At 36.9% G+C, this 288358-nt stretch overlaps 1 protein-coding gene across 1 annotated transcript; it reads right to left on the bottom strand.

Moving 5' to 3' along the window:
• Positions 1–76305: 76305 nt before the first annotated feature.
• Positions 76306–228058, bottom strand: CPS1 (carbamoyl-phosphate synthase 1). Its single transcript, XM_059053750.2, has 38 exons — positions 227933–228058; positions 209065–209174; positions 197952–198096; positions 196754–196843; positions 194395–194451; positions 182355–182447; positions 179919–180008; positions 178079–178207; positions 177420–177526; positions 176239–176377; positions 175301–175378; positions 173461–173559; positions 171686–171781; positions 168300–168489; positions 167154–167311; positions 165376–165504; positions 155094–155238; positions 153381–153591; positions 151828–152026; positions 149622–149798; positions 146150–146268; positions 126668–126809; positions 125263–125328; positions 124751–124814; positions 122871–123052; positions 116268–116462; positions 115780–115847; positions 113740–113815; positions 107806–107883; positions 105275–105382; positions 95784–95873; positions 94197–94367; positions 91437–91511; positions 88761–88859; positions 81570–81629; positions 80723–80835; positions 77178–77307; positions 76306–76454 (listed from the first exon to the last, which is right to left on the bottom strand). The coding sequence occupies exons 1-38, from the start codon at positions 228056–228058 to the stop codon at positions 76356–76358; spliced, it is 4503 nt and encodes a 1500-aa protein (XP_058909733.1). The 3' UTR covers positions 76306–76355.
• Positions 228059–288358: the final 60300 nt, after the last annotated feature.

The raw sequence follows: 288358 nt of genomic DNA, 5'->3' as shown, positions 1-288358 counted from the left end.
GTAATCAATATTTGCCTGACTACAAAAGCAATTATACATTGGCAAACACATAATTGCCAGTATATAAGATACAGCAGTACATCACAAGTTACCATAATATGGAGACGACGTATATTTAAATTCAAGATAAAAAGAAATGAGTGTGATTGCTTTCCATCCATTCTGAAATTTCATTTATTTAGTGTTTACTAAATATATATACTACTAAATATTTATGTAATAAAATGAAGAATCTTTCTCATACAGTAATTTTCAGAAAAGTGAAGAGTTACATGCATGCTTTTTGTGGTCTCATTTCTTCATTGCTTTCTAGTATTTTCCAGATATGAACACATATGGCCACTCCTAGTGTCTTGCTAAAACATCGAAATGATTTCTTAAAATTGTACATGTCGTGGATGGAACATAATTTATGTTATCATTATTACTTATAAATTTGTTGGAAAATGTTCTATATTTGAAAATTTGTTGTATATATGTTCTATAAAGAAAAGAGAGTTTAAAATTTGGCAGTTTTGGCAGTATTTGATATGTGGGTTTATAAATGATTTAATTTAAGCCAAAATGCCTACAATGAATAGGCAGTGAAGTAGTCAAGTATGAAGAAACACAGAAGGCAGAGACTGTTAAATTGGAAATGTGGTCCATGTGAAGGGGAATGAAGTCTCTGAATTCTAGTTGAGATTTGCCATGTGAGAACTTAACCCCAGCACTGCCAACACCTTGAATTTTCAAGAAAGCCAGAAATCCAAATTTCATATTATGTCGGTAAGAAACATTCAAAACTGCCATGTGGGATGGCAAAACAGGTAAGTGATGGGAACCTGGAAATGCCCCGTGGTCAGACCTCTGGCCACTAGCTTGTAATTTCTAATTCAAATGAGACTTAAAATGTTTAAAATAAATTTCATATCATACAGTGTTCCTTAACTAATGGGAACAGAGTCCTCTGTATCTCAGATGCTCAGATATAAAATTGCGAGCCATGTTTCACAAAACTAATTCAAAATATAAATCTGATTCCTGTTATAAAATTATGCAGACTAATTGAGCAATATTACCTTACACATGCAATAGGATTGGGGTGGGCTTATTTTCAATTAGGTAAACACACAGTGCTCTGACAGGCAGAACATATTCTAAGAAGGAAAATATCGGGAAAAATCCCGTATAAGCAATTTTGTTATGATCACAAACTGTTTCAAATCAACATCATCAATCTGTTTTAAATAAGCAATAAACAACTAATTAAATCCAGAATCATAACAGATTCAACAGTTGAAATTCTTGCTGCCAAACCAGCTATTTTTTATCTAGAAATAAATCTTGAGTTGACATACACTTACATTATAGCTTCTAGGCCTCTATTACATACATGCCTCCCTTTTAAAAAGGCAAAGATAACATCAGTTAATTATTTCACAAGTACTACAAATATAGGATGTAACCCAGTCTGAAGTCCTGTCAGCTTCCTAGCTCAAAAACACTGAGAAGCTTGGCTAGTGAAGTCAGCTTTACTGTCCAGTGCTGGTATCCTGCCTGTAGCAGTCTCTGATATTTATTGTTTCACTCTGGACATGAAAAGTCTACTCTCATAGGGAGGCTGGCATGACTGTTATCTGTCTTTAAATCAAAGTGTCAATATGCAAAGGAATTAGCATTTCCCAAGGCTTCTGAAAATGTCTCCCTGCTTGTAAAACTCCAGATGACACCTCAACACCTAACCTTCTTACATAGCTCTTTGCCTGTAACTTTTTTGCCCACATTTCAAATATAGCATTATTATAGCCCTTATCACAAGTCTTGCCTTATTTTTAAATAACTTGTGTATGTGTTTTTCTCCACTGATTCATACCAGGTACCTGGAAAGTGGTGATTTGCTCTTTATTGTTCATTGTTTACCCATAGAAGACCAACGCATCATAGAGCCTTACATTGAGCAGATACTCAACAGGTGTGTACAAATTAATTAAAACATGAAGACCTGGAGGTTTAGAGATATGAATGAAACCATCATTTCCATGGTACCTTTTGTTTTTTGATTAGTATCCAAAACTAACCACAGCTGCCACCCAATAATTGTATAAGATATGTATCATCTTACTGTTGAATTATACAGAAGAGCTCGAGTTACCCATTTGCCACAGACAACATATGTTAAGAATATGCGACTGAGACATACACATACATTCACCCTTTAAACAGAGTATAGAAAGTGATAAGACCAATTAAAACATTATATGAAAATTACTGTTTATCTCTTCACTGAAATACAAACCCTTTAGAATATGGATCATGCCATAGTCTCTTCATACTTTTAGCACTAACACAACACAGACTTTGACACTTAAGATATACTTAATAAATACTGACTGTGTTAATATAATAACAAGCAATGATAAGTCAGTCTGAATAAAAATGATGTCAACACCTTCATAATCATTCCCAATAAAATATATAGTAAAAGGACTTCTGGGTAGCCAAGATAATGGTGGCTCCCTAAATCCTTAACTCTTCATGCATCCTCCAAAAATTATACAGATCAATAACAAATAAAACTACACAAATTCCATGTTTTCAGCAAAACTAGAAGACAGAACACAGCAAACTCTAGAATACCTAAAAGCAGAAAAATAAATACCAATTTCCATCAGAACTGTTTCTTGGGCTCCTGCCACAACATTTTTAGGGAGTTAGTGACATTTGGAAAGAGAGTCCAAAAGCGAGAAGAGTGGATTGAGATAAAATATGCTCCCACAAAAGAAGACAAAAATCAAAACAAAACCAGAGTCCTACTACATCAGAGCAATGACTTAAAACAGTAAAAATGGCAGAGTAGATAGCTCCAAAGGCCCATCCATCCACAATTTTTTTTAATTAAGCATAACTGTGAGAATCAACTTTGTAAGAATTCCGGAAAAAAAATCAAGATTTTCAGGAACCAAGTCAACACTTACTCAAGAAAAATACAACTTATAAACGATAGGAAAACTCTGAAGCATTTCTACTTGCTCTTGCCCCACTTACCTTCACCGCTTGTTGTGGTCTTGAGATTCAGCCCATGTTCTCAGTGGAGAACCTTGATTCTGGATTCTGGAAAAAACAGAGCAGATCTTATTCTCAGAGAATTGTGTTTGTCTGTTCTAACCTACCGAGGAGCTAGCCCAAGGCATTTATTTTTGTTTTGCTTAACTCAGAATGCACTCAGGGAAGAAAAGCAGCTGTGCAGAAGTCATTCCTAGAAACACTATAAGGCAAATGAATAACTGAGGCAAAAGATAGATGAGTGGAAGGCCTAGGAGGAAAAGCTGGGGAGACAGTTCTAGGGGGAGAGTTCCTTTCAGAAATGAGAGCATTCAAAAGCACACATGTGTATACTGAGAAATTTAGAAAGCCATGTACACGTGCAGGGGAAGATGCATGCTCAGAAAAGACTTTAAAAGACACTAAACTTCCACCTCTAGCTATCCTTGACCCTCAGGGTGAACAGGAAGTTAAGGCTAAGTCTCCTTCGCCAAGCACTGAAGGAGAGCCAATTTGCAAAAACTGGAAAAGTTTTATTTTCCTTTCTTTTTTTTTTTTCTCCTGGCCTTCAAGGAAATCCCTCTCAAAATATTAGCTGAACACATACTAAAATAACAGAAAAACAGACTTTAGAGCTCACATATGACAAAGAATACAGACTTTACAAAAATAGTTTAGAAAATCTCTAAACAAGTAAACATCTACAGTCCACAGCAAACAACATAAACAAACCCCGTGAAAAGGGAGAAGAATCTGATTTCCAGAGTTATCACATGATTATATCCAAAATATCCAGTTTTTAACAAAAAATTAGGAAACATGCAAAGAAACAAGAAAGTATGTCCCATTCATAGAAAAAACTAAAAGAAACTGTCTTTAAGGAAGCAGATTGTGAAGGAAGAACTAAAACTGTCTTTGTTTGCAGATGATATGATTATGATATGATATGATATGATATGATATGATATGATATGATATGTCTACGGAGAAAATCTGAAAGAATTGACAAAAACACTCCTGAAGTTAATAAGCAATTATTGCAAGGTTGTAGGATACAAGGTTAGTATTCAAAAGTCAATCACTTTCCAGCAATGAATAAGTGGAATTTGAAATTTAAAATACAATAACATTTCTATTAATATCAAAAATAAAAATGAAATGTTTAGGCATAAATAGAATAAAATATGTACAAGATCTATATGAAGAAAATTACAAAACCCTAATGAATGAAATCAAAGAGCCAAATAAATGGAGAGATATTCCATTGTTGGTTTGTAACCTCAGGAGTTCCCCAGGTAAAATCTGAAACTGCCCCCCCATATACAGGGCAAGAAGAGACCAATGAAAGAGGCAGACCACTCCAGATTGGTAGGTGGCAGGTTAAATAAGCAAGGGAACTTATAGACAGTACTTGCCTTGGGTAGCTGCAGTTTAAGTAGATCTTCACACATACCTGCCAGAATCTTGTTTATATAAAGGCCTTAATGGGGCTCAACCACATATACAGTCTAGATGTTAACACATTATTCTTTCATGGTCGTATTCTTGAGATGGCTCTGTCTATGGGAATGGTGGGCAAAACATCCATTCCAATGACAGGGGAGAGGATAAGGAGCCTCCAATTGACTAGGTCCAACTCATGCATTAACCAGGAGTCACTGCCTTTCAATGATCTTCTCCAACATCCATGTTCATGGGAAGAAAGATTCAATATTTTCAAGATGTTAGTTTTCCCCAACTTAATCTGTAGATTCAACATAATCCCAATAAAAAAGTTGTTTTGTGGATATTAACAAGCTGAGTTTTAAAGTTTATAGGGAATGGCAAAGTCCCAGAAGAGCCAACATAATATTGAAGAAGAAGAACAAAGTCAGAGGACTTTAAGACTCCAAGACTTTTTATAAAGCTACAGTAACTGACTGTGGTATTGGTGAAAGAATAAATAGATCAATGGAACATAATAGAGTACAGAAATGGACCCACACAAAAGAAGTAAACAGATTTTTGACAAAGGACCAAGGCAATACAATGGAACAAAGATAGTTTTTTCAACAAACGACATTGTAACAAACATCCACACGTGAAAAAATAATGAATGTAGACACAGATCTTAAAATGCTTCACAAAAATTAACTCAAAATGGGTCAGAAGTCTAAATATAAAATGCAAAACCTTAAAACCCCTAGAAGAAAACATAGGAGAAAACCTAGATGACTTTAGGTATGGCAATGACTTATTAGATATAACACCAAAGGCACAATTCATGAAGGAAACAATTGATAAGTTAGACTTCATTAAAATTAAAAACTTCTGCTCTGTGAAAGGTAATGTCAAGAGAATGAGAAGTACAGGTTGGGAGAAAATATTTCTAAAACACATTATCTGATAAAGAACTGTTATCTAACTATACAAACAACTCCAAAAACTCAAGAATGAGAAAATGAATAATCCTATTAAAATATGATCAGAAGACCTGAACAGACACTTTACCAAAGAAGATATACAGATGACGAATAAGATACAAAGACGAAAAAATGCTCTACATCATATGTCTTTAGAGAATTGCAAATTAAAACAATGAAATACCATTATATACCTATTACAATGGTCAAAATTCAAAACACTGACAACACCAAATGTTAGCAAGCATGTGGAGCAATAAGACCTCTCATTCATCATTAGTGAGAATGCAAAATGATACAGCCATTTAGGAAGACAGGTTGGCAGTTTCTTAAAAAACTAAACATACTTACCACGTGATACAACAATCATTTGTGTTTACCAGTATGAATCGAAAACTTAGGTCCACACAAAATCTGCATATAGAGGTTTATATCAACTTTATTTGTAATTATCAAAAGTTGAAAGCAAACAAGATGCCCTTCAGTAGGTGAAGGGGTAAATAAACTGTGGTACATCCAGACAATGGAATACTATTCAGCACTAAGAAGAAATGAGTAATCAAGCCATAAAAAGACATGGAGGAAACTTCAATGCATAGTAAGAAGTGAAAGGCGGCAATCTGAAAAGGTTTCATACTGTGTGATTTCAACTACATGACAGTCTAAAAAAGGCAAAACTATGGAGACAATTAAAGGATCAGGAGTTGCCAGAGGTCAGTGGGGAGGGAGGGATGATTAGTAGGTACACAGAGGATTTTTAGGGCAGTGAAACTATTCTGTATTATACCATAATGATGGATATATATCATTATGCATTTGTCAAAATTCATAGAATGTACAACACCAAGAGTGAACTTTAATGTAAACTATGGACTTTAAGTGCTGATGATACATCAACATAGGTTCATTGATTACAACAAAGGCACCACCCTCATGCGCTATGCTGATGGGAGGGGAGGCTATGCATATGTAGGGTCAAAGGTAAATGTTACCTCTCTGTACTCACCTCTCAATTTTGCTGTGAACTTAAAACTGTCCTAAAAATAAAGTCTATTATTTTTTTTTTAAATGTGGGGATGAGAACATAGGATAATATAAATGTTCTATGCTCAGAAGAGTAGAAATAATGCAACTGAATGTCAGTACATCAAGCACATAAAAAATGGAAAATATAATACATTAATGATTGGTATACAGGCAATAAATAGATGTCAAAGCATATTTTTTAAAGACCTACAATAACAAAACCAAAACAATTAAGAAAATGGTAAAATGAACATACATATTGATAACTACCTTAAATGTAAATGGATTAAATGCTCCAACCAAAAGACATAGACTGGCTGAATATACATATAAACAAGACCTGTATATACGCTACCTACTAGAGACCCACTTCAGACCTAGGGACACATACAGATTGAAAATGAGGGGATCTAAAAGATACTCCATGCAAATGAAAATCAAAAGAAAGCGGGAGTAACAATCCTACTCTCAGACAAAATGACTTTAAAATAAAAATTATTACAAGAGATAAAGAAGGACACTACATAATGATCAAGAAGAGGATATAACAATTGTAAATATTTATGCACCCAACATAGGAGCACCTCAATACATAAGGCAAATACTAACAGCCATAAAAGGGGAAATCAACAGTAACACAATCATAGTAGGGGACTTAAACACCCAACTTTCACCAATGGACAGATCATCCAAAATGAAAATTTTAAAATGAAAATAAAAAAGGAAACACAAGCTTTAAATGATACATTAAACAAGATGGACTTACTTGATATTTATAGGACATTCCATCCAAAAACAACAGAATACACATTTTTCTCAAGGGCTCATGGAAAATTCTCCAGGATAGATCATATCTTGGGTCACAAATCAAGTCTTGGTAAATTTAAGAAAATTGAAACTGTATCAAGTATCTTTTCTGACAACAATGCTATGAGACTAGATATCAATTACAGGAAAAGATCTGTAAAGGATACAAACACTTGGAGGCTAAACAATACACTACTTAATAACGAAGTGATCACTGAAGAAATCAAAGAGGAAATCAAAAATTACCTAGAAAAAAATGAAAATGGAGACACGACGACCCAAAACCTATGGGATGCAGCAAAAGAAGTTCTAAAAGGAAAATTTATAGCAATACAATCCTACCTGAAGAAACAGGAAACATCTGAAATAAAAAACCTAACCTTGCACCAAAAGCAATTAGAGAAAGAAGAACAAAAAAACCCCAAAGTTAGCAGAAGGAAAGAAATCATAAAGATCAGATCAGAAATAAATGAAAAAGAAATGAAGGAAATGATAGCTAAGATCAATAAAACTAAAAGCTGGTTCTTTGAGAAGATAAACAAAATTGATAAACCATTAGCCAGACTCATCAAGAAAAAAACGGAGAAGACTCAAATCAATAGAATTAGAAATGAAAAAGGAGAAGTAACAACTGACACTGCAGAAATACAAAAGATCATGACAGATTACTACAAGCAACTCTATGCCAATAAAATGGACAACCTGGAAGAAATGGATGAATTCTAAGAAATGCACAGCCTGCCAAGACCGAACCAGGAAGAAATAGAAAATATGAACAGATCAATCACAAGCACTCAAATTGAGACTGTAATTTAAAAATCTTCCAATAAACAAAAGCCCAGGACCAGATGGTTTCACAGGAGAATTCTATCAAACATTTAGAGAAGAGGTAACACCTATCCTTCTCAAACTCTTCCAAAATATACCAGAGGGAGGAACACTCCCAAACTCATTCTACAAGGCCACCATCATCCTAATACCAAAACTAGACAAAGACGTCACAAAGAAAGAAAACTACAGGCCAATATCACTGATGAACATAGATGCAAAAAGCCTCAACAAAATACTAGCAAACAGAATCCAACAGCACATTAAAAGGATCATACACCATGATCAAGTGGGGTTTATTCCAGGAATGCAAGGATTCTTCAATATATGCAAATCAATCAACATGATACACCATATTAATGAACTGAATGAGAAAAACCATATGATCATCTCAATAGATGCAGAGAAAGCTTTTGACAAAATTCAACACCCATTTATGATAAAAACCCAGCAGAAAGCAGGCACACAGAGAACTTTCCTCAACATAATAAAGGCCATATATGACAAACCCACAGCCAACAATGTTCTCAATGGTGAAAAACTGAAACCATTTCCACTAAGATCAGGAACAAGACAAGGTTGCCCACTCTCACCACTCTTATTCAACATAGTTTTGGAAGTTCTAGCCACAGCAATCAGAGAAGAAAAAGAAATAAAAGGAATCCAAACAGGAAAAGAAGTAAAGCTGTCATTGTTTGCAGATGACATGATACTATACATAGAGAATCCCAGAGATGCTACCAGAAAACTACTAGAGCTAATCAATGAATTTGGTAAAGCAGCAGGATACAAAATTAATGCACAGAAATCTCTGGCATTCCTATACACTAATGATGAAAAATGTGAAAATGAAATTAAGAAAACACTCCCAATTACCACTGCAACAAAAAGAATAAAATATCTAGGAATAAACCTACCTAAGGAGACAAAAGACCTGAATGCAGAAAACTATAAGACACTGATGAAAGAAATTAAAGATAATACAAACAGATGGAGACATATACCATGTTCTTGGATTGGAAGAATCAACATTGTGAAAATGACTCTACTACCCAAAGCAATCTACAGATTCAACGCAATTCCTATCAAACAACCACTGGCATTTTTTTACTGAACTAGAACAAAATAAATCACAATTTGTATGGAAACACAAAAGACCCCGAATAGCCAAAGCAATCTTGATAACGAAAAATGGAGCTGGAGGAATCAGGCTCCCTGGCTTCAGACTATACTACAAAGTTACATTAATCAAGACAGTATGGTACTGGCACAAAAACAGAAATATAGATCAATGCAACAGGATAGAAAGCCCAGAGATAAACCCACACACATATGGTCACCTTATCTCTGATAAAGGAGGCAAGAATATACAGTGGAGAAAAGACAGCCTCTTCAATAAGTGGTGCTGGGAAAACTGGACAGGTATATGTAAAATTAGGAGATTAGAACATTCCCTGACCCCATACACAAAAATAAGCTCAAAATGGATTAAAGATCTAAATGTAAGGCCAGACACTATCAAACTCTTAGAGGAAAACATAGGCAGAACACTCTATGACATAAATCACAGCAAGACCCTTTTTAACCCACCTCCTAGGAAATGGAAATAAAAATAAAAATAAACAAATGGGACCTAATGAAACTTAAAAGCTTTTGCACAGCAAAGAAAACCATAAACAAGACCAAAAGACAACCCTTAGAATGGGAGAAAATATTTGTTAATGAAGCAATTGACAAAGGATTAATCTCCAAAATTTACAAACAGCTCATGCATCTCAATAACAAAAAAACAAACAACCCAATCCAAAAATGGGCAGAAGACCTAAATAGACATTTCTCCAAAGAAGATTGCCAACAAACACATGAAAGAATGCTTAACATCATTAATCATTAGAGAAATGCAAATCAAAACTACAATGAGACATCATTTCACACCACTCAGAACGGCCATCATCAAAAAAATCTAGAAACAATAAATGCTGGAGAGGGTGTGGAGAAAAGGGAACCCTCTTGCACTGCTGGTGGGAATGTAAATTGATACAGCCACTATGGAGAACAGTATGGAGGTTCCTTAAAAACTATAAATAGAACTACCATATGACCCAGCAATCCCACTACCGGGCATATACCCTGAGAAAACCATAATTCAAAAAGAGTCATGTACCAAAATGTTAATTGCAGCTCTATTTACAATAGCCAGGATATGGAAGCAACCTAAGTGTCCATCATCAGATGAATGGATAAAGAAGTTGTGGTACATATATACAATGGAATATTACTCAGCCATAAAAAGAAACGAAATTGAGGTATTTGTAGTGAGGTGGATGGACCTAGAGTCTGTCATACAGAGTGAAGTAAGTCCGAAGGAGAAAAACAAATACCGTATGCTAACACATATATATGGAATCTAAGGAAAAAAAAAAAAGGTCATGAAGAACCTAGGGGTAAGACGGGAATAAAGACACAGACCTACTAGAGAATGGACTTGAGGATATGGGGAGGGGGAAGGGTAAGCTGGGACAAAGTGAGAGAGTGGCATGGACATATATACACTACAAAATGTAAAATAGATAGCTAGTGGGAAGCAGCTGCATAGCACAAGGAGATCAGCTCAGTGCTTTGTGACCACCTAGAGGGGTGGGAAGTAGGGAGACACAAGAGGGAAGAGATATGGGGACATATGTATATGTATAACTGATTCACTTTGTTATAAAGCAGAAACTAACACACCATTGTAAAGCAATTATACTCCAATAAAAATGTTAAAATAAAAAACTGACCAAAAAAGACATTAAAAGGTTAAATTATTGTAAAAAGCAGAGAAATAGGGTATAAGGATGTATAATTATAAACATAACCACTAGGAAAAAACATACAAACTTCTTAAATGCAACAATATCATTATTTTCAAAGAGAGGTTAAAATCTTCATATCAAAGTACTACTCAAAGCAAAAAGTAAATATAATTAAAAAGAACAATTTATAATTTAGAGTCACAATGCACAATAAAGTTGAAACAGTTGTGACTATACACCAAATAACATAGTAACAACTGTTAAAAAGTAGAATCTATAGAAGACACAAGGGGACATACACTAATAATAGAAGATTTGAACATACTGCTTTCAATATAAGAATGAAGTGCACAGAAAAATACGCATGGTTTTAGAAAACTTAAAACATAATCAATAATGTAGACTGTGTGTGTGTATATGTGTAAACTTTATACCTTAAGGTTACACAGCAGATAAAAATTATTTTCAAGAATACAGGAAATATTCACAAAATTTTATTGCATATTTTGTCATAAAGAAAGCACCAGGGCTTCCCTGGTGGTGCAGTGGTTGAGAATCCGCCTGCCGATGCGGGGGACACGGGTTCGTGCCCCGGTCCGGGAAGATCCCACGTGCCGCGGAGTGGCTGGGCCTGTGAGCCATGGCTGCTGAGCCTGCGCGTCCGGAGCCTGTGCTCCGCAACGGGAGAGGCCACAACAGTGAGAGGCTCACGTACCACACAAAAAAAAAAAAAAAAAAAGAAAAAAAAAGAAAGCACCAATGATTTCTATAAACTAGAAACATTACAAAACAAAACTAAAAATTAATAACAAAATTTTAAGAGCCTTTCTATACAGAAATTTAGAAGAACATATTGAACAATTCACGTGAAAGACAAATATAAGCCAAAATGATAAAATTTATCATTACTTTTGAGAACTTCTTTGCATCATAACCTCTGGACTACACTGAAAGCAGTAATCAGATGAAAATTTACAAACGAAAACTCATATCAATTAAAGTAGAAAAATGAACTAGATGAATCAAATTCCCCAATTAAAACAAGAAAGGAAACCAAAGTAAATCACAAGGAAGAAAATAATTAAAAAGCAAAAACTAATGAGTAAAAGTATTACTGATCCCTAGAACTTTCAAGTGTCTATGCATATAAAATGTAATTTAAAAATAAATAAGAGCAAAGTACTGATATATATGCAACAATATGGATGAATGTCAAAAACCTCAGGCTGCTTGAAAGAAGCCAGACACAAAATAAAAGGGAACTCTAATCTATAGATATAGATAGCAGATCAGTGTTTGTACCGAAGATATGAATAGTATGCTAACCTTTGGGCTGAAAAATGTCTGGGGGTGGGGGATACACATATTTGTTTATATATGTTAAAAATGATGCAATACACATATATAAAATCTCAGTGGGGCTTCCCTGGTGGCCCAGTGGTTGACAGTCTGCCTGCCGATGCAGGGGATGCGGGTTCGTGCCCCACTCCGGGAAGATCCCACATGCCGCAGAGCGGCTGGGCCCTTGAACCATAGCCACTGAGCCTGCACATCCAGAGCCTGTGCTCTGCAACGGGAGAGGCCACAACAGTGAGAGGCCCGCGTACAGCAAAAACAAAAAAAACAAATAAAAACCCTCAGTGAGAACCACACATATAGTAAATAGTCAAAAGAAAGATATTTTTAAAAATATATTTTGCTCTTAGAAAGTTTTTCTCCTAAACAAGTAACCTAGCATAATATAAAATCAATATATGATATAAAAAAATGAACTAAAAACTGATTATAAAATATTTCCCCAAATGATTTACAATGGTGGTAGCACAGGCCCATAGTCCCTGAACTAAAACTCTAAGGCCAATCTCAGAATTCAGAATTATTCAGACCTTAGAAAGATAATACACAGCAAAACCTGCATGAATGATACCTCCAGTGAGGTCTGAGGCAGCACCCCATAATCAAACACATTAATATTCTGTGGCAAAATGTATGAATATACAAATTGAGCATAGTTTTAGAAAGATTATAAGTCACCTCAACTCAGTTGAGATCAGATTTGCAGCCAAATGACTTCAAAGAAAGCTTTTAGTTTTCTGAGATTTGGGATTTCAGAACTGTAGTTAAGGAAGCCAGGATCTTTATTTGCATGGCAACTAACAGAGCTGGGCATACAGAGAATTTTTTATGGACATGTTAACTGGGTGATTGCACAATAGGAGAAAAAGTTCATTAGAACATTCTTGTCGGGCTTCCCTGGTGGCGCAGTGGCTGAGAGTCTGCCTGCCGATGCAGGGGACACGGGTTCGTGCCCCGGTCCGGGAAGATCCCACATGCCGCGGAGTGGCTGGGCCCGTGAGCCATGGCCGCTGAGCCTGCGCGTCTGGAGCCTGTGCTCCGCAACGGGAGAGGCCACAACAGTGGGAGGCCCGCATACAACTTAAAAAAAAAAAAAAAAAAAAAAAAAAAAAAAAAAAACAAAGAACATTCTTGTCTCTTTCAAAGAGTCAAATGTGCATATCACCCACATTAAATTCAGCAACTCAGCTAGTATACATGTACTTTTCAAGACAAGAAAGATCTGGTAAGACTAAGAAATGGGGCTACTTTATCAGCAGATTAGATGTATCAAAATACAAAGAAACAGAAATAAAAATGATTTCATTAAAAAGAGAAAAGGTGGAGAAAAAGGAGAAGAAAAAGTCTGTCATCTACCTAGTTTCATTGAAACTTCTGCAATTCAGAGTTCACTCCTATAATAATGAACATTTTATAAAAGCTTTGTCTTATCTTCTATACTTCTTTTTAATATTATTAATGTAATCCAAAGACTGTATACACTTTATAATTTCCAAAAAACACAAGTCCAAATTATTTTCTAGATGTTATCAATCTGAAGTCTTCAGAAAATGATTTTTTTTTAACAAAAGGACAATAAACTATACTTTTGTTTGTTGCTTTGTTTCTCTGTAAACCTCTGAATTTACACTAATTATTTAATTTTCCATGTACTTAATAAATAGGAGAAATGAGTAGAATGCTCGGATTGTCTGAGTGAAAGGTTTTATAATTATTCTGACAATTATTATTAATAATTACAACAGTAAGTCAGAATAAATTTATTTTGCATATACTGAAATCAATAAGGAAAACCACATACTGAGCCTACAAAACATTATTTATAATTAATTATAATTTCTTTCTCAGCAAATTTATTTTTCATATTTGGCATACATATGTCAAAAGTTATGGATATTTGAAGCCCAGAAATAAAGTGAAATAAACCAACTGGCACTTTTAAAGTGAGAAGCATTTCTACTTATAATTTGAAATCTCATCACTATTTCAAATTCCACATTCTATTTGGCCAAAGTCACTTTTAGAAAGATAATAAAGGGAGATGAATATTAAAAAGACTGTTATTTTCCAAATATTAAAGAATTTTCCAGTTTCAAATGCCACATAGTGCTCCTGTTGAGTCATCTTCATGGGAATTTTACTATCACCTTCCAGTGTACAGAAATTAGCACTTAACATCAGGGCCAGGAACGACTAGTAAATATTAAATTTGACTATTCTTTGTCTCACTGATGTCTTAAAGATCCAGGAGAGGGATTTAACTGCTTAAAAAATAAATAATTTTTTTTTTAAAAAGCAGCAGTTGTTTTCAAAGTCTCTTGCTTTACCCACTATGTCTGATAAGAGAGATTATTAGGAACTGAGTTCCATTCCTTTAAATAGGTCCTTCCAGAGTAAAGTTTCAAACTCAGTGAGAGAACCACTACTCTCATGGACCAGGTTAGGAAGCGTTTCTTTATCGTGTGCAAAGCAGAGAAACGAAGCTTATCTTTTCCCAAACCAAAATAAATCACTCAATGTCAGTTTGACACTACTACAAAAGAAGTCAAGGGCCTCTTTCGGTTTGCTGAAGGAAAGGAAGTGACATCTAGTTCTTGTGAGTGCCAGTTGCAAATGATTAATGAATCAACAGAAACTAACAGGAAGGCAAGTAAATCAACACAGGGTCAAGTGGTCCAGATGTCAAAAGGCAGGGCAAACAGGCAATTTGTTGTGATGTTTATGGAGGATTTTCCCAGCAAAGGTCACAAAGTACTGTGACTGTAAATATGAGGTATGGAAACTCTTCCACAGACCTACAGGAAGGAAATGTCTGCAAACCCACTGGATACACATAAAAGCATTTCTCCTCACATGCTTGCTGATCTTGTTAGAGGAGGTGAGGCAGTATCTTGAGAAAGTCTTCTCTCTACTCTGGTGTATAGGAGCAGATGAACAGATCTTAGAGGGCACAAAGTGAATGTTCAGGGAAAGATGAGGGGAGCAGTAGGAGGAATCCCAGTAGCAGAAACAGAAAGAATAGAATATAAACCATCATGAATAAAGGGGAGAAGACAAGAAAATCTGCATCTCTATTTATCAAAGATTCAAAGTTTTGCAGAAATGTTGTTAATAAAAAAGCCATTGAAACATACTCTCTATTGAACATAAAGAGGAATTCCTTAGGCCCCAGCAGGCAAGAATCTCTGTTTTATACACATAGGTGAAACCCTTTTGAGGAAAAGAAAGATGACTATATCCACACCTGTCATTATTAACCACTGTTATTGGTAGTGATAACCGTGACTAACAGTAAAGACTTTTGTTCTGCCCAGACAGAGCAAAGAGTGTGTTAACACTTACCCAGCACACAACCTCTGTGTTCATCTCAGGAGAGTGAAAAATACCTCCAAAAGCAACTTGGATTGGCCTTTAATCCAAACATACTTCATCTGGTTTCCACAAACACTATTCAGTAAGTCCAAAAATTGAATTCCCCACCCCCATCCCCCTCCAACACATAGTACACCAGTGAATCTGTGTGCATTGCTATGAGGATCTGACAGCTTCCAGCAAGTTCTCAAATGGTCCTTAAAGGGTTGATAACTACCAATTTAATACCCTACCCCTAAGGTCAGTAGGAGGTAGAACAATACTAAAAGGAAGAGAAAGCAGTGACCATCCATTTAGTTAGCTAACCCAAGAAGAGGGCTCATTTCATGGAACGTGTGTGTGTGTGTGTGTGTGTGTGTGTGTTGGAGAAAATAAAAATTGAGTTAGAGTCCAACATCCTGGTACTTATTGTTAATATGAATAATCCACAATTCTTATCAATTTTACATCAGAGTAAAGAATTTATCAAGTGACAGGAAAAATGCCAAAGAGAACTGGGGAAACATGTTAGGTAGGCTATCTGCTGACTAATCAAAATGTCTTTAAATTGAAATTTGAAGGAAAGAGAAAAACATTTTACAAGTCTATAAGCAGATACCAGACATGGCATCAGAAGAGAAATTAAAAGACAGAACTGTGGTGACACAGAGTTGAGCAAATTCCCCTCAAATTTCAACAGTTTATATTAAAAAATAACATAATAAATAATTTAGTAAGGAAGGAGTACATATTTTGCATATTCTCCTCCTTTATCATTTCAGTGGTGTACCTTAAACTAAGTTACTCAAAAATCAAAGGTTTCCTTGTGAAATATTAATGTAAGATTCTTCTGTATAAGTGGATAATAACACTTGCATTGAAAAACTTCCTGCGTTTTAAAACTGCTTATAAAAATAGTATAGTATTTATATGAGAGAGAAAGTAAAATTAATATAATTTTATTGTGCTTTTATCTTTTAAAAATAAAAAAATGATTTTCAAAATGGAAAAAGTAGGAACATTATTAGGTGATAGCTGAAATTAAACATAATATGGATAAGATAATTAGCTTCCTTTTAGGAAAATAAAATCCAGGAGACAGAAAAAACTTGTAGATGAGCTTAATCATTTTTTAAATCATCAAATTATGGAAACTTTTAAAAGAGGTATTATAACACCAAACTGTCAAATATCTTGATTTTCAGAAAGAAGAAATTATTAAATTCTGTACATTCCAATGGTTTACATTGGCACTGTTCCCTGGTCAGAGTTTAGTGCTAGTTATTAAACAAATGGATGATGAGTACATAGAAAAAGTGAAGTGACTAATGGCCATGATGTGTTCACTGGGAAAAGTTATGCCAAGTGAACAGTTTTCCTTATAACAGCTTCTAGTGCCAACTGGGAGGTTGAGTTCTAAATCTTCAAGAAGACTCTTGAAGGTGTTTTCCCCTGTGCTGTTCCATATTTCTTATCAGTGAATTTTAGTGAAGGTGTAAAAATTTAAGAAGAAAAATGTCTGACTACATTGGAAGTAATAAGAGTAGTTACGGTAGTTGAAAGATTCAAAAGCACAAAGAGTTAAAACTGGGAGAACTTGGAAGCACCATAAACAAGATGAAACTGTTGCAAGCTCAAAATGATCCCCATAAGATGGGTGGCTGTCAGTTGCTTCTGGACATTAAGAAGGACAGTATGCCTCTGAGCAGCATCTTGGCAGGGATACCTTAATAGACATAAGACTGTGAAGTTGTGGCTAGCTGGCATGGCTGAGTATTTAAAGCCTCATGAAGCAAGGGTAAGATGCCTGGGAAAGACCCCAAGACAAATTACTCTGAAATGAAGACAAAGTTTTCATTTGTTGACTTGCTCTTTTGACTTCTCTTGTCTTTTATGCCAAGGACTTCACTGCTTATCATGGAATGGGTGCTATTAGGATGATCAGAAGGAAAGAAACCATGAAAAGGTCATTATAAATGATCATACATAATATATAGGGAGATATAGTCTAAATAAACTTGTCAAAGTTTATTCCTTTGAGTTATGTTTTAAAATGTTATCCCATATTTTCTTGATGTCACCATGCATCCTGTTTCATTTTTTGTTTTCTTTTTTGGCTGCACCATGTAGCTTGTGGGGTCTTAGTTCCCCAACCAGGGATCGAACCCAGGCCCTCAGCAGTGAAAGCATGGAGCCCTAACCACTGGACCTCCAGGGAATTCCCTACCATGCATCCTGAATTCCATGGATCCTTCTATGATTTCCAAGGAGAACATGTCTACTGTCTAAGGTATGAAGAAAGGGTAAAATGAATAAACTTTTGAGTCAACAGCTTCAGTCAGGGGTAAAACTAAACAAAAAAACAAACAACAAAACAACAGAGAAGGTTAGGTCAGAAGGTAGGAAGGTGGGAAGCCAAGCCAAAATGTCTGGCTGAACTTGACTAAACCATTTTTTATTTCAAGTAAGGTGAGAGCGTGGTCAATGTCCAGCAACATTTAATCTTTACTCTCTTTAATGAGACTGTAAGTTTCCATGAGGATAAAGATCACAATTGTATACACTGTCTTCCAAACTTCCTGCAGTGCTAAGCTTCCACAGTCCTCACACAAAAATTACTTTTTTTTGTTCATTGAAGTATAGTTGATTTACACTGTTGTATAAGTTTCAGGTGTACAGCAAGTGATTCAGTTATATATATGTATTTTAGGTCAGAAAATCCAAGATCGAATACTTCTTATGTCATAATGACCACCCAATAACATATTTTACCTTTGTTTTTTCTACTTTTCAGCAATTTGTGTAGTAGAGATGCATCCAATAGAAAGTCAGTGCTTGTAATTGTAACATCTACATGAATGAGAAAAATTAGAAACAAAAGCACTAATTAAATTTAATTACATTAGGTGGAGTAGACTGATCATCTCACTTCATGTACTAAATTATTTGAGGCTGAGGAAATGGTAACTCATTAAACATTTCTCATCACTCTTCTGTCATGCTAGCAGATACTATTCTCTCCATATCATGACTAAAACAAAAAGAAAAAAAAAATCTGAGATAGAACTGATAGTGAAACTCCAAAAAAAAAATTTATAGGGTTAACAAAAGAGACCAAATGGCACTTACAGATAATTATAATGAACTTAGAGTGACATACTCTTCCCCTCTTTAACATCTAGATAATTTTATAGTTTGCAGTAGGAAAAGGTTATAGTAGAAGAGACTAAGATATGGGTTTTTTTCCCCCTCAGGCTAGATTTATAAATTCAGCACAGAGGTTCTTTCTTGGAGTTTGGTAAAGAGGGCAAACATAACTGTATAATCCAGTAGTTTCCATCACTGTGTATATACCATTGTTTGGGTACAAGCAACAAAAAATCTACACTGGCTACATTAAGAAACCTGTGGAGACAGTTCAAAGTATATCAGCCTTCAAAAACCAAACAAACAGCTAGAAAAAGATCAGGCTTAGAAATTGGCAGGATGAGACTTATTCAGTGGCCTAGGAAGCAAGCAGTTCTCCACAGTCTCTTCTCAAAAATATGATCCCCAAATATTTTCTGTCTTTATGTCACTCAACTCAGATTCCAGGGAGGAAAGTCCCATGAACCTAGCTTAGTCCCATGGTTACAGGGGCCAAGACGCCTTGAGTCAATTATGTTAAACTGTATACAATGAGTGGACAAGTAATTCCTCTCCCCCAAACTTGGGATTCTATGACTAAAAGAATGAACATTAGGTGATTCTAAAATGAAAAACATCCACTACAACCACTAAAGTCTAAACCAGGTTTTAGCCAATAAGAACAATGTTAATTTTACCATTCACCTCGTTTAAGAAATATCAAATTTTGTTTTCTATCCTTGTTGAACATAAAACTACCTATTAATCATCATTCATCAAAACAAAGAAAGATCCATGTACCTTTATATGTAAAGAAGTTAATGACTGCACTAGAACCTAACATTAGCTTCCAAAATAGTTAGGTCTACTTCAGAAAACTCATTACCAGGGGAGACCTTCAAGATGGTGGAGGAGTAAGATATGGAGATCACCTTCCTCCCCACAAATATGTCAGAAATACATCTATATGTGGAACAACTCCTACAGAACACTTACTGAACGCTGGCAGAAGACCTCAGACTTCCGAAAAGGCAAGAAACTCCACACGTACCTGGGTAGAGCAAACGAAAAAACAGAGACAAAAGAAAAAGGACAAAACCTGCACCTCTGAAAGGGAGCTTTGAAGGAGGAAAAGTTTCCACACACTAGGAAGCCCCTTCACTGGGGGAGATGAGGGGTGGCCAGAGGGGAAGCTTCAGAGCCAAAGAGGAGAGAGCAGCAACAGGGGTGCGGAGGGCAAAGCAGAGAGACTCCCACACAGAGGATCGCTGCCGACCAGCACTCACCAACCAGAGAGGACTGTCTGCTCACCCGCCAGGGCGGGTGGAGGATGAGAGTGAGGCTCAAGCTTTGGAGGTCAGATCCCAGGGAGAGGACTGAGGTTGGCTGCATGGACACAGCCTGAAGGGGGCTAGTGCACCATGGCTAGACAGGAGGGAGTCCGAGAAAAAGTCTGGAACTGCCGAAGAGGCAAGAGACCATTGTTTTGGGGTGTGCAAGGAGAGGGGATAAAGAGCACAGCTTAAAGGAGCTCCAGAGATGGGCGCGAGACGTGGCTATCAGCGCAGACCCCAGAGATGGGCATGAGACACTAAGGCTGCTGCTGCAGCCAGCAAGAAGCCTGTGTGCAAACACAGGTCACTATCCACACCTCCCCTCCCTGGAGCCTATGCAACCAACCACTGTGAGGGTTCCGTGATCCAGGGACAATGTCCCCGGGAGAACACATGGTGTGCATCAGGCTGTTCCAATGTCATGCCAGCCTCTGCCACAGCAGGCTCACCCCACATTCCGTAATAATCCTTCCCCTGCCTGAGTGAGCCAGAGACGATAATCACCTGCTACTTTAACCCCATCCTGTCTGGGCAGAGAACAGACGCTCTCAGGTGATCTACATGCAGAGGTGGGGCCAAATCCAAACTGAACCCCAGGAGCTGTGCGAACAAAGAAGAGAAAAGGAAATTTCTTCCAGTAGCCTCAGGAGCAGCAGATTAAATCTCCACAATCAACTTGATGTACCGTGCATCTGTGGAATACCTGAATAGAAAATGAATCATCCCAAAATTCAGGCAGTGGATGTCGGGAGCAACTGTAGACTTGGGGTTTGCTGTAGGCAAACTGACTGATTTCTGATTTTATGTTTACCTTAGTTTAGAATCTAGGGTTTATTATCATTGGCAGATTTGTTTATTGATTTGGTTGCTCTCTTCCTTTTTTTTTTTTTCTACATATATATATATATATCTTTTCCTTTTTCTTTTGGTGAGTGTGTATGTGTATGCTTCTTTTTGTGACTGTACCTGTATAGCTTTGCTTCTATCATTTCTCCTAGGGTTCTGTCTCTCTGGGGGTTTTTTGGGTTGTTTTTCTTTCTTTTTTTTTTTTTTTTTTGCGTTATGCGGGCCTCTCACTGTTGCGGAGCACAGGCTCCGGACGCGCAGGCTCAGCGGCCATGGATCACGGGCCCAGCCGCTCCACAGCATGTGGGATCTTCCCGGACCAGGGCACGAACCCACGTCCCCTGCATCAGCACGTGGACTCTCAACCACTGCGCCACCAGGGAAGCCCTTCTTTTTTTTAAGTACAGTTTTTACTGCTTGTTATCATTCGTGGATTTGTTTCTTGGTTTGGTTGCTCTCTTCATTCTTTTTTCTTTTTTAATTACATTTTAATTTTTCTATTTTTAATAATTTTTAATGTTTTATTTTAATAACTTTATTTCTTTTAATTTTATTTATTTTTCTTTCTTTCTTTTTTTCCTCCCTTTTCTTCTGAGCCATGTGGCTGACAGTGTCTTGGTGCTATGGCCAGGTGTCAGGCCTGTGTCTCTGAGATTGGAGAGCCGAGTTCAGGACATTGGTCCACCAGAGACCTCCCCTCCATGTAATATCAAATGGCGAAGGCTCTCCCAGAGATCTCCATGAGAATGCTAAGCCTCAGCTCCACTCAACAGCCAGCAAGCTACAGGGCTGAACACCTTATGCCAAAGAGCTAGAAAGCCAGGAACACAAACCCACCCATTAGCAGAGAGACTACCTAAAATCATAATAAGGTCAGAGACACCCCATGACACACAAAAGGACGTGGTCCTGCCCACCAAAAGACAAGATCCAGCCTCATCCACCAGAACACAGGCACTAGTCCACTTTACCAGACAGCCTACACAACCCACTGAACCAACTCTAGCCACTGAGGACAGAAACCAAAAACAATGGGAACTACGAACCTGAATCCTATGAAAAGGAAACCCCAAACACAGTAAGTTAAGCAAAATGGGAAGGCAGAGAAACACATAACAGATGAAGGAGCAAGGTAAAAACCCACCAGACCAAACAAATGAAGAGGAAATAGGCAGTCTACATGAAAAAGAATTCAGAGGAATGATAGTAAAGATGATCCAAAATCTTGAAAACAAAATGGAGAAAATACAAGAAATGTTTAACAAGGACCTAGAAGAACTAAAGAGCCAACAAACAATGATGAACAACACAATAAATGAAATTTAAAATTCTCTAGAAGGAATCAATTGCAGAATAACAGAGGCAGAAGAACGGATAAGTGACATAGAAGATTAAAATAGTGGAAATACCTACTGCAGAGCAGAATAAAGAAAAAAGAATTAAAAGAATTGAGGACAGTCTTAGAGACCTCTAGGACAACACTAAATGCACCAATATTCGAATTATAGGGGTCCAAGAAGAGGAAAAGAAAGGGACTGAGAAAATACTTGAAGAGATTACAGTTGAAAATTTCCCTAGTATAGGAAAGGAAATAGTCAATCAACTGTGGGAAGGCCAAAGAGTCCCTAACAGGGTAGATCCAAGGAGAAACATGCCAAGACATATTAATCAAACTGTCAAAAATTAAATGCAAAGAAAAAATATTAAAAGCAGCAAGGGAAAAACAACAAATAACATACAAGGGAATCCCCATAAGGTTAACAGCTGATCTTTCAGTAGAAACTCTGCAAGCCAGAAGGGAGTTGCAAGACATATTAAAGTGACGAAAGGGAAAAACTTACAACTAAGATTACTCTACAAGCAAGGATCTAATTCAGATTGGATGGAGAAATTAAAACCTTTATAGACAAGCAAACGTTATGAGAATTCAGCACCACACAACTAGCTTTACAACAAATGCTAAAGGAACTTCTCTAGACAGGAAACACAAGAGAAGGAAAAGACCTACAATAACAAACTCAAAATACTTAAGAAAATGGTAATAGGAACATACATATCGATAATAACCTTAAATGTAAATGGATTAAATCCTCCAACCAAAAGACATAGACTGGCTGAATGGATACAAAAACAAGACCCATATATATGCTGTCTACAAGATACCCACCGCAGACCTAGGGACACATACCTACTGAAAGTGAGGAGATGGAAAAAGATATTCCATGCACATGGAAATCGAAAGAAAGCTAGAGTAGCAATTCTCATATCAGAGAAAAATAGACATTAAAATAAAGACTATTACAAGAGACAAAGAAGGACACTACATAATGATCAAGGTATCAATCCAAGAAGAAGATATAACAATTGTAAATATTTATGCACCCAAAATAAGAGCACCTCAATACATAAGGCATATGCTAACAGCCATAAATGGGGAAATCGACAGTAACACAGTCATAGTAGGGGACTTTAACACCACATTTCACCAATGGACAGATCAACCAAAATGATAATAAATAAGGAAACACAGGCTTTAAATAATACATTACACAAGATGGACTTAATTGATATGTAGAGGACATTCCATCCAAAAACAACAGAATACATATTCTTCTCAAGTGTTCATGGAACATTCTCCAGGATAGATCATATCTTGGGTAACAAATGAAGCCGCAGTGAATTTAAGAAAAGTGAAATAGTATCAAGGGTCTTTTCCAACCACAACACTATGAGACTACATAATCAATTACAGGAAAAAATCTGTAAAAAATACAAGCACATGGAGGTTAAACAATACTTAATAATGAAGAGATCACTGAAGAAATCAAAAAATACTTAGAAATAAATGACAATGAAAACACGACCATCCAAAACCTATGGGATGCAGCAAAAGCAGTTCTAAGAGGGAAGTTTATAGCAATACAATCCTATCTCAAGAGACAAGAAACATCTCAAATAAACAATTTAACCATACACCTAAAGCAATAAGAGAAAGAAAAACAAAAACCCAAAGCTGGCAGAAGGAAAGAAATCATAAAGATCAGATTAGAAATAAATGAAAAAGAAATGAAGGAAATGATAACAAAGATCAATAAAACTAAAAGCTAGTTCTTTGAGAAGATAAACAAAATTGATAAACCATTAGCCAGACTCATCAAGAAAAAAAGGGAGAACACTCAAATCAATAGAATTAGAAATGAAAAAGGAGATGTAACAACTGAAACTGCAGAATACAAAGGAACATGAGAGATTACTACAATCAACCATTTGCCAATAAAATGGACAATCTGGAAGAATTGGAAAAATTCTTAGAAAAGCACAACCTTCCAAGACTGAACCAGGAGGAAATAGAAAATATAAATAGACCAATCACAAGCACTGAAATTGAGACTGTGATTAAAAATCTTCCAACAAACAAAAGCCCAGGACCAGATGGCTTCACAGGTGACTTCTATGAAACATTTAGAGAAGAGCTAACACCTATCCATCTCAAACTCTTCCAAAATACAGCAGAGGGAGGAACATTCTCAAACACACTGTACGAGGCCACCATCACACTGATACCAAAACAAGACAAAGATGTCACAAAGAAAGAAAACTACAGGCCAATATCACTGATGAACATAGATGCAAAACTCCTCAACAAAATACAAGCAAACAGAATCCAACAGTACATCAGAAGGATCATACACCATGATCAAGTGGGGTTCATCCCAGGAATGCAAGGATTCTTTAATTCATGCAAATCAATCAATGTGATACATCTTATTAACAAATTGAAAGATAAAAACCATACAATCATCTCAATAGATGCAGAAAACTCTTTCAACAAAATTCAATACCCAATTAAGATAAAAAACCTCCAGAAAGTAGGCATAGAGGGAACTTACCTCAACCTTATAAAGGCCATATATGACAAACCCACAGGCAACATTGTTCCCATGGTGAAAAACTGAAACCATTTTCCACTAAGATCAGGAACAAGACAAGGTCGTCACTCTCACCACTATGAGTCAACATAGTTTTGGAAGTTTTAGCCATAGCAATCAGAGAAGAAAAGGAAATAAAAAGAATCCAACTTGGAAAAGAAGAAGTAAAGCTGTCACTGGTTGCAGATAACATGATACTATACACAGGGAATCCTAAAGATGCTACCAGAAAACTACTGGAGCTAATTAATCAATTTGGTAAAGTAGCAGGATACAAAATTCATGCATAGAAATCTCTTGCATTCCTGTACAGGAATGATAAAAAATTTGAAATCAAAATTAAGGAAACACTCCCATTTACCACTGCAACAAAAAGAATAAAATTCCTAGGAATAAACCTACTAAGGAGATAAAAGACTTGTATGCAAAAAAACTACAAGACATTGATGAAAGATATTAAAGATGATACAAACAGATGGAGAGATATACCATGTTCCTGGGCTGGAAGAATCAACATTGTGAAAATGACTATACTACCCAAAGCAATCTACAGATTCAATGCAATCCCTATCAAACTACCAATGGCAGTTTTCACAGAACTAGAAGAAAAAACTTCACAATTTGTATGGAAACACAAAAGACCCTGAACAGCCAAAGCAATCTTGAGAAAGAAAAACAGAGCTGGAGGAATCAGGCTCCCTGACTTCAGACTATACTACAAAGCTACAGTAAGCAAGACAGTATGGTACTGGCACAAAAACAGAAATATAGATCAATGCAACAGGATAGAAAGCCCAGAGATAAGCCCACGCACATATGGTTACCTTATCTTTGATTAAGGAGGCAAGAATATACAGTGGAGAAAAGACAGCATCTTCAATAAGTGGTGCTGGGAAAACTGTACAGCTACATGTGAAAGAATGAAATTAGAACACTCCCTAACACCAGACACAAAAATAAACTCAAAATGGATTAAAGACCTAAATGTAAGGCCAGACACTATAAACTCTTAGAGGAAAACATAGGCAGAATGCTCTATGACATAAATCACAGCAAGATCCTTTTTGACCCACCACCTAGAGAAATGGAAATAAAAACAAAAATAAACAAATGGGACCTAGTGAAACTTAAAAACATTTGCAGAGCAAAGGAAACCATAAACAAGATGAAAAGACAACTCTTAGAATGGGAGAAAATATTTGCAAATGAAGCAACTGGCAAAGAAGTAATCTCCAAAACATACAAGCAACTCATGCAGCTCAATATCAAGAAAACAAACAACCCAATCCAAAAATGGGCAGAAGACCTAAACAGACATTTCTCCAAAGAAGATATACAGATTTGCCAACAAACACCTGAAAGAATGCTCAACGTCATTAGTCATTAGAGAAATGCAAACCAAAACTACAATGAGGTATCACCTCACACTGGTCAGAATGGCCATCATCAAAAAACCTACAAACAATAAATGCTGGAGAGGGTGTGGAGAAAAGGGAACTCTCTTGCACTGTTGATGGGAATGTAAACTGATACAGCCACTATGTTGAACAGTATGGAGGTTCTTTAAAATACTAAAAATAGAACTACCATACAACTTAGCAATCCCACTACTGGGCATATACCCTGAGAAAACCATAATTCAAAGAGTCATGTACCAAAATGTTCATTGCAGCTCTAGTTACAATAGCCAGGACATGGAAGCAATCTAAGTGTCCATCAACCAATGAATGGATAAAGAAGATGTGGCGTGGGCTTTCCTGGTGGCACAGTGGTTGAGAGTCTGCCTGCTGATGCAGGGGACCCAGGTTTGTGCCCCAGTCTGGGAAAATCCCACATGCCACGGAGCGGCTGGGCCTGTGAGCCATGACCACTGAGCCTGCGCGTCCGGAGCCTGTGCTCTGCAACGGGAGAGGCCACAACAGTGAGAGGCCCGCGTACCGTAAAAAAAATAATTAATTAATTAATTTAAAAAATAAAATAAAATAAAATAAGAAGATGTGGCACATATATACAATGGAATATTACTCTGCCATAAAAAGGAACGAAACTGAGTTATACGTAGTGAGGTGGATGGACCTAGAGACTGTCATACAGAGTGAAGTAAGTCACAAAGAGGAAAACAAATACTGTATGCTAACACATATATATGGAATCTAAAAAAAAGCAAAATGCTCAGAAGAACCTAGGGGCAAGATGGGAATAAAGATGCAGACCTACTAGAGAATGGACTTGAGGATACGGGAAGGGGGAAGGATAAGCTGGAACAAAGTGAGAGAGTGGCATGGACATATATACACTACCAAATGTAAAACAGATAGCTAGTGAGAAGCAGCCACATAGCACAGGGAGATCAGCTCGGTGCTTTGTGACCAGCTAGAGGGGTGGGATAGGGAGGGTGGGAAGGAGGGAGATGCAAGAGGGAAGAGCTATGGGGACATATGTATATGTATAACTGATTCACTTTGTTATAAAGCAGAAACTTACACACCACTGTAAAGCAATTATACTTTAATAAAGATGTTAAAAAATAAAAAATAAAATTGATGGTTATGGAAATTTTTTTAAAAAGAAACGAAATTGAGTTATTTGTAGTGAGGTGGATGGACATAGAGTCTATCATACAGAGTGAAGTAAGTCAGAAAGAAAAAAATAAATACCATATGCTAACACATATATATGGAATCTAAAAAAAAAAATGTTCTGAAGAATCTAGGGGTAGGACAAGAATAAAGATGCAGTCATAGAGAATGGACTTGAGGACATGGGGAGGGGGAAGGGTAAGCTTGGACAAAGTGAGAGAGAGGCATGGACTAATATATACTACCAAATGTAAATAAATAGCTAGTGGGAAGTAGTCGCATAGCACAGGGAAATCAGCTCAGTGCTTTCTGACCACCTAGAGGGGTGGGATAGGGAGGGTGGGCGGGAGACACAAGAGGGAGGAGATATGGAAATATATGTATATTTATAGCTGATTCACTTTGTTATAAAGCAGAAACTAACACACCACTGTAAAGCAATTATACTCCAATAAAGCTGTTAAAAAATAATAAAATCATTACCAGTTCAAGAAATGACACAATCTTACACCACCATTTTAACTTCAAATTTCTTACCATTCATGGACACAAGTCTCATTTTCAAACTTTTCCTGTGTAGACCAATGTGGATTAAGTGGTAAGTGCATAGATTTTATGAGAAAGTTGGTGAGATTCACTATGAAACTATAAAATGAAAGGCTATTAACATGACATAAATCATTGAGGGAAATTTTCTAGCTTTCTTCAGGCCTTTACTGGAAAATTTATTTTTAGTAGGTAGCTGTTATCTTCCCAGGAGGTGGTAGAACTAGCAATCCTCATACAGTAGTAGGATATAGTAGCAGGAACTGTTAATTGTTTTCCAGGAGAATGTTTTTCTTTACCTCCATAATAATACAGCAAAATAATAGCCAGCTGGAACAAAGACTATAATTCTCAGTCTTCTTTGTAAAGGTCATGTGTCTAAGTTTTAGCAGATGAGATAAAGCTTCATGAGGCACCTTCTTGAACACTCTTTAAAGACTTTGGCAAATGCTCTTTGTCTTTTTTTTTTTTTTTCTATGACCCTTCTTTCCTGCTGGATGTAATATGAATTTGAAGGTCGAAGCTAGAACAGCAAACTTAGACTATGAGGTGATACTGAGAATGGAGCCTTTTCACATCGTAACAACACAAGAGAATAAACTTGAGCCCCTAAAAATTCCATGAAGCAGAAATGTCCCTGTACTTCTATCTTGTCTACGTCAGTGTTGTAGTTAGGATTTCTTGTGAGTAACAGAGATCCTGACTCTACAACAACCAACCCACCCTTGTATGCGACCGCATGACCTGGACTGGCCCATTATAGGGCTCCCTATCCCCACAGTGGTGGCTGGCCTAGCAATGAGCACAAACTCTAAGTTGGATCAATCAGCGGCCTTCACAGAAACTTTATCTATATAAGCCTCCTTCCTTTGGGCTGTTAGCCTGAATGATGTAAGTGTAGCAATGGTTGCAGTCTCTTAATTTCTCCTACCATATGGAGACACATCCTACAGTAAAAAAGAAGGTGGAAAGAACACAGAGGGAAACAAAGATAGAAAAGAGAAGAGACAGAAAAATATCTGACATTATGTGAGTTTCTGATACCAACTCTACCCATTGATTTCCCAGTTCTTTACAGTACTCATTTGGTCGTGGAGCAGAGGTGGGTAGAATTAAGGTATTATACTTGGAGTTGAGTTTCTGTCACTTAATCCTATAAGAAATCTAACTAACAAGACACTTTATAAAATGGCCATTCCAAAGACTAGCTGTTTCATGTGCCCTACCTACTTCCAATCCTCTCGATTTTTGTAGATGTTCTTACTATCTAAGTTATAATGGAAAAAAAAGAGAGAGAGAATCCATCATGTGAAACTTCCTTTAACATTTTAGACCACCCTAATAATATCGTGTGATCAAACCCATTCTATCTACTGTTATCCTTCTACACTTTGGTACAATCATGGGAAAAGTTGCCCGGCTTTCTTTTCCAAACTAATGTTCAGCCTCTTCTTTCATTAATTTCTTCACTAAACATGAACTGAGCATCTGAGCGTGTTTATGCATCAGGTATTGGGTCTGGCTCTGGAGATATAAAGATTAAAACCCAGCTCTTGCTGTTAAGAAACTCACAGCCTAGTAGAGGACACAGACATAGAAATGCACAATCAATCACTTTTGTGTTAAATGAGTAGATAAAGACATGCATAGAGCTTTGGGGGAACAAAGAAAGCATTCTCTAACCAAGCATGCAAGGGAAGAAGAGAAATAAGAAAGAAATCATATCTGGGAAAGCCTAAGAGAAGAGAGGTACTCTAGATGTAAGAGTTAGTAGGTGTTAGGCAAATAGGGAGAAAGAATATTCCAGGCAGAGGAACCCATTGTAGAGGACACAGAGACAAGAAGCAGTATTGTGTATGCAGTAAGCCAAAGTCCTGAGTTGGTGAAAAAACTGAACCAGAGAGCCAAGAAATGAAGCTCTTTATGGTCACTGTAATAAGTATAATGGAGGATCCAGCCTATAGAGTGGAATTATTGGAGAATTTTAAGCAAAAAAGTGACATGATAAAATTTATGTTTTATAAGCTCACTCTGGATGCTCTGTGAAGATCATAGAGGGGGAAGGGCTGAAGCAAAGAAATCAGTTAGGAGCATATTTCTGGAGTCTAAGGGATGAACAATGTGGCTTGGATAAGGGAGAAAGTGGTTAAGAAATATTTCGAAGATGGAGCTAACAGGATTCATCAATGGGTTAGAAATGTAAAGGAGAGGAAACTAGAATGATACCAACATTTTTGGCCTGAGCAACTGAGGAAGTAGAAATGCAATATATTACAATGGAAAAGACTGGAAGAGAAACAGTGTCTAGAAGAAAACGGGGATGTTATTTATGATCATGGCATGATAGAGATGAAAAATAGACATTCAAATAGAAGTATGGACGAAGAGGAGTAGTTAGGATTGAAGACATACATTTACAATGCATTAGCATGTATACATTATCTCAAGATATGAGACTGTGTAAGATCATTCAGGGAATGAGTAAAAACAGAATGGAGATCTGAAGACTATAAGGTGTTTCAACATTTAGAGGCTTGACAGGAGGATCCAGCAAAAGAAACAGAAGGAAGAGTTGCCAATAAGATCCAGAGTATCAGAAAGGAATATGTGAGAATGTTTCTAGGAGGAAGAAGTAATCAAACGCTGCTGAGCACTTTATTTTCAAATTTAGGGTTGGAAAACGTTTCCAGCAATACCATTCTGTCATCATTCTGTGCCCCTCCAGCACCCCCCCGGCCTTAACCCTTACTCTGTCTCCAGTGTAGTCCTGCCACCTGACAACTAGTTCTCGCCTAGCATCTAAGAAAGTAGCCCTTTTAAGTTTTAGCATCTCTTCCCAAAGATAGGGTAACTAAATTATATTTAATATGTATCAGGGGGCGATAGTTTAATAGTGCACAGGACAGCAGAAGCAAAGAAAAACAGACTCAAAAAGCAATTATCTTGGACATAAAATTAGAAGTTGTTTAAATCAGGTGAAAAATGTTGCAGTCCTTTATGCTTTTCTAATTTTCTTCCCTCTACAACTCACTGAGGCAGCATTACATACAGCTCAGGGATTACCCCAATTTAGGAGCTCCAATTCTTTCCATTTGGAAAGTGATCCTGATTGACAGTATTAATATTATAATACTGCATCAGAAAAGCTATCAAGTATTCATTTTTAAGTATTTGTAACACCAATTTTCATTACATAGAATGATAACAGACATCACCTAGGACAGTACTGACAATTTCACAAACAAATCCTAAAAGTGATCTAAAGTTTTGTTGATTTAACCTGTGAAGCAGAGACCACCTCATCATGTCAGTTAAAGTGGCTCTTAATGTATGGTCCCTGGACCGGAAGCAGCAGCAGCACCTGGAAATTGTTTGAAATGCAAATTCTCAGGTCCCAATGCAAACCTACTGAATCAGACACTCTGGGAGTAGAGGTCAGCAACTGGTGCTTTAATAAGCTCCCCAGGTAATTACGAAGCACAGAAAAGTTTGATAATCACTGAGTTAAAGGATGGGAAAGGGAGGGGCAAGGAATACAGAAGAGGAGGACCAGGAAGAAAAGAGTAAGAGAGAGAGAGAGAAAGGAGAAAAGGAAGTGAAAGGGAGAGAAAGAAGAGGCAAGGGCAAAATGAAAGAACAAGGGATAAGGAAAGTGAGGAGAAGTCTGAGAAGAAACAAGATGGCAAGAATAGGAGCATGAAAGGAAGGAAGAATCACATGTGTCTTTTGATGGATAGATATCTATGAGCATTTACATGGATATACGATCAATTAGGTGTCTATTAATTAGAAATGAATAATCACCTCAGTACTGTAAGAATTAATCTGAGAAAGTTAAAGTAGAACATTTTTTCAAGTGCCCTGGCACCTAATTCTGGTAATATCTGTATTAAATTACTGGTCACAAAACAGCTCAATATTAGCTCAACACAGCCCCTTCAAAACCTTTATTTTCCTCCATTATTAAAAATTATTTTCATTTACTTTCTCCAAGGCCAACATCTCTAGGAGGCCTATTCTCCATCTAACTGGCCTTTTGGCTTACTTTAACTCTGCTTTGATTCTAGATCCTTCACTACTTCCTTGAAACTCCCTTTACTGCCTATATTCTAACCCATCCAGCTGACTTCCAAATTAATAAAAAAGAGTTGAAAAAGATGCCATTTGGGGAGTGGTGAGACTTAGACCGCCATGTGAAGTCCACCAGTGTAAAACAATCTTGGCCAAGAACTATAGATGAGATTAATGTTTGTTCACATGGAGACAGGAACACTTTCCATTTAAAAGAGAGCCAAAGAGAAACAGTCAAATTGTTTTTTAGTATCCTTTGACTTCCTCATGGAGACCTAAGATTTCCTGGAGTTTTATTACCAACAGAAAGCACCTGAGAGGCCAACCATTTCCAACGATTCAGCTCTTCTTCCTTGTTTAATAAAAATCATAAAATCCACCTGGCTAGGAAATTCAAAGATAAAAACAACTAATTAAACTTAATTGGGTCAGCCTGGGCAGGCTAATTACTCTGTTTTGATTGGCCTCAGGAGAATCTGATCATGGATTTACGAAGTGCAACTTGGCAAAGGAAAGCCTGAAATCAGGACTGGTGCTGTATTCCTAACTGGAGATGTAATTTTTAGTGAGAAATACACAAAAGAGGTTAAAGAGGAAACAGTGTATTGGGTATAGCATAATCAACCACAAACAAGTCATTTCAGGCCCATCCTAATTTCTCAGAGTGGAGCAGAAGGAATTATTATAATAATAAAACAGGATTATTTTATAGGCCCTGGATTTCTTTCACCTGAATTAACCAAATACATTTTATCAGGTTGTATTTTGGGGGTTTTGGTGGTGATTTTTGTTTGTTTGTGTGTGTCTGTGTGTGTCTGTGTGTGTGTGTGTGTGTGTGCGCGCGCACGCAAGTTCTTCTTGCTGGCAACCCAGAAAAGGAACTAAAGAGAGCTGTGTGGAATGCCTATCAATGATGGTCGAGTTTGTCTGAGGGACCCAAACCACAATATACCACTGATAGGAGTACTGATTCCTAGAATTTGAGGACAATCTTATCCCATCAGCATACATGCTTGTGATAATCATTTACTCTGGGACCCCTTCTTCTGAATGTAGTACTAGTTAATCTGGTTAACTAAGATTGGTTTTAACTGCATCAAGATAAAAATGTTACAGCATATAAAAATGATTTTTGCTCCTAGAAAACCACTTGAGAATTTCAATCTTACATCTTATAGAAAAACTCAAAGGATTAAATGAGTTTTAAGGTTATATAGATCTCTACTTCTCAAAGTGACCTATGGAACACCTGCATTTAACCCATTAGAATTATGGATTAAAAATACAAATTTCAAGGGAGATTGGCTCAAGATGGTGGAGTAGAAGGATATGCTCTCACTCCCTCTTTTGAGAACCCCGGAAATCACAACTAACAGCTGAACAATCATCAAGAGGAAGACACTGGAACTCACCAAATAAGATACCCTTTATGCAAAGACAAAGGAGAAGCTGCAAGGAGATGGTAGGAGGGGCACTATCACAATAAATCAAATCCCATAACTGCTGGGTGGGTGACTCACAAACTGGAGAACACTTATACCACAGAAGTCCACCCACTGGAGTGAAGGTTCTGAGCCACATGTCAGGCTTCCCAACCTGGGGGTCTGGCAATGGGAGGAGGAATTCCTAGAGATTCAGACTTTGAAGACTAGTGAGATTTGATTGCAGGACTTTGGCAGGACTGGGGGAAACAGAGACTCCACCCTTGGAAGGTACACACAAAGTAGTGTGCACACTGGGGTCCAGGGGAAGGAGCAGTGACCCCATAGAGACTGAACCAGACCTACCTGCAAGTGTTGGAGAGTCTCCTGCAGAGGCAGGGGGCAGCTGTGGCTCAACATGTGGACAAAGACACTGACAGCAGAAGTTCTGGGAAGTACTCCTTGGCATGAGCCCTCCCAGAATCCACCATTAGCTCCACAAAACAGCCTGGGTAGGCTCCAGTGTTGGGTCGCCTCAGGCCAAAAAACTGACAGGGAGGGAACCCAGTCACACCCATCAGCAGACAAGAAGATTAAAGTTTTACTGAACTCTGCCCACCAGAGCAACAGCCAGCTCTACCCACCACCAGTCCCACCCATCAGAAAACTTCCACAAGCCTCTTAGATAGCCTCATCCATCAGAGGGCAGACAGCAGAAGCAAAAAGAACTACAATCCTTCAGCCTGTGGAACCAAAACCACATTTACAGAAAGATGGACAAGATGAAAAGGCAGAGGGCTATGTACCAGATGAAGGAACAAGATAAAACCCCAGAAAAACAACTAAATGAAAGGGAGATAGGCAACCCTCCAGAAAAAGAATTCAGAATAATGATAGTGAAGATGATGCAGAACCTTGCAAAAAGAATAGAGGCAAAGATCAAGAAGATGCAAGACATGTTTAACAAAGGCCTAGAAGAATTAAAGAACAAACAAAGATGAACAATACAATAACTGAAATGAAAACTACACTAGAAGGAATCAATAGCAGATTAACTGAGGCAGAAGAACAGAAAAGTGACACGGAAGACAAAATAGTGGAATTCATTGCTATGGAACAGAATAAAGAAAAAGAGTGAAAAGAAATGAACACAGCCTAAGAGACCTCTGGGAAAGCATTAAACACAACAACATTCGCATTATAGGGGTCTGAGAGGGAGAAGAGAGAGAGAAAGGACCAGAGAAAATATTTGAAGAGATTATAGTCAAAAAATTCCCTAACATTGGAAAAGAAGTAGCCACCCAAGTCCAGGAAGCGCAGAGTCCCATACAGGAAAAACCCAAAAGGAACATGCCGAGACACATAGTAATCATATTGACAAAAATTAAAGACAAAGAAAAATTATTGAAAGCAGTAAGGGAAAAATGACAAATAACATACAAGGGAACTCCCATAAGATTAACAGGTGATTTCTCAGCAGAAATCTCTACAAGCCAGAAGGGAGTGGCATGATATATTTAAAGTGATGAAACAGAAGAACATACAACCAAGATTTCTCTAGCCAGCAAGGTTCTCCTTCAGATTAGATGGAGAAATCAAAAGCTTTACAGACAAGCAAAAGCTAAGAGAATTCAAAACCACCAAACCAGCCCTACAACAAATGCTAAAGGAACTTCCCTAAGTGGGAAATACAAGAGAATAAAAGGACCTACAAATATATACAAAAAACAATTAATAAAATGGTAATAGGAACATACATATTGATAATTACCTTAAATATGAATGGATTAAATGCTCCAACCAAAAGACACAGGCTTGCTGAATGGATACAAAAGCAAGACCCATATATATGCTGCCTCCAAGAGACCTGCTTCAGACCTAGGGACACATACACACTGAAAGTGAGGGAATGGAAAAAGATATTCCATGCAAATGGAAATCAAAAGAAAGCTGGAGTAGCAATACTCATATCAGATAAAATATACTTTAAAATAAAGAATATTACAAGAGACAAGGAAAGACACTACCTAATGATCAAGGGATCAATCCAAGAAGAAGATATAACAATTATAAATATATATGCACCCAACATACGAGCACCTCAATAAATAAGGCAACTGCTAACAGCTCTAAAAGAGGAAATTGACAGTAACACAATAATAGTGGGAGACTTTAACACCTCACTTACACCAATGGACAGATCATCCAAATAGAAAATTAATAAGGAAACACTAGCTTTAAATGACACAACAGACCAGATAGATTTTATTGAGATTTATAAGACATTCCATCCAAAAACAGCAGATTACACTTTCCTCTCAAGTGCACATGGAACATTCTCCAGGATAGATCACATCTTGGGTCACAAATCAATCCTCAGTAAATTTAAGAAAACTTATATCACATTAAGCATCTTTTCTGACCACAACACTATGAGATTAGAAATCAATTACAGGAAAAAACGTAAAAAACACAAACACATGGATGCTAAACAATACATTACTAAATAACCAAGAGATCACTGAAGAAATCAAAGAGGAAATCAGAAAACACCTACAGACAAATGATAACGAAAACACGCTGATCCAAAACCTGTGTATGTAGCAAAAGCATTCGAAGAGGGAAGTTAATAGCAATACAAGCCAACCTCAGAACCAAGGAATATATCAAATAAACAATCTATCCTTACTCGTAAATGAACTGGAGGAAGAAGAACAAACAAAATCCACAGTTAGTAGAAAGAAAGAAATCATAAAGATCAGAGCAGAAATAAATGAAATAGAAACAAAGAAAACAATAGCAAAGATCAATAAAACTATAAGCTGGTTCTTTGAGAAGATAAACAAATTTGGTAAACCATTAGCCAGACTCATCAAAAAAAAGAGGGAGAGGACTCAAATCAATAAAATTAGAAATGAAAAAGGAGAAGTTGCAACAGACACCTCAGAAATACACAGCATCCTAAGAGACTACTACAAGCAACTCTATGCCAATAAAATGGACAACCTGGAAGAAATGGACAAATTCTTAGAAAGCTATAACCTTCCAAGACTGAACCAGAAGAAAAAGAAATTATGAACAGACCAATCACAAGTAATGAAATTGAAACTGTGATTAAAAATCTTCCAACTAACAAAAGTCCAGGACCACATGGCTTCACAGGTGAATTCTATCAAACATTTAGAGAAGAGCTAACAGCCATCCTTCTCAAACTCTTCCAAAAAATTGTAGAGGAAGGAAAACTCCCATACTCATTCTATGAGGCCACCTTCACCCTGATACCAAAACCAGACAATGATACTACAAATAAAGAAAATTACAGAGCAATAGCACTGATGAATATAGATGCAAAAATCATCAACAAAATACTAGCAAACAGAATCCAACAACACATTAAAAGGATCATACACCACAATCAAGTGGGACTTATCCCAGAGATGCAAGGATTCTTCAATATATGCAAATAAATCAATGTGATACACCACATTAACAAAACTGAAGAAGAAAAACCATATGATCATCTCAGTAGATGCAGAAAAAGCTTTTGACAAAATTCAACACCCATTTATGATAAAAAAACTCACCAGAAAGTAGGCATAGAAGGAACCTACTTCAACATAATAAAGGCCATATATGACAAACCCACAGCAAACATCATTCTCAATGGTGAAAAACTGAAAGCATTTCCTCTAAGATCGGAACCAGACAAGGATGTCCACTCTCACCACTATCATTCAACATAGTTTTGCAAGTCCTAGCCATGGCAATAGAGAAGAAAAAGAAATAAAAGGAATACAAATTGGAAAAGAAGAAGTAAAACTGTCACTGTTTGCAGGTGACATGATACCAAGAGAATCCTAAGATGTCACCAGAAAACTACTAGAGCTAATCAATGAATTTGGTAAAGTTGCAGGATACAAAATGAATACACAGAAATCTCTTGCATTCCTATACACTAATGATGAAAAATCTGAAAGAGAAATTAAGGAAACATTCCCATTTACCATTGCAACAAAAAGAATAAAATACCTAGGAATAAACTTACCTAGTGAGACAAAAGACCTGTATGCAAAAACCTATAAGATACTGATGAAAGCAATTAAAGATGATACCAACAGTTGTAGAGATATACCATGTTCTTTGATCGGAAGAATCAAAATTGTGAAAATGACTATACTACCCAAAGCAATCTACAGATTTAATGCAATCCATATCAAATTACCAATGGCATTTTTTACACAACTAGAACAAAAATATCTTAAAATTTGTATGGAGACACAAAACACCCCGAATAGCCAAAGCAGTCTTGAGGGAAAAAAAATGGAGCTGGAAAAATCAGACTCCCTGACTTCAGACTATACTACAAAGTGACAGTACTCAAGACAATATTGTACTGGCACAAAAAGAGAACTACAGATCAATGGAACAGGATAGAAAGCCCAGAGATAAACCCATGTACCTATGGTCAACTAATCTATGACAACAGAGGCTAGGATATACAATGGAGAAAAGACAGTCTCTTCAATAAGTGGTGCTGGGAAAACTGGATAGCTACATAAAAGAATGAAATTAGAACACTCCCTAACACCATACAAAAAAAATAAACTCAAAATGGATTAGAGACCTAAATATAAGACCGGGCACTATAAAACTCTTAGAGGAAAACATAGGAAGAACACTCTTTGACATAAATCACAACAAGATATTTTTTGAACCACCTCCTAGAGTAATGGAAATAAAAACAAAAATAAACAAATGGGACCTAATGAAACTTAAAAGCTGCTGCACAGCAAAGAAAACGATAAACAAGACAAAAAGACAACACTCAGAACGGGAGAAAATATTTGCAAATGAATCATCGGACAAAGCATTAATATCCAAAATATATAAACAGCTCATGCAGCTCATTAAAAAAACAAACAACCCAATCAAAAATGGGCAGAATACCTAAATAGACATTTCTCCAAAGAAGACATACAGATGGGCAAGAAACACATGAAAAGCTGCTCAACATCACTAATTATTAGAGAAATGCAAATCAAAACTATAATGAGGTATCACCTCAAACCAGTTAGAATGGGCATCAGCAGAAAATCTACAAACAACAAATGCTGGAGAGGGTGTGGAGAAAAGGGAACCCTCCTGCACTGTTGGTGGGAATGTAAATTGATACAGCCACTATGGAGAACAGTATGGAGGTTCCTTAAAGAACTAAAAATAGAATTACCATATGATCCAGCAATCCCACTACTGGGCATATACCCAGAGAAAACCACAATTCAAAAAGACACATGCACCCCAATGTTCACTGCAGCACTATTTACAATAGCCAGGACATGGAAGCCACCTAAATGCCCATCGACAGATGAATGCATAAAGAAGATGTGGTACTTATATACAATGAAATGTTACTCAGCCATAAAAAGGAATGAAACTGGGTCATTTGTAGAGACGTGGATGGACCTAGAGACTGTCATACAGAGTGAAGTAAGTCAGAAAGAGGAAAACAAATATCGTATATTAACGCATATATGTGGAAACTAGAAAATGGTACAGATGATCCAGTTTGCAGAGAAGAAATTGAAACATAGATGTAGAGAACAAACGTATGGACATCAAGGCGGGAAAGCGGTGGGGGGGTGGTAGTGGTGGTGTGATGAATTGGGAGATTGGAATTGACGTGTATACACTGATGTGTATAAAATGGATGACTAATAAGAAAATAAATAAATAAATATACATTTTTTAAAAACCCACATTTCTAAGCCCTAACCCAGGTTACTAAATCAGAATCTCTGGTATTAGATCCAGGGAAAAGTATTATTTTATTAATGCTTCCAGGTGGCTATGAGTCCCTCTAAAACCTGAGAAATATACTTCCTGAGTATGAGACAAGAAATGTCATGCTGAGTAGCAAAGTAGTAAAGGTTTGAATGCCAGCTCCACTGTACCATATGATGGTATAATTTACCTTAGGCAAGTCGTTTTTACCTCTTTGTACCTTGTTCCCAATATAAGGATATTAAGAGTCCTTATCCGAAAATATTGTGACAAAGATTAATACATGGAAAGTGTTTAGTATGGTGCCTGGCTATGTAAATCTTGGCTCTTGCTGTTGTTAAAAGGAACATTACCTACATAAAAATAGTAGGTCAATTAAAGAGTGTCTCAGTGAATCCATGTGGTGATCCTGTTTTACTATTGACTTTTTGCAGTTCCTGCAACATGCTAGACACTCTTTATTAAAAGCTAATTTTTACAGTTTTTGAACTTTCTTTTTTTATATTTTACTGTATCCCTAACACCGTGAATCTCCTGAAAGAGAATAAATCAACAGAGAACGAAACTTTCTATGGCACAAGGATAAAACAAGAAACCCACGTTGATGAAATGCCTACCACAGGGCTGGACTGTCCACACATGACTGTAGGAGGAAGTAGCTGTAGATCTTATGACCCACAATTACCCAACATAAAGGCCGATGACCCAGAGAAAAAAAAGCACCTCAGACACTAGCCACAATCATCAAAAATGCATTAAATTAGTTACGTGTATTGTGAAATATGTTTCTCCTTACTCTGGGGTATGTACATTTTTCACCAAGAAATAAAAACAAAAAAAAGGTAACGAGGTGCATGTCATGGAAAGGACACAACCAAGTTATCTGTGCGTCATCAACCATAGTGTTTATGCTGTTCCTACAGATTGATATGCATGATTTCATTTAATTTAACTGTCAGAAAACTATGCAAGGCAGATATTCTTTTTCACAGGGAAGGAAAATAAGGTTAGAGAGAGTAAGTAGCCTGTCTATGGTGGCAGTCTGCATTCAACTCGTGGCTGGCTGTTTCTGGCCCCAAATCCTGCTCTTCTTCATCACTTGACCTGAGCAATAGATAAAAAGCAGCCTACTGGGTGCCCAACAGTACTAGCAGCTGAGGACACAGCAGCGACATGCTCTCAGGGAGCTCTCAGTCTAGCAGGGAAGCTAGAGAATGAATACATTCTGAGCAGCATTACAAGCGTTACGGACCACAGGAGGTTTAAGGAATTCTAAGAGCATACATCAGGGAGACTAATTTTACTGCAAGGATGGGGAAAAGCCCCCTCAAGGAAGGGACATTTAACCTGAAAGATGAACAATAAGTAGGGTCAATAAAGGAGAGGGAAAGAAAGTATTGATAGCAGAGGGAACAGCATGTATGAAAAAACCCAAGCCAGAATGAGTCAGATACTTTGAAGGAAAACAATATACAAGAAGGCTGGAGCACTGGAAGCAAGGGCTGAAAAGAGACTAAGGAAAAAATAATGGGAAGTCTGGCAGGTCACGTAAGGTTCTGAGAATTCATCCTAAAATCAAATAATAATAATTTAAAATAAAAATTCAATGAACAGATTAAGCAGATGAAAGGTATGAGCAGATTTTCTGACTTATAATGTTCTCCCCCATCAGTGACTGGCATAAACGTATTAGACGACTCTATACTTAGGAGTTGTCAGCCTCTGCCCAATGCGTTTTTGAGCATCAGATCCGTGGCTCTCCTTATACTGATGCACCAATTCAGCTGATGCACCACAAATATTCAATACAATAAGTACTATAAATACTCTGCAATTTCTACTAAACTATAGCTCCAAGCACCACCTCTTAATCTTGATCTCAAGATGTACATCATCTGTTCCTCTCTTGGCTTATTGTCTGCAGCTGTGTAATAACGACACCCAAAGCACCCATTAGAGTCAATTTTATTGGTAACTTCTGCTTACTTAGGAAAACTATCATTACTCAGTTTCTGGAAATCAAAGCCAACTACAGCCTCTGTGCTGACATATACCTGCAGTCCACCAAGTACTAGAACCATGTGGAAAGACAGAACAATGGGAAAAAAACACCAAAAAACCAAAAACCTGTATAGAGAAATAACCTTTTTGTGTCACGCTGACAAGTCACTAGCTGCCTTAGTAGTTTTTCGTTGGATTCACTGTTGACTATAGAATGAAATTCATCATGTAATATTGACTAATGTCTTAGCCTTGAATTCTCCTCACACCTTTTACACGTTTTTTAACATTTCATTAACTGATTTAAAAACAGGTGTGAGTCAACAACTGAGCTGATTTTATTCCTCTTCTGATTTGCTACTGAACTATAAAGAAGATTACAAAGTCTGCCCTTTTGTTCCCTTGCTGTTCCTGTTCTTATCTAATGTATACATTTGTCTCCTAAAATCTTCCCCTTGGCTAATCTAGTCCTGCTTCTTCACAACTTTCCTCTCCCAAAGTTCCCACTTTTAAGATGGTTTATTAATAAATTTATTTATTTATTTATTTTTGGCTGCATTGGGTCTTCGTTGCTGTGGGGGGGCTTTCTCTAGTTGCGGCGAGCGGGGGCCACTCTTCATTGCAGTGTATGGGCTTCTCACTACGGTGGCTTCTCTTGTTGTGGAGCACGGGCTCTAGGCGCACAGGCTTTAGTAGTTTTAGCACACTGGCTCTAGAGCGCAGGCTCAGTAGCTGTGGCGCATGGGCTCAGTTCCCCTGTGGCATGTGGGATCTTCCTGGCAGGGCTTAAACCCTTGTCCCCTGCATTGCCAGGCGGATTCTTAACCACTGCATCACCAGGAAAGTCCTAAGATTAAGTTTAGAACTAACAGTTTCCAAGGATGTATGTACCCTGCTGCTTGGAGGCTGAAGCCACAGAATGTAAAGTAGAAACGGAAAATAAGTAATGTATATTGTAATCTGATGTTGTGATTCCCTTCAGGGCCTCCAGAACAATACATGAAGTTTGGGGCACTGCCCTGAGGGAAGAAATTCTGCATCTGGGAGGTCTGGAAGGAAGATGTTCAGCCAGCTCTTCTCCGTGAACTGATTGTTCAACTACTAACCTGCCACTGACTATCCTGAAATTAAATAAAACCTTATATGCTGGCATGTATTAAATATTCTTTTGAAATGTTGCTAGTATAGAAATTTGGAGGACACATTCTGAGGTGATCCCAATGAGTCATGCCCTCGTATAATTAATTACCTGCTCTTGAGTGCGGATGGAACCTGTTAGTGCTTCTAAATGATAGATTACGGCAAAAGTGATAAGATGTTGAGCCTTTGATGAAGTTGCTTTGTATAGCAAAGGTGATGCAATGACACTCTTATGAATATGTTATATAAGACTATGGCTTAGAAGATTGGAGAGAGAAATTCTCCCACTGGCCTTGAAGTAAGGCTGCCATGTTGTGAGAGGGCCCGTGAGGAAGCTCACATAGTAAGGAACTGGGGGGCCTCTACTAGCTGAGAGCAGCTCCCCACCCCAGATAACAGGGAGCAATACAGCGGGAACTCAGTTCCACAGCTGCAGGGAGATGCATTGTCAACAACCAGAGACAGCTGAGAAGCAGAGCTTCCCTCCAACGGAAGCCAAGGCCCTGATGAAAGTACAGCTTGGCTAGAACCAACATGGCAGACTGTGAAACCCTGAGCAGAAACTCCAGCTAAGCTGAGCCTGTACTCCTGCCCTACAGACACTGTGAGAGAAAAAATAGCTGGTTTATTTTTTTTTCTTTCCCTTCAGTACTGCAATAATATTCCATTATCTCCTTGCAACCAGTTTTCTGCTGTAAAAAGTGTGACTTAAAACTGAATTGGGACACATTCCCTGGTGGCGCAGTGGTTGAGAGTCCGCCTATCAATGCAGGGGACACAGGTTCGTGCCCCGGTTCGGGAAGATCCCACATGCCGCGGAGCGGCTGGGCCCGTGAACCATGGCCGCTGAGCCTGCGCGTCCGGAGCCTGTGCTCTGCAGCAGGAGAGGCCACAACAGTGAGAGGCCCGCGTACCGCAAAAAAACAAAACAAAACTGATTTGGGGCCCTTTGTAGGTGATTCCCCTTGTTCTTTTGCAGTTGTTAGAATTTTCTTTTTGTCTTAACCAAATTGAGATTTATACGGATTGCACATTCTTCTCAAAAGAGCATGGATAGAGACGATTAGGGAACGGCACCTGAGGAGCTCTGTTGACCCTATCACTGGTGAAACAGCCATAACTGGTGAAAATTAGTGAAACAAAAAAATGTTAGGTCTCTGGCTATTGCCCTTAAGACATACAGCAAATGGAGAAACCCTTAAGAAAATCTATGCAGTCTTGGTAAGGAAAGAGAGAGTCTGTGGCATTTTGAGCCTTTACCTTCTCTTCGCCCAGCATAGCTCCACCGCGGCAGGTTCAGCCAAGAACACAGGGATCTCTTCCTCCAGGGTCATACCATCTCCCGTGGCAGGACAGGACGCCAGTATGTCTCTCGCTCCAGCTCCGTGCTGCAGAAGCCATACTCCAGGCAAGAGTAACTGAGTGGTCTTGTGCTCCCTTCTTCCACCCAGCTCTCACTCAATGGTGGAAGCCGTCTTCCAGGTGCATCAGATCAAGAATACTCGTTCCCGATTGGCTTGTCTCTACTCGCTTGTAGATAGGGCAGAGTTTCTACACCTGAAGACGCTAGCCAAGACCAGAAGCTAATGCCCCACACAGTGACCCACTTGTAAAGAAGGAATATCACCTCTTGAGAAGTGGGTTACTGTCCTTGCCACCAGCTCTGGAGCAGTGGTGCAGAGGTTTTTGTGGTAAGCAATTAAAAGGAGGCCCAGAGCGCCATGAAAGCAACAAGCTAAACCATAGGCCAGGTAGAGTTTAACAAAGAGCACCAGGGAAAGAGACAACTAGGAGGATCCCTTCTGGGGTCAGAACAAACCTGAAAGGCAAGCTTCAAAAACTACCCCTGCAGAGAATGGACTTTAATTGGATTGGCCTGTGGAGCGGCTTAAACCCCAGGGCATTGTTGAAAACAGTAGAACAATCAACCAGCAATTAGAGGAGGCTGGCAGCTGGGTGTGATACCAGAGGCAGGACAGTTTAAGAGAGATCAGAAAAACAGAGAGAGATCAGCTAAAGCCATTTTCATCCCAGGGTAAGTGTGTGTAGCCGGAGCCTGCATCCTCCGAGGCGGCATGCTGTGAGGAAACAGATTTCACTGAAATATCCAGCCAAGCAACTAAAACTATAAATAAACAAACATCAACATCCACAGCAAGTCCTGGAGGGACATATCAGTATCCAGAGTTGGAACCCACATAGAAGGCTGATGGAAATGCAAAAGGGTGTCGTCACTTTGGAAAACAGTCTGATGGTTCCTCAAAAGATTAAACATGCAGCTACCATATGATCTAGCAACTCCACTCCTAGTTATATACTCCTCCCCCACAAAAGAAAGCATATGTCAACTGAAATAAAAGCATACAATGTGAGAACCATGAGTTTCAGTTTTATTTGGCGACTTCCTGAGGACTGTAGCCCAGGAGGCAGCCTCTCTGATCGTTCTGAGAAACTGCTCTGAAGAGGGGAGGGGTGGGGAGAGGCCAGTATACATGTGATTTTGGCCAAGGGGGTATGTGCAAACAAGCATACATCTCAGTTGAAGTGCCAAGGAACAGATATCAGTTAATGGTTTTAGTGCTTTTCTAAGTATGGGAAGATGTAAGAATCCGAGTTCATAAAATTTTCTCCTGAAAATATCTAACTATCTGAGGTTCTGTTGTGACAGTTTTCCCAGAGCAGACTGCCTTATTTCTGATCTCCCACTGAATTCCTTTCAGGGTCTGCTGTAGGTCAACAACTGCAGTGACTAGTGACTTAATTCTTGTAGAACTGGGTAGTGAGTGACATTCCTTAGTTGCCACATGTACTGTTAGGCCATTCAGGATGGCTGTTCTCTGGCTCTCTGTACATCCTCTGCTCAGCCAGGCCCTGTTTCACTCACAGGACTATCCAATCCTCTTATAGAGAGCTTAATTAATAACTGCCCACGTGCTTGCCCTCTGCCCCAGCTGCTGGTTTCCTTGGTAACTGATGAGCCACCCTGACATCAATTCCCCCTGTAAATGGTAGCCTCCTTCTCCCCCAAGTAGTGGAGATTGCTGCCATGTCCTGCTGCCCTCTGCCATCCACGGCAGGGTGTCGTTCCAGGACCTTTGCTTCATACATATATAAATTAATGAAAGTTAGTGAACAGGGGATATAAAATCCCCTGCCCAATAAACTGTTGATATCTCTGTCACTGCCTCTGGGATCTTTTTTCAGTCTCAGGACTGGGCAACTACCAGGCTTGCAGGCCTGTGGGGTGCAGCCCAACAGAACATACCTCCACTCAAAAACACATACACAGGGCTTCCCTGGTGGCACAGTGGTTGAGAATCCGCCTGCCGATGCAGGGGACACGGGTTCGTGCCCCGGTCCAGGAAGATCCCACGTGCCGCGGAGCGGCTGGGCCCGTGAGCCATGGCCGCTGAGCCTGCCCGTCCGGAGCCTGTGCTCCGCAACGGGAGAGGCCACAACAGTGAGAGGCCCGCCTACCACAAAAAAAAAAAAAAAAAAAAAAAACACGTACACAAATGTTCATAGCATTAGTCATAATAACCAAAAAAGTAGACACAACCCAAATGTCCATCACTGGTAAATTTATTTTAAAAATGTGATCCATATATTCATATCATGGAATACTTATTATTTGGCAATAAGAAAGGAATGAAATGCTGATACATGCTATAACATGAATGAACCTTGAAAACATTATGCTAATGAAAAAAGCTACTCACGAAAGACCACAATTTGTCTATAGGGAGAGAAGGTGAGTGGCTGCCTACAGCTGAGGCTGTTGGAAGGAAATGGAAAGGGACTGCTAAATGTTATGGAGTTTCTTTTTGGGGTCGTTAAAATTTTCTCATATTGATTGTGGTAATGGTTGCACAACTCTCTGAACTTACTAAATATAATTTACTAAATATAATTGAATTGCACACTTTAAATGGGTGAATTGTATGGTAGGTAAATTCTATTTCAGCTGTTTTTTAAGAACTGGCAACGCAACCAGTCACCTTCCTTAATGAACTAATATGATATTTACACTATCAGAATTTTACCTAAAATTTTGTGCTTCTGCCAGAGAATTTTTAGAGTATTCCTTTAGTTGTGTGGTGGAGAGAGAGAAAATTTTTAAATTAACCTCTTTGCAGATTTTTTTCAGTAATAAAGTTTGTGTTGCTAGTTGAACACACGGCCAGGAATTGATAGGTTCTGCATTGCTCAGTGATGTGAGGTTTGCCTCTAAAGATTCTGAGGCTTAGTAACTAAAATCCATATTGTCCCTTCTGTTTCCAAATCAATGGTTGGCCTAATTCATTATTAGTAATTCTATTCAGGCATACAACATGCTTCTATGCTGTGCTTTTAGCTTAGGAGAGTCAACTTTTAAAATTAGGCTATTTACCACTCAAAGACATTGGACCCACAATTTTTTCTCACCACACCATATCTGTGCTTTTTAAAAAGGCAGTTTAGCCATTTATATTTAAGAAGAGATTGGAATATATCTTTTGGTACTGAAACATAACTCTTTATTAAAGCAAGTAAATATAAGAATATTAGGCAATGAAACATAATTCTTTTAGAGAAAGATTTCTTTCAGAAATAAAGACCTAGGATGTATTTCTTAGTAATTACTTTAAAGGGAAAAATTTTTAAAAGACCTCAGACCTTTCTTTTTTAACACATATTACACAACTTGTGCTTAACAACCTCTCCAGAAGTTTACTCTCAACCATCTTCAGTGCTTGAATGTCCAGGGGTCTCTTAACTTCCGTCACAGCCACAGACACAGTGTCCACATTAATTAGGGAAAAAAATTGGTTTACTTTTGTAAACTACTTACATGTAGAACGTCCATATTCTTTCCTGCACATAGAAGAAAAGAGAAACTTCTACACTTTCCTTATACCTTTCACGTGATTATGGTCATTCAGAAAGCCCACTTTCACAGGGAGCAGTACAGTCCTTTCTTTGCTTACTCTTTTTAACTCCTCCCTCACAGCAGTCATTCATCATCTGACTCCTAAACTGGTGCCAGATGTCACTTAATTTACATTTTGAAAATAACCTAAGGTAGGCCCCATCAAAAAACAAAGTTATAGAAACTCTTCTAAAGCACTGAGGTTCCTGAAATGATAATATTGTGAAAACAACTTAAACAAGACTTTTAAATAGAAATAATGCTTGTCAACTATGGCAAAATGCTGAACCTCATTGGGCATCAGTAAGCCTGTGTTTAGCCAACCACATCCAATTCCGCAATCAGGCCCTCTTCTAGCTCATGGTAGCAGCAATAAATTGATGGCAAGGATGGATCATTAAATTCTGGTACTTAGTGGGATATTATTCCTTCTATCAAATTTGAAGTATAATTGATTTATCCCTTAACTTTGAGATATGTCACATCAATTTAGTTTGCTTGTCTCAATAGCAATCTTTCTATGTTCTTAACACAGTTATTCCAAAATTATAGATCAAGCAATCAATACAAATTTATAAGTGACAAAAAGATGTCAGTTATTATGCTGGACTTTTTGAGAAATATGACATCAGATAAAATTTCTTTTGTCACTCAAGTTACTTAAATATTAGATGGATAATTAAGAACTACTGGGGAGGGGGAAATTTCTGCCTCTACCTGTCTTGAGTTCTTGTGGCTGGACTAATAATAAAACTGATACAAAATAGATTAATGGGAGAAAAATAAACAAATTTTAATTCACATGGAGGTCTCAAAGAAATGAGACCTAAGAAGTGTCCAAAGCAGGCTGCTTTTGTACTTTTTAGACAAAAAAAGTAATAAACATATAAGAAATTGACAGGACAAAGAAATTTAGGATTTGGATGCTCAATTAGTGAAGAATCTAAACAGAATTGGGGCTTGGGTGGTAAATTAAAGCAATAAGATTTGTTTATGCAGTCTTCTGGGCCTGAATTCCCTGTCTCTGGCATTAAAGGTGTCTTTCTACCTCCTTTCACATGAGAGATTTATTTCCTGCTTTCAGGGAGATAGAAAGAAGGGTCAGAGTGTCCCTCTTGCGTTGGCCGTTTCTTAAGTAACTTTAATTCAAAATAATCAATATGCCACTGTGGCATATTTGTGGGTGGCCTGCCTTGAGCCCCAACAGAACTAAATAAATAAAAGAATTTTTTAAGTAAAAGAGGGAGAGTGAGACAGAGAGAGAATAAGACATAATAAGTATGGCAAATGAGTGGTCTGAATCTCTTTAAAGCAATGACGACCATATTGGTCTTCAGATTATCATATACCAGGTTTATTACTCATAGTGTTCACACTGGTTACCCAAAGCTTCTTGTACTTGGCGGTAGAAATAAGAATATTTTCACTTCCTTCAAAAATGAGAACTGTAAAACAGCCCAATTTCTAGCAACAAAGGTAGTTTTGTTTTGACTTAGCATTACAAATTATTGGCCTTCAAATTACTCATGGAAATATTGCTTAAAGCATTTTGATAATCAATTGTTACTTTCCACATTAGGCTCTCATTTTTCTTAGTGAATATTCTAGCTACGGTATAGACACATTTTTTAAAAAATTTAATCTGCTAAACCAACTAATCTACAAATTGCAGAGTTGCCTACACTTCACACCCTGGGGAAGCAAAACAGTGACAATTTGGAAGAGTTTTAAAACATATATATTAGGGAAACCATATACTGTGTGTTCATGGCTCAGTTATTTTCATTTTCATTGCTCGTTTTTAAAAAAGGGAACTTTTCACACTGGATTATTTAATTAATGATGAAGGTGTGACCCTGTGTACATTTCAGTTCACTGTGATCCCTGACTACACAAATAATTCATATCAAGGAAATCGCTCATATACAGGAAAGAGAAGCACTGACCTGGAGCTCCATTATCAGTTTCATCTTTAGTAGGTGTCATATCATAATTCCTTCTTCCATTTCCTTTTAAATTTGATTAACAAAGAGCAAATATGTTACTGCTGTGCAAGAATGACGCATTCATTAATCACAATATCATTTACAATTATGAGCTATATTTGTTTTTTATATTAAAATAATAGCTGTCATAAGAGTAACTAATCTGACAATAATATTCTATTAAGAACATTTAACAGTGCATTATATATCTAAACTACAAAGAGAAATTAGAGTGATTGGAGAGTTACTGTGTTCCAAAATAGAAGGTATCAAATGCCAACTATTGTCATGAGATGGTCAGTAGAAAATACATAAGGCGCAAATTCCATGGTGAAGATACCTGTAAGTAAACACAGAGAAGAAATATTTCCTTTTATCCTTATAGCATCTTAACTTCAGTTATAAAAGCTGTTATTCAAAGAGTACATGAAGGCTTAGGGTTATTAAAGCAATTTATTTAATGACATGTGCACAAAGATAAAGGTAACTACAGATGTCTGACTCCTAACTCATGCCGATAGTTTGGAATTTTCTCTTTCTCACAAATTCATGTTTCTTGTAGATAACAAGCTGCCCTGGGGAAAAGGGACCTGGAGAGAAAAAGGTAGTAGCTATTACTGGGAGTTTACAAAGTGCTGCAGTCCATTAACATTTCTCGTTCTCTGGGAGCCTGTTTCTGACAGCTCCCAAAGCTCAGCACTAATGCAAAGCCTTAAGCAGGTGGATGGTGGGCTGTTACACAGGCGCCTCTGCATTCTGGAAATAACACAAGTTTAAAATCACACAGATATGGGTTCAAAACATATCTCTGCCACCTACTAACTGTTGCCTTGGGCAGATGATAACCTCCTGAGTTTCAAGTTTCTCATATGTAAAATAAATAGAGAATTCTCCTCCATCAAGATAAAATGATATTTTGGAGATTAATCTTTTGTCTGTTGTTTCATTTGCAAATATTTTCTCCCTTTCTGAGGGTTGTCTTTTTGTCTTGTTTATGATAACATCGACATATATACACTACCGAGTGTAAAATAGTTAGCTAGTGGGAAGTAGTTGCATAGCACAGGGAGATCAGCTCGGTGCTTTGTGACCACCTAGAGGGGTGGGATAGGGAGGATGGAAGGGAGACTCAAGAGGGAGGGGATATGGTGACATATGTATGCATATGGCTGATTGACATTGATATTGTATTATACCAGTATTGTGTAGCAATTATAACACAGTATTGTGAAGCAATTATACTCCAATAAAGATCTATTTTAAAAAAGATAAAATGATATAATACATATAAATATCTGGTAAATCTAAGTGTTCAATTAATTAAGCTAGTATCTATTTGAAATACTTAAGGTCTATCATGTGGCAGGTACTATGCTGGGAGATAGTGATGACTAAGACAGACAGAGTGACTTAGCCTGACCAACTCTCCTCATTTGTCCAGGATTTTCCCACTTTTAGCAAAGAAAGTCCTGCATCCCAGAAAACCCTCAGCCCCAGACCAACAAAGACAAACTGGTCATCCTACCAGAGCATTCAACCTAAAAGACTATATCTAGATGCCATCAAGGATATGACCACAGCATGAAACTATAGTTTCAAAGAGTTGTCAAAAGGGAAAGCAAAGTTGTCATCGCTCATCCTGAATTGAAGTGAGCCTGAGAATTACAGGATTCTCAAGGGGCTGGCAGGAGAATAAAGAACTGGATTATGAACAGGGTGTGCTAGAGAAATTAGGTGAGTAAAGAGCTGACAGAGCCAAACAGGAGTCCTTGAAACTCCAACCTGTCCTTGAGGAAACTTTCTATAGTTTGTGACCTACCTATAGACATCCAATTCGGAAAGAAGGTATAAAGGAAACCAAGCATGTGGGTAGGTAACCACATCACTTGAGGAGGAGACAAAACATAGAATATTTTTCAAGAAAGTCTCAGTGGACAAAGCCTGACTGGAGCACAGACTTGAAGCATCATATACTCTTGGATAATATCTCCGTGGTGCCTCCATCTTGTAGTGATAGAAACTAAAGCTCCGTACGTCACCCTCAGCCTCATGTTCCTGAGCCACTGCTCCAGATGTAAGCTCCTCTGTGTTTTTTCTTCCTTTCCTGGACTTTTATTCCAGTACTGCTCCAAGCTTTCTGCCTCCAGTGCTCCCTCCCTTGCCTGCCCTCCCAACCAAACCTTCCTACAGCCTCTGGAACCCACAAATTTATTGGGAACTCCCATCAGATTCTATCTACTAAGTCTGGAAAGAACTTTTTTCAGTGCTTCTAGCAGCATTAATATTCCTCAAAAGATATTTTGGAAAGTGTTACTCTAGCCTCACCTCCTACCTGTAGTAACTTTTACCCACTGTATATGGAAATTCTGGAATCCATCACATTCTTCACACCCTCTTATCTTTGCATGTGTTCTTTTCTCTTCCAGAAATGTTCTGCTTTCACTCTTTCTCCTAGCTAATTTATACTGCACCTTCAAGACTAAGTTCAAATACACTGCTTAGGCCCCTCCATCTGGTTTATAGTCCTTTCCCCATACCTCCAGGGCACCCAGTTCATTCCACTTAGCAGTCAGTTTCCCAAGGAAAGAGCTCCTCTTATTTACCTTTGTTGCTTCAGGGATTACTACAGTATCTGACGTATGCTAGATTTTTGCTAATTGTTGAATAAATAAGATGTTGAAGACAATGGAGAATAAATCATTGAACCAAAATTTAATGGGGGAATTTGGACGAGCGGTATACCAACTGCCTCTCTGCAAAATTAGTAAAAAGAAACAAAGTTGTCTTTCTGGAGCTCTCTTAGAACAGGAAAATGAACTGCATGACCTCTGGGGTCTTCTTCTTGCCTTTGGAGTCTGTAAAGTTCTGGGAGAATAATACATATCTCTATGAGTTTGATCTAGCCCTTTCAAATGGATTTATTATTCTTTATTTAAATTATGTATGACTTACACTTCCAGCTGAATATCAATAGGAGAAACCAGTCTGATCTTAGATTTCTTAACCTCTCTAAGTTAGAATCTCATTCAAATTCAACGAGATTAAAAGACCTTAGATAAAAATTATTAAGGATTTCTCCCCACTCTTTTAGCTGTCACTTGTATGATCTTTTCCACATCTATTTTGACTTTCTAAATCCTTTTGTAGAGATTTTAAATTATCCTTTCTTGACTTGTTTAGTGAAAACATTTGAATCTTCAGAGGAAATCTGTTGCATTTATAACCATCTTTTTTTCCCTTTTAGATTTTTTTCTCTTGCTCTTTTATAACTTCTTCTTTGCACTAATCTACTCTGCCAGGGATTTTGACAGCTGAAATATGTGACAAGTGCCATTTTATATCTCAACGTATGTATTTAAATTACTCACAGTGATTCTAGTTGAAGTTTTGATCTGTCAAAATATTTTAGTCTTAAATGAAAGCTACCCACACGTGCTTTTTACAAAAGCAATTCTTGCACAAAAAGATTTATAGCATCTCTCTTTTTGAGTAATTCTGAATAGGTGACCTAAACCTGTCATCTAAAAATGACAGGTTTCATTTCACTTTCTGTATTTTGGGCTTAGATATACACAGTAAAAATTTTCATGTACACAAGTACTTAAGATTCAGTAAAGGAGTTAACTTTCTTCCCCCTGGAAATCATTGTCTGCTATCTTTTCTTCCACCACTTCCTGCTCACTCTTCAACACACTCAAGTGTGGCTTACAATCCATCACCTCATGAGAACATTATTTTAAATTCTTTTTAACATTTGTGACATTCCTCAGCATTGTATGAGAAGTAAGGGAAAATTAAGCAGTTCAATTTCTGATATAGATTAAAAAAATAGAATTTGGGAAAATTTGAACTTAGTCTCTAATTTAAAAAAATATATCAATATAATAATGTCTTCAACTCTATAAAGGTAGATTGTTACTCTTTTAAAGGAGAAATGTTACCAGAATACTAGCAAAGCCAGAAATTTCTAAGTCAAATGTGTTACAGAAACAATATATTTTAAAACGTATTGCTCTAGAAATAATTTAGTTTTAGTCTAAACACAGATTTATACATGTAAATTTAATATTTGAAGAGTTAACACATTTTAAAAGTTTTGATGTGAATATTAAGAAAATAGTTTCTTAAAACTAAACTCTCAGAACATCATGAATTCCTTGAAGAACAGTCTATGCTTCATGCTTCTTTATCTATCGTGACTATCATGCAGCTAGGCACAAAGTTAGCATGTAAAAAGCACTCCAAATTGAACTTGAAGTAGAGAATTGAGGCAAATGACTGAAAAATCAATGAAAGGCAGATTTTGATTTCTTACTTCAGAATCCACCTTTTGCCCTTACCAATCACTGTTCCAGGGGGAGATTTTATTTAAGAGAATAGAAATACCTTACATGGAGAATCTACCACATGACTTTCCTCAGTTAAGCAACAATGAGAGTTTGTTCTACAGAGGTCAAACTAGCTTTTCTGTGGTCTAGTGTTAAAGTACGTTGGAGAGAGACAACACAGAAACTCTTTCGTCCAGTCTTAAGATGCCAGGGTCATTACCTTTAATCTTTCTTTTTTAGATGGCTCCAAATTGCGGGAGAAAAATAACACAGTGGGGCACATTTATGGTTTCCCAACCCAGCAATGCCCTTAGGACTGCCTGACTAGATTTCCTACTCTCCACAATGATCATTTCAAGTCTTTTGTTTTCTCCTTAAATTTTGATCCTTCCCTATCCTCTGGAATTTCAATGGATGACCCTCTCTCTGATTTTGCTAATAAATTAGAAATATGATAAGGAAGTTTTCACAACTCTCATCACCAAATACACAGACTTACTCACATAGACACCTGGATTCACCTCTTTTTCTACTTTGAAGATGGAGGAAATATTACTCCTCCTAAAAAGGGCCTTACCTGCCGCCTTCTTATAACTCCACGGCTAGAGGTTATCTTCCCTGGTTTCTCTGCTATCTCTCTCTTATACCCTACCTTTTAATATTTAAACATGCTTTAATCATTCCCTTAAAAATAAAGAAAGATAAACTGTCCTTGAACCCTACATTCTCCTAACCTATTCTTCTGTCTCTTTTCTCCCCTAACTCTTGTAAAGAGCTCTCTGTCTTTAGAATCTCTACTCTCTATTGACTCCTCACCATTTCAGTATGGCTTCTATTATACCACCAATGAAAACATATTTTAATAATGCAAATAATCTTTGTAACTCAAAGAAAGTTTTAATTCTTCATTTTACAGGACTTCCTAAGAGCATTTCACATAATTGGCCTCTCTCTCCTTTTTAAAATACTTTCTTCCTTGAGTTCTGTGAACATAGATCCTCCAGGGTTTCCTTCTACTTTGCTGTGACTGGCCATCTCAGTTCCCTTTGATAGTTCATTCTCCTCTACCCAGCCTGCTGAGATACTGACTGATGTACATTATTTAGAACAATAGGAACAAAACAAATGGACTGGAAACTGGACTTTCCCAAAATTAAATTTGGTACTACAGAATGAGATGACACAGACATGCCATCTTTACAGAAAATATTCTGCAGGTGAGTCTAAGGAGAGTCATAATTCCAGTCATTTTGGGTAACTGAAAAGACAATAGATTATATGGGAACAGGAGGACAAATAAAGCCTAAACAACTCATACACAAATTAATCTCTGCCACTTATACTATTGCCCACACACATTCCCACATAGGCTTAGTGCAAATAGCTGACTCAAATGTGATTAAAAAAAATGAATTATAATGATTTTAAAAGGACAGCACAGACAAAATAATTTTAAAATACTTTTTAAGAAGAAAGGAACAGAAAAAGCAAAAGGCAGACCAAAAACAATAACTAGAAAAAATATTGCCACCAAGCAGATAAAAATGTAGGCCAAGCATATTGCCATGAATTCAATATAACCAAGTAAATTAATCAAAGAGCCCAAAGAAGAATTACAAAAACTCTGAAAAAAACATAGTGAAACAACAGAGTGAGATGAAACATAATCTTTCAGAGCTCAGGAAAGAAGTAAAAAGAATCACAAGAAATGAAATCCATCAGAGAAGTAATGAAAAGAAAACAAGCCGGCTAAAACACAGTAGGAGTTATAGAGAAGAGGTTTGGGGAGAAGAATTTTAGAACTGGAAATGATGGAAATGATAATTGGGAAAAGAAGGAGATAGAAGAGTGTAAGACTGATTCCCTCAAATTTCATATACAGAATATAAAATATATTACTGAAACAGAAAATTATATAAGTAGTATAAGTTTATTTAAAGGAGGTAAACAATAGATAACCTTAGAAAAATGATGTAATCCATAGAAATCATTTCATAGAGAGAAGGGGCTAAAAAGATAGAAATATATACTAACTTCTTACTGTTCATTCTGAGAAGTAAAATGATATAGGTCATTAGATCATGAACTCAGAAAAGAGACAAATGCAGATAAAATAAAATATTTGGGGTTTGAACTCATCTGCTCCCCTGGACACAACAAATATACAGCTATATATGGAATGATTTTCCTCTGAAAAGGACCTGAGAACTAGATGAAATGTAAAAAGAATTTTAAAAAGTGAAGATACTGTACGGGAACTCTGGGACAATATCAAGCAGAATAACATTCATATTATTAGCTTCCCAGAAGGACAAGAGAGAGAGAAAGGGACAGAAAAATTATTTGAGGAAATAATGGCTGAAAACATCCCTAATCTGGAGAAGGAAACAGACATCCAGTCTCAGAAAGCCCAGAGAGTTCCAAAAGATGAACCCAAAGAGAAACACAACAAGACACATTATAATTAAAATGATAAAAGTTAGGGGTAAAGAGAGAATTATAAAAGCAGAAAAAAAAAAAAAAATCCAACTATTATGTACAAGGGAAACCCCATAAGACAATCACCAGATTTTTCAGCAGAAACTTTATAGATCAGAAAGTGTAACATGATATATCTAAGGTGCTGAAGGGAAAAAATTTCCAACAAAGAATTCTCTACCCAGCAAGGTTGTCATTCAGAATTGAAAGAGATTATGAGGTTTCCAGATAAGCAAAAGCTAAAAGAGCTCATCACCAATAAACCATCCTTACAAGAAAAGTTTAAAGGATTTCTCTAAGCTAAAAAGAAAAGGCACTAATTAATAATAAGAAAACATAAGAAAGAAAAAGCCTCACTGGAAAGGTAAATATATAGTAAAGTAGTAGATCAATCACTTATAAAGCAAGTATAAAGGTTAAAAGACAAAGCTAGTAAAATAATCATTTTAAATATAAATGATCTAAATATACCAGTTAAACGACAGAGATTTTCAGAGTGGCTATAAAAACAAAACTGAAATGTATGTTGTCTGCAAGAAACCCACTTTAAATATAAAGACTTAGGTTAAAAATAAAGATAGCTCATGATAATACTAACTTTTTAAGAAGCTGAAGCAGTATATTAATTTCAAACAAAGCAGATTTAAGAACAAGGAAAACTATCAGGGATGAAGCAGAGGAAACACAACTGATTTAAAATTCTATATCCAGGGAGGGGGAAGGGTAAGCTGTGACGATGTGAGAGAGTGGCAGGGACATATACACACTACCAAATGTAAATTAGATAGCTAGTGGGAAGCTGCAGCATAGCACAGGGAGTTCACCTCTGTGCTTTGTGACCACCTAGAGGGGTGGGATAGGGAGGGTAAGAGGGAGGGTGACACAAGAGGGAAGAGTTATGGGAACATATGTATATGTATAACTGATTCACTTTGTTGTAAAGGAGAAACTAACACACTATTGTAAAACAGTTATACTCAAATAAAGATCCTAAATAAATAAATAAATAAATAAATAAATAAATAAATAAATAAAATTCTATATCCACAGAAAAACCTGCATGTGAATGTTTATAGCACCAAATGTTTATAATCACTAAAGACTCGAAGCAACCAAGATGTCTTTCAATAGGCTAATGAATAAACAAGCTGTGGTATGCCCATAAAATGGATATTCAGCAATAAATGAAATGAAGTATCTGTATTAGGTTGCTAGGATCACATAAAAAAAATACCACAGACTAGGTGGCTTAAACAACAGAAGTTTATTTTCTCCCAGTTCTGGAGGCTAGAAGTCCAAGATCAAGGTGTCAGCAGGTCTGGTTTCTCCTAAGGCCTCTCTCCCTGGCTTGCAGATGGCCACTTTCTTGCTATGTCCTCACATACCTGGTACCTCTCTGTTTCTCCAAATTTCCTCTTCTTATAAGAATATCAGTTAGATTGGATTAGAGCCTATGCCCAATGCCTTATTTTAAGTTAACCACCTCTTCAAAGGCTCTATCTCCAAGTAGAGTCACATTCTGAGGTACTAGAGGCTAAGACTTCAACATATAGATTTTCAGGAGACAAAAATTAACCCATAACACTGTGAAACCATGAAAAGACTTGAACCCATATTTATGTAAATAAGTGATTACATTCATAAATTCTGGAGAAGAAACAACTCATTGCAGAAGAATATCAAATTGTTTATATAAATATTCTGTTCTCAAAGCAATGGGGTATAACTCCCCACTCCTTAAATATGGGCTGCACATAGTGACTTTCTTCCAAAAAGTACAGCATAGAATAGGGGAAATAAAGAGTAATTTTACAATGGAGAAGACTGACAAGCATTACGTCAGTCGAGGAACCAATATTAACGTCAACAGTCATACCTAATACTGATCGTACATACCCATCATACGACGTAATGAAAATGACACTTCACCTCTGTAGTATCTTTTCCCCAAAACACATAATTTCACTCTAATCCTGAGGAAAATTGCAGATAAATCCCAACTGCAGAACTTTCAGTATTTGACCAGTGCTCCTCAAAACTTTCAAGGTCATCAAAAACAAGGGAAGTCTGAGAAAATCTCACAGCCAAGAAAAACCTAAGGAGACAAAGTAAATGTGACGTGGTATCCTGGATGGGACTGTAAAAAATAAACAGAAGCCTCGATTAAACAGAGTTGAGAGACCAGAGGGAGAGCGCTCAAGCTCTGTGACAGCAGAGTTCAACAACAGGAAGAAATACTCCTCTTCTTTCCCGGCAACACTCAGCTAATGAAAAGCCATAGATTCTTTACTTACTATAGCCCTGTAATTTTCCTTTTTTTCTTCATAAAAGAGTTCTTCCTTTGTTGTGCTTGGACTTGTGTGTGGCTTGCCGTGGTTGCAGACCCTGTATTACAATTCTCTGCTGATTCCAAATAAACCCTTCTTTGCAGGAGGAATAGCTGGCAGTTTATTTGTTTTAGGTCAACAGAATCCTGGAACAAGAAAAGAATATTAGGTAAAAACTAAGGAACTCAATAAAATATGGACTATAGTTGATAATAATATGTCACTATTGGTTCATTAATGAAATATACCATACTAATATAAGATGATAATAATAAGAGAAACTGAGTATAAGTTATATGTCAAATTCCTGTACAACCTTTGCTATTTTTCTGTAACTCTAAAAGTGTTCTGAAAGAAAAGGTTGACTTACCAAAAAAACCAAAAAAACAAAAAAACCCAAAACAACAACAACAACAAAAACAGGAATGGACACATATAAACAAAACCTAACTGTTGGCTACATAAAATAAATGCATGTGCATTTAAATAAATGTGACTGTGAAGACTGAAAACAAAATTATGAACAAAGACTTACCTGGCACATGCAAATTTAAAATCAGTAAATAAATAAAAGTAAGAAAATCAAAATTTGACCATAATCATAATAGGTAACCAAGCTGAATACAAAGACAAAAGTAATAAAATAAGGTAGGGCATTTTTAATGATCATATGCCATATCAATACAATATGCCATATACAAAATATGATATACAATATGCAATAAAGATCATCCCACCCTGAATATTTTTGTACTAAATAGAGCATTAAAATTCAAAGCATACAATCTATAAGGAAAATAAGTGAAATACACAAAAATAAATTTGCCTACCTCTAGCCATGATATATCAAGTGAAAAATATAAAAAAAAAAACAAGCACTATACATACCTTGTTTGTATATACTCTTGGAAATTCAATTATATTCACCATATGTAAAGACACAAAAAACCGTCCATTAAAATTTTAAAAGTACAAATATAGCAAACAATGTGATTTTTTTTCAAGATGCAATAAGTCTAGGAATTAATAACAAAACTCTAAAACAGTTAAAATCCAAATACTTGGAAATGTAGGGCTTTTTTATTAGAGAATTATTTGATTTAAAAATCAGGACTCAAATTGCAGATTTGTTAGGAAATAACTAAAGTTAAAACAATTGCAATAAGAATCTATGGGATTCAGATAAAATGGTGGCTTAGAGTAGTATTCATAGCATTGGAGACATTAATTATAGAGAAAGAATAAAAATAAATTAATAGATCAATCAGCAAATGATGTTACAAACAAAATATGTCCTAAATAAAATAAAATAACCTAAGAAAATTGGAGGAAGTAGTTAGTCAAGGGAATATCAGAAATCAATGACAGGAAAAAAGGAACATTTAAAAGTATGAATAAATCTGGGTAGGTTAATTGTGAATGGGATGAAGAAAAAATGATACAACACATTAACTATTAGTTAATCTAATGAAGAAATAAAGGATGGGGGAAAGCACAAATACACAAAAGAATAGTAATGGGGATCCAACCACATATAAATTTTAAAACATGGAGGTATATTGTTTAACTCTAAACAAATTTATTCTAAGCCTAAATTAAATGAATAACTTTTCTAGAAAAATATAAAGTTCCAAGAATAACCCCAAAAGAGATAGAAAACCTAAATAGAACAATTATTTTAGATTAAATGATGTTCAAAAGTCAACCCCTCATCCACAAAAAAGTGCCAGTGCTGGACAACTTCACATTGGATTGATATCATGCCTTTAATTTTTAAGTTCTTAGTATATCAGAGATATTAAACCAGACTAAGATAAAACACAAACGAACACCACAGTCTAATTTCATTTATTAATATGGATATAAAATGTCTAAATACAATAAGAGGTAACTGATATTTTTCTTAACATGATTATGCTTAATGGAAAAAACCTAGAAGCATCTCCTTAAGATCAGAAACACAAATACATCAGCTATCACAATTATTATTTATAATTCTTTTGGAGAAATAACTAGAAGAAAGAGTGAAAAAAAAGTGAAAAGTGAACAGAAAGAGGAAAAATAATTATTTGCAGATGAAAACTTAGAAAACTCAAGCAACTGAAAATAACTATAAATAATGAAAAACTTCAGTTAAGATGGCTGGATACAAAATCAATATCTGAAAATTACAGCCTCAATATATACAAATAAAAGTCCATTAGAGAATGTAATGGAAGAGAACATGTTCTTTATGGAGGTGATCATGAAAAAAAATAACATAACTAGAAACAAGCTTAAGAAAAGTAAAAGATCCTTATATAGAAAAACCTTAAAGTGTTACTTCAAGGTTTAGAAAAGACCCAAAGAAGCCTAGATTAAATGGAAAAGCAATCCCTGTTCTTGGATGTCAAAGCTTAATGAATTAATTCATAAATTTAAGAAGACCTCATTAAATAAAAAAAGACAAGCAGTACACTGGAAAAAGGACAGTTTTTTCAAAGAGCAAGGCTGGGAAAGCAATAAACCCTACCTCCTACTTCATACTCTATGCAAAAATAAATTCTAGATGGATTGTAAATGTAAATGTGAAAGACAGAAATATAAAGTTCCTAAATTTAAGGCAAACACATCATGACATTTAGTTAGAAAAAAAAATTCTGAAATGGTGTACAAAATGTCTGATCAAAAATAAATAAAGATGTTTAAAAAAAGTAAAACATTGTTAAATTTAATAGTTTGAACTTAAGATTTATCAAAATATTTCATTAAATTCTGAAAAAAGCAAACCACCGAATGGGAGAAATTTGTAATACAACACAAACACAGTCAACTATAGTCACCAAAAGTCTCAAATCTAGAATATATAAAGTGCTCCTATAAATCAGTAAGACAAAGGAAGTTGACCCAATAGAGAATAGATAAAAGATTGGAACAAGCAGTTACAATAAATGGTGTCCTAATGACCAAACATGAAGAGCTGTTCAGCTTCATTCGTCATCACTGAAACGCAAATTTAAACCATATTACAACACCACCACATGTCTACCAGGAGAGCTAAAATACAAAATAAATAAATAAATTTTAAAACCTACAAGTGTTGATGAGGGTGTGGAGCAAATAAAACATTTACTGTTGGCGGGAATGTAACAGTTTCAACAGCTTTGAAAAATTGCTTGGCAGTATCTACAGGAGCTGACAATGTATGCACACTGTCTGACTCAGCAGTTCTCCTTTCAGATAAATGTCCAACACAACTCATATCCACCAAAAGATATGGACAAAGATGTTCACAGCAGTATAATTCAGAATAGCCAATAAAACAACTATTTCAATAACAATCCAAACACCCATTAATAGTAGAATGGATAAAAAAGAAATAGTATAGTCACACCACAGACTATGATTTAACAATGAGAATGAACAACCTACAGCTACACAAAACAATGTGGATGAGTATTATTACCATATTTTTAGCCAAAGAAGCCATATACAAAAGAATATATGTGTACAATTCTGTTTCTGTGAAGTCAAAAGCAGGCATAATGAATCTATGGGGTTATTAGCAGAGTAATTGTTATCCTTGTGAGGAGGTAGAGACTGGAAGTGACGTCTGGGAAGCTGGTTATATTTTGTCTCTTGGTTTGGGTGATGATTACATGCGTATGTTCACTTTGTGAAAATTTGTCAATCTGTGTATGTATGATATGCGCACTTCTCTGTATATATGTTATACTTCGAAAACAAAGTTACTAGAGCAAACTTTTAGAACAAGATACGGTAAACTTTATATAGAAAAACTAACATCAAGAATTAGCTGGCAGATTATAATAGTTGAAGTATAACAAGAAGAGACAAGTCTTTTATTAAATCAAATTTCAAAGTTACAATAATTAAAAGCATAAAAGGGTCAAGTAGTCATTGTCTGCTTTCTTCTGCAGATCTGTTATTGCTTTTGTCTACCCTGGTCTGGAGAAGAGAAATGACTATGCTGGGGGACAGTTGTGGCCGGATGACATACTTTTTCATCATAGGTACCATGTGCACAAACTACTTATCCTGAAAGTAAATTGATCACGGTATTTTGTTTAAATCAGCATTCTCCCATTGCTCCTGGGATATAATCTAAAATTCTATTGTTGTCCAGCCTGATCTTCCTCTCAACTGGCTTGATGAGGCTGTCAACAGCTTGAGAATAATTATCAAACTCTTATTTCCAAGGCAACCCTCTCTATCAAGAAGACTCAAGGACCCAGGTTATAGAAAGGAGACTGTCTACACTGGCTGACTTGACTGGTGAGGAAGATCACTCTCGCTACCCCAAGAAAAGACCAAAAGTCTGGGAGAGGGAGTATCTGTATATACTGATCATGTGCTTTATTGTCATCAACTAAGAGTGGACTCAGTGGAGAACTGATTCTGTCACCTAATTACTGACAGAAAGTATGGCTTCATAACACCTACATGAAAGCTTTAAAATCAATTGGCAGACTAGCAAAGTTTAACTGGCTTATAGTTAAGAAGTTTATATCATAGGTCAATTCATTTAGTTACCTAGAGGTATATATATATTTCTAACCAGTTTATCTTGGACATATACCAGAAATTGTCTTTGATTAATATTAAGCATTCTATTGTTGCCTTATTGATATTTTTATGGCTACTGTGAACAACTGAGAATACCTGCTTTGGCTTTTCATTTTTTTCAGAATAAAATGGTTATGACCATGTTATATAGTTATCTGTCATAGAATTTGAGGAACTTGAATGCCCCTTTATTCATCTGTTGAAATAGACTTGACAGTAAACAATGCTTTGAGATCATATGGCTTGTCAAATATTCTACCCAAATTCAGATAACAAGTAGAAGTGAGTCGCAGTCCTGACCTTAAGGGAATTTCTGATTTCCAGGGTTTGCCAGAGAAGATATGGTCAAATCATCCGATGTTCAATATTTTTTAATTGTTTGACAGGAAATAAAACTCAAATAGGATGTCAATTACCCATTTTTCTAGACATTCCAAATCCTATAACCTGTTTCCCACCGCCCTTAGAATAAAACCCACATGTCTTACCACAGGTTACTATGCCTTCTAATCCCATCTCCACCCATCCACCATAGTTCAGCCACACCAGCTTCCTTGTTATCTCTCCAACGCACAAGAACTCTTTCTTTCTCTGAAACCTAAAAATTTTTGTTCTCTAATAACTTTCTTCCTAATCTTGTCATGACTGTTTCCTTCCCGTCATTTAAATGTGCTTCAATTATTATTCTTCAGAGAGGCTTCCTCATCATCCTATTCTCCATCACATAATCCTGTTGTATCATTTTCATGACACTTACCACTATTTGAAGCGAGTTTAGCGATTTGTTTGTTTCATCGGCTATTTTCAAACAGTACATCATCTCTGAGACCTTATCCATCTCAGAGTGCAGAGTCCAGCACATAGCAAATGCTCAGTATTTTAAGTATTTCCTAATTGAATAAATAGAGCTAGATTATCAGACTAATAACCTGCATTGAGAGTAATGACCTACAAGCAGCCATAGAATCTAATGTTTATATCATATACAAGTTTGAGGATTTAATCCACTATACCCTACAGTATTCCTCTAAAGGATTTATAGGAGTTATTTCTCTTATATATTTATATACAGGAGCAACTAGCAACTTGTGTGCTCTGATCTGGGATCATGTATCTCTTGTACCCTATCTTGTTTCTATCCCTTGCTGCCAAGAAACACAGGACCAAATCTGAGACCCATCTCCAAAAGCCAGACAGAAAGTTATGGTGCATATCTGGAGTCCTGAGCTCAGCCCTAGAATCACTGCATAGTGTCATTTTTTTTCCATTTCTATTTTATTTTTTAATTTATTTTATCATATTGTCCTGCGTGCATTTCTGTAAGTTGTCTCAAATTCTATTAGGAATGAGACAAGTTAAAAAAAAAGAGAGAACTATATAAAATATGTGTGTCCATTCAGCGTCTGTAGGCAGCGTCGCTCAGGATGTCCTCCTCTGTAAATTTCTCAAGTGCTTACCCTTCTCAGAATTAAGGTGGCTCTGGTCCATTGGTTACAGTCAGGTCCATGGGTTACAGTCAAGTCCATTGGTTACAATTCAGCATTTGATCAAATACTCTCTTATAGTATGTTCTAGTTGTTTCATAATGTAGATTCTATAAGATTTTAAATCCTTACCTATCTATGTTTGTTCTCCACAGCACTTATAATAGTACTTGCCACATAATAGGTATTCAATAGACCTTTATTAAATTAGTAAATGAGCAAATGAGTAAATCAGTCCCATGGCTCAATGAAGGGATAAAATTGTTTTTAAAACCTCTAAAAAAGAGCAAAATCAGTTCAATCTTTCTAATATTCTGTAATCCTACCAATCAAAACAATGGGAAATTAGGGGATTTTTTGTCTATAGGTTTCCTACAAGAACAAAGAAAGCATTGATGATGTTCAACTATATAAATATTAAGAGACAGTCTATGCCATGCTTTCAGGATACAGAATTTTACCAGACACAGATGTGCCAACTCTGCAGTGCTTTTGTATTGATTCTAAAGTGCTTTTTGGATGAACTTTGGTAGCCATTTGCTGAGTGTGGGATTTTGTATGCTTGGGGTTGTCAATAAATATGTTTTGCTGTAATTAATAACTGTATGTTCTTGCACCTGTGGGGAAGATGAAGCATCTTTCTAATTTCACATTCAGCAATAAACATGAACAACTGTCTGCAGGATTCCTCTTTTGATTCCAGCTGCCAACAGCTTGGAATGCTTCGAGTCCAGCTAACTCTACATCCCCCCTCATTAGCTGGTGCCCCCATTTATTTTTCTGACTAAATGGGTAGAAAAGTCATTTTGTTTAGCTCATTTGGATCTGTTGAGAAAGATACCAGCAAATCAACACCTGTCACTTTTCAGTAATTCCTAAGAGGAACTGGGGCTTTGTAGCAGATTTGCCTTGGCAGGAAAGGAAATGCTGAGGATTGCAGTAAATGACTGGATTCTATGAAACTGCCATCTCCTCCCTTAAAGTGGAGAATGGGCATCAGCCTATTATGGACATAATTGATCCAAATCACTTATAAGGTAATAAAACTTAATTATGTATTCTTAAAAGCTAAGGACCCACCAATTGTTGTTAAGCTTTTTCTTGATTGTAGCTAGTGAGTTAAATTTGTTGAGGCTATTTTTCCAACAGTTAATTTTTTAAATATCATTTTATTTTTAGTTAAGTAGCTTTGCTATAACATTGCTTTTAGTGGTGGATCAAATACATCCATTAACTTCAGCTTAGTTCCTGTATTTTGGGAAACATTAGTTAGGACCTAATTTCCTGGATGAGTCTTTATATAATTGTCATTTTCTGCGCCTTAGAGACTTTCTCTCTTTATTATCTATTAAGAGAAGTACTTCCCTCTCATCTCTGAACAGCTGGATATCTGTCTTTTCATTGATTTTTAGCTACCTCTGTGCTTGAGAGCGCAAACATGACAAAACATTTCAAAGTTCATTCTGATTTGGTCAGATCCTGTTGTGAGTTGACTGTTGTAAATGAGTGAGATCATCCCTTGAAAGTGTACTAACAAGGACATTATGGATTTAATGACCCTTCTATCCACAAAAGGTTCAGCTGACCCCAGAAATCAGCTGTTCATTCTTAAAAAGTAATTATAGGAACTAACATTTATTAAACTTTTGCTTAATAAATGTGCTTTTATTAAGTGCACCAGGTACTTTTCTATAGCAGTCTACATGGACTATCTTATTTACCTGAATGACAATTCTAGAAACGAGGTACTATTACTGCCCCTCTTTAGTAATGTGGAAACTGAAACATAAGGAGTTTAGACAGCTTGCCCAAAGTTAATACAGCCAGTTAGCAGTGAAGACATAGTTTAAGCCCAAGAAATCCAGATTTTAATCATGATACTCCAGTGCCCTTGTTTGGCTAAAGGGTACAAAAGTATGCACACAGACATGTACACTCATTTCTCTAAAATCTCTCACATGCTTACCGTTGTGAGCATTGTGATCAATACCATAAAATCTCATATGTGTGTATACTATATGTAGGTGCCTTTTTGGTAGATCATGTTCAAAGGATGATCATGTCCATCATCTTGCCAGGATGACAAGTCTGCTCCTAGTTGTAGCTACACAGCTGCTTCAGAACTTCTTGCCTATCTCTTTTCTAATCTCATCCAAGTCGATCTTTCTGGCAATGATTCTGTTTTCCTTTTGAGTCAGTCAGAATTACTATTTTTACAGATCTTGACCTCAGTTGACTTTAAAGTACCACCTAGCCTTGAACAGCAAAATATTACTTTGTGCCGTGGGAGAGCCAGGTATGTCTTCAAATAAGATAATGCTGTTCATACACTGCTGACGAGATTTGCACTGTGAATGGCATTTACAGGCATGATGGTGATGATGAACAGAAGTCTTCAGACTCTTGAATCAATTGAAATTACTTGCAAGTTATCTAATTGGAGTTAGGGATGTGTGATTAATTAAATACAGCTATAAATTCTTTGCTACTTCTCCCATTGATAGGTGGAGTTTCATTTCTCCATCTCCTTGGATCTGAACTAGCTTTATTGGTGTATTTGACCAATTTCAATGCGTAGAAAGTGATATTCTGAGACTTCTAAGGATAGACCATAAGACTTGCAGCTTCCACTTAGGCCTTTCAAATGTTTACTCTGGGGGAAGCCAACTGCCATGTAAGAAGTTCAACTTCCCAGAGATCACCATGTAGGAGATGCCAAATGTAGGCACTCTGGTCAACATTCTCGCTGGAGCCATGCTTCCATTCATTCTTTCCAAGGCACTATATGTGAGTGAAGCCATCTTGGACCTTCAAAACAAACCCAACTACCAGCAGAGTATACAAAATGACCCCACCAATGTCACAAAAGCAGATGAATCATACAGCCCAGTCTGGCCCAAATATCTAACCTACGTAACTGTGAGATATAATTAAAAAGTTGTTTTAAGCCACTGAGTTTTGGGGTAGTTTGTTATACAGAAATGGACAAATAACCACAGCAGAAAATGATAGATGGCTCTGCCACAAAAAATCAAACCTGACATTCTGTCATCACATAACCTCAAAGTCCCCAGGCTCTAAAGAAGTCATTTCACATTTATAAGCAGATTTCACTTCCGTTTTGGGATTCAGATCAATAAACATGGATCTCTGACTCTCTCCTGTTACTGGCCCCTCAGAGTGCATCTCCTTTGTATTCATAAATGAGTCCATGCACACTGGCTGCTCACCTGGCAGAATTCTTTATCCCTGGGTCCACTGAAAGCTCCCACAGCTTCTGATCATAATTCACATTTTCATTAACATCTTCACCTGGACCCCAAAATCAGTTCATGTGACAAAATAAGTATTCAGACAACACCCAACTCTTCCTTCATCTCCTTGTCCACTCCTCCTGACCTCCTCTCTCAACTTCTTTGATCTTCCCCTTGCTCTCGTTGACTCTCCCCTGCAGCTCCATCTCCTTCCCAGATCTACGGCTTCTTTCTACCTCCTCCTTTCACCTCTGTATGAACTTGGGCAGTCACTTTACCTCTCTTCACATCTGTAAGTTAAGGATGCACTGAACATTAAAATTAGGTCATATAATTTAAATGTTAGCTTATCACAGGATACAGAGTAAGTGCTCAAAATATGTTCACCTTCATTAAGATCATTACTATTATCTTTCAGCCTAAAGCAATAGTGGCCCTGGCAGTCAACTCATGCCAATAAACTCCTGTCTGACTACCAACTACTACAACATGTCATCACTCCTTCCCATAAAAATCTAAATTCCATTTGGGCTCATTCAGGACCACTTCAATCATAATCAAAACCTTCAAATCAAAATAACTACACTTCCCAGAAAATCAGAGCTTGTCATGGTGTGAATAAGTATAATGTCCAACCCCAGCATACAGAGAAACTATCTGTCAAACTGTCACGGAGGTCCTTCCAGAAACCCAAATTTGTGCAACCAAATTACTCTTTATAATTTCATGGTTTTGTTCAATATGATTATATTATTTCTGATGGACATATCAAAGTTATTTCAGATTGGGTTAATCTGATTAGCAGAATATTAAAACGTGTTATTTTAGTCCAAGTAGTATAATATGACACTGAACTACATTTTCTTATCAACCAAGAAAAATAGCAATTTGCAATTTTGTCTTCCTAGAAGATATTTTTGTTCAGAAATCTCAAAACATTTTAATATTACATGAATTTCATTTTTATATTGCAAAGAGGTTAATAATAACTATTAGAATTTCCTCTTTTAGGGCTCTTTTTCCCCCAGTATATGAGAGATACTGAATAAGCTATGTACTTACTTATAAGCAATATCTTTCCAATCTTTAAAACTAAATATAGAGCTGCCCGCTAGACATCTCCATTTAGATGTTTCCTCACAGTAACAACAACAACAATGATACTAATGGCTAACACTTACCATAGCACTTACTCTGTACCCAGCAGTATTTGAAGTACCTAATTTCATTTTCTCAATCTTACAATCATGACAAGCCTATGAATAGGGATTATTATTCCCATTTTATGGAGGAAACTGAAGTATGAAAAATGTAAATAACCTGCTCAGGATCACACAGCTACTGAGTGTCAAGAGCCTGGATTCAAACCCAAGAAGATTGGCTCCAGAGTCTGGCTTTTAACCACTGACTACACACCATTTCCATTCTGCCTCTCATTGACACCTGAAACTCTCGTGATTAAAACAGAACTTATCATTTTCAACCAAAACCCAGTACTAACTCCTGTGTTTATTAATGCCAAAAATATCACATGATCTCTCACCTATATGCTCAGGCAAACATGGAGCTCTGAATCTGAGTGACCCCTCTCACTCATCCAAACAAATCGTGACAGTTCTTTCTCCCAGATACATCATTCTTCAGATTGATTTCTCTTTCCTATTCCAGTCCAAGTGATGCTGGTCTCCCCCCCACCCCACCCCCCTCTCTCTCTCTTTCTCTCTCTCTCTCTCTGTCCTGGATCAGATCACTGCATTAACCTCTTAACTAGTCTCTGACTCCAGTCCTGGTTCATACAATCCATTCTCCATTCTGCAGTCAAAGTGAGTTTTCCAAAATGCTAAAGTAATTATGTCACCTTCTAACTTAACTTCAACAGTTTCCTGCTATCCTTAGCAAAGTGTCCAAATTCCTTACCATGGCTTATAGTGTGCTTAGGGTTTAGTCTGTGCTATTTTCCAGCCTCACCATCAACCATGTATGAGTGATGCTCCAGTCACACTCAGCCTTCTTCAATTCTTCAAACGCAGTATGTTTTCTTTGCCTCTGGGTCTTCACACACATTATTTCCACTGTGCATACACACTGTAGAACACACCACACTTCTTCACCTGGCAAATTCTTACTTATCTCTCGGGTTCCAGTTTATGGAAGTCTGCCCTGATCTGCTCCAGGCATGTGTTCATATAGCCCCTAAATTTCCCTTACAAAAGCATTAATCAAGTTCTATCAGAATAGTTTTTTTAAAACTCTCTGCATCCACCCCTCTTAACTGTAAACATCATAAGTCCAAATCTATTTTATTTATAGATGCTCAATAAATGTTTGTGAATTTAATGAATAAATATAAAACACAAATGGCTAAATAAAAGTGACACAGAGATACTATATACAAGAAACTACATACTCTTAAATTGTCTATTTTCTACTAAAAAGTAGATTTGCATGGGTATTCTGTGTGAACTACTCTATAATAAGCAATTATAAAGATGAAAAAGGAATGGTAAGTGAGTGGCCATGAGCAAACTACAATGGAGAAAGAACAAATGAAGGTATAGACTAAACATCACTCTTGGAGGTTGATAAATATGTGCTTATTTAAAATCATGGTCACTGAAGATATACACAAGTATTGATAAGATTACTGAAACAATAACTAAGGTTGAAGAGAATTCTGTTGATCTAGTCTTGAGGAGAAAATTGATTGAAGATTTTGGAAAATTAGTGTTTACAGGGTTTCTTTTACAAACTCTGCGGCCCCCTAAATATATGAAGAGTGAAATTAAGACTGGATGTCCGGTGTAAACTGGATCAAGATCCCTTAGCCAAAGGAGGAGATAGGAACTTATAACTAAAAGGGAGGACAGGAACACAATCATTCTGATCAAACACTTTGCACCACAATCATTTTTAAGAATCAAACTTTTGTGGATTCAATAGTTTTGAACACCTATTATAATTTAGGTTCCAGGAATGTGACAGGGAAATATGTCCCTACTTTCTGTAGATCTGTGTAAGTACCAGAGACTCATGATTGGCTTTCAGCTCTAGGTTTCAGGTTGAAGAAAATAAGTGCTGAGATGACCTGGAGTTATTTATAGTGGAATAACCTCAATGGATCAAAGAAAACCATCATTGATTAAAACCAACCCCTTTATATAGACATTAGTACAAACATGGTAATCAAAGAACCATGTGTTTCATGTACTTCTGAAAATATGTTTGAAATCATCCTTCCAGAGAGATTAGCATGGCAAAATCCAATTAGGGTAAGCCAGGGACCATTCCCTCATGAATCAGTCTACAAAGTACCATGTGTTTACATTTATAAGTCCCTGGGGCCCCAAAGATCTACAGATTTCAACAGAGTCAGACCCTGTAGTGAGTGAATTACTTCTGAAGAAAACAGGACTTCACACAGTACACCAAGGCAGGTAATGATAGATTTAGCACAAGGTAACTTTTTGCTCTGGAGGCCCTCCAACATTGGGAAAGTCAATTCAGTGTTGCTTTATCTTATTCTGATATAACGAATAAAGTATAAACCTAATTTACTTCAAATTCTTGTGCCTCATGGTTTTAAAACAATCTCTAAAAATTCCTATTCATTCACATCTTAACTGCAACAATGCCATTTTCCCCCTGCAGCTCCCTATATATTTTAATTATGAATGGGAAGGAAAGTATATAAAACCTGGCAAATAATATGAAATTATGTCCTTAGTTTAATTAGAAAACATTCTTTAAAAAGGATCCATGTGTAACTCCTCTTGAATGGAGAGATTAAAATAAATATTAGTCTAATTAAATTATTCCATATAAATTTCATTTGCAGCATTCTATGTGGAAATTTGTAAAGAGTTCTGGGAAACTCTTAGCAGAATATTTCTGTTATGCTAATGACCTCAAAGCCATGCTATATTTCATCCTTCAGGACCTTGCATAGGCATGTAGAAGAGAGACTATGAAGGAGATGACTGAATGCGCTTAAATTTCAGCAAGGAAAATATAGTTATCTAGACACTGGACATTAGAGTGTATTTTTATTAATAAAATACATACATTTTCAAGTTATTTCTCTTTTTTAATAACATGTTTTGAGCTTTTGGATTCTCTCTCTTTTCTGCATGCTCGTATCTCACCTGTCTTCATTGCAGCTGCCAACAGTCCTAAGCTTTGTGTGGGAAATTATCACTTGGGAACACAGCATTTTTTACTTTTTTGTGAGACTGCTTGTGTTTCTTCCTTTGATGAACAAAAGCACTTCTCTGGAGTTTGTGTGTTTCTTCTAGGAAACACCTTAAAGAAATAATTAGCTAGGCTGGTAGTTTCAGGAGAGAGAAAGTGAAACTTTACCGCTACCAGAAAAGCCTATTTTTTTTGTTTTGGTCAATAATCAATAGTTTTCTTTGTGAACACAAGTCCTTTATAAAATGAAAGTTGTAAAGACTTTAAAAATGATCTTAAAGCAACAAGGAGCACTCACAAATGGTGCTAATTTTGACTTGCTGAGGTTCTTTTTGTTTTGTTTTTTATTCATTACTGCATTGATCTCAGCAGCTGTAGGTACTTAAACTCTTTCTGGAACCCCTGCACCCTACGCTGTGCACAAGAGAAGTAGGGACAATTATTACCGATTTTTCCCAGAGCCCAGGGAGCCGCTTAGGAGGAGGATGGATGTTCTTCCTCCTGCCACATTCCCCCTCACACTCAGCAATTGCAACAGCGTCTCATAAAATAGCACAGTAATATTCATTAGGAAAAATAGAATTTTTATACATAAGAACAAAGGAAAAAGAAGTGGTAAGAGAAAGACAGGAAAGAAGGAAAGTTAAGCTAGTCTTTTTCAAGCTAAGGGTGTCTCCAGTGGTATATAATGGAAGGTCTTTGTGGATTTCATTGGGTGTATGTGAGCATTTATGGCACCTGTGCCTGCAGGGGAGCCACACCAGCATCCAAATGGTAATATTGGTGTGTAATTACAGAGCACTTAACTGCATTCAGCCTTGGTTTGTTTCTCTGATAATTTCCACTTTCATTGTTCAAGAAGCTGTGGACACTGTAGAAGCTGAGGTTCAAGTACCTGCAGCTGTTGAGATACATGAATGTAGTGGCTGTTTTTAAAAGTTTCCAGTAGGAATGCTGTTTAAGAGGAAAGTTTGACAAAAGTACAGTTAAAATACTCTACTTACCTTTCCAAAGCCGTAAAATCCTACATCTCTAATTGAATCATTCTTTAGTCCTCTTTCTTCTTCATTTCACAAGCTGGCTGAGCTCCTTTTCACCCCACTCAGTAGAGCTGGTCCTCCTTGCCCGCTGTTGAATTCTCAGTATGGAAAATGCTACTTTGATTTTTATTCAGCTCTACAGACAGACATAGCCCGTATGTTGTCTGCACTGATGATATATAACGGATTCAGAGGTTTTAAAATGTGTTAACCTGTTTATATAAAAGAGTACAAATGTTCCAAAAGGACAAAACCTCGCCAAATCTGAACACAAATCTGCTTTAATTTTCTTGCATTTCCCTCCTCCAACCAAACTACTGAATACGTTATTTATTTGTGTTTAGTTCTTCTTAAAGTTTGGAACATTAGAAAACCCAAAGGTAGGGCTTCCCTGGTGGCGCAGTGGTTGAGAATCTGCCTGCCGATGCAGGAGACACGGGTTCGTGCCCTGGTCCGGGAAGATCCCACATGCCGCGGAGCAACTAAGCCCGTGAGCCATGGCCGCTGGGCCTGCGCGTCTGGAGCCTGTGCTCCGCAACGGGAGAGGCCACAACAGTGAGAGGCCCGCATACCGCAAAAAAAAAAAAAAAAAAAAAAAAAAAAAAACCCAAAGGTAACAAAAACAAAAATTAATATAATTTCACCTTGGAGAGAGTGTATATCATCTTCCGTTTCCCCAAAACCCTTTATTTCAGGAACAAAACTATAGGGATTATTTAGAAACAGTACTGCTTGATTAATTATTACTACTCTTCTCATTTTATTATATTTTACATATAGCTTCTTCAAATATAAAATATGAGAGTCTTTATAAAATTTCCATGATATAAAACTTAACTATTACTTTGAACTTTTGGTACTTTCAGTAAGCAATTCTGTTGGTTTCAAATTACGAGTTACTTTTCTAAATTGGTCACTAACACTCTACTTATTTTTGGTCAAAGTGTAATTTCTCTCTTCCTCTGAGTGTGCACATACATATGTGTGTTTAGCTAGATAGACAGATGATAGATAGATAGATGATTGATAGAGGATAGATAGAGAAAGCAATACTAAATAAAATAGGGTAAAATATTACCAATAGGTAAATCTGGGTAAAGGGCGTACTATTTTTATTTTTGCAAATTTTTAAATGCAAAATTCTTTCCAAGTAAAAAGTTTTAAAATTTCTATGTGGTTTAAACACGCATAACTAAGAATTCATTCTCAACCTCTCCCATAGCTCCTTCTCTCCAAACATGCCTTGAGCTCCAGTTATACCAGGCTGCTTATAATTTCCTCAAATGAATGTGCTTATCCTCTAGTCTACCTGGAGAACTACAACACACTGTACAAGAAAACACCTGAGACCATCTCCCCAGAAAAGCCTTTTCCTGATCTCTGCAAGCAAGTATTTTCTTCACTGTGAGAAATGATTTTTTTAACATGTCTGTCTTCATTAAAATACAAGATATAAAAAAATGAAACTGCATTTTGTTTCTGGGCATGTTACTTAACTTCTGGTGCTTCAGTTTCTTTATTTATAATATGGAGATGACAGCACCTAATCATAGGGATATTTTGAGGATTAAATGGGTTAACTCATGTAAAGGACTTAGAACTACCTGAGGAATAGCAGATATTCCATAATGTTAGTTACTTATTATGGTTGTGCTGGTGGTGTGATGGTGCAAAGTAATACAGCATCAGAAAAGTACTAGAATAATAGGTGTAGGAGGGATCATAGTATCTTCTACACTAAAACTTGAAGAAACTCATTAAATATTTTTAGGTGAATGAATCGATGATCAGGGAGTATATTAATATAATATTATGGGGAAGAAGTAAGGAAGGTCTCAACCACAATGATAACAAGAGGGAAAGAAGGGGAAAATAAATTTTAAAAGCCTTCATGTAGATCTATATCAAGGGAAAGGATAAAAGCTATTATGTCCTCATTATCTTAGAAATTTCACAAAGCCACGTTTTAGGTGGTATTTCTGGGATATGGTATCACCACGGCCATTGGCACTATCTTTCAGACTATATGGATCAGCCTCTGACTGGGTTCAAGTGCTTTTCTCTGTGTTATGCAAGACGTTTGTTAAAAGTTTAGTTTATTATATACGTGTGGCAATCATTAGTCAGTGTGTGATTATAGCTGTATGTTTGAAAGGATCCAGATCAAGGGTAGTATATAACTACATGAAAAGATAATAAATTTTTAATGAGATTTATAAGCAAGGGATGGGAGGAGAAAAAAAGAGAAATGTAACAGTTTAAGCTTCATTAATTTTAATATTAATTTGTTCATACCCTAAGGGCTTTGAATAGAAAAAGAAAAAAGTATATAATCTTGGTCCCAAACCCTGTTTCATCAGAGAAATGAACAGATTTTGTGTATCAATGTAAAAATAAACGAACACATAATAGCAAGAATACAACTGTCTTGTCTGTTGATAGTATTTTATTTAAAAGTTCACAATTAGAGCGCTTGTAATAACACAAAAAGTTTAAAAGTGACAAAGGCTGCCTGTAGGAAGGACTTTTCTTGTATGTAGAAGGAACAAGGACCTTGTGCTTAAAATGTGTAAAACTCTCATCGCAGCGTGGGACTCAGCAGATCAAAAGAATCTATAATCTGAAGGGAATGAACATAACTTCCAAGTTATTCCAAAGTTGGCAGGAAGGAGGGGGGTGCAGAGATGGCATAAATCTGAAGATTTCACTTGGCTCAGGTTACAAATCCAAACGATAACAAGAATAAACCACCTCAGCGGTATCCACCATCTGCTGACATTACTACAAAACACAAAACTGCAAACCAGTGTCCTTTAAAGAAATCCATACTTTAAAGACCTCTGTCACACTTCTCAATTTCAGCACTGTGGGATGGGATAAGGATATTCCTGGTTAAGCCAGAGAGAATGATGATTAAAAAGAAGCAAAACACAAACATCATGATGGAGGAGTTCATAAATTAAATCCATATTTCATTTTAACCATTTTTATAGTATACTGCCTTTGTTAAAGTGTCCTGAGTATGGCAGATGGTATTTAAAAACAATGACAATAGTGTCCGTAAAGTATATATAGAAAGAGTTCAGAAGATAGAGCAGCAACTTTTTCGACCTTGATCATCGTTAATCAGCACCATAAAATGTTAGCTGCAAAGAAGCATGTAGGTAAACTTAGCCCCCCCAAAATAAGGCATTAGTAAATGAAGGAATTCTCGTGAAGAAGTTACTCAGGAAGGACTCTCTAAGTAAGGGTTTTAAAAAGTGACTGACAACAATTTAATTGTGAAAGAAGAGAATATTAAGGCATAACTAAGTAAACTGAAATAAACCTTGATATCGATATTCGTCTCTGGGAAAGAAAGTTGCGAATCAGTTCCTTTAGGTAAAAAAGTGGCTTAGGTTGATTTAAGAATGGAGATGGGGCATCTGCTTCTCTATGCCGCTTTCCCAGCACCATACTGCCTGTAGTGGAAGAGACTCTTGGCATCCACATTGCGAGATTTCTTCACAGCTTCCGCAAAAAGTTTGGTCACCTGAAAATATAAGGGTAGGAATCTTAGCAACCCATATGAAATGAAAGCAAATGTTTAATGAAGCAAGAGTGAAAAGTCAGTTTCTGTTCCCAGTTTTCAAAGGGGCAGGAGATGGAAGACACAAACATTTTTATTTAACGGGGACTTTCTCCTGTATCTCAGACCTCAACATGAATAAGCTTATTTCCCCCCATTCCCCATGGGGATTAAAACTGACTGAGGGGGAAAAAAATACAATGCGCAGAAAGTTAACAGTCTTGACAAACATTTCTTCTCCCTGTGATAAATCTGGTGGGTCATGTCCAAGTAGAAGGGAACATACCTCTTGCAATAATTTCCCGTGAATTGGACAAGTGCTTGCACTGTATCTGGATCTTCAATGATCATTAACCTGCTGCTTTTATGTGGTGGCTTTCATTTAGACACAATGGGAAAAAACTGTGTATCTTTATTCCATGCCACACCACACATGTTCTTTAAAGGATAATTGTATGGGTAATGAGAGAACCACGGCTAGCCATGGCTTCTTATTATCTCAACTCCTTGGTCACCAACTGTCTCAGATAGGCCATGACCTACCAAAATAGACCATTATTTTAGATTCTATTTAGAAATTCTTCCATTCTGAAAGTTACAAGAAAGGGAGAAGACAGATGTGCACTCTTAAGGGAGGTGCAGAAATAAGAACCCTCAGACAGGCTATCTTTGAGAAAAAGAACATACCTGGAAATTAGTGAGGAGAGCAATTCCACTGTCAACAGCTGTCCTCCGAATCACATAATTATCATGGACAAATTTAGTGTTGTTATTGGGGAGGTTAATCACCAGGTCAATGCTGCCGTCTCTAATCAACCTGGAGGAATAAACAAAATTAACACAAGTTGGCGGGAGAATATGTATATTTTATAATTAGTTTTTAAAAATATTAATGTAAATTACTCTCTTATCCATTCAAGTCCATGCCATACTGAGTTGATTGACACCTGCCCTCCTTTATTCCTAAGCAGCTGTACAAAGTACACACATTTGGGGGTTATAAATTTTTGTTGTGTTCTTGAAAGAATTCTCGTGAATGCCTAACTAATCGAATGGAAATATTTGTTTCTGCTTAAAATGCTATCTATCCATAGCAAGAATCAGTAATTTGATAGACAATTATTTATTTTACTGAAGGTGGTTCCTCCAGCACTGAAGGCCATTTGGCCCCCATACTTACTTCATTGCCTGTTTCCCAGTGCCTTAGCTGATGGTGTGGAAATACAGGTAGCCTGATTTTAAATTAAAACATTTCACATTCTGTTGCTGGGCTACTACACACACTAGGAGACATTTAATCAAAATGTCAAAAGCATGAAGTATTGTTTTACAAAGCCCTAAGGAGGGCATATAGCATCATTAGAAGTCTACTAAAGTTGGAACAATGTGCCCTTCGTTTATTAATTTGATAATAATTTTAGGTTACTTTCTTAACAGCCCTATCAAATAGTATATCACATAGAATTTGGTATGACTTAGCCATTCAGTAGGCTGTAACATCCTGTAGCACCTGAGAATTATCTCCCATGTACCCGTGCCACATAGCTCCATAAGTGTTGATGTAATGGTGTTCCTGAAGGCTCACAGAGTGTGCTGAAATAAATGTCTTACAAAACCTAGTGATGTAGAGAATCCTAAAGTAGCTACCAGAAAACTACTAGAGCTAATCAGCAAATTTGGTAAAGTAGCAGGATTCAAAATTAATGTACAGAAATCTCTTGCATTCCTATACACTAATGAAGAAAAATCTGAAAGAAAAATTAAGGAAACACTCCCATTTACCACTGCAACAAGATGAATAAAATACCTAGGAATAAACCTACCTAAGGAGACGAAAGACTTGTATGCAGAAAACTATGACACTGATGAAAGAAATTAAAGATGATATAAACAGATGGAGAGATATACCATGTTCTTGGACTGGAAGAATCAACACTGTGAAAATGACTATACTATCCAAAGCAATCTACAGATTCGATGCAATCCCTATCAAACTACAACTGGCATTTTTCACAGAACTAGAACAAAAAATTTCACAATTTGTACAGAAAAACAAAAGAATCCAAATAGCCAAAGCAATCTTGAGAAAGAAACACGGTGCTGGAGGAATCAGGCTCCCTGGCTTCAGACTATACGACAAAGTTACAGTAATCAAGATATGGTACTGGCACAAAAACAGAAATATAGATGAATGGGACAGGATAGAAAGCCCAGATATAAACCCACACACCTATGGTCAGTGTATCTTTGATAAAGGAGCAAAGAATATACAATGGAGAAAAGACAGCTTCTTCAAAAAGTGATGCTAGGAAAACTGTACAGCTACATGTAAAAGAATGAAATTAGAACACTCCCTAACACCATACACAAAAATAAACTCAAAATGGATTAAAGACCTAAATGTAAGGCCAGACACTATAAACTCTTAGAGGAAAACATAGGCAGAACACTCTATGACATAAACCACAGCAAGATCCTTTTTGATCCATCTCCTAGAGAAATGGAAATAAAAACAAAAATAAACAAATGGGACCTAATGAAACTTAAAAGCTTTTGAACAGCAAAGGAAACCATAAACAAGACGAAAAGACAACCCTCAAATGGGAGAAAATATTTGCAAATGAAACAACTGACAAAGAATTAATCTCCAAAATATAAAAGCAGCTCGTGTAGCTCAATATTAAAAAAACAAACAACCCAATCCAAAAATGGGCAGAAGATCTAAATAGACATTTCTCCAAAGAAGATATACAGATTGCCAACAAGCACATGAAAGAATGCTAAACATCATTAATCATTAGAGAAATGCAAATCAAAACTACAATGAGGTATCACCTCACACCGGTCAGAATGGCCATCATTAAAAAATCTACAAACAATAAATGCTGGACAGGGTGTGGAGAAAAGGGAACCCTCTTGCACTATTGGTGGGAATGTAAATTGACACAGCCACTACGGAGAACAGTATGGAGGTTCCTTAAAAAACTAAAAATAGGACTACCATATGACCCAGCAATGCCACTACTGGGCATATACCTGAGAAAACCATAATTCAAAAAGAGTCATGTACCACAATGATCATTGCAGCTCTATTTACAATAGCCAGGACATGGAAGCAATCTAAGTGTCCATCAACAGATGAATGGATAAAGAAGATGTGGCACATATATACAATGGAATATTACTCAGCCATAAAAAGAAAAGAAATTGAGTTATTTGTAGTAAGGTGGATAGACCTAGAGTCTGTCATACAGAGTGAAGTAAGTCAGAAAGAGGAAAATAAACACCATATGCTAACACATATATATGGAATCTAAAAAATAAAAAAAATGGTTCTGAAGAACCTAGAGGCAGGACAAGAATAAAGACGCAGATATAGAGAATGGACTTGAGGACACACGGAAGGGGAAGGCTAAGCTGGGATGAAGTGAGAAAGTGGCATGGACTTATATATACTACCAAATGTAAAATAGACATCTAGTGGGAAGCAGCCGTATAGCACAGGGAGATCAGCTGGGTGCTTTGTGACCACCTAGAGGGGTGGGATACAGAGGCTGTTAGGGAGATGCAAGAGGGAGGAGATATGGTGATATATGTATATGTATAGCTGATTCACTTTGTTATAAACCAGAAACTAACACACCACTTTAAAGCAATTACACACCAATAAAGATGTTAAAAAAAACTCAAAAAACCTAATGATGACATAGCCTAAGGCATAATAACCAACCTGATCAAAGAATGGCAAATTAGGTAATACAATAGATGACATTACCATAGCACTCCCCCTAGTGTCCTGCATGCTGCAAGTCCTCAGTAAATTGACTGATTCACTGATGTACAACCTCAGTGAAATGCAGCTGAGCATTCTTGATATACACAATATAAGTTTGACATAAAATACGGAGTGCTGCATTACATTCTTCATGCCCATGATTCTCATCACTGAGATCTTGGTGTCAGTCAAGGAATGGATACTTACTAGGAGACATTTTGAGAGATGCTACATATCACCATGTACATATATGGAATTATGTGTTTTGTAGTAATAGCAAAGCTCATGAGAAGGAAGCTTTACTATCATTCACAAATTTCATCATTTTAAATTGGATGACTAAGAAGACTTTTAGAAGACTTGCAATAGGGTAAGGTGATATATTTACATCACACTAGTTCCCAAGGTTAATCCTTCATCTGTTTTGCTATCTCAGAATACTCTGCCCAGTTCTTACTTTCTGATGGAAGAGAGGCTGGGATTCTGTCCTTCTTGAGACGGCCACGCCACTGGGGTGGAAGGGACATTGTTGGCATTGAGCCAGTCTGATGTGGCTTCCGTGGCAAAGAGCTGCATTTAAGATGGAAAAGTCGGTTACTGTATCACAGGGAAAGTTTTCATAGAACAAAGACGCCCACTGGGACACACATGGCATTTAAAGCATAGAGCAGAAAAAACTGGTGAATATGAGATGCAAAATGATCTCAGAAATAGAGATTTAGACTCAGCATCTAGAGTCATGGGCACTTTAAATATTTTTAAAATATTTGCAGTAAGAAAAAATTTAATAACCTCAATTGTAACTGCTTTTGTAGAGGAGAAAAATAAAGAGTTGATGGCTGAAAATTCATTGTTATTAGGCCAACAAACCCTCATGACCACAGGTCCAATGAGCCTTGGGACTCATTCTGTTTTACAGAACCAGGCTTTGTGTGGAGATATTCATGGCAAAGAATTTTTGCCTGTAACTGTAACACCTGGAAACTATGACTTCATATGGAAACAGGAAAAGGAAAAATGGAAAATATATGGAAATACATTGAAACTTTATCCCAATTCTGTGTATGCAAAACTCTCTAAGTTTTTAGCCAGCAAATATTATTGTGTTTGTGGTAACTGTGTTAAAACTTAAAGCTAGTCTCTCTAATTAGTTTATTCCATTGAAGTTTTGAAACTATCAAGTTAGATATCTTTCAAGTGGAGAGGTTATATTTTGCGCTATTTTATTCGCTAATATTCTTCAGTATTCTTTTTTGCAGATAGAATGCTGACAGAAAACAACTTAAAAAAATAATATCACATACCTTGAAGCCTTCATTGTGTAACTGTTCAGCCACACCAAGGAATTGTGGACGGAATGATTGCTGAAATTAAAGGAATTTAACTGAATTCACTTTCCAGATATACATGTTAGTCATTTAGTCATGCAATATGGCATTCTCTTATGTCATAAAAGGCCATGCCATGTGTTGCCAGGTGCTTTATATTCAAAGATGACAAGTTTTATCCTTTAATTCTCCTTTAGTGAGTATAAGCTCTTACTTATTTTCCGATATAGATGAAATTCCATCCACATTGTCTTGCTTTCTACTGTCTTACTTCTTACCCCTCAAATTCCTTCACCCCCTATTTAATCCACTTAGTCTTTGCCTGCAGAATCAAATTCACCCCAGTTCTAGATGAACCCTTTTCCTGGTCAGGGAGAATTGAAAGTCACCTGGATTAGGCACTCAGCACCAAGTCAGCCTTGTTGGATGTTTTGCTGTTCAACCCATTCTAATTGCTGAATTCTGACTTTGGACTGCACTTCAGTAACTAGGCCCTGTCCTAGCAGTTCATGCACCGTTCCCTACAATAAGTCAATCATTTGGAACTCAGTTTGGCAAAGAGTAAAAGAATGGGCTCTGGAGTCACTAAGCTGCATTTCAAATCCTGTCTTACTATTCATTTGTATGAAAAGTTAATGTCTTTGAACCTCCATTTCCTCATTTATAAAACAGCAGTAAGGATATTAATGTGTCTGCTTCTTGGGGCTCCACAATAAACGGTGTAACCTTGGGCGACTTACTTAACCTCTCTATGATGTACTTTCCTCATCTGTTAAATGGGAACAGTAACTGTATCCACATCATAGGGTCATGTGGGTATTCAATGAATAAGTCCTATGTAAGTGTTAGTACAGTAACTTAGCACAATTACTCATTAATAGTTCTCATTAAATATTATTATTACTATTATTAAAAAATTGCTTTTTCAGCCTCCCAGAGAAGAGATTCCTGACCCTGCACCCTAGATCCCAAGCCTGGGTTCCTCTACTGGCTGTCACACTTACAACACAAACAAATTTTCTTCTCACATATATTTTCCTTCCCGACAGGCTTACTTAACATTCAATCTCACTGTTTAGATATTTTCTTAGAGTCCACTGCTGTGCTCTTCTGAGAGCCCCAGCTGGACTCACCCAGTTTCTGGCCTGCATTCCCTGGACTATTACCATCAGGGTTCCTCAGTTCTGAACATACCTCCTTCCTGTGACCAAAAGCCAGTATTTGCAAGACAGTGGTCAGGGTAAAAAAAGCAAAGCTCAGTGGCCTACCCAATGTTCAACTTCTGACCTTGACCTCATTAATATGAGCGTCTGAGTAACCTAGCTAAACAGAGTATGCAAAATTATACAAAGTTAAAAACATATCCATTCTGCTTCAAATTAGAAGATTTTGGTTGTTTTCATTTATAAAATGTTTGTAAACAGATGACATAATTTGGTTACTTTAGAAAATATTTTATAATCTATTAGAAACCATATTAGTAATGGTTGAAACAAATCATGGTTATGGTCTTATTTCAGAGTTTCAGAGAAACTAAGAATTGTGATAAAATATAGCAAGAGCCTTGCACAATTTTGATAATGTTTAATACACAAAACCTCCTAATATTTACTTGCAGAGGTTTTTTTGAGAAAAGATCTAAATCCTAGGAAAAGACCCCAAGACTATGTTCAAATATAAAATTCTTTCAGGTTCTGGCTCTCTCAATCCCAGAACTGCAGTTTTATGGGAGGAAACTATTGGCAAATGGAAAAGATAAATGCAAATGGATGAATCTCAGCTAAGGCAGGCTCAGGGATTATTCATGGCAGCCTTCTAGAACACAAACTTTAACCATGCCCAAGATAGTAGCTTTTTATTCCCACTTAGGACCCAACAGGAAGAAATGGGCTTAGATGCAAGAAGCTCAGGGCTAGACATAAAAAAAAAAAAAAAAAGTATAAAATCAGAGAGTAAGTCAATGACTTCAGGGCAATTTAATGAGCTATGTGGCAGTCTCTTTAAGAATAGTTTAGGCAGAAAATTAGGATAATCATTTTTTCAAGTTTGATTCTGCTTGGAAAGCAAGGGACTGACTGAAATGGCATTTTAGGTTTTCTTCATGTTTTAGTTGCTTTGAATATAGCAATTATATGTGAAATATTCTAGATGAACCTCTGAATTTTGTCAAGCCCCCCTAATATGGAGCATCATATAGTGGCCTCCTGCTAAACAAAGAACAGACTTAAGGAAGCACCAAAGTACATTAGGAAGCTCAACATAAAGGTGACCAACAAATACTTATTGACCAATTGATACATTAATCATGTACTGAATGAACTATTCTCAATCTCTAACATTTTCCCCTAGCAAAAAGTCACTGATAATATATGGTCAACATGTGATAACATAACATTGAACCAGTTTCCTAAAATACTATTTCACAAGTATAGTAGTTCTCAAAATGTGGTCCCTAGGGAATCAGCATCACCTGGGTTTGTTTAAATTATGAATATTTGGGCCCCACCCCAGATCTATGGAATCAGGAATTCTGGGAGTGGATCCCAGGAATCTGCATTTTAACAAACCCTCCAGGTGATTCTGATGTGCACTTACATTTAGGAATAGGAGGGAAGAGGAGGATAGGAGGATCACTCTTCACTCATTTTGTAATTTGAGGTGAAGACGCATTAACCTTGGCCAAAGTCACTATGGAAAAGGTTGAAGGAGGAGTACTAGAATGTGATTTTTTTTTCTTTGCCATTTTAAAGTAAAATAAGTCAGTAAATCCTCTAAGACCTGCAGACACCAGTCAGAACCTCATTATGGAGCTGTTTCAGTGTTGTTCCCCAGGTGGAAAAGATAAATATCCGACATGACAGTATTGGCAGTTTCCAGTCAGGGAACTACTCTGCCTTCTGGTCTGGGGTGTTGGCTTTCATAGTCACATTATAAACTTCTATCAAACATGTATTGAACATTTGTGACACATAAAATAGGCTCTCCACAAAAAGAAATTACAGCTGTCAGCTTGCATCTGAGTAGCCCCAGATTTAATAGCTGATTGAAAATACCTGGATAAGAAACCATTTGTTACTAAAGGTGAGAAGTACAAGCTGATTTATTTCCTGGAAAACACTTATAAGGAAGAAAGTCTTTTAAAAATGAGAAAAATAAATATTTCCTCTAATTATCATTTTCACATTAATCCAACTTCTGGCTACAGAACCAAAAGCCAAGTTAAGGCTGTGTCATGCCTGTGGACTCTACGGGGACGTCTGGATTGACAATGCTATGGTTGTTCCTAATGATGCTGTATTGAAGATAAAAGGTTATTCATGTCACTCGGAGTTGTCTTTTTCAAATAAAATGCTTGCTTTGTGTTTCTGAGCAATGCTGAGGCGCAGATGTCAGGATGGTGCTCTTCACTCCACGGGCATCACTGAATAGCCCAATCAGAGGGGAAAAAACAGTGAGGGCTCTTGATCTACTCTAGAGTAAATCATTTATTGTTAAAGGGTGTTCCAGAAAACTTCAAAACAAGGCAGATTGCCTACTCATAGCAACTAAAAATAAACCCTGATGGAAATATTGCAAGAAAATCAAAGACGATTTGGTTGCCACATAAACCTACATTACGCCTTTCTTATATTAGGATCTATGCTTATGGAAAGGGTCTTGGTAGAGACACAGTACATATAATAGTTGACAAGGATCCTTTGACAAAAATCTAAATCTTGATTTTTTTTTTCCCTAAGTCGTAGTTACATAAGACTGATGTTATGAATATTTCCAACTTCCCAAGTAATTTGACCATAGGATTAACTTTGAGAAGGCAGAAACAGAGGGTCTCTGTGTGTGAAGGAGTAGGGAAGGAAAGAGAAAAGAAAGAAAAATTAGGAACACTGAAATATAACCAATGAGCGTGTACACATGCACACACACACACACACACACAGGATCTATTTACTAAATGTTGAGACGTGGTTGATACTTACTAGTGATAAATTAAAATTTGAAATATGTGTTAAACTACCAACAATAAGAAAAAGTGTTTCCCTGCTCAGCGTCCCTTTTGCCTTTCCTCCATATTTCTCTTTTCCCCCAATTTTCTCTTGCAACCTGCTGTGAAAAGTTAGAGGTGAGGTTTCTTCCATTAAATCTTTCTACTCATAGTAGGTAGCTGGGTCAGGGTGGGGCAATGATGAGAAAAGAAGACCTTTACTTCAAATAAATGGTATAGATGTTGACCAATCTCCCCATTTATACATGAAGGAATAATAAAGCAAATTAACTGCAACAGTGCTGGCTACCAGGGCTCTTCTGTGATTGAAGTCTATATAACATCATGCTAAATGAACGATTATCTCAGGAAAACAAAATGCAATGGTGGGGCAATGGTGGGGCTTCCCTGGTGGCGCAGTGGTTGAGAGTCCGCCTGCCAATGCAGGGGACACGGGTTCGTGCCCCAGTCCGGGAGGATCCCACATGCCGCAGAGCGGGTGGGCCTGTGAGCCATGGCCGCTGAGCCTGCGCATCCGGAGCCTGTGCTCCGCAACGGGAGAGGCCACAGCAGTGAGAGGCCCGCGTACCGCAAAAAAAAACAATAAAAAAAAAAAAAATGCAATGGTGGACTTTCTTTCTTAGTGCTTCATTAAACTCAACGAAATGCCTTCTCTTGTATTTACTGGCCTTAACCCCGTTTATATATTAGCAGTACTATTTTAGGTCCTTTTCAGTTCTGACTTTATGTATTTGGATGAATTTATATGCATTTTTCTGTCCAAGTGGAATCACGTTAAATAAAATGTGTTTTTTTAAGCATAATGTATCCTGAAATATGGAATTATAATTAGTTTATCCACAGTTAATATGAAGCTTAGGTAGATTTGGTCCCATTTCTGCCTAAGAAGATGTCCAGTGAGTTTTACCTATTAACTCTAGGGTTAGTATATTCTGTCACACTGTTCAGTTAAATTTATGACTATCCTTTCTAAAGAAATCACTATAAATGAAAATCCTCCATATAATAATGAAGAGATTATATACTGACTGTTGGTGATGGCAGCTTTTCTTTGCCTCCCACATAAAGTAGGTTAGAAAATGATTTTTACGTAACTCTAGAGGCTTAGAGTCTTAATGATCAATTTTACCATAGCTGCAAATATTTTATTAAGTATAATTTTATTATTAAATATTTCTTTAAATATACTTTTAAAATTCTGTAATTAAAATACATATATATTTAAATTCCTTACATTATGCATGCATGCACAGGGAGAAAGTTCTTTGCAAAAATTCATGTAGCTGCTAGAACATTGATTTCTTTAAAAAAGAATACACCGAATGGTAAAACTTCAATAGACAAAAGCTCATTGCTTTAAGAAAACTTTTTTTCCCCTACAAACCCCCTTTTTTCCCTACAAAGCAAAAATTCTGTTCACTGATGCCAAAATCACACTAGTACTTCATGGGGATCAAATTAATTTTTGCTTTAAATTTCCCTGCAGCACTGGAACCAAACAAGGCACAATTTTATACATCACTGCCTTCTTAAAGTGATATTTTAAAATGTTAGCACTATTATGATTAGTTGTGAGGACGGCGACTAAGGGCATGGTCTCCTCTGAATGCCCCCAGGTCTCACATTAAACTTTAAGCCATAACTAGAAGTTGGAGAAATACTCTTAAACTTGTGACTTAATAATACTTAATACCCATTATAATGTGATGAGTCTCTCATACGGTGTGATGTGTCTCTGAACTGCCATTAAGCTTTGCAATTGCAATTCATCTTGTTAGCTTCTGTTCTAACTGTTCACCGTCGCCTTTCTGGCACCTTTATGAAGCAAAATCCCAATTTAGTCTTTGCAGAAACTTCTCCAAAGCCGCTACCCATCCAGAGCCTAATTTGCTGATATTAAGGTACTCTAATGTGACAGCATCTATAATAATTACCTACTGATTTGAAAATACCTGGTATTATTCTAATTATATTTTTATTGATTTGTATGTAACCATGCAGGATTTGAACTTATTAAAAGTATGGCAGAGGTGATATATAAAACCATCTATTGTTATTATAGGCTCCAAGAATTACTAACCTCAAATAAAAGTGAATGATCAGTTGGGAAACACCTAGTATTTTTCAGGAAATTTATAAACAAACAGTTTGTACATTCTTGCAATAATCTTCCAAGGAGTAATAAGAGTTTCCTGGCTCCCATCTTGCCCTAAGATTTACATTTGACTTGCAATAATAAACCAATAATGTCCTTCTCACTGTATGAAGATACTCACATATCATCACTTCACGCTGCTTTGACTTAGAAGGTTTACTAAGTAACAATATTTCAAGAACTTCCACTGTACACTGTGGAATGTGCTGACTTTCTTAAGCCCATTAAGTCACTGCCCTTTAAGAACTTTCAATTCGTCTTTCAGCGCCAGGCTAAGAAAATTTCTCAAATAATGCCCATGTCTTCTTCAACTTTGAATCTTTGACATTTAGTAGAAATTGAAATGTGAATGAATGAATGTAAGGAAGGAAGGAACAGAGGTCAGGAGGGGATAATACTGTGTGTTGTGTTTGAGATATCCAGATAGAGGTATCCAGCGAATTGTTGGAAACAGGGGATGGCTGAGGACAATGATTTAAAGTTGATAGTTTTAGATGGAGAGTGGATACCACAGACATGAATGAGCTGGCAAAGGGGAAAGTCAAGAAAAAGAACTAGACATAGACATAGACACAGACTCAGAAAAAGAGTTGAGACCCGACTTTATGGAAAGCCTAGGTTCAGAGGCCAAGGAGGTAGAACTAAGAATAAAAATATAGAGATGTAAACAAAGAGTAGAATAGAATCCTTTTGAAGTTACCCTAAATCCCGTTCAGGATAAATATCCCTTCACTAGAGACTTTTTTCTTTTCTTTCTTTCTTTCTCTCTCTCTCTTTTTTTTTTTTTTTTTTTTGGTTGTTTATTCACTTATTTGTGTTGGCTGCTGCAATGAGAAAAGGCAAAAATCAGGGAACAGAGTACAAATGTCCATTCTTTCTAGAAGTTGCTGGGGTTTTTTTAGTGGAACTTGAAACAAATCTCCCCTCTTCTATACCACCATTAAGGTCATTTCCCCCACCAACTCCCAGCATGTGCCCATAGGCATGCGTACAACCACACACCACTTACCTGAATTCCAATCAGGATGCCTTTCTGGGGTATCTTAAATCCTGTGGAAAGCATTGCCTTTAGGAAAGCGGTATGAATACCTTCACCAAAGCAAGCCACCTGTTTAGAATAAATGAAAAAAATAAAGTAAAAGAAAGCAAATGATAGTCACCCAACCTTACCAAGAAACAAACACAAATGAAAAGTCAGAGACTCCTATGCTAGATTTTACTGAGTTGCCCAAGGACCACGTAATCTGAATCCAGGGATTAAAAGTCTGGCTAGGGCAGATGTATCTTGTGTTTTTAATTAAGCACAATGAATAAATAAGCAATTCTTTCTCTATCCAACAACACTCCATGGAGCAACGTAACTGGATTCTAGTGTGAGATATTTGGATACAAATTACAACTTCTGGCCCATAATATGGTGAGTTACCAAATGTTAATACGACTTAACGTTTAAATAACGGTATATGCCATGTATGCTATGCAACAGGGCATGAATTCATGGGTCAGTAACACAAATGCATAACTGCTGATCAATCAGTTAGGAGTCATTTCATATGTATGAGAAAGCCAGCCTTCAGAGAAATTCAATAAATCTATGAAAATCTCAAAGGAACTTGTTCTTTTATTATTATTATTGTTTTCATAAAATGAACCAAAATACCTTGCTACTAGTCCTGAATACTATAGCCTAAAGAAAAAAAAATTCCAAATTAACATATAATGTTGGGATATACAGAGGCTTCCCCTAGGGTAACTGTGCTATAATATAACTACAAGTCAAATGCCCACACTAACTACAGAACAAGTGGTGTATCTGAGCATGATAGGAGTAGATTCTGCCATGCACATCATCATTTGGCACGGGTAGAGAACCACCATTAGAGTAAATAACACTGCTGGCTAAATTCATTCTTTAAGCAAATGACTACCTCACTGTCAAAGGAAAGTTCTCATGACGATGATTTTCAGTTGATCACCAGTACATATGCTGCTTTTTACTCCACAATGAACATTTTCTTTGGTCAAGAACTGGCTAACCAAATTAGTAATATCCCCCTAAGCTAACAGAACCCAGACCATACTGAAAGAACCTGGGCAATTCCACCATAAGTGCATATACAACCCACAAGAGGTTTCAGCAGTTTTCTACAAATAACATAAAAAGTAGTTAAATATGTAAGTAAAGATTAGGACTAACGTTCCCACCTCACCACTAGGAAAGCTAAAGGTTTATTTAATCCCACAACAAGCCATTTTAACACTGAAAATGTCTCTGAAGCATAACTGAGATTTCACTAAGCTAGAATTATTATTATGATTTCAGTTATAAAACAGAACTTGTAATATTATACTTAGTGACACTTGGAAATATGACTCTAATTATGGAAGAAGAATTCTCTCTATATACTTCTGAAACAGATACAAGAAAGGGGGAGCTGAATTTCTAATTCTCTCATATTTTCGTATTTCAACAACTCCAATAACGTATGTCTGGAGGCAGGATGGACATAGATACAGTACTGAAAACAGATTTGCCACATAGAGAAAACAGCATGAAGGAAAACAGATCTCTCCTTGATCTGAATCCTGGGCTGGCTGAGAACAGCCCTGCTACTGAGTGACCAAGGGATCACGATGAATATCAGAGTAGCTCCTTAAACAGCAGAGAAATGTGATGTAAGTCCCTTGTTTTCAGGTTATGTTTTCTCATCTATTAACAGAAGCAGCAAAGGAGCTAAGAGAAGGCAGTCATCAGTCCAAATACGAACAAGATAGCCATTTATTCCTCACTGCCTCTCTTCCTGTTTCACTTAGCTTCTCATCACAGATCTTGCTTGAAACCAGGCAACCATATAAAATATCACGTATATGTTGCAATTAGGTATTTTCCCCTTTCAGGTTTTCCTCAACACCAAGAGGAAACAATGACGCCTCCCAGTCCGATGTTGTCATGCCTGTGTGCACTGATGAGACTCTGAAGGCTGTACCTAGTAAGTCTGTCAAGGGCTAGGTGATTCATAAAATGTCCTGGCACTAACACGTAGGGAATTCTCTGGAATCTGACAGCTTTCTACAAGAAACACATTTCACATTCTTAAAGAAACCTTCAGCTGACAGAGTCCTTAACACAAGTGAAGAGGGACATCCAGTGGCCAGTCCCACTATAGTTTTTAGATAATCCCCAGGAGGTTAAAGTTGCTTTAAAAGTGGTTCTGGGATTTTGCAATATCTGCAGATCCCCCAATATTTTGGCCCCATTATCTTTCTGCTGCTGTACATTCATTCTACATATTGCTAGTAAAATCTCAATGATCTAATTTCATAGTAGCAAGGAAAGTTAGAGGGAGCAAGAGGTGCTGTTACAGAAAGACCTGAGAACCTTAAAATAAAAATACCTGGAAGATATTTACCTAGACATCTAGAGAAATATTTGAAAGATGTTCTCAATGTGTAATGTGGAAATGAATGACACATGTGGAAATATAAGTGAGAATTTAGACTCTGGGCTACAAAAGTCAACGATTTTTCCTCAGCTCAAAACGCCTAAGTCCTTTCAGACTTACTCTGATAGCAAAAGAAGTATCCCACTAACTACTTACTAACTTGCTTTACTATATTCAGATAATAAAACCATAGATTTCAAAGTAGATTTAATGAAAGTGTTCATGGATCATTGACTAGTTACCTCTCCAGTAGAAGCCATTTCACAACGCAGAATGGGGTCAGCGTCTCTCAACCGGGGCCAAGAAAACATTGGAGCCTGCAAAAATAACAGGTAGGAAAAATATGTGAGAGAAGGGTATAAAAGGAATAAACGAGGATAAAAATATTTAGTGAATCATCTCTCATAGGGTTCATTTAGGCTACAGTAGACATGTAAAAAATTTCTCTGGTCCAAGCGTCTGACTTGAAAAGTGGCTTTAAACCTCTGTTCCAGGAATTTCTTGAGCTTTGGGCCAAAAATTGGGTTAAATAATCACAAATTATTTCTGTAAATAGGGCCCCAGTGACCAGTCTAGGTCTGTGTTTCTAATCTGGCTTACACATATTCTTACTGGAGTGATTTCAAACGAAGTATATTGGGCATTGGTCTCCCCAAACAAAGAGTTCAAACACACTTTTTCCTTGATAGGCTTCTGAAACATTCCTCTTCTTGTTCTGATTATTTGGACTTGCAACAAGCCACATTGCCAGAAATGTCTGTCTGCAAGCTGACTTCTGAGACATTAAACTGCTGTTGATACCTCTTTAAAAGCTTTGAAAAACATTCTGCTTGGGAACACTTTTGCCCAGAACTTTCATATGAACTAGAACATAGATAGCAGTGCTTCCTTTTCATTTATTTTACCAATGCAATTCACTAAGAATCAAATCCTTGTTTCTTGCATATATCCATTTATCTAGCCTAGACTATTCCTCTTTGATTCTGGTACCCCTCTAAGTCATCATGGGAATTCTAGCTTGGGGTCATCTCACTGGGTCATCCTAGTCAAGTTATCATATATTTCTGCCCTCTAGCCTCTCTCTATCTCATCTGTTGACATCCACTCACCTCACTAGGACTATATTAAGATTGACTGTGAATAAGTAATTTGACAAAAATGTCAAGATTCATGCACAAGGATAACTAGGAAAGAAGTAAACTGAAAGATACAGTGCTTTTTGAAAACTTTGTATCTAGTATTGTTATTAGCTGGAAATTGTTTCATACACATATGTGTGTGTGTGTGTGTGTGTGTGTGTGTGTATTCCTGTGGTTAAGAATAAAGAAACAAGAATTTGAAATTCATATATAGAATTTCCAGTGGAAAAATACTTTTTGGGGCCTTCTTCTTATTGGTCTCAAACAGTAAAATGCTATGTACATATATTCCCACTGAAAGCTTTAACAATTTATGTTGTGTCACAGCTTCCGGGAATAAAATGTTACCCTCCCCCAACATAAGAAGTGACATTCCATCCCAGTGCACTATAAAATCCAAGGCATCCATCCTAAATTATTAACTTAAATAAGCTTAATAAATATTTTTTGATTTAGAGCTTCAACTTAAAACTTCCACTGTAAAAGTCAGAAGTCAGAGTCTCAACTGTAACATAATTATGGTTGAGGTCACTGGTACACATAGGAATGGAAACCTGTGAAGGCATCCAAAGTATGTAAATGTCACATAAATATATTATACAATATAAATTAATTTTTTGTATGCTTTATCTAAAAAATTCAAATATATTTACATAATATCTCACTAATCCTCATACTGTCCAGTGAGGTAGTTAAAGGTCATTATTATAAATACTCTGTTCATGGGCATACTGAGGCAGCAAGAGGAACACAATGGATTTATTATTAAGTTCTTATTCAAAATATACATATATACAGGCATATCTTGTTTTATGATGCTTTGCTTTATTGCACTTCACAGATACTGCAATTTTTACAAATTGAAGGTTTGTAGCAACCCTACATTGAGCAAGTCTATTGGCACCATTTTTTCCAACAGCATTTACTCACTTCATGTCTCTGTGTTACATGTTGGTAGTTCTCAAAGTATATCAAATTTTTTCATTATTATTATATTTGTTATGGTGATCTGCGATCGGTGACCATTGATGTTACTATTGCAAAAAGATTATGACTCACCAAAGGCTCAGATGATGATTAGTATTTTTCAGCAATAAAGTAGTTTTTAATTAAGGTATGTACATCGTTTCTTTAGAAATAATGCTATTGCACACTTAACAAACTACAGTACAGTGTGAATATAACTTTTATATGCACAGGGAAGCCAAAAAAATTGTGTGGTGGTCTGGAACCGAACCCACAATATCTCCAAGCCATGCCTGTATTTGAAGTTAGTGAACAAACCTTAAATTTTCCTGGTCACTCTTCATAAAGGTGCCATCAATTTCACTGCCCTCACAGTAGTACCACTGTGAAAAAATGCTGCCACTAAAGAAAATAGGAACTAAGACAAGGCAGTAAACACTTAACCAACACCACAAGGTAACACTTTTACAAGATTCATGCATTCCTGAAGTCTTGGCACAACTGAAGCCTTATCCCAAGAAGATATGTTCAGAATTTCTGTCTACCAACTAAATTGGCAGCATTATGCATCAGCTTCATAAAATGTAGTTTATAGGTCACTCAGCTAATTGGTTTTGAAGTTATGTAATTCTAAATATTATTTTAAGTTTTGAAACACACAAGAGTACACATAAAGTCGCCTATATAGCAACTGCATTGCTATACATTGCAATATGCTATACATGCATTGCAATGCTATACATTGCATTGCAACTACATTCAAAGCAAACATCATAAACCCCTAGTCTAGCACTTGAGTTACAAGGTTCAGAAGGTATCAAGATTATTTTTGATGAAAAATTATTCCTTTCATTTCTCTGGAACTTAAAAAGTGACTAAGATTTTTGAAAATATTACCTTAATTGCAACATAGTCAGCAGGAATTATGGGATGCTCCAACGTTGGAAGGGGTTTCTCATCAATGTTCTCTCCAATCATCACCTTGGTGGCCACATCAATGAAGTCTACCCCAAGGGTCTTGGAAACAAAGGGGAAGGATCGAGAAGCTCTCAGGTTACACTCAATCACCTGGAGAGATAACAAAATTCAAAAGAAGAGAAAGGACGGTGAGAGACAATGACAATATTAATATGCCCCCGGACACTTTGGTTCCAGCTGTTACTGGGGACCAGTCTTGCTTTGCCAGCCTCTTCATTTTCTCCCCACTGCTTGACTTTTGCTAACTGGTTTCCTTTTAGTCAGTATCCTTGAACTCTGACTGTTTCCCATCCCTGTTCCACAATTCCATCCCCACACACTCTTGACAGATTTCTTTTAATGCAGAGTTCAGATAATGCCACGGCCCTACTAGAAAGACTTCAGTGGATTTCTACTGGCCATGAGATTAATGTCTAGCCCTTGAAAGACTTCTATCCTCTTGCCTCAGTATACCCCTCTATGTTATCTTGTACCACTTTCCTGATCCCAGTCTTTCTTTCTAAGTTTACCTTCCATGATGTCCCTGGAAAAAATAATAAACTGAACTAGTAATCATCAGCTGGTCATTGATAAACTGAACTAGTCACTATCTCCTAAAATGTGCCAAATTTACCCATAGATGTTGTATGTGTACTGTCCTTTCTATCTTCCTTTACTTGTCAAAATTCCAGCTATTCTTTAAGACCCAGCTCAAAATACAAAATCTTCCTTGAAATCTTTTATGATCCACCCCAAATCAGGCATATGACAGTCAAATACATGCTCATACACATATGTGCAGGCACACAGACATACAGACACACACACACACACACACTAATAGATAGGCTGTCTCTGTTCTGTGCCTCCGATACCACTTTATTTGTACATTCCTTCTAGCAGCTATTATATTCTAACTTATGTTATAGTTATCTATAAATTCATCTTCTTCCCAGTTCTCACTAAATCGTGTATCTTTGAGAGCAGAGACTGGGTTCTATACGTCTCTGTAGCCACCTTATGACTTTGCATAGTAGGTGAGGAATCAATATTGGTTATTGATTAGTTACATTAAATAAACTAAATTAACTAAGACTAACCTAGTTGACTTAACATTTTTTATTTTTTTGGTAAATGGTATCCAAAACGGCTTTCTTCTCTGAGAAAGGAGTAAAGTAAACTTCAGTACATGTAATTTATGACTATTCTACAGTAACCTGGACAGATTACTTTATGATAGTTACTGCATCCATCTATAGTGTACTGAAGACGGCAGTCAGTGATCTTCTTTCCAGTGGATCAGAGTGCTTTTCAAAGCTGTGACTGACATATCAGTGCCACCAAGAGCCAGTGCCTTCAAACAAGGCAGGCATTATATGCTGTGCAACTCCCATAGTCAGACACAATCAGCTGCAGGGGTTTCAGCTGCTCTGTGGCGGTGTTCACAGAGAAGAGTACCAGAGGGACACAAACCAACACGACATAACACAGCACTGGTGTCCTCTCAAACACCTTGGCACTTCTTACCAAGACCTCATTTCCTTTGACAAGAAACTGGACGTTGAATGGGCCAGAGATGGCAAAAGCCTTTGCTATCTTCCAGGTGGCATCCTTCACCTAGATAAAAAGGACAATGATATAGTGCCAAAGAATATTCCTTAGTTTAAAAACAAACCAACAAAAAAGATATAGCACCTTAACTTTAGATTTCTTTCATTTCTCTTTACAAAGAACTACATCTCCACTGATAATAATAATAGTAATAGCAATCATAGAAGCCATTCTTAGGCTTCTATTAACAAAGTAATATTTGTACCAAATGTACTAAATATTCACAACAGGATAGCAGGGAAAAGAACAAATAGTCTTACAGGATTATCTTTCTGCCAAATGCATCTATCTACCTACAATTATATACTCTGGTTTTATTTTGAGGGCTAAATGGAATCCTTTCAGTCTAGTTGCTTCAGCACCAAAACTGCAGTCTAAACTCTGTATCAATCTAATGACCTACCTGCTGAGAAGTGCAGGTCCTAAAATTACATGGTGCTGCAAAGAGACCAGAGAGATTTCTTTTATGTGCTTTTCTTTTGCCCTAGACTGCAAGGGTAGATATTATGGTCAGAAGGAAACATGTTCCCTTGCAGGGAGGCTCTGCATGTCACATATAGGAATTCCTGTATCCAACCAGAGATAGAAGGTACTCATGCAAAGAGAGAGCGCTGACTGCTGGAACCAAGAGCTCCTCGTTCATTACTCTGACAAGAGTGGCTCAGCAACTTAGTTATAAAAGGAAGCAGAGTCCATGACACAATGAGCTCTGAGAGATTTGGAAAAATCTGAGTTCTTGAGGTCATTTATCCTGATGTAAAAAACTGAAGCACATTTGAAATCCCAGGATAGTGTTCCTTTATGTTGCTGCTGTAACAAAGCATCCTGCTACCTTAACATTCTAGACCAAAGTAAGACCTTCAGAATTCAGTCCAACATACAACTAGCCAGACAGGCCTGCCTAGATTCTGATGGCATGATTATTGGAAAGTCTCTCTGAAAAAGCTAAGCCTAACGTCATATGCCAGAAGACTAAAGGAAGATCCCTAAGTAACTTAAGATGACAGAGAGGGACCTTCAAGATGGTGGAGGAGTAAGACGTGGAGATCACCTTCCTCCCCACAAATACATCAGAAATACATCTACATGTGAAATAACTCCTACAGAACACCTACTGAACGCTGGCAGAAGACCTCAGACCTCCCAAAAGGCAAGAAACTCCCCACATACCTGGGTAGGGTAAAAGAAAAAAGAAAACATAGAGATGAAAGAATAGGGAATGGACCTGCATCTCTGGGAGGGAGCTGTGAAGGAGGAAAAGTTTCCACATACTAGGAAGGCCCTTCGCTGGCGGAGACTGTGGGTGGTGGAGGGGGAAGCTTCGGAGCCACAGAGGAGAGCGCAGCCACAGGGGTGCAGAGGGCAAAGCGGAGAGATTCTCACACAGAGGATCGGTGATGACCAGCACTCACCAGCCTGAGATATTGTCTGCTCAACCGCCTGGGCGGGTGGGGCCTGGGAGCTGAGGCTCAGGCTTTGGAGGGCAGATCCCATGGAGAGGACAGGGGTTGGCCGCATGAACACAGCCTGAAAAGGGCTAGTGTGCAACAGCTGACCTGGAGGGAATCTGGGAAAAACTCTGGAACTGCCTAAGAGGCAAGAGACCATTGTTTCGGGGTGTGCGAGGAGAGGATATTCAGAGTACCGCCTAAACAAGCTCTAGAGATGGGCATGAGCCCCGGCTATCAGCGCAGACACCAGAGACGGGCATGAAACGATAAGGCTGCTACTGCAGCCACCAAGAAGCCTGTGTGCAAGCACAGGTCACAATCCACACTTCCCCTCCCAGAAGGCTGTGCAGCCTGTCACTGCGAGGGTCCCGTGATGCAGGGACAACTTCCCTGGGAGAACACACGGTGCTCCTTAGGCTGTTGCAATGTCACGCCGGCCTCTGCTGTCGCAGGCTCACCCCTCATTCCGTACCCCTCCCTCCCCCCGGTCTGAGTGAGCCAGAGCCCCCTAATCAGCTGCTACTTTAACCCCATCCTCTCTGAGTGATGAACAGAAGCCCTCAGGCGATCTGCACGCAGAGGCGGGGCCAAATACAAAGCTGAACCCCAGGAGCTGTGCGAACAAAGAAGAGAAAGGGAAATCTCTCCCAGCAGCCTCAGGAGCTGTGGATTAAATCTCCACAATCAACTTGATGTACCCTGCATCTGTGGAATACCTGAATAGACAAGAATGATCCCAATATTGAGGCGGTGGACTCTGGGAACAACTGCAGAGTTGGGGTTTACTGTATGTGACTGACTAGTTTTTGATTTATACAGTTATCTTAGTTTAGTTTTTAGTGTATGTTAACACTGGTGGATTTGTTTATTGGTTTGGTTGCTCTCTTTTTTTATTACTTTTTAAAATTTAATAATTTAAAAAAATTTGTATTTTAATTAATTTTACTTATTTTATTAAAAAAAAATTTTTTTTCTTTCTTTTTCTTCTCCCTTTTCTTCTGAGTCGTGTGCCTGACAGGGTCGTGGTGCTCTGGCTGGGTGTCAGGCCTGAACCTCTGAGCTGCGAGAGCCAAGTTCAGGACAACAGACCACCAGATGCTCCCGGCCCCACGTAATATCAAATGGCAAGAGCTCTCCCACAGATCTCAGTCTCAACACTAAGACCCAGCTCCACTCAACAACCAGCAAGCTCCGGTGCTGAACACCCCAGGCCAAACAACTAACAAGACAGGAACACAACCCCAACCATTAGCAGAGAGGCTGCCTAAAATCATAATAAGGTCACAGACACCACAAAACACACTACCGGAAGTGATCCTGCCCACCAGAAAGACAAGATACAGTCTAATCCACCAGAACACAGGCACCAGTCGCCTCCACCAGGAAGCTCACACAACCCACCGACTCAAACTTACCCACTGGGGGCAGACACCAAAAACAACGGGAACTACGAACCTGCAGCCTGTGAAAAGGAGACCCCAAACACAGTAAATTAAGCAAAATGAGAGGACAAAGAAATACACAGCAGATGAAGGAGCAAGGTAAAAACACACCAGACCAAACAAATGAAGAGGAACTGGCAATCTACCTGAAAAAGAATTCAAAATAATGATAGTAAAGATGATCCAAAATCATGGAAAGAGAATGGAGAAAATACAAGAAACGCTTAACAAGGAACTAGAAGAACTAAAGAGCAAATAAACAATGATGAACAACACAATAAATGAAATTAAAAATTCTCTAAAAGGAATCAATAGCAGAATAACTGAGGCAGAAGAACGGATAAGTGACCTGGAAGATAAAATAGTGGAAATAACTATCACAGAGCAGAATAAAGAAAAAAGAATGAAAGGAATTGAGGACAGTCTCACAGACCACTGGGACAACATCAAACGTACCAACATTTGAAGTATAGGGGTCCCAGAAGAAGAAAAGAAATAAAAGGGACTGAGAAAATATTTGAAGAGATTACAGTTGATAACTTCACTAGTATGGGAAAGGAAATAGACAAAGAAGTCCAGAAAGCACAGAGAGTCCCATACAGGATAAATCTAAGGAGAAACATGCTGAGACACATATTACTCAAACTATCAAAAATTAGATACAGAGAAAAAATATTAAAAGCAGCAAGGGAAAAGCAACAAATAATATACAAGGGAATCCCCATAAGGTTAACAGCTGATCTTTCAGCAGAAACTCTGCAAGCCAGAAGGGAGTGGCAGGACATATTTAAAGTGATGGAAGGGAAAAACTTACAACCAAGATTACTCTACCCATCAAGGATCTCATACAGATTCAACAGAGAAATTAAAACTTTCACAGACAAGAAAAGCTAACAGAATTCAGCACCACCAAACAAGCTTTACAACAAATGCTAAAGGAACTTCTCTAGGCAAGAAACACAAGAGAAGGAAAAGAACTACAATAATAAACTCAAAACAACTAAGAAAATGGTAATAGGAACATACATATTGATAATTAACTTAAATGTAAACAGATTAAATGTTCCAACCAAAAGACATAGACTGGCTGAATGGATACAAAGACAAGACCCGTAAAAATGCTGTCCACAAGAGACCTAATTCAGACCTGGGAAACATACAGGCTGATAGTGAGGGGATGGAAAAAGATATTCCATGCAAATGGAAATCAAAACACAGCTGGAGTAGCAATTCTCATATCAGACAAAACAGACTTTAAAATGAAGACTATTACAAGAGACAAAGAAGGACACTACATAATGTTCAAGGGATCAACTCAAGAAGAAGATATAACAATTATAAATATTTATGCACCCAACTTAGGAGCACCTCAATACATAAGGCAAACACTAACAGCCATAAAAGGGGAAATTGACAGTAACACAATCATAGTAGGGGAATTTAACACCACACTTTCACCAATGGACAGATCAACTAAAATAAAAATAAATAAGGAAATACAAGCTTTAAATGATACATTAAACAAGATGGACTTAATTGATATTTATAGGACATTCCATCCAAAAACAACAGAATACACTTTCTCCTCAGAAAGAAAATGTAAGATCTAAATGTACTCATGGAACATTCTCCAAGATAGATCATATCATGGGTCACAAGTGAAGCCTTGGTAAATTTAAGAAAATTAAAAACATATCAAGTTATCTTTTCTGATCACAATGCTATGAAACTAGATATAAATTACAGGAAAAATATCTGTAAAAAATACAAACACATGGAGCCTAAACAATACGCTACTAAATAACCAAGAGATCACTGAAGAAATCAAAGAGGAAATCAAAAAATACTTACAAACAAATGACAATGAAAACACGGTGGCCCAAAACCTATGGGATGCAGCAAAAGCAGTTCTAAGAGTGAAGTTTACAGTAATACTGTCCTACCTCAAGAAACATCTCAAATAAACAAACTAACCTTACACCTAAAGCAATTAGAGGAAGAAGAACCAAAAAAACCCTCAAAGTTAGCAGAAGGAAAGAAATCATAAAGATAAGATCAGAAATAAATGAAAAAGAAAAATGAAGGAAACAATAGCAGAGATCAATAAAACAAAAAGTTGGTTCTTTGGGAAGATAAACAAAATTGATAAACCATTTGCCAGACTCATCAAGAAAAAAAGAGAGAAGACTCAATTCAACAGAATTAGAATTGAAAAAGGAGAAGTAACAACTGATATTGCAGAAATACAAAGGCTCATGAGAGATTACTACAATCAACTATTTGCCAATAAAATGGACAACCTGGAAGAAATGGACAAATTCTTAGAAAGGTATAACCTTCCAAGACTGAACCAGGAAGAAATAGAAAATATGAACAGATGAATCACAAGAACTGAAATTGAAACTGTGATTAGAAATATTCCAACAAACAAAAGCCCAGGACCAGATGGATTCACAGGCGAATTCTATCAAGCATTTAGAGAAGAGCTAACACCTATCCTTCTAAAACTCTTCCAAATTATAGCAGAGGGAGGAACACTCCCAAACTCATTTTAGGAGGCCACCATCCCTCTGTTACCAAAACCAGACAAAGATGTTACAAAAAAACAAAACAAAACAACAGGCCAATAGATGCAAAAATCCTCAACAAAATACTAGCAAACAGAATCCAGCAGCACATTAAAAGGATCATACACCATGATCAAGTGGGGTTTAGCCCAGGAATGCAAGGATTCTTCAATATATGCAAATCAATCAATGTGATACACCATATTAAAAAATTGAAGGAGAAAAACCATATGATTATCTCAATAGATGCAAAAAGAGCTTTTGAAAAAATTCAACACCCATTCATGATAAAAACTCCCCAGAAAGTAGGCATACAGTGAACCCCCCTCAAAAAAATAAAGGCCATGTATGACAAACCCACAGTAGACATCATTCTCAATGGTGAAAAACTGAAACCATTTCCTCTAAGATCAGGAAACAAGACAACGTTGCCCACTGTCACCGCTTTTATTCAACACAGTTTTAGAAGTATTAACCATAGCAATCAGAGAGGAAAAAGAAATAAAAGGAATCCAAATCAGAAAAGAAGAAGTAAAATTGTCACTGTTTGCAAATGACATTATACTACACATAGAGAATCCTAAAGCTGCTACCAGAAAACTACTAGAGCTAATCAATGAATTTGGTAAAGTAGCAGGATACAAAATTAATGCACAGAAATCTCTTGCATTCCTATACACAAATGATGAAAAATGTGAAGGAGAAATTAAGAAAACACTCCCATTTACCATTGCAACAAAAAGAATAAAATACCTAGGAATAAACCTACCTAAGGAGACAAAAGACCTGTATGCAGAAAACTATGACATTGATGAAAGAAATTAAAGATGATATAAACAGATGGAGAAATATACCATGTTCTTTGATTGGAAGAATCAACATTGTGAAAATGACTATACTACCCAAAGCAATCTACAGATTCAGTGCAATCCCTATCAAACTACTAATGGCATTTTTCACAGAACTAGGACAAAGAGTTTCACAATTTGTATGGAAGCACAGAAGACCATGAATAGCCAAAGCAATCTTGAGAAAGAAAGATGGTCCTGGAGGAATCAGGCTCCCTGACTTCAGACTATACTACAAAGGTACAGTAATCAAGATAGTATGGTACTGGCACAAAAACAGAAATATAGATCAATGGGATAGGATAGAAAGCCCAGATATAAACCCACACACCTATGGTCAGTGTATCTTTGATAAAGGAGCAAAGAATATACAACAGAGAAAAGATGGCCTCTTCAATAAGTGGTGCTGGGAAAATTGGACAGCTACATATAAAAGAATGAAATTAGAACACTCCCTAACACCATACACAAAAATAAACTCAAAATGATTAAAGACCTAAACGTAAGGTCAGACACTATAAATTCTTAGAGGAAAACATAGGCAGAACACTCTATGACATAAATCACAGCAAGATCCTTTTTGACCCACCTCCTAGAGAAATGGAAATAAAAACAAAAATAAACAAGTGGGACCTAATGAAACTTAAAAGCTCTTGTACAGCCCAGGAAACCATAAAAAAGACAAAAAGATAACCCTCAGAATGGGAGAAAATATTTGCAAACAAAGCAACTGACAAAGGATTAATCTCCAAAATATACAAGCAGCTCATGTAGCTCAATATTTAAAAAACAAACAACCCAATCCAAACATGGGCAGAAGACCTAAATAGACATTTCTCCAAAGAAGATATACAGATTGTGAAAAAGCACATGAAAGGATGCTCAACATCACTAATCATTAGAGAAATGCAAATCAAAACTACAATGAAGTATCACATCACAGAATGGCCATCATCAAAAATCTACAAATAATAAATGCTCGACATGGTGTGGAGAAAAGGGAACCCTCTTGCACTATTGGTGGGAATGTAAATTGACACAGCCACTATGGAGAACAGTATGGAGGTTCCTTAAAACACTAAAAACAGAACTACCATATGACCCAGAAATCCCACTACTGGGTATATACCCTGAGAAAATCATAATTCAAAAAGAGTCATGTACCACAATGTTCATTGCAGCTCTATTTACTATAGCCAGGAAATGGAAGCAACCTAAGTGTACATCAACAGATGAATGTATAAGGAATATGTGGCACATATATACAATGGCATATTACTCAGCTATAAAAAGAAATGAAATCGAGTGATTTGTAGTGAGGTGGATGTACCTAGAGTCTTTCATACAGAGTTAAGTAAGTCAGAAAGAGAAAAACAAATACTGTATGCCAACACATATATGGAATGTAAAAAAAAAAGTTTCTGAAGAACCTAGGGGCTGAACAGGAATATAGATGCAGATGTAGAGAATGGATGTGAGGACACGGGGAGGGAGAAGCGTAAGCTGGGACGAAGTGAGAGAGTGGCACGGACATATATACACTACCAAATGTAAAATAGACGGCTAGTGGGAAGTAGCTGCATACCACAGGGAGATCAGCTGGGTGCTTTGTGACCACCTAGAGGGCTGGGATAGGGAGTGTGGGAGGGAGACACAAGTGGGAGGGGATATGGTGATGTATGTATATGTATAGCTGATTCACTTTGTTATACAGCAGAGACTAACACAACAATGTAAAGCAATTATACTCCAATAAAGATGTTTAAAAAAATGTACACAAATAAACATGTGTTGACTGATTAAAAAAAAAAAAAGATGACAGCCTCAAAGACAACACCTAGCAATGCATATTGAGTACTGATGCAGAGTCATCATTGCTGGAAAGGTCTTTAAAGCAGTGGTTCCAAAAGAGGGTTTGAAAGAGACATATCATAAAGTACTGTTTGATGTGAGGGTAAGGGCAGACAGTGAAAGCATTGGTTTTATTAAATTCTCACGTGACTGCTGCATACCTGCTTCTAACTGAGAAATATTGCTTTAGATGCTGATCACCTGTAAGTGGCCCAAACATTAGAATCATCTGCAGCAGTAGTTATCCAAATGTGGTCCCCAGACCAGCAGCAATAGCATCACATTGGGACTTGATAAAAATACAAATTCTGGGGGCCTGCTCAGAACTACAGATTTAGAAACTGGGGATGGAGTCCTGTAACCTGTATTTTAACAAGTCCCCCAGGGGGTTATGATGCGTACAGTTAGAGAACCACTGCACTAGCATACAACCAAATGGGCTCTGAAGGGCAGTGAAGGAAATTGTCATCTTTAAAATACCCAGCAGGGCTTCCCTGGTGGCGCAGTGGTTGAGAATCCGCCTGCCGATGCAGGAGACACGGGTTCGTGCCCTGGTCCGGGAAGATCCCACATGCCGCGGAGCAACTAAGCCCGTGAGCCATGGCCACTGAGCCTGTGCGTCCGGAGCCTGTGCTCCGCAACGGGAGAGGCCACAACAGTGAGAGGCCCGCATACCGCAAAAAAAAAAAAAAAAAAAAAAAAAAAAAAAAAAAAAAAATACCCAGCAGACTCAGAGGAGGAAGTTCCCCTCAAAATTAAATTTTACCTGGGGCATGTCCTATTGCTACCTAGTTAAAAAAATGTTTTTAATGGGCTTCCCTGGTGGCACAGTGGTTAAGAATCTGCCTGCCAATGCAGGCGACACGGGTTTGAGCCCTGGTCCAGTAAGATCCCACATGCCACGGAGCAACTAAGCCCGTGCACCACAACTACCAAGCCTGCGCTCTAGAGCCCATGCGCCACAACTACTGAAGCCCACGTGCCTAGAGCCTGTGCTCCGCAACAAGAGAAGCCACCGCAATGAGAAGCCCGAGCACTGCAACAAAGAGTAGCCCCCGCTCGCTGCAACTAGAGAAAGCTTGTGTACAGCAACAAAGACCCAACACAACCAAAAATAATAAATAAATAAATTTATAAACAAAGAAAAAGGAAATGCATAATAAAAAAAGACCCTTCACAATCCAGCCCCAATTAAAAAAAATGTTTTTAATCTTTTTCCCCCCTCCAGTTTTATTTATAAATGATGACCTTTTCAATGGCTCCTTGGCTGATGGTTTGTGTGGGCAGCATCAGAGTAGCATCTCCTGAGTGGACGCCTGCATCTTCCACGTGTTCAGAGATGGCATGGGAGATGACCTGGCCAAAAGAAGATTTGCAAAAGAAGTGTCAGCTCTTCTTCCATGAAGCTACTGCCTGACCCATCCCCCTTAATTCTAACAGATGCCTCCAACATTGAGCAGTTTCTTTGCTAAGTATCTGATGAGAGGAGTAGAAAGAGGTGCACATGTAGCCTCACCACGCCTCCCTGTGCAGTGACACATCACCTCTAAGGGCAGCTGAGAGTGACTGAGAGCTTACCTCCCTCTTTCATTGATTAGAATAGGTATTAATACCAGGAAAAGAAGGCAACTAAGCCAACTCATAATGACTTTTAAAAATGGATAGGAAACTAAAGCATTTGGGGGGCACTGGAGATAGCTTTATCTTTTCCTTCCAGGTTAAGTTTTAAACACTGGAAAAGAAAAGATGGGAGAGGTCAATATCTAGCTTAGGTAAATGTCATAACTTAGATGGATCAGAAAGAAAATGTAAGATCTAAAGATCAAGAGATCTTTATCAGCAGCACACTCTAACCAACTGAGCTAACTGGCCACCTACAAGAGATCTTTAAGCAGAAATTTGAGACAGGAAGGAAGCAGGAGGAAAATATTCTTGTCCTCTTTTAGAGGTAAGAAAACCAAGGCAATATAATAAATAACCCAAGTACATGTGACTGCTATGTGACCAAGTCAGGATTTTGAACACTTATCAGTCAGATTGCAAAGTTTATGGTCTCAACCACAGTAACCTGAATGTTAACAGTATGTGTGTCTTCGGAAAATGATAAAGCTGAGAGTGGGGGAGAATAATTGGGTGGCTGTAAAAGACTTCAATAAATTACAGTGAAGATTTGTTTATCAGATTTATAGATGGTTTAAAGCAGAGTGACATTTGAGTCCCAATAGCCTGCTGTCACTTATGAGTTCTGTGACCTGGGTGAGATACTTTATCTCCTTAGCCTTGGTTTCTGATAAGATAGGAGTAACAATGGTATCTGCCTCACAGAATGTTTGTAAGGATAAAAGAGAACACATAAACGATGTCTGGCATGATATTTAGTGCAGAGTAAGCACTCAAATTTTTTATACTGTCTAGAAATGGGGAGGCAACACCTCACTGAACTCTGAAAAAAAGTTATATGTCTGAAGCACTAGGTCCATTTCTGAGTGTGACTGTTTAAAAGTTATGTGAATAACCTGGAACACTTCCAAAAGAAGGAGTCCAGGATGATAAGCAATGGTCAAGGTCTAAGAGAATCTTAGGGCAAGAGCATATCCTAGCAAAATGGAACCAAATCAGGCCAACAGACCAGTATTACTTTACCAGTACAATATTTGAAAAAACATAAATGTCTATAGGCCAGTCTTACATTCTCCACTTCCATACTGGTATGATCACATTCCTCTTATTTTATACCTCAGTCTCAAATACATAAAATGTTGAAGTGGGAAAGAATATACATATGCTCCATAACTCTGGAGGCCAGCAGGCCAGGGATGAAAATTCTAGGGAATCAGACCTTAGTTCAAGAGAAGGAATATATTAGATGTCCAAGAAGTAAAAGCCAAAACAAAAAATATATACGTCATCTTACAACTTTTTATGCTCTGTATAACTAAAAGAGTTAAACAGAAAGCAAATGACCACTTTCCAGGGTTGCTGTGAAGAAAATTCTCATCCTTGGGGAGTAAGGGGTTGAAATAAATGATATCTAAGGGTGCTTAAACTCTAGATTGTAGGATAAGAGGTCATCCTTACTATATATATAGTATTTTTTTGAAACAACCTTGCTTTGAACTGTTAATCTGGAAGACAAAAAAAAAAAAAAAAAAAAGACCAAAACAAAGAAACAAAAAAAGCTTTAACATGCCTTATTAGTACAACTTGAAAACTAAAGGAAAGAATTCTTATACTTTCATTTCTCCCTGAAGTTGGAGGCATTCATTGTATTAGTGATACAAGATGTGATATGGTAAGCCAATTTTATGTTATTATCTTTACCCACTCTACTCTGTTCAGTTTTGCTTTTATTAACCCAATAAAAAGAAGAAGGATGGAAAAATCAAGAGAGAGGAAAAACTAGGGATTCAATTAGGAACTTCAGAAAGAAAAGTATTGGATGTTTTTCTAATATCCATTGAAACAAAAAAGGAAACACACAGACAAAAGAAAATGAGAGAGAAAATCTATTCAAAAAGAACGAGTACAGGATGATAATTTTTAATATCATCAAAGAGAAATTCTAACAGTATGAAAAGCAGAAGATATGATACCCATGACACATCAACTGGATTGTCAGTGAATTGGAACAATTTTTTTTGACTGAGCAGCTTGTCCATTATTTTTAGAGACCTGTTTTGTAGAAATCACGAAGTCTAATCTGAGTTACGTTTCTAAATTGCCAAGAAAAAAATTCTGATGGGAAGGCAGAGATGAGGGGTGGGAGATAAAGCACTTACTCTTCCATCTCTGCCAACAGCATCCATTTCCACTTCCCGGGCCCCCTCAATAAATTTTGTCAGCACCACTGGGTGTTCCTGTCACCGAAGAAAACAGAAGGGCAGAAACTTTAGCTGAAATTACATGTATGGGGTCAAGTAAATCGTGTACCTTAAGTCAGTACCACGGCAATACTTGAAAAAAAAAACGATGCTCAACATATTACACAAACTCATTAGCCAGTTTGTTTGGTAACAACATGGTCATTCTCTGCTAACAGTGAGGAAGAGGAGATCTTTCTCCAGTTTTCAGTTCTCAGTGAATTGAACATGAGTTTTGAAATTTCAAACATCGACTTCTAGGTGAGTTAGAGAAAAGAGGAGGCTAAGGAGAGGGCAGAATCAGGTTCCTTTTCTGTCTCCAGAGTTATAAATATCTATTTTATTTATAATTATATATCAGTATTGCTTCAGGTTTTTTCTCTCTTCCTACACTTATCTTTTCCAAGCACTACAATGCCCTCAGTTAGTTCTCTGTATGAGAATTGTGAATGAACTTAGAAGGAGAGCAGCATTTTGTTTCAGTTTTATTAGTCCAAAGATGGAATTATTTACATGGAATTGACATGCTTTAAATTACTTCTAAAGTGTGACATTTGTAACTGCAAAATCAAACATTTTTCTATATAAATCTTAAAATGTTCTCCCTCTCTCAGCTGTTTCAGACCCCTTATTATTCTTGATGTTCTTCCCACACTCAGTTCCTTCACGACAGTGCTGCAATGCCCTCCGCAGCTTGATCACTAGGTGCTTTTCCAGACTAAAAGAAGTGGTTGAATGAAGGCCTCCAGGGTTTAGGCATCTCTTCTCCCCTGCTCCAGGCACCAGCAACTGGCACCACTTGCTGTTTTCTTACCAGACCCTGCCTTTACCTATCTCCATGCCTCTCTTCCACAAACGCACTCCACCTTCTCTCCTCAGCTTCATCTTTCGAATTTCAACCCATCCTTCAAGGCCTAGCTCCAATGCCACCTCCTCCCTGAAGGCTTCTCTGAACATGTCTTTTTGCTCTGAACACAAACTCCTTTTGGCCACTACCTTGGAGTTTATCATCTTATGCATATGTGTTAAACAATATATCTAAAATACAAGCAAAAATAAACAAATGGGACCTAATTAAATTCAAAAGCTTTTGCACAGCCAAGGAAACCATAAACAAAACGAAAAGAAAACCTACAGATTGGGAGAAAATATTTGCAAACGATGTGACTGACAAGGGATTAGTCTCCAAAATTGACAAACTGCTCATGAGGCTTAATATCATCAAAAGAAGCAACCCAATCAAAAAATGGGCAGAAGACCTAAATAGACATTTCTCCAAAGAAGACATACAGATGGCCAAGAGGCACATGGAAAGATGTTCAACATCGCTAATTATTAGAGAAATGCAAATCAAAACTACAATGAGATATCACCTCACACCAGTCAAAATGGCTATCATAAAAGAATCCACAAAAAATAAATACTGCAGAGGGTGTGGAGAGAAAGGAACCCTCCTACACTGTTGGTGGGAATGTAAATTGGTAGGGCCACTATGAAGAACAGTATGGAGGTTCCTTAAAAAACTAAAAATAGAGCTACCGTATGACCCAGCAATCCCACTCCTGGGCATATAACTGGAGAAAAAGATGGCCCAAAAGGATACACACACCCCAATGTTCGCTGCAGCACTGTTTACAATAACCAAGACAGGGAAGCTACCTAAATGTCTATTGACAGATGAATGGATAAAGAAGATGCGGTATATTTATATATAATGGAATATTACTCAGCCATTAAAAGAATGAAATAATGCCATTTGCAGCAACATGGATGGACCTTGAGACTGTCATACTGACTGAAATAAGACAGAGAAAGAGGAATATTGTATGATATCCCTTACATGTGGAATCTAAAAAGAAATGATACAAATGAGCCTATTTACAAAACAGAAACAGACTCACAGACTTACAGAGCGAACTTATGGTTACCGGGGGGAAGGATGGGGGGAAGGGATAGTCAGGGAGAGTGGGATCGACACGTACACACTGCTGTATTTAAAATGGATAACCAACAAGGACCTACTGTAGAGCACAGGGAACTCTGCTCAATGTTATGTGGCAGCCTGGATGGGTGGGGAGTTTGGGGGAGAATGGATACCTGTAGATGTATGGTTGAGTCCTATTGCTGTGCACCTGAAACTATCACAACATTGTTAATCGACTATACTCCAATATAAAATAAAAAGTTAAAAAAAAATGTAATATATCTTATCTTCTTTAACAGAACATTTTAAATAGAAGTGAATTTTGTAAAAAAAATTCAAAATAACCAATGTCTCAAGCCATAAATAAGCTTCTCTCTTCTTAAATTTATTATTAAATGAAGAAAATGTCCCCACTTCCTTTTCTTCAAAGGCCTATCAGACATGGAAAATCTTTTTCATCTCTGTTTCCTCTTTTTTAAAATTTTGGATGTTTACTGTTGGCAGGCCTGGTGGAGCTGTGTTGAGACTTACGTGGGAATTTCTCTGTATAGTATAATAACAATATAACTGCAAACAAAGGTAAAGTTTAACATCTGTCTTAGTCTCTCTAGCCAAGCCTAAGACAGGGGTTCTTGTTCAAGTGATTTATTGAGGGAGTGAGAAAAGCAGGATGGGGCAGCAGGAAAGAACTAGGAAGTTCATGGTCTCAGTGGGGACTGGGTTTGGCCTTACCACAGAGGGAGCTCTGAGTTGCAGCACAGAGTAAATCCCATCTTGAGGCAAAGGGCAGTCATCGCCCAGCGTTTTGAGTGTGGTGGTGAGGTGAGGGATCTTGCCTCCTGGTTGACAGGGGCTCCCATTTGACTGAGAATAGTTACCCTGAGAAGACTAGCTGGGAGGTGTCATCAGCTCCCACAGCAGTTGGGGGATGGGTGCTCCCACAGGTAAAGGGATCTGAGGGGGGCAACAACAGCATCCTCCATCCTGGCCAATTGAACACATTTATGAAATAGCCCTTAATATGCTGAGGAAGGAAATTTCTTAATACATTTCAGTCTTTCAGCAACATTATACATTGTTGGCCCTCTTAAAGCACATCTTTCCTTAGGTGTGTCCATGATCACCTTTTCATACTCCTTTCTCGGGCTCCTTTGTGGTTCTTTCTTCCCTGCTCAGCTGTTCAATGCCAGTATTCCTTTCATCTCTGTCTTAACTGTTCCTTTTCCTCTATACTACCCCAGGTGATTGCTTCCAATCTCAAAACTTCAATTACAGTGATATGCTATTGACTTCCAAGTCTATATCTACATCTCTGTCTTTAGCCACGATCTTTTTTTTTTTTTTTTTTTTTTCGGTACGCGGGCCTCTCACTGTTGTGGCCTCTCCCGTTGCGGAGCACGGGCTCCAGATGCGCAGGCTCAGCGGCCGTGGCTCACGGGCCCAGCCGCGGATCCTCCCGGACCGGGGCACGAACCCGTGTCCCCTGCATCGGCAGGCGGACTCGCAACCACTGCGCCACCAGGGAAGCCCTAGCCATGATCTTGATATTCAATTCCAATCTATATAACCCTCTGCTTTCAGAACATCTCTACTTGGACTTCTCACAGGCACCTCACATTCAAAAGGTCAAATATTACATATATGATTTCCCCCTCTAAAATTTCTCCCTTAAGTGTTCCTTGTTTCAATAAATGGTACCACTGTCCATCCAGCTGTCTAAGGCAGAAACTCAAGAATCATCTCTTATCCTCTCTCACTCTCCACCTCCATCCATTCACAACCTCAATACACATTCTCAATATTTCTAGAACACATGCACTTCTCTCCATCTTTACTACCATTACTCTGATCCAAGGCACTGTCATCTCTACCCTGAGCTACACAACAGTCCCCTAACCTCCTTCCACGAATTCAGACTTGTCCCAGATTTTACTCTCTATACTATAGAAGAGTGATATTTTTTTTAACTTTCAATTGCTCTTTTTTTTTTTAGTTGAAGTATAGTTGATTTACACTATTGTGTTAGTTTCGGGTATACAGCATAGTGACTCAGTATTCAGAAAATATGACTAAAATCCGCCTCAGTAGAATAACTGACAAGGTTCTCTTTCTCTGCTCCTTGTCTTTCTGCTTTTCCACCATCGTTATAATCAACACTCCCCACCATGTTGGGCAACCTAGCCATATAAGTGAATGCTTTATCAGTTTCTAGAAACTCCATGCTCTTTCTCAGCTTCAGGCCTTTACATAGGCTGTTCTTTCTTCCTACTCACACCCACAATGTAAACCTTTTAACTCTGAATCAACCATTTGGAATCAATTTAAAAGTCCCTTCTTCAGGGACTGGACCCCGATACTTTTACACTCTCCTTCAACATCATGTATTTTCTCTATTGCAATGCTCATTATATTTAATTATAATTATTTGATGTCTGATGTCCCCAGTAAAGAGAGTCCTCTGTGAGACTACCTTTTCATGAATGTAACCCCTGATACTGAGAACAATGTCATTATATAGCAGGTGCTACATATGAATGGATATATAAATAGATCAATGATTAATGGGGGCTAGTTTTACTCTAGATTCACTGAACTGAGAATCCCAGATTCTGCTGTAGTTTGATGGGGAGACTTGAACTAGAAGTACTCCATTAAGACGTCTCTATTATAAAACCTTGGCCCTGTAAGGATTCTATCCACCTGCTAGCAGAAAAAAAATATTTTAAAAATATTCTACCAACTAGAGGCCCTATAAGATCCACTGTCCCAGACAGAGAACACCTGCCTCATCACTCACGTGAGACCAGCTGGATCAGGCTGCTGGTTTCTCAAAAGATGAGTTTGGCAGGACCCCTCGCAGGGAGTGAGACAGAGAAGGGGACAGGATCTCACTACAGAGCACATTCACTAAAACTGGCCATTTGGAGAGAGTGCCTCCTCAGTTATCAGACTTTCACACACAAGTGAATTCAAAATCCACTTGGTTTCTTTTTTATACTCTGTCTCTTCTCACTCTTTATCCTTATGCACTCTTTTCACTCACCAACTTTCCTTAGGGAGCAACTGCCACGCAGAAAGGAAGCCCAGTTTCATGTGTGCGGGAACAATCCATGCTCTTTATTCCTCTTTCAAATGCCTCTGATTTCACTCTTTGGCTCCCTCCAAACTCCACTTGCCTAACATCAAACTCTTCTCTATGAGTTGTGTTTTCTCTCTCTCTCTCTCCTTTTTTTTTTTTTCTTTTATCCCTATCTAGCTTTTGAAAGCTTTTAAAAAGAAAACATTACTTTTATCCTCTATAGTACAAGGTTTGCAGATCAATAACCCCACTGGGTAAATCTTAAATGGATTACACTGAGGTAACGCCGAAGGAGAAAGTAAAAGCTAGGGCACTGGAGAAAGCTGGTTGAGTGAACACAGAATTATAAACATTTTTATTAACTTACAAATGGAATGCACCAAAATGAAAAAAAATCAATAGGTGAGTGAGGGGATTTACTATTGAAGTTGCAGGATTGACTAAGGCAAAGAGAGTCTCTCCAGGTATGAGAATTAAAAATCAGGGAAGCCTTCACTTGTTCCTGATGACAATGTTTGGGCTGCTCCTGAGGCTGGGAATCCCATGGATAACTTGACCAGCATCTAACTCATTAACAGACAAGTTTGTGCTTATGCAGCCTTGCTCTTGGAGACTAAAACCGTATAAATCTCTGTTCTGAGCAAATATTCACTGGTCTTCCTCTTCTTCCACTAACCCTAAGGATCCAAATATAATTAAATGCATATATATTTTCTCATTTCTGTAGTTAGGACTATAATGGGTAGAAGAAAAACATCATAACAACATCCTGTGCAAAGAAAAACAACATAAAAACAAGGTAGCAATTAACAGAAAAGGTAAAAGTCACCAGAAGGAAATAGGACACTACCTGAGAGACTCTAGTGGCCTCCTCTAGGAATTTTTTCATCTCATCCTCGGAGAATACCACATTCATGGCAGACCCACTAGGTAAGGAGGGGGAAAAAAAAGAGGTCAGTTTCTTTTACCACTTCAGAAGTAAAGCATGCTAGAATTCATTGCTTCTCAGAACAGTTCCAGGCAACCTCTAGTTCCAGACTAGGCTAAGTAAGAAGGTGTCTCTTTCTACACTGAGACTTTATGTAATAAACAGGACAATCAACCAAAGTAAAAAGTCCCCAAAGTTGGGGACGAGGAAGGGGGGTGAGACATGTGATAATGCCCAAAGAGAACCATGGTAGCTCTTAGCAATGGCACATCCCCAAGGTTCAGCCTTTCTGATTTATTGTTTTAACTCTCTTCTGGTTCCAGGTAACACTTATACTGTAACAGGATTCATCCCAGGTTCTAGCTTTCTAAACTTGTGTCTTCAGAGTTCATTGCTCATAGCTGATCTTAACCCACAAGTATGCTGTCAAAGCAGGTCATTCTACTCTCTCAGCTGGGTTACTAAAGAATCAAGTTTTTAGTAACATTTGCAAATATGATGTATGGTATCTGACTGGAATGTATTCGGCTGTGTCCTTCCAAATTCTTGAGAAGGAATACTATCTGAAATCAATTTACTCTGAATTTTGGCATTTTCAGAGTGGGATGGGAGGGGAGGAAAGAAGGAAGACTAAGCAAGCAGAAGGGAAGAAATAAGGAAGAAAAATATCACTTTCCACTCTTTTAAAAGTTAAGTTTTCTGGGGGCTTCCTGGGGGCTTCCCGGGGGCTTCCCGGGGGCTTCCCAGGGGGGGCTTCCCGGGGGGGGCTTCCCTGGTGGCGCAGTGGTTGAGAATCCGCCTGCCGATGCAGGGGACACAGGTTCGAGCCCCGGTCCGGGAAGATCCCACGTGCCGCGGAGCGGCTGGGCCCGTGAGCCATGGCCGCTGAGCCTGCGCGTCCGGAGCCTGTGCTCCACAATGGGGAGAGGCCACAACAGTGCGAGGCCCGCGTACCGCAAAAAAAAAAAAGTAACTTTTTCTTTACCTTTTCTACTATATTGCAAATTTTATGCTTGAAGAGCTTTCAATTTCTTTATCTATTTAAGACATGAAGGCTAGGGTCCTAATGACGCTGAAAATTCACAGTATAGGGAACTAAAAGAAAGATACGGATTGCACTGATGTGAGGGAGCACAGTAGTCACAGTGAACCCCCTTAAATGCCTGTGTTGTTTAAATTAACTTACATTAATACCTCAGAGAAGCAGTAGTATTGGACTGTGGTTGACACAAAATGTCACTTAAAGAAAAAGGAAAGTTTCCCACCTCACTTGAAATTTTTCATTATTTTAAAGGATCCCATCTCACATTCCATTTACACGTTCAAATTGTGCACAACAAATTACGTTTCTCTTATTATCCCCTGTTCAGTGAAGTAGCTCTTTACATGTGGTAACATCTGAAGAGAGTGACAATTGACAACTTCTCCTTTGATGACAGAACTTAGTTTCAAAGTTGATTATAAAAGACGCTGTCCATGTACTCCAACATTGTAATTCATTTATTTAAAAAATCTGATCTCAAAAAAAAAAAATAATTCAAACCAGACCAGAGGCACCATCAGAAGGTGCTCACAACAGTCAAAGATAAGCTGTCATTTCTGAGTATTAGAGAACAGATGCTGGTGAGAGATATCCCAAGCTTTGTTTTGTTTTGTTTTTGCTCTTTGGTTTTTTAAATTGTCCTCTTCTCTAATGTAAAGCTATCCTCCTCCATTTGGCAAGGAGATGCCCTAAGCCATGCTTCTAAGATGTAGGATTGGAGACACTGTGTTGTCACTCCCTGAAGGAAAAGCATTAGGCTGAAGAACTGTGCACAGGTCTTCACCCTGGCTGTGTTGGTATGGGGATTGTCGATGGATTTACAAATTACTACACATCAAAGCCTAGTGCTGTTAGCATACAGAATGCAGTTCTGTGTCTCCTGACTTTTTAAATAATAGTTTTAGAAAACAATATATTACCTCAAAACATAGGAAGGTCTCAACAAGCAGGGGTAGCCCACTGACTTCGCAAATTCCAATGCCTCATTCTAATTAATAGAAACAACAACAACAAAATGCATGAATAGTTTAAAATATTCAATAAAAATGCAGAATGGTATCGTGAGAACAAGTGGTAACCCAACTCCTCTTATTCTTTCTCTCAAAAGACACCATTAAAATGTAAACTGGACACCAAAATACATAAAATTTCTAGTTTCTAATTCTAAATATCAAGTCTAGTTCAAAAATAGTTTGAACTTCTTTTCATTGTTGGAATCAGTGAGAATCCTCCTATCCATTTATAACCAGCATTTAACTGCAATCATGGAAATTCAGCAACTTTAAAGTAAATTCACTAAGCATAGTGCATTCTCTCTGCCCTGCAGTTAGCATCTGCAGTAGTTAACATTCAGGTTATGACTCTTCAAAATGGAACATTAAAAACAGACTCGTGTTTCTCTCCTTACCAAAGTGTTAACAGCTTTCCATGGTGCCTGAGACACCTTCAGCTCATCCAAGACAGCTGAGAAAATGGAGCGATCCTCAGCCCTGTCGATCTGCAGAGGGCTCGTGCCCATGATCTTGACGCCGTTCTTGTACAGGGGGACTGCCAGGTTGTTTGGAATCTGGCCCCCGACTGATATGATACAGCCACCACATGCCTGAAAAATATGTCCTCGAAATCAGCCACTGGATAATGAACAACTGTGCTGATACTGCCTCTGTTTCCCTTCTGAGAATGCTGAATGAACATGACTGTGATATTTTCATTATTCCCATCAATGGATATATTGTTATGCCACAATGAGGTAAACGGATTTAGTCCTGACTTTCCAGGCACTTACCTGCTAAAACCTTTGTAAGACTCCCATACAATTACACATGATAACCACGTAAGACTCCCATAAAACTGCACGTGATTACCGTGCACGACTTCCATACAACTGCATGTAAACGTGTGACATTTGCATGTGTGGCAATTAAAAGAAAATCAAGTCAATGAACATTTCCATCCTGTACTTTACATTATAATCAACGAATTCTTGAACTACTGTTGTAATTTCTTAAATGGATACAGATCTCTCCTTTTAACATTTCCCTTTGCAGTTCCTCTCCACCCCAGCGCTTCACATTCAGATTAATCATTCAAAAGACTGCGTTGGGGGCTTCGGGGGCTTCCCTGGTGGAGCAGCAGTGGTTGAGAGTCCACCTGCCGATGCAGGGCACCCGGGTTCGTGCCCCGGTCCGGGAGGATCCCACATGCCGCGGAGCGGCTGGGCCCGTGAGCCATGGCCGCTGAGCCTGCGCGTCCGGAGCCTGTGCTCCCTCTCCGCGGGAGAGGCCAAAACAGTGAGAGGCCCGCGTACCGCAAAAAAATAATAATAATAATAATTTTTTAAAAAGACCGCTTCACCAAGTTACTCCTATACTCGGAGTTCTCCAAAGGTTTCCTTTGCCTAAAGGATATAGTGTTAACTCATTACCACTGGGGCCATCAGGACTTTCCAATCTCATCTATGACACTCCTGTCAGCCCCAGGAAAACTACCTACTCACCGTCCCCACCTTCGCGCATCCCCACCAGCTAGCTTTCTCACCTCCACGTAATCTTTCTCTGCCTGTTTCCTTTCTCCCTTCTCCTTTCCCTTATCAATTTTCTAACCATCCCTAAAGTCCAGTCTAAATCATACCTCTCATTGTGACATCCTGTCTCCTTTACTGCTGCTTGGTACCTGTCTAGAGTACCCAGAACCCATTTTAATTCCTATTTCCCTACTATTTGCCTTATAAGCAGTCCCTGAATCGTTAAACTTAATCTCCTATGAGCAGTCAAAACGCCAAGATTTTTTTCTTAAAAGCCCACTAAATCTCAAATTTTCTTGAGACTAGTGGTATAGAGGTGAGGGTGAGCCAAAGAGGGAGGGTGGGGAATTGGGTTTGGACTTAGAAGTCCCTCCTCTTCTTGGTTCCCTCTGGGAAACTCTCCCTGAGGTTCAATCTTCTTGTCTGTAAAATTAGGATAATACCTGCCTACTTCATAAGGTTCCTATGTATGTAGATCAAATAAGATAATAAACATTAAAGGTGTTACTACATTATAAGTTATAAATAAGACATTATTATTTATATTAGAAAATATTACAAAATCTGATAGGACATTGATCTGGGCGTAATTTGTGTTTGCTTTAATGACCTACTAATGAATGTTGCTGAAGTAATACATAGGTGCCAAATGTATTTTGTCATTATTTGAAATTATTCTGAAATATTTTTTAAAGGGATGAAGCTCATTTCTCTCTGGCAAGAGAAATTATGTACTGCCTAAGCAAACACCCTGCAATTGAGTGCTTAAATTCATTGTAAACATTATGGAAAATAACAGTCCACATTTCTGAATATTTATAAGTACACTTAAACTGCTTTTATCGTCCATTTTTATGTTCAATATCCATTTTTTGCAAAACCTTTAATAAATATTCTCATAACTATAGTATTTTTATTTGCTTATTATTTTTAGTTTATTAGCAGCATTAATATTTTAGAAGCCTAGAAACTAATTCCTCAATTAAATATATTGAAAAGTCTCTTATGTGAAAGACTTCAAAATAAATTCTAAAATTAAGGGAGAAGTAGCCAGTTAGCAAATATCAGAGTCAATTGGACTAAATAGGTACTTACAGTTGAATAAAAAGGCTCTAAGTAATAAATATATCAATATTTTCAAAAATAACTCTATGGAATTGATTTTTATTTTTCAATAAATCAACAAATTTTAAAACAATAATAATATGCACTGCTACTATTTATTAAGTACATTACTATATACCCTAGAAGATGTTTTGACTTTCATGGTCATGGTTTCACTTTGAGGCAGTTATTACTAACCCCATTTTGCAGTTAAATAAACTGAGGCTTGGTGAAGGTGAAATGACTTGTCCATTTTTCTTATCTAGCAAATACAGACTTACTTGAACTCAGTTCTACATACTGTAAAGCAGTTATGCTTATCTAATATACCAAATCTTTGAATCTGAAGCTAATCCAGTTTTTCTGGCTGGTTTCAAAGGTAGTGAATGTTAGAAGTTAGTAGAAGAGCAATTTCTAAAACACTCTTTTTGGAAAGTGGTAGATAAAAAAACATTCACTGCAAAACCTTATTCTCGTCATTGACCTGCAGAAATAAAGACCATCATTTGGAAGACAAATCACATCCATAGGAATGTTTTAGAGTAATGGTATGATGGTTTGTGCAGGTTTTGCCTGTACAGCAAAGAGAATTCAGTAGAAGAGAACATTTATGGGATGAAGTTAATAGATGAGAGTTTTGTGGAAGAATTTTATCTTAAATTGTCCCCAACTCCAAGCACAGAACTTGTAGGGACTTAGGGAAGAGAATCTGGTATCCCACACAGATAAATTATTGTCATACATTTTGATACAATCACACAAATAGTTTTAAGTAACTTTCTGAAATAAAATATTCTAAAATTCAGATTTGTTGCCCAGATTTCCAAATACTTTAGGGCTACAGTAATTCCATTAGTGTCCCCAAGTTCTACCGATTTTACCTAGATTTGTTTGTAGTATTTTTACCCAGCTTAGTTTCTTAGTTTTTTAAACCTGATATCAAAAAGCTAAGGTATCACTGCACAAAAACCTTTCTGAAATAATCTTTAAGCTGAAATTTATTTTTAGCAGTGAGGAATGAGAAGAAAATTCTTCAAATTTATTTGAGAACATCTCAATTGCCCTTAGACACTAGTCACTTTGGTCAGTCCTTATTTTTATAACCAAATTAAATGCTGTATTATTGACAGAATACAATGTAAGAAAACTTGTCTTACTAACAGAAATAGCATTTACTTCATCAAAAAATAGCCTTGATTTTTGTAATTTCATGTATTATCTCTAATTTACAAGCCTCCACTATTTATATTCTGTCAGTGAGGTTGATCATGCATTATTTTTTAGTAATTTGCATTTTAGTAAAACATTTTTAGCATTTCAGACAGAATCTTAAGCTTATATTTAATTACAATTAAACCAAATGCTAGGAATGAACCCCAATCCTGGTTTAGGGTGATACATTACCTGATGGGTTTTGCCTGTCACTAATTAATGTCTGTCACTCTGTCATTCACTTAACTCAAGTTGTGGTACAGAGGTACCACTGTCTACATATACATATGGTATTAGGTGTTAAAAATAGGAGAATTAAATCATTAAGCAGAGTACATATCTATGGGGTATGATCCAGTAAATTATACATTATAAAAGCAAGAAAAATTGTGTAATCAGGACTCAAATCAGACAGGGACACCATAAGGTGTCAAATATGTTGCCTGGTATTTTTTTTTGTTTTGAATATTTGAATTTTATTTTATTTATTTTTTTATACAGCAGGTTCTTATTAGTCATCCATTTTATACACATCAGTGTATACAAGTCAATCCCAATTGTCCAATTCATCACACCCCCACCCCCACCCCCCGTGGCTTTCCCCACTTGGTGTCCACACGTTTGTTCTCTACATCTGGGTCTCAACTTCTGCCCTGTAAACCAGTTCATCTGTACCATTTTTCTAGGTTCCACATATATGTGTTAATATATATTTGTTTTTCTCTTTCTGACTTACTTCACTCTGTATGACAGCCTCTAGATCCATCCACGTCTCTACAAATGACCCAATTTCATTCCTTTTTATGGCTGAGTAATATTCCATTGTATATATGCACCACACTCACACACCAAAACATAAAAGATAAAAATACAAATCTCTTCTCAGGGAGCAGAACTCATGAGCACAATCATAAGGAATTAGTGACTTCAGTTTAAAGGGTTGCTCTTTATAAAGTTTTAAAAAAAATGTCTGCAGCCAAAGGGATATATCGCTATAACATTTTCTCTTTAAAAAAAAAAAAGAACAAGTGGGAAGGAGATTTTGGCATTTCTAGTATCTCCTCTCACTCAACTTCTGATCAAGACCTCCCACCAAAGCAGCCTGCTTTACTCACAGGCCATGTCACTTTTCTGACTTCCCCTTAATGTCTTCTTTAGAGGTGCTTCTTTGATTCCATGGAAACAGGCTTGGTAGTGAACTAGACCAAGACACCTGGACCAAGGGACCTATCATACTTTCTATCATCCCATGTAGCTATGTATCCTTGGGAAAGCCTATTGCCCTCCTAAGTGACTCAAATGTGTGCTTTTAAATAAGTTTAGACGTGCTTCCAATTTTTCGCAGATTTACAGCTGAACGCCTCAGTGACTTCAGAATCTCTAGGGGCATCCGAGGTCGAATAAGGGCAGCCTTCTGAAGGTTGAGGCACACCCGGTATGAGAGACAATGCTTGTAAAGACTGCTGTGAGGAGACACACAACAACCTTATACAAGGAAACACATACACAAATATATGTACATATGTGTATGATATGTGCATATGATATATAACATTTCTTGTGGGGTGAAGAATACATCAATGGCATATTGTTCTTACGTTTTCAACATAACATTTACAATTATCTTATTATATATAGTAGCACCATAAAAACCAATAAGCTTCAAATAAGGGCCAATTTATTTATTTCTATCATACTGAATTCAGTTATAATAAAAGGACCTCATTATCATCCATATGTAACTGCATCCAAAGGCAGCTGTAGAAGTTTTTCATCTTTCCTTAAACCATTTCACGGGGAAATAATTAATTATGTGTAAAATGCCTGCTGCTATTGCTTGTAATGCTTGTTAATGTTTTTAAAACAATTATGTAACTTTTCACATATTACGTCATGGATTCCAGTTTTATTTTAATGTCTTAAAGGTAGGGACCTGGTTTCATAGCTCCCTATCCTGCTGAACCTGATTTTTAAAAGTCATTCAAGAAATATTTACAGAATGTACTTGTTTTGCTCCCCACTTATGTGTCTAAAATGAATTTTAAAAATCATTAGAAAAATCAGGTCAGAGAGAGAACTAAAAATTGTGTATATTCTACCTAATGGTTTAGTTTCATTATATTACAATATTAGTAGGCCAGGCCTAAATATTGATAGAAAAACATGATGATACTTCAATCTTAAATTTGTCTATATTTTTCTTCACAGTAATAAAATCACCACATTGTTCTAGCACAATACTTTATACTTGACAATGTGATCTCAACTACAAATGTTGCCTTCACAGTACCTGCATGTAGAACATTTAAACACTCATATGATTCATAAACAAAAAAAAGATGAAGCCCAGAGAATTTATATAACTGGCAAAAAAAAAAATGAATTTTCAAGTCAAGAATTTAAGTCTTGTGGCTCCAAGTTAGAATTTCCTTAAGTGACCATATTTTTGTACATAGGGATGATTCTCTGTAGTAGGAAATGAATTACAATAACATCAAAAGGCACAACTATTGGACATCACTCTAAAATTTTCAAGTAGGTATTTTTTTAATTGTAAGCTAACTTGTTCTACAGACTTACAGTAACCTGGGATCATATAAATCCACAGTGAAGATACACTCAATAATATTGGAGTGGAGATGGAAGAGCTACTTAAGAGCAAGCTATAAAGGCACCAAAATCATTCAGAATGAACTCACTGATTTTCAGTTGAAGACTACTGGCTTCATCTGATAGCATAAAGAATTAAACAGTCCTCTGTGAACGACTGTCTCCTCTGAGAACTGGTCATCATTAAACTGCAACAGCACGTGAACTAGAGAGAGGCTGCTTATCATATGTCTACATGACCAATTAAATCATTTTGCAGAATATTTACTGGGGCTGTCTTATGCTAATTAATGTGTATCAGGCACATGTTACAAGAAGAATTTTCAGTAGAGCTAGAATGCTTAGAAAGAAAAAGTGAATTTTATATGAAAAATAATTACTCTGTGCCAGGGCCTCAAGAATCTAAGGCTAGGTGATATTTTTTAGAGTTTCACTATGAAATTAGACAATGGAAGACACCGGCAGCTCTTTCCCGTAAGGGGAATTACAATGTAAATCTACACACATGAATACACATATATAAAGCATGTACTGCATATATTTTTCTCTCTTTTTTTTTACCTCCTGATGGTAGATGTCTAGGATCCTCTCCAAAGACAACTCTTCAAAGTACAGTTTGTCACACTCATCAAAGTCTGTGCTCACGGTCTCAGGGTTACAGTTCACCACCACTGTCTTCTTGCCAAGTCGACGCAGCGTGCGGATACTGGAGACAGCACACCAATCAAATTCCACGCTGCTGCCTGCAGAGACCATGAGATTGGGGAAAGGGGGGAAGAGAAGCTTGAAGTTACCGCACAGAGAGAAGCAGAAGTATATTGCCAATCAATCCAGGCTAAGGGAGCTAATGCCCTTTCAATTCAATTTTTAAAACTCCAAAATATAAATGTGAGATCTATTATGCACACTATATTATTAAAAACAGGGACTAATTAAACAATGACAGGTTGGCTTGTTTTGTATGCTAAGTTCTGCAAGAGGTAATTTCCATATTCAAAGCATTCAGAATCTGAAAGTTAATGGGAGATAACTGTAATAATAATTTTTAAAACCTCATTTACTGAAAAGAAACTCAAAGTGAACATATTGACCTCAGTACACAAAAGTAGTTAAGTTAGAGATCAAAATACTTGAGTTCTTATTTCAGTCCTTCTACTTACCCTGTTGTCTGAGGGCCAAACCCGATGATCCCTGAGATGCCTTGCAGCTCTGACATATCTTGATTGATTACAAAGCCCTGGCCTTTCCAAGCATATCCTTTTAAGCTTGGCAAGGCCACCCCATGCAGAGTGAGCGACCTTCTAGGAAGTAATCTGAAATATAATAATGGCCTAAATGCCTCAAAATATCACCTCTACTGGGATGCCATAGAACTGAAAGTTCTGGGATTTGTACTAATCCTTTGCATTAGGACTTTGTCTCCTAAAAACTCTTATCAGAATAATAAGTTGTCCAAATATAGTAGCATGTTAAATCTCACTATCAATTAAGTATGCACTTGATTATCAGCTAAGCTAATCTTTCCTAGGCCCTAAATTAATGTAGAATTGTTGCATAATTAGGTGAAGAAAGATTTTGAGAAGAGAAGTGTAGATCCTGGTGAAGGCGTCCAGACGATTTTGCCATAAGATAACTGAAGTGGCAAAGGTATAAACACTTTTGACCTACTTTAAGATCTGGCCAAAAACTGACAAACTACCATATCCTGAAGCACTTAGTTAATTGTAAAAACTATAATAAACTATGCTTAAAGTAACAAAACAAGACCACATACATTTAAATCATATATTTCATCATTTCCATATTAGAACACCTTGCAGAGACAAAATGTTAGATATACTTATTAAGAAACATCACTGTCTATTTAAATATATACTTTGTAACTGTAATAGATCTTGATTCATTATTAAATATTCAGTTTAAATGACTGGGAGAAATATAACAATTTCTGGTGAGAATGTTTTAATTAAATTATGTAATACTCTTCCTGTGCCCCGAAAAGAAGAGATCTTTGCATCTAATGTCAACACAAGTCATATGTTAGGTCAGACACTGGGTCTACAAATATAATTACTGGCTGATGTACAAAGTTCTTGAGCAAATATAGATCTTTGTGAAAAACTATGCAGGAAGAGAAAAAGTCAAAGTGTAATTCATTCCCCAACCCGAGTAAGAGGCTCAATTTAGTTCATGAGGATGAAAATGATAAAGGGATGACATGATAAAATGAAAGAAGATGGAATCTGTGGTTGAGACCCACATTTGAGTCCTACTTCTACCACTTAATAGCTGTATAAGTTGGGCTACACGTCGCTGAACTTCTGTATCCTAATTTGTAAAATTTTTATTATGACAGCATTTAGTTTACATAGTTCTTAGAATAATGGAATTAATATGGATGAAACTGAAAAGGCCTATGTAAATATAAGTTATCACTTTACCAATGTGATATGGACCACAGCCCAGTACCATCATTCCATGTTCATCAAAATTGATATCATGCTCCTGCGGGAAAAACAAAGTAAGATGTGGAAATTATTACATTATTCTTCCCTCTATTTAAACTGTGTCCTGTCTTTGAGTGTGTCTTTCCCATTCTTCCTCTTGCTGATATGCATCCTCTATTAGTCTTTGGGAACCCATAAGTATAAAGTGTTATACAAGCCCTACTTATTCTTAAAAAATTATTCAATATTTTTAATTAGATAGTCATGAGAAAACAGCATAATTGTATGATCATGTAACCACTGTCTTTATCTCTTCACTTGTTTGATTTCACCGTCTTAGGGCAGTTCGTAAAAGACTGAGTACAGAAACACATCATCACATTCAACTCACATGATGTCATTGTTTATTACTAGATAACCAAAGACACAAAAAATGTATATTCCCCCATGTGGACCATTTACTAAATCCAGAGCTTTCTGCATTATAGAAGTTTGGCAGTTCCTACCTGACCATTGTAGGTAACATAGAGGTAGTTTGTTACTGATGGATATTCTGCAGCCAGTGTATCAATCTGCAAGATAAAATAAATAAGTACTTACATACATAGGGATTTTTACTCCCCTTATTATAATTTTTTTCAAGAATGCTGTGGACTTTTTTTTTTGTTCTGCATTCATATTCCTTTAACGTCCATTACTATCAAATATAAAGACAAGAAAAAGGTATGTACAATCCAATTGCTTTCTAATTCTAAAAGTGAGAGGGGAGAAAAAAATAATGATACAATTTAGCTATCACTTGGGCAATGAATGACAATACGTATTCCAGAGCAACAGATCATTACATAGTACCTCTCAGGAACATAACAAGGTGGTCACATAGTCAACTGGTTATCAGGAAAACTTACCCAACCAGCTGTCTAAAGCAACTGAAAATAAAATCTAAAATCAAAGCAAAATGACCTATATATAAGGATGTCTTTGGTTTGCAAATTAATGCATAGGATTTAAGTTACCTATGGCACTAAGCGATGGGATGACATAAATACCACAAAGCATGAGGAAGAAGGGAAGGGGACAAGATCTCATTGAACATATTTGGAAAGAGTAAATCAATTCGGCTCTCAAGGGCCAGGAGCTCAGCTTAGTGAGCAAGAATTTGGGGCCAACAGGGCAAACTAATGTAAGGCAAGTGAGAAGGAAGAAAGATAATAATTGCTGAGTAGAAAATATTCGGCATCAAGCCTGAGACCTAAGGTTATGTGTGTGCCCCCTGAGCACATGGGGAAAAGCCAATGATTTTAAAGGACAAAAACCAGCTGGTGGTACTTTAAGCCAAAGCATCTCTTCCACTAAAGATCCCCCACAAATCACAACAGTACACCTATGAAAATTCTTGTGTGATTGTCATGAATACTAGATGAGCTCATTATTGCCAAGCCTAACACAATGAATAGTAAATGAACCATAATGATGAGGCACTTAAAATAAAGTATTTCCCTGTAAAAAGTCAGTGCCAAAAGAGATGACTATTCTTTTCAAGAGGGTCAGTCACTACACTAGGGCATTTCAAGTCCCTCTGTTAGGCTAAGGATTTCTCTTACTACAGATATATTTGCACGTGGGTCAAAAAGTAGAGGAGAGGTCATTTTGATTTTTTTTTTTTCATTTAGGCCAAGAAAATCATGTACTCGCTCTTCCCTTTACACCCAGGTGTCCCTTCATCCTTTCCCCTTTAAAGCATAAATCAATCCTGTGCTGAATAAAATAAGTGACGTCATGGGCATCAATTGAAAAAGTAAAATCACTTTAGAATCCTACCCCTTTTTATTGAAAATGGCTCTATGAATTGGTGCCTACATTTCACCCAAGGAATCCTGGGAAGAAAGAAAAACTCCTTTTCTCCTTTACCTGTTTAACCCAAGGATGAATGTTTTTCTTTAACCTCAGCTCCCTTGTCTGGGCCTCAGTCAGCCCGAGGCATTTTGAAATCTGCTTGTCTGAGAACCCAATCTCCTTTGCCTTTTTCAGGGTTTCTTCTGTTATGGACTCACTAGAATTTAATGAAAAAGAGGATTCAAGTTTAGACCAAACACAGTAAGAAGCAGTGAACTATTCACTTTCAAAATCACCAAAGGCTCCTTATTTTCCAACTTCAACATACTTAGGTCTTCTGCCTTTTAAAAATACACGAATAACCAACTAAATGGTCTAGCCTCTATGAAGTCTATTATTTGCAATACTGACTTTCTCAAACATGTGGTTTCCCACTTTCACACCCTATGCACCCTCTCCTCTTCTTAATTCCTGAAAAGTGACTTCTGCACCAAATGTCCTAATGAATTTGCTCTTTCAAAAATAATCAGAACCTCTTAAATCCAGGAGTCTTTCTTAATTTTCATTTTCTCAGTGTTTCAGCATATGTCCCTTTTGATGTTCCATTCTTTAAAAAGATATTTTTCTCTGGTAATAAGGTGCTTCTCACCCTACTTTATTACAATTTACTGGTTTTTTTTCTCCAAGGCTCTATCCTCTGTTACCTGCTTACATCTGGCTACTTTCTCTCCCTTCCTAAATTTAGTCACTGTCATTGGCTGATAATGACGAGTTATCCTACATAACTAGTTTATGATTCCCCAATCCATAGCCCTTTCTCCAGTGTCTGACCTGTGTTCCAGGCCTTTATGGGCTTTGAGAACCCTAGAGGTTTTTTACTTTATAGAAAAGACAAAGAAGTTATTAAAATCAGCTTTTAACTAGAATTCAAAATGTACACAAAATAATTTGCAAAGGGTCGAGGTACAGAAGAATTAAATACTACTATAAAAGCGTCTCTAACCAAATAGCTGTGACCAAGCTGTTTCAAGCAATAGTCAATATGATAAAATTCAGTTATAACAGTTTGATAGTCAATACAATGAAATTAAAATATAACAGTGTGTTGCCAGAGATCTAGTAATAAATAAAACATTTTCATTGAAATTCTGCTAATAGAATGCAGTTGAATTAAACCTACTGCATTTTGTTCATTCTGTCCTTCAATGTTCTTAATTTAATTAACTCATATTCTGAGTTTACAGAAGAGGCAAGATGGTACATTTAATAGCTACTTCTCTGGCTTTTTTATATCAGTGTTAGTTTGGATTTCTGAAGCTACAGGTGTTCCTAATCAATTCACTTTCTCTATGGTACCTACTTTGTCTTGTCTCTCAAATCCATTATTTCTCCTAGTGAATTTAATTTCTTTTTTCCTATTCCCATTTTGATTTCTCAGTCTTCTCAAGTATTTGATAAGCATTCTCTCAGAACGACACATTTTCCTGTCAAATTCCTGAACACAGTCTATTAAGTATTATTGGTCACTTACTATGTGCCAAGCACTGTGCTACATACATGCTATCCAATATGGTAGCCACTAACCAAACATGACTATTTAGATGTTAATTAGTTAAAAATTTTTCAGATTATTCAGAGCCACACTTTCACTAGTCATGTTTCAAGTGCTCAATAGCCATACAGACTAGTGGCTACTACATTGGACAGTGTAGATTATAGAATATTTTATCATCACAGAAATTTCTACTAGACAGTGCTGGTCAAGATGATACAAAACAGGATTTGAGGCAATGCAGTGATAGAGAGTGATTCCAAACATTTTGTGAAGAGATAAGCTGTGTAGTGCAATGTGAGGTCAGAGAAAGGAGACAACAATATGAGTGGCTGCACTTGAGAAATACTATGGCAGTAGACGGATGAGAACAGAACCATCAAATAAGTTCAGGTTTATAGAGATGAAAGGAGTTGACAAGGCAAGGGCAACTGCATTTGCAGTAATGTGAGGAAGCAATAGGCATGGCAGGCATAGGAACATACTGAGGATTTGTAGTTGGAAAGAGTTAGTAGGACACTGTGGATGGTGAAGGCGGGGCAACACTCACTGTCATTTCCTTCATTAGTGCTTTAACGTTTAGTGAACAAGTGCTCTGTGTATCAGAGCACTGTCCTATGTTTTTGATGGAGAGAGAAAATATCAAATCTCTACATTTAAGGAGATCAGAGTATATAAGAAGGCAAACAAATAGACATTTCTCTGATAGCACAGTGAGAGGTGCTGTGAGGAAGTGCTCCCAGCTTCTACTGGGGAAGTCTGGAAAAGCTTTACCCAGCAGGTGACTGCTGAGCTTCTGAGCTTCTTGAAACACCCAAATTTACGGTGTTTGCCTTTAGTTTTGCAAAAAAAAAATGTTTGAGACAAAAGCAGAGGAAAGAATTTTTGTTGTTGTTGTTGCTATTTGTTTTATAAAGGCATATTTCTACTCTCCTTGCCAACACTATATTCCTAAACCAATTGCTCATTTGCTTATGTGCAAGTGTGCATTCAGCCTCAAAGTGGAAGTGTTTGACAAACAATTTTCCTAAATTAAAACTTTGGCTGATGTTCTTTTTAAATTATGAGTTTCCTGGATGGTTTCAAATCATGTTTACCTGTATGAGGAAAGGCTACACATTTTCTCTGTGATCTGCAATCTTATTACAAACACAGGTATGAAGCTTGAGTTAGGTGGAGAAACACTGTGCATACAACATTGAGCGAATTCCTACCTGTAGATTTTTTTAGCTACCTGCCAGAACATGTTCCCATCATTGTGGGATGGCAGTAAAAGGAAAAACAAGCAAAAATAAATAGATTTTCAATAAGACATTTCTTTATTATTGCAAAAAACTATCTGAGGCAAAACCTATATTATGTTTCTATATCAACAACCACACTAACTAAAATGACTAAATGCTAACGTTGAACAGCAATGGTCTGGACACACATAAGAAACATGCCTTGAAAAGAACAATCACACCTATAATTATGACTATGGACTAGCACAAATGCAAGTTCTTCAAGTCCAAAGATAACCAGAAGTAATGTATTTATCTTTAACTCTTCTGGTGAGATTTTTTTTCTTTTTTTTTTGCTTTGAACGATTTATTTTTTATTTCTTATTATATGGAGGATCAGTCAATTCTTCAAAGGCTGCTATATTGCTTTAAATAAAACTTATAAATAATGGTGTTAAACAAACAAAAAAAGAAACCATTTAGATTCCTCAAATTTCTGTTAGGAATGCAGCAAATTTGCATTTGTTTTGTCCACATTCAGCAATGCAGTCTTTTCTATTGCTGAAATATGCATAATTCGTCTTATTCTTTTCCACCATAAGAGTCCAGTACAGCATATAAAGACATCTCCAGCAAATATACACAGTCTTCCTCCTCCACCCACCAAATAAAACTGGATTCTTACCAACAAACAAATACAAAAAAAAAGAAAAAGGAAGGCTGATTGATAGAATTGGCCTTGTGCATACAAAAGTAAAGTGAATTCATTTTGCGCTCAGCTCTATGGCAAAGAAATAGCTAAGACTAACTCAATCATTACTGCTCCCCATAGCATCCCCACCTCAGAGAGTTTTCATTATTTAAAGGGGATGCTGAGAAAAGAAACAGTAACACAAAATAATGAATGACAGAGTTTCAGAATGGGGGTGAAAACTACTTCTCCATAGGCACCTGCTCAGGTGAGGGTTCTAAAACAGATGCTTCAAGCTAGACCTACAAAGTGCATGCTTTAAGCTCACAAGCTGATTCTCAGAATATTTTCTTGGTGAGCCAAAAACTGATTTAACTTTCACTCAATATTCAAATAACTAGATCAATAGCATGATATGATATTTAAACATCTTTAAATGAGGGTGTATTAAATTGGAATGGCATATGAATATATTCATGTTCATCTATTTCGACTTGAATGCAAATATTGGGTAGCTATGTTCCTATGAAGTTCCAAGTAATATATCTTCTACAGTATTTCATTCATGGCTCCTCTGGTTATTAATTTCTACTCTTTAGACATGTTTATGAAATAGTGCAAAGCACTTTGCAATCCTCCTCCCTGAGAAAAGAGATGTTGATTCTGACCCACCATGGTAGTTACAAAGACACAGACAAGTTAGACTCTTTCCCACATCGAACATGGTCCTAATTCTGTGCGTTACCCCTAACTCCAAGACAGGACATAGGTGGTCACTCTCCATTATTTCCCTCATTCACTCTCTCCACTGTTTCTGTATAACACAAGGTTGGCTGGCATGTCATTACACACAGAAGAAAATTCACTTCATTCCCTACTTGTTCTGGTACAAAATTTTATTCTGAGTTCCATTGTAATAAAATAAGAGAAGAGACAGTTTGAAGACATGATTCATTAGCTTTGCACCAGTGATTTAGATAAGGTTAAACCTCTTCAGAGTCAAATACAAGATGAATAATCTTAAGTGAACATAAAGCTCATTTAACAATGTGATTTAGATATATGCTCCTCATCTTTATCTGCCCATAATGAGGTGCCCCGATTTTGTCAGCTAAAAGGAATTCCCACCCGAGTTTTTTTTTAATATCAAGCTAGGTAAAAGCTTGTTTTAGGGACAAGGCTATAATATTTCTATTTTTTTCAAAGGAAAATGAAAACCTTAATTTGGAACAAACTCAAAACAGAATAATTACTAAAAGAAAGATAAACACTGAATTTGTAATTCAAAACTGTTTTTGAATCCTCAATAGGAAATACTCCATTTATATTATATTGTAAATCGAGGAAGCATTATACCAAGAGAGAAATGTGCTCTGCTGAATGGAACATATTGCACTAAAGAACACAGTGTTAAAATATGTATGATAAATAAATTACCCTTCTGTTATTTGATATGTATTTGAGTGTACTAGTATGTTCATCTTTACTCCTTTGAACATGAACACATTAAATCCATATTTCAGAACCGTGTCCTCTGAAATATACTACGTACACAAATTTTCCTTCCCCTACCAGCTTTCCTTGCTTTCAGAGTTCAAGGGCAAACTCTTCAAAGGTTACACTTTCATCATTGCATAATAGATTCTAAACAATTAAACAAAGAAACCCAAATAGCTGTGAGCCTGGCCTTTTCATAATCTTCAGTTTCTCTCTACTTAGCAGCACAAAATGACAGTCTGAAATTTTAGAGGGGGAAAACCGTCTTAAAAATAGACGATCAGACTTTTACACGCTCTGACATCACCTTTTAACGGTTAGACAGGATGGCTCAGCTTCTACAGCAAGAAGTCTCTCATGTGTTCTCCTTGTTTTATAAACAATACAAGCCTCTCTCCTCTTTCTCCTCGACTTCTGATATAGATTTTGTTGTTGTTGTTTAAAATTCTACCCTACCCTGTCATCTCTGAAGCTTCCGCCACTCACACTTAGTCTTCAATAATAAATGATAAAGGGAAATGGAATAAATTCCCCTTAATGAGGAAATTTTCACCTGGCACAGAGGAGCTGGGGAAATCTATTAACTGACTGGAGGAACGCCTGCAGCTTCACAATTACCAGGGGAGCCCGCGTACTTCACTCGGTCCTCTCCCACTTGACTGGCTTTTATCTGATCCACCAACTCACAAGTAATACTAAACAAATTTCCCTCCAGATTGCACAAACTCTAATGTGAAAATGAGCACTCCACTTGGCCTACAATTATGGGATGGGCTTACAATTTTATTATTATCTTTAAAAAAATCCCCCAAAAGGCAGAAGCTAACAAAAACACTAGGCCTGATGTTCAGTAATGACACCAGTTTTAATAAGGAGAGAGAACTGAGAAAGATGTATGTGCTCTGTTCCAAGACCCCTCACCAACCTCTCCCCTGAGTTTTACAGGGCTTCACTGATTATTTTTGGCATTTCACAGGTTCAAGACCATGCCACAATCACAATAATGCAATCAAGTGGAGAAGTTGTCTTCTCATTTTTTCTTGTCGAGACAGGTTGTTACCTCTTTCCTTGAGAGAAATGAAAATGATATTTTTCAAAAGCAGCAGCAGCGTTTAGAAAAGCAAAGGATAAAACCCAGGAAATTGGGTAAGTACTACTATTTTCTCTTACTTTTTGAGAGCACCATGCCTTATTGCTGTACAGCAATGAGGTCTTTGGAAGAGTTAAAGAAAACCTTGATCTTTATCTCTCATGTCTGGGACAAACAGTGATCCGATGTTCAAGTGCAACCATGACAATATGAAAAGTATTTATTAGGATTTGGGTTCACTTAGCACTATCACAATAATGCTATAAAATTGCAAGTGCTGATTGTCAAGGGATGACACACTTAAAATTATACTTCACCTTAAAGGCTATTACAAACAACAAAATCAAAACCTAGAAGAAAACCTTATGAGAAATTGATACAGTAGATATTTTTCAGTAGGCAATTTTTTGATTCCTGAATCCTATGTTCATTTTTAACCAATCTTCAGTGATCCCAATAATCCAGAAATATTGTTATATAACTTTTAATCTGGTAAGCTCATTTATATACATCATTAATATATGATGATTATAACATCATAGTTATATTCTGTGAATACCAAGTAATGAAAATGGGGAAAATAACCTAATATAGGTTAGGTTAATCATAATTTTTGATCCTTAATAAATCACATTTTGTATCTCAGTGATCTCCTGTTCAGAATGCTGTGACTCTCTTTCTCTGCCCTTGATTGCTAAGGATGAAAAACAAATAGAAACCACCTAATCACAGTAATAAGACTTGTTCATTAGTATATAATAAAGAGTTCTGCTACATTCAAAAGAGCATGCTTCTACTAAGAAAATAGCTTTCACCTGATCAGATTGAGCTAAAAGGCAAAGTCTATACTATGGAATATTGCTTCTGTTATTTCGGCTTAGAAAATTTATTTATAATTTTAAATACATTCAGTGTACTCTTTTTCAAAAATTAAGAGGATGTATTCAGTAAGCAAAATCCTGGATTTTTCCATGAATATAGGTTTGTTATACATCCAGAATTTAAATCCAGCGGATAAAAAGAAATATTGTATAAGGCCCCAGTAGAAAATTGACATTGAATGAGCATTCTTTGATGCTTTAAAATTTGTTATTTCTCAATACATTTATTTGGAAGTCTTATATTTTATTTATTTATTTATTTATTTAGCGGTACGCGGGCCTCTCACTGTTGTGGCCTCTCGCGTTGCAGAGCACAGGGTCCGGACGCGCAGGCCCAGCGGCCATGGCTCACGGGCCCAGCCGATCCGCGGCATGTGGGATCCTCCCGGACCGAGGCACGAGCCCGTGTCCCCTGCATCAGCAGGCGGACTCTCAACCACCGCGCCACCAGGGAAGCCCTGGAAGTCCTATATTTTAAAACTTCTCCATCATCTTTGTTTAAAGCAAGTCACGTTTCCACAGAGTAGTTTTCCAAATAACCACATATGTTGTCCAAGCAACAAATGTATAACAAATGTGTAACTTTCTTTGACTTTTAGAAACTATTACTTAGAATCTTATTAAAATTATTTACTTAAGTGAAGCCTATCTACTGATAACTACTGCATAGATTTTTTTTCTTGCTAAATGTAACTTATGTAGAATTAATTTTTCACCATTTTTTTGTAGTTCTTAAATGAGAAAATGTAAGCCTTTTCTAGAAAGGGGAAAAATAAGCCATTTCTAGAAAAATTGTAGAATTAAGTGTAGAAAAATGTAGATGTAGAAAAATTCTAGAATTAAATTCCTGGTGACATGTCACACTAGATCTATGATAATTTGAGGACTACTATGTACATGGAAGTCAAAAATCTTTATCACTGAAGGTTTTTCAGAAGAAGACATATAATACCCAGATAGCAAAAATTCTCATCTATTTCATACTAAAAACTATATACTCAAGAACTGAGTGAGTAGCTCTCCTCTTCAAGTTACCTAGAGCTAAGTAGGGTCAATTAAACCAGACCATCCGCTAAAGATAGGTGGTAGGTAGGGTATGAGGCATTCTGGGCAAAATCAACATAACCATGTGATGGCCATTATGTTATCATTACTATATTTACATAGGCAAATAGTGCCTAACTGCCTACTTCAACCCGAGATAGGCCAATATCACTGACTGAATCTAAAGTCAGGCTTCAACTATGCTGAGAAAAAAAATCTCATCGATTAAATGAAATAATAAACATGTCAAGTGTTTAGCACAGTGCAAAGTAGGTAATAAGTGCTTCATAAATGCAAATGCCAGAAGACAGTATAAAGGGAAGGAGCAGACACAAGAGAGGAGAAGGAGGAAGAGGAGGGGACTTCCCTGGTGGTGCAGTGGATAAGACTGCACACTCCCAATGCAGGGGGCCCGGGTTCGATCCCTGCCTGGTCAGGGAACTAGATCCCACATGCATGCTGCAACCAAGGAGCCCACGTGCTGAAACTAAGGAGCTGGTGAGCTGCAACTAAGGAGCCCTCCTGCCGCAACTAAGACCTAGTGCAACCAAATAAAAAAATAAATATTAAAGAAAAAAAAAAAAAGAAGCACAAGGAGTTCAGCAGAACAAAACTGGCAGGTCACCTAAATGTGGCCTCAGCACCTCAGCTCTTCTAAGTCTCTTCCCTCTCTCTGTAGCACTCCTGTATCCAGATCTTGAGGGGTGAGGTCCACCATACTTTGTAACCCCTGCAAAGCATGAATGACCAGCCAGACATTTACTCCGCTGTTGGGAGGCAAGGCCACTGCCTCACTCCTCGAGAGAGGCATCACCCACTTCAGCTCCCAGGGCACTAGCAGAGGTTCTGCGCCCATAAAGGCATCTCAGGTATGAATGAGAAGGTGAAAAATCCTGAGGGCCAGCGAGTGATTATCTAGCATCTGTAATTATAGCTCAGGCAGACTATTTTGTCTACATTTAATTTCCATTGTACACTTCAGGAGCTTTTAACTCACACCCGCATTAACATGGAAGATAAGGCATTTACATTTTATTTAAAGAAAAAAATATATGTATATGTATGTATGTGTGCATATATACACACACATATTTATACTGTCTCATAAATACAGAAAAATTTAAAAAGAAAATTCTTACGTTAGCTCTCCATACTCTTGAAAATTCTGTTTACATCTCTTAAAGGTGACTCACCAAGTCTTTCTGCATTCCAGGCCCCCACATTTTCCTCACAAGAGTTTAGAGAAGGGCACATCTCTTACAAGGCTTCTGCTCTAAGTGGGGTCAACAATTCAGGCAGGGAAACACACAGCTCACAACTTGACAGCTAAGGAGGAGCTGATCTCCAGCTGTCTGATTTAAAAGTCATATCTCTACAAAGTAGCTTTTGAAAAGGGTTAGCGACTAGAACTGAAGGCAGAAGGCCTGGGCTAGATTTCTTGCTTTCCTCTGACTGGTGTGACATAAAGTATGACACACACCCCCGTGTGACTCAGTTTCACCACCGAAAAAAATAGAATAGTGATTATTTTCCACCTGTATTATAACAGAAATTCACCTTAAGGTCACCAGAGAAACACAAATCTCTGTATCATAACTGTTATGATTATATATTTTTCACCTTAATCTTCTTTGCTGGTTAATTAAATTAGAGCCTGCACTACCATTGTACATATTTATGAATATTTCTCATAAAAAATTTTCTAGGGCTTCCCTGGTAGTGCAGTGGTTGAGAGTCCACCTGCCGATGCAGGGGACGCGGGTTCGTGCCCCGGTCCGGGAGGATCCCACATGCCGCAGAGCGGCTGGGCCCGTAAGCCGTGGCTGCTGAGCTGCGTGTCCGGAGCCTGTGCTCCGCAACGGGAGAGGCCACAAGAGTGAGAGGCCCGCGTACCGCAAAAAAAAAAAAAAAAAAACACAACAGTTTTCTAGAAATTTGCAATTTTGAAAACTTAGATAACTTTTTAAATCAAAACTAGGTAGGGACTTCCCTGGCGGTCCAGCAGTTAAGACTATGAACTTCCACTGCAGGGGGCGCGGGTTTGATCCCTGGTTGGGGAACCATGGCACGGACAAAAAAAAAAAAAAAAAACAGGCAATAGAGATTATAATGTCCATGTAAGTATTATAGTGCACCCAGTATATATAATTTCTATTTGACTATAAAAAACAATTAGATATATCCCCTTTTATTAGAAAATAGTCATTCAGAGACTCCTAGCTAATTACTAAATATATAGTCACTTAAATAATGAAAACCTAGAGATGCTGATTTCCAGTGTCTTCCAACAGAGTTTATATTCTGTTTATTTTATTTTATTTTATTTTATTTTTTGGTCACACTGTGCAGCATGTGAGACCTTATCCCCTACCAGGGATCGAACCCATGCCCCCTGCATTGGAAACACAGAGTCTTAACCACTAGAAAGTCCCCAGAGTTTATATTTTGGACTACAGATTTTCCAATTAAAAATTTTGTGGGTACCTTGAGCAACCAGGAATTGTAATATACTTTCCTCCACTCCAATATCCCTTCTTTGGCATGACTGAAAAATTCTGATTTTCACTTTCTACAAAAATATTTATTTATTTATTTAATGGGAATATTATCATACAAATATTGAGATTTTACTCTATGCAAGGTCAATTTCCAAGAAAATATATAGTATATAAAGAACTGAAAATCATTCTTATCTGTTTCAGAACTGACACTATTCTTTAGAATGGTGAAGTCCATTCATCATTCACATAAATCAACAAAAGCTTTTAAGCAAATCTTATAATAAAAGTATATTAAGACATGGTATTTGAAATTTGCCCTAATGGAATTTACAGATTAATTGGAGCATCCTCCTCGTATGCAATAATTACAGAATAATGAGTGAAATTGTGTGGCTCCAACTATAACGTACATTTAGCAAATAGGTAGAGAGTATTCACTTTAATTTCTATTCACAGCCATAATTTCCTTATAGTAAGATTCTCATTTTTATGAAATACAGCATAAATATAACAAAATAATAGCAAACACGATTTGTCACTTCCTGAGTACAATTCATCCATTTACCTACTTCTTTCTCATTGCTCATTTGGTCCTTTTAGTCTAGCTCCTACTCTTCCCTCCCCATCATCAAATTTGGTGGACTTGCTCAATTCTCTCCCTCTCTGCTCTCCCTAAACCATAACATATTGTTGGCAGTGTCTTCCTATTTATTTATTTATAATTCTCTCTTCCCTTCGTTCCCATGGCATAGAGATATATTGAAGGAAAGATGCTATCCTTGGATTCCAAAAGTCCTGAACTCAGATCATGGCTTCCGTGTGCACTTCCCCTGAAATCTCGAAAAATTTATTTAAATGTTCTGAGTCACTGTCTTGTTTATAAAATACGGGGTAGGGTTGCATACCTTCTAAGAACTCTTAAACTGTGACTTATATGAGATAACTTAGTACACAAAGATCTTAGAGCTTCTTGGTCCATTAAAAGCATCCTGTCTTAATGTATACCTAAGTGTAAACAAATCTTCAAAAATAGATTACAAACCCATTGAAGGCAACTAACAGTACCATTTGGTCTAATAACAGCTCCTAATAAAGAGAAATGTCATCAAGTAAATACACAACCTCTCATGCTGAGATCACAGATGTTGACATACGGATAATCTATTAAATCCTGGCTATTAATAGATACATACATACATACAAATTATGAGCATATGTTATTTTAAACCAACTTAAGATTTTTGGAACTATCGAACATATAAGAATCAATAAGCAGAAAATATATAATATTTATTTTATGAACGATGTGAACATCACTCTGAAAACATTTTAGGTGAAACATGCATCTTGCCCATGCCAGACTCAAGTCCCCTCTCACTCTTTCAAAATGCATAATTATTTGTCAAAACTATGAAAGCACTGTTTAAATAATTAATTCAATGAGGGTTCTCAAAACATTAAATATTTGATGTAAAATTTTATTCACAATATACCTGATATAATAAATTATTAGTTAGAAAAATTAATAGAGGCTTGTCAAATCTGTGACATCGCCTATAATATCACATGGAACATAAAAACAAATTAAAAATAAAATGTATTTTTGGCATTAGTTCATGGGCACGGAAATTCCCACAGTAATGCTCGTCTTTTCCAGAAGAAAAACTAACCTTTTTATGTAAGGTCCAATATTTAGTATTCTTGAAGAGGTTTATTAGATAAATGGTTTAGGGTACGAAGACAAACCATAGGATACTAATATGTAGTAACTAATAAAATTGTTTTCCTTTAGAGTCAATTACTTTATACATAATATATATTCATCTTAGCAGCATGGCTAACTAGTAAAATAATAGAATATATATTTTTTAAACTAGGGTGAAACTGAGACTTAGAAATATAGTGTGAGTTGATAGTGAAGTCAGAGGACAGAACCTATTTTCTGCAAATCAGATCAATGGGTTCCACTAAAGTGTCCAACCATCTCTATTCTCATTTTACATTCAAAATAATAAACACCCAAATACTTAGTGTGTATATATATGTATATATACACACACATATATATACATTAGTGTGTGTGTATGTATGTGTGTATATATATATATATATATATATATATATATATATACACTTTATGTGTATATATATGTTCATATATATATGAAGGTCCACAGACTGGGGTGGAGAAAACAACAAATGATATCACAAGCATATATCATAGTAAAGGATCATAAAAATTATAACATGATTATACATTATATATACAGTGAAATATATATTTTTCTCTAAATTGCTTCTATATTAAATACCCTTTAAGGCTAATTGCTTACTGTTTTTTTTTCTACCAAAAAGTATAAATTATCATTAGAAAGTAAAGTACTGATCCTTCTCTTTCTTAAGCTTAAGTTTTTCTTTTTTAAATTTTTATTGGCGTATAGCTGCTTTACAGTGTTGTGTTAGTTTCTGCTGTACAGCAAAGTGAATCAGCTATACATATACATATATCCACGCTTTTTTGATTTCCTTCCAGTTAGGTCACCACAGATTATTGAGTAGAGTTTCCTGTGCTAAACAATAGGTTCTTATTAGTTATCTGTTGTATACATAGTAGTTACGCCTAAGTTTTAATGACTTTTAGGTGACACTTTTCCCCTAGAAAACTTCAATCAAATACAAGCACAAAACGTTCTTGTCTGGTTTTGCCACGCCTCCTGAACAAGTTAAATAAAAAGTCAATAGAAACTGATGTGTTTAGGAGAGGACATTCAAAGGGAGTGTTCCAGCTAAGGTGACACCTGCATTATTACATCTGCCAGAAGTTTGTGGCTGCAGGGAAATGGCCAACTTTACTGAGCTCAATTTAGCACTTGAATGCCCAAGTGGAACTCACCAGGCTTGCCCCAGATTGTTTTCCTAAGCTATAGGCATACCTATGACTTTTCAGCACTCACCAATGGATGTAGTTTATCACATTGAATACAGCGATGTTCAGATGAAAGTTAGGCCCTTCAAAAGCACACTTTCCTCTTTTTTTACTACATTGATTGCAGCAATAAGTGGCAGTGAAGGGGAAGAGAATATTAATATTATCAAAATTAAAAGTTAAAAAATAAAACAACATATGAGCCTACAGAACAGTGGACAAAAGCAATTTCTGAATAACTTGTATATTAATCCATAGTAAATTAAGTTTATATCAATCATTAATAGAGAAATAAATCCAAAACTTAGCCACATATATGGTGTAAAGTAGGGGTCATATCCCCTACTTTTGAACATCTAAAAGGGATGAAAACAGAGTCCTTTTCAACAGTCAAGCATTATGTTGCTAACATAAATAGCAGCATTGTGAAACAAACAAAAAAAAAAAAACAAAAAAAAACCACACCAGAGAGGAAAATGGACCATACTGGGAAAATTGCCCAAATTGAATGAAATGCAAAAGAACAAGCAGTCATCATAAAGAGTGGAAACTTTCCATTTGGTGATTTAACATGGTACAGCCCAAGCAGTGGATGGAGGCCTTCTTTAAGCTAATCACTGAAAGAAGGATTCAAAACTTAATTCAACTTAGTTCCAGTCAGTAAAAGAGCAAAATTATACAACTTAGGCAGGTATAATAAAGTTCTTCAGCTACACATGGCAGTCAGAAATAACAAAAGAAACTAAAAATTAAAATAAAGAAAAAAATTGTAAAAAAGAGTTATAGGCAGAAGATAGGCAGGTGCTCAAAGCTGGTAATTAGCATATTCACATCTTTTCTTGCATATTCAGGTGGTTTTTTTTTAAAGTATCATGATTGTCTTTCAATCTAAAATTGTTAATCCAACTTGATATTATAAATAAAAAGGTTTGGGGTGTAGTGTCTTGAAATAGTTCTTGCCCACAAAGAAGCTTTACTACAGTTGACTTCCTTCCTTCCTTATAGTGAAAGGGGTTCAACTGTGATATTTTTGTACCTGTAATTATCTATTTATTACTAATATTGTTGAAACCTTTATCAAATGTGCTAGTTCTATGATGATGGCACTATCATCCCTTTATTAAATACTGTCACTATGCTGGAAGTGTCTACTACATGTAGTCTGATTTCCTCCAGATGTTATATAATTCACCTTTCCACCTTTCCACATCCCTAAACATATATATATATGTGTGTGTGTGTGTGTGTGTGTGTGTGCGCGCGCGCGTGTGTGTACACATATACACATACTTATATATAGCATAGGGGTTAAATATAAAACATCCTAAGCTCTGGAGTCCTGCTCAGGTTTGATCTCAATTCTGTCATTTATTAGCATGTGATATCAAGGACATTGCTAAATATCTCAGAACCTCAGTTTACTACCTATAAAATTGGGATAATTACTGACTTTCTTAGGTTGTGGTAAGGATTAAATGAAATAATGCAATTAGACCAGTGCCTGATATGTAGTCAATAAATTCGTTGATCATTATCTTACACTTGGAAGGCATTTGACGGAATCAAAATTCAAGTTTCTGTATTAACAGATAGAGTTCTAAATCCATTCTTTTGTTACTTTAGAGAACCAGCTATATCAAGAGGACCTAGCTGATAAAGACATTTGAGATATTTTTCTGTTTGACTTATACTACCTGTGCTTCTGTCCTCCAATCCAGTTTTATTTGCATGACTAGAATTGAATCTGTCTACGTACTAATGGAGGAATGGATTACAGGTGAGACTTCTGTAATTTTTAATAGATCAAAATAAATGTATTTTTCTTCTAGTGAAAATGCTATATGGGAGGAGCATTATGTGTAAAAGAGTCAATGTTGGTAAGATGAGTGAGTATGGGGAAAATAGATACACTAAAGTCTGGATAGCTTGGTAGTGAAGGCCAGTGAAGAGAGCTTTTGAAAATGTTGCAACTACACTGAAAATTCTGACAAGCTCAATTTTCCTAAACTACTTGCAGAGTGATCTGGTAATGTGAAGTTAATAGATCAAACATATGAATCCCAATGCATATGCATAATAGGCATTGGAATCCTCCATGATACAACTCACATCACATTGAGTAAAGAGAAACTTTTCAAAACCTAAAGAAATCCAATGTGAAATATGTTATCACTCTAGATCAATTCATTCCACTAGACTAGCTTATAAATTTGGGGAACTGCCTAGGACAGTCAATTTTCCTAGCATGCCCTTGGGAAGCAATAAACAGTTTAAGAAGAAAAAGAGAAAGTCAGTGAACTGAAGTATAGAAGAGAAATTTTTTGCTGAAGCTGTCTGAATAATGATTAACACCTAAGTTGGTAAGAATGGATATTGCTCTGGAAGTTTCCAGAGGGCTGCCATTGCTATGATCATGTATTGAAGATAACAAACTGAGTTCTGATGGAAGCACGCACTCAGAGCTGGGATGCTGAGAGATACTGAGTTGATTATTCTAACACCTGTCTAACTTGGCCCATCACCCTGAAGAAGACTGGGATTTCATACTTCATCCTCAACATGATATATGTTTATCTCCACCTTTCAAGGAAGTAAGAAAACTTTAATTTCTACTTTCTCATAGACATGTAAAACTCATCCATTATTTCCATAATGCTAACCTTGTTAAAATCATTGTTTTTTTTCCTCTACTCCAGTCTGTGGACATTCACATATATACCTAATATGTGGGTATATTCTATTTGGAAGTCAAATTCTGGACTTCATTTCAGGTGACTATATATAAAAACAAGTAATAGACTGCCATCAATCTAAGTGCTATTCTCATCTTCTGCTAGTGAATGTATTTATTGCATTTTAGAGGAATTTTAGCATGATTAACAACTGTAAAGTGGGAATTTTTGTTCATTATTATAACGGAGTGCTATTGATCTTTCGATAAGAATGGCATTTGTATCACTAGCTATCATTGCTTCCTAATTTTAAAAAAATAGGTCTGGGGCTTCCCTGGTGGCGCAGTGGTTGAGAATCCGCCTGCCGATGCAGGAGACACGGGTTCGTGCTCTGGTCCGGGAAGATCCCACATGCCGCGGAGCAACTAAGCCCGTGAGCCATGGCCACTAGGCCTGCGCGTCCGGAGCCTGTGCTCCGCAACGGGAGAGGCCACAACAGTGAGAGGCCCGCATACCGAAAAAAAAAAAAAAAAAAAAAAAATAGGTCTGGTATTAAAATGTGACAATGCCTCGTGACTCTGAAAATGAGTCTTAAAATGCATATATCTAAAATCACAAAATACTGTTCAGTATAACAAGTAGCATTTTCATTTTCAGGGGGAATAAGAGAAAACTTTATTGGACACTCATCATGTGCCGAGGGTCCTTTGCATTTACATCATTTAAGCTCCACAACAAAACTATAAGGGAGAAATTAGCAGGAAGCATGTGAGGTTGGAGAAATGAGGGAGGTGATGTGCCCATGATTCTGCAGTTGGTAATACTGTGCACCCACATATCTGACTGGCTCCATAGCCTGTGCTCCTTCCAGTGCACAGGAAGGAACCAGGTGAAACTTAACCCACGTCTAGCATCCTACACTTTATCCTCTCTTTAAGTTTCTCCTTTCTCCTAATTAAGATCCCCAATGCCCACTTTCGCAGGGACTTAAAAGAAAATTGCAAAGGGACCTGGGCACATCGGTACCAGAGACATGCTCAGGCAAGAGAATTTGGGGGTCGGCCCAAATCAGATCAAATAAATAGCTACTTCCTGGGTCTACATGTAAAGTCAGCCTTTCGAACGTGGGAGCAGTTGAAATTTGAAACAAATCACAGATTAAAAAGAACCAGCTGACCTCAACCTTCCTCCAATGTATAACTCAGCCATATTATGCCAACTGTTATTAGATAGCGATTACTGTTGGAGCAGTATCTGCCTTGATGACCAAGCCTCTCTGGATATTTAGAGGCTGAAAAAAAGCAGATGTCATAATCCAGGCTAATCATGAAGATAATCAAAATAGGGCAAAAACAAACAAACAAACAAAAAAATGTAAGTCCTGCACTCACCCACCATCAGTTGCAATATCCTTTCGACTTCAGATCCCAATGTGCCACAGAATGACTGAGACAGGTAGCTTCAGTAGCCATCTGTTCTTATTCTATTTATTCAACACCTCTAAATAACAGTCATTATTGAATTGCTACGTGTGCATCTAAGATACTCAAAAAAAAAGACGTAAAGTGTCCATCATATAATAATAAGTTCAGAGTTTAGGTTTACTAACACCATGAATCCTCTGTTGAGGTCTTGAAGCAAGAGACAATTGTAAGTATTATGTTTTAGAATCTTTTAAATTATTAAGTTGTATATTAAAAATTTTATTGTAGATGATTATGAACAATAGAAAAATCTCTATTTACAATTATACTTATGCCAGAAAATGGAGACTTTATTTTAAAATGTCAAATTAACAGCAAAAACTGCAATAGAATGTTGAAGTCAGAACCATGTTGTAAGTGATCTATGACTGTGGGTCATTCTAATAATCCTCCAAACAGCTTTTTCACTATCAATATACACTTATTTCTGCTTAGTTAGAATTTCAACCTGCCTTCTGTTTGTAACAAAAACTATTCAATTAAAACATTGAATTTGTCCAAAAATCAGAATGTATATCAAGTGGAAATTTAGATCACAATAACATCTGCTGTTTTTCACCCCAGGACTCTTCCACTGCTACGGTTGGCATACTGTAAGTTTCTAGCACCCTCATGTGGTTTAATTGGAATGGTTTCACAGGCATTTGAAATCAGTTGACTGAAACTGAAAACAGTGGAACAGACTATAATTCAACATAGAAGTTCTGCTGGCATCAGAAACCAAGAAAGGAAACCTCAAGTCAGCAAAATTCTAAGATGAATGTATAGGCTCAATTCTTAACTTATATCTACTGTTCATTTTATATGATCACTACAAAGGATGACTTACAAGCAACTACAGCTACTTTCATTTTTGGCAGATTGGAGTCCCCCATTTTCAAAACCAAGCATTTTTTGTGGGTGATTGTTGAATAGATGAAAAAGAACCTTCTTCTGCTCAAAAAGAAAAGCAAGTGCCCAGTTTGTGTACATTTTGATTAGGTAAACCCAGTAACCCAATTATATGTTGCAGTTTCTAAATAGTCGAGAAATCCAGGCTTTGAGAGCTTCAACCATTTTCAACATTTTAAGCAATTAATTTTTCTACATTTACTAAAATCATTTGAGAATAATTTCTGCAAACAAAATTTCTCCCTCTCTAAACATGTGCCTAGGCTTGTAGGTGAGATTTCTTTCCAGTAGTAGCGTATTTCAAAGCCCTCTTAAAGGGGAGAAGCTAAAGAGAATTACACTGTCTTTCTTAAACTAGTAATACATGTTCCTGTTATCACAGATCCAAGTTTAAAACCTATCTGGGACTTCATATGCCTGAGCTGCCTCAACAAACGATCTTCTCAGGAAATAGAAAAAAGTAGATTTTAAAACACTGACATTATCGGAATATTCTGAACATGAAATAAAATTTTTAAAATAATTGGCCATAAAGGAGATAAAAATGCAAATTAGTGAGAGGCAAAGAGTCTATTAATAAAAATTTGAATGTGGCGTATTTGTATGCTGAACCGGATGTCCCAATGTTAAAAATATCAGTAGAATGCAAGAGGAATATGTTTGCTCATCAATACACAGCAATATCTAGGTTGATATTAAAAGAGAAAAATAGACTTCAAAACTTGGAAAATGCATAGAAAACAGAAATAGTATTCATTTCATTACTGATTAATCAAATTTAAATCTAGGTAATGTCTGGTAATTAAATAGCACATCAATCCATAAATGTACACCAATTTTTGTAAATTCAGAAGACCTAATAAAAACATCACTATGTTTCATGTCAAGGGTAGGGCAGGGGTAGAAGACAATTAAAATTATTAAGAGATGCCTTTAAAAATGTAAACGTCTAAAAACTGCCATTTCTTCTGGTTATGGCTATTGCTTTGCAGCATTGGCACTATTTACTTCATTGAAGCAGAATTTTGGCCAAATGTGTAAGGGTAAGAGGAAGACAAAACTGCACAGAAGATACCTGGAGTGAATCAGAGCACTAGTGCCTTACCTGTTGAGTCCTTTTAGTGTCTTTTCCATGTTTAAAATGTCACGCATCTTATACAAAAACCACTTGTCAATGGATGTGAGCTTCATAATCTCATCCAGGGACACATTGTCTTCCAAGGCCTGCCAAAAGGAGAATAGATGCTTTCTTTGGCAAACATCTTATAAAGGTCTTATTTTTGGTTGAAACCATAGCAGCCATTCCTCTCCATGTTAAGAGAACCTGAGGCTATAGACTGAGAATGAAACTGATATCACATCATTGACGTTCCTCCCAATAAACCTACAGATACTGCCAACTATATCCACAAATAGCATGCACAGGAGGTACTCGGAGTTAATCAGAGTAGTGTGTGCTCAGAAAAATCCCTGTAACAGGCTCTGCTTCCCTGCTTTTTATATGACTGTGCTACCAATTATATTCTAAATCTGGTATATCTTTTTGGCATTAAAGAGAATCTCTTGAAACTATAGTTACGCCAAATTGGTAAGAAAATGTAGAATCAATATAATGATCATTTAACTTGTATTTTGGATAATTACCTTTTAGCATATTTAGCATATTTTTATCACTTCATTCCATATTCACACAAACCAGTCATTGAGAATTTATGGATCACATTTGGCTTGGTGTTATTTCTCTCAAATATTTCCTCACAGAAGACTTCAAACAAAAAATTACTTTGAATCAGTTACTGTGACTTTCGTGCTAAGACAGGCATTTTACAAAATCCTAATATATTCTAAAACAATGTAGTAATAACTTCTGTCCTGATAGGTAGCTCAGCTTTTTCCTCAAGCTTAGTTTAGCAATTTCTCAAAAGTAAAATTACAGCTATGGGTCATTAAGCTGAGTACAAGAGGCAGCTGAAAGAAGAGATAAACTCTCAAAACCAAAACCTTCATATTCAAAAGATGCCTACTCTTCTTCTATGCTATGTTTAGATACATATTTATAGTCAATGAAACATGATAATCAAATATTTCAAAACAACATATTTTATTGGCACACTATATTTTTAAATCCCATTAGGAAATAGATGTAACTAATAACTGCTGTTATATTTCAACCAAGGGAGCTTAATTTTCCTAAAGCTTTTGCTTATTTCTGGTATCAGAGAGACCATGATCATACATGTTGAGAAACAATATAGCTCATAATTCTATTGACTAGAATAAAATGACATCTAATGTGAATACTGAAAAACATATTCGTTTCATAAGTCTATTTATGTTTTTTTGTTTAATTCTCCCCATAACTATAGCCAGGTTCCCAAGGACTTAATATTATGCCTTATTTGCCAAGGGATTAAAGGGACAATTGGCTGTTTGACCATCAACACTGTGAGGGGAATAGAACCTTAAGGTAGTGACACTTTTGATAGACCAAAGGACATTTTCACACAATCGCACACAGTAATTACCCTGAGACTGATGAAGGACCTAGAATCTGCCGTCAGTTTACTGTGAGGAAGGACAACTAGAATCACATCCACAGTTGTGAACAGAAAGCAAGATCCTGCCAGTCTTTCAAGAGCTGCAGCTTTGCCATGTCACACAGCCGTAATGAAGTTCGTAATGACCCCAAACAAGTTTGAGGTTACTCTAACGTTCCCCAAATCAAAAATAATGCCCAGTATTCTCCCCAAATCAAAAGAGGTGATGATCCAGTCATCCTGAAATAAGACTGCTGCAAAAATCAGACCTCAGAGCAAGTTGCCCTTTCTAAGAATTATGAAAGCGAGCAAAGATTTACTCGCTCCCCTTCATTCTTTTTCCCCTTCATTCTTTTTCCCCTTCAGCCCATCACATTCCTTACACTCTTTGTCAAAATCACCAAGTTCCTGGTTGCTGTGGAAATGAACAGTAATGATGACCTCTGACAAACAGAAATCAGTTCCTTCCCCCAGCACGCTGGCAGGCAATAATTTATACCTCAGACCCTGCAGCATTTCTTGCTCATACTCTGTGCAAGAAAGAATCTCCACACATTTTCCCTGAACTCTTATCCTTTATAAGTCTGTTAGAAAAGAATGAGAGATATGCTTGAGTTTTACAGCCTCACTGGGAACTTGGAAATACTTCCCGTGTTCATCCACCTCAAAATGGCAGAAGTATGATCACTAGACCCAAGGAAAAAATCGATTTACTGTCCTTCGTCTGGAAAAAAAAATTATATGTATACATACATACACACACATACACATATATACACATGTATGAATGTTGTAGGTTGCTTTTTAAACAAAAGACTGAAATAAGAACGATAAAGAAGGTGAAACGGCTTTCTAGAATGACCTCTCATTACTAGTATCACTCCCACCACCACGGAAAAATGTTAATTCTCTATTCCCTTGAAAGTCAACTTTGAGAAATGGCCATCAAAAAATACTAGTATCTCTCAGACTACTTCAGAATTTCAATGGAAATGAAATATTCTGCATTTAGAAACCATAAAGGTGAGGAGAATATACATTAAATGCAATGAAGGAAATATTCCCTCCCCTCCTTCTATATATGAGCATAAAAGTTGCAGAGTTCGAAATCACTAACAGCAGTTTTCTGGTGCTACAAAGACAAGTTACAAAGACAGATTCCCTTTTTAAAGACAAATTTCATATTTTCATCAACTCATTCCACATGTACATACACACACATAAAATGGTCAGCAGGACTTTGTAGCTCCAGTGTGGTTTGGTACTGTTGGAGGATTAATACCTAACCTTCCTTAAATGTCAAAAAGCAATTCAAGGATTTCTGACCAGACAGATCCCAGCTGCCCAAATCACCTTTTATAAAAGCAGATGAACTAAAACTTCAAAACCCTAAGCATAGTAAACATGAAAGGAGATTAATATGGCATTTAATTTGCATTAAAGGGAACTAGTGGGTGGAAGTGAGAAATGTGGGGCTTTTTTGTTCTATAAGTAAGACCAATAAAATAATTACATAGAAAAGCCTATAATCATGGAAGTTCTTTAGAGTTTGTTGTTTAAACACAGAAGAAGAATCAAATAAATAAAGATTATTCTAGAGTCTCAGGTAGGACATACTAAGTGATACCATTTTACACATCTTCCTTTCAAAAATATAATGTTACACATTTTCAGTGAGCAAGTAATGAGAGTGATGGGAAATCATAAGTCTATATTATCAAACATTTAAGAGTATTGATAATATATGTACTAAAAGGGAAGAACATTGTATCTCATGTGATCATCCTTTAAAATTGCAGTGTTCTCTTTAAGTCCAGGCTTAAGGTGAAAATAAAAAAGGGTAATTTTTCATTAGCTATAGAATAATCTGATGAAGTCCATAGAAATCTCCAGTTTAATACTATTAAAGAGAATTGAAGATTTTCCAAAAATTCCTGAATTCAAGACCACTTTGTGATTCAGTTTTACATTAAAGTCCAAGCTGACTGTATTCTGGGAAAGAATAAAAAAGGTAGCTCTGGCCCCCTTGTCACATATTACCTTGGCGATGGCATAGATGCGGGTGCTGGAAGGTTCAGCCAGCTCTCTTCTGAGATCAATGTTGGATGGCCACTCTTTGTTCATTGGTAGACGGGAAGTAAAACCAGCTATAGAAGGGTGGCACATCCGTAAAGCCTTCTGGAAACTCTCCTCAAAGGTGCGACCAATAGCCATGACCTGTAATACATATTTAAGACTCATATTTTTAAAAAGAGCTTGCATATTTTTAATTTGTAACAAAGCTAGAAGTTGACTATTTTTCAGAAAAGACTTAGGAACAAGACATATATCAGAAGAATGCTACTCAAATTTAAGTTATTTTTCTTTCTTGCCTTTTTACCATGGTTTTGATGTAATGAGTCTTTAACATCATTAGGTCACTCTTTTACCACTTAGGGAATTTAGCTTGATTTGCTGAGACTGATGAGGAAATCACCTGTACTTGCCCTGGACCATAGCATTAAAAGAAAGAATCTGTGGCCAGAGAACATAGACCCTTCCTTAATAAGATCTTGCTTTCACACAGATGTCCTTTAGAATAAAAAAGCAAACGAAGAGAAATCAGACATATATTAACACAAAAACAGAACTATTTCTAAATGGGTATCAGTCAGTATCCAAGACAGGTTGGTTTTCTTTATAGCTAAGCATTAATATTAATAGAACCTTGAGAATCATAACAAGTACTGACAGATTCAGATTTTGAATATAGGAGATTAAATTCCCCATGACAAATTCAACATGTCTTCCCACAATCTTTGCAGCTGATTGTACACTAATCAATTAGGAAAACCATGTGGTGATTTAGTTTGGACAAGTTACAAGTGAGAACTAAAATTAACCTTGAAGCCTACCCAGTTATTTTCAGTGAATAAATACTGTCTTTGATTCTTTCCATGGAATAATAGATTGCCATGCATTTTTGGTCTACAATTTAAAATAATAACAGTCATAACACTGCCTTCAGTAAACTTCCGTGATGCCTCAAATAGACCTGAATTCTCATTGTCAGTTTAGTAAATCTTCATGTCAATTGTGTGACAAGCTACATATTCAAAGATCACTAAAGCCAAACAGATAACCTTTTCACACTGCTCCAAATTTAATTAGAAATAAGGGAAAAGCCTCAAGAGTCTCAAAATATTAGTCCAATTCAGATATGTAATTTATGAGGCACAGTGGTATTTGAAGAGTTAGACAATATATTCATAGATTTGCTAGCCTAAGCATAGGAGAGAGTACCAGATATAAGATAGTTTATGGTACTATCAAATTAAGAAAGTATTTTTGGAATATTTAAGAAAAATTTTAAGTATTATGTATTTAAGAGTTGGCCCTAAAGTGACTAATTCTATAAGTAATTCACCATGAATTTTCATTAAAGTACACTGTACATAATAGTATATGGAGTACATTCAATAAAAGAGAAGTAATAATAATAAAGGAATACATAACTGTGTTTGCTCAAAATTTGTCCTTTTTAATACTTTATATTATTAAACTTCATATTCATTAAGTGAAGATTTCACCATTTTTTACTGGAATATCTATTGTGGCTTTCCCTGACCCTATTCTACTACATTCTCACAGCACCTGCATATAAATCCTGCATTCTAACTTTTACCACAGTTTAATTCATATTCTACTTAGTTCTGTGAATATATTCTGAAATCACCAGCTGGAGATAATGTCACAATTATCTACATCTTATTCATTGTTTTTATCATTCTAGGGTCTTGCATGTAATAAGAACTCAGGAAATGTTTGCTAACTTGAGTTGAACTAAATGTAAAGTGTTAAATATTCATTGACGACAAAAACCTTTCAGATAATAAACCCTAAATTAACACATTACAAAATTATCTCATATTGCTTGGCCTACAAATTTACCCATGCACGTTGTGAAAGGGAATCTTTCCATGAAATGTAAACTAAATAACAGTTGTTTATTTGGCAGAAACACCACCAACAAAACTTTTCCTGGCATTTGAGTTATAATTCTATTGCGTACTTTGAAGCATGATAGAAAAATTAAGATTTAAAACAGCTATGCCTTATGTGGAAACACTAGGGAGGAAATGAAATTCATATGTATCCTCCAATCAGTAACCCAGTATCCAAGGAAACTGAAGACTTTCAATAAAATTAGGGTTGGACAAAATAACTGAGAACAAGGATGAAAGAGAGGAATTAACCAAGGACTCACCTCTCCTACACTTTTCATAGAGCTACCAATTCGGCTAGAAGTGCCGTGAAAACGATCAAGATCCCAGCGAGGAATCTTGGTAACCATGTAATCCAGGCTAGGTTCAAAGCAGGCTGATGTTTTCCCTGATACAACGTTCTTGATTTCTGGAAGTGGAATTCCTAGGGCAATCTTTGCAGCAATGAATGCCAATGGGTAGCTATAAAGGAGGAGACATTTTTTTTCTTTCAGCAATAAGAATTAAAAACAGCTCAAAATATAAGTTGGTTTTTCTTAGAAACTCTGGTATTATTTCACATCAAGGTATAAAACACACCTGATTCTCAGTTCTGTATGAACATTTAATAGCTCCTTATAAAATAAAGTGAGTCATGATAAAGTACAGAGGCACAGATCACAAAAGAGTTCACTCTCTATGCCTGACATGCAGTAGTACAACTCCCAACCTTCACCTCTTCAACCCAAAATCAATAGCTTCCTTGATAAAGTACTCACTTGTGTATAACTTCCACTAAGAATCTTCAAAATATTCTTTTATAAAAATATATACATGTCTGCAGCTAGGAAGATGGTGGAGTTAGCTGATACTATGGGGTATGTAAAGGTCATAAAATGCAGTCCTTGAAAGTTTGGGTCCTTGCTCTGTTTCCAAATTATCTTTGAACTTTGGGCTCCTTACACAACTAACACTCTGGAAACTTGACCATACTCTTCTGGAATGTCAGTTTGGGTAATTGTATTTGAAAAATTAATTCACAGAACTGTAGAATTACATATGATTCCTTTAGTACAGCTTCCTCACCTAACAGGTGAAGAAATTGACAGAGACAGTAGTGATGTATCCGAAGTCCCACAATTAGTAGAAGGACCAGAAGGAGAACTCAGGTCTCCTGACTCTTGTTTAGCTCATCATTTCTTCCACACTCCATGTAGCACTGGCTAGCTACATAAAAATAGCTTTAGAGGTAAATATTTTTTAAATGTCATGTAATTTAAATACCAGATGTTAAAGATATTAATAGAAACAAAAGATATTAATTAGTGTTCCTTCCAGTCACGCTTGCTAGCAATTGTTAAATAGATACAAATTTATTTATTTAGTTGCAAGATTTACCTATAGAAAAACCCTACTGTTTTTTGGTCTTGTGAAGTTTTGCTAAAATAAAATAATGTGATTGCATGCTTGGGTCAAGTGAACTCTATTATTTGTCCAAAATTTGTTATATACCTACAAAAGTCAGTGAAGGACTAAAATTAAGGATTAATTTGTACTTTTAACATCTGCAAAGTGCAATTAAGAAGCAGATTTTTCACAGCCTCCTTTGACCACCCAGATCTTGATTAGTTTATGATTAGCCAGCATACAAAGCCAGCTAGCAATACCATTTGCCTCCATCTGGCAGCAAGCTCATTAATAACCATGTCCATAGGACATGACTGGGAGTCAGCATACAGAAATGGGGACTACAGTTTGCAAATGCAGCACAGTCTTCTACTAGCTTTCAATTTTCCAGTTCAATCTGCAAACCAATGGTCAATCGTTCTTTCCTTACCCAGTAGCTTTTGAGGCCAGGGCAGAGCTTCGGGACAGTCTGGCATTCACTTCAATGATGCAGTATTCCATTGAGGTAGGATGAAGGGCAAACTGAATGTTGCATTCACCCACAATGCCCAAGTGGCGAACGACATTGATTGAAACATGTCTCAACAACTGAAACTCCGCATTGGAGAGCGTCTGGGCAGGGGCCACAACAACTGAATCACCTGTACATCCAAGCAACACTTGTTATTTGGTAGCATATCTAAATAGCCAACTTTAGTAACTTAACAATCTATTTGCATGACACAAGACACAGAATAGGCTGACGGTTTGCTGGGAAAAGAATTATCTTAGGGAAATACATACAAGGCACATTCCCTCTGATTGTTTTCCCTGTATTACTCTGACATATTTACAGAAATCACTCTAAGCTTTCCCAAGATCATGAAGCTATCAAGGCTTAGTCATCTACTTACTGGATTGACATTAACTTCTTCAATTTCCCTTCTCTGTCTCATAAATTATCTCTCAAGTTCTTCCTTCCATAAAATATCAGCTCCTCTTCACCCAGACTGGCTTTAACCCATCAATTTTCTAAATCTCATCCCTTCCCATTTTCTCACTTCTCTCCAATTATAGCCCGCTGTATCTTCAATCTCTTAGTCCTTAGTCACCATCCCTTCTGCCTACAAACAAGCTCAGATCACTACAGGCTCGAGAAGCCCCTCTCTGAACTGCCAGATGGTTATAAGAACCATCTCTCTCATTCCTTCCTTACGTGACTAAACCTTTTGAAAATTTACCAGTTCTTCTTATCACTCATAGTCATATAATTCCTTTCCATACGGCTCACATAACCAACTTTGCATTGAAACTGTCCTCTTGAACATCCAAAAGCAATATTAAATCTTCATTCTTGACCTTTCATAGTATTTGCTATAGTCAAAACCAAAGCTCTTTTATAAAATATTTTTGTGCATTGACTTATATGGTAACTATCATTCCCTTGTTTTTCTTCAACACCAATCCTTCCTTTTTCATCTGCCCTATAAATCTAAATGTTTCCCAGGGTTTGGTCCTTGACCCTATTCTCTTTCCTTGTACACCTATGCCCTTGAATACTTAGTCTATGCTTCCAGCTTCTGCTATTTTCTTTATACCAAGACTTCCAATGACCTTGTATTAACTTCTTTATTTCTATCCTCTTTCCTGAATTCCAGCTCTACAGTCTCCTCTTCTTGAGATTTCTGCCCACTCTTAAACTTTAGCATTTCTAGATCCTAAGTCATCACCTTTGCCCTCTAGTCTAACTAGTTTCCCTTCCTGAGAAACCTATTTATTTTGTCTATTTCTATTTATTGTGGCTATTTTCTCATTGACTTGGTGACTACCACCCAGTCTGCTTCAAGCCTTCTTAACCTCATGCCTTACTTCTCAACACCAAGTCTTACAGATTTTACCTTCACTGCATTGCTTATATTTTACCCCTTCCTCAAATGAAATCAGGATAATATTATCTGCCCTGCTTCAGAGGGTTTTTGTGAAGATCAAATTAAATATGAGAGTATTTTCAATGCTGTAAAATACTATATATGTGTAAAATTTTATCACTAATGTGTATGCTAAGAATAGTAATTGAAAGAAAAGAACTTAATAAACACTGCTATGAGCCATCAGAGATGTGAGCTGAAGCCATTACCATAATGCTTGAAGATTCCTTGCCTACCTGTATGAACGCCCATGGCATCAACATTTTCCATGCTACAGACAGTGACACAATTGTCATCAGCATCTCGGACCACTTCATATTCTATTTCTTTCCAACCTGTCACTGACCTCTCCACCAGAATCTGGTTGGTCATAGCAAAGGCCTGGAAATTGGTGACAAAAGACATCGAAGAGTAAGGAAAGGCACTAGCATTAACATGGCTATTTGGCAAAGTGCCCTGGCCTAAATCCTGGTCTGCACTGAAGTCTCAAGCCTAGTCTCCATCCTCCTCTACACTCCAGAAGGCACAATGTGTTGGAAAATCAGTGAGGTACTAGGAATAGCATTCTGCAGTGAATATGCTTGATTTACATTATTGAGGCTTGCCACTCAAAGTGCTGATATGACATTAAATCAAACTAATTTAGGAAAAAGAGAAAATAATTGAGCAATCAGGCAAAGGGAAATGAAATTATTTTTGCAGCTAGGCTTCTGTGAAAGCAGAGATGTGATAAGTGCAAATAAATATGGAAAAATAAGTCTAAAGATTCTGTCTTTCTCTAAAATAGCTGAGGGTGCTTTGTAAAGAACACACACAATAAAAGTCAGTTGATGTTGATGAGGAGAAGAAAGGAGATGATGATGGTTGTAAACAGTTAGCCAAGATGGCATATGAAACTTGGGAATTAAAAGAACCATACACGACTATTATTATGGGTAATCACTGCCTAAGTGCTTAAATACTGAATCGTATATCATGCCTGCCTGATTAAACAGATATGAATTAGTATAATTATCATTCCTTATTTACTCTGTACCCACTGGTGGGTAGAATGCTGAACCCAAATCTGAAAGAGGTGTTCTCCGACCTTAGGACATTTAGTGGCTGAAAATCCAAGACAGAAATGTCCCTTTGTCTCATAATAAATTTGATTTTTTATGGCAATGAAATTATGAGAAAGCAACTGGGGAAAGTAATTTGAATTTTTTCAAATTATTAGCAGGTAGCATAGTGAAATAATAACTCAATGTAAGTTATTCCGTGATGTGTCTCAACACTGTTTTTTTAACCTCAGCAAACACCACAGGCTCCAACATGTGCACTAGAAAATGTAACACATTTGTCCCCACAGCTACCAATGGTGAGGTTTTCAAAGTGGTTAGGAAACTCTGTAGCCAGTGTGAATAATTTAATAATGATTTATTTGTCCTTAGGATAGCCTGCTAATAGAAAAAAAAAAATCTGGGAAACAAAGGACATGAATCTGAGGAAGGATTTTGCATTCTAATGGAGTAGACTGGACACAAGGACGATTGAGATCATCTTTACCTGTTGCCTCAGCCTCTTCTTTTTCTTTCAAGTCTCAGATTTTATACAAAGATTAATTTATGGACCTAGATCAGGTTAATGCAGTTTCTAATGATGTTAAATATAATCCCAAGAGAGTAAGCGGTAGCTTGGGGTATAACAATACAAGTCATTATTCTCAAATGAAAGGCTAGGGTTTCAACAAAGAAAACCATTCAACGGCTTACTAACTATTTTAGAGGAATATAAATAATTTTAAAATATCCCATTCCAGGGCTTCCCTGATGGCTCAGTGGTTGAGAGTATGCCTGCTGATGCAGGGGATGTGGGTTCGTGCCCGGGTCTGGGAAGATCCCACATGCTGCAGAGTGGCTAGGCCCATGAGCCATGGCTGCTGACCCTGCGTGTCCGGAGCCTGTGCTCCACAATGGGAAAGGCCACAACAGTGAGACGCCCGCGTACCGCAAAAAAAAAAAAAAATCCCATTCCAAAGTTGTCTTCATTGTAAATATTTTTAGATGACTGAGTATTTAGAATGTTTTTTACACTGTAAAAAATACAATTTTAATTGAGAATAAGTATACATTGGTCAGGACTGACAGTAATAATGAGGTTGTTAATATTAAAAACATTGAGGGGGGAGACATACAAGATGGCAGAAGAGTAAGATGTGGAGATCACCTTCCTCCCCACAAATACATCAGAAATACATCTACATGTGGAACAACTCCTACAGAACACCTACTGAACGCTGGAAGAAGACCTCAGACCTCCCAAAAGACAAGAAACTCCCCACGTACCTGGGTAGGGCAAAAGAAAAAAGAAAAAACAGAAACAAAAGAATAGGGATGGGACCTGCACCAGTGGGAGGGAGCTGTGAAGGAGAAAAGGTTTCCACACACTAGGAAACCCCTTCACTGGTGGAGACAGGGGGTGGCGAGGGGGAAGCTTGGGAGTGACGGAGGAGAGTGCAGCAACAGGGGTGCAGAGGGCAAAGCGGAGAGATTCCCACACAGAGGATCAGTGCTGACCAGCACTCACCAGCCCGAGAGGCTTGTCTGCTCATCTGCCAGGACGTGCGGGGGCTGGGAGCTGAGGCTCAGGCTTCCAAGGGCAGACCCCAGGGAGAGGACTGGGGTTGGCGGCGTGAACACAGCCTGAAGGGGGCTAGTGTGCCACAGCTTGCCGAGAGGGAGTCCGGGAAAAAGTCTGGAACTGCCTAAGAGGCAAGAAACCATTGTTTCTTGGTGCAAGAGGAGAGGGGATTCAGAGCACCACCTAAACGAGCTCCAGAGACGGGCACGAGCTGAGGCTATCAGCCCAGACCCCAGAGATGGGCATGAGATGCTAAGGCTGCTGCTGCCATCACCAAGAAGCCTGTGTGCAAGCACAGGTCACTATCCACACCTCCCCTCCTGGGAGCCTGTGCAGCCCACCACTGCCAGGGTCCCGGGATACAGGGACAACTTCCCCAGGAGAACACACAGCGTATCTGAGGCTGATGCAACGTCATGCCAGCCTCTGCCTGCACAGGCTGGCCCTGCATTCCGTGCCCCTCCCTCCCTGCAGCCTGAGTAAGCCGGAACTCCCGAATCAGCGGCTCCTTTAACCCCATCCTGTCTGAGCAAAGAACAGATGCCCTCAGGTGACCTACATGCAGAGGCGGGGCCAATCCAAAGCTAAACCCCGGGAGCTGTGCGAACAAAGAAGAGAAAAGGAAATATCTCCCAGCTGCCTCAGGAGCAGCGGATTAAATCTCCACAATCAATGTGATGTACCCTGAATCTGTGGAATACCTGAATAGACAACGAATCAGCCCAAAATTGAGGCAGTGGACTTTGGGAGCAACGATATATATATTTTTTTCCTTTGTCTCTTTTTTGTGAGTGTGTATGTGTATGCTTGTTTGTGTGATTTTGTCCGTATAGCTTTGTTTTTACCATTTGTCCTAGGGTTCTGTCTGTCTGCTTTTGTTTTGTTTTTAGTATAGATTTGGTGCTTGTTATTATTGGTAGATTTGTTTTTTGGTTTGGTTGCTCTCTTCCTTCTTTCTTTTTTTACTTTTTAAATTACTTTTAAATATTTTTATTTTAAATAATTATTTTTATTTTAATAACTTTATTTTGTTGTTTTTTAATTTCTTTCTTTCATTGTTTTCTCCCTTTTCTTCTAAGCTGTGTTGGTGACTGGGTTTTGGTGCTCTGGCCGTGTGTCAGGACTGTGCCTCTGAGGTGGGAGAGCCGAGTTCAGGACATTGGTCCACAGATGATGTCCCAGCTCCACATAATATCAAATGGCGACAGTTATCCCAAAGATCTCCATCTCAACGTTAAGAACCAGCTCCACTCAACGACCAGCAAGCTACAGTGCTGGACACCCTATGCCAAACAAATAGCAAGACAGGAACGCAACCTAACCCATTAGAAGACAGGCTGCCTAAAATCATAATACAGTCAAAGACACAACAAAACACACCACCAGATGTAGACCTGCCCACGAGAAACACAAGATCCCACCTCATTCACCAGAACACAGGCACTAGTCTCCTACACCAGGAAGCCTACACAACCCACTGAACCAACCTTAGCATCTCGGGGCAGGCATCAAAAACAACAGGAACTATGAACCTGCAGCCTGCTTAAAGGAGACCTCAAAAACAGTAAGTTTAAAAAAATGAGAAGACAGAGAAACACACAGCATATGAAGGAGCAAGATAAAAACCCACTAGACCTAACAAATGAAGAAGAAATAGGCAGTCTACCTGAAAAAGAATTCAGAGTAATGATAGTAAAGATGATTCAAAATCTTGGAAATAGAATGGAGAAAACACAAGAAACGTTTAACAAGGACCTAGAAGAACTAAAGAACAAACAAACTTGATGAACAACACAATAAATGAAATTAAAAATTCTCTAGAAGGAATCAATAGCAGAATAACTGAGGCAGAAGAACAGATAAGTGAGCTGGAAGATAAAATAGTGGAAATAACTACTGCAGAGTAAAATAAAGAAAAAGAATGAAAAGAATTGAGGCCAGTCTCAGAGACCTCTGGGACAACATTAAATGCACAAAAATTAAAATTATGGGGTCCCAGAAGAAGAATAGAAAAAGAAAGGGACTGAGAAAATATTTGAAGAGATCATAGCTGAAAACTTCCCTAATACAGAAGAGGAAATAGTTAAACAAGTCCAGGAAGTGCAGAGAGTCCCATACAGGATAAATCCAAGGAGAAACACACCAAGACACATATTAATCAAACTATCAAAAATTAAATACAAAGAAAAGATATTAAAAGCAGCAATAAAAAGCAATGAATAACATACAAGGGAATCCCTATAAGGTTAACAGCTGATCTTTCAGCAGAAACTCTTCAAGCCAGAAAGGAGTGGCAGGACATATTTAAAGTGATGAAGGGGAAAAACCTACAACCAAGATTACTCTACCCAGCAAAGAACTCATTGAGATTCGACGGAGAAATAAAAACCTTTACAGACAAGCAAAAGCTAAGCGAACTCAGCACTAGCAAACCAGCTTTACAACAAATGCTAAAGGAACTTCTCTAGGCAGGAAACACAAGAGAAGGAAAAGACCTAGAATAACAAACCCAAAATAATTAAGAAAATGGTAATAGGAACATACATATCAATAACTACCTTAAATGTAAATGGATTAAATGCTCCAATCAAAAGACATAGACTGGCTGAATGGATGCAAAAACAAGACCCGTATATATGCTGTCTACAAGATATCCACCGCAGACCTAGGGACATGAAGAGATTGAAAGCGAGGGGATGGAAAAAGATAATCCATGCAAATGGAAATCAAAAGAAAGCTGGAGTAGCAATTTTCGTATCAGGCAAAATAGATATTAAAATAAAGACTACTAAAGGAGACAGAGAGAACACTACATAATGCTCAAGGGATCAATCCAAGAAGAAGATATAACAATTTTAAATATTTATGCACCCAACGTAGGAGCACCTCAATACATAAGGAAAATGCTAACAGCCATAAAAGGGGAAATCGACAGTAACACAATCATAGTAGGGGACATTAACACCCCACTTTCATCAATGGACAGGTCATCCAAAATTAAAATAAATAAGGAAACACAAGCTTTAAATGCTACATTAAACAAGAAAGACTTAAATGATATTTATAGGACATTCCATCCAAAAACAACAGAATACACTTTCTTCTCAAGTGCTCATGGAACATTCTCCAGGATAGATCATATCTTCGGTCACAAATCAAGAATTGGTAAATTTAAGAAAATTGAAATTGTATCAAGTATCTTTTTTGACCACAACGCTATGAGACTAGATACCAATTACAGGAAAAAAAATCTAAAAAATACAAACACATGATGGCTAAAAATCACACTACTTAGTAACCAAAACATCACTGAAGAAATCAAAGAGAAAATCAAAAAATACCTAGAAACAAATGACAATTAAAACATGATGACCCAAAACCTATGGGATGCAGCAAAAGCAGTTCTAAGAGGGAAGTTTATAGAAATACCTCAAGAAACAAGAAACACCTCAAATAAACAAACTAACCTTACACCTAAAGTGATTAGAGAAAGAAGAACAACAAAACCCCAAAGTTAGCAGAAGGAAAGAAATCATAAAGATCAGATTAGAAAAAAATGAAAAATAAAAGAAGCAAACAACAGCAAAGATCAATAAAACTAACAGCTGGTTCTCTGAGAAGATAAACAAAATTGGTAAACCACTAGCCAGACTCATCAAGAAAAAAAAGGAGATGATTCAAATCAATACAATTAGAAATGAAAAAGGAGAAGTAACAATTGACCCTGCAGAAATACAAAGGATCACGAGAGATTACTGCGAGCAACTATATGCCAATAAAATGGACAACCTGGAAGAAATGTACAAATTCTTAGAAATGCACAACTTTCCAAGACTGAACCAGGAAGAAGTAGAAAATATAAAAAGACCAATCACAAGCACTGAAATGGAGACTCTGATTAACAATCTTCCAATAAACAAAAGCTCAGGACCAGATGGCTTCACAGGCAAACTATCAAATATTTACAGAAGTGCTAACACCTATCCTTTTCAAACTCTTCCATAATATAGCAGAGGGAGGAACTCTCCCCAACTCATTCTATGAGGCCACCATCACCCTGATACCAAAACCAGACAAAGATGTCACAAAGAAAGAAAACTACAGGCCAATATCACTGATGAACATACATGCAAAAATCCTCAACAAAATGCTACCAAACAGAATCTAGCAGCACATTAAAAGGATCATACCATGATCAACTGGGGTTTATCGAGGAATGCAAGGATTCTTCAATATATGCAAATCAATCAATGTGATACACCGTATTAACAAACTGAAATATAAAAACCATATGATCATCTCAATAGATGCAGAAAAAGCTTTTGACAAAATTCAACACCCATTTATGATAAAAACACTCCAGAAAGTAGGCATAGAGGGAATTTATCTCAACATAATAAAGGCCATATATGACAAACCCAGAGCCAACATTGTTCTCAATGCTGAAAAACTGAAACCATTTCCACTAAGATCAGGAACAAGACAAGGTTGCCCACTCTCACCACTCTTATTCAACATAGTTTTGGAAGTTTTAGCCACAGCAATCAGAGAAGAAAAAGAAATGAAAGGAATCCAAACAGGAAAAGAAGAAGTAAAGCTGTCAGTGTTTGCAGGTGACATGACACTATACATAGAGAATCCTAAAGACTCTACCAGAAAATTACTAGAACTAGTCAATGAATTTGGTAAAGTAGCAGGATACAAAAGTAATACACAGAAATCTCTTGCATTCCCATACACTAATAATGAAAAATCTGAAAGAGGAGTTAAGGAAACACTCCCATTTACCATTGCAACAAAAAGAATAAAATACCTGGGATTAAACTGACCTAAGGAGACAAAAGATCTGTATGCAGAAAACTGTAAGACATTGATGAAAGAAATTAAAGATGATACAAACAGATGGAGAGATATACCATGTTCTTGGATTGGAAGAATCAACTTTGTGAAAAGGACTGTACTACCCAAAGGAATCTACAGGTTCAATGCAATCCCCATCAAACTACCAATGGCATTTTTCACAGAACTAGAACAGAAGAGTTCACAATTTGTATGGAAACAAAAAAGACCCCGAATAGCCAAAGACTCTTGAGAAAGAAAAACAGATCTGAAGGAATCAGGCTCCCTGACTTCAGACTATACTACAAAGCTACAGCAATCAAGACAGTATGGTACTGGCACAAAAACAGAAATATAGATGAATGGAACAGGATAGAAAGCCCAGAGATAAACCCATGCACATAGGGTCCCCCTATTTTTGATAAAGGAGACAAAAATATACAATGGAGAAAAGACAGCCTCTTCAATAAGTGGTGCTGGGAAAACTGGACAGCTACATGTAAAAGAATGAAATTAGAACACTCCCTAACACCATACATAATAATAAAATCAAAACTGATTAAAGACCTACATGTAAGGCCAGACACTATAAAACTCTTAGAGAAAAACATAGGCAGAACCCTCTATGACATAAATCACAGCAAGATCCTTTTTGACCCACCTCCTAGAGAAATGAAAATCAAAACAAAAATAAACAAATGAAACCTAATGAAACTTAAAAGCTGTTGCACAGCAAAGGAAATCATAAACAAGACCAAAAGACCACACTGAGAATGGGAGAAAATATTTTCTAATGAAGCAACTGACAAAAGATTAATCTCTGAAATTTACAAGGAACTCATGCAGCTCAATATCAAAATAAAAAAACAACCCAATCCACAAATTGGCAGAAGACCTAAAAAGACATTTCTCCAAAGAAGATATACAGACTGCCAACAAGCACATGAAAGAAGGCTCAACATCACTAATCGTTAGAGAAATGCAAGTCAAAACTACAATGAGGTATCACCTCATACCAGTCAGAATGGCTATCATCATAAAATCTACAAACAGTAAATGCTGGAGAGAGTGTGGAGAAAAGGAAACTCTCTTGCACTGTTGGTGGGAATGTAAATTGATACAGCCACTATGGAGAACAGTATAGAGGTTCCCTAAAAAACTAAAAATAGAACCATCATACGACCCTGCAATCCCACTACTGGGCATATACCCTGAGAAAACCATAATTCAAAAAGAGTCATGTACCACAATGTTCATTGCAGCTCGACTTACAATAGCCAGTACATGGAATCAACTTAAGTGTCCATCGATAGATGAATAGATAAAGAAGATGTGGCACATATATACAATGGAATATTACTCAGCCATAAAAAGAAGTGAAATTGAGTTATTTGTAGTGCGGTGGATGGACATAGAATCTGTCATACAGAGTGAAGTAAGTCAGAAAGAGAAAAACAAATACTGTATGCTAACACATATATATGGAATCTAAAAAAAAAAAAAGTTCCTGAAAAACCTAGGGGCAGGACAGTAATAATGATGCAGACATAAGGAATAGCCTTGAGGACACAGGGATGGGTAAGGGTAAGCTGGGACAAAGTGAGAGAGTGGCATAGACTTATATATACTACCAAATGTAAAATAGATAGCTAGTGGGAAGCAGCCACATAGCACAGGGAGATCAGCTCAGTGCTTTGTGACCACCTAGAGGGGTGGGATACAGAGGCTGTTAGGGAGACGCAAGAGGGGGGAGATATGGGTATATATGTATATGTATAGCTGATTCAGTTTGTTATAAAGCAGAAAGCTAACACACCATTGTGAAGCAATTACACTCCAATAAAGATGTTAAAACATTTTAAAAAGTAAAAACTTTGGGAACATCTAATATGCTAGAGGAAAAAAATGTATACCTCCATAAACATGTCTTTTCTTTAAATACATGATTCAGAAGTCCAGATGGAAACAAGGAACATTTATATTAGAAATGTTTCCCTTTTGGGGGGTTTTTCTGGCAACTTTAGAAAAACTCAATCCAATTTGTAGACATGTACGTTTCTCATTGCAGTTATTAAAATACATTTAATTTTATTTGTTAGTTCTCAAAATCTTATGTCAACAATTCAAGGGCTCATTCTTTTTAACTCTAAAAAGTAAATAACGATAAAGGTATAAACTCTGCTTGATATTTACTCAGCACCCCTAAAAATAGCTGTCACAATAATTCTGTCAGCTTCACATCCATAACTGCTACATGGAAAGTTACATGAGGCTCTTTGCCCACACACATATTCATTCATTCAACAAGCACTTACTGAGCCCCAGTATCACAAGGCACTGCTCTATTCTGTGGGAGTAGGGTGTGGGCAAAAGTCACTGGTTTCATGAAGCATGATTTCTGTGTTAATCTGTAATTTTTTTTTTGGAGCATATCTTAATTTTTAAGATCTCCCCTTTAATACTTATGAAAAGGAGTATTCAGAAATAAAGTGATTTTTATGTAAATGGTAAGCACTCAGATTTCCCTTTTGCTTATATATGTGTGTGGCAGTTGGCAAAGTAATCACTCATTCATAGTACTAAGAGGTTTATATTGTATATATGTTAAACACCTGAATTTGAGGTAAAGCTAAACTACTCAGTGTGTTTTATTTCCTTTACCGGATGTCATCCGTGTCTTATTGTTTCAAAAGATAATGGCAAAATGGGACATTATATTGTTTTTTTTTTAAAACCACTAAAATATATTTTAGCATGATGGGAGTCTGGGAGCAGATTTTGTAGCAGAGGGAGATGGAACTGGATTGACTGCCTATCAATGAAATCAATAGACAGTACAGTAAAGACGGACTTTGGGTTAATGCTATGTTCCAGTGTAAATAATTGCACTGCATTTACCTTTCAAAAGTGTCATCTCTTGGACAACAATTTAGAGATGTGGCGGTGATTTATAAACAGAGAAAAGGTTATTTCTTATCTACATAACTTTCTCTAATTGAAAGACGATATCAGGGAGTTTTCTTGGCTGGTCAGAATTTGGTCTGTGAAAATACATACCTTTGTGCTGAGGTCCAGTAAGGTCTCCCTATTAGGACAGAGGCCTGAGCCTAACCCGCCCAGGGCGTAGGCAGAACGGATCATCACCGGGTAGCCAATGGTGTCTGCCGCCTTCAGTGCATCCTCAATCTGTCAACAAGAACAAAGACTCAAAGTTTTAAAAGCTGACAGTAGAAAAGACCAACCAAGAGAGTCTGGTAATTCAGTTAAATCAGTTTATTTGGAAAAAATAAGTATGGAAATGTTCTATTATTCCCTCATCTCCTTCTGAAAAACAAGTGTTATTTTACAAATTTTAAGTTAAATTTTAGCATTTTTTAATATACAGTGAAGGCTCTTTTTTAACACCTTTGGGGTAAATTTTATTTTGCAATATAAAAAATAAAACAATGGCCAGAGGTGAGATAGTTGCCATTAATTTGAGAATGGGAGCTATATTGAATTTTTAAGTTCAGTTTAAAAGTCTTCATCTCTTAACAAAACAAGGTTTTCTACTACAGGATCTAATTTGATATTACTGCAATAAGCCATTAGGAATATTATATAGAAAGAGATTTTTCATCTTTCAAGTTCAGTCAGAGAGTAGTCTCAGAAGCTTGGGATTTTTTTTTTTTTTTTTAACTTACAGAATACAGCATATGTTGGCTATATTTTTCTGTCATGGAATATTATTACATTACCAATGGGAATGTAATTACACCTTTCCCATATGCCTGTTTCTCATCCTAAGGAAGCAAGGACATAATTAAATCTGGCAATGAAAGAATAAATATATGGCAGGAGCTTTCCACATGTTCAGCAAAGCTACCCTGGGATTGTTCCTGATTGACAGCTTTGCAACATGCTCTATACTTGACAGCATGCTTTTCTGAAAACATACATAGCCCATTTTTAGTTGTCCCAGCAGTACTTGCCTTATCCCAGAGGATTTGCCTATTTCTACACTGAGGAAGTTGCATCAGAAACTGTCTCCAGTACCCCCATTTCACTGACTGAAATCAGGACTAAAGTCAGGGACAAAAAGAGATGCACAGGAAGCTGATCTTTTCCTGGCACCTGGTAATAGCCCATCAATAGGCACAGGATACGATGGAAAATGATTAAGAGAAATGCAAAACAATCTGTCCTCTTTAACCATCTAAGCCACAGGTTTCTCAGTCATAAATATTACTGATTAGCTCCAATGCCTTTTTTTTTTCTAGATAATCTTATTGTAAAATATTTATTCCATTCTAACAAAAAAAATTTTTGTTTGTTTATTTTTTGGCCATGCTGCACAGCATGCAGGATCTTATTTCCCCACCCAGGGATCAAATCTGTGCCCCCTGCAGTGGAAACACAGAGACAACCACTGGACCACCAAGGAAGTCCCTAAAAAAAAATTTAAATTCAACCATTTCCCATTTGCAGGACATTCGCACTTACAAAATGTGTGACTGATCCTAGGAGGAAGGTAAAAATTACTTTGGCATTGCAGTTGATATGGTTCTTTGTTTTGATTCAGGAGATTTGATACTCAGGTCACTTCAACCATTGATAAACCACATCATCTTTGAGCTTATTCTTCCCTTTTCATAAAAATAAACTATTAATACCTGTCCTTAATGTTTTAGCATTGAATGCCACAATTAATACACAGTGTCTCTGAAGTAATAACACATTTCTGGAAGATAACATATACAAATATAATACTTTATTATTTTTAGGCATGACAAATCATTCTCTCTACAACGCAAGACACATAATGGTCCTGCTTCTCCAGAACAAAGATTTCTTACCGATTCCACTGCAAAGCTTGGAGCAATCTTTTCATTAATCTCATTTAGTTTGTCTGAGAACAGCTGTCTATCTTCTGTGGCCATAATGGATTCAACTGAGGTTCCCAGGACTTTCACGCCATATTCCTTGAGCACCCCTCTCTTAAATAGTTCCACTCCTAGAGAAAAAATAAATAAATCAGTTTATAACATATCAAACTCTTATGTTTTCTATAACAGATATCTGAATACAACTTAAAAAAAAAAATCTTAACTCCAAAAAGCTACCAGAGTCCACAACAGAATTGCACTTAGAGTAAAAAAATTTTTGAAAGAAAAATTCTGAAGACATTTTAGCAAAACATTTTGCTGGTGCTACTATTATGTATATTATCACCTTCTCCAAATGATTTTTATTATTCTCATTAATAAAAGTCATGAGATTACAGTGAGCCTTGAGATTTTAGTATATTTCATTTCCTTCTAAGGAAGGTCTATTCCTATAATGAGCTTCTCTTATGTAAATAATCTCAGTGATATGGGTATCTATCTAGGTTAAAAATTAACAAAATCGTTTGTGTTCCCACTAACTTAACATCTAACTTTGGCTGTTTTTTATAGTCGACATACAAATTATATCACCAACTGCTTACCCAAACTAGCCAATGAGATTCTCATTCCTGATCTAATTCTAAAGGTTTGAAATATTTTAAATAGGACAGAGCATTGGGCTCAGCAGATGCATGAAGGGATGGTAGAGAGACTGATCTATGTAAACATGAAAATATATGTGAAAGTCAAATGCCACAGGGCTGATACATAAGAGCACAGAGCACTTAATCAATGTGAATTCCCCTTTTTCACTCATAATAGTTCTCAGAGTTTCACTGGTAACAGAGAAAAGCAATATCCTGGGACTGAGGAGCGGGACTCAAAAAACCTACTCAGTCACCCTGAAGCATTAAAGCAAAACGTTTCTTTTTGTCCCCCAGCTGTTCTGTGAAATCAACTGGTAATGTTCATCATGTGACATTTTCAGGTGGCTGTTTACTAAGCTTTCTTACACAGCGGAAAACTTTCATGAGCACAACTGCTAAATAAATTCAAACCAAAAAATATTATATATAAGTGTGTGAACCAAAACTCTGCAATTTTAAAAGAACTCACCACAGTTCAGAGCTGTCTGGCCACCCATGCCTAGAATTAATCCATCTGGCCGTTCTGCCTTGATAACCTCTGTGACAAACTGAGGGGTGATGGGGAGGAAGTAGACAGTATCTGCTTGCTTTAAGCCCACTTCATTGGTTTGCACCGATGCAATGTTTGGGTTCATCAGGACAGTTTTGACATTTTCTTCCTGAAAGAAACAAAAAGATCTAGAATCTTAATATATGGTCTAAAGAGAAAAATCATATTCAAATGAAGGGTATTATCAGGTAACAAAACTTTTAGGTTATTCTGGGGGCTCTAGAGATCAGTAATGGGACCAGTGTGAGTGGAAGTTAAAGGATGACAAACATTTGGTAAAAGGAAGGAAGAAAACTGCTTGAAAATAAAACTATCCAAGAAGAGCTGGCTACCTCATGAGGATCACCCTGACTGAATTCCTTGTCACTGTAGGTATCAAGGAAAGCTGGAGATGTTTTCTATAGAATTTGACTGGAGGTCCACAAATACTACTCAATTTTACAGCTCAGTCGACCTTAAAAGAATAAAATATTCCAAATTTTTTTGAATGAGTAAAACATAAAATGGAAAAAAGGCAGCATCAAAGCTGCTTCCTTTTCTAACGATTACTGAAGAACAGCATTGAGCATACGTTTTAAATGCAAGATAATGTGCTCCCTTCTAGCTGGAAGCACTGAGAGTCCTCTGCTGGTTTCCATTTTCTTTAGATTTTCGTGCCTGCTGTAGTGCTTTGACAAAGAGCATTATACAACTGTTTATACATATTATATAAAAGGAAAATGACCGTATGGCAAAAAATAAAAAATAAAAATGTGTGTGTGTGTGTGTGTGTGAAGATATTCATAGCCCTATCTCATTCCTGACATCTGGAGAGACCCCTAAAAACATTCTTCATGTAGGCTACTAAGGATAATAGCTTTATAGACCAGGATGAGGGTGACATTTCGTAAAATAATTATTATGAAATCTGGCCAGATGGTTCTTGTTTTTTTAACCTATTAGCATGTCAATTTTGAAGTCTTCTAAAAAGTCAACAAAATATTCATATGAAAGTATAGAAATCATCCTTGGGGGTGCAGTGGATCCAAATGACAAATTAAATATATTTTATACTACTTTAAATTCAAATAGTGCCTTAAAACTTGTAGTGTACTTTTTTGTTAATTTACTTGATTTTTTTTTTTTTTTTTTTTTTTTTTTTTTTTTTTTTTTTTTTTGCGGTATGCGGGCCTCTCACTGCTGTGGCCTCTCCCGCTGCGGAGCACAGGCTCCGGACGCACAGGCCCAGCGGCCATGGCTCACGGGCTTAGCCGCTCCGCGGCACGCGGGATCCTCCCGGACCAGGGCACGAACCCGCGTCTCCTGCACCGGCAGGCGGACTCTCAATCACTGCGCCACCAGGGAAGCCCAATTTACTTGATTTTTATAGCAAGACTATAAAAGAAATTTTCACCTTACAGATGAAGAAACTGAGATTCAATAAGGTTAAGTGACCTGTCAAAGATCATACAGCTGATAAATGACAAAATTAGGGCTCTAATCCAAGTCTTATGACTCAAGTTCTATGCCCTTTCCTCAATATGAGTCCTCTCTAAGATTGTAAGGAACTATTTTAAAGAGTATTGTTAACAAAATATTGAATAGATACATATAGATAAGCAAATGCATTTAAAATATGGGTTAGAATTTAAATAATTGAGTCCAAATGGAGAGCACATCATAAACAGAAGTTATAGAACGTCTCACTACTAGAGAAAAGTACCAATAGATAGGTATATTTGTGAAATATTTTCCTGCATGTGCTATACAATGAATATAGCTATTTTTATAAATCAAATTACACAGGAAAAGGTCCCATAAATTCATGTGATGAGTGTCTACTCAAACCATTTAAATAAATGTTACATCATTTTTTTCTAAGCTATAATTTATGCATAATCTAAGTTTTTAAAAATACTTAGTTCATAAATTCATCTTTATTAACCTCTGAATCATAATACTATATCTAATAATTCCCATTCTTCAGTTCAAATCAATAACTTCACCTTCTGGATGTAATGCATATAAAAATACAACCTATGAAAATATTAATCCTTTATAAAACTACCAAATAGGATAAAAAATTGCATGCCACTTAAATGTGTTCTAAATCCTTAACACACTTAGACTGTGTTCTAACCAGTCTGAACCATTGGATACCCACTAATTACCTATCTAAAGATAAACTGAATCTTAATACAATGAAATAAAGCACACTTTGAAAATGTACACAAAAAACCTGTGTGCATGGGTTGAACATCCATGTGTGTATGGAGAAGAGTATTCAAAATAAAAACAAATGGGAAGAAGAGTAAGGTAATTGGGGGGTTGTGTTTGTTTTCAACAGACATCTGTCAGGTGAAAATCTCTGTATATAGAATACTGAATAAAGCAAAGAAAAAAAGGAAAATTTTGGCCAACTGTTTTTCTTGCTGGTTGTCCTAGTCTCCTGCTTCCTTCCCTATGTTGCTCTCTCCTAGCCAGGTCTCTTGGTAAGAGTGGCTTGACACCACAAAGCCTGTGGCAAGGTCACAGAGAGCTCACATTGCCTTTGGATGGCTTGATTAGCACCAAAATGGGGACTATCCTGGAAAATAAGGACACCAAAGAGAAGCCAAGTTAGCTCTTCAATAGAAATATCTTACACTTACAGTGTCAGTTTTCTAAAGGTTTATTTTACTATCATAAATGTTGGGGAGACTTTGAGAGACTCTGAAGAAACAGGGAGGATATTCTTCCCAACTTAGGTATCAAACCCTCTATTCCACTTGAAAACCCAGCCATACCTTCCTGGTAGGTCATCCAGTCCAAGTCACAGATGGGGGAATTAGGTGACCTGCAATAACTTCTAAAGCTTGAACAAAAGGCATTGTTGCCTTTGTTCCTCCAGCTGGATCTTCCCCCTTTCAACCAAAGAGATGCCTGAAGCATCCTGTAGAACATTTGAAGTACTTTAGAGCACCAAGGATACCCAAATTCCCTCTTTCACACAAAAGACAAATATGTTTTAAAAGCTCACTGCCTCATTGAGTAACATCTATAAGTGTAGATTTATGTTTTCAATATAAATAGGTGATAACATAGATAATTCTGGAGATCAATCCAACCTTCTTAATTTGCAGGTGTGCACATTTAAGTTAAAAATCTTGTCTGTAAAAAAAAAAAAATCTTGTCTGTGATCAAACTTCCTTTCATATAAGATGTGGAAGGAAATTAATTATAGTGACTTTGAAAAGAGGTAGTGTCATAAATCTAAATTGTAAAATACTAATTAGACTCATTAAAGGGAGTGTATATTAATTCCAGCAAAGAGCAGAGTCTCTCACCTTCATGGCTTTTACAGCTTGCGATCCGGAGTAATCAAATTCACCTGCCTGACCAATGGACAGACCTCCGGATCCTAGGATAAGGACTTTGGAAACCTGTAAGCAATAAGAAGATAGCATTGCTTTTATTATTAAGATGGGGAAATTAGTCATTGTTAAGTATGGGAAAGATAAACTATATTGCCTGTGTTTATGTGGTGATTTAAAGTACAATGTTTTGAAATATACATAATATATGAGTAAAAAGACCAACAATTTAAACATCTCTAATTTCAAAAAGGAATTTCCAAAGATCATGGTTTTTTTCACTTAAGTAAAAACTTTTTGGAAGAGGTCTACATTTTAATTAAACATATATAAATATCTAAAAATAACTACATAAATATATATGGAAATGTATATCTATATGTGTATATATAATAAATATAATTTATATATATAATTTTTAGATAAAAATCTCCTTAAAATTTAATTGACTAAATGTATTACTATTCCATGGGTTTCTACTGGACAAAGAATAGGCATAAATACAAATAAGCCCTTCCTAACAAACAAAGAGAAAACACAGGAGGCAAGGGGACACAGGGACACCTTCATATTTACATTTTGCCTTTACTTTGCAGTTCAGTCCAGAAATATTTACAGAAAATACAGTGATGAAAAGATCATGTTTTGGCAGCATACTGAAATTCATACAAATTGTATATATGATTTCAAGCAAATAATAATTCTGCTTATTTTTTAACCACAACTGCCAAGCCCTTCAGAGGAGAAAGATGTTCTAGGTCACTGAAAGAGACAAAGACTTGGGAAACTTGTTTTGTATTTATGGAGTGCCTACTATGTGCAATGCACTGTAGAATCCCAAATTACACTTTTCCCTCACCATTTAAAAAAAGAAAAGCATCTGAAAAACATGAGTTGATATTTTGAGAAATACACTGTATGATGGGGTGGCTTCTTTTGCTACAAAGAATCCACAGTTTGATTCCACATTGAGTGGCTGGATTACCTCCCATCTCTCCATCTCAAGAAAAAAGGCTGTCACAGAAATCTTTAAAACAAACCATCTAACTCAATTTATCATTTCATGTAAACATATAAATCAATTCTTTTTGTTCATAAAAAGAGGATTTTATATATATATATATATATATGCACGTATATACTTAAAAATATACATACACCCTTCTAAATTTTATGTAATAATTGTGTGGGTTTGGGTGTGCCTTAACTATGAAGGAAATGTGTAGAAACCTTTCCATATTAAATACATATTCAAACAAATAAGGAGTCGAATCTTACACTATATTAATCCTTACTTATCTGCTCTTTAGAGGTATTGGGTTGTCCAAAAGTTCATTTGGGTTTTTCACTGAAACAAAAATTTCTATCATCTATAATGATTCTGTAGTCTGAACTGTATCTCAAGCATACATAGGGCTATGGTTTATTGAGTAATGGAAAATATATCAAATTTGAAACTAAATTAAACCTTATTCTCTATTAAATTATTTTCATTACAAATGTTCTAGAGGAAGTGAACTTTAAAAGATATGGTTTTTAAATCAAAACATTAAGATTCCAATGAACATCCAATGAATCATCTAGAACAGACCAAATAATTAGATGCTAAAATGATGGGTGATTGCAATATTACCAATCATTTTTCATAGACATCAAAAAGGTTTACAACAGTCACTTTAAAAAGAAGTCATCACAAAATACAGAAAATCCAAAATACATAAACCAAAAGGAAGCCCACATATACTGACCTCAACTCGAGAAGCTACTAGGGCCGGCTTCGGTAGAACTGATGCAATTGTCGTACCTTTCTCCTTCTTTATCAGTGAGAAAAAGGAATCAAACAGGTACTAGAAAAAAATATAGCCAACTAGTTAGAAGTTTCAGAACTCACAAAATTCTCAGATAAAATACAGTAGACCCAGTTCAAGTTGAACTTTAATTAAGCAACAAATAACTTTTTAGGATAAGTATTGCTGTGCAGTATTTGTTTTTTGGTTTTTTTTGTTTTTGTTTTGCCAAAGATGGCAAAACTAAATATTTACTACTATAAGAATTAGGTCAAATAAACACTTCTACCTGCTCATGTCAAATCCTATTAAAAGAAAGTTTTCAATATAGGTATACAAATAGCTGATTTACTTTGTTGTACAGCAGAAACTAAAACAACATTGTAAAGCAATTATAATCTAGTAAAGATGTAAAAAAAAAAAGTTTTCAGCAGAGAATGAACATTTCAAATAATGCCTTCTGAGAATGTCATTTTCAGCCCCTTAATTATGAATCATTTTCTTCTAAATAAAATTCTAACTATGCAAAAACAAATGAAGCTTTATTACTTATGTACCCTAAACTTAGAAATAACTGGATATTTAAATTTTCTATCAGGTCAAAAATATTTCTAAAGATTGTATTATGTATAAAAATATCTCTAAGGTTATTCTTAAACTTTATCAGTGATTTACTTCCACTGTTGCACTAGATGTGACAAATTCCAACAAAGATATTTATTTTGCAACTGTTTGGCAGGACAGGAGAAAAAAATAACTAAGTGATACTGGATATCACATATCTTAATTTCAGTGTTCCTAATCTGAAGTCCTACTATAGGCAAATAATTTAAATTTTAAGTTAAAAAACTATTAACATGCGTTAGGCAATAGATATATGAAACTACATTTTATTTTTGAGTGTCATCATAGGTAGGTAATGTGTTAGTGACTTTGGCTATTAAGAACCATTCTTTCCCAATAATATTAAAACAAGACCAAAATACAAATATCTGAAAAGGCAACTCAGGGATGAGGAAGTAGAGTGTACAATGGGAAAATTTTTATTCTCCTCTTTGTTTTACCTAGGTGCCTTTTCTGAGAGCATCTGCTGACAAGGAAGAATTGTCAGCATTACTACTGGAGTCCCTAGGGTATAGGAGAGGAAAAGTCACTTCAGACTTCCCAGACTTTTCTGAGTATCACTGCAAGCTCTTGTTTGGAAAGATGTTCTTGAACATTGAACCAGAAGCTTACACAAAAAAGTAAAAATATTTCAATTAAAAACAAAACTCCTCTAAGCATTCTTTATGGTTCTTTTCTTAAGCCACGTGACTCATATGTATGTGCAAGTATACCCTCCCTGACACCCCTGACCTTCTTCTGGCTCCTGCTGCTGTTTATTCTCCCTTCGTGGCTATGCAACCAGTTGCCATAGGGATTTTTGTGAAGTCACAGATGGGGGATTAAAATTTCATTTCAGTTATGAGAACGAGAGAGCAAGAGGGAATTCGTTTGCATAGTACCACAATTGTAAATTTCAGAACTAAATATATTAGAATCATAATCATTTAAATAAAAATCACATTGCATCAGTTTCTTAAGCGCTTTCCCACTTTAACTGTTTAAGAAGATAGAAATTTCCTCCATGATATTCATGGGGAAATTTTCTTACAATATGGGCATTATCAAAGCACTCTTTTTAAGGATGTTCTGTACTAAGACCACCCAGGTGATTATTTTGGTTTCTCAATTTTTCACATAAATATATTTCTGATTTAAAAATTTTTAATATATAATAGGCCTCATCTTTCTGACATACCTCAGTGTCTGTTGGCCCTGGGCTGACTTCTGGGTGGAACTGCACACCAAAGTAGGGTTTGCTCTCATGCATAATCCCCTAAAGGAAAAAGAAATGGGAAGAAATTCCTTCAGTAACAAAGAATGTCAACCAAGACTAGGTACGATTCAGTGGACAATAAAGCCCAAACTTTAAAAACTAAGTTAAAAGTTTGAGAACATTCTGAAAACAAACAGTACTAATAAAAATAGGCCAATAGGGCTTCCCTGGTGGCGCAGTGATTGAGAATCCGCCTGCGGATGCAGGGGACACGGGTTCGTGCCCCGGTCTGGGAAGATCCCACATGCCGCGGAGCGGCTGGGCCCGTGAGCCATGGCTGCTGAGCCTGTGCGTCCAGAGCCTGTGCTCCGCAACGGGAGAGGCCACAACAGTGAGGCCCGCATACCACAAAAAGAAAAAAAAAAAAAAAAAAAATAGGCCAATAAAGATTCAACTGGTGTCGTTCCCTTATTAAAAACAACTGATTTGGTCTATAGCCTTTGAGGCCCCTCTAGACTCTGTTCAGGGTAAACTCAAATCCTCTCTTTTTCTCCAATTCCTAAATTACTTCTCCAAGGGTCTTCTCAAAGGCTACTTCAGAGCTAAGTGAGTCCCAGAGACCCACGTAGACTAGGTTCAAACAGACCTCCACCAATCACCCATTAGCAATGAATGTGTAAGACAGCCAATGATTAACCACTCAAATTGTGGATCTTAATGAGTCAACCGATAAGAGAATAAGACAGAGAAATGACTTTTTAAAAAGCAGAGGGTTGTGGGAAATAATCTGTAACGAGAATTCTTCCACATACACACCCCAGAAAAGCCCACATAAACAAGGGAAAGGTAATTGTAAAACAGAGTATTAAAAGTCCTGCACTTCTCATCACTCACTCAACAGGTTTACTGAGAGCACTTACCTCATTTGTTTGATCATTGACATTCACAAAAAGTGGTTTCCAACCAGCAGGAAGGGTGCTGTCCAGGGCATAGCCGTGATTCTGAGCAGTAATGAAAGCTTGTCTGTTTGTGATATTCAAAACAGGCTGATTCTGCCCTCTGGAGAGAAAAGGAGAAAAGAATATGGAAAAGGAAAAGTGAAGAAAATACTATAAATGCATTAGTTGTAAAATAGTGAACAAGAAAAGCCTATTAAAATTCAAACGTTTCGGGCTTCCCTGGTGGCACAGTGGTTGAGAATCTGCCTGCTGATGCAGGGGACGCGGGTTCGTGCCCCGGTCTGCGAAGATCCCACATGTCGCGGAGCGGCTGGGCCCGTGAGCCATGGCCACTAAGCCTGTGTGTCCGGAGCCTGTGCTCCTCAATGGGAGAAGCCAAAACAGTGAGAGGCTCGCGTACCCACCCCCCCCCCAAAAAAATTCAAAAGTTTCAATTGCTTAGTGAAAATTACTCCATGAGGAAAGTCACAAATTGTTAATCCCAATAATTTTAGGAAAAAAATCAATTCAGGAAGCTTTGTTGTGTGTTAAATATCATGTCTATTAAACTTCTGTAATCAGTTTTAGAAAAGGGGAACTGCACTCGTAACAAAAAGCTAAGATTTGCTCACTAGCTTAACAGAGACAAATATAAGCCACTTATTTTAAGGGAGCTACAGTAATTTTAAAGCCAAAGCAGAGTTCTTGGGGGATAATAAAGAGATAACTACTCAGTCCTGAATCAATTTGAACTATACTTTATGTGGAGGGTGGACTGTGAGGGAAAGTTCCATGTTGAATAAATTAACATCACTTGGGGTAAGGAAGTAAAACCAAGAGGAGCTGAAGATTTCTGGGTTCTTAAGTCACACTAGAGTTTTACAATGTTATCAGTACTCTGAAATCAAGCTTAAAACTTCAATGTATGCCAAGGAAAGGAAAATAACTTTAAACTACAGCAAAGTTATTGTTAGAGAAGGCTGCCTTTCAAAAATGCAATAAAAGTGGTATCAGGTAGTCAGACAACTGTGAACCATGTAATAGTGTGCTTATCGATTTATTCTGAAGAAAATGGCACGTAAGTTCTCTAAGTCTTTTCGGTTTAGTTACTAACAGTATTTCAGAGCCAGTTTGACATGCAGACAGAAGCATAACTGCCTTACCTGTTGGCCATAGACATTTTGTAGGCTTGGGCGCCAGCCGCCAATCCCGTTATTAAATTTCCTGTACTGATTCCAAACAATGGCTCCTTGCGATCACTCTCCAAGATCTAAATCAGGGAAAAATTTTATTACTCCAGAAGAACGATTCCAAAAAATGCAATCTCTGAGGGAATAAAATGAAGCATTCTTTTTTTTCTTAATTTACAAGGTAAAGAGAATAGTAATCGAATAAAAAGTTAGACGATAAATAAGGACAGGATTGACAATTTGCAGCACTAAAGTTCAATAGAATGTAGTTAACATCCAGACTAAACTAAATCTAATTTAATATTTCTCTGCAAACTTGAAGGTCTTATAGGTCCCAAGTTGTCATTTTCCAGTTGTACAGACAACACATTTGGAGACTGGACTCCAGCTCTCTGCACTCAAGGACACAATCCCAGTCACTTTGTCTAAAGTTCTTTGTTCTTCTTCCTGTGGAATTCTCTCCTCGTTGGTTCCCCCTATATACTATTGGTGCTGACATTGCCTCAGAGGTCACAAACAGGAATACTAAAAAATTACTTGTATAAATAAAACATATTACAGCTTTTTCGGCCGTGCAGAACAGACTCTCTCCACTTCACACACAGACACAGACTATCCCAGGTTCACTGCACCTTTTTGACATTCTGAATTAGTGGTTGTGCAAGAGCTGGGTTCCCAGGTCCTCCGGCAATTAAAAGTCCATCATACTCCATCTTGGTGAAATCATGATTCCAGGGCACTACATGCACTTCTGCTCCGCGCTGGAAAAGAAACACAAGAATGGTCAATTTAATAATATTTTTCTTCGCCAAAGTGGTAAACCTTCTCTTGGCTAACTACTCCCGAAAGGGAAGGGAAACAGAGTCCATGATTCAAATAAATAATGCTGAGCAAAAAACTCTTTGTTGACTCATATTTTGTGTGCTGTAAATGGACCCTAGGATAGAAAGTGGAGGAAAAAAAACACTATTTACATTTTGATTCTGAAAAAATAGATCATGCATTTCCCCACACTTCAGGAGGTTGTAGACCTAAAGGCTTCATGACTGGGCACACAGGAATACGGTTTATCTTCCCTAGCTCTGGGAGAGGGAGTTGCAAAAAAGAAGATAAATCCCTTTCTCCAAAATTTAATTTGGTCCACCTCTCATCTTTTTCAATTCTGTATTTTTTGTCTGACCAAATTTTAGTGACTTCTTTCCTAGGGTTTTTTTCATATTATCTATAATACCTATATTCTGATAGAAAAATTAGAACTTTTCTATACAAAAGTGGATGGGAAGATGTCTTGGATTATTTCCCTAGAAGCATTTCCTGATATAAGAATTTGAGAGAAAGAAGTTTCTTTGGAGGGCTTTCCAGGAAATATCAATAGAAAGCAACTTGGGGAAAGACCCTAATAAAGTGTGCATTATCGGGCAGTTACCACAATGAAGAAAAGGAGCTTCAGCCCACTGGGGAATTCGGAGAGCCAGTGTAGCATATTTCACCTAAAGACAGCTTAGCAATGTGGCAAAGGAGCTGGGGAATTTATACTCTGTCATTGATTGGGGCTGCTCCAGGGATCATTAATTCTATGTCATTTCCTGCCTGCCAGCAGCCTCCAACCAACCAAAGAGAGCCCTCAGGCAATAAGATGGAGACACTTGCAATTAGATGATGAAGAAAATGCCTTAAAATGATAAAATGAGAGGGAGATATGGCTAGGCCAACCACAGCATCTACTAGTTAAGGGTCCATATACATTTTTGTTAATAAAATTGATCAGCATTCAAAATCATGATTTGGATGTTGCTGATATTCTATAACAAAAAAAGTGAATTGAAGAATTCTCCTTTACCCATGCTAATTTGGTGTTATGCAAATATACCTAGGGTTGGGGTGCATGTGTATAAGAGAAATAGAAAGACAAAGAGACAGAGGGAGACAGAGAGAGAAAGAGGAGAAGGAGAAATCCCAACAAAACAATGTTTAAGAAAGCATTGTAATAATGGTTATGTTCTCCTCAAGTATTTTTAAGGTCTAATTTCAATTGGTTCTCTAAGAGTTGATATAAAGCAATGTGCAAGTTTGTACTATATCAGGGCATAATCCCTACAAACATGTGCTACATAATAAATGTAACCCAAAGGTGGAGTTCTCCTACTGACTACATTTATGGTTATCTCTAAACCCCAAGAAACTGAGTGTGTCATGTCTCAGAATGTCCATCAGTAAGTGAAAAGAACAGTCTTCATTTCCTTCTGTGTTTTTGTGGCCTTTGAGGTTTTTTCTTATTTAACAGAAATCTACATCTCTAATTTTAACAGGAATAAATATGTTATCTAATAGATCAAAGGCAACAAGAAGAGAGTATATCCCCTGACATTCTGACAATACACAAGCTTTCTCTGAAACAGATAGAGGAAATCAGATTAACACTAATGATCAATATTAGAAACCCCCATCCTTGAGATGGAACAAATTACTTACCTTTACTAGTAAGCGGATTACATTGTTTTTTATCCCACAGTCTACAGCTACCACTTTCGTGGGATTTCCTTTGCCATACACCTTGACATCCTGCCATTTTAAAAACCAGAGAGTAAGAGAGAAGGTCCAGCTATGAGCAACACAGCAATATCATAAACACATCTCAGGATGCTCTGCACTTGGTAACAGATTGACTGCTAACTACTAGGGAGTGGCTGGCAGTTAACAATCAATTTGTAAGAAAGGCACAGCAAATGCCACAGACTCTATCTTCTTCATGAGAACAAAGTACCTTGCTGTTTTGTATAGAATGTTGATTATAGTAATAACAGTTATCCCTAAGAAAGTGGTTGCTTCCATAATTAACAATTATCTTTCCCATGTTTTGCCTCATTAACAACCAGCAGCAATGGAATTTCCAAGTACTATTGCCTGATTCAGCACTAAACAGATGTAGTAATAGATATATCATGCTTTAAATACCACTTGGTCCTCAACTTGCAGTAAAGTTTGGATGAGGTAGAGCTGTTGTGCATTAGGCTTATGCAGTGGGGCTAATGGATAAAATCATTCTGAGTCAGAGGACTTGCTAAGCTAGTGTAGACCCCTGGTCCCTTTAGGTTACTGTGCGATCATTTGCATTTAAATGGTAGACTTCATCAAAGGATCCCAGAGCATATAATAATCATTACCTATGTTTTAAGCACTGCTTGGAGTCAGATCCATTTTCACAGGCATTTACCCAAGAAGTAGCTCCCCAAAGTCATAAAAGAAGAAATAATATATAGAGAGAGAAAGCCTAGCGGGCTGGGTGCCCACACGGGTCCCAGCTTCGAGAGTCAGTTAGCACATTCTGAATTTAGAATGATTTCAAAGTTTGTTAAAGGCTCTAGATGAAATTTGCAATCTGGTGTCTACACAAACACACCATATACTCTCTGTACAGAATGACAGAAGTAAGCAAGACCTCACAGAAACTGGGATATATGAATTTGCTAGGCATCTCCAAGAGAAGAATATATTATGCAGTATTTTTCAACCTTATTTGACCACAGAATTTTTTTAAGGTGACTTTCTCCAGGCCAATACTTCTCACATTTGGAAAATCTAGACTAGATTCCCAAGGTAGTTCTAAACTCTAAAATTCTATAAAAATAGCCCTCTATCATGCTGTGTCTCAAACAAAATCACTTCATAGGAAAGTACGTTAAAACCTCTTTCTCCTATTTGTCTAAGCCACCCTGCTGTCTCTTTTCCTGCTGTTACTGCGCAGGCTAGGCTTTCACGAATTTTGTCCTAATAAGTTGGAATAACTTTCTAGTTATCTGCTTTCATTTATCCAGTTTACTTTGCTCCAAAATGATGCCGAATGGGTTCCCAGTTGTCTCCAAGTTGGTTGATTTATTTAGCCAATGATACTAAACCATCTAGCTCTAGCCTCGTCCATCTCCACTCATCTTTGGCCAAATGTGAGAACCTATATATGTGAACCCTTAGGTCAGCCACACCAAACTCCACATAACTCTTCAAAGACACCAAATCGTCTCATACCTCTGTGCCTTTCAACACATGCCATTTCCTCTGCCTGCAATGAAGTTCTCCTAGTTCTCCATCTACCGAATTGCTCCTTATGTCTCAGAACAAGCCTAATTCCTCTGTAGAACCTCCCCTGACCCACCTATTTCATTGGATGTTTCCCCACGCATGCCTTTATGGTACCTCATGCACATTCCAAGGACAGCATTTATCACACTATTCTCTCCATGGTGCCTACTTGCTTGCCTACCCCACCAATCTCTATGGTCCCCAAGGACAGAGGCTGTAGCCCAAGAGACTCACAACTACATTAACAGATATTCAATCAAAATCAACACATCTTTCTAAGATGTATTCTACACCTTCCTGTAAATATACAATAAACATATCTTACTTTGGGGTGATACAGTCATCATCCTGAATACTATTCTTTGAACTGAGCTATATAATACACTAAATCTTCAGTGTGCTCAGGAATACTTTTCCCTGCACAAAATGACCCCAGATTCTGATTACTGTACTGGGTCTGATTTCTATAAAGTGTTCCTGACTCTCTGGCAGACCATTCACTCTGGCTCCTGATATTCAATTGAACAACCCTTTTATTTGACATTGTTGAAGTCTTGAGCTAAGGAAACACAAGAGGAGAGAAGAAAATTTAAAATAACAGTAAACAGCCTCTAAATCAGGCCATGAAGATCACTCTGTAAGTAAAAGTTATAACTTTAAATGCACTGATTTTGTAATATATCAATTTTAACTGCTATGAGACCCATTTTTCCCTCAACTCTGATGCTTCTGGAAGATGACCTCCACCTAAAAGAAGATTTTGATATTACAAGAGAGGAAGGTCTAAAGGGAATAAAATAAAACTACAAAACATGAAGGAAAATTTCTCACCTTGGTTGAAACCTCAGCAATCAAATTCTGCTTATTTGGATCCACAAAGTCCACAGACTGACCTTCAAATTCAATCTTCCCAAGCACGGTACCCTATCAAATTAAAAAATTAGACAGTTAACAGGGAGCAATGATGCAGGTGCTGACAGGTTAAATTCACAGGGACTTACACAGCTGCTCCACTATTTAGATGTCTTTATAACATACTCATAACCATCAGCAAGAGATCTTCATCTTCTCAAGTAGGAAAGATGAAGCAGTTTGCATGGTACATTTTGGGAAACACTATGAGAAGGTACAATTAGTTCTTTTAGGGCTGAGACAGTCAACTGGGGTAAGCAAAGTCAAAGGGCAACAGAATTCAGGTCTCCAGTAGATGCAAATCAGAGTATTTAGAGTACTTATGACCTAAAGCTATTTCGTGGGTGACATCGACAAAATAATCGATTGAGAAGAAAAAAAGAAATCCAAAAATAGCTGAAAATTGAAAAAGAATGCAAACTTATTAGAGAGTATAATTCACAAACAAAAAAATGTGAAATGCTGTATAAGTCACAAACTTTGAGAAGTTGCAATGAAAGGCTTCACTGCTTTAGACATGCTAATACGGGCTTGAATTTTAGACTATGCTTAACCCTCTGTAAACTTTTCACAAATTAACCTTGCTAGCTTGAACGTGGCAAATGTTATATTATTCTGAGCTGTCTTGAGATTTACTTATTTGTTAGTAAGTCTACTTTGACCTATTTAGAAAATGGTATATTTCATAATCAAGACTTTATTGAGGGAGGGAACAAGTCAAAATAATTCACTGATTTGCTTTTCTCCAAGGAAATTGTAGCATTGAAAGAAATAGAGGAAAGCCTTTATTTCCCTTTGAAATGCATTCCTTAGGAGAAGAAGTAACTTGGGAGTGAGTGAGTACCAGCAACGTGGTTAGAGGGTCAAACGGTTATTTGAGTGTGATTATTAAAACCAGAGTACTACCTCACACTCTGGGAAAAATAGTAAAAATCACCTTTCACTTCCATACTGGATTATTAAGTTTCATAGTGATCTCCACTTACTTTTATAATCCAAATCAAAGAAGTCCTTGACTATGTTTATGGACTCCTATTTTGAAATTCCATTTTCAGTTCTCATTCCCTTTTTCTTAAAGCATGCTGAATGACAAACACCCTTACTTTTCAACCTAAGACTAATAGAACTGAAAGCCACAGCATAGTTTTGTTGTTGTTGCTTTTAACATCTTTACTGGAGTATAATTGCTTTACAATGGTGTGTTAGTTTCTCCTTTATAACAAAGTGAATCAGCTATACATATACATATATCCCCATATACCCTCCCTCTTGCGTCTCCCTCCCACCCTCCCTATCCCACCCCTCACTTCGTCCCAGCTTACCCTTCCCCCTCACCGTGCCCTCAGGTCCATTCTCTACGTCTGCGCCTTTATTCCTGTCCTGCCCCTAAGTTTTTTAGGACCATTTTTTTCTTTTAGATTCCATATATATGTGTTAGCATAAGGTATTTGTTTTTCTCTTTCTAACTTACTTCACTCTGTATGACAGCTCCAGGTCCACCATCTCATTACAAATAACTCAATTTCGTGTCTTTTATGGCTAAGTAATATTCCATTGTATACATGTGCCACATCTTTAAAAAATTTTTTAAATTTAATTTTATTTAATTTTTTATACAGCAGGTTCTTATTAGTTATCCATTTTATACATATTAGTGTATATATGTCAATCCAATCTCCCAATTCATCACACCACCACCACCCTGCCGCCACTTTCCCCCCTTAGTGTCCATATGTTTGTTCTCTACATCTGTGTCTCAATTTCTGCCCTGCAAACCAGTTCATCTGTATCATTTTCTACATTCCACACATATGCGTTAACATACAATATTTCTTTGCTCTTTCTGACTTACTTCCCCCTGTATGACAGTCTCTAGATCCATCCACGTCTCTACAAATGACCCAATTTTGTTCCTTTTTATGGCTGAGTAATATTCCATTATATATATGTACCACATCTCCTTGATCCATTCATCTGTCAATGGGCATTTAGGTTGCTTCCATGTCCCGACTATTGTAAATAGTGCTGCAATGAACATGGGAGTGCATGTGTCTTTTTGAATTATAGTGATCTCCACTATGATCTCTGGGTATATGCCCAGTAGTGGGATTGCTGGGTCACATGGTAATTCTATTTTTAGCTTATCAAGGAACCTCCATACTGTTGTCCATAGTGGCTGTATCAATTTACATTCCCACCAAAAGTGCAAAACGGTGCCCTTTCTCCACACCCACTCCAGCATTTGTTGTTTGTAGATTTTCTGATGATGTCCATTCTAACTGGTGTGAGGTGATACCTCACTGTAGTTTTGATTTGCATTTCTCTAATAAATAGTGATGGTGAGCAGCTTTTCATGTGCTTCTTGGACATCTGTATGTCTTCTTTGGAGAAATGTCTATTTAGGTCTTCTGCCCATTTTTGGATTGGGTTGTTTGTTTTTTTAATATTGAGCTGCATGAGCTGTTTATATATTTTGGAGATTAATCCTTTGTCTGTTGATTCCTTTGCATATATTTTCTCCCATTCTGAGGGTTGTCTTTTCGTCTTGTTTGTAGTTTCCTTTGCTGTGCAAAAGCTTTTATGTTTCATTAGGTCCCATTTGTTTATCTTTGTCTTTTTTTCCATTACTCTAGGAGGTGGATCCAAAAAGATCTTGCTGTGATTTATGTCAGAGTGTTCTTCCTATGTTTTCCTCTAAGATTTTTATAGTGTCTGGTCTTACATTTAGGTCTCTAATCCATTTTGAGTTTATTTTTGTGCATGGTGTTAGGGAGTGTTCTAATTTCATTCTTTTACATGTAGCTGTCAGTTTGCCCAGCACCACTTATTGGAGCGACTGTCTTTTCTCCATTGTATATCCTTGCCTCCTTTGTCATAGATTAGTTGACAATAATGACCTTGATCATTACGTAGTGTCCTTCCTTGTCTCCTGTAACATTCTTTATTTTAAAGTCCACTTTATCTGATATGAGTATCGCTACTCCAGCTTTCTTTTGATTTCCACTTGCATGGAATATTCTTTTGCATCCCCTCACTTTCAGTCTGTATGTGTCCCTAGGTCTGAAGTGGGTCTCTTGTAGACAGCATATATATGGGTCTTGTTTTTGTACCCATTCAGCGAGCCTGTGTCTTCTGGTTGGATCATTTAATTCATTCACATTTAAGGTAATTATCGATATGTATGTTCCTATGACCATTTTCTTAGTTTTTATGGGTTTGTTTTTGTAGGTCCTTTGTCTTATGTTTCCCATTTAGAGTATTTCCTTTAGCATTTATTGTAGAGCTGGTTTAGTAGTACTGAATTCTCTTAGCTTTTGCTTGTCTGTAAATCTTTTGATTTCTCCATCAAATCTGAATGAGATCCTTGTGGGGTAGAGCAATCTTGGTGGTAGGTTCTTTCCTTTCATCACTTTAAATATATAATGCCACTCCTTTCTGACCTGTAGAGTTTCTGCTGAGAAATCAGCTTTTAACCTTATGGGAGTTCCCTTGTATGTTCTTTGTCATTTTACCCTCATTTCAATAATTTTTGTTTGCCTTTAATTTTTGTCAATTTGATTACTATGTGTCTCAGTGAATTTCTCCTTGGGTTTATCCTGCCTGGGACTCTCTGGCTTCCTGGACTTGGGTGGCTATATCCTTTCCCATGTTAGGGAAGTTTACAACTATAATCTCTTCAAATATTTTATCAGGTCCTTTCTCTCTCTCTTCTCCTTCTGGGACCCCTATAATGTGAATGTTTTTGCATTTAATGTTGTCCCAGAGGTCTCTTAAGCTATCTTCATTTCTTTTCATTCTTTTTTCTTTTTTCTGTTCCATGGCAGTGAATTCCACCAGTCTGTCTGCAAGGTCCCTTATCCGTTCTTCTGCTTCAGTTATTCTGCTACTGATTCCTTCTAGTGTATTTTTCATTTCAGTTATTGTATTGTTCATCTCTGTTTCTTTGTTCTTTAATTCTTCTAGGTGTTTATTCTTTAATTTTTCTAGGTCTTTGTTAAACATTTCTTGCATCTTCTTGATCTTTGCCTCCATTCTTCTTCCAAGGGTCTGGATCATCTTCACTATCATTATTCTGGACTCTTTTTCTGGAAGGTTTCCTATCTATACTTCATTTAGTTGCTTTTCTGAGGTTTTATCTTGTTCCTTCACCTGGTACATAGCCCTCTGCCTTTTAATCTTTTCTGTCTTTCTGGGAATGTAGTTTTGGTTCCACAGGCTGCAGGATTGTAGTTCTTCTTCCTTCTGTTGTCTGCCCTCTGGTGGATGAGGTTATCTAAGAGGTTTCTGTGCCACACCGTCTTTATCCATTCATCTGTCGATGGATACTTAGGTTGTTTCCATGTCCTGCTATTGTAAATAGAGCTGCAGTGAACATTGTGGTACATGACTCTTTTTGAATTATGGTTTTCTCAGGGTATATGCCCAGTAGTCGGACTGTTGGGTCGTATGGTAGTTCTGTTTTTGTTTTTTAAGGAATCTCCATACTCTTCTCCAGAGTGGCTGTTCAACTTACATTCCCACCAACAGCGCAAGAGGGTTCCCTTTTCTCCACACCCTCTCCAGCATATATTGTTTGTAGATTTTTTGATGATGAGCATTCTGATTGGTGTAAGGTGATACCTCATTGTAGTTTTGATTTGCATTTCTCTAATGATTACTGACGTTGAGCATTCTTTCATGTGTTTGTTGGCAATCTGTATATCTCCTTTAGAGGAATGTCTTTTTAGTTCTTCTGCCAATTTGTGGATTGGGTTGCTTGTTTTTTTAATTTTGAGCTGCATGAGCTGCCTGTAAATTTTGGAGATGAATCCTTTGTCAGTTGCTTCATTTGCAAATATTTTCTCCCATTCTGAGGATTGTGTTTTTGTCTTCTTTATGGTTTCCTTGGCTATACAAGAGCTTTTGAGTTTCATTAGGTCCCATTTGTTTACTTTTATTTTTATTTCCATTTCTCTAGGAGGTGGGTCAAAAAGGATCTTTCTGTGATTTATGTCACAGAGTGTTCTGCCTATATTTTCCTCTAAGACTTTATAGTGTCTGGCCTTACATTTAGGTCTTTAATCCATTTTGAGTTTATTTTTGTGTATGGTGTTAGGGAGTGTTCTAATTTCATACTTTTACGTGCAGCTGTCCAGTTTTCCCAGCACCACTTATTGAAGAGGCTGTCTTTTCTCCATGCTATATTATTGCCTCCTTTATCAAACGTAAGGGGACCATATGTGCATGGGTTTATCTCTGGGCTTTCTATCCTATTCCATTCATCTCTTTCTGTTTTTGTGCCAGTACCATACTGTCTTGATTTCTGTAGCTTTGTAGTGTAGTGTGAAGTCAGGGAGCCTGATTCCCCCAGGTCCATTTTTCTTTCTGAAGATTGCTTTGTCTATTTGGGGTCTTTTGTGTTTCAATACAAATTGTGAAAGTTTTTATTGTAATTCTGTGAAAAATGCCATTGATAATTTGATAGGGATTGCAATGAATGTGTAGATTGCTTTGGGTAGTATAGTCACTTTCACAACGTTGATTCTTCCAATCAAAAAACAGGGTATATATCTCCATCTGTTTGTATCATCTTTAATTTCTTTCATCAGTGTCTTATAGTTTTCTGCATACAGGTCTTTTGTCTCCTTTGGTAGATTTATTCCTAGGTATTTTATTCTTCTTGTTGCAAGGTAAATGGGAGTGTTTCCTTAATTTCTCTTTCAGATTTTTCATCATTAGTGTATAGGAATGCAAGAGGTTTCTGTGCATTAATTTTGTATCCTTCTGCTTTCCCAAATTCATTAATTAGATCTAGTAGTTTTCTTGTAGCATCTTTAGTATTCTTTTTTATAATGTCATCTGCAAACAGTAACAGCTTTACTTCTTCTTTTCTGATTTGGATTCCTTTTATTTCTTTTTCATCTCTGATTGCTGTGGCTAATACTTCCAAAGCTATTTTGAATAATAGTGGTGAGAGTGGCAACCTTGTCTTATTCCTGATCTTAGTGGAAATGGTTTCAGTTTTTCACCATTGAGAACGATGTTGGTTGTGGGTTTGTCATATATGGCCTTTATTAGGTTGAGGTAAGTTTCCCCTATGCCTATCTTCATGGAGGTTTTTACATTAAATGGGTGTTGAATTTTGTCAAAACCTTTTTCTGCATCTATGGAGATGATAATATGGTTTTTATCCTTCAATTTATTAATATGGTGTATCACATTGATTGATTTGCATATATTGAAGAATCCTTGCATTCCTGGGCTAAACCCCACCTGATCATGGTGTATGATCCTTTTAATGTGCTGTTAGATTCTGTTTCCTAGTATTTTGTTGAGGATTTTTGCATCTATGTTCATCAGTGATATTGGCCTGTAGTTTCCTTTCTTTGTGACATCTTTGTCTGGTTTTGGTAGCAGGGTGATGGTAGCCTCGTAGAATGATTTGGGGACTGCTCCTCACTATGCTATATTTTGGAAGAGTTTGAGAAGGATAGGTATTAGCTCTTCTCTAAATAGTTGATAGAATTTGCCTGTCAAGTCATCTCATCCTGGGCTTTTGTTTGTTGGAAGATTTTAAATCACAGTCTCATTTTCAGTGCTTGTGATTGGCCTATTTATATTTCCTATTTCTTCCTGGTTCAGTCTCGGAAGGTTGTGCTTTTCTAAGAATTCATCCATTCCTTCCATGTTGTCAATTTTATTGGCATATAGTTGCTTGTAGTAATCTTTCATGATCCTTTGTATTTCTGCAGTGTCAGTTGTTACTTCTACTTTCTCATTTCTAATTCTATTGATTTGAGTCTTCTCCCTTTTTTTCCTTGATTAGTCTGGCTACTGGTTTATCAATTTTGTTTGTCTTCTCAAAGAACAAGCTTTTAGTTTTATTGATCTTTGCTGTTGCTTATTTTTCATTTTTTTCTGATGTGCTCTTTTTGATTTCTTTCGTTCTGCTAACTTTGGTGGGTTTCTTGTTCTTTTTTCTCTAATTGCTTTAGATGTAAGGTTTGCTTGTTTATTTAAGATATTTCTTGCTTCTTGAGGTAGGAATTTATTGCTATAAACTTCCCTCTTAGAACTGATTTTGTTGCATCCCATAGGTTTTGGGTCATCGTGTTTTCATCGTCATTTGTTTTTAGGTATTTTTTTATTTCCTCTTTGATTTCCTCAGTGATCTCTTGGTTATTAAGTAGTGTATTGTTTAGCCTCCATGTGTTTGTATTTTTTACAGATTTTTTCCTGTAATTGATATCTAGTCTTATAGAGGTGTGGTCAGAAAAGATACTTCGTATGATTTCAATTTCCTTAAATTTACTAAGGCTTGATCCTGGAGAGTGTTCCATGAGCACTTGAGAAGAAAGTGTATTCTGTTGTTTTTGGATGGAATGTCCTATAAATATCAATTAAGTCCATCTTGTTTAATGTATCATTTAAAGCTTGTGTTTCCTTCTCTTTTTAAATTTTGGATCTTCTGTCCATTGCTGAAAGTGCAGTCTTATATCCCCTACTACGATTGTGTTACTGTCAATTTCCCCTTTTTTGGCTGTTAGCATTTGCCTTATGTATTGATGTACTCCTACGTTGGGTGCATAAATACTTACGATTTTTATATTTTCTTCTTGGGTTGATCCCTTGATCATTATGCAGTGTCCTTCTTTGTCTCTTTTAATAGTATTTATATTAAAGTCTATTTTGTCTGATATGAGAACTGCTACTCCAGCTTTCTTTTGATTTCCATTTCCATGGAATATCTTTTTCCATTCCTTCACTTTCAGTTCTTTGTGTCCCTGGTGTGAAGCGGGTCTCTTGTAGACAGCATATATGCGGGTGTTGTTTTGTATCCATTCAGCCAGTCTATGTCTTTTGTTTTCAGCATTTAATCCATTTACATTTAAGGTAATTATTGATATGTATGTTCTTATTATCATTTTCTTAATTGTTTTTGGTTTATTATTGTAGATCTTTTCCTTCTCTTGTTTTTCTTGCCTAGAGAAATTCCTTTAGCATTTGTTGTAAAGCTTGTTTGGTGGTGCTGAATTCTCTTAGCTTTTGCTTGTCTGTACAGATTTTAATTTCTTTCTCGAATCTGAATGAGATCCTTGCTGGGTAGAGTCATCTTGGTTGTAGGTTTTTCCATCACTTTAAATATGTCCTGCCACTCCCTTCTGGCTTGCAGATTTTCTGCTGAAAGATCAGCTGTTAACTTTATGGTGATTCCCTTGTATGTTATTTGTTTTTTTCCCTTGCTGATCTTAATATTTTTTCATTGTATTTAATGTTTGATAGTTTGATTAATATGTCTCTTGGCTTGTTTCTCCTTGGATTTATCCTGTATGGGACTCTCTGCATTTCCTGGACTTGATTAACTATTTCCTTTCCCACATTTGGGAAGTTGTGAACTATAATCTCTTCAAATATTTTCTAAGTCCCTTTCTTTTTCTCTTCTTCTGAGACCCCTATAATTCGAATGTTGGTGCTTTTAGTATTGTCCCAGAGGTCTCTGAAAGTGTCCTCAATTCTTTTCATTCTTTTTCCTTTATTCTGCTCTGCAGTAGTTATTTCCACTCTTTTATCTTCCAGGTCACTTATCCATTCTTCTACCTCAGTTATTCTGCTATTGATTCCTTCTCAAGAAGTTTTAATTTCATTTATTGTGTTGTTCATCAAGTTTGTTGGCTCTTTAGTTCTTCTATGTCCTTGTTAAATGTTTCTTGTATTTTCTCCATTTTATTTCCAAGATTTTGGATCATCTTTACTATCATTAGTCTGAATTCTTTTTCAGGTAGACTGCCTATTTCTTCTTCATTTGTTTGGTCTGGTGGGTTTTTACCTTGCTCCTTCATCTGCTGTGTGTTTCTGTGTCTTCTCATTTTGCTTAACTTACTGTTTTTGGTGTCTCCTTTTTGCAGGCGTCAGGTTTGTAGTTTCCATTGTTTTTGGTGTCTGCCCCCAGTGGGTAAGGTTGGTTCAGTGGGTTGTGTAGGCTTCCTGGTGTAGGGGACTAGTGCCTGTATTCTGGTGGATGAGGCTGGATCTTGTCTTTCTGGTGGGCAGGACTGCGTCCGGTAATGTGTTTTGGGGTGTTGTGACCTTATTATGACTTTAGGCAGCCTCTCTGCTAATGCGTGTAGTTGTGTTCCTGTCTTGTTATTCATTTGGCATAGGGTGTGCAGCACTGTAGCTTGCTGGTCATTGAGTGGAGTTGGGTCTTAGCGTTGAGAAGGAGATATCTGGGAGAGTTTTTCGCCGTTTGATATTAGGCGGAGCTGGGAGTTCTCTGGTGAACTGATGTCCTGAACTCAGCACTCCCACCTCAGAGGCACAGCCCTGACACCCAGCCAGAGCACCAAGACCCTGTCAGCCACATGGCCACTCACAAAAATAGAAAAACAAAACAAAACAAACAAAAAATATATATATATAGTTACTCTCAAAGTCCACCCCTTCAATTTTGGGATGATTTGTTGTCTATTCAGGTATTCCAGAGATACAGGGTACATCAAGTTGATTGTGGGATTTAATTTGCTGCTTCTGAGGCTGCTGGGAGAGATTTCCCTTTCTCTTCTTTGTTCGCACAGCTACTGGGGTTCAGCTTTGGATTTGGCCCCGCCTCTGTGTGTAGGTCGCCTGAGGGCATCTTTTCTTCGCTCAGACAGGACAGGGTTAAAGGAGCAGCTGATTTGGGGGCTCTGGCTCACTCAGGCCGGGTAGAGGAAGGGGTATGGTATGCTGGGTGAGCCTGCGGTGGCAGAGGACAACATGTCATTGCAACAGCCTGAGGTGTGCCATGTGTTCTCCTGGGGAAGTTGTCCCTGGATCATGGGACCCTGGCACTGGTGGGCTGCACAGCCTCCTAGGAGGTGAGGTGTGGAGAGTGACCTGTGCTTGCACACAGGCTTCTTGGTGGCTGCAGAAGCAGCCTTAGCGTTTCATGCCCATTTCTGGTGTCTGCTCTGATAACCGTGGCTCATGTCCATCTCTGGAACTCACTTAGGTGGTGCTCTGAAGCCACTCTCCTTGTGCACCCCGAAAACAATGGTCTCTTGCCTCTTAGGCAGGTCCAGCCTTTTTCCCGGCCTCTCTCCCACTTAGCTGTGGTGTACTAGCCCCCTTCAAGCTGTGTTCATGCAGCCGACCCCAGTCCTCTCCCTGGGATTTGACCTCCGAAACCTGAGCCTCAGCTCCCAGCCCCCGCCTGCCCCGGTGGATGAGTAGACAAGCCTCTCAGGGGGGTGAGTGCTGGTCGACACCAATCCTCTGTGTGGGAATCTGTCCACTTTGCCCTCCATAGCCCTGTTGCTGAACTCTCCTCCATGGCCCCAAAGCTTCCCCCTTCTGCCACCTGAAGTCTCTGCCAGTGAAGGAGTTTCCTAGTTTATGGAAACCTTTCCTCCTTCACAGCTCCCTCCCAGAGGGGCCAGTCCCATCCCTATTCTTTTGTCTCTGTTTTTTCTTTTTTCTTTTACCCTACCCAGGTAGGTGGGGAGTTTCTTGCCTTTTGGGAGGTCTGAGGTCTTCTGCCAGCATTCAGTAGGTTTCTGTAGGGGTTGTTCCACATGTCGATGTATTTCTGATGTATTTGTGGAGAGGAAGGTGATCTCCATGTTTTACTCCTCCGCCATCTTGAAGGTCTTCCACTCAACATATGTTTTTAATATGAGCCCATATCACTCATAATCAAATATAATAGGCAATAGCACTATTTTGTCTGTGCTAATCTATTCAGCCAAATTTTGAAAACCTAACTGCCTCTGATAAAAGCAGGGTTCACCTTAAACTAACCTATCACATGAAGAACATGATATGGTCTTGTAAAGTGTTTTCCCAAATACTAGGACTGATTACATGCTATTCAACCTGCCAAATCTACAGCTTGAATTGAATTTCCCAATTTTATCCCCTTCCCACTCTAGTATCCTCATCATTGTTTACTGCTCCCACAGCATCATTGGGCTACAAAAACACAAAAATCTACCTGGGATATATAATCTCACTAACATCTGTTCTCAGGAATATCATAGAGGAGGGAAAAAAATCAGAGATAGAGTAGAAGGATTGCATAAATTCTCAGTGTCTTTCTTCTGGTCATGGGTATGTGGTCATATTCTTATTTTCAAAGCTGTTCTTTCTGTTTACAGAGATCCTGTGTCTATACATATTCCAACAATCTACAACAGATTTTGAAGAATCTGTTTTGAAGAATCCTTTTCACTTTGAAATTGTATCTTTTTTAAGAAAAAATATATAATTTAATGAGAAAACTTTGGTGGCATTAGGGAATTTAGTTAGCATTCATGAGATAAAGTTTCTTTCTGTTCTGGGATATGAAGGTTTCATGTAAGAAGAAAAAAGTGTCCACCTCTTATAGCAAGAAGGAAGTAGACGGGGCTGAGATATTCTCAGAGGAAGGGTCAAATATTTCAGCTAGCAGATATGAAAGCAAAAGATAAACTTACCTTCATCATGGTCATTGGAACAATTTCAAGAAAGACTATATAACTGAGGTAATACATGCAGGGCTCATTTAATATACCCACGAACTATAACTCACTAAGTTCAAGAACTCCTCCAAGAGGACTAAACAAAAAACGGCCCCAGTGCTGTACACTTCCTGGTTTTCCTTTTTCAGCAGGTAGGTATTCAATTTAGGCAAAATTCTTATGCACCTAGTTACCTTCCCCACTTGTTTCACTAGCCCTATCACATGAGCTGAATTACAAAGGCTTTAACTTGTCACTTGGAATAGTGAACATAGAGTGGGCACTCAATAAACTACTGCTGAGTGAATGAATCTCAAAACCATTCAGTAACAAACATCCCAATCAAGTATTCAGTCTTAAAAATTACATCAAAAACAGTAAAACAGGATGGCAGAGACCCAAATGACAGAAATTGAGCAGATCTGTTCTTTTATACACCAATGGGTTCCTTGGGCAAAGGGAAAAAATATATATATAAATTTGGCTAAATATGATTATCATACCTTATCTCGAATTACTTTAGTCAGCATTCTTGTATCCACTCCATAAATTGCAGGGACCTGTAAGGAAAATAATTGTAGTGACAGTAAAATTGGAGGAAATTTGGTCCAGCAGAGTGTTTTCAAGTTACAAACTTAACATCATCTATCTTCTTGAGCAGTAGATAATTTCCCTACTCCTTCTTTTCTCTGATCCAGGGTGTCTGTGTCACCAGAACAAGGTAAATTGCTGTTCAGTTGGGCACAGGACTCTTAATACCCAGACCCTTCCTCAGAGTGAAAAGTGAGAAATTCTGAACATCAGTCTTCTGCTATAGCTCTTTTGCTTTTAATCCAGGATGTTAAATAAATAATATAATTTTATAGATACATATATATTTTTTAAAAATGGAATTTGTGAACTTCATAAGCAAAGATATGTAATTAATAGGCAAATCCATGTTGTGAACCACATGTTCCTGGAACATGGTAGGCAATCCTGAAGGCTATCCTGAAGGTGCTTGTTAGGTAGTCATGCTGTATTAAAATTATGCCCAATCTATTAGTAAATCAGGCACCATCATTTGTTTTAGTTTCTTTGACTAGGTTGGATAGAGATAGATGTAGTACAGTAAGTTCCCCCTTCTCCGCAGTTTTACTTCCTGTGGTTTCAGTTACCTGTGACCAACCATAGTCTGAACATATTAAATGGAAAATTTCAGAAATAAACAATTCATAAGTTATAAATTGTACACCACTCTGAATAGTGTAATGAAATCTCCCACCTTCCTGCTCTGTCCCACCCAGAAGCTGAACCACCTCTTTGTCCAGCGGTGCCCATCCATTCGTCATTTAATAGCCACCTGGACTGTCAGGTCAACTGTTGCGGTATGGCAGTTCTATGTTCAAGTAACACTTATCTTACTTAATAATGGCTCCACAGTGCAAGAGTAGTGACGCTAGCAATTCAGATATTCCCTTACTGTGCCTAATTTATAAATTAGACTTTATCATAGGTATGTACACATAGGAAAAGACTTAGTAGACATAGGGTTTGCTACTATCCATGGTTTCAGGCGTCCACTGGACGTCTTAGAACGTATTCCCCGTGGATAAAAGAGGAAAGAGCAGCAAGTTAAGAATGAGGGAATAGGTTTTAGTTTCTTTTCTTCCATCATTTATCTGAGTGATATTTGAGCAAGATGTTCTCCCATTACCTGTATATAGAAGGAGGTAAACTGGTTATTATTTTAGACACTCTTCTACTCTATGTGTCTATGATCATGGAAGAAGATTCAAAGCACATTTTAAAAACAAACTAACAAAACATGGATTAAGTTTATACTTCAACTATTAGTTCTGACACAAAGCAGCTATAATATCAGGTTTCTAAATAACACAAAGGAAACATTAAGGGGAGGAGGGAGGAGTCTCCTGAATGATGATTACAAGGAGGTACATTCAGATAATGATTGAGAAGAAACTAGCAAAGACCTAGGAGATAATGCATATGCCTTCTTCTCTCTTGTAAAAATTTAGCAAGAATGAGGAAACAAAGATCAAGATTTTTTGCTTTGTTAGAAAGAGGAAACGTTTAGCCTCAATTGGCAGATGCTCTTCAGAGGCAGAGTTCCTCAGAATAATATTCGGTCAATTACAGGCCCAGTTGCAACTTACAAAAAGCAGCTACAGTAACACTGGAAATAAAGCTTAGTATATTAGGTCTGTTAACTTCAAGTAGGTCTGACTTTCAAACCAGGAGAATCCCCTTATCTTATTAGAAAATAATACTTAAAGTAAGGAAGATATAAGGTTAGTAACTTATATAATTTATTACTTCAAATGAGGTGATATCTAATTATATGTCATAGTCATAACCTTTAAGCCCAAACAGACTTGACGGCAATCGGTTTATATTAATTAAGAATTAAAATTAAGAACGTATGGTATGATCACATGACCTGAGCAAGGTCACACAGCTCGTTAATGGTAGAGCTGGTACTAGAATCCATGACACAAGTTACATATCTAGATCCTCGTTAAAAGGGGGAGGTTATGTTGCTCCGGAGAGTAGAAAATTCTAAAATTTTCTCTATCCCCTTTCCAGAATGAGAGTCTGTCTACCAAGCATGTATGAGTGCCACCTAGTGGATACACTGAAAATATAAGGTCCTCAGTGTTTATATAAAGAATGAGTTCTGGACAGTTCTGGACAGTAGTAACAGTTCAGCCTGAAGGAATCGCACTCTGAAACAAAAGGGTCCCAAACTGCCTGATCTGCTTTATCTGTTTGGCCCTTTTCAATTACATACACCTTCCCAACTTTCCACAGGCCCCACCAATCGTCCTTAGGTGATGCTGGATGACCTATCATATTTCTCACCTTTTCTTCCTGCAGCCATTGCCCTAGACTCTTGGCAGCCAGCCAGTGGTGGTAGTCATCACTATAATTCAGCACCAGCAAACCTGCAACCTGGAGAGACAGGCAGTCATTTTTAAAAAGTGATCACAAAATACTACCCAACTCTTGTGACTTGTCTTCTTTTTAATTAGTGAATTTATTTTTTTCCATTCTTTTTCAAATTCTTTTCCCATTTAGGTTATTACAGAATATTGAGCAGAGTTCCCTGTGCTATACAACAAGTAGGTCCTTGTTGGTTATCTATATATTTTAAATATAGCAGTGTGTACATGTGAATCCCAAACTCCCAGTCTATCCTCTCTGTTATGACTTGTCTTAAGAGTCAGTTTGCATTCTTCAAGCTTTATTATATTCGCTGATACAACACTTAAAATTTTGAAACTTGAAATGTGATAAAAAGTTTTCTCATAAAATATAATCATTGTTACCTTAATTGCCATGTGGGGAACAGTCTTACTTGGTTTGCCAAATCCTGAGAGTAAACTAGGTCCCCCTTCTCAGTACCCTGTACTTTGCCACTATGGCATTTATCGATAATCTAATTAATAATTATTTGCTTAATGGACGCAGAGAATTAAAAAAAATTTTAATTTACATTTAAAAGAAACTAAATATTTGGGAGAAATGGTGAGATATAAAATTAAATTAAATGATCAGTCCAAGTTATTCAAAAATAGAGTGGTGAATTTAGAGTGTAAATTTTGGAATCGTTTATATGGTTCACATCCCTAAGATATTATTCAAATTTGCCTTGAGTAGGAAATTTTAATTGTGTTTACTTTTCGGCTGGCATACAAGTTATCTTTTACTCATCTCCCAAAGAGGATAAGATTTAAAAGGTAAATAATTGATAGAGTTGATTCTTAAAAGCCATTTAAAAGGTGATTCAACTCGAATTCTAGCAGCATAGTTGTTATCTGAACTTATAACAACATTTTTCCAAATGAAGCCAGTTTTATCCATGGCATTAAAAATAAATCCAGAGTGCCTTGAGAAATGAAACTCAGAATAATGTCATGTTAAAGATTATTCTCATATACCTAGAAGATTGAGAATATAAATTTAATGATTTGTACTATAGAATTGAGGCCGAAATTTTGTCCAGCTTAGATTCTTCATAAATCATCTATGCTTTTTAAATAGTCATCACTGGTACTACCTTAATTCCATCGGACTCCAAATATTTGCTAAGTCCCAGTTCATCCACTGCACTAGTGTCAGGGGCTCCACCATTCCCAACAATAGGATTGGCCATGGTGAGAATCTGTCCCTTGTAAGCAGGGTCAGTAAGAGCTTCCGGGTACCTAGGTAAAGATGCGAAGAAATTACCAAAAAAAAAAATGTATTCTACATACATGATCTTAATTATTGAATGCTTGAAAATTAGAGAACATGAGAATAAAATCCTACAAGCTCGTCTCTAGATTTTGCTGAAATTAGGGAAATTTTATGATAGAATATGGAAATTTATCTCATGATATTACTGATATGAAAAGACTTTTTTTAAACATCTTTATTGGAGTATAATTGCTTTACAATGGTGTGTTAGTTTCTGTTTTACAACAAAGTGAATCAGTTATACATATACATATGTTCCCATATCTCTCACGTCTTGCATCTCCCTCCCTCCCACCCTCCCTATCCCACCCCTCTAGGTGGTCACAAACCACCCAGCTGATATCCCTGTGCCATGCGGCTGCTTCCCATTAGCTATCCACCCTACGTTTCATAGTGTATATATGACCATGTCACTTTCTCACTTCGTCACAGCTTACCCTTCCCCCTCCCCATATCATCAAGGCCATGCTCTAGTAGGTCTGTATTTTATTCCGATCCTACCCCTAGGCTCTTCATGACATTTGCTTTTTCTCTTAGATTCCATATATAGATATGTGTTACCATATGGTATTTATTTTTCTCCTTCTGACTTACTTCACTCTGTATGACAGACTCCAGGTCCATCCACCTCACTACAAATAACTCAGTTTCATTTCTTTTTACGGCTGAGTAATATTCCATTGTATATATGTGCCACATCTTCTTTATCCATTCATCTGTTGATGGACACTTAGGTTGCTTCCATGTCCTGGCTATTGTAAATAGAGCTGCAAAGAACATTGTGGTACATGACTCTTTTTTTTTTTTTTTTTTTTTTTGCGCTATGCGGGCCTCTCACTGTTGTGGCCTCTCCCGTTGCGGAGCACAGGCTCCGGACGCGCAGGCTCAGCGGCCATGGCTCACGGGCTTAGTTGCTCCGCGGCATGTGGGATCCTCCCGGACCAGGGCACGAACCCGTGTCTCCTGCATCGGCAGGCGGATTCTCAACCACTGCGCCACCAGAGAAGCCCCATGACTCTTTTTGAATTATGGTTTTCTCAGGGTATATGCCCAGTAGTGGGATTGCTGGGTCGTATGGTAGTTCTATTTTTAGTTTTTTAAGGAACCTCCATACTGTTCTCCATAGTGGCTGTATCAGTTTACATTCCCACCAGCAGTGCAAGAGGGTTCTCTTTTCTCCACACCCTCTCCAGCATTTATTGTTTCTAGTTTTTGATGATGGCCAATCTGACCAGTGTGAGATGATATCTCATTGTAGTTTTGATTTGCATTTCTCTAATGATTAATGATGTTGAGCATTCTTTCAGGTGTTTGTTGGCAAGCTGTATATATTCTTTGGAGAAAAGTCTATTTAGTTCTTCTGCCCATTTTTGGATTGGGTTGTTTGTTTTTTTTGTTATTGAGCTGCATGAGTTGCTTAAAAATTTTGGATATTAATCCTTTGTCAGTGGCTTCATTTGCAATTATTTTCTCCCATTCTGAGGGTTGTCTTTTGGTTTTGTTTATGGTAACCTTTGCTGTGCAAAAACTTTTAAGTTTCATTAGGTCCCATTTGTTTATTTTTGTTTTTATTTCCATTTCTCTAGAAGATGGGTCAAAAAGGATCTTGCTGTGATTTATGTCATAGAGTGTTCTGCCTTTCTTTTCCTCTAAGAGTTTGACAGTGTCTGGGCTTACATTTAGATCTTTAATCCATTTTGAGCTTATTTTTTTTTGTATGGTGTTAGGGAGTGTTCTAATTTCATACTTTTACAAGTACCTGTCCAGTTTTCCCAGAACCACTTATTGAAGAGGCTGTCTTTTCTCCACTGTATATTCTTGCCTCCTTTATCAAAGATAAGGTGACCATATGTGTGTGGGTTTATCTCTGGGCTTTCTATCCTGTTCCATTGATCTATATTTCTGTTTTTGTGGCAGTACCATACTGTCTTGATTACTGTAGATTTGTAGTATAGTCTGAAGTCAGGGAGCCTGATTCCTCCAGCTCCATTTTTTGTTCACAAGATTGCTTTGGCCATTCGGGGTCTTTTGTGTTTCCACACAAATTGTGAAATTTTTTGTTCTAGTTCTGTAAAAAATGCCAGTGGTAGCTTGATAGGGATTACATTGAATCTGTAAATTGCTTTGGGTAGTAGAGTCATTTTCACAATGTTGATTCTTCCAATCCAAGAACATGGTATATCTCTCCATCTATTTGTATCATCTTTAATTTCTTTCATCAGTGTCTTATAATTTTCTGCAGACAGGTCTTTGGTCTCCTTAGGTAGGTTTATTCCTAGATATTTTATTCTTTTTGTTGCAATGGTAATTGGGAGTGTTTTCTTAATTTCTCTCTCAGATTTTTCATCATTAGTGTATAGGAATTCAAGAGATTTCTGTGCATTAATTTTGTATCCTGCTACTTTACCAAATTCATTGATTAGCTCTGGTAGTTTTCTGGTAGCATCCTTAGGATTCTCTATGTATATTATCATGTCATCTGCAAACAGTGACAGCTTTACTTCTTCTTTTCCTATTTGGATTCCTTTTATTTCTTTTTCTTCTCTGATTGCTGTGGCTAAAACTTCCAAAACTATGTTGAATAAGAGTGGTGAGAGTGGGCAACCTTGTCTTGTTCCTGATCTTAGTGGAAATGGTTTCAGGTTTTCACCATTGAGGATGATGTTGGCTGTGTGTTTGTCATATATGGCCTTTATTATGTTGAGGTAAATTCCCTCTATGCCTACTTTCTGCAGGGTTTTTATCATAAATGGGTGTTGAATTTTGTCAAAAGCTTTCTCTGCATCTATTGAGATAATCATATGGTGTTTCTCCTTCAGTTTGTTGATACGGTGTATCACGTTGATTGATTTGCATATATTGAAGAATCTTGCATTCCTGGAATAAACCCCACTTGATCATGGTGTATGATCCTTTTAATGTGCTGTTGGATTGTTTGCTAGTATTTTGTTGAGGATTTTTGCATCTATGTTTATCAGTGATATTGGTCTGTAGTTTTCTTTCTTTGTGACGTCTTTGTCTGGTTTTGGTATCAGGGTGATAGTGGCCTCATAGAATGAGTTTGGAAGTGTTCCTCCCTCTGCTATGTTTTGGAAGAGTTTGAGAAGGATAGGTGTTAGCTCTTCTCTAAATGTTTGATAGAATTTGCCTGTGAAGCCATCTGGTCCTGGGCTTTTGTTTGTTGGAAGATTTTTAATCACAGTTTCAATTTCAGTGCCTCTGATTTGTCTGTTCATATTTTCTATTTCTTACTGGTTCAGTCTCGGCAGCTTGTGCATTTCTAAGAATTTGTCCAGTTCTTCCAGGTTGTCCATTTTATTGGCAAAAGTTGCTTATAGTAATCTCTAATAATCTTTTGTATTTCTGCAGTGTCAGTTGTTACTTCTACTTTTTCATTTCTAATTCTATTGATTTGAGTCTTCTCTTTTTTTTTCTTGATGAGTCTGGCTAATGGTTTATCAATTTTGTTTATCTTCTCAAAGAACCAGCTTTTAGTTTTATTGATCTTTGCTATCGTTTCCTTCATTTCTTTTTCATTTATTTCTGATCTGATCTTTATGATTTCTTTCCTTCTGCTAACTTTGGGGGTTTTTTTGTTCTTCTTTCTCTAATTGCTTTTGGTGCAAGGTTAGGTTGTTTATTCGAGATGATTCCTGTTTCTTAAGGTAGGATTGTATTGCTATAAAAGTCCATCTTAGAACTGTTTCTGCTGCATCCCATAGGTTTTGGGTCATCGTGTCTCCATTGTCATTTGTTTCTAGGTATTTTTTGATTTCCTTTTGGTTTCTTCAGTGATCACTTCATCATTAAGTAGTGTATTGTTTAGCCTCCAAATGTTTGTATTTTTTACAGGTCTTTTCCTGTAATTGATATCTAGTCTCATAGCGTTGTGGTCGGAAAAGATACTTGATACGATTTCAATTTTCTTAAATTTACCGAGGCTAGATTTGTGACCCAAGATATGATCTATCCTGGAGAATGTTCCATGAGCACTTGAGAAAAATGTGTATTCTATTGTTTTGGATGGAATGTCCTATAAATATCAATTACATCCATCTTGTTTAATGTATCATTTAAAACTTGTGGGGCTTCCCTGGTGGCGCAGTGGTTGAGAATCCGCCTGCCGATGCAGGGGACACGGGTTCGTGCCCCGGTCCGGGAAGATCCCACATGCCGCAGAGCGCCTGGGCCCGTGAGCCATGGCCGCTGAGCCTGCGCGTCCGGAGCCTGCGCTCCGCAATGGGAGAGGCCACAACAGTGAGAGGCCCGCGTACCACAAAAAAAAAAAAAAAAAAAAAAAACTTGTGTTTCCTTGTTTATTTTCATATTGGGTGATCGGTCCATTGGTGAAAGCGGGTGTTATAGTCCCCTACTATGATTGTGTTACTGTCGATTTCCCCTTTTATGGCTGTTAGTATTTGCCTTATGTATTGAGGTGCTCCTATGTTGGGTGCATAAATATTTACAATTGTTATATCTTCTTCATGGATTGATCCCTTGATCATTATGTAGTGTCCTTCGTTATCTCTTGTAATAGTCTTTATTTTAAAGTCTATTTTGTCTGATATGAGAATTGCTACTCCAGCTTTCTTCTGATTTCCATTTGCACGGAATATCTTTTTCCATCCCCTCACTTTCAGTCTGTATGTGTCCCTAGGTCTGAAGTGGGTCCCTTGTAGGCAGCATATATATGGGTCTTGTTTTTGTATCCATTCAGCCAATCTGTGTCTTTTGGTGGGAGCATTTAATCCATTTACATTTAAGGTAATTATTGATATGTATATTCCTATTACCATTTACTTAATTGTTCGGGTTTGTTCTTGTAGGTCTTTTCCTTCTCTTGTGTTTCTTGCCTAGAGAATTCCTTTAGCATTTGTTGTAGAGCTGGTTTGGTGGTGCTGAACTCTCTCAGCTTTTGCTTGTCTGTAAAGGTTTTAATTTCTCTATCAAATCTGAATGAGATCCTTGCTGGGTAGAGTAATCTTGGTTGTAGATTTTTCTCCTTCATCACTTTAAATATGTCCTGCCACTCCCTTCTGGCTTGTAGAGTTTCTGCTGAAAGATCAGATGTTAACCTTATGGGGATTCCCTTGTGTGTTATTTGTTGTTTTTCCCTTGCTGCTTTCAATATGTTTTCTTTGCATTTAATTTTTGATAGTTTGACTAATATGTGTCTTGGCGTGTTTCTCCTTAGATTTCTCCTGTATGGGACTCTCTGTGCTTCCTGGACTTGATTAACTATTTCCTTTCCCATATTAGGGAAGTTTTCAACTATAATCTCTTCAAATATTTTCTCAGTTCCTTTCTTTTTCTCTTCTTCTTCTGGGACCCGTATAATTCGAATGTTGGTGCCTTTAATGTTGTCCCAGAGGTATCTGAGACTGTCCTCATTTCTTTACATTCTTTTTTCTTCATTCTGCTCTGCAGTAGTTATTTCCATTATTTTATCCTCCAGGTCACTTATCCGTTTTTCTGCCTCAGTTATTCTGCTATTGATCCCATCTAGAGTATTTTTAATTTCATTTATTGTGTTGTTCATCATTGCTTGTTTCCTGTTTAGTTCTTCTAGGTCCTTGTTAAATGTTTCTTGCATTTTGTCTATTCTATTTCCAAGAGTTTGGATCATCTTTACTATCATTATTCTGAATTCTTTTTCAGTTATTTGTTAGGTCTGGTGGGTTTTTACCTTGCTCCTTCATCTGCTGTGTGTTTTTCTGTCTTTTCATTTTGCTAATCTTACTGTGTTTGGGGTCTCCTTTGCGCATGCTGCAGGTTTGTAGTTCCCATTGTTTTTGGTGTCTGTCTCCAGTGGCTAAGGTTGGTTCAGTGGGTTGAGTAGGTTTCCTGGTTGAAGGGACTAATGCCTGTGTTCTGGTGGATGAGGCTGGATCTTGTCTTTCTGGTGGGCAGGTCCATGTCTGTTGGTGTGTTTTGGGGTGTCTGTAGCCTTATTATGATTTTAGGCAGCCTCTCTGCTAATGGATGGGGTTGTATTCCTGTCTTGCTAGTTGTTTGGCATAGGGAGTCCAGCACTGTAGCTTGCTGGTCATTGAGTGGAGCTTTGTCTTCACATTGAGATGGAGATATCTGGGAGAGCTTTGCCATTTAATATTATGTGGAGCTGGGAGGTCTCTTATGGACCAGTGTCCTGAAGTTGGTTCTCCCACCTCAGAGACACAGCCTTGATGCCTGGCTGTATCACCAAGAACCTTTAATCCACACGGCTCAGAATAAAAGGGAGAAAAAATAGAAAGAAAGAAAGAGAAAGAAAGAAAGAGCAAGAAAGAAAGAGAGAAAGAAAGAAAGGAAGGAAGAAAGAGGATAAAATAAAGTAGGATAAAATAAAATAAAGTTATTAAAATAAGAAATAATTATTAAGAAGAAAAAATTTTTAAAGTAAAAAAACAAAACAAAAAAGGACAGTCAGAACCCTAGGACAAATGGTAAAAGCAAAGCTATACAGACAGAATCTCACACAGAAACATACACATACACACTCACAAAAAGAGAAAAAGGGGAATAAAATAATATATCTTGCTCCCAAAGTCCACCTCCTGAATTTGGGATGATTCATTGTCTATTCAGTTATTCCACAAATGCAGGGCACTTCAAGTTGATTGTGGAGATTTAATCCGCTGCTCCTGAGGCTGCTGGGAGAGATTTCCCTTTCTCTTCTTTGTTCGCACAACTCCCAGGGTTCAGTTTTGGATTTGGCCCCGCCTCTGCGCGTAGGTCACCTGAGGGCGCCTGCTCTTCGCTCAGACAGGACGGGGTTAAAGGAGCAGCTAATTCGGGAGCTATGGCTCATTCAGGCCGGATGGAGGGAGGGATACGGATGCAGGATGAGCCTGCGGCGGCAGAGTCCGGCATGACGTCGCACCAGCCTGAGGTGTGCCGTGCGTTCTCCCGGGGAAGTTGTCCCTGGATCATGGGACCCTGGCAGTGGCGGGCTGCACAGCCTCCTGGGAGGGGCAGTGTGGATAGTGTCCTGTGCTCGCACGCAGGCTTCTTGGTGGCTGCAGCAGCGTCCTTAGAGTCTCATGCCTTCTGTGGTGTCTGCGCTGATAACCGTGGCTCGCGCCAGTTTCTGGAGCTCCTTTAAGAGGCGCTTTTAATCCCCTCTCCTCGTGCACCAGGAAACAAAGAGGGAAGAAAATGTCTCTTGCCTTCTTGGCAGCTCCAGACTTTTCCCGGACTCCCTCCCGGCTAGCGGTGGTGCACTAACCCCTTCAGGCTGTGTTCACGCCGCCAACCCCAGTCCTCTCCCTGCGATCCAACCGAAGTCCGAGCCTCAGCTTCGAGGCCCTGCCCACCCCAGCGGGTGAGCAGACAAGCCTCTCGGGCAGGTGAGTGCTGGTCAGCACCGATCCTCTGTGCGGGAATCTCTCCACTTTGCCCTCCACACCCTGTTGCTGCGCTCTCCTCCGTGACTCCAAAGCTCCCCCCTCTGCCATCCATAGTCTCCGCCCGTGAAGGGGCTTCTAGTGGGTGGAAACCTTTCCTCCTTCACAGCTCCTTCCCACTGGTGCAGGTCCCGTCCCTATTCTTTTGTGTCTATTTATTCTTTTGTGTCTGTTTATTCTTTTTTCTTTTGCCCTACCCAGCTACATGGGGAGTTTCTTGCCTTTTGGAAGGTCTGAGGTCTTCTGCCAGCGTTCAGTGGGTGTTCTATAGGACCAGTTCCACGTGTAGATGTATTTCTGATGTATCTGTGGGGAGGAAGGTAATCTTTGCGTCTTACTCTTCCGCCATCTTCTCTGTCTCCCCAAATCTTTTTTATAATGGTTGGAAAAACAGAGTTCTCTTCTTTTGATGGTTGATTTCTTTTGGGAGTTCTGATGTCTTCTGCCAGCGTTCAGTAGGTGTTCTGGAGCTATTCTACATGTAGATGTATTTGTGGGGAGGAAGGTGATCTCCACATCTTACTCTTCTGCCATCTTCAAGACTCTTAAGTAATATGGCATATTCTCATTTAATTTTCTTTCCCTCAATTTCTTAAATTTTTTAATTCCTTGAAAAATTCTTCACAGGGTCTTAATTTTTTAAATATTGCTCTATTTAAAGTTTGCAGATATCCTCAAGAATCCTCTAGCCCACCAGACATGAGTGAATCCAAAATTATATTTACTACTGAGGGCTGACAGTTTCATCAAAATATTAACTGTCAAAAATTGAAAAGTTTTTTTAAAAATATCTTTGAGGATACTGAAGAGCATAGTGATTACATCAATGATGGTCACCTGGATATATATGTTTATTAAAATTCACTGAACATTTAAAACTCGATTTATTTTCTATGAAAGAAATAATAAAGTTGATTTTTTAAATAGTTATATAGAGAGGTGTATGTTTGATAGTTATTATCAAGTTATCATTGATAGTATATGTTTGATAGTTATTATTTTATTACAGAAAAAAATCAATCCCCCCCAAATTGACCCAAAGCATTTCTGTCTTCTAAATTAAAAATTCCAAATAACAATTTTAAAGTACTGATGTGGAATTAAGAAGAAATGCAGAAGAGCTTTATTTTAAAGTGTGGGGAGGAAAAAATAAGAATACATGTATTCTTGTTTTTATTCTCTCTATAAATAAAATTATATATAAAATTTCTATTCTTAATAATAAGAAACATTATTCTCATAAATACCAGGATCTATCTACAGCTATTCCATGCATTGGAATGCATTGCAATGAGATTTTTTTCCCCACCCTCTTAACATTTTCACTTCCCACAGGGAGAGTTAAACCTAATCTTTCTTGTGGATTACTACTGAAAATGAATTTATGTGCTGAGGGGGACAGACTGACAACCTCAAAAGCAATAAAATTCAGCTCCGGCAGTAGTCAACACGAATTCTTCAACCCTCATCCAGACTAACTCCTCCCAGAACTCCCTTTGCCAAAAGAATACTTAGTCTCTCAGCTCAGCAACCTCTAAAGTGACTAAGATGCTGTGATATTTACCCACACCTCCATCAGCTAATTTCTCAGATCCCTCTCACTTGTCAGGAACTAATACTTTTTTAACCAAGGTTTACACATAATATAAATGCATTTCTTGAACATGAAAAACAAAATAACTCCCTTAGTTATCAACCACCTTACTAAGTGAGCCACACATGAATGAAAGCAGCATTTCTCAATGGAAAATAGGATGTGTGGACTAATCTTATTAATGAATGCATTTTTCTACATCAACATAAGTCTTTAATTAATTTAATTTTACTTTCTTCCCATGAAAGAACTGGCCGTTCCCTTTAAACATATGCCTACAATGCTCTCTCCAGAAAATGAATAAATATAGCTTGTCTTAGAGAACTGCAGCGTTGGAAGAAAATTAATCCATCAGGTCCTGTTTGACTTTTGTGATGTGACAAGATTTATAACCCATAATCTTTCACAGAGAAGAAAACTCGAGTGCCCTCCATCATTCTGATCTATATTAAACAGTTGTTTGTTGGCAGGTATATTAACACAGCTAGTAATTAGTGCTGTCAAAAGGCTTAAATAATTGCCTGGTGAAGCAAAACTTTGCAAACAGTTTTCATACACTGTAATTTAATGCTCTCACCAGTGGAACTATTTTAAAAACCACCTAATATTCTTTATTTCAAACCAAGAGCTAAGAGTTTAGAGGATAATGCACATTAATAATATAATGGAAGTTTGGTCAATCAATATCTTCAATACCAGTTAACCCAATGCCTCCTTGTCTTTAAAAGGCTAACTGAATTTCTCTAAAGAATTCATCAAATATTTTACAGTTTAGTCTATTGAATCTCTAATGGAAACCTTTTGAAACTACCTAATTTTTTAAGACGTAATTTTTAAAATTCCTAGCCATAAATTACTATCTAATCTAATCCCCTCACACTTTACATGTGGAAACTAAGATTCGGAAAGTTTAAGTGATTTTCTCAATGTCACATAATCGGTTACCATTAGAACTGAGACCACAACTTCAGCCACCTGGTTCCCAGATGAACATTTGTTGGCTAGATAAGAACAGCTACATAATTTCTGTAGCAACTCTTACCTTCGTTGCTCTATACCTATTAGCAGAACTTAAATACTAAATTCAGTCTCAGTTGATAAATTTTGAAAATATCTGATCTATGAACCTGCTCTCCTGTGTATTACTTTAAGATAATAAATGTATCCGTAATTTTTACCTTTCTTATTAGAGTGCAAATTATATATTGTATTTTATATAATTTTGTACTATAATACCTAAGGAATTTCTTAGCTCCTTATAATAATAGTTCACATTAGATATGCAAAGTTGATTCTTTTTTTTTTTTTTTTTTTTTTTTTCGCTGCGCGGGCCTCTCACTATTGTGGTCTCTCCCGTTGCGGAGCACAGGCTCCAGACGCGCAGGCTCAGCGGCCATGGCTCACGGGCCTAGCTGCTCCGCGGCACGTGGGATCTTCCCGGACCGGGGCACGAACCCACGTCCCGTGCATCGGCAGGCGGACTCTCCACCACTGCGCCACCAGGGAAGCCCTGCAAAGTTGATTCTTAACTTCACTAATGGAATGGCACTAGAGAGTGCTACTCATCCTTTTCCCTGTTCGATTTTCACCTTAAGTCAGATTGATACTGACCCCCCGCCTTACAGAAGCCACTTGGTAATCTCTCATAACTTGTGTCTTTGTACTCTAAGTTTCTAGAATTAATTTTGTTCTTTTTTAGCAGGGGAACACCAGTGTCTGTATTCTCTTCCATTTACAGCCACAGGGAGGAGTTTGTGTCTATGCCCCTTTTCAGGGTTGGCTTGAGCAAGCTATGTACAAGCACAGGGCAACTTCAGGACAATGTGTAGTATTATGATGATGATGTGGTGATTTCAATTTCCCACCATGAATAAGATCATCCAGTTATTCCTCTATATAGAGGAAGAATAAAGCCTTGGAATAGAAGCATTACTCACCCTGCTAGGCCAGTATTAAAAACCACTTCACCAGCAACAGAGGATGGATGGCCAAAGGAATAACCTTTCATCTTAGTTCCATCTTCCAGGACAATGTGTGCTGTCTGTGCCTAAAGAAACAGATTCATGAATCATAGCAGAATACAAAATATAAAGTACAACTAGTTGAAAAGCTCCAAAAGTACACTACATAAATGTATTAAATAAATGAACAGTATATTTGATGAAACATACTATCTAGATTTGGAGTCACTCTCCTGTTACTTACCACTTTTCTTCAAATGTATGGCTCTTGTCACAGGCAGGTGTTTTATTTTGTTTTGCTTGAAAGAGGAACTGAAGCATGTTGATATATGTCTGTCCTAAGTCTACTTGTAGAGTTATTGACAATCCAGAAATACTTCAGTTTAGCTGTAATGCTATGTGTCTGTCTTTTCCCTCTTAATATTCCCTAGCTTTGTCAAGTATAGCTTAAGGGAAATTCATGAGTTTGCAAAAACTTTGTGAATTTTACCACACCGCTCCTCATTACTCTGAGGCTTAGAGCTAGAAGGAATCTTCAAAGTTATACATCAAATTGCGTTCCATAGAGCTCTTGTGTTTGATGGAGTTGTCTCAGGGGCTGCCCCCTCCCCGAGCTTTAGGATCATAAAGAAACTGAAACTTTATCATTCTATTAATACTGATAGAAAAGCAAGCACTGTGGAACTTCTGAAAATATATCGCAGTTTGCTTTTTAGTACAGTTAGTTATATATATGTCTGGTTCTCCCTTTAGACTGCAAGGCATTCTGAATTTGACTCCTTCACTACACTAATCTTTGAACCAGCTACTATAAAATTCTTGGCTAAGAAGAGGGACAATTAGAGAAACTTATCTCAGAAGCAGGCATCATCTACTCTTCAAAAATACTCTAAATTCTATTGTTGAAACAATTTGGGTCCAATTCTCGATTTCCATACAATTCAGGGGGGAGAGAAATGTGTTAAACCACACTTTGGGGTGCAAAATCTAGACTCTGTAAAAAAAACTCTATGGGACAAAATAATGGGAACATCTTGATTTTATTAAAAATAAACTATAAAGGAAAACATCTCTGCAATAATTTAGAAAATTTGAAAATAAATTGATGTTTTATTGTATTCAGTGTAATTTTTAAGATTGATGATGGCATTATGGTTATATTTTTAAGAATTTTCATTTTTTAAAGATATGCACTGAAATACTTAAGCATAGACTAATATGATATCGAGATTGGCTTCAAAATAATCAGAGGTTAGGGGGAATGAATAGGTATATGAATGAAACAAATCTGGCCACGAGTTGAAATTGCTGAAGTAAGGAAGATCATTGTGCTGTTCTCTCTGCAAGGGTTAAGTGCAGCCATTAAAGATAGAAACATACTAATTCACTACTTTCCTTTCCTTACTTTTTTAGCTCTGGACCCCATAGCGTCTAATCCTTTTCTATCCTATCACCCACCTCCAGTCTTACCACACACACGCACACACACACACACAGACACCAATCTCAGTATACAGCAGGAAGGCAATACATGATTTCTAGACCTCTGTCTGTATGTTCCTCTAGCTTTACAAGCACTCAGCTTTTTGAGAGTTAAAATGGTAAAACCTCATTATTTTTCTATTGTAACCTTCTCTTTAGAAATACGATGCCTCTTTTACTTGTAAAGTACACAAGTCCCTTGGCACTGGAATGACTGTTTTTCAATGTAGTGTTTATCTTTAAAGCAATAGACCATGTGCCTATGTATTGTTTATGTGTAGTGCGTACACATTAATTTATATTTACACTCAAAGCTATTTTAGTATTGCCTATTAAAATTGATATGTTTATGGTACTCCTCTCAACAGTAAGTTTAGTTTTTAATTGGAGGTACAATGCACGGATTTCAATTTATATTTTGAAGAAAGTTGGACAAAGTACTGTCTGGTACATATTATATGTGTTTGTGTATGTGAGTGTGTATGTGAGTGTCCATGGGCAGACTTAGCCAAAATAATGTTGTCCGTCACCCAGCTTATCCAATAATCTTTGAGGTAAAGTTTTGTTTTATCTACAGCCTTGGAACCAGTGTTCAAGATCTCAAGCTTGATCCTTTCTCTTTAAATAGTCATGGTTTACCTTCTAAGACACCAAACTAAAAAAAAAAGTGTTTGGAATTACGCAGCATAGAGGAAAGCACAATAAATAATTAATGTAATATGCATGATGACAAGCCTTCCCTGACAGAGACTGGCTTAACATACAAGTTCTGAATTCTGCCTCTGCATCCAGGAATCACCTTTGCACGTCATTTCTTCTAATAATACAATTTTCTTATTTTATATTTTATTTTAATTTGTCATTCTTTACTTATAATTCAAGACAGAGGTTGATTTTAGGAAGTAAGTGTGATTATGTTCAGTGTATTTCCAAAGAACATTATAAACTAATCAAATGTCTATGGTGATGGTTCTCAGTAGGGGTAAGTTTATTGGGAAAATTTCCTAGGTATCTCTGACATGTTTCATTAGGTGAAAACCTTTGGTCCAAGTAATGGAAATTCACTGTCAAAAAATATTTTCTACTGAAAGTATTATTTTCTGTTCTTGAGGAAGTCATGTGTAGCCTACACGCTTTCACCAAATGGAGGTAAGGTAGGAAACATTTTCGTAAATAATATTTAACTTTGATAGAACCTAAAATAACTGTTCTTAGTTGGCAAAACTTGGTGTGTGAACTGCAAATTTCAATTGTCTTCTATATACCAATTTATCTACCCTACTCTGAGCCATACCTGCCTAAAATATCACCTCTGTTTATTTTGTTCCTTTTGCTTATCTCTATCCTATTCTCATCTAAGAATTTCAAATTCTCTGATCTATCTGACAACATCTAATTATTTTAAAGAAAGGTAAAAATTAGCATAAGCAATCTGACTCTTGTTAGCCTATTCATACAATTCTATTTGGTATTTTTCTTCCTCTCTCAATGGGACTAGTTTTGTACTTTGCTTTCTGTCCTTTAAAGATACATTTGAGGAGACATTTACTGTTGCCCAAAATAGTCCCTGAGATTGTGTTCAATACTTTTTTTTGCTCCTTTAATTATATTTTTTGTTCTTTTCGGCAGTCTTATAGATTTTCCAATCCTTTTTTCCACTGCACATTATATTGTTACAAGGCTTCTGTTTACTGCCTATAGTACTATTTATATTTCACTTAACTACATTGGCCTCCAATGAGTCTAAAATGATGGGTGCCAATTGACTTATCTATGAATTGATGGAGAAACTCTGAACAAAGAGCTAGGATTTGGAATCCCCTCTTCTAGCTAATAAGTTCCCAAATGCTATTTCATTCCAACAAGTCTAAAAGAAATCACCTTGTTACCAGCATAAGATATTTTAGTAGCCTCAGTCCTAGTAGAAAGAGGACCATAGTCTAGGAATTATACTATAACCTTAAGGGTGCATTTAAGTGCCTACTGCCAGAGCACTTTGGTAGTTTGAATGCTGAAAGTGCAAAGGAAACCTTAAAGAGAAGTCTGTACACTCAAAGAATGTCAGGAAAAGTAACCAAAGGCTATATAAATATAAGTTCTACAAAATAAATGACCTTTATCATGACATGGTCCCCCCAAAAATGTATATGCCAATAAGAGAGTTTAGACCTTCAGGTCACAACATCATTTAGCTCCCACCATGTGCCAAGTTTCACGCTAGGCTTTGGAGCTACATGGATAAATATCCCCAGTCCCCTCCACCCCTCCCACCCTCAATTTAGTAAAAGGGCCAGCTATGTGCTTGGATGGTAAAATAGAGGAAACCTCAAGATTACCTTTGAAACACCTAGAAACACAAAGATAAATATCCTTTCCTTTCAGAGATTTCTCTTTAAAAAAATAATTCACCCTTTCCTTCCCATTCATGATTTAAGTAATAGAGTTAAAATTTTAAGAGAGAAACTCATCAAATTTTGAATCTAAAGTTTAAAGATTCCTTCAAGTCTTTACTCAAATGTCATCCACCTTCTTGGCAAGACCTATTTAAAATTGTGACATTCCTAAATGTCCATCAAGAGGAATGGATAAAGATGTGGTACATATATACAATGCAATATTACTCAGTCATAAAAAAGAACAAAATAACGCCATTTACAGCAACATGGATGGACCTAGAGATTGTCATACTGAATGAAGTAAGTCAGACAAAGACAAATATCATATGATATCACTTATAAGTGGAATCTAAAAAAAAAATTATACAAATGAACCTATTTACAAAACAGAAATAGAGTCACAGATGTAGAAAACAAACTTTTGATTACCAGGGGGAGAAAGGGGGGGAGGAATAAATTGGGAGATTATACTAGATATAAAATAGATAACTAATGAGAAACTACTGTATAGTACAGGAAACTCTACTGAATACTCTGTAATGAACTATACAGGAATAGAATCTGAAAAATAGTGGAAATAAATAAATAAATAAAATTACAATATACCCCTCAGCACCCTATCTACTTAGTCTACTCTTTCTTCACAGAACTTATTGCCTTCAAACATATCATCCAATGTCTTATTTAAAACATCTGTCTTGTCCCACTAGAAAGTGAACTTTATGTGGGCAGAGTATTTGGGTTTGCTTTGTTCACTGATGTGCCTGCCTCCAGGGCCAACATCAGTGCCTGGTACAGAGTAGGTAGTCATTTAATTTTTGTTGGATGAATAAAGCATCACTAAGTGACAATCTAAAGAAAAATACTGGGACTTCCCTCATGGTGCAGTGGTTAAGAAGCCGCCTGACAATGCAGGGGACACAGGTTAGATTCCTGGTCTGGGAAGGTCTCACATGCCCTGGAGCAACTAAGCCCATGCATCACAATCACTGAGCCTGTGCTCTAGAGCCCGCGTGCCACAACTACTGAAGCCCACGTGCCACAACTACTGAAGCCCACGTGCCGCAACAACTGAGCCCACCTGCCGCAACTACTGAAGCCCACGTGCCTAGAGCTCGTGCTCCACAATGAAGAGTAGCCCCCGCTCACCACAACTGGAGTAAGCCCATGCGCAGCAACGAAGACCCAAAGCAGCCAAAACTAAATAAGATTTTAAAAATAAAGAAAGAAAATACTATTTTAAAAATACTGAAAGACATAATTTTCCATTCGGTTTTTAGTTTATTCTAGGTATAAATTTTAAAATAGCAAATATCTGTTTTGAGTTGCATTTTCACTGTTTAACAGTGCCTTTCTACAATACCTTAAGTGTAGTCAATGTGGAGATATTATGGTGGGAAAGAGATGTGAGCGACATTGAGGGAGAAAGGTTAGTGGATGGTTAGCCCATGCATATTGAGTATGCTGCATGTGAGTGTTCAAATACATCTTATGCAGAGTTAAAACAAATATCATGGTAATTCAAAACAAAAGGATAATTCATATAAATTTCCTAGGGATTTCACATGAAAGAGGATGACAGTGATTGAATTAACATAACAAACTGTTTCAGTCCCTTTTTCACTTGAAAATATGGAAAAAATGAGAAAGCTCTCCTTACCCAGTGTATTCTAAAATATAGGAGTATGGAAAGAAAATCCTGTATTCTTCTACTTAGTTTTAGAATAGCTTATAAAAATGAATTTCGCAGAAAAAACATTTTACATTTTTCATATTTTTGCCATAGCAAATTCAAGTGACAGGTCTAAGTCAAATTCAAAGAGATCAAAAGTTATTTTGAACAGTGAAAGCTATTAACTTTTTAATAGCCAAAATTAGTTGAATAAGCATGGACTATTATTCACCCAGTTCAATTTGAAATTTGAGTCTAACTAGCTGCTGCCTCTCTCTAGGTCAATCACTATAGGGCAATACAAGCAAGCAATAAATTCTAAGGTGAGTTTAATCTGACTCCCTCTTAGTGGAATTGAGAAGGATTTTTTCTGGTTTGCTCTCACTAGACACGGAGAACAACTTTTCTCTTTCCGAAATATGAATATGTATACAAGCCTTATTGGCAGATGACTACTTTGGGTTTTGTTTTGTTTTGTTTTACTTTTTTCCCTGATCTGGAATAAGCAGTCTCAATTCTTTTTAATATGTCCTTACAGCTCTTCATTTCACTTTTTCCCCTCTGGGTCTCTTACTAATATTCCAATAACTTTTCTAAGTAAAACCTTCATGTAAATTAAATTCCATGTGTGATAGGATCCACTTAGTGGCTTAATTTTAACTGGGTACTCATTTTCATTATAGTCTAATTCTTCATCACTATTTAAGTGCATATGACGTTATAAGAATATTCTTCAACTCTCAAGATCATAGCCAATTAGAAAAATTTAACTTTTAGTTCATTACCTAATTTTAGATCTAAGTGCCTCAGAGTCAAAGGACTAGTTAATGTTGTTGATGTTGCTACATTTTATTCATATTGACTCAACCAAATAGACATAAAATGCTGAAATATAACAAAGAAGTTTCGAGTTCCATCGGTACTAGTCTTCAGCTTAGAAGTTAAGAGATATTTAAACTGCTTTCATTAATCAAATGTAAATAAATCCTTCACTCAATGTTATTTATCAACCCAAATATACATAGTCCAGTAAAGATAATAAGAGAAACCTTACCACAAGGGGCAGCGGAAACATTAAGCTTCTATATGGAAATCTCATTTCAATAAGATCAAGCACATTGGGTCTGGCAAATGCTTAGATCATAGATTTTGAAAGATAAAGTAACTATCCATTATATATATGTATATATATCTCACTATTCCCTAAATAACTGTTGCCCAAATTTGCTTATATATTCATAATCTAAATTGCAAACCAGTTTAGAAAGACATTTCCACATAAGAGTAGAGTATAATTTTCTATCCAACCGGGGAGGAATTATTTTCAGTATAAAGAGGGCAGACTTCTGGAGAAAAGCACTGAGAAGAGCAGATGCTTTAGGGGAAAAAAATATTCATACACTATGGCAATCACTTCCTCTACCCCGGCCCCATTATTCCAATCTATATGTAGCCCTATCCATTAGGAACTGTTTGAAATCGTGCTCTGTGTAAGGGAAGAAAAGGGGGGTATGAATGAGGTTGGGCTGGAAACAGCAATTTTGATAATCTCTTCCACCTTTCACCATCTGGGTTTCTCTTTCCCTCCCATACCTTGCCTGTTGAAATATGGATTTCACTCGTTTGGGGTTTGTTTCTTTGCTTGCTTAGTTTGGGTTTTTGGTTTTATACTCTTGATCAATTGTTGTGTATTAAAGGTCAGTTCTGCAGATGTCTTTGGAGACTTTGTCAGAAAAACAAACCTTGAAGACCACTAGGCATAATGACTCAGATATACCCAGGTCCTTACCCTGATTCCTGCCCTCTCTTCTTTCCACATATCCAAATTCTACCTCTTGCTAGGAACTCAAGCTGATCATCTTTGTACACTAACTAAACAGGTATTGAAGGATTCGTCACTTCTAAATTTAAGGTTAAGTAAAACTGGCTCTTAGAATTTACTGCCATATACCCAACTATTTGACTAATTTCTCCAATAAGATTATAGTCAACACCAGACAACATCAAGGAGAGAGACCCTGCCTTCTCTGTCCAACACAGTATCACTAGCACATAACACAGCATCTGGCACTTAGTGGGTGATTGGGGAAACCACTTTGCATCTCTCTGAATTCATACTTTGGCCCATGAAGTTAACTTTCAGGGATTCTGGAAAGATCATTTAACCCCGGGTCCACAAGGGAGAGTAACAGGTATGACTGGTGACTTTGGGAAATAGAACTGAGCAAGACTGGCTCAACTCTTCTCAACAATCTTCTCAAAGAAACCGGTTTTCAGGTGCACATCAAGGTGGGAGATTTGCAGTTGTGAGCAAATACATTTGACTCAGGGAATGGGGATTTCTAAGAAGTCCATTTGGTTACAGATCTAGACTCTGTTTTCCAAATAGCTTTAACAGTAATCAAGCTGATATTCAGATCTCTGTCTCTTTGAATTCTATGTCTTATTTCTCAGTTGATTCTAAATTTAGAGGCTGAGAAGGAGGTGTGATTAATTATCACTACTAGAATCCTACCTGTAGTAGATACCTAGCAAATACTGATTGGTTGAATGAATGGATGAATGAATGAATGAATGGCTAGCAGGTGGCAAAGATGCAGCAAAATTCTACTTTTCTTTCTCTGAGACATAACTGGCTTGCAAATTGCACTCCTGCTTTACTCCAGTCGTATTTTAACTATTCCTCTTAGGCTTTGCTCACAAACATGAGAAGCAATGGGCAATTTATAGCTGTATTTAATTCTATGTGATTTATTTCCTGGGAAACTAGTTGAGGGAATAAAGAACACCCACTTTAATAGTATTTTCTCTTCCATAGTCCACCAAGTAGGGATGTAAGTGGGTACAGCAATTCCTTTTTATAAAGCCATTATATAATAATTAAGTTTTATTCACACCTTAGTAAAATTACTTTAGTTAGATAATCTACTAACTATTTAGCAGAGTACAGCTAAATGATTAAATAATGAACTCAGTGAAAGAGGGAAAATTACAACAGAAAACAGTAAAAGTATATACTCTCTTACCCTACGTGCATCTTCCCCATTATTACTTTTCATACTTAAAATATTAAACATTTATTTTTTTCATTTTGTATTTGATATAATATTTATTTGTAACCACATTTTAAATTAAACTTAATTGTTTTATGTTTGGTTGGACTCTTTTCTAAAACATAGATTTCCAATTCAATATTTTTTTAGTAGTGGTTAGTCTTACAAATCTTTAGAACCCACAGATATTAATTCTAATAGTAGGATATTACAGTTACAGTCTCTCTCCCTTTGACATCTTTTCCTAACATTTCTTGGAAGTGAAACTTTCAAATCATATCTGGACCTATAGGTTAGGTAATAAAGTTACTTAAATAATTACTACTCTGTTAAAAATAATTCCATTGTTGATGGAAATATAAAATGGTACAGCGACTGCAGAAAACAGTATGTAAATTCCTCAAAAAAATTAAAACTGTAACTATTTGATCCAGGAACCCTACTTCTGGATATTTATCCAAAGAATTGAAATCAGGATCTAAAAGAGATATCAGCACTCCAATGTTCATCACAGCACTCTTCACAATAGCCAAGCTAGTGAAACAAACTAAATGTCTATCAATGGATGAATGGATAAAGAAAATGTGGCATATACACACAATGGAATATTACTCAGTCTTTAAAAAGGAAAGAAATCCTGCCATATATGACAACATGAATGGCCCTTGAAGGTATTATGCTAAGTGAAATAAGCCAATCACAGAAGGACAAATACTGCATGATTTCACTAATCTGACATATCTAAAATGGTCAAACTCATGGAATCAGAGAGAAGAATTATAGTTGTCAGGGGCTAGGGGAAGGAGGTAATGGGGAGTTGCTAACCAATGGACATAAAATCTCAATTGTTCTCAACATGAATAAGTTCTAGTGATTTGCTGTACAGCATTGTACCTATAGTTAGACTGTATATATTGTACACTTAAAAGTTTGTGTATGATATATACAAACTTTAAGAGGGTAGATCTCATCTTAAGTGCTCTTACCACAATAAAATAAAATTGTATTATCTTATGTTAACAGAAATTTAATCTTCCATCACTGGGGAAAAGAAAGAAAATTGAATTCAGCATACATAACCCAATTATTCTCTTTCCTCTCTACTTTTTATCTAAAGTGCTTGCCAATTTTACTGTATGTCAGTAGCAAATTTGTTTGTTTTCCTTAACTGATGCAGTCTCATAATATTCCATCTCTATGCCAAATTCCCAAATAGTTTACAACTGATAATTCGTCCATTTTTATCCCCCACTAAAAAAAAACTGAGGCTGCTGTATTTCTCTTGTTATTGTTACTGAGGTTTACATATGGTACTGATGCATACTTGACACTCAATAAATATTTGTATAATTAATTTTGAGGAGAGTAACTAAGGACAACATGTATATTTCAATTTTTCTCTAGTTTGAGTTCATGTGTTAAAGCACATCCCATTTTGTTTTATTTTTTAATTCTGGAATAATCCTTATATCTGAAAAAAGTAAAGCATTAACATTTCTTAAGCATGCCTTATAGAAGTAGATTGACCCATCACTGTCCTATTTCTACCCTTTGGCATTTGGCATTGCTTTGGCTTTGCTTTAATGAGACCCTATTAAGACATTAACCAGATTGTATACATAGTGACCAATGCTTATTAAAGTCTATATGCAGTTGCACAAATAAATTGTGTATATATATTTGAATGAGAAATTTCTACTGTTCTGAGAAAGGTATCTTACTTCAAATAAAACCATGAAGTTATGTTGGAAAAATATGTTTTGGGAGCACTTTGCCCTCAGTGAAAACTCCAGACTGATCCCTTCCTTAAGACATCATTAATAATAGTTAACATAAATGTACTAGGCACTGTCTCTCAAGCTATTGATGGATTTTCTCTAATCCTCACAACTCTCCCCCACCCCCCACTGAGGTAGACTAAATTAAGCTTTCCATTTTACAGTTGAGCTAACTGAGGCTTAGAGTAGTCAAGATCATTTCACTGGTAAATGCAGGAGTAGTGGTTTCTAAACCCAACCAGTGTGACTTGGAATCCACAACCCTCCATCACTCTATGGTAGTCCTTCCCATGGAACCATCATGTAGAAAATTTCAGCCTAAACTGACTTACATATTACTCCTCTTTTTCTTTTTCTAAGCTTACTTCTATTTCTGTTTTCTAATCTTTTAAAAATGGGGATAAAAAGCAATTCAGTCATAGACTGTACTTAAATTTATTTATAAGAATTTTAATTCAAAACTACCATAGATAAGCTGCAACATGCCCAGGTCAACCAAGAATGACTTACCTGTAAATTTGTAAATCATCAGAGTGAAAATGTCAAGTCATTAATTACATCCTATAATCTGAAGAGAACTAGCAGGTTTTAAGAACTCTTCACTCTGATTCCAGGCCCTTGAATTCTCAAGCTCTCAATACTGTTAGGACCAAAGATGCTGTAAACATGGAGATGCTCTTCTCAGTCCCCTTCCAGGAAGAACCTTCCATCCTGCTGCAAGGAGTGAGGTCAGTGGATGGTCACCAGCTCTCAATTCCTTCAGGATCTACCTCAGTTGCAGAGAGCTGCCTTGCCCTTCCTGGAGTAGCCCACACCAGGTAACCTACCATATTAGACTTTTGTATATGTGGAGTTTACAGGACTATATAAGAAAGAAATAAATTGTAAATTGAAAAACAGAATGTTTTGTTACAAACACATGACAATATTTTGGTTGAGTGGAAGAAATATGTCAACAAAACAGCACTGCCCTAAAATATTGTATTTATAGAATTACTAACGTCCATATAAAGCAGGAAGCCTCGCTGATTCTTTGATTTAAACAAGCTGTTCTCAAAATGGAATCAAAAAAAGGAAAAAAGGAAAGGAAAAGAAAAGAAAAATCTGATTTATTTTGTATTGAGATAAAGTACAGTGCATAAACGGGCTCTTGAGTAAGAAATAAAATTCAGCAGGAGAAATTGCTTAGATCATTCTCAAGCCAGGTTAAACAACAAATATGGCTTCCGATATACATATAAGCACACTAACAAAATGCCAAAGTAAAAAGATCCATATGATGTTTGAGGCCTAATTAAAATTCTACCCAGAGTTGCTACATGTATATTCACTTTGTGTGCAGAAACAGACATCCATGTGTCCTTGTATTAACTACAGCACTTACACATCTATGAAATGGGAAGAATAACATTGTTTCTTCCTCTGAGTGTGAGAATTCACCAACAAAATGTTCTGGATATAAAGCTTCAAGCTAATTTAGCAATAAGTTCCATAAAAGATTTGAATAAAACATTACAGCTACAATAATCCCCTTAAGCTAGTAATGGAAATGAAAATTATTTACTCTGGGAATCTGATTGTATTGCTGTTAAATCATTTGTCTATGTAAATTATTTGCATATCAGAAAAGATAGAAGCCCCATGTGTTTATCTCCATTTTCACCCAGGCCTAAAGCTATATAAAATATTTGATTTCTGGTGCACCTGAGTTTTCTCAGCTATTAGTTGACATCAGTACTCATCCTCTTAAGAAATAAAATAAATCTGAAACAACCTTTGGAAGGTAGAAAGCTTACAGCCAGAATTTTAGTTTATTATTGCACAGATAATATGGTAAAAAGTTAAAATATTGAAGTGTTCTTTATTAGTAAATGAAATCTTATTTTTCATTCTTAGAATTAATACTTTCAAAATATGGATACTTAAGATTCAGTATTACAGCACAATTTGCTATGTCTAGAATATTTAATGAGACTTCTCTGCAGTTACAATGCCTAACACTTCAGGATTTCAAAGTACCGTAAGAGCAGTAATCAATTAAGCCTTACAACATCTTAAGTTAATAGCCTTACAACATTGTAAGTTAATATTAAGTCATCTGCCTTTGGTTAAACATAAACCAATGTTGGGGGAAATAACTACAAGGTTAATTTACTTGAATACTTCTATGTCCTGAACATTTATAAACAAATGAGTCAGATTCATAAGTAATTTTTATTCTAGTTATGTTTCTTATTATAAATAAAACATTCAGAAAAATTCCACCACAAAATACATGTATAAAGTATAGGTTTACTAACAAGCACTTAATGGGCATCTGCCATGTGGTAAATCATTCTGAATCTGGGAGGAATCTTCAATATTGTTAGCTAATGTTTACTTTTTGGTTATAAATTATTATGGATCTTATGTTTAGTTCTACATCATAGAAGAAATGTATTCAGTAAACTTCTTAGTGATACAACAACTCTTGATTCATTTATAAGAACCTCACATTGGCCAATAACCTCCCTGTGAAATTTAAAAGATCAATATATGGCATTTATTAAGTTGAAAAAAAAAAAGAAAAAGAAGAGAGGATCTTTGAAAATATTTTCATGAGTTGAACTCATTTAGACCAGATGAAGGAAATCAAGTGTAAGATGGGGATTGCTAGGGGCTGAGCAGTCCAACACCAGGCCTGACCTTGGCCCATGTAGCTTTCTTCAACCTTCAGTCATTGAAAAGACTCTAGGAAATACTGGTCACATCAAGGACATTCAGTCTTGCATAGCAAATTCCATAAGCCTTGAAGTGAGCTCTGGTATGACCGTTGCCCAAGAGATATTGGAAACTCTCTACTACACCCTCCAACCTTTGGTACTAGTCAGAAATATGAAGAAAGTCTAATGAAGACCTGAAAGCAGAGGAATGTTCTTTATTTCCACAGCAGTAGGATCTAAATTTGCATTGAAACTATCAGTAAGTCTGGCCATACATGGTCAAATAGAAACTCAAGGTGCCATCAACAGGAGGGGGTTGCCTGAGGCCAAGACTAGTGCCAGTTCTTTTGGCATTTCCCCAGCCAGAATTCTTAGCTTCCGACCCAGGGCTGGGACCAGAGTGAGGCGAGTGAGGTGCTGGAGGCACATTGTGGGCCTGGTAGTGAAAGCCTCCTTCAGTGTTGTACAATAGATGTCCCACTCGCCTACCTCAGTCTAGGTCCTGTCCGACTATAGCTTTTTCAAGGGTTTTATGGCAAGAAGCTCAAAATGTCAAGACACTGTTGATGACAAACAAATGAGTCTATACCTTAGAAAGGGAGGTTATGAATGGTAGAGTACATAAAACAAAAATGTTCAAAAGAGAGGCCCCCTCCCAATTAATGAAATATTGTCCACCAAAAATATGTAAAGTTGCTAAATCATCTGAACTAATTCTACAACATCTCATTTGGGATTGGAACACAATTTATTATTTCAAAAATTTGGATAATCATGGATAAAATCCATCCTTAAAATGTATCTAGGGACTTCCCTGGTGGCGCAGTAGTTAAGAATCTGCCTGTCAGTGCAGGGGACACAGGTTCGAGCCCTAGTCCGGGAAGACCCCACATGCCACGGAGAAGCTAAGCCTGTGTGCCACAACTACTGAGCCCACGTGCCTAGATCCTGTGCAACGCAACAAAGAGAAGCCTCTGCAATGAGAAGCCCGCACACCGCAACAAAGAGTAGCCCCTGCTCGCCACAACTAGAGAAAGCCCACGCGCAGCAACAAAGACCCAACGCAGCCAAGAAATGAATAAATAAATGTATCTATATGTGGTAAAAATCTAATAAAATAATTAGTCTTGAAAATGCATAATAAATTTACCCCTACCCCCACCTATAATATGTAAAAAGAGGCTCCTATATAATAATGAATTCTATTTCCTATGAATGTCTTTAAAGCTACTACAATATAATTAAATGATTCTAATTGTAGGAGTTTTTGTAGTTGCCAATTTCTAATCAAATGACAACAGCTCCTCAAAGGTTGAGCTAAATGGCTATTTCTATGTTACAATCAGAATACAATATCTTACAAAATGAAAATGTTTCAAAAGGAATAGTGATTCTGTGGGTTCATTCATATCTGAAGTACCAGAGTGAAGGACACTTGGACTGTTAGGTTCCTGGCTTAATTGTAACACAGGTCACCATTTTTATAAATGAATGGATTAATGTTAGAAGCAGTACTTATTGAATCCTTTTCTATTCATAAGGAACTTAACCATTTCAACTTAATACCTTTCATTCCCAAATTCATTTGCAAGTAAAAATAAAACTATTTAGTCTTAGTGACTTTCTAAGACATGTGAACTAAGAATTTTTTAATTTGTAAGTTTCCTGCAGTCAGAGACTATCTACTTATTATCCACTTATTTCAATTTATTATTCTCCCTGTATACTCCCAGGGTACAAGTTTCATGTTTATTTGTTAAATAAATAAATAGGATATTAAGATGTACATCCTAACTTTTGGAATTGAATTCAACATAGTGAAAAAAAAAATCTGCTTCATAGTCCTTGAGTCTAATTTATTATAAGCAATATCTTCCTAGAAATAGGTTTGCTATTAAGGCAAAGGTGAAAAAATCATCAAAGATATTTGAGAATTTTTATCAGATATCTTGTCATTGTAATAATTTGTAGCCCACAAAAACATGCAGAAACTCTGCTCTAACTTTCTATTAAGTCCTTCTACTAAAATGTATAGAATAGAATGATTTTTAAGTATCAAGTATTTACTTTTTGGAAATCAAGCCCTTGTCAGCTGCATCATTTGCATATATTTTCTCCCAGTCCATAGGTTGTTTTTTCATCTTGTTTATGGTTTCCTTCGATGTGCAAAAGCTTATAAAATTGTTTAGATCCCATTTGTTTATTTTTGTTTTTATTTCTATTGCCTTGGGAGACTGACCTAAGAAAACTTTGGTATGATTATGTCAGAGAAGGTTTTGCCTATGTTCTCTTCTAGAAGTTTTATGGTGTCTTGTCTTGTATTTAGGTTCTTAAGCCATTTTGAGTTTATTTTTGTGTATACTGTGAGGGTGTGTTCTAGCTTCATTGATTTACATGTGGCTGTCCAACTTTCCCAATACCACTTGCTGAAGAGACTGTCTTTTCTCCATTGTATATTCTTGCCTCCTTTCATGAAGATTAATTGTTCATAGGTGTGTGGGTTTACTTCTGGGCTCTCTCTTCTGTTCCATTGATCCATATGTCTGTTTTAGTGCCAATATCACATTGTTTTGATTACTGTAGCTTTGTAGTATTGTCTGATCTCTGAGAGGTTTATGCCTCCTGCTTTGTTCTTTTTCCTCAGGATTGCTTTGGCAATTCTGGGTTTTTTATGATGCCATATAAATTTTAGGATTATCTGTTCTAGCTCTGTGAAAAATATCATGAGTATTTGATACATATTGAATTAAATCTGTAAACTGCTTTAGGTAGTATGGCCATTTTAAAATATTAATTCTTCCAATTCAAGAGAATGGGGATATCTTCCCATTTCTTTGAGGGATGACTCAATTTCCATTATTAATGTTTTATAGTTCTCAGCATATAGGTCTTTCACCTCCTTGGTGAGGTTTGTTCCTAAGTATTTTATTTTTTTTTGATGTGATTTTAGAAGGAATTGTTTGTTTACATTTCCTTTCTGATATTTCATTGTTATTGTAAAGAAATGCAACTGATTTCTGTATCTTAATCTTGTATCCTGCTACCTTGCTGAACAGTTTTTACTTTTAAAGTATTTTATAGATTTTTAAGCACTGATCATGTGATGTGTGATGGTCACACAATTCTTGGAGTAAATCAAGAATTGTTTCCACACTACGGATGACAAAATTTGGGTTCAGAGAGAATATGTGATTTGACTAAGTTCAGAGCATTGAAAAATGCATAAGAAAGGTTAGAATCCAGGTCCTTTTATTCCTATCCAGTGTGTTTTCCACTGCAAGGTACAACTGGCTGAATGTAATAATGAGCACTGAAAATTTTAGATACTAATAGAAAAAGATTACTGTATCTAGAGATTTCATATTTTATGGTGGTTGATCATTTATACCCTTGATATCAAATTCCTTTAAAATGTAGAGTACCTTGAAATTCTTTCTTCTTCCTTATACGTGAAATATAACTGTGCCTATTAACAAGGTACACTCTATAAATATTAGCTACAAACAAACGCATGAGGAAGGACCACATAAAAGTACAAGTGCGTCACTGCTGTCGTCAAACCCACTCTCCTTGTCCCTCACCAAAGGGAAAGTGACCTCCAAAGACATTGAAAAGGCAACCCATTTACACTGCAGTGCTTATATATCTGATTCCAGGGTATCTTCCACAATCCATTTACTATCTATAACTGGCTATAATGTTATTAACCTTTAGTGACTAGTCTCATTGCCCTTCACTGACCATATATAACTATATCCTAATGATTTTAACTATGTTTAAAATAGGATACTCATATAAAAAGAGTAAGTTTAAATATATCTTTCTAAGACAATTGAGTTTTAAAAGTGAAGGCATGAAGAAAAGTTGGTAGAGGACTGTTTCAAAATAAGTGAATAGTAACACAAGTTCCCTTGGATTGCTGTATAGAATTTTAATTCACTACTGTGAAGTTCAAGAATTTCTATTTTTCATGCCTGGCATTCCTCCAAAACTTTGGCCAGAAATGATTGAGTATGAGTAATGGCTTTTACACTGTGAAATGATGGCTTATTCCTCCTACAAACTTGTCTTTCTTAGCTGTGAACTTTGGCAGACCCTTAAAACAGATCTGCCACCATGAACTAGAACTACTTTCAAAGTGGACCATCCACATAATTAAACCATTTTGTTGTAGTTGTGGTTGTATAGAGCACTTATTATGATAGTGGAGAACTGACTTCTACTATCAGTCACATCTATGCCATTTTAAGTAGTTACTCAATTTCTTTGTTTCTGTTGTCTGATGGAGATACACCTAACTCTATCTACCTATTTTTGTGAGAAGAAAAAGATATTCCAAGGGACACAACTTCAAAGTCTTAAAAGACATATCTAACTTTAGGCAATACAATTCATCACTACTTATTCTCTCTGAGGTGATATAGGAGTACCCTTGAGATATTACTAACACGAAACTGAAACCAAATATTCACTCTCATAGCTTATATGTAGTCACTCTATCTTTGATGATGGTTTAGAACATATCTCCTTTCTGGCTCTCTTGGTACAATTAAACTGAAGCCAAGAAAATTGCTGTTCCTGGGTTTCTTAATTCAGAATGGTAGTTTCTTATACTTTCTCTTGAGATCTTGAGATCTCTTTTTCTTTCTCTCTCTCTCCCCACCATACCTACTTCTTCAGACCTCCTTTCTCTTTCTGTCTCCCTCTTCCTTCTGCTTTTTTTTCACCCCTATTTCTTTCCCACTCCAGTCAGTGGAGGTCACGAGAATCTACAGGTGTTGCTTAGCCCTGCAGATATCATTTGGGCTAAAATCATAGTGAATCCTTCCTTGAGCAATCTAATCAATAGAAGCTGGGGAAGTATTTGGAGGATTTTTAGGCAACCCACTGATCACACAAAGTATAAGCAGTACACTCAAAACTATTACAACCTATTTTTACATCAACAGCTAGAAGTTGTTTGGGTTTTATTTCCTACTTCACTTTTTACAGCTCTTACTACTATAAAAGCAATATATTTAAAGCTACTGTGATTACTTAAATTTTATATTCACTAAAGACGATTTTCATTAGCAAAGTTCCCTTGTAGTAATTTCAGATTTCTCTGGGAAAAAATGTCTTCATAAAGGAATAGGAAGGAACAGAAGTTCCTACAGGAATTTCGTAACTCACTGGTGGGGGCGGGGGAAGAGCACTTAATGTTCTGTTCCTGAACCTGCTCCTCAGTTACAGATATATTCAGAGAGACAGGCTCATCAGCTGATAATTGCCTTAGTGTCTTAATCTGCAAAATGAATATAATAAATTTGTCCTTCTAAAAGAAGAGCTAAGAGGGAAAAGGAAAAAGCAAAGGAAGTGTCTACATGATAAGCTGTAAATATCAAAATTATGTAGATATTTTCCTCTCAACGTTTTTTCCCAGAAAACTTTACAGTGACCCAACACAGAATAGGGGTTAAACACACTATCTACAGCCATGTGGCTCATGTACATATAAACAACTCCATGCTTGAACCCAAAGTGTGAGCAATAGTGTCTGGGCACAAGCAGAGCCCTGACAGCCTTTTGAAAAATTTGTTTTCTAAACAGAACACTTACATTTTCACATATTCACAGGAATTGTGATCCTTCTTTATGTTGGGTGAAAATTAGTAAGTTAGAAGTTTAGAACTATGTTTTTCCTTTGTAAGTGACACCTTTGCTTCATGATAAACTACACCCCATACAATCTTATTGGAAACAATGAATACGGGAAAAATACCTTGACAGAAAGGAGCCTGATGCCAAGTCTTGAAAATTTCCATGGATGGTGTGCAGTCACATTGTTTAAGCCAAAACCTGTCTTCAGGGTCTTCACCACTTTGCAAGCTGTCAAAATCCTCATCATTTTGAAGATGTTGATTTGTGGCTAAAAATAAATGAAATTGCATATACTTTATGAGAATTTTGCTATAAGATTTTTAAATTAATGTGAAGAAAGCTGGGGGTGTGCAATCTGGTGTTTAAGGCTGACTGCACAGTGATCTTTGAAATTCCATTCATTCTGTCATTAAATGTTTTCGGCTATAGCTCCTCCTTCTCTTAAGCCCTCCTCCTGAGGTAATGTCCAGAGATGTTCCATGGACATGTAATACAAATTGCAACACATCAAACACTACCTTCTCCTGCTGAATAATGCTAGTGTTGTGGAAAACCAGTCATCTGTCAAAGGAATTGCTTATGCAGCTGAATAGAATGATCTAGAAGCAGTGGACACCTCAGGAATATCGCTTGCCCTAAAGAGTAGCAACTTTCTAATAATGTTAAGGATCAAAGGTTTTTGCTTGTGTGAGATGTAATGCCTAATTTGCCTTAAAAGATATTTTGAATTCCCAAAGAAACTGAAGACTTGCGACTTTCTGCTTGGGAAAGACAATGGAAATCACATAGAGTAAAAAGGACATCAAAATAAGCTTTTCTCCACAAATATAGAACAAACCTTTCTACATTGTGCTTTTTTTTTTTTTTTTTTTGAGTTAATAGTGTATTACATTCTTACCATTGCATTGTTCTTTGTTCCAAATTTTAAGGCAATCAGTAATATCAACTAAAACACAACTGGAGCAAAGTAGCCTATTTCTATCCCTCTTAATTTTTCAATTTGTAAAAAGTATATGAAATAATGGTAAACATTGATTTTAATGAGTACACATTCCTAAGTCAAGTTTTTTTAGTTGTTTGTTACATATAAAATCCTCAAAACGTGAATATTTGTGTTTCAACCTGAGTTGAAATTGATTTACTTAGCCCTCAATCCCATGTTTAATCAGGCAGTCAAAGGGTCTCATTGGCTGGAGGAAGCTCTTACTTAAGTCATGTGTTTATGCAGATTAGGAAGCTCTGCAGTGTTATCCTTTGATATCCTTGCAAAGGAGGCCAAGAAATAAAGGCTTTTTCCTAGCACTCACAATGGAAAAGATGACGTAGAATGGCACAGAGATTGTAAACTTCATGATGTAGGATGAGTGAGTGCTAGAATTAAGTTGGGGGGGGGGGCGTTGAGGATTTTTTTGTTTTTAAGGAACAAAGTTTAAACCCCATCTTCTTCTGCCTTACTTAATGTATTCATGTATAAACATTCTCTGAAGCCAATCTGCTTCACAGCTCCTGGTGATAGAAAACTGAAAAAAGTCTCAATCTAGTGTATATAATGAATAAAATAAGTAATGTATGGTAGTGTGTCCAAATACAATGGAGAAAGAGAAAGAAAGAAAGAAAAAAAGAAAGAAAGAAAGAAAGAGGAAGGAAAGAAAGGAAAGAAAGAAAGGGAGAGAGAAAGGAAGAAAGAAGGAAGGAAGGAAGGAAAAGATCAGCTCCCTTGTGCATGTTCAGTAAAATTTAAATATGTGATTACGTTGAACCATATTATCTTGAAGAAGTCAAAGAGTATACCAAGTAGATGGAGGGGAAAAAAGCAGAAGGGACAGCATGAGCAATAGCACAGATACATGAAACCATATGGCATACTAAAAAAAAAAAAAAAAAAAGCTAAAACAGTCTGCTAAAGCCTAGGTGCACAGTACAGGTTGCGGAAATGAAGAGGAACCATAACAAGGAAGATTATGTGTGCTTTAAAATGGTTGGTCTTAATCCATAAATAGTGTTCATGGTAGTCATGAAACTGTTTTGAATGAAGGTGAAATTACTGTGAAAGAAAGATTATGGAAAATGAACTGAAGGAGGATGAAACTAACAGAAGAAAAACTCCCAACTCAAGGAACTAAGAGCTTAGAAACAGAGCTTACTGGTTTAGACCAGTAAGTACATTAGGCCGTGGACTCATCCTTGTCTATATACATAAACATTATATATAGTGAGGATTTGTCTTTCTCTAATAAGAAAAATAATATGTACTTATCACAAAAAAATTTTAAGATGCACAAAAAATTCAAATCAGTCATAGTTCCATTACCCAGAGGTACCCATGCAGTGAACACTGTGGTATGTTTCCTCCCTTTATTCTCTACGCTTTGGGGTACTAAGGAGTCCAGAACTTAAAGAAGGAAAGACATTAGTAAGTGATTTCATAACCACTTTTAACAGTTGACCAAAAAGCATGGTGAACTGAACATGGTTTTCCAAAAAGATATCAACAACTTTAGGGTACAATTCCATAACTCTAGAACCTAAAGAAAAATATAAGCCTGAGAGTTGTAATGGGCTTTCACTTTTTTCAGTAAAAGGTCCTGGATGTAGGCTATGGTCCATGTTTCTAGTCACCATAATGAAAGAGGAAAGGGCAGAAGATTTGGAGAGTTTGGTTAAATATTCTGAAAATTCATCCATCATGATTCTACAATCATCTCAGGAATTGGAAAGACCAATAAATTAAATGGTGAGTAGTTTCAGATTTGAGTGTTCAGGGTGGACTGAAATCTCCAACCAAACTGAAAAAGAAAATTATGTTAGTTAGTGAAGGAGCTTACATTTGGGTAGATCAAAGGCGTGAGGTGATAAGAATTGATTAGTAGTGAATATGAAAGACATAAAGATAGTAGAAATATTACACTTTTGTGAAAGACATTTTTTCAGCACACTTTAAAAGAAAGTATTTTTCAAGTTGGAATGATTCTTTTCTCTGATCTCATTTACATGGTCCTCCTCTCACATAAGCTATCCGCATACAACTAAGCAGGGTAAAAGCACGCACACATGTACACACAGAAGGTTGGGGGAATCTGTATTTGAAATGTATTTTGTATGAGCCAGGTCATTAAGGGTTCTCTAATCTTATAAGTCACTCACTCAAAACAGCAAAATACTGTTTATGAATTTATCCCTTCTTTTCTACCAATACACTTATTATCGTTATCACAGTTTACAGCATTAGGCTATTTTCCTCTGTACACTCCCATATGGAAAATTAAGAATTAGTGAAACTAAACCTTTCTCAGTTTTGATGGAGTAAGTAACATTCTAGTACTTTTTAATCTAGTGCTGACAAAGCATTTTACTTCTTCCATAAATTGGAAAATGCATTATATATATATATATGAATAAATATGTATTTATGTGTATGCAGAGAGATTAAAATATGTATGTATATATAGAGAGACAGCAAGAAAAGTGTCCTTAACTAATACAATTATTTATCATTTCTTAAGAGAAATGGAAGCATTCAGCCTCCCAAATCCCTAAGACTTAATTTGATGAATTTGTCATTAGGATATTTGGTATTGAGCACTAAGTGGTAGCTATTTTCCTCTGTTACTTAAAGAAATTTGGAAAACACTGAAAAATAGATAATAGCCTACACCCCCAAACACAACCTCTGTTAATATTTTAGCATATCTTCCTCTAGCATTTATTTCTATATACAAGTCATAATTTTGAAAACAGTGATCAACTTGCATTACGCTTTTGTGAGGTAATATTATATTTAAGGTATGTTCAATGTTATTACATGTTCTTTTCAAACCTTAATTGAAATGGCTAAAAAATATTCCATTTTCATTGCTTCTATTGTTGCTACAAAGCATACGCCCTTGCCAACTCTAGGTGTTATCTTTCATTTGCTTATTTGAGCACAGGAAATGATATTTTGTTTTCATTTGAATTTTAAATAACTAGTGAAGTCAAACACTTCCATATGCCTTTACTTAGTACTATTTCCCCTTTTTTTCTTACATCTTTTTGTTCCCATTAATCCATTCCCATTAATGATCAAGAAAGCCTCTTAAAAGGAAACGTAAAGCAACACTGATTGATAGCCTGTATCTGTACTAATTTCAAGTGTCCTCTTCATTTGGATGATCCATTGATATAAGTAAAGGAGACCTGCCACCATTTGGGAAAAATGAGACCAGCTCATCCTGGATAATAAAGGCTTTAGGTTTTGGAATAAAGAGAAAATAATGGCATTAGTAATTCCTTCTTTAAAAGTACAGAAACTGCCAACAGCTTTCTTGAAGTGTGTCTTACTAAAGAATGAATAGAGACAACTCTAAGAAAGTGATGCATCTTTCAAAAAGTCTCTAATATAGCAAGCATGCAAGAGGTGCTTCTGAAAAATGATTGAATGAATGAATTTGTTCCTATGTACTGAATTTCTGCCTGATCAATGACGTTTATTTAAGCAGAAACAAATAAAATTAGGTCAGATGAACATAAGAGGAAGTAAAGATGCTTTGGAATAGGAAAAGAGATCTGTCAATTAAGAATTATACAAAAGATGATAAATTTAAGGCAAGGAGCAAGGTATGTCTGGAGAGCAAATAAACTCAGAGTAGAAGAAAATAAAGAACCACCCCCCTCAAAAAAAAAAGTTCTATTTTGTGTTTGAGCAGTGATGCATGAAGACAGAATAGAAAAGATAGAAGTGATTATTATCGTTCAATTCTGATTTTTATTAGCCTAATATAACAAGGAACACTGTCACAAGTGAGGATATGGACAAAAAAGGGCTACTCTTTGAAGAAAAGTGGTGTGGATTTGTACCTACATAAAAAAGCATATACTTTCTCTCATCATAGAAACTAGGATAAGCTGGTAGAAAGATTCCTCAAATAAGGTTTGGCCAGCGAGAAGATTTGTCAATAATGACAATAGATGTTAGGTTGTTAGATGTTGAGGTTTTTAAATAACCAGATGTCTTTGAAAATCCAATCAAGTAAGACACATTCATTAAGGTCCAATTAGCATTTTGAGGAATAGAAGGTGAAGAACCAAGTTCATGAATGTGCTTATAAATCTAACATTTGATAGCATAAAGGCTGAAGTGATTCAAAGGAAGGTGAAAAAATGAAGCTGGAAAAGAGACCTTGAAAAAATGATTTCACACATTAAAATCCAAGGCACAAGTGATTATATTCTAGGATAATAAAAAAGCAATCATTTATAAGACCCCATTTGTAAAAAAAAAACTTAAAGAGAACAGGTTAGTTGTTACAAACAGCATGTGTTTGTAAAGAATAAATCTTATCATACCAATTTCCTGCCTTTAAAAAAGAGACATTATTACCAGACTATGTAGAAATGTTAGACGTAATCTACTTTAATTCAAGAGCATTGAGTATATATTCTAGACCATTATTAGGTGCATACACAATTGCTGGAGAATGTATATAAACGTAGGAGGGTGTAGTGAATTACCCAGTGAGTAAAACAAGCTTTCTATGATTTGTGAGATTAGAAGAACAGAGTGGACAATGCCTTAGAAAGTTGATTCAGAATTCACAGTGACCTTGGCAAACTGAAGATGTAGTCAAACACAAACAGATTAAAGTACAAGCAAAGGGAGTTCAAGTGTAAGTTAGTCCAAAAAGAGGAAGAAAAACAAGCTACAAATACAAGTTGTAGAGGACTGATTATATAGAAGTAGGTCAAGCATATGTAGCAGTCATACAGTATAGCAACTGCCCAAAGTTAGTCATAATAAGCTGTAATCATTAAAGTTGTAAATCATTGAATCATAAATTATACAAAGAAGGAAGAATTTAGAGTGAAATTTAAGACAGAAAACTCAAAGTCACTAGAAAGTTAAATATTAAATAACTTGAAACACAAAAAATAAAATTTTGACATTGAGATAACTATAAATTTAAAATCATGTTATGTAGGATTCCTAATCAAAAGCTTTCAATCTTCCTAAAAGTCTAAAAAATTTTTAAAGAGGAATTTCTTGGGTAATAAATTTTAAAAATCCTACAATAGAAGCTAAAACATTGGAATTTATAACCACAGTATATTAGCATATACCTATATCTATAGAGAGAGATATATACACCACTTACTATTATGCCAGTAAGTGCAAATAAGTATTTAAATAAATCAATTTTAATGAGTCCAATGATGATAAATAAGATCCTGATTGACAGTTGAGGTACTCGCCATTTTTTGGTCACTACTAAGTGCCATCCCTTGAACTAGGAACTTGGAATGCCTTTTTTGCTAATCTCAAAAGCAATCTCTGTACTAAATGTAGCTAATAATATCCCTATGTCATAGATGAAGATGGTGAGTGTGTCCCAGAGAGTTTAGCTTGCCCATGATCACACAGCTAATAAGTTGCAAAGCCAAGATGAGAACTCAGGTCTCAGTGAGCAGGCTGGTTAAGATGAATTTCACAGAAAGAATACATGATTGTAGAAGTTGCAATGCTCAGAAATACTATGACATTACCTGGAAATGGATAAAATGTAACTTCAGTAAAAATCAAAGAATGAGAAAAGAGAAAGTATCCATAACTTCTCTGATTTATTGTTATGTTTAAAATTAAAATAATATAAAAAAGGAAGAAGGTAATATAGAAATAAAACTATAAATTTTTCCCAATAATCTATCTAGTAGAACTAATTGGCCTGGGAGTCATACTTCTAGTTGGTTAACTGATTCAGCCCAACTTACCTAAAATAGGAAAGGAAATTTTATATTTTTCTGTGTTACATCCTATTGCATTAAGTTACTTATTTAAGAATCTGAATAACTTAATGCCATTGAATTTTCATGATTGCTGATAAAGTTAGAATTGCTAAAAGAATAACCTATTCAGAAACTATTTATTGAGTACTTTCTATGTATCAGATGCTGTATAACAAGAAACAGGATTGTTTTCAACTAAAAGATACTTTGCAGGAAATTAATCTCTTTTTAAATGTATTGCCTAAACTATCATCAAACAGAGAACATAATAATTATGTAATAGTTTTATATAGTTGAAAGTGATTTTTAAAATCATCTTTTCTAATTGCTCTGTTTTATAGATATAAGAAATAGATATCTAAATAAGCCAACGTTATCTCATTATTTTTGAGTTAATACCAAATCTAAAGCCTTTAGTAGAAATCGCTGTAGAAAAGTAAGTTCCTAACAATTACTACCTTTCAAATAGAAATAATTTTGTAAGTGATGGAACAGTTAGTGAAAGAAATTAACAACTACATAAATCAAACTTACACTTAATTTTGGCCTAAGCATTTTCTTAAATTTTGGCCTAAACATGCCTACAACATAAATTTCATAAAATAGAATGACTAAATCATTAGGCAATTGTCACTCTAAAGAGTAAAATATTTCTAAGGAAAATTTAAAAATTTAATTCATCACCAGTCTTTTTTGCAGAATGATTATCATTGCAATAAAATCATCTTTTGCTGAACAGAACAAACAGCTCTGATGGGCTTGTTAATTCTTAACTTTTGCCAAGAGTAAACACAAAAGATTTTGCAAGGCTCTAAAGAGCAACCCTAGCCATGAGGAGGGGTTACCCATGGTACTCCAGGTCATGTGCCGGGAGAGTACTGGATCCTCTTTAAATTAAATATATTTGAGGATCACAAAGAAGCAAGTTGTGCAACGTGTCTTGAAATTTCTGACCTCGTGAAGTAAGGGGTGGCAGGTTACACGGGAATGACGTAGAAGACTTTTTTTTCTAAACTAAAAACAGGTCACCCACGTACATTCCTACTCTACCCCCTTTATAGTATACGTGTTACATTAAATCTGATTTCTTTCATGACCTCTCGGTTTCAAGGGAACTTGGTCCAGGAAGGTATATTCCACCCTCCTAACAATCAGATCACCACTCTCACAAACAGTAAAGTTCCATCTTTCTAAACTAACTATTGCAAATTTCCATGAATGGACCATACAGCTATTTCTTCTTCCAGATTTGGAGATTCCTAAGTTGGGTGATTGAAAGGTGGGGTGCCTTTTTTCATTTTATCGAGGTTAAAAATTTTGGGGGGAAAGTAATGCTGTAGAGGGAAAAAAGAAAAGAAGGAGACAGAGAAGGGGAGAAAGAAGAGGAGGAAAAAAAAAATCCTCATCCTTCAATGCTACAAACTGCTAACGGTCAAAAATGCCTATTTGGATTTTAACTACTGACATTCCCTGGGGTGTTGAAGAATTAAGTGTTTTATTCTGGTATTGTTTATTTGATGTCATTTATTTTTAACCTCTACTTGACTTAATCAAGATCATCCTCAGCTGAAAGGAAGAAGGAAATATATAATGTTACTATTGGACTCAAGGGATTGATTATTTCAAGAGAACATTCTTGAAAGCTTTGCAGACTGAAAAAGCAAGGGATTGAGCATTAAAAAGTTGCAGACTGTGTCAAGGTTTCAAAAATTTGTTTTTAAAAACTAATTGACTGGGATTAGAAGTTGAAGTTAATCAGTAATAATAAAAATCCGACAAAAGAAATGATTAGACATTTTGTAAAAATCAGTAAGACAAATGAAAAAAATAAAGTTGTATAAAGGAAGAAGTATTATCACCATGTTACTTACTATGGATGGGACACCAATATGTAACTTGGAAAAAAAAGGGTTGTCAAGTTAGAAAATATTTGTACTAAAATTGGTGACTGCATTCCTCAAATTATTAAAGACCCTGACTTAAAAAATCACTTGTCTGTACATGTCTGTTTTTCTACCATTAATTAACTGGATTAATTAGTACTTGATTAATTAATCAATACTTCTTTATTATAACAAGACAAAGATAAAGAGTTTTTAGGGACAGATTAGTTATAAATTATTGCTACTTCCAACACAAACCAAGGATTCTCTCAAAAATATATCTTGTTCTTCTCCAAATTTGCAAATAGTAAAATTATACATCCTCTAGATAAATTGATTGTGTAATAAACCTTTAAATAAAAGACAGGTCTTTTATTAGGACATAATTTTTTTCTTATTTTTCTATTCATATAAGTTTTGAAGAATTAATAGCTTATGAAAATTACTGAAACCTTCAACTAAAGTTCTTTTAGGGGTGTCATTTAATTTCCCCGTTCACATGCAAATCAGAGCACCTGTGATCTAATGACAATTCTGTTAACATTATATGAAAAGAATTGTTATCCATTAGACTACATAACTCTCATCTTTCATTTTTAATGTACAGGATAAGAAAAATTGGAAATTTCTTTATTGTGAAGATATCCCGATACCTATCTTGCTAATATTTAAAAGCAATTGAAATATCACAGTGTACTGAGAAAACAGAACTCAAATCCAAGAACAAACTTTTTTAATGACTCAATATTAAACTCCTGTATTGGCTGCATATTTTGCAAATTGTCTTTGCCTTTAATTCTCTGCTTAGAGACCAGAATAAATTTCAATGAAAATCAGTCTTTTAAAGAGAAAATACTTCTTTTAAAATAATGTTTACCTTTAAATAAAAACTGTTTATCATGTTAACTGACAAAAAATGACCAAATACGTCTATGAAGCACCATCATTTTTTTAACTGTTATTTTCAGTCCCTGCAGTTTATAAGTAGAGACTTTGGCTCAGTTCCTGGACAGACACAAGGATGTAGGGCAGGGACAGTAACGGGCCCAGATGGCTCTTGAACACTAAAGGTAGGACATACAGCTATTTCACAATGGTACTATAAGGAATAAAAGCAGAGTCCTATGCAAAAGAGGGGTGGGATAGGGAGGGTGGGAGGGAGAGGCAAGAGGGAGGAGATATGGGGATATAGGTATATGTATAGCTGATTCACTCTGTTATAAAGCAGAAACTAACACACCATTGTAAAGCAATTATACTCCAATAAAGGTGTTAAAAAAAATTAACACTGAAGGCTAAGAATGACTCCTGGCAGAGACTAGAGCCATTCAGTAATAGGAGGGTCCAGTTCTACTGATGTTCATTTACCACCTTCAGCTATGGCCACCAGCTAGAATCCAAGGCATCTTAGTATTCCCCATCTCTGATTACCTTTTTCTCTTCTTTTCCTCATCCTGCCACACAAATTTCACCAGAGAAAATGCTTAGGACATGATAGAATGAGTACAAGGAATTTAAAAAAAAGAGGATTCAAAGGAAGAATGTGTGATTATAAGACTATACATTTAAAATATGTAAATGAATCTCACAATGACTTGACATACTGCCAATGGGGTCAAAGACCACACAACTTCTGTCAACTGAAGTTTTCTCTTTATAAAGTTGAGTTGATAAGAAAACTATGAGGAATAATTAACAAAACAGATTGTGAATCATTTAGCCAACATAAGATGATGCAGTATTTTACTTGATGAAGAAATGTGAGGCTGTACATTTGTTAGATTAATTTTCTCAACTTGTCTATATCCTGTCAATCCTTCAAAGCCATGTGAAATCCTACTTCATGAGCTTTATCTATATCTTGTTTGTACCATAGTTAAGTTGCTATTTACATACTCTTATTTCATATATTTTCCTGGTTAAAATAATTAAATAGCTCCACACTGCTTCTTGACTACAGTATAAAGCTAAAAATACAATATATACTCTTTTCTGCTATTTTAGGCTCTTTTATACATCATTCATGTTGTGTGATCCAAAGTAGTTTCTCCATCGTCTCTGTTTTACATGAACAAATTGGAAATAGTAGCAACTGTGACCTCTCATAGGCCATAACTCTTTCCTTCAATATTTATTGAAGGCCATTTATATGCCAAGGACAATGCTAAAACTTAGAATAGAAATAAAACTCGAACAGACTTGTCCCCCAAAAGCTCACTCTTGAAAAGCCTTTCAGGTTTATTCTTAAAAAGAGATATGACATCTATTTTCTACTCTCAAGACTGAGCAATAAAGAATAACAAAAAGAACTGAAGACCTAAGAAACTCAAGACCTGTGAGACCCAAGCATAACATTCCAAATCAATATTCCTCTCCAGCAGCACTCCCAGGATGAAATGGGATCACCTGTTAATGCACTTTATGAAGTAAAAACCCCTCAAATCATCTTTCACTTTCCAAAGGAGTTGACCCACACCTTAGAAGCCACTTCAGATCCAACAACTTCTCAAGAGAACAAAAAGAATAACACTTCTTCACCAGCCAATTTTGGCTAAAGGGTGTAGTGATCAACACTGAACTAATTAACGAGAGAAAACTGAATATCCACTCCACTTGTAACTACAAAGAACAAAGAATAAACCATGAACTCTCACATTAATGTCTTTAAGAAACCAAATACTTTCTGAAAAACACATGAAAGAGAAATGTATGATAAAATGCATTTTACATAAGTTTAGGTTAATATTGAATTACAAACACTTAAAGCCTAATATTTAAAAATAGCAAATTTTAAAATAAATAAAATCTCAAACACCCATGAAAATATAAATGTATAGCTACTATAACACTCAATAGGAACACCCAAATATATTTAATTACTAAATAGTAGAGAAAAAAGTAAAGGCTCATACCCAATTTATATTAAAGTTACAAGGGTTTAAAACTCAGGAATAATAAAATTTCTCAAGAGCGCCTCATCAGAATCCAATGAATTACTCAGCTCACCACTGTTCCTTCTTTTCCAAATCTTGAATATGAGCAGCTAAGAAAAGATGAGCCACATCAAAATCAAAACAAACAAACTTTTGACTGCTAAAGCTTATACACAGGATGGCTGGAAACAGGATTGCCATGTCCAGGCCCAAGTCAGCAAAGTCCTTTTTTAAGGAGATTAATCTTTTTCTTCAGGCTTGAAAACCTTGTGCTATGCCTGGGAAAATAACTACTCCACTACCTTGATACTGGACTCTGTGCTTCTTCCAGACCTAAGATAAGAGACTTTTCCTTATCTCCTCTGAAGAAAATACATGGCTCCAAAGTCCAGGAGACAGGTTATATTCTAATACCAATAGAATTAGAGGCCTTGCCAGATCACCTGACTTAGAATTAGTAGGGAGGGCAAAAAAAGTAAAATGTTCTAGACATTTTAATTCCATTTAAAAAAATCTTCAAATTAACATATTTCTTCAGTAAATACATTCCTAAATATCTTGATAAATTTCAAGGTGAAATGTGACAACCGTTCTTTTATATACTTACTATATTATGCTTCAAAATATCACACCACACTTTGACTTAACCAGCAGAAATACACTCCCATTTTATTTGAAATTATATTTCAAGCCTGATGTCATTTTTTTTTCTACTTCAAGGATTATCTATACACTCAAACTAATATGAGGAAAATTCTTGTTAAAGCCAGTTGAAAATGTTTATGGCTTTAAACATATTTTAAGTAATATTTACATGTATGAATGGTAACTAAAGAGTTAAGTAAAAGGTTACACAAAATGTTTCTCTAGAAGGACTCAAAGCATTCTGGTTCCTGTTAATCTTCCTTCCATATGTTAAAGTCTTAGCAATCAGGAGAATTAGGATTTTTAATATTAAGTGTATAAAACTTTCTTCAAATGAGGATGAAAAACATAACTGAGTGTTTATGCAAATCAACTCAAAGTCCCAGAATGAAGCTTTAACATAATTAATTCTACCACAGTGACTGAGTTATTTAACCTTTGTCCTTATAATTTTCTCATAAGGAAATTGAGAAAGATTAATGACCATGAAAAAAAGAGTTCTTGGCCTAAAGGTGTATCTCATCAAATGTGCTATGTGCAGAGAAGGAATATTTATGGTACTACATTTCAGAAGGAATCTTCCAGTTTTACAAACCTACTGATGTGGATATATTCCCAATATGTTTTCTTTAACCACTAACAAGTGTGCAAAATGCTAAACTAGTTAAGAAGTAGAGGCAAATTCTATCCCTGGCTCTGTTGTAAACTTGCTCTATTCTTAGCCAAGTCAATTAACCTTTCAATATCCCAGTTTCTCTAAAAACTGGGCAAGTCAATGCCACATAAGTGACAGAGATGTGTGAGTTAATGAGAGAATATCTACCAAGGCTATGATCTCAGAAGAGAGCACAAAAGAGCATCAATTTGATTAAACATCAAATGACTTTACATTAATAGCCTTAATAGAATTGTTAAGGGATAACCAGAGAACAAGTGAATGTTTCTTGATCCTCTGATTTTGTATGTCTAATTTATTCATCATTTATCCATTCATTCATTTATTCATTCAACAAGTTGAGTATATTTTACCACATACTCAATACTCCATTAGGCAATGATGAAGTGAACTGACATGGCCCCAAACCTCATGATACCTCATAGGAGATGTGTACAAATATGAATGAATCAGGACTTTCAGTGTATTAAGACAGTTTAGTAATTAATCACATAGCATATAATTACAAATTATATTACAATGCATAATTACAACTCTACAGGAGAAAAGCAGGGTATTTAGCTAGAAAATAATAGTGGAGAACAAAATTTAGATTGGATGGTTAGAAGGAGTCTGAGGAAGTGATATTTATGCTGAAATGGAATGATTCATATTAATTAAATGAGTAATGTTGAGGAAAAGTATTCTAGCCAGAGGGAACACCATTCACGAAGACTCTGAGTTGGGAATTGATGATACCTTCCAGGGACTGATTGGTGGGATAAAAGGATGCTGAACAAGGGAGGAGTATGACATGAAGAGATCTGAGAGATAGACTCCAGCTCCTGTAGAGGTTGGTAGGACATGTTAAGGTGTAGATTTATCATTCATAGTACAATAGGAAGCCACCTAGGGATTTTAACATGGTGTCAGTCTGCTCAGGCTGCTAAACTAAATACTATGGATGGGTGGCTTGAAAAACACACATTGATTTCTCACAGTTCTGGAGGCTAGAAGTTCTGATATCAGGGTGCCAAGCATGCTCAGGTTCTGGTGAGAGCCCTCTCCCTATTTTTCTCACAATGCAGAAAGAAGGAGGAAGCAAGCTCTCTTGTGTCTCTTCTTACAAGGGCACTAATCCCATCTGGAGAGATCCACCCTCATGACATAATTACTTCCCAAGGGCCACATCTCCAAATACCATGGCATTGGGGATTAGAGCTTCAACACATGAATTTGGGTGGGTTTGCAGGGAGGTGAGGGGGACATAAAAATTCAGTCTGTAGCACAAAGAAAGTTAAATTATCTTGTTTATGTTATAAAAAGATCAATCGGATTGCTTTAGAGAGGATGCATTGAATATGAGTTAAGTCCACACAAAAAGCTAACTGTGGCAGACCTGTTTGTGTGCCCTGCCCAGAGACTCTCTACCAGGCCAGCATATCCATCTCCCAGCCACTGTGGGATGCCTGCTAATCAGTCACATCTGACACCTTTTCCAGAGACTTGCCCTGGTTGACAAAGTTGCCTTGCTCCATCATAGGATCATGAAAGACCAAACTCCTTTCCCTCAAGAGCAGACAACTCTGCCATGTGATTTGTGCTCCACAGCCCTCCCCTCTGGATCTGGCCAAGGCTAGAATTTATCTGACCTTTTATATTTATATAAATATATATTATATTTAAATATATATTAAATATATTTATATTAATTAATTAAATTAATTAATTAAATATATTAAATATAAATTTATATTTAATTTAATTTTAGTGGTGAAGAGAGAAGCCAGATTGAAGTGCATAGAGTGAATGGGACATAACGAAGTGGAGACAACATAGGAAGAAAAGTAGTTAAGTAAAATAGTAGAAACTGGATGAGAACGTGAAGGAAGGGAGAGTTTATTTGCTGTGTGTGTGTATGTGTGTGTAAATGGAAAGTGACCAGGGCATATCTGCACTTGATGAGACTTCTCTATCTGAAGGGGAGGGGTAAATTTGCCTCAGAGGGTAACTAAAAGGTGATGACTTTGGGAGAGTCAAGATGAAATCTAGAGAACATGGAAAAGGACTCATAGGAAGGGGTACATTTCCACCACTGTAACAGGATGGCAGTAGGAGTAGATGTATGAAACATCCCTTCTCTAGCTGAAGACGGGTAGACTTGGTGGTATAAAGATGAGAGCATGGTCACTTGATAGTTCCTACTTTACAATGAAGTAAGATGCATGGGTTTTAACTGAGGATGGAAAGGTTTAAAATAATTCCTGTGAAGAGTCAGATCATGTTCTCATTAAAGAACCACTGCAGGAGATCCAGTAGTATTAGATTCCCATTTGAGTTTGGTGATCATGAATTTATAGCGACACCAGAATGTCCACGTATGTGGTTTTCTCCAGCCATGTTCAAATATATGAGTACAGGCATGGAGATGGAAGATTGTTCACCAAAGGTCTGAGTTTTGCCAGTTCAGTTAGAGAGAAACAAGGGTGGGGAAGTTGAGAATATCTGCAAAGGAACGATTACAATGGTAGACCCTAGTCTAAGCTACATTAAAAAAAAAAAAAAGAGAGATGCTCAAAAAACTGTTAACACGGGCTTCCCTGGTGGGGCAGTGGTTGGGGGTCCGCCTGCCGATGCAGGGGACACGGGTTCGTGCCCTGGTCCAGGAAGATCTCACATGCCGCGGAGCGGCTGGGCCCGTAAGCCATGGCCACTGAGCCCGCGCGTCCGGAGCCTGTGCTCCGCAACGGGAGAGGCCACAGCAGTGAGAGGCCCGCGTACCGCAAAGAAAACTAAACAAGCAAAAAAAAAACACAACTGTTAACAGTGGGAATACTTGAGTGCATGAGGTCAAAGAATAAGGAAGGGGTATGTGGAAAAAGGGATGTTTGAATTTTGGAGGTGGTTCAATTTCTGGTAAAGAGAGGTCTAAATGTGGCCCCAGGAGTTGGTGGCTGAAGTCAAAGTTAAGGCATAGGAATGGGATGGTTTGCTAAAATTGATTTTCATTATACCCTTCAGTTCATGCAACTCCAGTACTCTGTGGTCAACCAACATCTGCCAAATAATATGAATTTTCTTTACAAAAATAATTAACCATCATTACATCAAAAAGCAATCTGGATGAGTAAATTATGCTATGTGAAGCACAAATATTTTCCCTTTGGGGAAATTTATAACTTTTTAGCTCAAAAATATTGGTTCAAAGAAAGTTCTAAAAACTTTTTCGTTGTTGTTTTTCAGGGGTTAATAGTACTAATGCGGCCTTGAACTTCTCTAAGTCAGCACAACTGATCAATCAGCTTTTCACTGATTGCTTAATTCCTCCTTCTCTACATAAGAGGGGGAAAAAGCCCTTGCAAAATGTGTTTGTTCTGTTTGTTATTCTGGACAAAGCCGATAACGAGTTGCAGCTGCTGTACAGAGTGTACTGCTTGCCGAGGCCATTGCTTTAACTTATAGATAGAAATGGAGCAGCCAGAGATGTGCCTCGGGCTGAAGTGGGTGCTGTAAATAGGACAGCACTTTCCAACTACAATATATATGTTTCATTATCCAACAGTTTGTTCTGCGAGGAGAGTTTGGTCAGGCAAGAGACCAAAAGAGAGATTTTTAAATATCATGACCCAGCTGAAAGAGTTCTGTTTTCTGACCTGAGGAATTCTGTCAGTCTCAATAAAGATGCTTGTAATAGCAGGTGATATAAACTCTGAAGGTGTTGTGTCCCTCTGCACCAGTGCACCCCTGATGATTAGAGTCTTGGGGCTATGCCTCAGGCCTCACAATTCCTAGTGCTAAACCTACTTGCAGATCAGCCCTTCATCCAACTGAGTTGTGTTCTTCTGTATCACTAATGACTGCGAGTCAAAAACATGTGAGGTCAACTATTTGCCTTTGACCAGTAAATAGGTGTTTAAACTGAGCTAACTAAGGAAATAGCATCATCTGTCCGTCCTTGCATATCATTTTTCATTTTATCATAGATTATTAACTAGGACATGAGAAAACAACTGTAATCAGTATCATAAAGTTTAACCCAAAATAGAGACAGATTACTGGAATGGAGGGATTAAACAGTAGAAGTCTTATGCTTTGCTTAAAAAGGTTCCCAAATTAGCCGCTTACTATCTGTGTGACCTTGAACAGGTTGCTTTAACTCTTTGAACCTCAGTGTTTTCATATATAAAGTGGGAATAAGAATCCCTCCTGTGGAGGATTGTTGAGAGAATGTAAGTGGAATAAGTTATGTAAAATGTCTGGTACTGGTGAGTAAAGGATCCTCTCAAGTCATTCATAATGTGAGTGTACGTCAGTCTAGCCACTTTGTAGCATAATTTGTCATTGTATAGTAAAATATATAATGTAAAATGTGCATACTCTATGGTAATTACTTTTCTCAGTATGTAATCTAGAGAAATACTAAAACATGAGCAAAATGATAGACAGCACAGAGAGCAGACCAGCTCAGTCCCTCTGTAGTTATCAACAAGGATCCAGAGACACTACATCAATCCGGGCCCCCTTCCTTTCTCCACCATCAAATCATGTAAGCCAAACAACCAGATGCCACCTTGAAGAGGAACCAGGTGAGCAGATGGGATGTGGAAAAATTGAGCATCTACATAGGTCAACCAAGCAGGGACAGAGTTACCTAAAAGGAGTTTTTGAATTGCAGCATTGGGCTCAATACAACATTTAGCAGATTAAACTTGAAGTTTAATTTTTAGCAGGTGAAATAGATCAGATCAGTCATAAAAACAAAAAAAAATAAGTTACATTTTTTTTGTAAAGTTGAGCCTTCTGTGGGTAAGTCCATACCTTACTTCAAAACATCTAATGGAGATATGACAGTGTGCCGATTTTGTGGAATATTTTGCAGCAGGTGAAAAGATTAAAGTAGATCTTTACGCACAAAGAGCAAACACTGACACAGCATTTACTCTGTGTATTGGCTCTGTTCTAAGTGCTTCATGTGTGTTAACCCACTTCATCCTTCAACAAGCCTGACATGCTGATTCCGTTGTTATTCTCACTTTATGTGTGAGGAAACTGAGGCACAAAAATTAAGTTGTTGTCTCAAGATTCCCCTACTAATTAGTGCTGAAGCCTAGACAGAAAGATTTCTGAGCCATACTGGGGAGTGAGAAAGGCAATTTACAGAACAATACCTACCGGATAACATTAATAAAACACATAGAGGCAAAAATGAACACCATGTGATTTTTGTCTGTAAACAACTGGAAAAAGGTCTGAAAGGATATAATCAAACTGGTAATAATATTCTTCTCTGCAGCAGGAAGAGTTTTTGCATAGAGAGGAGTGTTGTCAAAGAAGATTTTAGCCTTATCCATAATGTTTTAATTTTCACATTGAGGCTACAGCAATGCACTCCTCATGTTGCTAAGCTGACAAAATATATGATACTAAAAATGGTGGTATGAGAGTATGATGATATGTGATGTTTTTATTTTCTACTTTATCTGCAATATTCATATATTATAATAAATTATAAGAGAATGCAAGCATATGTATTGGGTAATACTGAAAGTTAATAAATTGCACAACATTCATCCTACCATCCTCACCAGATGTCATTGGACTGATTTTTAATCATGCAGTAGTAATTAAACAGGGATCAATGGCATTCTCCCAAGAACACTAACACAACCAAAACCAGTTCCTCGAGACAAGATCATTTCTATTAAAAAATAAAAGAATGTGAAGTTAATTATTGAAATTAAAATGCATATCTTTACTTAAATGTATAAGGATACCTTGTTTTAATATAATGAATTAATTTAGCCACTATAAAATTGTTTTCCTGTTTTTTTTCAAAGATCAAATGAACCTTCACTATTGGGCTGTATTATAAAGTCTTTAATATACAAAAGTTGAACATTTCAAGTGTGGCATCATTATATACATATATACATAAATATGGAAAGAATTAAGGATACAGGCTTTATTATTTTTTAACATCTTTATTGGAGTATAATTGTTTTACAATGGTGTGTTAGTTTCTGCTTTATGACAAAGTGAATCAGTTATACATATACATATGTTCCCATATCTCTTCCCTCTTATGTCTCCCTCCCACCCTCCCTATCCCACCCCTCTAGGTGGTCACAAAGCACCGAGCTGATCTCCCTGTGCTATGCGGCTGCTTCACACTAGCTATCTATTTTCTGTTTGGTAGTGCATATATGTCCATGCCACTCTCTCACTTTGTCACAGCTTACCTTTCCCCCTCCCCATATCCTCAAGTCCATTCTCTAGTAGGTCTGTGTCTTTATTCCCGTCTTACCCCTAGGTTCTTCATGACCTTTTTTTTTTTTTTTCCTTAGATTCCATATATATGTGTTAGCATATGGTATTTCTTTTTCTCTTTCTGACTTACTTCACTCTGTATGACAGAGTCTAGGTCCATCCACCTAACTACAAATAACTCAATTTCATTTCTCTTTATGGCTGAGTAATATTCGATTGTATATATGTGCCACATCTTTATCTATTCATCTGTTGATGGACACTTAGGTTGCTTCCATCCTAGCTATTGTTATTACAGGAAATCCAGGCTCCTGTAAAATTTACAATGTCCTTTAGAACTGAATAGCATATTGAGACAAGATAAGAAATCTCAAAATAGCACCTTATTAATTTGGAAGATAATTTCATTATATAATTATACAATCTCTATTGTTATTTCAGATCCTGCCACAAACAAAAATGGATCATGCAAGAGGATCTTAAAAAAGGATTGTGAATTATGCTGCTTTCCCCCAGGCCAGGAGGACCAAAGCACCATATTCTATGGGAAGAGAACTGATTGCTATAGTATTGTTCTTTCAGCCTGCAAAGATTAGTAGTACTGGAGAGTAGTGTGGAAGAGGAAACGGCATGTGTTTTGTAGGATAACAGACTGCTCTAGCCTCAGTGCAAGACCAGACTAAGCACAAGCACATCATCTGTCAACAGTACCCGATGAATCACATCACCACTGATCCTAAAAGAATCACTGCTATCTTACAGTTTTCATATAAAATGAAACACCATTCAGGGAAATGTGGTAGCTTACTACAAATGGATGGTACAAGACATCCACCTTGGAATCAGGGTATCATATTTGATTAACACTACAATTGAACAGAGTTGAATATTGCTGCTCTAAAACGTAGAAAACACTCAGGTATGTCAGTACTCAGGGGGCTGTTTTGGCAGGTACTAAGTATGTTATTTATGTGTGTCAGACTCACCACTGGAGGAGGATGGCAGTTCCATATTGGAGCAAACTTGCTGTCCTGTACATAAAGTCTTTACTAAAACCTCATGCCTGTTACTCCAACCAAACTGAATTAGGCAATTGTCATTCCTTCCAGAACACACAGCAATTACAAAAGAAAAGATAATATTCACAAGGAGAGAGTTTTACCAGTTATAATTGCTTCTGTCTCCTTCTCTTATCACTAGCTCTTCTCTCCACTCATTGGTTTGAAAATTAACTCCTTAGCAATGTGTTGTAACTGAACTTGGTGGTGACTTGAGGAAATAGAAATCCAAAATCAATAATTCATTTTTAGATAATGTAAGATACACCTCTGGAGCTTATCAGCATTTCAAAGTACAAGAGTTTTAAAAATTCCTATTAAAATGCATCTGGTATTATTAAGAAAGGGTTTCTGGTATGTTTATGAGTATGACATAAATTTATCACAGATTTCAACAGCTGAAATTTCTACTACTTGAAACAATGAAATCACCTGTTAATACTACATGAGCTTTCTTCTACTCATGTTTATTTATCTTGTACTATTTAATTTTAGTTTTAGAAGTAATCTAAAAACTATTCAAAGTTTCCATCCAATAATTTATTCTTATGTTCTTTCTCTTTTACTTTCATTTCCTTCTTAATGGACATAAGGTCTATCAGGCAAATTAAATTCTCTACAAAGGTATTATACGGAAAAACATACAATTGGTATTTGTAATTCCAGTATTCTTTGAAGACCTACTGGCACATTTTAGATTGCCAGACAACTGGGCTTATATATAAAGAACCACCTAAGCACTATTTAATCATAATGGGTTTTTTTAGCTAGCCAGAAAAAACTTTGAGATTATTAGAAACTAGAGAGCTGATTTCCTTTCAAATTTAAAAATTGTATGTAATTTTTAAATTGTATACATATAAAATCCTTTTGTAGGAAATTAATTTTCATGTAATGTATTCAGATGGACTTAGCTTAATGTCTATTTGATAAGCTTGAAATAGACTCAAATTGGAAGTGGCAGTATAATGTCAACTTTAGAAATTTTAGATAGGAAGTTACAGACCTGAGTTTGAATCCCAGCTTCATCACTTACTAGCTAAGTGAATCTGGACATAATCTCTCTAAATCTGTTTTCTCATCTGAAAAATCATGATAGCACCTCCCTCATAGTCAGCACCCATTTTACATGGTCTATAGATGGGCAGCAATCTGATTTGGGGAAGCAGGGGTTAAGTTGCAGTTGCACAGAACTTTACCCAGTAATGAAGAAGTTTCAATGTCATCAAAGAATAGAGAAGGAAAATAAAAGAGGAGAGACTGAACTTTTTTTTTTAAGTGCATGCAGTTAAAAAAAAAAGTGTTATAGCTAGGATAATATTTTTGAAATAGTAACTGATGCATTTTCTTCCCCAGGTGTCCCTCATGTGTGCTACTCTACCCACTGAATTCCTTACTTCCAGGAGAGGATGAATACAGCAGACAACAAAAATGTCATTCCTCAGCTTTGGTATTCAAAACTGGCTTTTTAAAAGTCAGTAGCTGAGACAACAGTCTGAAAAGCAAGGCTTTCAGGTATTATTGTGAGAAAACCGATTTGTGGGTCCCAATAAGCCAGAGCTTAAGTGACTCAGCATAGTATTTATAGTATAAAACTTAGAGCAGGGATAAAACATGAGGTTTTTCCAACACTAAAAGGTAGATAAAGCCTTCAATGGGAGGTGGGTGGGAGAGAGAAGATGAGCCCTATGTGAGGCTTATAGAGATTGGGCATATTGTAGCACGCTGACATGGGTGGATGAATAACTTACAATCTACATACCCAGCCACCCCACTATGATTAAAACTCCAGAATAAAAGAGCAGTTAAAACACCCATAGCAGGGATGCAAATGTTTTGTTTCTCAAAGCATAGCCAGGGAACCCTGCAAGCTCTTAGGAAAATTCAGCACGACACCAAAGCAACATGGTGCAAGGGCCAGCACAATGGCTGGGGAAGGCTCTAGATAGCTGAGCCAGAGGCAGCCTCCTAGAGTGCCACAAAGTCCACTTTCTGCTCAAAAAGCAGCCATGAATACTTGAGCATCCTCTAAGGAAAAACAAGGATGTGCTCAGAGGACCTGTGGTCTAAGAGAACCTAAAAGAGCCAGGCCAAGTTACATCAGCACCAGATGCTGCACAGCTCAGTGGAAGCCAACAAGGACCAAGAAAGACACTTCTCTCCCAATGGCAGGATGAGTTATAAACCACACAGCAGATCATCTCCACAGACAATCAAAGAATGGGGCCAGAAAAATAATCTCAGAATCTGACAGAATAAACTGTGAATAACTGAACTAAGCTTAAGTGGCAAGAGTAACAGTCTTCAACCAGTGGAGTGAGTAAGGGATTAATTAGTCAATAATAGAAAAACAAACAATCATTTCTATACACCCAAGTTATGACTGTAAGTTTTAACCCTACTATATAATATCTTAGGAATTACATATTTCCATGTAAAGTAGATCCACTGAGAACTCTTGGAGATTCACTGCCTATTTCTCCTAAGACACTTTCAAGTTAATAAAAGCATGTAATCAATGACAATGAATTTTTCCCCATGGAAAAATCCTAGAAATGTACAAATCTGATGCACAGCAATGTGTATTAGTAGATTTTGGTAATGGTTACAAGAGTGGACAGTCATTTTTCTTTCCATAACAAATTTTCATTACAAAAGAAAGATGACATGATTATGCATGGACCCTCCTCCTTCAAAGGTTGCCTTCATACCTTGCCCAGCACAAATGAAGGTAGAGTATATCTGTCAGTCACTGAAGGGCTGGCCGTGTGCCTAAGCAAGTGTGTGCCACTGTCGGCAGTCCCTCCTCAAGCAGCCTTTTGGCATTTGAAATATTGCTTATTTCTCCACAGGATATCCTAATGCTCCTTTTAAAAAGCTGTGTGACAGCAGCAACTGACTGCTAACTCATCAGAATATGTGGCACGAACATCCAACATGTCTCTGTCACTCACATTACACTTGGCTTAATCAAGGAGCAGCTAAAAAAGGGCAGCTAAGGACACTGGCTTGATTCAATGGCTCACTGTCTGATTAAACCAGACAGAGAGAGTTCTAGCAGTTGGTTTCCCTGTCCCTCAATGGCTTTCCTTTGAAGAGAGAGAAGAACAAAGGATCATTTTTGATAACTCTGAAATGAACTTGTTCCTATGGTGCTTATTAATGATCATCTGATTGATCCCCCTTCGCCACTGGCAGCTGGTGCATGATCCTCCAGGTGCCTTCCAGAAATAGATATAGAGAAGCCCCTAAATAAGAAATAACCCAAAATGATTCCTTCCCAAAAAACAGATGAATTTTTATTGTTTTGGAAGGCCAGATATATAGCCTGTTTCCACTGCTTCCAGCACTTTGAATCTAGACATGCACAGCTTCCCTTGGTGGCAATATGTCTTAGGAATCTGGTTCCTTGCGCAGGTTGTAACTGGGAACATAGACCTGGGAGTCCGACTGCCTGGATCAGTTACTGACTCCACCACTTACTAAATGTGTGAACTCCAGAAAATTGCCTACTTGCCTTTTCTGTGCCTGTTTCTCATCTGTATAATCAGAATAAAGACATTACTTATCCACTAATATATATAAGACAGATAACCAATAAGGACCTACTCTAAACCACAGGGAGCTCTACTCAATATTCTGTGATAACCTATATGAGAAAAGAAACTAAAAAAGAATGAATATATGTATATGTATAACTGATTCACTCTGCTGTACACCTGAAACTAACACAACACTGTAAATCAACTATACTCTAATAAAAAAAGACATTACTTATCCAATAGGATCATACTGAGAAGTAAATGAGTGATTTATAGATGGAGTGCTTACAACAGTATCCAGCATATAATAAGTGCCATAGAAGTGATAGCTTATTTATTATTGTCATCACTGTTATGTTTGCAATCTCAAGACACCCTACTCATGAAAAGTTTTCAGTTTTCCAAATCTCTGACTTGAATTTAAGCCTTCAGAAAATGAGAAACCTTTTCATTCTTAGGGTTCCCTTTGAGTCCACAAGATTCCATCCATTTGAGGCAGTGCGAGGATGATGATGACAGGCCTGCTGATGTGAGCTCCTTCTTCTTCGTGGTCATTTTCTGCAAGAAAATCTTTCACCTGAAGTTACTTCCCTTCTTGGTGCTGCTCTTCCCTACCTTTCTCAACTTCATTGGTCACCAAGTCTCAGAGGGTTGCCACTTGAGCCTGATAATAACTGAGATTAGTTCTTGCAGGATCCTCTTCTTGAAGATCTGTTTAACCTAGAAGACTTGGCCAATCTCCCTCAGAGAGTGTGATCTTTAAGGCTGAATATTGTGTCATTAAAAAAAAAACCAAAAATCTTCCCATTTGAGCTGTGAGCCAGATCTGTGATCAGATTCATAGAACTGTTAACCAGATACATGCATAAGAAAAGTTTTTAGTACTAAACTTGCTTGTAAACATATATTTTTATTTGGAAATAGCTATCTCCTAAACCAAAGTTTTAAACACATAACTTCAAACTAAATATAAGCTATTTAATTGAATAGAACAATGCAGAATTATGAGCATCAAAATATATACTACTACAAGACAATCTAAATATCTGGCTATCTTTCTTAATCTAACAAACTCCAAATTAAAAAGCAAGACATGAGAAGCAAGAACTACAATCCTGCAGCCTGTGGAATGAAAACCACATTTGCAGAAAGAGAGACAAAATGAAAAGACAGAGGACTATGTACCAGATGGAGGAACAAGATAAAACTCCAGAAAAACAAGTAAATGAAGTGGAGATAGGCAACCTTCCAGAAAAAGAGTCCAGAATAATGATAGTGAAGATGATCCAGACCCTTGGAAGAAGAATGGAGGCAAAGATCAAGAAGATGCAAGAAATGTTTAACAAAGACCTAGAAAAATTAAAGAATAAACACCTAGAAGAATTAAAGAACAAACAAACAGAGATGAACAACACAATAACTGAAATGAAAAACACACTAGATGGTATCAATAGCAGAATAAATGAGGTAGAAGAATGGATAAGGGACCTGTAAGACAGAATGGTGGAATTCACTGCCACAGAACAGAATAAAGAAAAAAGAATGAAAGAAAAGAAATCAGCCTAAGAGACTTTTGGGCAACATTAAAGAAACCAACATTCAAAATATAAAGGTCCCAGAAGGAAAAGAGAGAGAGAAAGGACTCGAGACAATATTTGAAGAGATTATAGTAGAAAACTTCCCTAACATGGGAAAAGAAAAGCTACCCAAGTCCAGGAAGTGCAGAGAGTCCCAAGCAGGATAAACCCAAGGAGAAACACACTCAGACACATAGTAATCAAACTGACAAAAATTAAAGACAAAGAAAAATTATTAAAAGCAACAAGGGAAAAACAACAAATAACATAAAAGGGAATTCCCATAAGGTTAACAGCTGATTTCTCAGCAGAAACTCTACAAGCCAGAAGGGAATGGCACGATATATTTAAAGTGATGAAAAGGAAGAAGCTACAACCAAGATTACTCTACCCAGCAAGGATCTCATTCAGATTCGATGGAGAAATCAACAGCTTTACAGATAAGCAAAAACTAAGAGAATTCATCACCACCAAACCAGCTTTATGACAAATGGTAAAGGAAATTCTCTGCAACAAATGCTAAAAGAACTTCTCTAAGTGGGAAACAAAAGAGAAGAAAAGGACCTACAAAAACAAACCCAAAACAATTAAGTAAATGGTAATAAGAGCATACATATTGATAATTACCTTAAATGTGAATGGATTAAATGTTCCAAACAAAAGACACAGGCTCACTGAATGGATACAAAAACAAGATCCATATATATGCTATCTACAAGAGACCCACTTCAGACCTAGGCACACAAACAGACTGAAAGTGAGGGGGTGGAAAAAGATATTCCATGCAAATGGAAATTAAAAGAAAGCTGGAGTAGCAATACTCATTTCAGATAAAATAGACTTTAAAATAAAGAATGTTACAAGAGACAAGGAAGGACACTACATAATGATGAAGGGATCAATCCAAGAAGAAGATATAACAATTATAAATATATATGCACCCAACATTGGAGCACCTCAATACATAAGGCAAATGCTAACAGCTATAAAAGAGAAAATGGACAGTAACACAGTAATAGTGGGGGACTTTAACACCTCACTTACACCAATGGACAGATCATCCAGACAGAAAATTAATAAGGAAACACAAGCTTTAAATGACACAATAGACCAGATTGATTTGATATTTATAGGACATTGCATCTGAAAACAGAAGATTACACTTTCTTCTCAAGTGCGCACAGAACATTCTCCAGGATAGCTCACATCTTGTATCACAAATCAAGCCTCAGTGAATTTAAGAAAATTGAAATCATATCAAGCATATTTTCCAACCATAATACTGAGATTAGAAAAAAACATAAAAAACACAAACACATGGAGGCTAAACAATACATTACTATATAACCAAGAGATCACTGAAGAAATCAAAGAGGAAATAAAAAAATACCTAGAGACAAATAACAATGAAAACACGACGATCCAAAACCTATGGGATTTAGCAAAAGCAGTTCTAAGAGGGAAGTTTACAGCAATATAATCCTACCTCAAGAAACAAGAAAAATCACAAATAAAGAATCTAACCTTACACCTAAAGGAACTAGAGAAAAAAGAAAAAATAAAATCCAAAGTTAGTAGAAGGAAAGAAATCCTAATGATCAGAGCATAAATAGATGAAATAGAAACAAAGAAAACCATAACAAAAATCAATGAAACTAAAAGCTGGTTCGTTGAAAAGGTAAACAAAGTTGATAAACCAGACTCACCAACAAAAAGAGGGAGAGGACTGAAATCAATAAAATTAGAAATGAAACAGGAGAAGTTACAATGGACACCACCTAAATACAAAGCATCCTAAGAGACTACTACAAGTAACTCTATGCCAATAAAATGGAAAACCCAGAAGAAATGGACAAATTCTTAGAAAAGCACAACCTTCCAAGACTGAACCAGGAAGATATAGAAAATATAAACAGACCAATCACAAGCACTGAAATTGAGACTGTGATGAAAAATCTTCCAACAAACAAAAGCCCAGGACTGGATGGCTTCACAGGCGAATTCTATCGAACATTTAGAGAAGAGCTAACACCTATCCTTCTCAAGCTCTTCCAAAAGATAGTAGAGGGAAGAACACTCCCAAACTCATTCTACGAGGCCACCATTACCCTGATACCAAAACCAGATAAAGATGTCACAAAGAAAGAAAACTATAGGCCAACATCACTGATGAAACGTAGATGCAAAAATCCTCGACAAAATACTAGCAAACAGAATCCAACAACACATTAACAGGATCATACACCATGATCAAGTGGGATTTATCCCAGGGATGCAAGGATTCTCCAATATACACCAATCAATTAATGTGATACACCATATTAACAAACAGAAGAATAAAAATCATATGATCATCTCAATAGATGCAGAAAAAGCTTTTGAGAAAATTCAACACCCATTTATGATAAAAACTTTCCAGAAAGTGGGCACAGAGGGAAAGTACCTCAACATAATAAAGGATGTATACAACAAACTCACAGCAAACATCATTCTCAATGGTGAAAAACTGACAGCATTGCCTCTAAGATCAGGAATGAGACAAAGATATTCACTCTTGCCACCATCATTCAACATAGTTTTGGAAGTCCTAGCCATGGCAATCAGCGAAGAAAAAGAAATAAAAGGAATTAAATTGGAAAAGAAGTAAAACTGTCACAGTTTGCAGATGAGATGATACTGTACATAGAAAATCCTAAAGATGCCACCAGAAAACTACTAGAGCTAAACAATGAATCTGGTAAAATTTCAAAATATAAAATTAATGCACAGAAATCTCTTGCATTCCTGTACACTAACAAAGAAAGATCAGAAAGAGAAATTAAGTAAACAATCCCATTCACCATTGCAATAAAAAGAATAAAATACCTAGGAATAAACCCACCTAAGGTGGTAAAGGACTTGTAATCAGAAAACTATAAGACACTGATGAAAGAAATCAAAGATGACACAAACAGATGCAGAGATATACCATGTTCTTGGATTGGGAGAAACAATGTTGTGAAAATGAATATACTACCTAAAGCAATCTACAGATTCAATGCAATCCTTATCAAATTACCAATGGCATTTTTTACAGAAGTAGAACAAAAAAAATCTTAAAATTTGTATGGGACACAAAAGACCCAGAAGAGTCAAAGCAATCTTGAGGGACAAAAAAACAGAGCTGGAAAAATCAGACTCCCTGACTTCATACTATACTACAAAGCTACAGTAGTCAAGACAATATGATACTGGCACAAAAAAAGAAATATAGATCAATGGAACAGGATAGAAAGCCCAGAGATAAACCCATGCACCTATGGTCAACTAATCTGTGACAAAGGAGGCAAGGTTATACAATGGAGAAAAGACAATCTCTTCAATAAAGTGGCGCTGGGAAAATTGGACAGCTACATGTGAAAGAATGAAATTAGAACACTCCCTAACACCATACACAAAAATAAAACTCAAAATGGATTAAAGACCTAAATGTAAGACCGGACACTATAAAACTCTTAGAGGAAAACCTAGGAAGAACACTCTTTGACATAAATCACAGCAAGATCTTTTCTGACCCACCTCCTAGAGTAATGGAAATAAAACAAAAATAAACAAATGGGGCCTAATGAAACTTTAAAGCTTTTGCACAGCAAAGAAAACTATAAAGAAGATGAAAAGACAACACTCAGAATGGGAGAAAATATTTGCAAATGAATCAATGGAGAAAGGATTAATCTCCAAAATACATAAACAGCTCATGCAGCTCAATATTAAAAATCAAACAACCCAATGAAAAAATGAGCAGAAGACCTAAATAGGCTTTTTTCCAAAGAAGACATACAGATGGCCAAGAGGCACATGAAAAGCTGCTCAACATCACTAATTATTAGAGAACTGCAAATCAAAACTACAATGAGGTATCACCTCAGACGGGTCAGAATGGTCATCATCAGAAAATCTACATACAACAAATGCTGGAGAGGGTGTGGAGAAAAGGGAACCCTCTTGGACTGTTGGTGGGAATGTAATCGACTAAGCCACTATTGATACAGCCAGCACGGAGGTTCCTTAAAAAACTAAAAATAGAATTACCATATGACCCAGTAATCCCAGCAGAACAAACCATAATTCAAAAAGACACATGCACCCCAATATTCATTGCAGCATTATTTACAATAGTCAGGTCATGGAACCACCCTAAATGCCCATCGACAGACTAATGGATAAAGAAGATGTACATATATACAATGGAATATTATTCAGCCATAAAAAGGAACGAAATTGGGTCATTTGTAGAGACATGGATGGACCTAGAGACTTCCATACAGAGTGAAGTAAGTCAGAAAGAGTAAAACAAATATCATATTTTAATGCATGTATGTGGAATGTAGAAAAATGGTACATATGAACCAGTTTTCAAGGCAGAAACAGAGACACCGATGTAGAGAACAAATGTTTGGACACCAAGAGGGGAAAGTGGTGGTGGTGGGGTGGGGTGGTGGTGTGATGAATTGGGCGATTGGGATTGACATGTATACACTAATGTATGTAAAATTGATGACTTACAAGGACCTGTTGTATAAAAAAAAATCAAATAAAATTCAATAAATAAATAAAAATCAAGGCATAACTATTAGCTATTTCTTGTGCACAAGTCTCCCTTTCTAGTCACCACCCCAGTTTTAACAGGAGGATAGAAAGGAAGAAAAAGCTACATCTACTTCAGTTTTACATAAGACTATTTCAAAACAGAGAGTTATTCACAATTTAGGACTGCTAAGTAGAAAGCCATTCATTTAGCACTTTATCAGGTTTTCTCTGCATTCTTCAGAATAATTTTAATCTTCTACTTTCCAAGTACCATAGTCCTCTTCCAAAAGACTCAAAGGTCAAAGACGAATAAACATTTTCTCTTTAAATTTGGCAATGACACACACCTTGTTGTCTTATTTTAAAGTTTAGAGTTGTCATAATCTTCCAAAATTAATTACACATTCTCTAAAATGCCTCATAGTTCTTTGTGGTATAGTTGAGACTAACGAAAAGCTTAAACTTTCACCCAAGGGGCCCTAAACTAAAACCATGATATAGATAGTTAATGATAATCAGAGACCTAACTAAATAAGATTGCCAGAGAACTGTGTTCAGAATTAACAAAACCCGGCACCTTAGGAAGACCGCATCACATGGAGCAATCAGGAGACTTAGCTCTTTTAACTGCCTTAGGACCAGGAGCTGCTGACCTAATGCACAAATGTACATTTTTCCAGCAATTAAATAGGGAAAATTATATTCAGAGTCTCCACCTCACGAGAACAATGCAGTCTAGAAAGCCATGTACCACATAGAAGAACAGAAAAATAGGGTTATAATCATCCATTTGTGCTTAAATCTTAACATTCAGGATATTCTACAACATGACTAAAATCTGAACTTATATCAAGACCAAATTATAATCTTGTTCCCGTGTCCTTTTTGGTAGTGCACTGTAAACAATTTAAACAAACCATCTGTTCAAAGAGCATTCTACTATAAACTCCTCCCCATAAATGACTTTATTTTGCTGCTCAAAGTTACCAAAATTTCTTCAATCTTTTTATCTTTTCTCATTCATTAGGCCAAGTTAAACAGAGCTGGAGGCAAAACCTCCTCAAACTTGTACAAATACTTGAATGCAAAGCTTCGAGTTGGATTGCCTCATTAAAATATTCCCAATTGATTACTCTTATTGTTCACTTTTTTCAGTAGGTAGGGATGATAAGTACCAAAGAAATAGGAATCCTAAAATAATTGGTAAATCACTGGACAACTGAGAGACTATTACACAATGCTAAATAAAAACCACAGGTGCCAACGGCTGGCAGAAGAGTTCTATTCAAAATTCAAACTGAACATAGAATTAACTGTTCTGCAGAGTTGATACTTTTCTTCCCGGTCTTTGCCCACTCTGGCTAAAATTAATTCCCTGGGGCTTTCAGCTCCAAGGCCATGATCTTTCAACTGGCATACAGGTTGTTCCTCCTGTCATCATTTTTCCTATATCAGAAACCAGAAATTTTAAGTCAGGTCTTAGAGAGTTTTCAAGTCTTGTAGTTTTATTCAACTGGTGACATGGCAAGAGTTTTCCACTCTTGAGTTTTCCATATTACCACTTATTTTTCAAAATGCATATGTAAGACTTAAGTAAGAATCAAGATTAAAAAGCCATTATCTCTCTCATGAACATTTTCCTGATATTAAATAAGGCTATTGTTCTCCAAGCTTACTGTGCATAAAAAGGGCAAGGAATAATAGTTTAAAATACAAATTATTGGGCCACTCACAGGATCTACTGAATCTGAATGGCTACAGTTGGAACTGGAAGCTGCTTTTTTAACCAGCACCCCAGTTGATACTGAAGTAGGTGGTTGTCAGCTACACATACATCATCAGAACTACAGTATGAATGGAGGTTGAGGTCAAAACAGAGAGTCAGTATTTGTGATGCTGAATGGAGATTCTGAAACTTGGCTTTCTACAGACTTTACCACCACCAGTCACAACTACTTCCTTAAGGTTAAGCTAAGCAATCTCCTTAGGCTCGGTTTCCTCATCTGAGGAATTAAAAACACTAATACCTACCTCACAGCACTACTGTAAGGATGGCTTTACAGCACTGAAAACACTCAATAAAAGATAGCTACTATCAATCAAATTGAACACCCTTCACATCAGGCCAGAAAAAAAAAATCTTTGCTTTAGGAACTGTGATGTACATCCTTATGTCTTTCATGTTCATGTGTACACCAAAGACAACTATCTTAGAAATGGGAGGCAACAGTGGTCAAAAATGCTGTTTCTGTAGTTAAACCATCTGAATTTGAATGTTAATGCTACTGCTTATTTGAGCAAAGTAATGAACAATTATGGGCCTTGGTTTCTTCCTCTGTAAAACCAGCATAATGAGTACCTATCTCATGTAAAATGCTTAGCAGAGTTCTAGTCAATGCTCAATCATTTTGCTATTATTGCAACATATGAAAGGGAATGTGATGGAGAAAAGTGAATAATTTTATAGGTAAGGGTAGAAGAAAAGATGATGCAAATTACCTTATTAAGAATCAATGACATTTAGGAAAGCAAATTGTTGTCATTTTCCACAAACATGACTCCAGAAGAGTCAAACTCATTTAAAGAGCCTAGTAACTCCACTCATCAAAAATTGTATTTCACTTAATAGTATAACAACTGATTTTGTATAGGAATTTGATAATTTTGCAAAATTTTTAGATAAGTGACCTCATCCTTTATGCAAGTCCCTAAATTGCCTTTAATATCAACTATCATGGAAATAATTATAAAGTGGTAACCCTTACCAAGATATTACAGTAATACACTTTTAATAAAATGTTGAAAGTCTACAAGTTTAAAAAATAGGAGCTTAAAATCCCTAACTCATTACAGGAAACTTGAAATCCATAAGAGAATTTAGCTGGTGACAAGATCGGAAAATGTTTTTGAGTGAAAGTGCCTAGCATTATATTGCATGTATATCTCAAGTTAAAATAGAATAGAATTGAACTGACATGGAGCAATGAGTGGGCAATAAAATGGAGATAGAACAAATGTAGTTAAGATGAAACCAAATAAAATCCATATTTTATCCCTCCCCATTCATCTCCACAATACTGTTGCTTATTATCATGGTGTCTAACTTAGTTTCTACTTTCACTGTGAAGGAAAACATCCTGTCTCCTGCTGGCGGTGGAATTATTGATTAAGTAGTGAAGAGTAAGCAAAAATATTCTGGAATACTATCTTTTCAGACTTTTTTCTTTTTTGTCAGAATCAAAGGAGAACTCAGACTTAAATGCTTCTCATTGTTTCCTCTCAAGATACTAATGTTTAGGGTTTAAGCATCTGTAATGCAATAAACCCAGCAACCAAGAGAAAGCAAATGAAAAAAATCCTTCCCTAGTCATATAAATCTGACAGGAGGAAATAAATGGTGTAGATGGACTCTCTGTTTATCAAAAGAGGTAGCCTTTAAAATAGGTTTACGCTGGCAGAGCCTTAAAAAATGAAGGTGAAATTTTGAACCAGTTCCAGGAGAAAGTGGAAATTCCTTAGCACTCCATTCTTTTCTCTTTAAACTTCAATTACATTTATTGTCAGAATGACTTCTCTTGCACCTACTAAGTGCTAAGCCTTAGAAAACTGAAGGATGGTTAAGGCATGTTTCCTATGTTCAAGGAACCTAGAAGAATCAGAGATGCACAGACTTCACTCCAGGAAGTGGAGTGTTCTGATCTCATGACTATACCAACACCTGACTTTATGTTTCCAGTAATTTTTTTTCTACAGTACGTACTTGTTAGTTACCTATTTTAAATATAGCAGTGTGTATATGTCAATCCCAAATTCCCAATCTAGCCCTCCTCCCCACCCTTCTCGCCTTGTAACAATAAGTTCATCCTCTGTCTGTGAATCTGTTTCTGTTTTGTAAACAAGTTCATTTGTATCATTTTTTTAGATTCCACATATAAGCAATATCATATGATATTTCGCTTTCTCTGTCTGAATACTTCATTTAGTATGATAATCACCAGGTCCGTCCATGTTGCTGCAAATGTCATTATTTCATGCTTTTTAATGGCTGAGCAATATTCCACTGTATATATGTACCACGTCTTCTTTTTTTTGGGGGGGGGGGTACGTGGGCCTCTCACTGTTGTGGCCTCTCCCATTGTGGAGCACAGGCTCCGGACACGCAGGCTCAGTGGCCATGGCTCATGGGCCTAGCCGCTCCGTGGCATGTGGGATCTTCCCGGACTGGGGCAGTGTCCCCTGCATCGGCAGGCGGACTAACAACCACTACGCCACCAGGGAAGCCCTGTACCACGTCTTCTTTATCCATTCCATTCCTTATCTTCACCATAACTCCCTTTAAAAATCTTAACTTGGACATGTCACCATCATGATACATTCAAATATGTATAAAGCCAAACATATAATAATTCCCTCCCTCCTCCTCCCATAAAAATCCCTCTACATTTTAACTTCTCTCTTGGCACCACTATTTTCCCAATCACCCCAGACTGTAAATGTTAACATTTTAAAAAATTCATTCTTTTCTTTCCTATCCCATATTCAGTTAGCCACTGTGTCCTGTCAAATTTTCCTGAGGAATTTACCTCATAACAATATTTTTCTGTCAATCCTACTACTAACTGAGCCTTAATTCAAGTTCACTTGACCTTTGTCTATTAATAGTCATGGCTTGACAGGGACTTGCCTCACACCCATGAACTTGAAATTAAATGAATAAAAATGTAGTGAAGGCAGCTGGAATGGTTTCACAAGTTTCACCACCGAGGTCAATATCATTCCTACCTTTCCTGAGGCACCATTATTTGGTTCATGCTCCCCTTTGAGCTACCTTGGTATATTTCCAATAAATTACCTTTTTTTTAGTTGAATGATTTCTGTTGCTTGCAACCAGAAGAAGTGTAACCAATAAAAAGGGAAATAAGATTGAGAGTTAAATGTATTAAATCAACAAATAATAAGAAGAGATAGAATGTCTTCCAGATCCATACTATTTTGCTATAACTTAATTGATACTTTTGACACAAAAAATCATAAATGTTAAGTGGAAGCCAGTGTTGAAACATTTAAGGGGACTAAAGTAGCACTGTGTAAATCAGAGAAACTGTAGTCAGGTAAAACAGCCCACATAAAATTGGCCTCAAAATCATCACCTCTCTTTTCTCCACTAAACAATCAGCTGAATATGATTTCAAGTCCCCACATACCTCAGCCCTGGCAACAGGGTGACCTAACCTGTGTTGAGAATGTAAGCACTTTAAAGGGACAGCTCCTATTTTAAATGAATGCTGCCTCTATGCATTTGGTTACTGTGAGTCTCTGAAAATCAAATTATTTCTGAGTGGACCAATAAAGACTAGCATATATCTCTAAAACAGTAAGGAACATGACTTTAACTGCCATGAACTCACAAGGAAACTATCAGTCTCTGAGTCTTTGATGCAACCTTCTTGTCACTGACTCTCATCCCTCACTTCCGCTCTGCTGCATCAAATTTCAGCATCTGTATAATTGCCACCCCTGCAAAAATTCCCCTGCTCATTCATTCATTTCTGGGTCTTTTTAAAAATCTTTCAAGCACTGTATTATGTAATGAATATATAACAGGCATAAAAGATAGACAGTAAGTAGTCTATTAATAATTAATAATTTACTAATATTATGCAACCAATAACAAATAGAAATTCTATTTGGACATATAAGAGGGTGACTTATCTTAGTCATGGGTATCAGGGAACACTCCCCCAAGGGAAATACCATTAGAGCTGTGTCCTGAAAGATGGTCTCAGATTCATTCCTTCAAACTGTTTTTCCCCACCACTGCCAGAGTAATCTCTAATAGAGGTTTCAGTGCTTCTCTTATGTTCAAACTCTCTGCCCACTAGGAAAATAATTAAACTGGGGAGACATATCTTTGGGAGTTACTAAGCTAGGTGATCTCTAAGGTCTATTACAGATCTAAAGATTCTATAATATTTTTCAATATGTGAATAATGTTCCATATTATGGGAGTCCTGCAGTTAACTGGATGTCTCTGATGTATTTTTATGTAATAAAAGTAAGTTACAAAGAAATGTATAATGTTATTCCATTTTTAGGAAAATAAACAACAGTTTAGTATAGGTGTTTTTGTTTGTATACAGTTTTATGAACATAGAGAAATATATGGGAGGGAAATACATCAAGTTGTTACCAATGATCTCCTAAGGAGAAGAAAGAAAGTAGGAAAAAATAAAGAAGAAAAAATGGCTATCAAGTAACTGAAAAATATCATGCTTAATTTTAAGTAAAACTTCAAATGTAAATATCCCTTCTATACTATTTGTACAAAAGAGTAAAAGTTGAAAATAGTAGAGATTTTGGTCTTTACCAAATAGAAATATCAGGGATAAATGACAGTATTGATTGATTAGCTGACAAGATTGTAGCAATTTGTATCATTGGTTTCTGTTTTCATTTTTAATACTAAGCTTGCAAGTAAGTAATGTTTAAGCTTGTGACTTTAACTCACAAAAGCTTCTACCCAGCTTCAAAGGCTCTCTTTAAGCCAGCTCCATCCTCTCTCTTCAATCAATTTTTCAATACTTCCCAAATGCATCCACCAAGCTTTTATCAGTAACCTTCAGCTTTTATGGCTTTTGTGATAAATTTAAAGGTGGGTGGGGGGTGGGTGAGAAAGAAAGATTTCTTGAATTCTGCTACATGGCAGACACCATTCTAAGTACTTTACATTCATGAATCCATGTAATCCTTACAACAATGTTAAAAAAGAGGTACTGCTACCTTGTCCCTTTTACAGATAAGGACTCTAGGTTAAGTGACTTTATTGATTCGACAGCATCAAAGGGGCAGAACTTGAATTTTCACAGAGGATATCTTAATTATAAAACTCATCTTTTACACACTATGCTTTGTCTGTCATCTCCCTACCTTTTCAGGCTCATTTTCCACGAGTCCCCCAGTGAATTTTTCACTCCCGTCATATCAGTCATATTGGACTACCTGCATTTTCTAGCACAGGCTACTTTTCCTTTCATCCCATTTCCCCCTCCCAATCTCCTCCTCCTCTTTCTCCTCTGCCTCCTCCTCCATATTTCTTTCTCTCTCTCTCTCTCCCTCTCTCTCTTTTACTTTGTTTGGAATGTACTACTCCTATTCTACCTGTATATTAATCAAACTTCTGTGTGCTTCCTAAGACTCAGCCCAGTTGTTCTCTCTTTCTGCACACCATCCTTGGACATCTCCAGTCAGATTCAAGAGCTTCCTTTGTGTTCCCATCATGTCTATTTTTATATCTCTATTGTGGCACTTATCACTGCCATAATTATTTGCTTATTTAGCCACCACGCCACTGCTAACCAACTTCCCTTACCCTGACTGTGAGTCATTGTCAAGCAGAAACTGTAATAAATTATTCTTTGTAATTCCAGAGCCTCATACGGGGCCTGGGACAGAGCAGAAAATAAATGCATGCTAAATGAATACATAATTGAATTGTTCCCTAGAGTTCAGTACACAAACTCAAGGTCATTTAAAGAAGACAGGTGAGTGAACAAGACAGAATGAACATGATAGCTTGCCCTCTGTTCTTAGAAGACTGCATACACTCTCAGACAAGTTAACTGTCTGAGAGAGGTTTTGCACCAGAATAATTAGCTGGAGAGTACAAAGTTTCAAAAAATTCTATATATTTACATATACTAAGTTTTACATGGTGCACCTATAGAAACTGAACCCTAACTCAAGGTGTCCAGCCACATCAAAGATTTTTTTATCCCTGGTATGGCACAGATGCTGGGATAGTGGATATTTCAACAGTGACCCATGCAGACAAGTGACTGAAGAAAACAGGAACCTCCTGAGTTCTTATCCCTAAAGGGAAGGAGGACCCACTAATAAAAATTAATTTCCTGCCAACACAGGGGATAAGACAGTGTTGAACTTAAGTTAATAAAGAGAGGTAAAGAAATGTAATACTTCTTACTTAACCAATTTAGTATCATTAGGCTTACAGGGTTCCAAGCAACACAAAACTCAATAACTTAAACAAGTAATATTGAAGGAGAATTGCACGGAAGGAATAGTCAAGAAATAAGGCCTTTGCAACCAACAGGAATTAGTCAAGCTCTGCAGTTCTAGATAACAGGAAACAATGGCCTTTGTCGGAGTGCCACCTTTGATCTGAATTCACTCCAGTAATTTTCAGTCCTTTTGTTACTCAATCTGATGGAGCATCTGATTGGTCCAACATTGCCATGTGTCCACAAAGTGGCTAAGGGAGATTGGAGTAACTTGAGAGTCAGTTCCACTAAGATTTTAATCAAAGGAAGATGACAAGTTTTCCATAGAAATATTGGGGTGCAGTTACCATGAAATAAGAAAATAGATAAATGGACATGGGGACAGCAAAAGTGACAAGTGACATATCTATTACTGATTCATATCCCTACTTTTCACTGTTTAGAATGTAAGCTCCATGGAGATATAAACTGTTATCTGCATTGTTCCCAAAGGTATCTTCATCACTAGAATATTACCTACCATATAGTAAGCACTCAATAAGTATGTGTTAAATTAATACCCTGTCTCTAAATAAATTGCCCTTTGGTTCTATTAGCTAGTTACGTAGTGTGTCCAAGAAGCAAAAATATGTACAGTAATAAATTTGGAGTAAAAGCAAAAGTTTAAAAAAGAATCAAAGCCTGAGGCAGATTTTAATTGAGAAACATGGATGAACAGAGAACAATATTTATGAAAGTTAAATAGCATAGTACATGTTGTAGGACAAGGCATAGGAAACATGAGGTAGGAAAGTAATATTCATTGAATGCCTACTTTCTGACAGCTATTGTGGCAGGCAATTTTACATATGTGTCTCACTAAATATGATGACCAAAACGTTAGGGAATATACAAATAATAACCACTGAAGAATGCGAATTCAGTTATTTCATAATTGTGTGTATGGCTAGCTTTTGACCTCCACTAAGCACATATTTGTTTTGCATATTGGGGCCCTTGTCTCCAATAAACAGCAAAGGATCAACATCACAGGTTAGAACAACAACAATTTTCCAGCCCATCTCTGCCCCACTCTCAAGCACACCCACTGCAGGAAATAACACCAAACACATTATACCCATGTTTACATAAGTATCTCTCCTTAAATGTGTGCAGACATTAGTCAGCTCACCTTTTTAGGAACGTCCTTCTACTCTAGGGCCTAAAGTGGAAAAAATCCAGGTCACTCTGTCTTAAAATAAAGACTGCTGTTTTAAGGTAGAAAAGAAAATGTTTCCAGATGATTACCTATAGACAGTTATAAGCCTAAAGAACTCTGCAATATCTAGTCCATGCTGAAGATGACAAAACAGAAGCTCAGATAAGAAAAGTGAGTTGTTCAATATCTCAAAGCTAGTTAGCCTTGGGTTGAGGCCTTGAACGTGGGTCTCCCATCTCATAATGTAGTTCTTATCTTACTTCACTGAAGTTCGATCAGACATTGAGATTCCATGGTGGCTTTAAGTTGTTTACAATAAAAAGTAGTAGATTAACTACCTTAATTGTTTATTAGATAGTATTTTTACACTTGTTTAAATTATTCACCTCTGTCTCTCAGAACTGTTTCTCAATCCAAATTTTACCTAATAAAACAGAGCACTAGCTTCTCCTAAGAACCATGGAGACAAAAATCATGGGTTTATCATAAGAGGTTTTAACTTTGGGGTTCTATTTTCCTATTTGAGGCCTCACCAACATGATATGCTCTTCCTTCCTAATTATCTAAGAATATGATGAGATCCATGGATCCAAGAAGCAACATAAAATGTCCACTATGATCTCTAGAGTGTTTTAGATCAAAACAACTTCAACCATTTAGATAAAAATATCCCTTGGTAAGGCAATCTACAGATTCAATGCAATCCCTACCAAATTATTAATGGCATTTTTCACAGAACTAGAACAGAAAATTTTAAAATCTGTATGGAAACACAAAAGACCCTGAGTAGCAAAAGTAATCTTGAGAAAGAAAAACAGAGCTGGAGGAATCAGGCTCTCTGACTTCAGACTACATTACAAAGCAACAGTAATCAAGACAGTATATTACTGCAGAAAACAGAAATATAGATCAATGGAACAGGATATAAAGCTCAGAAATAAACCCATGCACCTATGGTCAATTAATTTATGACAAAGGAGGCAAGAATATAAAATGGGGAAAAGAGAGTCTTTTCAATAAGTGGTGCTGAGAAAACTGGACAGCCACATGTAAAGGAATGAAATTAGAACATTCTCTAATACCACACACAAAAATAAACTCAAAATGGATTAAAGACCTAAATGTAAGACAGGATACTACAAAACTCCTAGAGACAAATATATGAAGAACACTCTTTGACATAAATCTCAGCAATATCTTTTTAGATTGGTCTCCTAGAGTAATGGAAATAAAAACAAAAGTAAACCAATGGGAGCTAATGAAACTTAAAAGCTTTTGCACAACAAAGAAACCATAAACAAAACGAAAAGACAACCTACAGAATGGGAGAAAATATTTGCCAATGATGTGACTGACAAGGGATTAATCTTCAAAATATACAAAAAGCTCATACAGTTCAATATCCAAAAAAGAAACAACAACCCAATCAAAAAATGGGCAGTAGAACTAAATAGACATTTCTCCAAAGAAGACATACAGATGGCCAAGAGGCACATGAAAAGACGCTCAACATTGCTAATTATTAGAGAAATGGAAATCTAAAATACAATGAGGTATCACCTCACACCAGTCAGAATGGCCACTATAAAAAGCCTACAAATAATAAATGCTGGAGAGGGTATGGAGAAAATGAAACCCTCCTACACTGTCAGTGGGAATGTAAATTTGGACAGCCACTATGGAGAACAGTATGGAGGTTCCTTTAGAAATTAAAATTAGCGCTACCATATAATCCTGCAATCCCACTCCTGGGTTATACCTGGAGAAAACCATGGTTCGAAAAGATACATGCACCCTGATGTTCATTGCAGTACTGTTTACAATAGCCAAGACATGGAAGAAACCCAAATGTCTACTGACACACAAATGGATAAAGAAAATGTGGTATATTTATATAATAGAATATTACCCAGTCATAAAAAGAAAAATGAAATAATGCCATTTGCAGCAACATGGATGCACCTAGATATTATCATACTAAGTGAAGTAAGCCAGACAAAGACAATATTATATGATATTGCTTATATGTGGAATCTAAAAGAAAAAAAATGATACAAATGAACGTATATACAAAACAGAAATAGACCCACAGGTATAGAAAACAAACTGATGATTACCAAAGGGGCAAGAAGCGGGGAGGGCTAAATTAGGAGTTTGGGATTAATATATACACACTACTATATATAAAATAGATAACCAACAAGGACCTACTGTATAGCAGAGGAAACTATACACAATATTCTGGAATAACCTATAAAGGAAAAGAATCTGAAAAAAATAGATATATATGTTTGTATAACAGAATCACTACTATACATGTGAAACTAACACAACATTGTAAATCAGCTATAGTTCAATTTAAAAAAAATTTAACTACCCCTTGGTAGATGAGCCTATAGCTCTCTCTGGTGGACAGCAGCAAAGGCAAGCAAGAAAAATTATAACTGTCCAAATTAGTTTTATGACTTCACATTACCTTGCTCCCTGGAAGCAAAATCTCTGGATTAGGAATATAATTCTTTTGGTCTCCTTTCTAAGTTATCATGTCAGTCAGTTTTCTTAGATGTAAACAATAAAATCTATTCTGAATAGTTTAAATAGAAAACTAATTTCTTAAAATGACACCACCCTCAGCTAAACCAAAACATGATGATAAAATTTTAAAATGATTAATTGGACTTCATCAGAATTAAAAACATTTGCACTACAAACTTACCATTAGTTACAGTAGCTTTGTAGTAAAATAGATAGCCGGTGGATAGCAGCCACATAGCACAGGGAGATCAGCTCAATGCTTTGTGACCACCTAGAGGGGTGGAATAAGGGACAGTGGGAGGGAGACGCAAGAGAGAGGAGATATGGGGATATATGTATATATATAGCTAATTCACTTTGCTATAAAGCAGAAAGTAACACACCATTGTAAAGCAATTATACTCCAATAAAGATGTTAGACATAAATAAATAAAAAAAATAAAAATTGGTCAGAACCAAAAATTAAAAAAAAATAAAAGTACACTTAAAAAGAATAGGGCTTCCCTGGTGGTGTAGTGGTTGAGAATCCGCCTGCCGACGCAGGGGACACGGGTTCGTGCCCCAGTCCAGGGAGATCCCACATGCTGCGGAGCGGCTGGGCCCATGAGCCATGGCTGCTGAGCCTGCACGTCCGGAGCCTGTGCTCCGCAACAGGAGAGGCCACAACAGTGAGAGTCCCGCGTACCACAAAAAAAAAAAAAAAAAAAAAAAAGAATAAAACATGAAAAAAAAGAAAGTTACCGTTAAGAAAGTGAAAAGATAAGACACAGACTAGAATAAAATATTTGTAAATCATATTATTGGTAAAGGCCTTGTACCCAGAAAATATTAAGAACAGTTACACCTCAATAATAAGACAAATAATCTGGTTTAAAATGGATAAAAATATTTGCATAGATGTTTCACCAAAGAGGATATACAATGACTAATATGCACATGAAAAAATGCTCAATGTCACTGGTCACTAGGAAAATGCAAATTAAAACCTCAATGAGATACCACTTGATGCCCACTAGATAAGATACAAACAAAAAGACAGACAATAGGGCTTCCCTGGTGGCGCAGTGGTTGAGGGTCCACCTGCCAATGCGGGGGACGCGGGTTTGTGCCCCGGTCTGGGAGGATCCCGCGTGCCATGGAGTGGCTGGGCCCGTGGGCCGTGGCCGCTGGGCCTGCGCGTCCGGAGCCTGTGCTCTACGATGGGAGAGGCCACAGCAGTGACAGGCCCGCATGCCACACACACACACACACAAAAAGACAGACAATAAGAGTGTTGATGAAAATGCAGAGAAGAGAAAGACCTTCAAGATGGCAGAGGAGTAAGAGGTGGAGATCACCTTCCTCCCTACAAATACATCAGAAATACATCTACATGTGGAACAACTCACACAGAACACCTACTGAATGCTGGCAGAAGACCTCAGACATCCCAAACGGCAAGAAACTCCCCATGTACCTGGGTAGGGCAGAAGAAAAAAAAAAAAAAAAACAGAGACAAAAGAATAGGGATGGGACCTGCACCTCTGGGAGGGAGCTGTGAAGGAGGAAAAGTTTCCACACACTAGGAAGCCCATTCACTGGCAGAGTCGGGGGTGGCGGGGGGTGGGAAGATTCAGAGCCACAGAGGAGAGCAGAGCAACAGGGGTGCAGAAGGCACAGCATAGAGATTCCTGCACAGAGGAAGGGTGCAGACCAGCATTCACCAGCCTGAGAGGCTTGTCTACAAACGCACCAGGTCAGGTGGGGGCTGAGAGCTGAGGCTCCAGCTTCAGAGGTCAAATCCCAGGGAAAGGAATGGGGTTGGCTGTGTGAACACAGCCTGAAGGGGGCTAGTGTGCCACAGCTAGCAGGAAGGGAGTCCAGGGAAATGTCTGGGATGGCCTAAGAGGCAAGAGACCATTGTTTCAGGGTGCACGAGGATAGGGGATTCAGAGCACTGCCTAAACGACCTCCAGAGACGGGTGTGAGCCCCAGCTAACAGCAGGGACACCACAGACGGGCATGAGACACTAAGGCTGCTGCTGCAGCCAACAAGATGCCTGTTGGCAAGCACAGGTCACTATACACACCTCCCCTCCCAGAAGACTGCGCAGCGCACCACTGCCAGGGTCCCGTGATCCAGGACAACTTCCCCGGGGGGAACACAAAGCATGTGTCAGGCTGTTGCAACATCACGCTGGCCTGTGCCGCTGCAGGCTCGTCCTGCATTCTGTACCCCTTCCACCCTCGGGCCTGAGTGAGCCACAGCCCCCCAATCAGCTGCTACTTTAACCCCGTCCTGTCTGAGCAATGAACAGATGCCCTCAGGTGACCTACATGCACAGGCAGGGCCAAATCCAAGGATGAACCCCAGGAGCTGTGCGAACAAAGAAAAGAAAGGGAAATCTCTCCCAGCAGGCTTAGGAGCAGCGGATTAAATATCTACACTCAACATGATGTACCCGGCATCTGTGAAATACCTGAATAGACAACAAATCATCCCAAAATTGAGATGGTAGACATTGGGCGCAACTGTAGAGTTGGGGTTTGCTTTCTGAATCTAATTTGTTATTGGTTTTATGTTTATTTAAGTTTACTATTTAGGAATTATTATCATTGGTAGATTTGTTTACTGATTTGGTTGCTCTTCTCCTTTTTTCTTTATATATAGATATACATTATTTTCCTTTTTCTCTTTTTGTGAGTGTGTATGGGTATGCTACTTTGTGTGATTTTGTCTTTATAGCTTTGCTTTTACCATTTGACCTAGGGCCCTGTCTGCCTATTTTTATTTATTTTTTTTAGTACAGTTTTTATGCTGGTTATCATTGGTGGATGTCTTTATTTCGTTTGGTTGCTGTCTTCTTTTTTTTTTACTACTTTTTAATTTTTAAAATTTTAAATAATTTTTTATTACTTTTTATTTTAATAACTTAATTTTATTTATTTCTTTTTTTCTCCTTTTCCTTCTGAGCCATGTGGCTCACTGGGTCTTGGTGACCCGGCCAGGTGTCAGGCCTGTGCCTCTGAGGTGGGAGAGCCGAATTCAGGACATTGGTCCATCAGGACCTCATGGCTCCAGATAATATTAAATGGCAAAGCTCTCCCAGATATCTCCATCTCAATGCGAAGACGAAGCTCCACTCAACGACCAGCAAGCTACAGTGCTGGACACCCTACGCCAAACACTAGGAAGGCAGAAACACAAACCAACCCATTAGCTGAGAGGCAGCCTAAAATCATATTGAGGTCACAAATACCATAAAACACACCACTGGACATGGTCCTGCTCACCAGAGAGACAAGATCCAGCTTCATCCACCAGAACACAGGCACCAGTCCCCTCCAAGAAGAAGCCTACACAACCCACTGAACCAGCATTAGCCACTGGGGGCAGACACTGCAGGGAACGGTGAACCTGCAGGCTGTGAAAAGGAGGCACAAAGCACAGTAACATAAGCAAAATGAGAAGACAGAGAAACACACAGCAGATGAAGGAGCAAGGTAAAAAGTCACCAGACCAAACAAATGAAGAGGAAATAGGCAGTCTAAAAAAGAATTCAGAGTAATGATAGAAAAGAAGATCAAAAACCTTGGAAATAGTATGCAGAAAATACAAGAAACGTTTAACAAGGACCTAGAAGAACTAAAGAGCAAACAAACAATGATGAACAACACAATAAATGAAATTAAAACTTCTCTAGAATGAATCAATAGCAGAATAACTGAGGCAGAAGAACGGATAAGTGACCTGGAAGATAAAAGAGTGGAACTAACTACTGCAGAGCAAAATAAAGTAAAAGAATGAAAAGAACTGAGGACAGTCTCAGAGACCTCTGCAACAATATTAAGTGCACCAACATTCGAATTATAGGGGTCCCAGAAGAAGGAGAGAAAAAAAAAGGGGACTGAGAAAATATTTGAAGAGATTAGAGCTGAAAACTTCCCTAATATGGGAAAGGAAAATAGTTAATCAAGCCCAGGAAGCACAGAGAGTCCCATACTCAATAAATCCAAGGAGAAACACTCCAAGACGCATATTAATCAAACTATCAAAAATTAAATACAAAGAAAAAATATTAAAAACAGCAAGGGAAAAACAACAAATAACATACAAGGGAATCCCTATAAGGTTAACAGCTGATCTTTCAGCAGAAACTCTGTCAGAAGGGAGTGGAAGGACATATTTAAAGTGATGAAAGGGAAAAATCTACAACCAAGATAATTCTACCAGCAAGAACCACATTCAGATTCAACGAAGAAATTAAAACCTTTACAGACAAGTAAAAGCAAGAGAATTCAGCACCACTAAACCAGCTTTACAACAAATATTAAAGGAACTTCTCTAGGCAGGAAACACAAGAGAAGGAAAAGATCTACAATAACAAACCCAAAACAATTAAGAAAGTAGTAATAGGAACATACATAATGATAACTACCTTAAACGTAAGTGGATTCAATGCTCCAACCAAAAGATATACACTGGCTGAATGGATACAAAAACAAGACCCATATATATGCTGTCTATAAGAGACTGAATTCAGACCTAAGGACACATACACACTGAAAATGAGGCGATGGAAAGAGATACTCCATGCAAATGGAAAACAAACAAAGGCTGGAGTAGCAATACTCATATCAGACAAAATAGACTTTAAAATAAAGACTATTACAAGAGACAAAGAAGGACATTACATACTGATCAAGGGATCAATCCAAGAAGAAGAAATAACAATTGTAAATATTTATGCACCCAACATAGGAGCACCTCAATACATAAGGCAAATACTAACAGCCATAACAGGGGAAATTGACAGTAACACAATCATAGTAGGAGACTTTAACACCCCACTTTCACTAATGGACAGATCAACAAAAATGAAAATAAATAAGGAAACAAAAGTTTTAAATGATATATTAAACAAGATGGACTTGATATTTACAGGGTATTCCATTCAAAAACAGCAGAATACACTTTCTTCTCAAGAGCCCATGGAACATTCTCCAGGAGAGATGATATCTTGGGTCAATAAACATGTCTTGGTAAATTTAAGAAAATAGCTAATATCATATCAACTATCTTTTCTACGATAACGCTACGAGACTAGATATCAGTTACAGAATATTATCTGTAAAAAATACGAATTCATGTAGGCTAAACAATACACTACCAAATAATGAAGAGATCATGGAAGAAATCAAAAAGGAAATTTAAAAATACCTGGAAACACATGACAATGAAAAAACAATGACCCAAAACCTACGGGATGCATCAAAAGCAGTTCTAAGAGGGAAGATTATAGCAATACAATCCTACCTAAGAAACATCTCAAATAAACAACCTAACCTTACACCAAAAGCAATTAGAAAAAGGAGAACAAAAAACCTAAAAGTTAGCAGAAGAAATCATAAATATCAGATCAGAAATAAAAGAAAAGGAAAAGAAGGAAACTACAGCAAAGATCAATAAAATTAAAAGCTGGTTTTCTGAGAAGATAAACAAAATTGATAATCTATTAGCCAGACTTATTAAGAAAAAAAAGGAAAAAACTCAAATCAATAGAAATAGAAATGAAAAAGCAGTAACAACTGACACTGCAGAAGTACAAAGGATCATGAGAGATTACTACAAGCAACTATATGCCAATAAAAGGGACAACCTGGAAGAAATGGAAACATTCTTAGAAAAGCACAATCTTGACAGACTGAACAGGTAAGAAATATGAAATATAAACAGGCCAATCACAAGCACTGAAATTGAGACTGATTAAAAATCTTCCAACAAACAAAAGTCCAGGACTGGATGGCTTCATAGACTAAATCTATCAAACATTTAGAGAATAGATAACACCTATCCTTCTCAAACTCTTCCAAAATATAGCAGAGGGAGGAACACTCCCAAACTCATTCTAGGGGGCCACCATCATCCTGACACCAAAACCAGACAAAGATGTCATGAAGAAAGAAAACTACAGGCCAATATCACTGATGAACATAGATGCAAAAATCCTCAACAAAAGACTAGCCAACAGAATCCACAACACATTAAAAGGATCATACACGATGATCAAGTGGGGTTTATCCCATTAGTAGAAGGATTCTTCAATATATGCAACTCAATCAATGTGATAAAACATATTAACAATCTAAAGGAGAAAAAAACATATGAGCATCTCAATAGCTGCAGAAAAAGCTTTCAACAAAATTCAACATCGATTTATGATGAAAACCCTCCAGAAAGTAGGCATAGAGGGAGCTTACCTCAACGTAATAAAGGCCATATGACAAACCCACAACCAACTTCACCAACTAAGTGGAGAGAAACTGAAAACATTTCCTCTAAGATCAGCAACATGACAATGTTTTCCACTCTCACCAATATTATTCAACATAGCTTTGGAAGTTTTAGTGACAGCAAACAGAGAAGAAAAAGAAATAAAAGGAATACAAATCAGAAAACAAGAAGTAAAGTTGTCACTGTTGGCAGATGACATAATAGTATACATAGAGAATCCCAAAGATGCTACCAGAAAACTACTGGAGCTAAGCAATGAATTTGGTAAAGTAACAAGAGACAAAATTAATGCACAGAAATCTCTTGCATTCCTATAAACTAATGATGAAAATCTGAAAGTGAAATTAAGGAAACACTCCCATTTACCACTGCAACAACAAAAAAATAAAATATCTAGGAGTAAACCCACCTAAGGAGACAAAAGAGCTGTATGCAGAAAACTATAAGTCACTGATGAAAGAAATTAAAGATGATACAAACAAATGGAGAGATATACCATGTTCTTGGATTGGAAAAATCAACATTGTGAAAAAAACTATACTATGCACAAGCAATCTAAAGATTCAATACAATCCCTATCAAACTACCAATGGCATTTTTCATAGAACTAGAACAAAAAAATTCACAATTTGTATGGAAACACAAAAGAACCGGAATAGCCAAAGTAATCTTCAGAAAGAAAAACAGAGCTGGAGGAATCAGGCTCCCTGACTTCAGACTATACTACAACGCTACAGTAATCAAGACAGTATGGTACTGGCATAAAAACAGAAATATAGATCAATGGAACAGGATAGAAAGCCCAGAGATAAAGCCATGCACATATGGTCATCTTATTATTGATAATGGAGGCAAGAATATACAATGGAGAAAAGAAAGCCTCTTCAATAAGTGGTGCTGGGAAAACTGGACAGATATATGTAAAAGAATGAAAGTAGAACACTCCCTAGCACCATACACAAAAATAAACTCAAAATGGATTAAAGACCTACATGTAAGACCAGACACTATAAAACCCTTAGAGGAGAACATAGGCAGAACACTCTATGACATAAATCACAGCAAGATCCTTTTTGACCCATCTCCTAGAGAAATGGAAATAAAAACAAAAATAAACAACTGGGACCTAATGAAACTTAAAAGCTTTTGCACAGCAAAGGAAACCATACACAAAACGAAAAGACAACCCTCTGAATGGGAGAAAATATTTGCAAATGAAGCAACTGACAAAGGATTAATCTCCAAAATTTACAAGCCACTCATGTAGCTCAATGTCAAAAAAACACACAGCCCAATCCAAAAATGGGCTGAAGACCTAAATAGACATTTCTCCAAAAAAGATATACAGATTGCCAACAAAAACATGAAAGAATGCTCAACATCACTAATCATTAGATAAATGTAAGTCAAAACTACAATGATGTATCACCTCACACCAGTCAGAATGGCCATCATCAAAAATCTACAAATAATAAGTTCTGGAGAGGGTGTGGAGAAAAGGAACACTCTTACACTGTTGGTGGGAATGTATATTGATACAGACAGTATGGAGAATGGTATGGAGGTTCCTTAAAAAACTAAAAATAGAACTACCATACGTCCCAACAATCCCACTACTGGGCATAAACCCTGAGAAAACCATAATTCAAAAATAATCATGTACCGCAATGTTCCTTGCAGCTCTATTTACAAGGGCCAGGACATGGAAGCAACCTAAGTGTCCATCGACAGATTAATGGATAAAGAAGATGTGGCACATATATACAATGGAATATTACTCGGCCATTAATAGAAACAAAATTGATTTATTTGTAGTTAGGTGGATGGACGTTGAGTCTGTCATACAGAGTGAAGTAAGTCAGAAAGAGAAAAACAAATACCGTATGCTAACACATATATATGGAATCTAAGAAAAATAAGAAAAAAATTGGTTCTGAGGAACCTAGGGGCAGGACAGGAATAAAGATGCAGACATAGAGAATGGACTCGAGGACACCAGGAGTGGGAAGGGTAAGCTGGGACGAAGTGAGAGAGTGGTATGGACATATATACACTATCAAATATAAAATAAATAGCTAGTGGGAAGCAGCTGCATAGCACAAGGAGATCAGCTCGGTGCTTTGTGACCACATAGACGGGTGGGATAGGGAGGGGGGGAGGGAGATGCAAGAGAGAGGAGATATGAGGATATATGTATATGTATAGCCGATTCACTTTGTTATAAAGCAGAAACTAATACACCATTGTAAAGCAATTATACTCCAATAAAGATGATTTTTTTAAAAAGTAAATGCAGAGAAACTGGAAACTTCACATATTGCCTGTGGGAATGTGAAATAGTACAGTTGCTTTGAAATCATTTTACCAATTTCTTAGACACTTAAACACAAATTTAGAATAAGAGTCAACAATAACCCTCCTAAATATATACTCAGGAAAAATGAAATGAAAACATTTACCCACACAAAAACATGTTGATAGTCACAGAAACATTATTCACAATAGCCTAAAAGGGGAGATAATCCAAGTGTCCATTAATTGGATAAATAAGATGTGCTATATCCAGTGCTATTCAGTCGCTGAAAAAGAACAAACTTCTGATAAACGCTATTACATGGCTATACCTCAAACCCCTCATTTTAACTAAAGGGAACCAATGCAAATATTGTCTAATTCCATTATGTAAACATCCAGAAAAGGTAATACTTTGAGAAAGAATAAAGATTAGTAGTTTTCTGAACTGGTGGTGGAAACAAAGATGATTGAGTGCAAATGGATATGATATCTTTTTGAAGTGATGGAAAAGTTCTAAAACTAGATATTGATGATGATTGTACACCATTTAAAATGGGTGAACTTTATGGAAATTAAATTATAACTTATAGAACTGTTGAACAGTCATCGAGTGGAAGACACTGGAACTCACCAAAAAAGATATGCTACATCCAAAGACAAAGGAGAAGCTACAGTGAGATGGTGTGAGGGGCACAATCACAATAAAACCAAATCCCATAAACACTGGGTGGGTGACTCACAAACTGGAGAACAATTATACCACAGATGTCCACCCACTAGAGTGAAGGCTCTGTGTCCCACGTCAGGCTTCCCAACCTGGGGATTCGACAACAGGAGGGGGAATTCCCAGAGAATGAGACTTTGAAGGCTAGCAGGAAAGGACTGCAGGACTTTGACAGAACTGGAAGAAACAGAGACTCCGCTCTTGGAGGGCACACACAAAGTAGTGCTCATATCAGGACCCAGCGGAAAGGAGCAGTGACCCCATGGGAGACTGAATCATTACTACCTGCTACTGTTAGAGGGTCTCCTGCAAAGGCAGGGGGTGGCTGTGGCTCACCGCGGGGACATGCACACTGACAGCAGAAGTTCTGGGAAGTACTCCTTGGCATGAGCCATTCAGGAGTCCTCCATTAGCCCCACATAGAGTCTATAGATTCCAATTCTGGGTCACCACAGGCCAAACAACCAACAGGGAGGGAACTCAGCCTCACCCATCAGCAGAAAAGCAGGTTAAAATTTTACTGAGCTCGGCGCACCAGAGGAACACTCACCTCTACCCACCAATCCCTCCCATCAGGAAGCTTGCACAAGCATTTAGATAGCCTCATCAACCAGAAGGCAGACAGAAAAAGCAAGAACTACAGTCCTGCAGCCTGTGGAATGAAAACCACATTCACAGAAAGAGAGACAAAATGAAAAGGCAGAGGACTACGTACCAGATGAAGGAAAAAGATAAAAACCCAGAAAAACAACTAAATCAAGTGGAGATAGGCAACCTTCCAGAAAAAGAATTCAGAAAAATGATAGTGAAGATGATCCAGGACCTTGGAAAAAGAATGTAGGCAAAGAACAAGAAGATGCAAGAAATGTTCAACAAACACCTAGAAAAATTAAAAAACAAACACCTAGAAGAATTAAAGAACAAACAAACAGAGATGAACAATACAATAACTGGAAGGTAAAATACACTAGAAGGAATCAATAGCAGAATAACTGAGGCAGAAGAATGGATAAGGGGCCTGGAAGACAGAATGGTGGAATTCACTGCCACAGAACAGAATAAATTAAGAAGAATGAAAAGAAATGAAGACAGCCTAAGAGATTTCTGGGACAACATTAAAGGCACCAACATTTGCATTATAGTGATCCCAGAAGGAGAAGAGAGAGAGAAAGAACTCGAGAAAATATATGAAGAGATTATAGTAGAAAACTTCCCTAACATGGGAAAGGAAATAGGCACCCAACACGAGGAAGCGCAGAGTCCCAGGCAGGATAAACCCAAGGAGAAACACACCAAGACATATAGTAATCAAATTGACAAAAATTAAAGACAAAGAAAAATTATTAAAAGCAACAAGGGAAAAATGACAAATAATGTAAAAGGAAATTCCCGTAAGTTTAACAGCTGATTTCTCAGCAAAAACTCTACAAGTCAGAAGGCAGTGGCATGATATAATTAAAGTGATGAAAGGGAAAAACCTACAGCCAAGATTACTCTACACGGAAAGAATCTCATTCACATTTGACAGAGAAATCAAAAGCTTTACAGACAAGCAAAAGCTAAGAATATTCAGCACTACCAAAACAGCTTTACAACAAATGCTAAAGGAACTTCTCTAGGCAGGAAACAAAATAAAAGAAAAGGATCTACAAAAGAAAACGCAAAGCAGTTAAGAAAATGGTAATAGGAACATACATATTGATAATTACCTTAAATGTGAATGGATTAATGCTCCAACCAAAAGACACAGGCATACTGAATGGATACAAAAACAAGACCCATATATATACTATCGACAAGAGACCCACTTCAGACCTAGGGACACAAACAGACTGAAAGTGAGAGGATGGAAGAAGATATTCCATGAAAATGGAAATCAAAAAAAAGCTGGAGTAGCAATACTCATATCAGACAAAATAGACTTCAAAGAATGTTATGAGAGACAAGGAAGGACATGACATAATGATGAAAGAATCAATTCAAGAAGAAGATATAACAATTATAAATATATATGCACCCAACATAGGAGCACCACAATACATAAGGCAAATGCTAACAGCTATAAAAGAGGAAATCGACATTAACACAGTAATAGTGGGGGACTTTAATACCTCACTTACACCAATGGACAGATCATCCAGACAGAAAACTAATAAGGAAACACAAGCTTTAAATGACACAATACACCAAATAGATTAACTTGATATTTATAGGACATTCCATCTGAAAACAGCAGATTATACTTTCTTCTCAAGTGCACATGGAACATTCTCCAGGGTATATCACATCTTGGGTCACAAACCAAGCCTCAGTGAATTTAAGAAAATTGAAATCATATCAAGCACCTTTTCTTTTTTTAATTTAATTTAATTTAATTTTTTAACATCTTTATTTGAGTATAACTGTTTTACAGTAGTGTGTTAGTTTCTCCTTTATGACAAAGTGAATCAGTTATACATATACATATGTTCCCATATCTCTTCCCTCTTGCATCACCCACCCTCCCACCCCTCTAGGTGGTCACAAAGCACAGAGGTGATCTCCCTGTCAAGCACCTTTTCTGACCACAACATTATGAGATTAGAAATCAATTACAGGGAAAAAAACATAAAAAACACAAACACATGAAGGCTAAACAATATATTATTAAATAACCAAGAGATCACTGAAGAAATCAAAGATTAAATCAAAAAATACCTAGAGACAAATGACAACGAAAACAAGATGAACCAAAACCTATGGGATGAAGCAAAAGCAGCTCTAGGAGGGAAGTTTACAGCAATATAATCCTACCTCAAAAAACAAGAAAAATCTCAAATAAACAATCTAAGCTTACATCTAAAGGAACTAGAGAAGAAAGAACAAGCAAAATCCAAAGTTAGCAGAAAGAAAGAAATCCTAAAGATCAGAACATAAATCAATGAAATAGAAACAAAGAAAACCATAGCAAAGATCAATAAAACTAAAAGCTGGTTCTTTGAAAAGATAAACAAAATTGATAAACCTTTAGTGAGACTCATTAAGGAAAAGAGGGAGAGGACTCAAATCAATAAAATTAGAAATGAAAAAGGAGAAGTTACAATGGATACCACAGAAATAAAAAGCATCATTAGAGTCTACTACAGAGAGCAACAGCCAGCTCTACGTTCCACTACTCCCTCCCATCAGGAAATTTCCACAACCCTCTTAGATAGCCTCATCCACCAGAGGGCAGACAGCAGAAGCAAGAAGAAATACAATCCTGCAGCCTGTGGAACAAAAACCACATTCACAGAAAGATAGACAAGATGAAAAGGCAGATGGCTATGTACCAGATAAAGGAACAAGATAAAACCCCAGAAAAACAACTAAATGAAATGGGAGATAGGCAATTTTCCAGGAAAACAATTCAGAATAATGATAGTGAAGTTGATCCAGGACCTCGGAAAAAGAATGGCGGCAAAGAACGAGAAGATGCAAGAAATGTTTAACAAACACCTAGAAAAGTTAAAAAACAAACACCTAGAAAAATTAAAGAACAAACAAACAGAGATGAACAATACAATAACTGAAAGGTAAAATACACAACAAGGAATCAATAGCAGAATAACTGATGCAGAAGAACGGATAATGGACCTGGAAGACAGATGGTGGAATTGACTGATGCAGAAAAGAATAAAGATAAAAGGATGAAAAGAAATGAAGACAGCCTAAGAGACCTCTGGGACAACATTAAATGCAACTACCTTAGAATTATAGGGGTCCCAGAAGGAGAAGAGAGAGAGAAAAGTCCCAAGAAAATATATGAAGAGATTATAGTCGAAAAATTCCCTAACATGGGGAAGGAAATAGCCACCCAAGCCCAGTAAGCACAGAGAGTCCCATACAGGCAAAAACCAAGGAGAAACATGCCGAGACACATAGTAGTCAGATTGGCAAAAATTAAACACAAGGAAAAATTATTGAAAGCAGCAAGGGAAAAACGACAATTACAAACAAGGGAACTTCCATAAGGTTAACAGTTGATTTCTCAGCAGAAACTCTGCAAGCCAGAAGGCAGTGGAATGATATACTTAAAGTGATGAAAGGGAAGAACCTACAACCAAGAGTACTCTACCCAGCAAGGATCTCATTCAGATTTGATGGAGAAATCAAAAGCGTTACAGACAAGCAAACTCTAAGAGAATTCAGCACAACCAAACAACCTCTACAACAAATGCTAAAGGAACTTCTCTAAGTGGGAAACACAAGAGAAGAAAAGGACCTACAAAAACAAACCCCCCAAAATTAAGAAAATGGTAATAGAAACATACATATCAATAATTACCTTAAATGTGAATGGACTAAATGTTCCAACCAAAAGACACAGGCACACTGAACGGATATAAAAACAAGACCCATATACATACTATCTATAAAAGACCCACCTCAGATCTAAGGACACATACAGACTGAAAGTGAGGGTATGGAAAAAGATATTCCATGAAAATTGAAATGAAAAGAAACCTGGAGAAGCAATACTCATAACAGATAAAATAGATTGTAAAATAAAGAATGTTACAAGAGACAAGGAAGGTCACTATGTAATGATCAAGAGATCAATCCAAGAAGAAGATATAACAATTATAAATATATATGCACCTAACATAGGAGCACCTCAATACATAAGTCAACTGCTAAGTTATAAAAGAGGAAATCGACAGTAACACAATAATAGTGGGGGACTTTACCACCTCACTTATACCAATGGACAGATCACTCAAACAGAAAATTAATAAGGAAACACAAGCTTTAAATGACACAATAGACCAGATAGATTTAACTGATATTTATAGGACATTCCATCCACAAACAGCAGATTACACTTTTTCTCAAGTGCGCACGGAACATTCTCCAGGATAGATCATATCTTGGGTCACAAATCAAGCCTCAGTAAATTTTGGACACTTGAAATCTTACCAAGCATCTTTTCTGACCACAAAGCTATGACATTGGAAATCAATTACAGGGGAAAAGAACATGAAAAACACAAATACATGGAGGCAAAACAATACTTTACTAAACAACCAAGAGATCACTGAAGAAATCAAAGAGGAAATCAGAAAATACCTTGAGACAAATGACAATGAAAACATGACCATCCAAAACCTATGGGATGCAGCAAAAGAAGTTCTAAGGGGGAAGTTTATAGCTATAAAAGCCTACCTCAAGAAACAAGAAAAATCTCAAATAAACCATCTAACCTTACACCTAAAGGAACTAGAGAACGAAGAACAAACAAAATCCAAAGTTAGCAGAAGGAAAGAAATCATAAAGATCAGAGCAGAAAGAAATGAAATAGAAACAAAGAAAACAATAGCAAAGATCAGTAAAACTAAAAGCTGGTTCTTTGAGAAGATAAACAAAATTGATAAACCATCATCCAGACTCATCAAGAAAAAGAGAGGGCTTAAATCAATAAAATTAGAAATGAAAAAGGAGAAGTTACAACAGACACCTCAGAAATACAAAGCATCCTAAGAGACAACTACAAGCAACTTTATGCCAATAAAATGGACAACCTGGAAGAAATGGACAAATTCTTAGAAAGGTATAACATTCCAAGACTGAATCAGGAAGAAATAGAAAATATGAACAGACCAATCACAAGTAATTAAATTGAAACTGTGATTAAAAATCTTCCAACAAACAAAAGTCCAGGACCAGATGGCTTCACAGTTGAATTCTATCAAACATTTAGAGAAGAGCTAACACCCATCCTTCTCAAGCTCTTCCAAAAAATTGCAGAGGAAGGAACACTCACGAACTCATTCTATGAGGCCACCATCACACTGATACCAAAACCAGACAAAGCTACTACAAAAAAAGAAAATTACAGACCAATATCACTGATGAATATAGATACAAATATCGTCAACAAAATACTAGCAAACAGAATCCAACAACACATTAAAAGGATCATAAGCCTTGATCAAGTGGGATTTAAGCCAGGGATGCAAGGATTCTTCAATATTAGCAAATCAATCAATGTGATACACCTAATTAACAAATTGAAGAATAAAAACCATATGATCATCTCAATAGTTACAGAAAAAGCTTTTGACAAAATTCAACACCCATATATGATAAAAACTCTCCAGAAAGTGGGCATAGAGGAACCTACCTCAATATAATAAAGACCATATATGACAAAACCCCAGCAAACATCATTCTCAATGGTGAAAAACTGAAAGCATTTCCTCTAAGATCAGGAACAGACAAGGATGTCCACTCTTACCACTATTATTCAACATAGTTTTGGAAGTCCTAGCCACAGCCATCAGAGGTGAAAAAGAAATAAAAGGAATACAAATTGGAAAACAAGTACAACTGTCACTGTTTGTAGATGACATGATACTATACATAGAAAATCCTAAAGATGTCACCAGAAAACTACTAGAGCTAATCAATGCATCTGGTAAAATTGCAAAATACAAAATCAATGCACAGAAATCTCTTGCATTCCTATACACTGACAATGAAAGACCAGAAAGAGAAATTAAGGAAACAATCCCATTCATCATTGCAACAGAAAGAATAAAGTACCTAGGAATAAACCTACCTAAGGAGGTAAAAGACCTGTACTCAGTAAGACGCAGAATAAAAGAAATCAAAGAGGACACAAACAGATGGAGAGATATACCATGATCTTGGATTGGAAGAATCAATATTTTGAAAATGACTATAATACCCAATGCAATCTACACATTCAATGCAATCCCTATCAAATTACCAATGGCATATTTTATAGAACTAGAACAAAAAAAAGTTAAATTTGTATGGAGACACAAAAGACCCCGCATAGTCAAAGCAATCTTGAGGGAAAAAAACAGATCTGGAGGAATCAGACTCCCTGACTTCAGATTATACTACAAAGCTACAGTCATCAAGACAATATGGTGCTGGCACCAAAACAGAAATATAGATGAATGGAACAGGATAGCAAGCCCAGAGATAAACCCACACACCTATGGTCAACTAATCTATGACAAAGGAGGCAAGGATATACAATGGAGAAAAGACAGTCCCTGGAGAAAATAAGTGGTGCTGGGAAAAGTGGACAGCTACATGTAAAAGAATGAAATTAGAACACTCCCTAACACCATACACAAAAATAAACTCAAAATGGTTTAAAGACCTAAATGTAAGGCCAGACACTGTAAAACTCTTAGAGGAAAACATAGGCAGAAACTCTATGACATAAATCACAGCAAGGTCTTTTTTGACCCACCTGCTAGAGTAGTGGAAATAAAAACAAAAATAAACAACTGCGACCTAATGAAACTTAAAAGCTTTTGCACAGCAAATGAAACCATTAACCAGATGAAAAAATAACCCTCAGAATGGGAGAAAATATTTGCAAATGAAGCAAATGACAAAGAATTCATCTCCAAAATATATAAACAGCTAATGCAGCTCAATATCAAAAAAACAAACAACCCAATCCAAAAATGAGCAGAAGACCCAAATAGACATTTCTACAAAGAAGATACACAGCTTGCCAACAAACACATGAAAGGATGCTCAACATCACTAATTATTAGAGAAATGCAAATCAAAACTACAATGAGGTATCACCTCACACTGGTCAGAATGGCCATCATCAGAAAATCTACAAAGAATAAATGCTGGAGAGGGCGTGGAGAAAAGGGAACCTTCCTGCACTGTTGGTGGGAATGTAAATTGACACAGCCACTATTGATACAGCAAGTAGGGAGGTTCCTTAAGAAACTAAAAATAGAATTACCATATGACCCAGCAATTTCACTACTGTGCATATACCCAGAGAAAACCATAATTCAAAATGACACATGAGGGCTTCCCTGGTGGCGCTGTGGTTGGGAGTCTGCCTGCCGATGCAGGGGACACGGGTTCGTGCCCCAGTCCGGGAAGATCCCACATGCCACGGAGCGGCTGAGCCCGTGAGCCATGGCCGCTGAGCCTGCGCGTCCGGAGCCTGTGCTCCGCAACGGAAGAGGCCACAATAGTGAGAGGCCTGCGTAGTGCAAAAAAAAAAAAAAAAAATTGGTATAAAAAAAAAAAAAAGGACACATGAACCCCAACGTTCATTGCAGCTCTATTTACAATAGCCAGGTCATGGAAGCAACCTAAATGCCCATCAACAGATGAATGGATAAATATGATGTGGTACATATATACAATGGAATATTACTCAGCCACAAAAAGCAATGAATTTGAGTCATTTGTAGAGACATGGATGGACCTAGAGAACGTCAAACAGAGTGAAGTAAGTCAGAAAGAGAAAAACAAATATCATATTAACACATATATGTGGCATCTAGAAAAATGGTACAGATGAACCAGTTTGCAAGGCAGAATTCAAGACACAAATGTAGAGAATAAACATATGAACACCAAGGGGGGAAAGTTGGGGGGTGGGCGGATATACTGGGTGTTTGGGATTGACATATATACACTAATATGTATAAAATGGATAACTAATAAGAACCTGCTGTATTAAATAAAATAAAATTCAAAAAAAATTATAACTAAAATTCCCTTTGAACACTTTCTTTTTTGGTTAAGATGGAGTAAGAGGAACTAGATTCACCCTTCCACATGAAACAATCAAAAACAAACAGTTTTTTGAAACAACTCTTTTTCACGATTAAGGAAAAAAGCAGTCAAGATCAGGGGGTCTCAGACAGACTTCATAAAAATGAGCCCTGTGATTGCCTTAGCTTACTGTCTTGAAGACTTTTCAGGTTTTGGTTCAGGGAGTCCAGTCTTCATGTCTTCATGTCTCTAAGGACATGAAGCTGAGTCTGGGGAGATAAATACAGCTATAGGAGTGAGACATACAAAGAGAGAACTTTGGAGCTCTACAAAGGGTCTCTCTCTAGTACTCAGCATGGGCATACAAAGAAATTACCTAAGGCTAGGAAAAGAACAACCTGAAAAGATTAGAGAGAATAAATAGCCAGACTAAATAATTCAGAATTCACAGTGCATTAGGTAGTGTCATAGAGTCTTGCTTTAATTGGGGTGGGGAGGGGAAGGGATAATTAGCCCTAGACTAAACACAGGTCTGCTTCCACCTAAGAAATCATAAGAGCAAGAGCCAAAAGTATCAAACTGTTACCAAGTAACTTAGCTGTGTTCTAGAACAAAGCTCAGGAATATTTATAGGAATTCTAAGATCTCCAGAACCCAATAAGGTAAAATTACAATGTCAGCTATCCAATCCAAAATTACCAGGCATACTAAGAGGCATGAAAATATGACCCATAATGTGGAGGAAAAAAAAATGAATCAACTAAAATTGACCCAGGACTCACATAGATATTAGAATTAGCAGTAAAGAAATTAAAACAATTATCATAATTATATTTCATATGTTCAAATAGTTAAGTAGAGACATGAGAGATATTTTTAAAAAAACAGAAATTGGCTTATGGAGATGAAAATCACAATGTCTGATATTAAAAATCCACTAGATGATAACACCAAACTAGATATTGCATTAGAAAAGATCAATGAACTTGAAGATTGCAACAGAAACTTTCTAAAATGAAACATGGAAGGAAAAAACATTTTTTTAATGGATAAACAAAGCATTAGTGAGATGCCGGACAA

This window comes from Kogia breviceps, chromosome 2, assembly GCF_026419965.1.
Source record: "Kogia breviceps isolate mKogBre1 chromosome 2, mKogBre1 haplotype 1, whole genome shotgun sequence".
Taxonomy (NCBI): domain Eukaryota; kingdom Metazoa; phylum Chordata; class Mammalia; order Artiodactyla; family Physeteridae; genus Kogia; species Kogia breviceps.
The sequence above is the reverse complement of the archived record's forward strand: the minus strand, read 5'-3'. Positions and strand labels throughout refer to the sequence as shown.

Coding starts and splice junctions, on each gene's coding strand:
- CPS1 (XM_059053750.2), bottom strand. CDS start 228,058: ATGATGAGGATTTTGACAGCTTGCAAAGTGGTGAAGACCCTGAAGACA. Junction 175,379..176,238: donor TCAATGATCAAACAAATGAG/GTAAGTGCTCTC, acceptor TTTTTCCTTTAG/GGGATTATGCATGAGAGCAA. Junction 153,592..155,093: donor TGCCATGGGCGTTCATACAG/GTAGGCAAGGAA, acceptor TTGGATGTACAG/GTGATTCAGTTGTTGTGGCC.